Here is a 288358-nt window from a genome sequence, read left to right as displayed (position 1 = left end):
ATCATCATGCCATGGTACAAAAGGAGCATGTCTGACTGTAGCCCTCACAGTTATGAATGCATGACAACTATAACTGCTTAATTCATCTTTGGAAATACTGGAACCAATCATTATGGCACAGATCTGTAATTCCCACTATTCTAGAAGCAGAGACAGGGGAATTATAAGTTCAACATCTTAATTTGGGCTAGAATGGATTCAAGACCAACTTTACTAAGTGAGACCAACTAGCTTAGTGAGGACCCTCCTGTCTCAGCCTCCCAAGTAAGGGGATTACAGGTATTATCATGTACTCTAGGGCACAGATCTTTTTTAAAATGAAAATAAAAGATTTTAGGGTATAGCTTAGTGATGAAGCATTTTCTTAGCATTTGAGAAGTCCTAGTCACTTTTCAATTTAAATACATATATGTATAAATGTGTGTATGTATATATGATGAAATATAATTTGAGAGTGGAAAAATGTATTGAAGTGTATTATAAAACAAACATAATATAATGGCAAACACATATAAACTTTAGCTTTTGATATTAAATTTTCTACTGTATTAATGTTAAATATGAACAAAATGTCACCATAAAAATTTGAACAGGTATTTAAGCTGATTCTGATTTACTTTGAAACACACACACACACACACACACACACACACACACACACACACATATATATATATATATATATATATATATATATATATATATATATATGCTGTGTATATTAATTCAGACAAAATAGACAAATTCCCTGTATAATGCCTAACTTGCTGGACATAGGATACATTTCTTTTATTGTTTTTGGTTGATTGTAAACACTACCATGTTTTCTGTTAATGTCATTGTTTTAAAAAACTACAAAGATGAAAGGCAGAGATATCTCTGTAAAAAATCTATAGCTTGTCAGCATGTAATTAGTATGTTATATAACCAGTGACAAGCAATATTTAAGAAATTATTATTAATGTGGTGATACTGAATAAATGGTTTTTCTTCACTGGATAGAAGAAAGTACTTAGTAATACACCTAGTATTTATCTACTAGGTTCCCAGTAATATTTGAAGATTTAAAAATATTTTTTTTAAAAGTCTATGGTATCTTGCTGTACTGAGTTTAAATAAATGTTCCATATTCTTGGTGATGATTTAGGAAAAGAAATAGGAAAATGAATATAGAAATCTACTTAGCCCAATGTCTGGCCTGAAGTTGATATTCATTAAATGGTAATGATCAACAAATCTTCTAGAAATTAAACTTGTTTTATTATCAAGAATAAAATATATTTCTAGCATTAATATACTCTCAATATGAAATAAATTTTAGTCATAAATATAAGATAACACACTCTTAAACTATATTCAGATTATTAGTGTAATGCAAGAGATACATAAGTTCAGCAAAATATCACAATTTTGATGTTATACAATAAAGCACTTCACCCAGTGAGAACTTTGAGGATAGAAAACTTTCTCATTATAGAGCTGGCAGACGAGGACAGGACAAAATAGGATAAGGCTGCCAATCAGTAACTGTGTGGGTAGTGTAGCACTGCATCCAGTAAGAGCTCAATTCTGCAGAGCAAATTACTAAGAAGATGTGATTTTGGAAGAAATTGTATTTGTATTGTCCAGGAGATTGGAATAAACCTTTTGGCAGTTGTATACAGGGTGCTTAACACGACCTCTCTAAAACTAGAAGCTCTGACCCAGAGCATCTGTGAACTTCTATGATGCTTTTAGATTTTACTCTCTAATTGTTTTATGCCTTTGCAAAATAAGAAAAATTTATGTTTCATTATGTAATTACATTATTTCCCCATCCCATTTCCTTCCCACAACCACTCTCAGTCACCCCCACTCACCACTCTCTCAGATTTAAGGTCTCTTAACATTTACATGCTGTTACACATGTACAGTGTTGCTAAAGAATGATGCTGCTTATGAAATGTAAATACAGTAAAGAAAATATTTCACAATACAGCACAAAGGTCATATTATGTTATAGTAATATAATATAATATAATATATTGCATAGTAAACTCCAAATCTATGACACAGAAAGGACAATATCATTTTCATTATATTTGCTTAAGTAAAAGGAATGATATTTTAGTCTTTGATAAGCACCAAAATATCAATTCATAATTACAAAACTAAATCACTAGAGATCATTCATATGACATAACTATTTTTTAAAGATAGAACAAAATTCTAAAATATGAAAATATTCTTACTTACTGGAAGGAAATATAATGCAAACTACAAAATGTTTGCTGTGTATAAAATGTAGTGGGTTGGCCTGATGCTGCTTGAATTCTAATGCTAATATTGGTTTCTAAAGACTAGTTGCCAAGTAGCTACTCTGTGATCTTGCCCCCAAGTTATATCTGATTTGAACATAAAGATGCCAATTGCCAATACTTGGGGAAAAAAAGGCATAGCCATGTTTTAGGCTTCCTGGGCTTGGGGATTACAGGAGTACCATGATGGGAGAAGAAGGTGAAGGAGGAAGAGAGAAGCCACCGTGGGTTAGGTGAACCATGAAAACATGGTCCTGGGGCTGGCCATTTGGAGCTAAGAACAGGCCAAAGAAATGTGGTAAGTAATAACTCAGGGCCATTGATAGGAAAGTACATTCTAGTAGCTAAGAGAGTAGATATCTGCCCAGCTGCAGTGCTGTTTAAGGCTTATTGTAAATATAAAGGTTGTATGTGTCTTTATTCTGAGAACTGAATAAAAAAGGCAGGCTAGAAACTCCGGGTTGGGACTACACTAGAAAGTGTCAAAAAATCATTTTATATGGTGTAATTAGTATTAATTTTCTAACAAATAAGAAGTATAAATTCTGTTAACAAATTCCTATACTTAGGGGCACAGCATGGATTAAGGATACAGGCTTCCAAATGAGAATACTCATTTCATTCTCAGTTTAGGAGACCCTAATCCACATACCTTATCACTAGCTAAGGAATCTCTCTCTGTCTATCTCTGTTTCTCTCTGTTTCTCTCTGTCTCTGTCTCTGTCTCTCTCTCTCTCACACACACACACACACACACACACGTACAAACAGTTTGAACAATTTGTAGATTGAAACACAAATGTTCTATTTATGATTATTTTTTCATTGTAGCAAAAATATGAAAATCAGAACCAGGCAGAAGACACACAGAACCATACTGGAGCAAACTGGTGGTGGCGCAGCCTGTAAGGCCTCTGCCTGCAGAGGGCGCAGCCTGTAAGGCCTCTGCCTGCAGAGGACGCGGGTCCGTCGCTCGCTCTCTCTCCCTATGCGTGATCGAATACCGCTCGCTCCCGCTTCTCCTGAGGGGGGGAAAACATACTGGATTCTAGATGATCAAGGTTATTGTTCTTTCCATTTGGAAGCCATCGTCATCTCTGTTTTAGAATATCCATGTTACATAATGTCTTGCTCCTCAGAGACACTCACCTAGGCTTTGATGCTCTGGGTTTTATTGAATTTCAATACACAGATATGCTTGATTCAGAAATACACAGATATGATTGATTTAGAAAAGTGCATACTTTATAAGCACATTGACCCAAGCTTGATTTCTAACGTTCAGAAAAACAAGCAAGTATAGTGAAACGCACTCATAGTTCCACACTGTGCATGTCTAGACATATATTCCCTGAGCATGCTTGCCTGGCCATTATAGCCCTAATATGTGAATACCAGGTTAAAGAGGAAAGTTTCTCAGATAAAAGTGAAGGCAGGTTCATGAGAAATGAGAGTAAGGTAATCCCATGCATGTGTATATATGCAAACAACAATAACAAAAGAAAAAATATTACAAACATTCATTCCAACAAAGATAATTTCTAGTGAAGAAACTAGTTAGAACACACAGTGTCATACAACACAGAGTCAAAGGCCCTAGCTATACTCTACAATGCTGTTACGGTTTATGATGGCCATTCTCATAGTGTGGATCACCATCATAACCTCATAGTAGATATAGAATTACATGAACAACCACATATACATAGAAGTATAACTACACCAACTTTCATAGTATCATCTACAATTCATAAACTGTCTCTCCTGACATATAAGAAAGGGAGAGTGCCTACATCTTTCATTACAATAAAGTTCTAATGGATTCATGTCAATTTACTTAACAATTCTCTAATAAAATATATACAAGAACATATGATTATCTGCCTTCTTAAGTTATGGATTACAAGTTCAGAATGAGGAAGTACCTTAGACAGTTCTACTTAAGAAGTTACTGCCACAAGTTACTTATACTAGACTGTGCTTTTCCTTTTAATTTATGTAAATTGTTGAGTTGAACTACACAACCCTTAAAAATCTGTCTGCTCTGGAAGACCACAATATTTGTAATCCTTATGGCTTACATATTTATGATCAAAATGTATTAGTCATCATCTGGCTGCAGCATCATCGAACGGTGGGACAAGATGCTACATGGGAAGCATCTGTCATGGCATGACACAGGCAGGCCACAGGAATAGTTTACCTAGGCCAGGTTATGTAATGATAACAAAGTATGTTAGAATGACTTAAAAAAAAAAAAACAAACTTGGCATTCCAGGGCTCAAGAGATGGGTTAGAGGTTTAGAGCACTTAATGCTCTTCCAGGGAACCTGAAGATCTACTTCCAGTGCCCATATGGTGCTTAACACAATCTGCAACTCCAGTTCTAAAAGGTGGATATACAAGTATCTTGCAAATACTCATAGACAAAAATGTAAAAATAAGTTAATCTTTAAACCTTGTTTTTTATTCATTCTACTTCCAGAGAAGTCTGTGTTTGAAGGGTGTTTAAAGTCTTCAATTTATACAGAAGCTCAATCTTGACTCCAACATTTACTGTACCTGAGCATGTGAAATAGTCATATGAATATAACCAGAAAGTTTATATTTTGAAGAATATTCATTTAGCTTCAACTTAACATCAAAGGAAGATTCTATTGTATTCTCAGAAGGAAACCTGGATATACTTAGAAAACACTTGAAATAACCACCCAAACCAGTTGCCTTTTATTTATTGCCTTGCAGTGTACATATAATTACTTTATTAATAACTATTTTGTACATAATTGTATCAATGATAACAATTTGAAGCAACATTGACAATGACTTTCAAAATAGGCAAATACCTCAAATGTAATTTTAGTTTTATTCATTCCTTTAACTTTAAAAATAATTACTTTAAAAGCATGATAAAAGATTCTTGCACCTAAGGGGAAAACATCTTTTTTGGTAAAATCTTTTATATTATAGAGATAAAACACTGTGCTCAGATTTTTTAAAATTAAATCTAGAACCAGAAAAGATATGAAAATAGCACCAAATGCATTTCTCTATTCTCTAGTCTCTGATATAAGCAATTAGCTATCTTGTGTGAATGATAGAATAAACATTTAATTTACCATCCAAACCTCAGCACTTTGGGTAATAAGTGAGGTTATTCTTAAACACTTACCCCAGGAGAAGTATAACATAGGGATATCCCCATACCAAAATAGAAGCTACTGCTCCAAAGAGTTTAGAGGTGAACTTGGGAGATGGGACAATTGGTATTGTCAGCCATGCAAATTCAAGCACCTGAATTCCATCCCCAGAACCCATGCAAAATGAACAAAGAAGCAAACAAACAATACACACACACAGGCACACACACACACACACACACACACACACACACACACACACCACTAGATGTGGTGTGTGCTTTTAATCTTTGCAGTGGAGATACAAAGACATGAAGACCCATGGAGCACATGCATCAGCTAGGCTATCACATTAGGTGACTTCCAAGGCAACGAGAGTCACCATCTCAAATGAAACAAAAGAAAATCCTCCTGAGGAACAACAGCCAAGGTTTTCCTCTGACCTCCACACTGACACCCACATATTTTTATCCATACACATATGAAAATGCATACAAAATGTACACACATATACACAAAACAAAAAATCCAGAAGAAAGTTATATCTTTCAATTTGTTTTTTCTTTCTTCAATTATTACACGCACACAGAAAGAGAGAGAGAGAGAGAGAGAGAGAGAGAGAGAGAGAGAGAGAACTACACTATACCATTTCCAGTAGAGAAAGCTTTCATCCATATACTCATGTAACAAGCAGTTGTGGGCATACTTTTTGCCAAGTACTGTTCTATCCTGAGGAGAGAAGTATTCATTTACTTTATATGTGAATTGCAGGATTAAATTACAGATTACAAAGGAAACCCTTAGAAAGCATACAACTGATATGTTTTCCAATAGTGAAACAGCAGAGTTTTCGTACCTATTAATCAGTTTGGCAGAAAGTTCTCAAAATATTAACCAAAAAACAAATTATTTGTGTTTTTCTTAAATATAAATAATTTTCAGGACAAGTTACAGAACTATGTATATTCTTAATACTAAAAAAAATGAAAAACATAAAATTACATCTTAATAAGCAGGGGGAGGGGAGATGGGATAGGAAGTTTCCAGGGGTGGGGGTACTGGGAAAGAGGATAACATTTAAAATGTAAATAAAGAAAATATCCAATAAAAATAATAAAAAAACTACATCTTAATAATCTAGGTTTTACTTAATGTCTTTAAATTAACTAAACTTACTAAATTTAAATTCAAAAACTATGCAACAGAAGCAACTTCTTTAAATTTTCAATAAGCTGGGCATGTTGTTAGAATTTCAATAAAATTGACTCAACAGAAAGTAATCAAAAAAGATAAGGAAGGACACTTCATACTTATCAAATGAAAAATCTACCAAGATGAACTCTCAATTTTGAACATCTATGCTCCAAATGCAAGGGCACCCATATATATATATATACAAAGCACACATTGCAGCTCACACAATAATAGTGGGGGATTTCAACAACCCACTCTCAGCAATGGACAGATCATGGAAACAGAAACTAAATAGAGATGTAATGAAATTAATGGAAGTTATGAACCAAATGGATTTAACAGATGTCTATAGAACATTTCACCCTAAAACAAAAACATATATCTTTTTCTCAGCACTTCATAGTACCTTCTCCAAAACAGACCATATAATTGGTCACAAAACAGGCCTAAACAGATACAAAAAGATTAAAATGATCCCTCATATTTTATCAGATCACCACAGACTAAGGCTCGTCTTTAATAATGACAAAACAATGGAAAACCCACATACATGTGGAAACTGAACAATGCTCTACTCTATGACTTGGTTAAGGAAAAAATAAAAAAAAAATAAATTAAAGACTTTTTAGAATTTGATGAAAATTAAGGTACATCATACCAAAACTTGTGGAACTCCATGAAAGCAGTACTAAGAGAAAAACTCATAGCTCTAAGTGCCTACAAAAAGAAACTGGAGAGAGCATACACTAACAACTTGACAGCACACCTGAAAGCTTTAAAACAAAAAGAAGCAGATACACCCAAGAGGAGTAGAGGGCAGAAATAATCAAACTCAGGGCTGAAATCAACCAAGTAGAAACAGAAAGAACTATACAAAATACCAACAAAACCAGGAGCTGGTTCTTTGAGAAAATCAATAAGATAGATAAACCCAAAATTAAATCAGGAGCAGATAAACCATCTAAATGATCCCATAACCCCTAAAGAAATAGCAGAAGTCATTAAAAGTCTCCCTACCAAAAAAAGCCCAGGAACAGATAGTTTTAGTGCAGAATTCTATCAGACCTACAATTGTCAGTTATGTATGTATGTTTACTGTTTACCAGTTAGGTTTGGATAACTGATAAGCATGTCCTGTATCTGGAGAATGATTCTACTCTCACAAGCCATTAGTTGCCTTCATCTAGTTTTGGTGCCTTGCAAAATGTAGCTGATCAGTGTTAGAATGTCAACTGGTGGTTTTAATTTACAAGTCTTATTTAGGCATCTATATGGGTCATATTCCACATGGGCAGCATTTCTGTCATATACAGAATATATCACACCACATCAGATTCCTTAGCTGTCTTGCTCTTTAAGGCATTCCATCTCCTCTGCATTTCTGAGCTATAAGCCTTAAGTGATTGATATATGTATCAGCTTGACATGGACATACTAAATGGACTCAGCAAGTTGTGTGTGTGTGTGTTTGTATGTGTGTGTGTATGTGTGTAATAAGTATAAGTAAAGAAGGGAGTAACACAGGAAGATTTGGAGGAGGTAAGAAAGGAAGATAAAAGATATGAATAAGGTTCATGTGGAGAATATTCACAAAATTCTATTAGGGATGTCCGGAATTGCTACTTTGCTTTTCCTCAGGTATAGACTTGAGGCAAAGGTTTTGGCTATTAATTAAATCAGAAAAGGAGCCTTGAGAAGAAACAAGACCTGAGAACCTTAGATTTCCTGGCTCATAAGACTGACAAAATAATCTCAAATAAATCCCATTGTTCACATGGGAACTGGTCTGTGATATGTTCTAATAAAGTCTGGATGGAGTAAGATCGAGTGTGGGGGGCAATTAAATTACAAATATGCATATTATTTTGCTACAAAAATAATTTTTAAAAGATTTATTTATTATTTTTAAGTATATGAGTACACTGTTGCTAACCTCAGACACCCCAGAAGAGTGCATCACATCACATTACAGATGGTTGTCAGCCACCATGTGGTTGCTAGGAATTGAACTCAAGAACTCTGGAAGATCTGTCAGTGGTCTTAACCATTGAGCTATCTCTCCACCCCCCAACCCCCACAAGATAATTTTTTAATTGAGATGTGAGCTTCAAAAGTCCTTATGATTTTAAAATGGCATAAATATATGGAATCTAAAAGAGCACTTATCAAAAATATCTTAATGAATAAATGACTCTTATCACTAATCCAGGGATAGTTATAAACAAGATTATAAATTTAGTGTTAAAGTTTGGTAGATTCAAATATGACCAATTCCATGAGACTAAAATGTCAAAAAACTGTTTATGGCAACAAGGAGGCCCTTTCCATAATTGCTTACACCCCTTGTTTATAGTGTGTGGAATATGCCTGTCTTTTATCTCCTTAACTTTTTATAAGTTACAAGATAAGAACAGCAAGTCCCCAGTAACAAACAGATCATTGATCTGTGTCTTAGGTAGTTAGATGTCTTTAAAACACAAGACATTAACTTTTTTTTATTAATGTTGGATATTTCCTTTATTTATATTTCAAATGTCATCCAGTTTCCAGGTCTTCCCTCCAGACCCCCCAACCCACTCCTCTCCCCCTGCCTCTATGAGGGTACTTCCTCACCCATCTACACCATACTAGTGAATAAGAAAAATTCCAGACCCTTCCCAGAACACAGTGACATACATAGATGTTTTCCTGCCCATAGAATAGCTAAGAGTTCCTGAACTGGTACTTATCTCTTCCCTCAACCCTTATTTACTTACTTATTTATTTATTTATTTATTTTTACTTATAAATGTTAATTTTATTTATATGTATGCCAGTGTGTGTTGGACATGAGTGATAATATTTTTATTTTCAGACAATATCTCATTATGTTATCAAGACTGGTTTGAAACTGAAGATTCTCCTGCCTGAACCTTTTTTTTTCTTTGTTTTAATGGATATTTTACTTATTTACAATACAGATTTCATTCCCTTTTCCCATTTCCCCTCCCTAGAACACCCTACCATATACCCCCCTTTCCTTTATGCTTTTATACTGTTTTGATTATGTATTTAGGTCAGTTCTAGGTTGAGGGTCTAGCAATACAATAGATGCAAATAGTTGAGGAACAAGCAGTACAATACACAAAAATAGTCAAAAAAAGCAAGGCAATAAACCCAGTTACATGAACACCCAAAGGCCCTCCAACTCTTTCCCCCCCCCCCTTTTTTTTTATTTCATTAACAAGAAAGACTGAGCCTGTCTTAGGTCATTCTGACAAGAATGCCTTCTTTACCCATCATGGAATATGCATTATCAAAGGCAATGCACTTATGTCTTAGGTTAGTAAGTCTCTGTACATAATCTTACTTGTCCTTGGCTTACCAGTCTGTTAATTTAATAACTCTATCTGGGGGTTTGTTTCCAGGTTTAAGCCATGTACTTTGTCTGCCAACAGGTTGATGTTGTTAAAGATAAGCTTTAACATTATGGGCAGGAATAAAAGTATTCCCAGGACAAGAAGGGCTAGCCTGATCAAGCTACATATGCTATTCTGAGGTTTGTCCAAAATGGAAATACTGAGCTCAGGCCATGGATAATTATACTGGCATTTTCTACAGCATCAAAGGTCAACAGAGCAGCATTCTTTAAATTCATAATCTCACTATTCAAAGTTAGCACACCCAGAGAGTGTTAGGATTATGCTAAATATCCTACAGGTGTCTTTAAACTTTTTTCTAATTATAAAGACAATTACTGTGAATTTCAAAAGTAACACTACTCCAATGATATTTGTCATGACACTTGGGCTGGCTCCTAACTCTTGAACCCTGAAAATATTTCATATAATTTCACTGGGTTATAGGGCATGATTCATTGTTCCATATACCTATATAATTCCTTTTGTATACTCAATATATTAGTAACACAATTTTGCTAGATGGTTAACAAAAATAGTTGTCTTAACTCCACATGTCAATGCTATTGCAGAAGCAGTGGTGATAGAAATTAATGGAGTTAAAGCTATAATACCAGCAATAATCAACCCTGTTACCCTCTTGCTTCTACTTAAAGCCTAACTCACTTCTTCCAGCACTTTTAAGCTTTTTTTTTTTTTTTTTTTTTTTTTTTTTGAATCAAGGTTTTCTAATACTCAGGGCAGTGAGACAAAAGCTGGTTGATAGACTCCCATAACAGACATGGCAGGTTTCAATGCACTAACATAATTAGAAATTATACAGTCAATGCAACTTACAATAAATACTGTAGAAGAAACAAAACCAATTTTAGCTTGACAATTAAAAGAGCCTAAAAACATGCACTAACCCTTGTTTGAAATCCAGATCTTGTCCCAACATTATGTCTTGCTACCCTAACATCATAGCGAGCTACAGCTAGCTTCCAGATATGTCTCTGACAAAGTTCAGATCCAGTCTTCCAAAAGTAGACTATTATTTCCCAAACTGGATTGTTTTATAGACCAGTACATGTTTGAGTCCTAATAGTTGGTCACCTTTAAGAAGAATACAAGACACATAATTTCTATTTTTGACTCTCTATCCCACAAGGTCGTAAAATTTGAGGCAAGGCAGCTTGTCCCATCTGGGATATAGTCAAGCAAAGGTGAGTCAGAAACATATGTCCAATAAAGCTCCCCAGTCACCCTTGATAGGGCAGTCAGCAAGCTCACAGGTTGGCATCATTCTTTGTCTCATCAACAGTATGCCTCAACGATCTTTTTAAAGTTCTGTAGGCCCCTTCCACAATACCTTGTTCTTGAAGATTATATGAAATCCCTGTAATAAATAGTTGACAAAAAGTCTCAACTACAATTGCCAGACCCAACCCTTTTATCTTTTCAAATTAAACTCACCTGAGGATTCATCTCCAGTCTTTGCGTTTATTTCTGCCATCCCTGCTCAATTTTTTTTTTCGCATTTGTTACCAATTCCATGAAAGCATTGATAATGTGAAACATTGTTCTCACATGGAGAGGAAGAAAGAGTTTAGTCTTGGGCCATATATGAATGATGACAAGAGACAAAACTAGAATCATGGTGCCCAGAACAACACATTCCTAAGGAAAAAATTATTTCAAGTATTCCTAGTCAAAGTACTGTTATGGCCCGAGCTGCCCCACTCTTGGGGGCCAGAAATGTCACAGCCCACTCTGTCAATGTTCGGGCCCTCACTGCCAAAAGCCTTGGGGGCTAAACTGTTAGAGCACTGCCCCAAGGTGCTCCAGTCTTCAGGTCAGGGTTCAGCAAGAGAGAGAGTGAGGATGAACTGGAAGAATGGAGATCAGACAGAGTGTGATTCAATCCCATTTATTCTTCAGTCTCTCTTCCTAGTCCAAGTCCCAAGTCTTGAATTCCTAGTCCCCAGTTCCTAGTCCCTGGTGCCTCCAAGTTCCAAGTTACTTCTTCCAAGTGCTAAGTGCCTAATGTCTAATTCCAAGTTCTTCCTCCAAGCGCCAAGACTCAAGTGCCTAATACCTAATAATCCTTCTTCCGAGTTCTCTAGTCCAAGTGTCTTCTTCCTCAATGCCTAATTCCTACTCCAAGTTGTACTGTCTAATCTAATTCCTAGTTTCAAGTTGTACTCTACTAATGTCTAATAACTCTCTGTTCCAAGTTGTACTTCTGAGTGCCTAATAATCTATTGCTTTCTTCTGTCTGTCTCTTGCCTTTTATATGTCTCACTTTTAAGCCACGCCTCTAAGTCACACCTTTAAGTCATGCCCTTAGGTCTTGTCTCTAAATCTGATCTCTAAGTCACGCCCTTAAGTCACACACCTTTAAGTCTCACACACCCAAGAGAAAATCCTGGGTATCTAAAGCAAGATGTTATCAGAGTGTGCTCAGCTGTTGCAGGCTGATGTAATCAAGTCTCTTTTCAGGGTATATGGCTCAAGATGGCTGCAAGGATGATAGCCACCTGCTGTTGGCTCCCCACAAAGTACAACAACAACAATAGCATAAATCAGGACAATATTTTAAAAGAACTGTGAAAACATGTAGGTAAATTACAGCAAAGCTATGAAATCTCTCCTACATATGAAATCTCTGCTCATGTTTAAAATAAGTAATAGCTAAGTTAACTTTCTATATAGGAGAAACTTAAAACCAGGGTCTCTACCAACTGAACATCAACGTACTGGTCTGAGGGCTTCCCACATAATACAGCATGCACCTAGAAGCTTAGTCATGTCCAGGGAATTCATCTCGTAGGAATTAGCAACCATAATAAGGCACAAAAAAAGCACAAATCTGTGCTGTGCTCTGAAAAATGCCTTTAAACCTTGTTATAAAATACATTCTAAAAATATTGACAAATTGTAATAAATGTGATGGGAATAATAAGAATAGCAACCTGAAGGGAGTTTAGTGTCCTTCCCCTGAGACATCTTAGGATAACAAGGAGCCATATCAAGTAACCAGGGAACCAAAGTATTCATAGTTCATATTTGCATATGTCAGATGAAGGAGAGGTCAGGGAAAACAGCAAGAAAATGAAAAGAAAGAGGTGGAAGTTAAAGAGTGTTTTTCAGTAACATTGAAAAGAGGAACAAAGAAAAAGAAATTCCAGTATAAGAAGCTACAATATAAAGAAAGGAAGGAGAAACCCTACTTATCAAAAGATCAGATAAAATACAACAGCCTATCTGTCAATGACAACTAATGCTGTTTCTTAAAGTTATAATGGCACAGGAGAGACTGAACGGGAGTGATAAGGCTCAATTTGCCTTCACAAATGCAGACAAATACAAAAACAAAACAACAACAACAACAAAAAAAAACCACTTGAAGAATAGAAACATAAACCAGTCACATTTTTTTTTTTTTAATCATTCAACTGCCTTGATATTGCAGCAAACTATCGCATATTTGCTTTATCAACCACATTCACTTTCACATGTCTTTGAGGAAAGCTAGCATCCTTCTCACTCATTCATCTCACCATTTTCTTCTTCCTCTTTACCTGTCACCTCTTAAAGAGATTCAAAGCCAATCAGAATTATGTTTTTATAGGATAAAACATCAATTGTATACTTAACATTTCTGAACAAACCATTATAAATTGTGTTATTGACAGGCAGAGCCAACACCATTCCTTAAAGCTAATAAATTCTGATGATGGTTATGGGAACCATATAATTTACACTTCCAGAACTAAATTACTTGTTTTGCTAGCTTTCTGCTCTCCCCACAACCTATTGATCCTCTGTCAATGTCCCTGCCCTGCTGATCCCCAGTCAATGACAGCCACTGTCAAGGCTGATCTTTATTCAGCATTTCTTGATCATTTCTAGAAATGGACAATTTTAGGCCAAAAGAGGAAGTTTTAGATACTGTCATTACCTTTCCCTTTTTCTCCCTTATAATCACCCACTCTGTAAGTAACTAGTGAGCTTTCATCTTTCTAGATCTAGACATTTTCCTTTCTTCAGGGTTTTGGATTGATTTGTATGTCTTTTAAAATTTAACTTGCTCTGTTGTTTCCCTCATCCCCTTATCTTTTTCATTTCTTGCTACTTTTTAGTTATTTTCAATATGTTAACATAAGGGAAAAATAAACAAAAGCAAGCCATTCTAAAGGTATTTTGTTTAGTCAAGATATAATGTGGGGCAGAGACTGAAGGAACGGTCATCCAAAGACTGCCCCACCTGGGGATCCATCCCATATACAGTCACCAAACCCAGACACTTTTACAGAGGCCAAGTGCATGGTGACTCCTGAGAGGCTCTGCCAGAGCCTGACAAATACAGAGGGGATGCTTGCAGCCAACAATTGGACTGAGCACGGGGTCCTCAATGGGGTTTCCCAATGGAGGAGTTAGAGAAAGTAATGAAGAAGCTGAAGAAGTTTTCCACCCCATCCGAAGAACGAAAGTATCAACCAACCAGACACCCCCCTCACACCTCCCCCCATCCCCAAGCTCCCAGAGACTAAATCACTAACCAAGGAGTACACATGGATGGACCATGGCTCCAGCTGCATATGTAGCAGAGGAATACCTTGTCAGGCATCAATGGGAGGAAAGGCTTTTTTGATGCCCCAGTGTAGGGAAATTCGGAGGGCAGGGAGGCGGGAGTGGGTAGGTGGGTGGGAGAACACCCTCATGGAAGCAGGGGAGGGGGGATGGGATAGGAAGTTTCAGGGGCAGGAACCGGAAATGGGATAATACTTGAAATGTAAATAAAGAAAATATCCAATAAAACAAAAAAAAAAAAAATAAAATAAAGAAGTTATTTTTTCCTAGGTACCTATTGGAATCTAGTTATATGAATGGAAACACTCATCTCCATCTGGTGGTTGATTCTGCTCTATTTTCTCTTGATTAAAAAGCCATAGTTTTCCAGTTTCTTGTATTTTTTTTTTATCACCTATCAAATTGCCCAATATTTTTGTAGCAACTAAAATGAGAAACAGTGTTTTGATGCACAAGCTGGCAGGGATTTTAGTACATGGCTCTCAGTTGTGACCTTTCAACCCACACCTCTAAACTATGCAGTTCAAAGTGTTTAGCTCTTCTGGTAAGAGTAGCCTCTACTGCTACAGGAAATTCATAAATTAAATTATCAGGCTTCTTCAAACTGGTTTGGTTCCAACTGGTTTACAAATATTAAACCATTTTACACATCAATGCAATGTACCTAAATTTCACAAAATGTAAGGATAATAAATTTCTAATGCCTTACAGATACTAAGCAGACTTGTTTGTCTTAAAGAAAAATTGTGTAAAATTGTATTTGAGTTCTTAAAATTGGAGCTCACTTAGAGTTGATTTCAATAACATGCTTACTAAATATTTTGATTTGAAAATAACACATACCATTATCACTTTCCTTTCTATATTAACATGGCTATCTAATAGGCATATGTTTTAATTTCAAAAATATTTGGATTTTCACAAGCCATGTATAATATGAATTTTCTCAGTTCTACAAATTTGTTCTTCAAATAAGCAAACATGATACAAACATAAAGTCAAACACGTAAAACTGACAAATTCATTCAACTAACTGAATGAAATTATGTCACAATATTTTTGTTTGGCTTTGTTTTAAGAGTGTGGTGTTTAGTCTGTATGTTTATGTAATATGCTTTTGAATTAGGCTAATGATTGATTCTGTGCTTGGTCATAAACATTATGCTGTACAAAGTCAGCTGTTAGATTTCCCAACTCACTCAAGTGCTTATACCCAAAACAAATCAATTTCCTGATTTTTATTTTGCTGTGTGAAATTACAGCTCTTTACGTAAGTAATTAAAAGTTACAAACTATTCTATGTGGCTGAGACTAGACTGGGCCACTGTTCGCAGGAACAAGTAAGTGTGTAGAGAGAACAAGGAAATATGCTTTCATTTGTTGGTTTGAAAAATAAGTAGTTTTGTAATTCAATTGTTTATGACCTAGGATGTGAAGAAGGACAGCAAAGGAATTCTAATAGCTTAAGAAAGTGCATTTGCACCAAAGATTTTAACATTTATTTTGGTGAAAAACACATACATGTATTAGGGTCTGAAAGGTCGCAGAGCAGTATATTAAATTTTTTTCAGATAATTTTGTCTTGAGTCAGTTCTAAGAAAATAGACTATATTTACTGACAAATGCTACATTTTACATTGAGCCTATTATCCTATAATAAATTAGTCATAATTTTTTATAAATAAATCATTAAAAAACTAAGTGTAGTTTTCTATAAAATTTGTACAGATGGAAAAATGTTTCAAATATCTAGAATAATTATGTCAGTCAAAGCTAATTTATCACACCCTTATTTCATTCATTTATTTTTTATTCTTAGTGAATCAATTTAAAGTTTATACAGCTCTCACTGGCTAATTGGCTCATATGATCTCTAACACACTATTAAATCTAATATGATTTTGAACTTAAAGCACTACATAGCAGGCTTCTAAGAGCTATCCTCTCTCAGTTTCCAAGACGTTGAGATTACAGGTGTTGCATGTCACCAGCTCAGAACTTAATTACTTTAAATAACATCTACACAGCATACATACATGGAGTTCTTTCTGAAATTTCTATATTCTATGTGTATTTTAAATCATTTAAATCTTCAAATATATGTGAATAAAGTTTCATACTTGTTAATGATGTTTTCTTTATTAATCCTTTTGAATTAATCTTTCCAAGTTTAGAGCCTAAATTAAAATTAAATATCACGCCGGGCGGTGGTGGCGCACGCCTTTAATCCCAGCACTTGGGAGGCAGAGGCAGGCGGATTTCTAAGTTCGAGGCCAGCCTGGTCTACAGAGTGAGTTCCAGGACAGCCAAGGGCTACACAGAGAAACCTTGCCTCGAAAAACCAAAATAAATAAATAAATAATAAATAAATAAATAAATAAATAAATAAATATCACAATACCATGTTACTCTTCAAGGCTCAAGCTATTTTTTAGATTTCCCAGATGAGACTATAAAGATTTGATGTTTTATTTGAGAGTAGTGAAATAACTAGATTTGATTTATATATTCCATATTTTAATTATGTCAATTCCTTTGCAATAATTACATGAGAAGGTGAATCACCAAATCACAAAAAGATATTTATGTATTAAGTTTAAGTTTCTGAGGAAATGTTACTGGTATCTCTACTCTGAAACAATATTCTTTTGAGACTAGCAATATTTTTCCTCTCCTTAAAATATTCTTGTTTCTAAATAAAATATTGACCAAACACATGTGAAATAATTATGTACCATACCACTAGAGAGAAATTCTATTTTCCCAATTCTGACATAATTATCATAATAAATAAATAGTCTCATGTTTAATAAGCTTGCTAAAGGCTCTACTTCCAGACACTGAGCAAAAGCTGTGTCTTCAACAAAAACAGTATCAATATCTTCTTGAAAATGCTCTTCGAAGTAATCTGTACTATTGATTCAAAAAGACACTGGAAGTTAGGAAATTTCTAATTGGTAATGCTTAAATAACTGTTACACTTTATTAGTATTCTAAATAAGAATGTGCAGGACTCTTGAAGCTTGAACTTGACAGAAACCATGACAGCTCAATGTCATTCAAAAACTCAGTAGGATAATGCTTCACAGTATAATCTCAGTAACTGCATAAGGTATAATTACCTTGGCTATTTTGGGCAGTATCATATGTCTTTTATGTATATAAAAGACATATATCATGTTACATGTCTTTAATATACATATGTATGTTTGTGAGTTATTTTATATATATACATATATATGTATATGTTCATATATAATGTTTATATATATACATATATATGTGTCTAGTATACATACACATTGATATGAATATATAAAGGCTTTATTTATGTCTTCTTATCTCTAATACTTAGATGATTAGACTAAACTTCATATATTTAATTAGATTATTTTTCAATGGTATGTAGTTATTTTTACCTCCCTAGAATTCAGAAATACATGCTGCAACTGACTATTTTTCCTAGAAATATGGTATTTTTTTGAGACTCCAAAATAATTTATTTGTTTATTTCTTTATTTGTATATTTTGTCTATGAGACATATTTCAGCAAAGTTACTAATTCATTGTTTCACAACATAAATCACAGACATATTTCAAATAGTTTCATGATTTACAGTAAGGACAATTTTTTCTTGAAAGGATAATAATGTATCTTATGTGTAACAATATTGTCTGTGAGCTCTTGGAATGAAAACGGAATCAATGGCTGGCCAAGAGTTCTATACAGAAAGGAACATAATAAAGTGTGTGTCTACACTGAGAGACCAATGGCTAAAGAATCCGTGGATGTAGAATGTGAATGTCACTAATAGTTTATGTTTACTACATATGCGTGTTTACGAAGGCAAGCAAGAAATGGCGTTTTATGGACACCTATCCTTTAGACTCAGCTGTTATCTTCATCTTACATGAAAATCTTAGATTCTAGGGTACCTCTGCATGCTAGGGGAGAAACACAATTGCTGTCTTTGTTGCAGTAGGATACAATAAGTGGCTTGTTCAAAGATGCTCTGTTTGCTACGAAGCTCTCCCCATAGATGGCCCTTTCATGAGTGCTGATTCCTTGAGTTGCCTGCTTATGATTCCCTCCATTCCTCTGATTTCACAAGATGCACAACCCTTTGTGCTAATCTCTCTCCTGTAGGTAAAACCTGGTGACATTCGCCCCTACTCAGGATGCCAGCATTTTTTTTTTTTTTATGTTTTATGCCATTGCTTCCCCTGCCAAAACAGCCAGCACGGGGTGCTTGCCTTTAGATATTTCAGTTTCTCATACTGAATCTGCTTATAACTCCCTCAGAACCTTCAGTTCTTAGCTAGAAGTTAAAGGAAAGTATATTGAATAGAGAGTTAATCAAACAACACATATCACACATCCTTCAGAGAAATCACATGTGTGCATAGGCTTCTGAACATTGTCAATTGGGGTGATATTCTAGAATGTACAGATATTTCAGATGTGTTTAAAGATAATAATTTCTGGATCAATCTGATAGCTCAGCACGTAAAGTTTTGTTTTTTTGTTTTTTGTTTTTTGTTTTTTTGTTTTTTGTTTTTTGTTTTTTGTTTTTTGTTTTTTGTTTTTTTCCTACCAAGTCTGATAATCTGAATTCTATTTTTGGAGCCAGCATGGTGGAAGAAGAGAACCAACACCTTCAAGTTGCTTTCAACCTTTCATTTGTCCACTGTGGTATACACTTGTGGAAATACACAATTTCATGTGTATGCAACATACACACACACACACACACACACACACACACACACACACACACACAAAAGCACACACACAAGCACACACACAAATAAATGTAACAAAATTTAAAAGTAAATACCAATATGCCTACTGTTTTAAGTTATGAGAAGATTTGATGGTTAAGGTTCTTAGACAAAACAGAGACAGTTGTCTCCCTAATATTTTATTATGCCATTTTACACAGCTGTTATGTCAACTTATATACAGTTAACTACAGTTGTGCTTGCTATCTACCTTACTCACTGTCACCCTGTCACGTCATAGTTTACAACAGTATTTCTTGTCTATAGGACTTGAGAGAGCCTGATACACAGCTTTCAACTTGCCTCTGATGAGAGGGTCCTCAAAGTAGCTGGCAGTTGAATGGACCAAAGTTCAAGAAAAATCAACCTTTTGCAATCTCTCTCTGAATCTGTCCTCTTGAACTTTTCTTTCCATGTCCTATGGAAATGAATGTTCTTAGACAACCTTTACATTCTAAAGTTGAGTCCATTTTCAAGTCTCCAAGATTTCATCCAATTAAAGGTTTGTTTTTCTTTTCTCTCAATTCTAATGTTCTTGCAGTCAGAGTATTGTTGTTGGAGAACCTCACTATGATCTTCCTTTATATTTTCTTACTTTAAATTAATTTTACCATGGAGGCTGCTATGTCTGGCTAATTCAGGATTGAAGAGAAAAGAACAGTAAAGTATGTGTATCTATCTATGCTTAAGACATTATAAAGAAAATTTTCAATGGGTGTTTCAATACTCTTCATTTTATAACTTCAAGGTAAATAAAGATAAAAGTTAGCTGAGTTTGTAAGTTGGAGCCTTACTTGGGTAGAAATAACTTGTGATCTTAAGTATCTGTCTTATCTGAGCTTTAGAGATCATTGTATAAACCCAAGAAAAAAGTGACGATTAGGCACTCTTACTCTAGTATACATTAGCACTTGTCTGAGTACTGTTATGAATATTTGTGTACATTAACTCAATTATTACCAGCCATATTGAATTAAAAGTTTGCTGCTTGGCATGGTGGTACACATCTTTAGTCCCAGTACTTGGGATGCAGAAGTGAATGGACATTTGTGATTTGAGAGAAACCAGGTTTATTCAGATCACTCAGGACTATATACTGAGACCCTATCTCAAATAAACAAAAAAAGTGTTTTCCTATATTGAATCTAATCAAAAGAAAAAAATCATATTGTCCCAAGGAAATGATAGCTATTATGATATATGGTCAATGAAATGAATTAAGCATATGAACAGTATAGAAGGAATGTATAGTTGAAATGCATAGGAAAGGGTTTTTAATGAAAATTATTAAAAATTGTTAAAATATGTAAACAAATTAGAAGCATATATATTATTATTAACTATTCTATTAACAAATTAGGATTGAAAGTGGTACTAGTCATTTGAGATGGTGTGTTCATTTGTTCTTCTAAAGTGTGTTCCAGAAAAATCAGAACTAATTATTGTAAGAACAGCAAACATAAGATTCTGGCTCTAATTCTCAGTACCACAAAGCAGTAAAAACATCTTCCTGAAAAAATTACAGATTACTAGTATAAGCAATGGATAAAATAAAACAAAACAAGAATAACAATGAAATCTGAGATCCCTGTACATACTTACAGGATTAACAATATATATATATTTCAAACCTTTCCCAAGATAAGATGTAGACAGATATGGTTTACTGATTCTTTCAAACACTTAAGAGGAACATGGTATCATCATTAAATAAACTTTCAATAAATAAAGAAATGACCATGCCCCAATATATTTCACGAATCTATAATATTCAGATACCAAAATATTGCTAAAGATATTTTACCACAAGAGACAAGAGTCTACCATTCCAATGTACTTCTGCAGTGTAAGGATTATTTTATACTGAAAATTATCAAGAAGAACCAGATGCAGAAAAACTTTCTGCCCTCTCTTTGTTTTCTGAACAACCAGAATCAAGCTCCCAAACATGAGTATTATTTCTTTTCCTTTTCCTACCATGCAGAACAAGTGATCATCAGGAAGGATTTCATCTGCAGAACTAAAGATGGGACAGGTGGAGAAATATATTCAGCCACCTCTTTAGGAGCTGTGGTTTGGTGTTTGTCTTTCACATGCCACCACACTGAGATCAAAACCTTTATCCTTTTCTATTTCACTTCCATAGAGATTGATTTTGTTGTTGTTGTTTTTGTTGTTAAAGATGCTTTACATGAGAATTCAAAATCACCTCTTTGAAAATATTCATTCATATGGTGTCTCATTTATATGTTAAATACATTAGAAAAACATCTGATACCTGTTTTTCATTGACTAATTTGTAACTTCTTACAGGAGTCTGTTCAGACAGAGAATTCATGAGAGATTTAGGAAAGAATTATGTAGCCTATTCTATCAGAAAAGGATACAGATATACTCATCACAATAGATAAATTGTGGGATGAACCCAGTAATACATGAAAACGAATAATATGTCCTGAAAAATATATAGCTTAATAGTGAGATGTAAGGTTGCTTTTCACCTGAGAAAATAATGAATACAACGTTATAGCTCAGCAAAATAAAAGGTAAATCATCTAAATCAACAGAGAAAAGATATGTAGCAAAATTTAACATTTATTCATTACTTTTAAAAAATTAAAAATAAAGAGAAAATGTCAATCTAGTAGAAAATAGCTCTAACAAAATTATAGCTAATCTCCCATCTACTGATAAATTATATTATCAATGTTGAATGACTGGGAACAAATAAGCAAAATGGAAGGATACATGTTTTCTTTTTAATATAATGACACCCTTAGAAAAAGAGAACTCAACAAGAAAGAAAATTGGTAAAGAAGTCAAATTATTTTTATGCAGAGATGATGACATACACAAAGAAGATACTGATGTATATAAAATTAATTAGACAAACTTACTAAGATCTCAGGGTACAACGTCAGTCTTAAAATTAACTGTATATGGTTTATAAGTGTAACTCAAAACTTTGTACAAATTTTCTTTATCCATTACCTTCTTTTACTTTCCATTCTATTACATTTCTTTTCCTTTCCTCCTCTTTTTTCAACTCCAATGTGATTCCTGGTTCTATTAAATTTGACAACTAATACTAACTGCCACATATATAGATCTTAAAAAATGATGAAATGGGTTTGAAAATCCAGGGAAAGAATTGCAATAATAAAACAGTGAATCTCGCTACAAATGCATGAAAAAAGGCCAGGAATGATGGTTGCAGACCTTTAGTCCCAGCATTTTGATGCAAAGGCAGGTGGATCTCTGAGTTTGATAGCAAGTTCCAGGCCATCCCCAGATACACAGTGAGACCCTGTGTTAATTTTCAAAATATCATATAAAAGGAAGTCACTGAAAGAGATGTGTGAGGTACTCTTTTAAGGAGCAGTAAAAACATAAAACTCTAAACAGAAAGAAGGAAGAAAGTCTGGGCCAGGCCTGTTAGCATCATTGTTTAATGTGTAAAGTGGTATTAGTCAACAATTGTGGCACTTTTTTCCATACATATTGAATTTGAGCAGAGAAGTCATTGTGTTGTTCGAGTGAGGAACTTTACTATTGGAGTAGTAGTTTATAGAGAGAAAGGACAATGGGCCGAAATAATCTGCAACAAAAGGATAGGACTTGGAGCCTTTTCACACAACTAATGTTTAGTAATTAATATAAATTCAGATGCTCACAGATAAAATTACAGTCAGGAATATATGCATGTATGCCCTCATAACAAACACACACCGCAAAGTCACACACATATTCATTGTCTTGTTCTACCAGCTGCAAGCCTAATGTAACTAGAACTCAATGGCAACGAACAGTTGCAATGCTTAGTCTTGTCTTCTCAAGCAGCTCCATTCTCCAATTAAAGAAACAGAAACTGAAAAAACAAAACAAAACAAAAAAACAATCAAACAAACAAATACACACAGACACAGACACATTCATACACACACACACACACACACACACACACACACACACACACACACACACACACAAACCAAAAGCAATAGGAATAGACAAATCAAAAAAAGAAAAGGAAAGAAAACCAAACAAAGACCTAAGGATCTTTGGAGAAAGGGCTGATCTGGTGAGAAGCAGGATAATACAGACAAATCTTCTCATTTACTGGTCCAACAAAGTATCTTGCTCAGACAACAAAGTAATGCACACTGACAGGGTTTTATAAAAGGGACACATAGGCCAACTACATAGGAAGACCATGGCCAAGGCTAAGAGAAGAACAGAAAATTAAAAATTAAGGTTGCATCAGATTATAGGGATAAGTATTAAAGAATGTATGATTGAATTCCAAGGTAAAGCATATTTATAATGGGGGGGGGGAGAGATTTCTAACATAGACAAGTTCTAAATAGCTGATGTACGTTCCCTATAAGCAACAGGGTGATGCTATCACAAAGAGATTTGCCTCCAGGCCATACAGTATAGAAGTGGGGAGGGAGTCATAATAATCATGATAGCAAACAGCATTGACAAGTCATCTTGATAGGATACATTCTGACTGCCAGTATGAGGAAAATATCCATTTAACCTTGAGGCCTTGATCCTAAAATCTCATAACCAAATCTAACAATGCTTTAAGAAATCAGCAATTTCCAACAGAAGAGCATCTTACAAAACCGCAATTCATGCTCTTGAAAATTGATAGACTAATAAAAAATATGCAAAAGAAAATTAGAAGTTTTATCTTAACCAAGAGAAATTTAACAAACTTAGCTGATCCAATTATTGTGATGGCTTAATGGGGTCTATGGAAGAGAGAAAATAAGGATAAAAACTAAAGAATCCAAAAAAAGCAAAGTTTTAACGTAACAATATGCCAATGCATGCCCATTAACCCTTCAAATGTATGTATTAATATAAGATATTAATACTAGGAGATTATGACAGGCATGATGGGATACATAGGATATACATGGGCTCACAGAACATCCTCTAATTTCATTCTACATTTCTCTTTTTCTTTGTCTTTTTTGTATTTCCTCTATCTTTTTCACTCTTTAATTCCCTCTGTTTTTTGTTTCTACCAGCCTTCTCTCCCTCCCAGCCTCCCTCTCTTCCTTTCTCTCTCTCTCTCTCTCTCTCTCTCTCTCTCTCTCTCTCTCTCTCTCTTCTCATTTTTCCTTCTTCCCCTCTCTTTATTATGTTTACCTTGAATCAGGGGCTTGGTATATTACCCAAGATCCACTGTACCTGCCTTCTTCTCAACCACCCTACATTAGAAGAAAAAACATTTAAAAAGAATCTCAACAACGTTTTCAAAGACCTATAGTCAAATTTCAAAGACTTCAACAAGAATTCTACAGAATAAGAAAAAGAAATGTCTTAAAAAGTACATTCAACCTCATGCATATAAAAAAATCTTGTACTACAACCACAATAAGATAACACTGTCTTAATATTTGATGGGAAAATGTACTAGACCCACATTTTCCTAGAAGGCCTGTGGAGAAATAAATATCATCACCTATTATTGGTGGGACAACAAATTAAAATCAATGACAACACTTATAAAAGTTACAAAAACATTGAGATACTGAGTCAGGCATCTCGCATTCAGGAATTTATTTTATAAATATATCTGTATGTTTTTTGTGCTAAGTTAATTTACTGCACCATTGAGTACTATTATAAGGTTAAGAATAAAGATACAGATGGAGAAACAGCTCAGTAGAGGACACTTGATGCTCAACACCCACATAAAAAGGCCAAGCATGATAATACATTTCTGTTGTTGTTTTGTTTGTTGTTTGGTTTATTTCTTATCACAATGCTAGGGTGGGACTGATCACCAGAACTTGATAGCCAGCCTGTTTGGCTTTCCTGGCAATTTCCACACCTGTGGCGGAAGCTGTATCAAAGCAAAACAAAAGCAGAAATGAACAAACAACAACAAAAACCAAGCAACAACCATCTACACAGACAAAAGCATAAGGAACCACTCGCAGTGTTGACCTGTGACCTCCACATATATGTACCACACATAATCATACTCAGGTCACTCACCTGCACAAATTCCCACATGCAAATAAATCTTTTTCATGAGATATTGTGAGACTGGTTTACATGACAATGTTAAAAGCACAAAGTATGGTGAGAGTAAGATATCTTCACAGCTTTTAGTAATGGTCCCTCTAAACCTCCATTAAAGGACTCCTCTGTCATACACCCACAGTTGCATTCTTTAACCACAGAGGAAACTTTTCTTCTCCTTTTCTTTTATCTCTCTTGATAATGCCAGAACACATATGTGGAGCTGCCATGTTCTAGACCTGAAACCTGTCCCCTTCATTAACTTACATTTGCAGTTTTCTAATGTTGATGGTTTCCTTTACTGCATATGCTTTCCTTTAATACCTTTTAATAATTTAGAAGTTGGTAGCCATCTCTTGATATCACCATTCCCTTTTTCCCATTTAGCATCAAGCTTCCTTGAAACTATTTATCGTATTGAGCATAGGACTTACTCCATTACATTTCCTGGTGCTCTGCTTCTTCTCAAACTGTGCAGTTTTCATTTCGCTTTATTCAAACTTGCTCCTTTTCATGGTAAATGTGCATAAGACTGATTGCAAATAATCATGTGACACAGTTATTATTAAATTGTCTTGAAATCTCCTCTGCCAATGATATAACTCTAAACCTTTCAATTTATCATCCAGCAAATTTTTAGGACAAGGGCAAATAATAGCCACATTCTTTTCAAAATATCACAGTAGTCTCTAAGTCACATATTTATATTTTTCCCTTTTGCAACTTCTTAAGCCTGACTTGTACAGCCCAAATGCCCTCTGAACTAGCTTCTTTGAGTTTTCTACTGGATTCCTACTGGCCTGCTAAGACCCATTTAAAGCATTCACCTGCTTTTCTAATCCAAATTCCAAAATCCTCCAAGCAACAGAATGGTCAGGCCTGTCACAGAAATACTCTACTCTCTGGTATTAACTTTTGCCTTAGTTATTGAGTTATTGCTATAAAGAAGGTGATTCTTACAAAAGAAAGCATTTAATTGAGAAATTTCTTACAGTTTTAAAGAGTTTATGATCATCATGTCAGTAAGCAAATAGGCATGGTGCTGGAGCAGCATCAAAAAGCTTTACATCCAGATCTGCAAGCGATTGGATGAGAAAGACTCTGGATCTGGTATGGGCTTTTGAAATCTCAAAGCCTACACCCTGTAAAACACCTTCTTCTTCAAGACCTTACCTTTTGTAATAACACCACGTTTTCTAGTCCTTCTCACTCAGTTCCACTCTCTGAAGACCAATGATTCGAACATATAAGCCTATGGCAAAGGTGGTGGGGCAGTCATTTTTATTCAAACCACCACAACTTCTAAGACTAAAACTGGTCAGAAATACAGAAATTATATTCACTTACTCATACTCTTCCAAACACTCATAATGTCCCACTATAATGCATTATATTTTGAAGTTATACTATTCCATTGGTACTATAATAATGATTAAGATCTAGTGAGTATTTAACAGAGACTGGTTTCTCTCTTAGGCACTTGACATTTTTAATTTATGTCCACTGTAAATTTAGGTCCACACCAATATGTTTCATTTGAAAGTGAGTTTTAAAAATGTGGATTTTGAATTTTACATCCTAAATTTTTGTTTTTAGATTTTTGATGAGAATCAAAACATGATTTCTTTTATTTTTAAGATTATAATATAATTATATCATTTTCTCCTTCATTTCCTTTCTCCAAACCCTCTCATAAATCTCTCTTTGATCTCTTTAAAATTCATGATTATTTTTACTAATTCTTTCTGTATGCATATGTGTATACGCATATAGATATATTTCTAAATGTAACCTTCAGTCTGCATGAAAGGTTGATTTGAAAGGATACTAACCATAACCCATATTTTCTATAACTCTAAACCCTCTTCTTGTTGTCAGTCCATTTTATGTATATTTTGGATTGCTTGTACTTAAGTAAGTTATTAATAAATGTTGTCTTAGTTGGGGTTTTTATTGATGAGATAAAAAACCTTTACCCAAACAACTTACAGAGAAAGGGGTTTATTTGGCTTACACTTCTGCATCAACAGTCCATCATCAAAAGGAGTCAGGAATGGAACTCAAACAAGACAGGACCCAAGAAACCTGAACTGACACAGAGACCATGGACAGGTGGTACTTACTAGACTGTTCTATATGGCTTGCTCAGCCTGCTTTCTTATAGAATCCAAGAGCACTAGCTAGCCCAGAGTTGGCCCTACCCTCAGTGCTCCCACATCAACCATTAAGTAAGAATATACGCTATAGGCTCCCTTGGAGTTCCTTCTTACTCTGGCATCGTCTCAGTTAAGGCTTTCCTCAAAAATGAACCTAGCCTGTTAATATAAAATAACTCAGCATAAAGTTAGTACTGAGAAGTGGCTTTTAGAAAAGTCTTTATGAGTTACCTCAAAGGACAAAGTGGGAGTAAGAGGACTTCTATATGCTCATAATATAGCTGATATACTGCCTCTTCATTAAATTATAAGAGAGGAATGCTTAACACTGCACCACATGGTACTTTGGGTAATATTAAGATTTCTTATTAAAAGCAAAACAATGTTGAAGTAGACATGAGCATTTATTAAACCAGTATGGTGGATTCATTGCCCAATGATAATTTCCACTGTTTTCCTACGAAAAGAGAATAAAGGATGTACCTGAAAAATTTACATATTTTTATAAATGTTGATTTTTTTTTTATTTTCCCTTTTTAAATCAGAAAATATATTGAAAATACATAGGGGACTAAATAGAATTTCTAAAATCAATCCAATAAATAAGATATAAGTGAAAATAGAAAGTTGTTATTCACTGAATATATACATAAAACTAGGCTGTGAGAAATATCACATTAATTATATAATACACAATCCCTATGAAACAGCTGTCTCCATTCATAGTTTCATCTAACTTTTAGTGAAATCAGTCTTAAAATACATGATAATGACAATCAACTATTGAGTAATTTAAAAGAAAATTGTAAAACTGAACTCTATTTCAACTTTCAAGGCTTGCTTGTTTCTTTTCAGATCACAGCATTAATTACTTCTACTTATTATTGAGAGCTATTAGATTTCATCACAACTGTCCCATTAGGGCTCTACTCAGTGATCAAAAAAAGAACATAGGAGATCACCAAATATAACCTGCTTGCCACTATATTCTACCTTTATAATTGTGTTGCAAATCTCAGAAGACAATATATATCATTCACACACACACAAGCACATGCACACACACACACACACACACACACACACACAGAAAGAGAGAGATAATAGGGGCACTGACTCTTCTTTAACTTCTGAAATGTAAATAAAATATATAAAAAAATTTGTTTTTGAGTATCTCTGTATCTTTTTGAGTATCATCTGATTAGCTGAAGTCTCTTGACTAATTACTCATTTGAGAAAGCCTAATTGAAACTATGATATTTGTTTTCCAAAACACTAATAAATGCCTACTTGTGACTTTTGCATTTAAAGAGAGAGAGAGAGAGAGAGAGAGAGAGAGAGAGAGAGAGAGAGAGAGAGAGAGACTGTAAAACATATTTATTCAGTGTGTAAAACTGTTATGTTTGAGGTTTATTAATATCTAATCCCTTTTTCTTGCCAAAAATCTATAAACTGTGATAAAACACTAAAATGTGAAGAGCAGATTCACATACTTTAAAACATTGGAAAATTTAATGCTGAAAATTTAAAACTGAATTTTCTTAATTCCTCTTGAAAAGTAGTTATCATAATATAATGAGATAAGATGTTGCTGCTGCTTCTGCTGCTGCTTCTGCTGCTGCTCATGATGACAGGAACAAAAAAACTAACAATCCAGCAAAAAACAAAACAACATAGAGTCTTAGCTACCAAAATATGTTTGAAGATTATTTAAATCTTTGTACATTTTCTCAGGAGAGTTCCAATATTCATAAGTTCCTGGTTTTGGTTTAGTTTAGTTTAAACCAAACTAGTTTTTTTTTTTTTAAACCAACTTCAACTCCTCTTGTAAACAAGAGTGTCATTTGTTTTGGTTTTTTTCTTCCTTTCAAAATAACCCCCAAATAACATTTCCGAATTCACCTGGGTCAGATCCTTGGCCCCACTTCAGTCATCTACATAGGCTGTCTTTTCTCTCTCTCTTCTATTAAGTTGAACAAAACTTCTTTGTGACAGGCCTGGGAATTACGCCTTCCTTTCTTGACTTGGAATATCCCTCAGAAATTCTTGTGGCTAATGCAAATATTTCTCAGAAAGACTCTGTTATAGTTAAGATTCAAGAACTGTCAGCCACTGGAACCATGTGTGTAGCCTGAGGGGAAGATGGAATAGTCACTCAATCTGTTCTCTATGTGTCATTTCAAAAATACTCCTTCATTTCCTCAACTGACCTCACCCTGCAAATGGCCATGCTGACAGAAGATATTCTTTCCTATACATTCTGATTGTTTCAAATACTAAATAACATTCTGTATTTGTGTTACCAACCATACAACACTCTGATATGAGCAAAACTGCTTCTCAAGAGAGGTCATAAAACTAGTCATAAAAATAACTTGTGTTTCTTATATTTTAAAATAATTTAAAATATAGGGAACTATGGAATACAGTGCACATATTAAGAAGAGAGTTTTGTAGTTAGTTTTCTTTGTGTTGAGTATGAAGGAAGATAAGGGCTTGTGAACATATATGCATACACTCACAAAAAATATATTTTTCCTGTGAGTCATAATCAAAAAGCTTAAAAGGGTTTTCAGGGTCTCATGATTTGGCTTGAATAATTCATATTTTCTCCTCTCTGTGGTAACAGAATCTTCAGGCTGTAGCAAATTTTATCATCTATTGTACCTGGGTCTCTCCTGGGTTAATAATTTTCCTAGACTTCATTGGATTTGTCCTTGCTCTTCAATCTCAACTTTATTCTAATATTTTAGAGAAGTTTTAACTTTATAGCAAGATTGAAAAGTTCTCATATATCATATGTTCACAACCAATAATTGTTCCATTGTCAATATTCTGTCAGGTGGCACATTGATCATTATCAATAAAACTACATTGTTATTTCATCAACAAAGCCTATGGCTAAAATAAATTATTGATATTATTGGTATTGAGCATTCTTTATGTTTGACTTCTAATATATATATATATATATATATATATATATATATATATATATATATATATATGCTGTCTGCTGTCATCACATCTATAGTTTCACTGTATTGCAAATATTGTTGCTCTGCCATTTTGGTCTTTCCCAATTAGTAAGCCCTGGCAACTACTCTTAGTACTGTCTTTATAGTTTTGCCTTATCCAAAATAGTACAGATGTGAATCAAGCATTATATAGCATTGATCTAGACTGTTGGGCTTCTTTCATTTGATAAGAAGCATTTAAGTTTAAATTAAATTAAAAATTAAATTTACATTAAACATTTCTGTTTTAATTTTCCTTTTCAAAAACTTTAAAGCTAGATTTTTTTCTCATACACTACATTCCAATCACAGTCTCCTCTCCTTCCTAGTACCTAGTTTTATTGTGTTTGGCAGTTGTCTCTTGGAGCCATGCTCTTTTATGAAGAGGAAATGGAGGGGGAGTGGATCTGTGGCTGAGGGGAGGTAGGAAATTTGCTGAGAAATATGGCCCAGACCTTGTTCGAGTGGCTCAACCAATGTTTGTTTTAACTTGAGGACCACACTTCAAGGAAGAGTCTATATTCTCCACTGTCTGGATGGCCAAGTACTAGAGATTATATAGCACAGAGACCTAGGTTAAAACCAAACATGATAACAACAACAACAACAAAAGCAAAGAGATAATTGCTAATGATACTCTGCTATACTCATAGATTAGTACCTGGTTCAGTTACCATTAAAGAGCTTAATACTAATTTTTTTGCAAACATATTTTCATTAGTTTACATGTGGCTAAGAATGCACTCTTACAATAGCATATGACCTGAAGTCAGAGGAAAATTTGTGGGAGTTGGTTTTTTTCATCCATAGGATGTTCTCTAGACAAGGAACTCAGGTAATTATGCTTGGTGGCAAGTGCCTTCATTGGCCTAGCCTCCTTGATGAGACTTCATTCCTTTCTCGTTAAATTTTACGTGTCTATGGATGTTTACATTTATGAGGGAACATGTAGATTTGAGTGTACCTGCTCATATGGAAATGCATACAGAGGCCTAAGATTTATAACTATGAATCTTCCTAAATAGTTATTTTATTCATTTAGACTAGGTCGTTCATGTCTTACAGATGCAGGCTTGTTTACCTGGTCACCTTGCCAGATCTCTGAAGATGGATCTCTGTCTTCAGCACCTACCAGAAATGTATATGCGAGTTAGAAATCTAAACTGTGGTTCTTATGATGGAACAGCAAGTATTTTATTGCTTTATCCACAGAGGCATCTGTCTAGCTGAGGTTTTATTTATCACTCAATAATTCATTGTGCAGGTGTGATGCAGTCTACTTATCCATTTATTCACTAAATATCATACTGTTTCAGTGTTCTGGTAGTCATGAAGAAAGTTTCTAAAACAAACATTGGAGGCTTTCATTTGGATGCAACTTTTCCATTGCTGTTTAAATGGCTCAGAAGGGTGATGCGAGATGCTGTGACATGAGCAGGTGACTTTGTAAGACACTGACAAGTTGTCATCCACAGTGAATGGAACATTTTGCACCACCACTAGCAAGGAATGAGAATTTCTGCTCCTCACTCTCTGCAGCATGCTCTGTCACTTGCAATTGAGAATTTGGCATTCCAATACATATGTGTTGGGTCTCTTCTTTACTGACACTTCACTAATAACTTAGGAAGTTGTGCACCTTGTTGCAGACTATTTTGACTCTAAACACATCAAAATAAATCTTCCTATGCCTCCTGGGATTAAAGGCATGTGCTATCATACCTGGTGATTTAGCTTTACTTTCTAATTAGGGAATTTACAATTGCTGTACTTATAGATTTCATTATAACTGTCTTTTACTGCCTCTCTCCTTTGCAAATAATTAGACCAGTCTGTACCTTCTCTCCTCACTGTCTTCATAAACCTATTGTTTTCCCAGTCAAATCATCTGCAAAATGAAAGGTTCAGATTATCCTTAAGTTGCTAAAGGGGTCTATTAGGTGTGTGTGTGTGTGTATGTGTGTGTGTATGTGTGTGTGTGTGTATGTGTGTGTGTGTGTGTGTTTACTTCTTTTTGACTTGAAGCAATAAAAATAAATTATGTGAATTTGATGTACTTTCTCCAAATTTGTTGCTTCTTCAGCTATGATATGGCAACCTCTGACACTCCCTTTTAGGTTTCTTGTGGAGATAGACCGTTATAAATGGTTACTCTTTAATACAGAACATACATAAACATTCTCTTAGTTATTGTTCTATTGATGTGAAGAAACACCATGAACAAGATGATATTTATTTAAAAAAAAACATTTAATTGGGAGATTGCTTAAGTTTCAGAGAATTAGTCCATCATCATCACCATGGTGAGGACAATGGCAGGTGGCATGTAGGCATGGTGTTCAAGAACAGATAGAAGGGAGAGAGGGAGGGAGAGAGTGATAGAAAGAAAGAGAAAGTAAAAAGAAAGAAAAAGTCTGGGTCTGGTGTAGATTTTCTAATACTTTTATAGGTTCTTTGTGAATTTCACATCGTGCACTCCATCCCTCAGATCTCCCCTCCTCTCATATCTGTCTTCCACTCTGGCAATCTACCCATCAGAGAGAAAACATCTCATTATGGAAGCTGTAGTGTTTCACACTGTGTCCCACAATATACCCTTTTGACTATATTTCTTTGCTTGAAAATGTTCATTGCAATGACTCTCTTGTCTGTTAAAAGGCCTCTGGCTTCTGCTACTCAATAGATACAGAAACCTAATTGGGTTTCCTCTTATCCTCTTATCCTCTTATTGTTGGCATGAATCATAGAGCTCCTGTAGTTTTAGATCTGTAGGACTGGCCCCTTCATGCTCTTTAGCAGTTCATCAGTGAGTTAGAGTGGGGTAATTCACAGCCATGGATCTGTGAGAGGTATCTGAGCTGGTCAGCCCTCTGGTTCTCCCACTCTTTGGGGCCAGCTTACCAGAAATTCCACTTCAGGATGGCTCTACCCTGCTGTCCAGGTGAGGCGCAGGTCTTGCTTTCCCAAATGTTGTAGCTGGTGAGGGACATAGCCAGTTCTCCCACTCTCATGATCCCAGGTACTGTTCTCCTCCATGTCATAAATAGTTAGGGAGAAGGGAGGGGAGGGGACATCTGTTCCTCTTCTGCACCACTGCCCAGCAGAAAAGAGACTGGGACATTATCCCATACTTTCACCCTTGGGACCAACAGATCTGCAACACCCACACTCAGGCTCCTTCTCAGGTGGGATGCAAGGCCTGCTTTCATGAATTCTGCAGCAGATGAGAGGTAGGGCCATCTCTTGTGTTTTCATGACCCAGGTCTCCTACCTGCCACTAATGTTAAGGGGTAATGGGGTAGGAGAATATTTCTCCCTCATTCATATCTCCTCATGGGAAACCTGTAGTAGGGCCATCTCTTCTATGCTCTTATCTTCAGGGCCTGCTACTTACAAATGCCCCCCACAGTGCAGAGGGCTGTCCTTCTGGGTACTGAAGCTTGCTAGAGGTGGGGATGTCTCTCTTGCTTTCATGCCCACAAAGCCATCTCTCCTAAGATACAAAGATGAGGAGTGGTGCCTATTCTGCACATCCTTCAGACATGAACATGTCCCTAGGAAGCATTTCAGAGTAGGAACATCTGCTTGGGTTTGCTGGTAACAGACCCTTACTACATCAGAGCCACATATGCAGATATGACCCTCACCGTGGGCTGAAAAGTCATCACCAGCTACTCACAATTGGCTGTTTCTCATTGCTCTCTAGTCTCCAGTTCTGCCTCTGTTCATTGTGCCCACATACTTACATACTCTTCTTAGAGGTCCCTGGGGTCTCTGAGTTTCTGGGGTCATCTCAAGAGAGGTCTCAGATGCACTATGCCCTGCTCATGCTGTGTGGCAGCAGTCAGGGGTCATCTTGGGCATGAAAAGTCCCCTGAGGCCGGTGAAGTGCACAACTGGTGGTAGTTTCAGACTAGCTTCCTGTCCACACCCTATGGTGCCAGTCTGGTGGTCATCTCTGGCTCACTCCTTACATGGCCTACCAGAATAGCCCCATGAGAGTGTCATTTATCTCCAGCTTACTTCTTCTATGGTCCCACCATGCCAGGACAGGTTCTTCTAGTCTCTTGCTTGTTTCCTGATCTGGGAGTTATCTAGGCCCCACAGAGCTAGACTGGTGTTGTCTCAGGCTTGCTTTTTTTTTTCAAGGAATGTTAGGCTACTATTCATTCAGATGTTCATAGATCAGAACACTGAGAGTAGGCATAGCCACTGATGTGGATTTTTTAAACTTCATAGACAACACTCGGTTACCCACCTTCTCCAGAATGGCCATACCTCCCAATTCTTCCTAAACAGTTCCAGTAATGGGGATCAAGCACTCAAATATTTGAGCATATATGGGTGTAATTTTCATTAAAACCAATATAAAAATACACTTTGTGTGCATGTGTTTAATACATGCTTTCCTGTGAAATCACTGCATATTCAATTTTTATAACTCAGATATGCTTTAGCTTATTAAATCTAAATCTGCATTTTAAGTTTTTGAAATTAAACCATAATTACATTTTTATTATTCTTTGCCTTTATCCCACTAGACACTCCTATGTACACCCCACTCACAATTTTTCTCAAAAACAGGGCCTCTGAATTTTTTTAAATTTAAATTTGATTGTTGTTGTTGGTGGTGGTATGCATTCCAAAATATTTAATTACAATATAATTCAGTCCATATAATGATATTTGTATCTATGTTTATATCTATTTATCTATCTTTCCCTCATCTATCATCTATATCTAGCTACCTACCTACCTATCATCTCTCATCATATCTATCTATCTATCTATCTATCTATCTATCTATCTATCTACCTATCATCTTTCTAATTTAAATCTGACCATTTTTTGAATAACTAATTGGACAACACTTCTCTCTGAAAGACTGTTTTCTTCATGACTTAGCATTCTTTTGTTGTCTGAACATTTTGTCTGCAGATGGGAACTGTTACACTTTACCCTTTCCATGTTATTATGTCTGATAATGTTGCCTTTGTTCAGGTATTGTATTGGTAGCCATGTTGTTCAGTGAACACTTCCTTACATTTCTAGGAGATAATCTCACACAAGACATCCTGTTACTGTGGCTCTTACAATGTTTGTGCTCCTTGATGTTCCATTTACCTTAGGTACATGAACTGTGTTGAAGATGGATCATCTTTTTAAGTATAAAATGTATAACCTCAATTAGTTATATTCTTTGATAATAAAGGTGTGAGAATACCCATTAACAAGAAAAAAATAAAAACTGGTACTCTGAATTTATTTTAGAGAAGTGTATTTGTACAAAAAGAGAATGAAAATTATCTATGATGTGACTTACACAGTTTCATTATACTATTAACCTACAAAGATATTTGAAATACTACCTTTTTTTTCTCAAGTTACTTTGGTGTATTAAGGATCTAAACAATTAATCTAAGCATATTTTATTTCTATTGCTTTAAAAATTGACTTGTAAGACATTAATATGCCTCAATGCATGACCCTCAAAGTAGGAAAAAACTAACTCTGACTCCCACACATGTACCATGACACATACAAATACACACGTATATAAACAAACACAAATATTTAATAAACAAATGAACAAAACTTTTAAATATTGAATCTTAAAATCTCCATAAGAATTGTGTCCTTCAAATAAATTTACATAAAAGGCTTTTTAAAAGAAAAATAAAAATTACAAATAGATTATTTAACTGAAGAATATTTATTTACTTTATCTATTCATAATCCCAACTAATTTGGGCAAGAGTTTATTTTTGTGCATGAATGAAGTATTTATCATCTAAAGACATTGAAAACAATCAAGTAGCATCTATTTTTCCAAGCACACACAATACCTCAGACTTTCCTTAGTGATGCAACAAAATACGAGCTACATCCTCCCTTCTCTTCTTTTTATACCGCTGGTGAATCCTATGGATACTGTCCTTGCCAAGTATCATCTCCCTGCTCAAATGGAGACCCTCTCCTCAACCAGAGGCCATTACTGCTAGAAGACCAGGTAAGCTGCCTGTAAGCCTTCTCTGCCCTCTATGTTCCCCCACAGACCCAACCGCTTAAGGCTAGTCCCAGCTCCATCCTACCCTCAGCCATGTTTATGCCTCCTCTGGATCCCATAGACTGTCTACTCTAGACTGCCCAGAAATCAGCATCTAGTCCAGTAATCACCATAGACCCCAACACATGGATCTCTGGGACGGAGAAATAGAATAGATTTTTATGGTAGACTGGAGGCCTGTGGCTTATGGCTGGAAGGATATGGGATAGAGAAAGAGTGTGTCAGAAGAAAAAGCTGGAATTGGTGAGCATTTAGGTGATCCTCAAACAATCCAAGCTAATGATAGGAGAGAAAGTTGCTCTCTAAAAACCAACATCAAGACCCCATTGCTGAGGAAAACATCCACATAGCTAATTGAACTTAGAGACTTGGAGCTGGTACCTGTATGGAGCCATCATCCCTACATTTTAGTCTCTTGGGTGAAAGTGGGTACTGTGTAGATTATTGAAAAAGAGGCTAGGAAACCAACGCTGATGGTTTCCATATGCTTGGCCCAGGGAGTGGCACTATTAGAAGGTGTGGCCTTGTTTAAGTAGGTGTGTCACTGTGAACTTGAGCTTTAAGAACCTCATCCCAACTGCCTGAAAGCCAGTATTTTGCTATAAGCCTGCAGATAAAGATGTAGAACACTCAGCTCCTCCTCACCATTCCTGCCTAGATGCTATCATGATGATGATTGAGTGAACAAACCTCTGAACCTGTAAGCCAGCCCCAATTAAATGTTGTCCTTATAAGAGTTGCCTTGGTCATGGTGTCTGTTCACAGCAGTAAAACCCTAAGACACCAACCTAGCCTTAACACCTTTGACCTACCATCTGCCATGCCTGCAAAATGTGCTAAAAAAATAGTAGGATAGAACTTGTGAATGGGGCCAACCAATGTCTGATTTAATTTGAGTCCCACACCATGAAAGAAAGTCTATGCCTATCACTTCTTGGATGTTTAGAAGCAAGAGTATTCAAAACAAACAAACAAAACCAATGAAATGATAATTAATGATATTCTGCTATACTCATAGAGTAGTGCCTCATTCTGTAGTAGATGAGACCATATTCAGAGACTCACAGCCAGACACTATGCATTAAGAAAGTCTAAAGGGGGTGATGGAAAGTTTGTAAGAGATAGAGCAGATAGAAGACAAGAGGAGAATATAGCTCACTAAATCTTCAGCAAAGTAGATATGAGCTCAGAGATGCAGAATTGTCAAGCATGAGGCTTGCAGATGTCTGCACCAGGTCTTTTGTGTATATGTTGTGGCTGTGACCTTGGTAATTTTGTGGGACTCATCACTATGGAAGCAAGTATGACTTTGACTCCTTGGTATGTTCTTGGGACTCTGTTCCTCTTGCCCTTGCCCACTCTCAGTGTGAGGGTTTTTTTTTTTCCTTGACACACTGTATTACATTTTATCCTGCTTATTAGTTGTCTCTTGGAGGCTTGCTGTTTTCTGAAGGGAGACAGAAGGAGTGGATCTAGGAAAAAGAAAGGTGGGGTTCAAGGGGGAGGCTAGAGAAGTAAAAGAGGAAAAGTGTAGTCAGGATGTATGAGAGGATAATATATTTTCAATTATAAAATAAAACAATAAAAATTATGGAGCTAAGTAGTCAAAATAGTTTCTAATAAATAGTGCCATTTTTGCTTAAAAGTAATAGATAAATAAGAATTTTGGAATCCTTGAAGAAAAATTAGCTGCATGTTTCTACTCACTTTCAAATATATATATTTATTTGAAATATACATTAATGAACAACTAGACACTATTTGAAATGTACCATATACTAGGCTGGGCTGTCTGCATGTGAAACAGTTCTTTAGTTATAGAGGGTATATGATGATGATTGCCCTAAATACTCTGTCAAGTGGCTGCGCTTTCTATAAATGATGTTCAACTAGCTGTAGCATGGGTACACATACAAAGGAAATAGTAGGATGACAGTAAACATACTGTTGTATGTCAATCATACAAACAAAAAAAATCCCAAATCTATATTATTCAATCAGACAAAATTGTCAGTCATTGGTTTATAAGCAAATCTTAGGGTCTTTTTGAATGCCAGATTTGAAAAGTTCATTTTCTTATAAATGTTTACCTTGTCAAGACCATATGCAAACACTGAACCTTAATGTTTGAATCATATAGATTTAAAAGATTCTGTAAATTCTTCTTCCAGAATTTCAAAATATGTGACTTGTCTTTGTTAGGGTTACTACTGGGTAGGAAGGGGCTAATTTGGCTTATACTTCCATATCACTGTTTACCATCAAAAAAATTAGAACCAGAAGACAAATAGGGAAGGAATCTGAAAACAGGAGCTGATACAGAGGTCATGGAGGACTGCTGCTTACCAGCTTGTTACTCTTGCCTGGCCAACCTGGTTTCTTATACATCCCAGGACAACTAGTCTAGGGATGGCACGACCCGCATTGGTCTGGGGCCTCCTCCATCAATATATCAAAAGTGAAATATGTATAAATTAACACAACTTACTAAGGTTTTAGTCTATAATATAAATGATATAATAAAAGAAGTATGTTATAAACTCTAAATTTTTTCTGTTTTACATTTTTATTAATACTTGTTTTAATAAAATACTTTCATATTTTAAAAAATTGAAGTAAACTTTATTCTCAAGAAAATTATTACATCATTGTTAACTGGCCTGACTCCTGGATAAATGTTATCAGCTGACTGCAGTTCTTTTTCTCTGGCTAGATAGGAATTGTAGGTAGAAAACAAAGTCTCTTCCAGTGTTTAAGAGCCAATGTGAGGTCCACCCAAATCTGAAAGATATAGTCTAACTTCTGAAGCTATAAGGCTCAATGATTCACAGAATAATGATACCTAAGACTCAATAGTATGAAAAAGCAGACTGTTTTATTCTGCAGAAGTCCAGCATGCTAGGGTCTACCATTTACCGAGATGGAGACACTCAGGTAAACTCACAGGCTCAATTTAAAGCATATTAGGGGAATTCTAGGAATAGGATTTGTCTTGGTTGGTTAGGTTGGTCTCTAGGGCTATGGGTGTCTTTGGGATTGGCTATGGCTCTGGGGACATTTCATAACTATAACTGAGGGAAGGCCTGGAAACTGTTTCTAGGGAAACCTGGAAACTAGCTGACTTTACTGCTCTTGCCTCCCACTAGGTGACCTGGCAGCCTCTGATGGAGCAGCCTGTTGTAGTGACTTGTTTGGAGTTGTGTAGTTCTGCAAAACAGAAATTTAGACCTAGTATCCTGAAATAAGATTAAAACTTGTCTTGGAGCAAGCTGGTATCAGTCCGCTCAAAGGCAGCTCCAGTATTACTCCCTGTACTGATTAGTTTGTTTGAGTTTAAACCACCAGAGGTTCACTGCATGGCAGCTTCTGTGATGCTGAATTGGGCAACTTGCAATGGTATGTTCTCAGAGTGGTTTCAGGTATAAGAACCTATTCCTTTAGTGACAATAGTATATATACTTCTTGAGGTTAGCACATTGGGATCCTCAGTCCTTAACTAATGTTTAAGTTCTTGGACTGGACTTGGACTTTTGGTTTTCACTGCACAACATGTATTTGGACACTTTCCAGCAATTAGGACTCACCTCACATAGTTTCCAGCAACTGGGACTCATGTGGTTTCTTATCTTTAGGTCTTTACTGATCACATGTCTTTGTTACCGCTATTTTTCTTTGGTAGTGTTTCAGCTGTTTCCCTAGACTCCAGCTACTATTTTTGCAGTACAAAAACTGCTGCTGTTGAGCCTGGCCTGCTGTTCTCACCAGAGCTTTATTCTCTTCCTCTTGCTAAGCCAGCTCTCTGTACTGACCATGATGACCTAAATTTAAGAAGGAAAGACCACTTAAATGATGCTTTTATTACTCTTAATGAGGCAATACAAGTGGGCAAAGTGGGAGTATGTCTCCTATCCTATTCATAAACTGAGCCAAATGTTCTGCTTATATAGCCAATAAGATGTGTTCATCCCAGTCATAGCAGACCTTTAAGTAAAGAAGGATTGTGCTCCCCCCACCCAGAGGAAATATCATTTAAATGAGAAACTGACCTTGTATCAAATCATAGCAGTGCCTATGAAAAGGAAGGACTACATTTGCAGCAGGCACAAACCTTCTGCTGGGCTGAAACGGAAGGTGTGAATATCTTCCTCTGCTGAACTAGCTAATCTATTGTTGTTCAAGGACAGTAACAGCAAAAATAAAATAAATAAAATAAAAATATCTGTCAAAAGCTGATTGAAACAATTAAAGAAGGATCTATACCTCCAGAATTCAGAACTGTGCCTCAGCAGTAAGAAGTTGTGAAAAAAAAAAAAAAAAATGGTTCTTCCTCAATGCATTTCTGGACTGTTCAAAAAAGCAAGTGTTGTTTCAGGTTGGTCCAGAAAGCTGTCTGACTATACTCAAAGCAGCCAGTGCTCCAGATGGAGGTCTGACAGCTATCATTCAAGGAATCATCAAACCTATGCCCAATATTTTACTGTATTTACAAGAGAACAAAGAGAGAAAAAGAGAGGCTGACTATTCACAAAAGACTTACTATTAAAATTCCTAATGATTTTTTACCAGTGTTTAATAGCTGGTGACTAATGCTTAACACCTGTTCAGAGAGGTTAGTCTTATCTCACCTGCTTCATAATCTGAGATCAGTAAATTTTAATATATTAGCAATAAAATTATTATTTATTAAATGTAAATTAATAGTGTTGTCACTGTGTTCACAATAGAATGGTAAGTTATATTAATGAAGTCTTAAATATACTAGTAATTTTAAATATACGTTTAAAAATAGTTTTAAAATCACATTAATCACACATACATACATTTGACACCTAGTGATTATTTTTTTTAAAAAAATATATATATAACAAAGGCATTAAACAACCCTACAGTCATGGAATATATTTTATTATGACTTTAATCAGTAACCAAGAAGGAATAATAAATTTAGAAGACATTTTAATGCAGAAATGTGTTTTCTGCCATAACCATTTAAAATAACCATGAAAAAGAAACAATTGTGTACTAAAATTGTTTTAATTGGCCATAAAATTGCTATTGTTAACTGGGATCAGAAGAAGTCATTCCCAGAGTTGAAATATATTGTCTTGATTAAAACACTTCCACATTATAGCTTAGCTCAGGTTAACTACTTAGCTCTGGGAAAATAAAAGCCACGATTCATTGCATACATCTTTAAATAATAAAAGTTTACTACTTGATACAAAGGGGTGTTGGAGCGGATATTAATCTTCCAATCCTTAAGGGATAAGAAGTGCCATTCAAGTGCACTATCCATTATCACATGCAGAAATGATATTCTGGAAGACAAAGTCCTGAACTGTGTGTGAAATATTCTCATAAGTCTTCTGTAGTTTATTTCCCAGGTTTAAAGACTTTAGACAACAATTGAGTTTATAAGTCAAAGCATGAAATGTTCCAAATTATCTGTTAGGTAGAAAGAAAAAATTTAATTTCAAATTCTTATAATTATTTTACAAATGTGAATAATTACTATAAAAATCACCACTAAAGATTACTTATTTTTTTTGAAAAATTCTCAGCTAATATTGACTTAATCGTATTGTTAATTATGTGAGGCTTTACTGCCAATTTTTCACAAATTGACACCTCAATTCTTTAAAATTCTGCTACCTTACAGCATATTTAGTCTTTACTTATAGAGCTTGCAACTTATACTAAGCTATAAAACTGATTATAGAAGGTCTGAGTGACAGAGTTGGAATATATTTTATTCTCTGTAAGAAACAAACTTATGATAAGGTTGGTGATTTTTAATTACTGTTAAAACTGACTGAGAAATAATAATATTCAAGTATAGAAAGTCTACCTAAAATATTAATATGATTTTATATTATCTATTGCTATGATGAACAAAGAAAGTTATTCAGAAGAATTTTAAATGCATAATTAGACTGATAGGAAAGAACAGCTGTAAAGGTATAAACAGTGGCTGTGCATTTTCTGGGAAGTAGAGTGGAGAGAACTTGATTTTGGTTTCCACTGAGCATATTCAGGGGCTCACAGCTGCCAGCAACTCCAATTCCAAGGACCTAACACTTTCTACTATTCTCTGCTGGCACTTGCACTAGGGTATACACACACACACACACACACACACACACACACACACTCGTGCATGCACACACACATGCATACCCATGTGCATGCACACACAATAAAAAACAGTACAGCAAATCTTTTTAAAAGGAGAAAAATATCGTTCCATGCTTTTCATGTTCTTTATATGTTTCATTACCTGAAAATGTTTTTTTTTTTCAAATATCATTTCCTTAAAATACAATCCTTAAAGGAATATGGCAATGACATACTAAATAATTTTTGGAGGTAATGAGTATTAGGAAAGGTGATACCATTAAGGTTCCATGCCAAGTTGCTTTGGAAATATTAAAAATATTATTCGTAACCCAGCAGCAAAATCCTTATCAGAAAATGAGAAGATGCAGATAATATATCCCTGGGCTTTCCAGATTTCAATACTATAAACTAAGGAACAATAGGTCTACTGTTTAAAAATTATCTAGTCTAGGATTCACTTACTACAACACAAAATATACTAATACAATATTTGTGAAGCAAATTCTCAATTCTTTAAATATTTATCAAAAAATATATTATATTGTAAGTTATGTTTGTTTGTTTGTACTAAAAGAAAATATTACTGTGTTGCCCTAGTTGGACATGTCCAGTGTAGGTATATCTTTCACATTCTGTCAAAGACAAGAGGTGTCATCAGTATAAGTGGTTTTGCATGTAAACGTTTAAGTGAGATACTGTGCTATAACAAAGAATAAACGTTAACAGATAAATTAGTCTCCTTAAAATATTAATTTAAATATGAGTGTTTAAAGGTTATAAAGTCATTTTAAAGAACAGTATAGTGTTAATACAGTATTCCCATGGTAAAGATAAATCAACCAGGGGCATGAAATCTGATGGCTTTAAAAATAGCAAGACACTGTGATCAAAGATATGCAATGTTTAATGCAATGCAAACCTAGACCCTCAGCTCATGAGCAGGGAAAACATTTCAAATTGAAAACTTGGAAAGGAAATAAAATCTTCAAATTATTGTTATTGAAAATGTGTAGTTTTAAATGTTTAGGAGATCATAGCTCAATTGTTAGTCATGATTGTAGTCATTAGTATTATGAAGAGAAATATTTAATACTATCACTGTTATTAGGGCAAAGGACATGTCCTAATGTCAAACATAGAACATTAGTAGTTTAGTATTAAATGCACTATAGATTCAGTGGTTGTTTTCATGTTTAAAAATATCTACACATGGTTTATATTTTCATAGAATCAGCATCTCCTATTATTACTTCCTGACTCTTATTACTCAATCTATGAGACTTACATTTGAACAATTTTGTTTCCTATTTGAAATGTTGATACAGTTTATAAATGATCTCTTTTTACATTTTTTAAAATTTTGATTTGATACACTAATTTTTTGCAAGGAAGTAATTTTGAATAATACTTAATAAATACCCAAGAGTACCTAACAAGGCATTCTTCAAAGAAGACAGAATGTGCTTTACATATAAATATGATTTAAGCAATTGATTTTCATGAAAGCATAAACCTTATGTGAGAGATAATGCTTAGATAGCTAGGGGTGGGTGAATAGACAAATGACATAACCAGGTTAATACATGTCTATAAGGAATGAGCAATCATCAAAAGTACTTGATCTTTGATTATATTGTTTGTTTGTGCATGGTATCTTCAGCAATAGGGACTTGCATTTCACTTCTGGAGATAGTCAAGGGCAACAGCTTTAGGCTTCATGTTTTTGGGAGTCTCCTGGACATTTCTGACAAAAAAACTCAAAATAAAGCTTTCCTTTTCTGGTATTGAGAATTTTGTGAAGTAGTCATTGACTCTTAAACAGAGCCCCATTAACGCAGGTCAGAATAGTCCAGCAAAACTACTTATTCATATCTATAAAGGTAATTGACTTGATTGCCTACTCCATGAGATCTAGCAATCACGTTTCCGGAGGGTATCATTCGAGTTTCAAAAAAAGGGAGGCAACCAAAAGTTATAGCCTTCTATGATGTGTATAAACTACATTAATGAGCAACATGGCAAATAACCTTAAGGAAGCAGCAGTGGCACATATATCAACAGCTCTTTAAGACCCATTCAACAAGAGGGAGGACATGCCTGATACTAGATATGTAGCTAACTACTCAAAGATAGTGAAGTCGTTAAGTCATGGTTATTGGAAGAGAATGTATGACCACTCAGTTGTTAAACCAGTGTAATCGCTAGCAAAAATCGATAAAATTTGTCATAAAAGTGACTTCTCTGTGCAAGAGGCCGTAACCACTACAGAAAACCATAACCAATCAAAATGTAGAGCTGCAAATCCCAGTTCTGATGGATGAATCTACAAATCAATCCTGCAGCTGAGGATCAGAGAAGACTGAAAAGAGGGTGTGTATGAAAGATTATAATAGCTAACAAATCAGGGACTTTAGATGAGAGATTGTGACTCCTAGTAATAATGAGAAGCTACACCCTAAAATTCTAACCAATATAATGCCCAAACTAGTTATTGAAGAAGGCTGACACCAAGGAACAAGCCAAACTGGATGAAGAAATCCTTACAATGCCTCAACTCTAAATAAAGTTCTATAGGCAACTGAGAAAAGCTTGGGAATGGGAGAGATGCCTTTTCCAGGGAAGAGCACACCAATTGATTGTCCAGTATCAAATAGTGAGCCATAAAATCATACATATAGGAAGCTCTATATGTGCCAAACAAGTTATACTTTGGAATACATATTTATATACCTATACATATAAGCATGCAATAACTATTTGTGTACAAAAAAGTCTGTAAATTAGAAGAAGACTGTAGAATGCTAAATGGGAGAGTTGGAAGGGAGAAAAGGAAAAAAGAAATACTGTAATTAAATTAAAATTTCAAATATTAAAAAAACCATGTAATTACATAACTTTCCCTATCTTTCTCCTCCCTCATACATTTTTTATGACTACCTTCCTCCCAAATTCACAACCTCTTCCTTTTTAACCATTATTAATACTTATATATGTGCAAATTAATAAAGACATAATTATCACCTGATTGTTCTGTTGAATGTTGCCTGAATATGCATTTTCTAGGGATAACCGTTGGGTATTGGATAACCAAGACTAATTCATTGTCTTTTAGATGTTAAGTTTTTGTGCTCCTCATCTAGGGATGGGTTCTGTGAGCTTTCCCCAACCTGTACTGCAAAGTCAGCTGATACGTCATTTTCTATTTTAGTTTATTCAGCTACCCTAATTGAGATTTCATGGGTGTACATGCTTTGTCATAGTTAGAAAGTACACTGTCACAGCAGTTCCTCCAGTTTTCTGCTCACTTAAGGATTTAAATTTTAGGTTTTAGAAAGAACCTCTATTTAGAAAGAACCACTATTATAAATAGTAAGAGAGGGGGGAAAATTCACTTTCAGTAGATAATGTAAGGGATAATTTGAACTTTAAATGACTTTAAAAGCATATAGTAAAATTAAAAGTTTTTTAAGTCTTTAATTTTTTAACAACAGAATTTAGACTTTATTTATATTTTAGAGCCCATATATTATAGACTCTTAGTACATTCTTTAAGTATTTTTTTTTTATTTCTTGTTGAGGCACAGACTCACTTAATTCTGACTGGCCTAGCACTCACTGTGTTGACCAGGCTGGCATGGAACTCATTTGGCTAGCTTTGGCTTCATAGAAATACTCCTGACTCCACATCCTGAGTTCCTGGATTTAAATAACGGGCCACTGCACTCAGGTTTATCTTACAAAGTTTTAATAAATGAAATCATACTACAGTTATCTTGCCTTCAAAGAAATTAAACTATTAATTTCTCTTGACAAAAATCTTACAATTAAATAATTATTTGCTCGTACATAATATATGCAATACAATACTTAAGGAAATTTGTAATGAATGATGCTTATCAAGTTTTTCATATTCAACATGAAAGACATATTTATAGACAAATGAAGCTACCCTAGCTTCAAAATATCCAAAGTATAAATCATCTCTACTGTCAGTTAATAAGTTTAGTTTCCTCAGAAAATGCTGCCTATACATTGCCAAATGATACAAAAAATATATATGAATCTTAATGTAAAATACTATAGATTGTATCCTTACCTAATATATAAAATAATTTTATATTAGATAATGTATTACTTGAACAGCTGACAGCATATTTGCTTAAGTAATAACAAAACTGTGGTAGAAAATCATATATGTTCATAAACTAAAATTTAATGATACATAAGAAAAATCAAATGAGAAAGTAGAAGAAAAAGGTAAAAGATGTTTTCAAGTCATCTAACTAATACTTAATATCTGAACCAGGTACCTATTTTGATAGAACTGTGACCATAGCAGTTTTCTGTACCATTTAGTAAAACATTTACTCAGAGTTAGTTTTGGCTTTGGGCTTCCTTTTTGCAACCATTACAGAAAGTAAGGAAAAATATAACTAAAATAATTTTACAGGGCAACCTCTGTCAGGCATCACATTCATAAGCATGATTATAACTGTTGTTGACAATTTTTTCCCATTGTACTAGGTAGAGGAAAATAAGCCTGGTTGTGAATACAATGTAATTTTTAAAGTGTGTATTATGGGAGAGACGATAGTTGAACAAAATGGCTGAAATAAATATCAAAGGTTTATAGCACTCGGGAGCTATTTATTTGTTCTTGATGTCTTTTGGAGATTGGTTTACCTCGTGCTAGGAAGAAAGAGCTAGCATGTATCCTAAGGAGACCTTTACCATCACCAAACTTTAAAAATACTTCACATAGTTTTCTTACGGTATAGATAGAATTTGAAATTGGAATACGTAGTAGTTTTATGTAAAGAAAAAAAAAAGATTGTGTGCTTAGCAATTTTGTTGTAAAACAAGAGGTTTTACAGTGTGACATCCTTTCCCTGACCTTGGCAGTATGTATAATGAGATGGTTAGCTTGGGTGTAATAAAAGGTCTGGAACAGATAAAGAATCCATTACAGGAACAGAACTTAGTTGTGCCCAACTAATTTCTTCAAATGGCCCACATATAGAAAACAGAGGGATGATAAATAAAACAAGAACAGCTAAGTAGCTCACCCAAGGTCATGTAATGAAGGACTGCTGTGTCTGAAATTAGAATCCTAGTTCTCATCAGAGAAACATATTTATATAATGATAAATGACAATTTTGAAAGACTTAGATATGTACATACATATATTTAGTTAAACACTGAGTTTTTTTCTAAACCAGGAGCTACCAGAAAATTTTGATGGGTAAGCTTCAGGGCAGAACAGCTTCTGACTTCATGTGGACCAAAAAGTATAGAAGTAGGAGTTCACAGAAACAAGATAAAGCAGATAGAGCATGGACTAAAGTATCCTTTCTCTACATCTAGGTCCTAATTACTAACCCAGTCTTCAAATGATTATTTACATAGGAAGACAGGCTGTTATTTCAAAGACATAAACAAGCCTTATCTCTGAATATTGAGATAATATTCAGAATATTATCAATATTCAGAATATTCTGAATATTGGGTTCCAAGTCTTCAACACATAAATAAGCCTTAGGGAACATACATATCTAAATCATAGCTGAATATTAATATAATTTTCCTAATATCCTTATTAGATTAAAAGGTAGCAGATAAATTTGAACTCAGTATTTCTAACTCCAAAATCTATAGTTCACATTTTCTAATATCTGCTATCAGCCTATACAATTACAAATAATGCTATTGAAAGTCTTATCTAAAAGTAAGATCACTCATTGACACAGCTGTTCTAATAGACATAAGCAGAAGCTGAACTCAGGGTCTTTAGAAGAGGAGTTTTCTCATTTTACACCTATATATTTATAAACTCCTCATAATTTTTGGAGAATATAAGAAATTTGATAAGAAATAAAGCCAAAGGCCTTAAGAGGAGAGGTTTCTAATTATGCAGTGAACAGTCTAAAATATGACAATTTTTTCATGGAAAGCATTAAAAGCTATTGATAATTTTCTTTCTCCAGGTTATACACTATAAATTGTTATATTCTATAATGGAGAACTTTATAGAATAGTGAACTAGATCCATTAAAATTTAATGTGTTAGGTATCAAATCTCTCACACACACACACCACACACACTTAGACACACACACACACACACCACTGAATTTTATACCTAACTAAATTTTACTTCATGTAAATTATATTTGAATGGTTTTGATTATGACACTTCAAATAAAATGTAATTCTGTGCTGTTTTTGAGAGTTCACACTACTAAAGTTCAACCTAAATTAAAATAAGAATAAAGAGAATAAGCAAAAAACACAAAAAACAAATAAGAATCAAAATTAGTAAACTGAGAAACAAAATGGAAAAGTCAGCAATGATGAATGATAGCTTTTTGAAATGACTAGCACTGCACACATTACCTGCAATACTCATATAAGCAAATCCAGTGGAGGCAAAGACAACAAAAGAAAAGATAATACAGATCTCAAAGAGAATATATTATTACTACAGTTGAAACCAGTGAATAGGGCATACTAGAGAAAGATACAACTTACCAACTTACACTTAAGAATTTAAAATTTTAGATAATAATAGACATGGTAAAACTATCAGCTGAAAGTTTTTGTATAATGAAGACACAAGTCCAAAAGTACTATACACAAATTCTATCAGCAACCAGGTAGTAGGAGTCATTCCACTGTTGAATAAGAAACAGTTGAGTAACAGAAGCAGATGAACTAAGAGCTACAGAAAATGTGGGTTTCATTATAGAAATTAAATTCAGCAAACAAATTAACTTAGAGGATCTAATAAAAATTGAAGTGCCTCAAAGCAGGGACAAGGGTTTTACTATTGTCTGAATTTGCTATTTCTCATTTGTTTTTGCTGCCTTCCTGTTAAATTTGCTATTTAAGATGCTAGGGCTTAGGAAGATTGTGGGTGAGTGTAGGAGAGTCCTGTGAGCTGAGTGATGCACAAGGTGCATTTGCCTAAACCCAACTCATGAGCCACACTCATGAAGGTACATCCAGATTTCTCCAAGATCGGAGTTTGCCAGCTATTGAGCAGAGAAGTAGATGGAAGTAGCCAATATATCATCTGGAGAAGGCAAAGATGCAGGTTAGGCAAGGACCTGTGACTCATCCCATGTCTCTTGTTTCTTTAAGTTCTCTCATTCAATAAATATTGAATATTAAATTATAAAGAATTTTAAATGGAAGCCTGAGATGAAGGTGCTCTTATTATGATTTGGGATCCCATCTTGTCTCTGCCTATAAGACAAATTCATGAGGGATACTATGAAATTAGAATTTAGGCAATTTGTGAGGAGAATAGAAAGTACTGTGCATTTTCTGGTATATCTGAAGTCATTAAATCAGCATGAGTGATAACTGTGACTTTAGCATCTAATATCCAAGGAAAGTAAAATCCATTACACACACAAGGATAGGCTGAGACATGAAGGATATGCAGAAGTCCATTTCTGCAACTCATCCACTCGAGCATACTATATATCTAGATAGGGATGTTGTTCACATGCTTCTGGATTGATTCAAAGAATATCAAGGCAGATGACTAGCAGAAACTGGAAGATCTGGAGTCCAGTAATGTGATCAATATGAGTGAAGCACTGAGCCAGAATATGTGCAAATTGTAATGCTACCTGGCATCCTTCATTCATGATGGCTGTTGCTTAGTTCTTTTAAAAGTCGATGAATATTTCTCTTGAGGAATCTGTCATTTCATAAAAGATGAGGAAGAACGAAATCTTAGAAAATGGATTTCCAGTTTAGAAAAGCAGAGTTAGTCACCATACTCTGCTATAATATTAGAAGGCAAGCCAGAAGGAACCAGTGTTCAATCTGCATCCAAATTTAAACACAGCATAAAAAACTATTAATAATTCACCCATGTGTTTTGATACCAGTAACTTATGGAAAGATCAAAATATAGATAAGGAAAATACAATACTACATTCTTTATGAATGCATTCTTAATTTAGTGTTAGGAAAATAATCAGAGCAAAAAGCATAGTATTAAAATAGAATTTCTGAGAAAGAATAAAAGAAGGTGACATAAACTAAGAATAGCCAGGCTTATTTAACATTTGACTTACAGTGGATAAACATTTCATTGTAACACTAACAGCCTATAAAGTATATGTCCTGTTTTTGATCTTGTGTAATTAGTACAAGAATCTTCATTTAGTGATTATATTATAAACTATGTAGTCAGCTATATTCTAAAGTCTGTGCATTTTATGTTGGGGTCCACACTAGCCCCACGTTGGGTCGGCCAAAAAAAATGTTGGGAACCCCACTAGTCCCTGTTCGGGTGGACAAAAAAATGTTGCGGCCCAAGCAAAATGTTGAGGCCGGGGCCGACCCACGTTTGGGCGGCCACTGTATCCCGGCCCAAGCTGCGGCTCTGGTCCGTGGGTCAGGGTTCAGCAAGAGCAAGAGTGAGGACGGACTGGAAGAATGCAGACCAGACAGAGTGTAATTCAATCCTGTTTATTCTTCAGTCTAAGTCCGAAGTCTTGAGTTCCTAGTGCCTAGTCCCTAGCTCCTAGTCCCTCCAAGTTCCAAGTTACTTCTTCCAAGTTCTCTTCCAAGTGCCTGCTACCTGTCTTCTCTCTGCTGTGTCTGGTTCTCTCCTCTGTGTCTCCCTAATGTCTGATTCTCTACTGTCTGCCTCTGCCTTTTATATGTCTTACTTCTAAGCCACGCCTCTAAGTTACACTTTTAATCATGCCCTTAGGTCTTGTCTCTAAATCTGATCTCTACACTTCTAAGTCATACTCTTAAGTCACACACCTTTAATCTCACACACCTTTACTCTCACGCACCTTTAATCTCAAGGTATCTAAACCAAGATTATCGGAGTGTTCTCAGCTGTTGTAGGCTATTGTAATCCAAGTCACATGTCAGGGTATATGGCTCAAGATGGCTGCAAAGCTGATAGCCGCTTTCTGCTAAAAGTCGGCCCCCAACAATTTTACATATGTCATGTTAAAACATACATGCATGAAAAAATAGGTGGAAAATGGACAAATTAATTAGGAGTACTGCTATTTGTTAAATGAAGTTCTGGAAAGAATAGAAAAGGGAATGTGACAGTCATTACCAAAGGAGAATAAACTAAGAATATCATGTATACGAAGCTTGAAATTTCACTTGCCACATCAAGGCACATCATTACTATCCAGAACACTGGTATAATGGGGAAAGTAGGCCACAAAAATCAGACTGTCAAAGCTGTCTCAAACCTCATGACTGGAATCTACTGAAACCTCGAGGGAGAAAATTGTACATATTCAAATGAAAAAAATTGAAGGTTATATAAAAATTTATTAAAACATAACTTATATTTAACAAGAATGTTAAAACCCATGAAAACATGAAGAACTTATTTAGTTATTTAATCTTTAAATGCATGCTTCAAGAACATAAGGGCCTTAATTAATCAAAAAACATAATAAAGGCTTCGAATCTAAGATAATAAAGAATTAATTCTCAAATGTTTTTCTCTGGAGGAGGGGGGATAGGATAGGGGTTTCTAGGTAGGGAAAATGGGGAAAGTGGATGGCATCTGAAATGTAAATAAAGAAAATATCCAATAAAAAAATAAAATGTTTATCTCTTATCTTTATACATATGCACACCATGACACCCAGGCACACATGCATACAAACACACACAAAATAGTCATCATTATCATTATCAAGAAAAGTTAAAACTAGAAAAAGTGGTAAAAAGTTGAATGTGATTCTGATAAAAAGAATATACAAAACTAGAGATGGTCTCAGAGTAAAGTAATTAAAATTGAGCCTGGTTTACACTCATCTTGTGAAAATTGGTTGCTTATTGTACTTATATTGACAGAATATGATAGAAAGGACATCATATATCACCAAGGAAATAATTGTTAACTGTCACATAATTTTAATGTATAAGTCAAATCTAATAAGAAATGCTAATAAAAGTAAAATATTCAGATAATATATGTCAAATTAGAATAAAGAAATAAAACCACTGTTTCCCATGGAAATGGAATTACTGGAAAGAAGCAAGGCATATACATATATTTCCTTTCCCTAAGATTTTTAACATTACTAAAGTAATGTCTGGGCAGGTGAGCAAACCATAAACATAATAGTGTTAGACAAGAAAATTAAAGATCATGAATATTAGTGCTAACTCTTGTCTGTATTTAACACAATCTCAATTCACTTTTGAATGAGTAATTGTCTAGATTAGGATGCATGTGTATACATGTATAGCAGACTATCTTGATTACATTAATTGATGTAGGAAGATCCAACTCATGTGAGAGACATATGTCCCTGGGTTTTAGTCCTACTGTATAAGAAGGAAAAAGGTGATCTGTATATCAACATACATTCATTCCCCTTTCTCTGCTCTTGACTGATGTGATGTGACTAGCTTGTTCCTAATATCGTCATCTCCCAGAAATAAGGACTGTTAGCTAGAAATATGAGCTGAGACAAAGCTGTTCCCCATTAACGCTGCTTCTATTGGGTGGTATTTCATAAGACAATATTTTAATGTTCCTGAGTAAATTAAAGTTTTCACTCTCACTAATGGCACATATAGGAAATGTCTTTAAAATTGCTAAATATACAACTAAGTTCCAAATGGAAAACAGGAACATTTTCTTAAACAGGGAATAGATATTTCTAGTCCAAAAAAAAATGCATAAACAAAGAAGCAAACCATTCAGGGAAAAACACCGTTTTCCTACAAGTCAAGTGCTAACTAGCAACAAGACTAACAGAGAAATGAATATGTGCCAATCTCACAGGATTTGCAATAGTTTGGATCTCTGACTCAGATCTCTGTGGTCACATCTATGTTTTCCATAGGTTCCAGGGAGGTATAAAGACTCTTGTCTAATGCTTATATAGATAAATTTCTGTGAGTAAAAATGTCTCTTTTATGTCTTATTTGCACCAGAAACACCTTTCTTGGTGCAGAAATCTACTGTGACCTGACTTCCCTTCCTCTCTGGTCCCAGCTCTTTTTTTTGTTGTTGTTGTTTTTTAACCTTGGAATTTTTTTAAAAATTTTTTACTGGAAATTGTATTTATTTACAATACAGATGCCATCCTCTTTCTCCATTTTCCCTCCCTAGGGTTCCCTATCTCACCCCTCCTCCTTTATGCTCTTATTCCATTTTGATTACATGCATGTATTAAGGTAAGTTCTAGGTTGAGGGTCTAGCAATACAATAGATGCAAATAGTCAAGGAACAAGCAAGACAATAAGCACAAATAGTCAAAGAAAAAGCAAAGCATTAAACCTGATTACATGAACACTCCTGTGATAACTGATTCTAAGGGCTCATCAGGATGACCAAAGTATCTGAGCCTATGTCCCTGTCCTAGGGCAAAGTCACTTTCATATCTGAAGCCTACTTCCTTGTTCTAGCCTAAAATTTAGAATCCTGTTTAAAATTACTTCTTTGTTCTAGCCTAATATTTAGATTCTTGCCTGAAATTACTTCTTTGTTTTAGCATAATGTCAGATTCCTGCTTGAAGCCTACTTCCTTGTCCTTAGCCAATGTCATATTCCTGCCAAGAAGCCCATTTCCTTGTCCTTGGCTCATGTCAGCTTCTTGCCAAGCAGCCCTAAAGGCTTTCCACCTCTCTATATGCTGAGTCCTCACAAACCTTACTTGCTGGCAGTTCAAATGGCTTTCAATTCATTATCTTTACCCAGTATTTTGTTGCTTTACTTATGTTGATTTGATATTTCTGAGTAGATAGCTAGTACCTCATGACGTTCTTTAATCCATTGACCTGGGTCTCTGGAAAGTTCTCTCACAAATTATGACAAACACTCTTTACCCCATGATTTCATTCCTGTCTCAAAACAGAAAACCACATCTTTTTATTTTTCACGTATTATTAAGTTTTATCTTCACATCCATCAGTTGATGATATCAGTCTTTGATAAACATCACTTATTTGTTTATTTATTTTGTTTATTTATTCATTTGTTTGCTTTTGTAGCAAAAGTTATGAATAACTAACTACTGGTCTTGAAGCTCCTTTAGAGCAGGTATGTCACCTTGCTCTTATCTGCATAACTACTGTTTCAAACAATGCCTGGTGTATTATAGGCAGTTAAAAGATATTTAGCATTTTAATAAACAATGAATAAATTAATAAAAAGTAATTTTCTTCTAATATATCTCTAGCACCTTGAGACCTCAAGAACTTGTCAGTATGATAACAGAGCTAGATACTGTCATTGCTTCTGGTTTAAAATTAAGTATATTAGGCTAAGTCACAATACTTTATGTCTCAACAGAAAAAAATTCTGATCTTAAAAGGTCAATAAAAAACAGTAGAGTGTAGGGGTTCATGTGACTTTTCTATGTTCAGTGAATTGTGTTGCTGTTACAATTGCATTGCTGTTGTTGGCAATAGGGCTTTTCTAACTGAAACTGTTTGTAACACTTTCAGTTGCTTGGTAATTTTTTTGGGAACCCTTGGCAAACAACTCAACTAAATGTAATACAGTACTGGTACCAGAAAACTTGTTTGGTGACAAGAGATGTACAGGTGGAATCCTAATTATCCATTATTTGGAGATCTCATCAGGATCACATTCATTTATTTTAGGGAGTTTCCACTACACTCGGTTTTCATATCACTCCTCAAATGCCTCTGAATTTCCACTGTCTTTCTCCACCTTTCCTTCTTCTACCCTATCTCCCTTTCCCCTCTTCACCTAATACTCCCATACTCATATGCACCTGTCCCAAGTCCACTGGTAAGATCTATTCTATTTACACCTCTCAGGTAGATCCATGTGTCCTCTCACTAGTCCTTTCATTACCTAACCTTTCTAAGTCTACAGACAATAGGTTCATTGTTATTTATTGATTTAATTGATAATATCCACATATAAGTGAATACATAACTTATCATTCTGGATCTGGGTTAGCTCATTCAGGATGAATTTTCAGGGTAAATAGTTCTATCCATTTGCCTTCAAATTTCATGTTGACATTTTTTTAATACTTGACACCAACCTAGCAACAAAAATCCTTAATCTACAATCTGTCCTCCTTGCAAGATATGCTATGAAAACTACTGGGAGTACTGAAGCAATGTCTGAGTTGACTTGAGGCCCACTCCATGAAATAAAGCCCAAACCTTCCACTGCTCTGATGAGCAAGACCCAGAGATTAGATAGCCCAAAGACATAAGATAAAGCCAAACACTGCCTGGGAGTATAATATATATGGGAGAAAACTTCTCAATAAAATTACTGCTATACACACAGACCAGTGCCTAATTCAGCCATTATCAGACAGGAACAGATGGAACAGATGCAGAGAGAAACACATAGCCAAAGATTATGACATTATGCAGAGAGACAGAGAGAGAGAGAGAGAGAGAGAGAGAGAGAGAGAGAGAGAGAGAGAGAGAGAGAGATAGTTTGGAACACACAGCTCTAAAGGGTGTGTCTCCATAAAATTCCTTTCCTCAGAGCTCAGGCAACCCTGGGGAGGACAAGGCAGAAAACATTTGAGAGCCAGAGGGTTTGGAGAAATCTTCAAGGCAAGATGCATATGAGTTCATTGAGACTAAAGCAACATGCACTGGTCTTTACCCTGTAATTTATTATGGGACCACTTTAGTGTTTTTATGTGATTCCTAAGTGTGTGAACAAGTAGCTCTCTGATTCGTTTTTCTTTTTTTTCTTGGGGAGGTATTTTCTTTATTTACATTTCAAATATTATGCCCTTTCTAGGTGTCCCCTCCAGAACCCCCTATCCCATCCCTCCTACCCCTGCCTCTATAAGAGTACTCCCCACCCACCTACCCACTCCTGCCTTTCCACTCTGTCATTCCCCTACACTGGGGAATCAAAACCCCTCAGGCCCAAGGGCTGCTCCTCCCACTTGTCCAACAAGGTCATCCTCTGCCACATATATGGCCAGAGCCATGGGTCCCTCCAGGTATACTTTTTGATTGGTGGTCTAGTCTGCAGGAGCTCTGGAAGTTCTGGCTGGTTGACACTGTTGCTCCCCCCCATGGGATTGCAACCTCCCTCAGCTCCTTCAGTCCCTCCTCCTATTTCTTCATCTGGGACCCTGTGCTCAGTCAAATGGTTGGCTGCTGGGCAACCGACTCTGTATTTGTCAGGCTCTGGTAGAACCTCTCAGGAGACAACCATATCAGGCTCCTGTCAGCAAGGACTTGCAGGCATCCACAATAGTGTCCAGGTTTGGCAATGGTATATGGGATGGATCCCCAGGTGGGGAAGTCTCTGGATGGCCTTTCCTTCAGTCTCAGTTCCACCGTTTATCTCCATATTTCCTCCTTTGAGTATTTTGTTCCCCCTTCTAAGAAGCACTGAAGCATCCACACTTTGGTCTTCCTATAACATTGACGTAAGAAACATGGATTTCCAATAACAATAAAAAATCATGTTTCATTATGAACCATGCGATACATATAAATATAATTAACTTTACTATATTAAGTTTATTTGCTGTCCTGTGGCAGATAGTCAGTCTGAATTTTCAAAACAGGAAGCAAATGTCTGTAATGTTATTTTTTCAAATTGAACCACAGTGCCCAAGGGACTACATAAGGTGAGAACCTTCTCTAAATTGAAAGGATCAGAAATGACATTGTACCATAGACTACCTGAGAAGTAAGTCTTCAGCAACAGCAAAGTTTGGATCAATGGGACAACAGGTTCCATCCAGCTAGCAAATGAAAGTCAGTAGTACAAATTAATGCTTGTCCCATTGTTGACTATTTATGTCTTCTTCCTTGCCTCTAAAGAAGTAAAATTTGTTTTTTTGCACAGTCATCTATTCCTTTCTCTCTTTTAAATTATCACTATCACCACAAACCTTCCTCACCTTTAATAATCCTTAGTTCTCCCAAATTTTCATTTAAAAATCTCCAAATAATCAAATAACTGAGGAATAAATATTCAATGATGTACCAATTTATACTTTGGAATTAGTTATTTTCACCTATCTTGAAAAGATAAGTGTCTTAGTCTTAATTCAATGTTCTTCTCAAAAGATCTTTTACATTGCTAATTAATTCATTTATTCACAATAAAGAATGGTACTGGGAAGCCATTGGGTTAAGAATATACTCAGGAGATTCTGTTAGAGAACCTGTCTGATGCCAACTAGATTTAATGCACTAAAACACAATGTTCTCATCATTTTCAGTGACGATCATCAGCACATGGAAGTAATAATTAATTGTCTCTAGTATGTCACCAATACAAAAACCATGTCATATATTCATATACATATATATATATATATATATATATATATATATTACTTCTTCTATAGTTGCCAAGTCTTGTTTGATATGAAGACACATCCCTAGCTTGCATCCTCTTTTCACACAGAACATACATCATCAGCCCATCGTTTAAATATCAGCATTTTTAATACTATCATATTATGTGTCAATTTCCAACCCCTACAGATATATACTATTTTTCTAGTTTTCTAACTCAGTAAGAGCATCTTCCATAACATAATGAGTTCTGTTTTCTGTGAAACATACTAGTTGTGTGATCTTACACAAATCATTTCATGTACTGGCATTCAACTTTTGTCTGCACAATATAGTCTTATAGTACATATTGCATTTGTAAACATTTACTTATTTACTTATTAGCTTACAGTGAATTATTTTTCACTATGGTATTCTTCAGATGCATTTTAATTTTCCTGTTGCTCTTCTCCCTCCTTCTGTGCTTTTCATCTTCCCTCCAGTGTGCCTTCCCAACCATGATAGCCTCCTTTCCACTCCTCTGATTCTCAACACCTCCTGTTTCACTCTGGAGGTCTTCTAACTAGTTTCATCATCTTTACCCATTCTCACAAACTCCTACTCACATACACACAAACATTAAAGTTAGTAAATACATACACAATAGAGCATAAAACATATATTTGAACATGGTATTTGACATAAAAGTGTGTTTCAGAAACATCAGTAGCTTTTTCTCCCATGTCCCCTAAATATACATTCACCACTCAAAAACCTCTCAGATTTGGTCCCCTGATTACACTCCCAAACTATTGTCTCAGAACAAAACAGGAGTCTGAAACCTCAAATGCCCTTTACTGAAAGATCCCCTCCTTCTCCACAGCTTCCCCTTTCCTCTCCATTATAATCTTTCTCCTTCATTTACTCACCACCCTCAACACAGTACAAGACAAAGCCAGACACCTCAAAATAGCTTTATTTTGTCTGTTCTGGAAGATTGCTACTTACTCTTACCCTACAAATTATCTTTGTGAGAATCTTGATCAGAACTAGGAGGGTAAGAGCCTGTGGTGCCTGTGGGTGCCTAGAATTAGGAGTTTATGGAGACTGAAGCAGCACATGCTGGTTAATTATTGCACAGGTGGGGATGCTGTGTTGTTGCTGTGAAACAGAGAAAAGCAGCAGTGAGTAATTAGAATAAATATGAATTATAATGGTGCAGGGTACTGCCATAGAATAATAAAACAGGGTATTTAATTAACTTGCTGTATGACTTTCAGGAATTTAAATTATTTATTTGTAAGAAAACATTGCTCTCTTAGATGAAGAGATTTAAACTTATACATATTCCACAGGAGTTCGACCTCACTGAGGTGAATTGTGAACATGATGTAACTTTAAATTTTTAGTAGCAATACCTAAAAGGGGAAACATGAGAATTCTTATTACATATAATATAGTCCAAATATATTTATAAGTGTAATCAATCAAAAGACTACATTTTATACTTTTTCTTCTATCAAAACCTCCAATTACAATTCACTTTATATTTATAGCACTTCATAATTCTGACTAGCCATATTCCAACTGTTCAATTGACTGTTTTTTTCTAGGAGTTATTCTATTGGATAGCACTGTTTCTAATATTAATCTCTCCCACTCTGTGTGTGTGTGTGTGTGTGTGTGTGTGTGTGTGTGTGTGTGTGTGTGTTTGTATGAATGTGAATATGTATTACTATCTTAACCATCTACATTTGTCATGATTTAAAAAAGACAAGATAAAAATATATATAATATCCTTAATAGGAGTAATACCATTCAAGATAGATGATGATAAATCTCTATAGAGGTTCATATCTTAATCACTGGGATCTGAATAACATTTTATGTAACAATGACCATTCACATACAATTATTGCCATGGGGTAGAAATCAAATTCTGGATTATCAGCAAGAACTTTATGTATATCCTTTTTAAAAAAACCTTATTATATTAAAACCCTTACAACTAAAAACATCCACCACAATTAACCAGACCAAAATTCCATAACTTAGTGAAAATTTACAAAGGATAGTCATTTTGAATATGTGGAACTTCACATTGTAATCTATACTTTCACTATTTAATGTATTTTTATGCATGTTGCTACTACTAAAAATAAAAAATCCATGACAGAGTTAGAAATACACAATTAGCTTTATAGCTTCCTTTTCCTCATCTCCTCATGTTAACATATTCTCTTTTATATGTGCTATTCTGTAACCACATGTACATTTGTTTATATATACACACATATTATTGCCTAGATTTTGTATATGAGCAACAATATACAGGCTATTTATTTCCCTTTCTGAGATTTTCTGACTTCACCTAATGTTAACTACTTTTAAGAAGTAAAATAAAGGAGTATTTTAGAACAGAAAATGTAAGAGGCCACTTGGTGGCAGAAGACAAGTCTGGGGTATGGGAGCTGCTAACCAAACAATGGATGTAACCCCCAGAGGCTGAAAGAAGCAAGGAAGAAATTCACCACCAGAACTCCAGAGCATTGAGTTCTGAAAGACACCTCAGTTCATGCCTACTATTCAAATATTTCAGATATTTGAAATGCGTTAAATGATTTAAACACATTTCAAATACCTGAAAACCAAAACTAAAAGATAGACTGTCATTATTTTAATTCACCAAATGTAGGATATGTTATTATTACCCCTTCAGAAAATGAGGAACTGAGTCACAGTAAATAAAGTGATGTCAGTCTATTTATTCTTGTTATCAATGTCCATGAAAACATTGGTGGTGTTTCTGCTGAAAATTGTCTTTGTAGATTATTCATTTTCAGAGTTTTCAAATGCTACATGTATGTTGAACATTTTCAAATTTGCATATCGAAAATTTGCATTTTATCAATATCTTAAACCCTAACACGTGTTGTTTAATATCTGTGGTTATCCTCCAAGGTGTTCTACAGCTGAAAGATGTTGCCTAAGTTGAACTAAAAATAATTCCTACTTTTTCCTTTATGTATACTTAAAAGGTACTGGTTTATACTGGCTTATTCCTGTTCCTGTGAATTATTCAGTTAATATGTCCTCAAAAAATTAAAAAAAATATTTTCTTCATACGAAGATTGCTTTAAAATAAACTCAGTGTGTCTTTCATGTTTGGTATCTAGGTTTTGGCTGTAGCTAAAGATAATGTCTTTTAGGAAATGATATTTGTTTAACAACCAATCAGTCAGAAAAAAAAGTATAACCCTGTTTCCTTTATATGTCTTAGACATAAGGAATCTATTTATAATAATATTTTATTGAACAAATGGACAATGTGCTCTCAGACATGGCTCCGAATCCTATGCCATTCATTGTCTCATATATAAGAATTATGTATGGTGTCCAAGAATGCTTGATCTGAAGCCTTTAGATTTTTTCCTTAGCTTTCATTTGGTAGAGATGATACACATTTTGAGGGAGTGTGATCACAGAGATAGGTAGAGAAAAGAAAATCTATAGAGTTATGACATTTCAATATATGTTTTTGTTGCCTATATTATGCTATATAGACAACTAAGTTCGTCATTTATTGTTTATACAGTCAATTTTGCAATAATATTTTAATAATAAGGAAACAAGAAATTTAAAATTCCAGAACTAAAATCCCTATATAAAAAGCCAGTTCTAAACATTGATAACATATGTCATAAAAATATTTGTTGATATTCTTCATTCAATATATATGGGGCTGTAATGCTGTCACAGATAGCATAATAACCAAAGACAAACTCATGAAGGAACAAAAGCAAATTATATGTTATATTCACTTAGTGCTATTAAGAGAAAATTTTATCCAACGATCATGATATAATCAGTAGAATGTGAAAAAGAAAATTTCATGTAACTCTTTACAATGTAGCTTTTCATTGTAACTAAGTAAGGATCCCAAATTATTTTCTTTCTTTTTCTCTGTACACTTAATATGAATGGGTACACTCAATCATGACTTAGCTCCATTTTTTTAAAGCATTCACAACTAGTTATATGACGTGTGCTTTAAATTAGTTTCAGCAATTACTTCAAGCAGAAACTCAAGTAAATTAATCTCAACAATAGTTATATTTTTCTTAATTTTATAGACTGAGTAAAATTTTGAAAGTTAACTTTGTAGTTAAAAAAGTTATTTCCTATCAGATGGAGTCAGGTGAAGATTCTTTCCCAATGTTTTTAGGCTGTCTTTTTGTCCTATAGACAGTGTCCTTTGCCTTACAAAAGCTTTTCAGTTTTGAGAGATCACAGTTATTAATTGTTGATATTAGACCATGAGCCATTGTTTCTACAAGCTGTGCAGGGATAATGATTAGGCAGAGACTGAGGGAACAGCCAACCAATGATTGCCCCAGTTTGAGACCCATCCCATGTGATAAACTTATTCCTTGACATTATTAATGATACTTTGCTATGTTTACAGACAAGAACCTGGTATAACTATATCCTTAGAGGCTTCATCCAGTAGTGAATGGAGGCAAACACAAACATCCACAGCCAAACATCAGGTGGAATCCATCCTGGAGAGTCTTGTGGAAGAGTCAGGATAGAAATGAGCAAGCCATAGGTGTCAAGGACACCACAGGAAGACCCACAGTGTCAACTAACTTGGTGCCTTACAGTGCCTGGGTCACCAGCCACGGAACATGCAAGACCTGAACCTAGACCCCATACATATTTGTAGGAAATGTGCAGCTTGGTCTTCATGTGGGTCCCCTATCATGTGGAATGGGGACTGTCTCGATCTCTGTTCCCTGCCATTGGATCCCCTTTCTCCTGCCTGGACTGCCTGGCTGGGCCTCAGTGGGAGAGACTACGGGAAATAGATGTCCTGTTGGGAATAGTTTCCCCAGGATGAGGTGGTACCCAAGGGGGCTCTTCTTCTCTTCAGAGGAGGGAGGGATCAATGGGAAGGATTTGTAAGGGTCGGACTGGAAATAGAGGAGGGATGGGGGCTGTGATAGGGATATGAAATGAATTTTAAAAAGTCATTTTCTATGATAAAATAGCTTAAGTTTCATTATGAAACGTAAAATGATGTACTTTTTAGAAATGTGAAAATATGAAATGTAGATCATGAAGCCATTTCAGATAAACTGAGAAACATGGGATCTAAACATATTTAAAACTGAACATTTGTATAAAAATTAATACTATATCTAAATAATATATAATACATCTTCAACCTTCTTCACTAAGCTATATGCAAAAGCTTCTGCACACACATACATACATAAACACATTAAAGAGGCTTTATATAGTCTTTTTTTGCTTATTACCATATATTTTCAGAAATATATTTCAGTCATTATAACTATACACCAAGACCTATGTGTTTTGTGACAGCATAGAACTATGCATTATGTGATCTTTCTGTTTTCATTATTATTTTTTCAGACTTTATCTGAAAGGAAATAAAGAAACAAAAAGTGACCATTCATGAAATCAAAATTATTGGGGCCAAAAATTGGAAATAGAATCCTTTTTTGACTGTGATAAATTGATTTTTGATGTCCTCCTAAAATTAATAGATTGACATCCTAAACTCTAGTGTCCTAGTACTGGGGTGAAAGGCTTGAAGAGGTGACTAGGATTAGAATAAGTCATCTTTACTGGTAGAATAATCACAACAGGAATACAGAGAGCTCTCTAACATTCTCTCAATTGCATGAGAGTGTATCAGTTCAACAGGCTGTAGCCTCACCAGACCTCATCAGACTGGATCTCCTCAACCTTGAACTCCTAACATCCAGATAATTAGAGATAAATTTATGTTTTTACTAAGTCCATGTCACCTTCAGAACTTCATTACCGTTATCCAATAACACACTAAAATATTTATAAAATAAAATTTAAAGGAGACTTAGAAAATTTGATTATGAATGTAATCTGTGTTTGAGGAAAACAATCTGAACCTACAATAGAATTGAGAATAATTTATCTCCTAAGGAACACTTTCTAGGTCTTCTTCTTAAATTAAATAAATTTATATGTCATATAAAATAACCTGAGTTTGAGACCTTTGACTTTTTTCTTTGCAACATGCAAGTTTTGTAATATTCCTGAATGAACTATAGAAATAAATTAATTAGTTTATGTTGTATAAAATATTTGCTCAAAAATGTATCCATAATTCAAGCAAAGAGACAGCACTGGCTGCAGCACTAAACTAGAACTATTATTCAAAAAATAAAACAAGATAGGAAATGCCATTCATTAGGTAATTAATTAAATTTTTGTTTAAAGATACCTCAGAAAAACTATCTGTACTTAATTAAAAACACCATGAGGTGACATAAATTTACACACATATAATCCCAGATCTTGGGAGGCAGAGGCAATTGGATCTCAGGATCTAGCCAATCTGAGCTACATACAGAAACACCATGTCAAAACAAAACTTCATATAAGCTTTCTATCTATTTAACCATCAATCTTCATTTATCTATATACTTATTAATCATCTATTATATATCTTCATCTGTCTACCCATTGTATATAGGCACAGAGTAACATATAAACACATAAATAAGTTTACATTGAAGTGGATATTTTGTACATAAAAGTAAACAAAAAATAAAGAACTCTTTATTGATTTTTTTCTAACCTTTTGAGTTGTAAGTTCAAATTTTGTGTTTACTAGGTCAGAAGATCTGGAATCCTCCCTGTTTGTATAAAGCTGATGATCATCATCAGGTTACACACATGATGCAGAACAATATGAGAACAATTTTTAGCCTGCCTAATGAACACTACATATCTGTAGACAGGTGTATTAAACTGATATAACTCATCAAATAATTAAATCTAAGATAAATGATCAGATGAGACTTGACCATACACTGTTTACTGAATGAAACAAGACCAATATATCCAATGACTGTGCCATTCACATTTGAATCAGTATCATTAATATTATAGTTGATTATCACTGATACACACATAAAATAGAATTATCATTATATCTAAACTTATAATTTTATATTTTTGCTTCCAAGTGATGTGTAAAATACCTGTTTGGTTTTAGATTGGTGTTATTTGTGTACTATTTATATTATATCATATCATATTATATTATATTATATATTATTACATTTATATGACTGCATGTATATTTGATTGTGTTTTGTTTTATGAGACCTGGACTACTTAAGTACCTTGAACTAGCCTCAAATTCATGATTTTCCTGATTTAGTTTTTGTATGGCTGGCTGGACAGATAGTTATAATCAATAGACTTAATATATAACTTGTCAAAATTCCCTTTGCCTTCATTGTGTTTGCTTGAGAAAACTTGTTTATAATTGTTACATTCTAAAAAGCTACTGCTGAACTCAACATAGGGAATATTTTCCATCACAGTCTACATTTTCCTATGTAATAGTTAGCACACTTTTCAGCAGAAGAAACAGTGATGATCATGCAATCAAATAGTTGGTCCAGCTTGAGACCCATGCCATGAGAGAAAGCCCACCTTGATACATTAATGATATTCTGCTATACTTGCAGTCAGGAGCCTAACTTAATTGTCATCAGAGAGGCTTCAACCAGGTGATGGAAACAGGTGCAGAGAACCACAGCCAAACATTAGGCAGAAGATGTGCCTAGTCTTACTGCAAGTTGATATGCCAACGTTGGTTGATATCCATGGGAGGTTTTCTTTTTTCTGAAGAGAAAAAAAAGGAGGCGTGTATGTGTGTGTGTGTCACAGGGTGGGGTGAGAATTAGGGGAGAAAGACTGACAGGAGAAGAAGGAGGGGTAAAATACTATCATCAGGATGTAAAGTAAATAAAAGTTAAAATGAAACAAAAGTAAAACCAAAAGCATTGTAATCTATCTGCCATGGCTTCCTGTATACTTGGCATGCATTGATAATTTGGCCAGGCACTACATCTACCACTGCCACGACATTCCCAGAGGCATCCTTTGGCTTTCTAACTTGAGCTGTAATTTTCATTGCAGAAATGGGATTTAAAAATATAACAGTAATCCTATACAAAGTAGACAAGAACAGAGATTCAAGCACATACTTTGTTTTTCACTTGGACTTGGCTATAAATTATATATAGCACAGTATTAAGACACGTGTGTGCCTTTCATTTTAGGTGAAATTGAATTATAAATAGAAGCAAAAAGAGTACTACAGTCATATTGGAGTGTTCTAACATTTATGGAAATTAGACTTTGAAAATGCAGCACTTCAGACTATCCCACAGCAGATAAATATGAATTTCATGAACTTATTTTTAACTTATCCTCCTAATCTACCTTTGATTTAACATAGAACTCACCTTGCATCGCTGTATATTTTTTATATCATTGCCATATCAAAGGCTTTCATAAACTTTACCAATATTCTCACAAAAGCCATATTTTTGTTATTCTGGCATTCATACTAGATTTTTTTCCTCCTCTCATGTTTTCTCATTTTTTACTTCTAAAACTGAAACTAATGGAAAATATCCATGTTGTCTTTTAGTCATTATTCCATTATGCACCAAGTTTCTCTTTGACATATTTTTATTTGTTTTAATGCAGCCATTTCTATGTTTTTGCCCAGTTCTCAAACACTAAAGCATTAAATAATTAGAAAAAAGGCCTTGTCTGACATCAGTGGGAAAGGAGGCCCCTGGTCCTATGGAGGTTTGATGACCTGGAATAAGGAGATGTTGGAGCAGTGGGGCAGGAGAGGGTGGGCAGGTGGGGGAACACCCTCAGAGAGGCAAAGGGGAGAGGGCAGATGTGGGATGGGGAGTTGTGAAGGGGTAACCTGGAAGTGGGATATCATTTGAGATGTAAACAAATGGGTTGATTAGTAAATTAATAAAAATAAAAATAAATGATAACCTACATCTTATTTTATCTGTAAGAAATAAAGATGTTACCCTTAAGAAAAAAAGGTTACACACTATGTATTTTTCTCTTTTTGCCTTGATACTTTCTTAAATGTTAAACTATGGCTTGACCATCCAAAGCTGTAAATGCATGTTAGAAGAACAAAATATTCTGAACTATTAACTAATTTTAAGACTCATTTTGTTAAATAGCATCAAGAAGGGCACTGAGCAGCAGAAATTTATGAAATTGTAAATGAAGAATGAACATTACAATTTTCTATAAGAATTCTATAAACATTTGCCCAATACATTTATTGATCTTTTGGTATCTAATATCTGTAGAGTAGTATGCACCAAAGTGTATCTTGACCCATTTTGAGAATATGGATTAAATGTCAATGTTTTCAGTAATCTCTCTCTTGTCTTTGATCTCTTACATCTCTAGCTCTCTCTCTCTCACAACTATTATATTCCAATTTCAGTTATTCTGTTAGAGGAGAGGCAGAATGAGTAGGCAGATATGGCCACTGTTAAAATACAATTTATATTATAGAATAGAAAAATAATATAGTAATAGAGTAAATTCAAGTACTGATAGTTTCCATGGAACAGCATAGAATACAGATGACAATAAGGAAAACTCACGGTAAACTTTATCTTGATTGTCAGGGTGAGGATAGTTGTTTTTGAAGAAATATTAGTTTAAAAACCCAAATGAAAAGTAAACAGCCATCCATAAAAGCAGCAGAGGTAGTAGAGTTATAAATAAATGGAAAGTAGATACAATGATGCACAAGTTTGAATAAGGTTGTGGTTTTAAAAGAACTTAGGATGTCTTAGTGTGATTTGAGCAAATTCAAGATAGAGGGAAAAGCAATTATAGGCAAGAAAGCAAGAAAGGCATGGAGTGACCACACCATTATACAGAGTATGAACTCTAGTCTAAGTGCATTGAGAGGTCACTGGAGGGTTTTGATCACTAAGATGCCACAGATTTTGAAAGGTCAGACTGGCAGCTATATGAAAAATTGCTAATTAGAGAGCAAAAGTAGAAACAGACAAGTCATTAAAAAGACTTGCATTACTATGGAAAAGAAGAGAATTCTAGACTGAGGATCATAAAAATAAAAATGTCATGTACTTTAGAAAGAATAAAAGAGAATTTGCTAATGGGGAGGGTGTGGGACTTGCAGAAAGAAGTGGTAATTCCTAGATTGGACTAAACGACAGAGGCCAGGCATAATGATTTATTGATATGAAGAGTTGTGGGGAGAATGATGTAAGGATGCCAGGACGATTAGAGCATAATTGTGTTTTGAGACCTAAGTGGGAAAAAAAGTCATACAAACATTTGTATGTACAAACTTGAAGAGAGCAGAAGACTGAAGAGCTTACTGCAGATGCTATTAGAATTTGTAGGATGACTAGAAGCAAAGAATGACAAAAACAAAGCCTTGCGAAACAGTTATTTTGAAATGTTCATGTTACTAAACCACATGTTGTTAAATTATTCAGTTTCTTGAGCAGTGGGAATATTCAAGAACTTTCAAAATCCTTTAAAGTTTACAGATTACACTTCAGAGGAAAGCAAAGAACAAAGCAAACAAGTCAGACCTAAACCAGGTTTTAGAACCATTGTGGAAGTAAAAGATTTGGAACTGTTTATTCAGAAATAGGGAAGCTGGTTCAATTTTCTGTCCCTGATGACTTACCCTACAGAATTCTCATTTATTGTTCAATATATGAAGGCATAGTTTCAATGTTATTTTGAAAACACTGAAGCATCATTAATGCAAATCTAGAGATAGGATTCTATAACATGATCAAACTATGTTCTAAGCAACATAATCATATGAGCTCTAACAGAACATGCATGAACATGTAGAATTCAGGTATTTCATCAAAGCATCAAGTAATACTGTATTGCATGTGACATTTTATAAGTCCCAGTATGAAAATGTGTTTGAGCAGTCAAAACAATTGAATAAAAACACAGTTGATTCCCCTTAATATAATGTATTTGTACAGAAATATCTATCAGTCATTTCTCTCTAACCCAGTATAGCCATGCCCAATCAATCAGTAATTCATAGTGTCTTCCAAATGGAAAATTATTCTAAAATATTTTATTTTTCATTTTGTAGAAGAAAAACATCTTACTAGTGTTGTTCCCAAGGCAACTAGAAAAATATACATAATGAGCTGATTCTATTTAATCTTCTGCCTAAATTAGAATAGCTCTTGAGAGTAATGAAGATTGTGTCATCAGAAACAAAGACCATAAATATTTTGAGTCATTAAGAAACTAATTATACATACAAAACAGTATACATTATCACTATCTGTAATATACCAAGATATTTTGACTGTTAAATAAAGAGTGGGTTGGTTGTATATCAGTTTCTTTTTTGGAAAATATTTGTAACTGTGTTTTGACTTTTTGATCTATAATAGATTATGCCACACTATCTATCTATAGTTAAGAGATTTTCACAGAAAGCTTGGATCCTGGAGACCACAGCAGTCACACACTTTTAGTCTGAAACTAAGATTACATAATCTCAGTTTAGTCTTGTGAACACTGAACTTACATAGTGACAATTATTTTCTCTAGATGTGGGAGGATATGTAAAAAGCATTTTGATTAACTTCACTCAATTTTTCAAATATATCTCTGCAACATTTTCATTTCTCTACTTTCACTATTACGTCTCATTAAACAAAATGTATATTTAATACTAAATACTTTTAATAAATAAATTATAGATAAATAATATAAATAATAAGATAAATAATAAATAAGATAATAAATAATATAAAGATAAATAAGATAAATAATAGATAAATTATATAAAATTACTTAAAACTGTTTTATACTCATCCTACTCATAAACAAAATCTAATATAGATTTTTTTGTTTTTAGTTTTATTTTGTTTGTTATTGTTTGAGATAGGGTCTCACTACAGAGCCTGGACTGGCCTAGAATGGGCTATATAAAGCAGGTACTCTCAAGCTTAAATGATCTTACTCTCTGTCTTCCAAATGTTGAGATTAAGAGTATATGCTGATATATATGTATTATAATTTAACACATCTGAGTCAAGTCAGTTTACCATCTATCAAAGACTTATCCAGGTAGACCATTAGAGTAGAGTGCAAGCAGTAAGTAACAAGCAATGGCCTAACATGAGCAGAATGAAATGTAATGTGGAAAACAGACACAAATTACATGAGCATGCAATTTTAAAGAATAATTATTTCATTACTTTGGAAATAAATGCTTTTAAAAGCCTTAACAGTGAGAGTACCCATACTCAAAAGGTACATTTTGACATACTTTATCTGTGAACAAAGGTTTAGATACAAAAAAAGACTTCTATGAACAAAATCTTTATTTTTCCTCTTCAGCAATAAAATCTTCACAAAAAAATTTATCATCTCTAAAATCAGGAACAAGACAAGGATGTTGACTTTTTATACTTTAGTACTTGAAATCTTAGCTTGAATAGTAAGAAAATTGAAGGAGTTCAAGGGGATAGAAATAGGAAAGAAAGAGCTCAGAGCATCTTTATTGGCAACTGGTACAGTTTTACATGTAAATGAACCTACAGATTCCACCTGAGATCCCCTACAACTGATAAACACCTTCAGCAAAGAAGAAGGTTGCAAAATTAACAAACAACAAAGTCCACTTTTTGGAAGTATTTTCTTGAATCATGTGTTTTTGGCACTTTGGTTTGTTTTTTAACCTACTTGTCTTTTACTCATCTATTATTACTTCTGATTTTGTGTCTTTATGGTTTGTGTTTGTATGTGTGTGTATTGTGTTTTTTTTTATTCTCTTGTTTGCTTTGTTTAACTTTTTTTTTTCTTTTTTTTTTAGACCTGTGCCTCAAAAGGGGGAGAGAGAAGGCATAGAGTTGAATGGCTAGGGAGATGGGGACAATTTGGGAGGGAAAAAAGAGAAGGAAAACAATATTCAAAATATACTCTATGGAAAACATTTCCAATTAAAACAAGGAAACACACACCTGTACACTGGCTGCAAATGAAGAAGCTAATAACTCTTTCTAACAAGAAAAAAACTTTTCTTACTCATATCTCTGGATTTTCTTTCTCTTGCAACAATACACAGTTGTAGATGAGGAAAAGAAAAATCCTACCAAGAAAATGGTTTCAGGAATTTTATCTCCAGTTTAACTGACAGAAACTTCGAGTCAATAGCATTAAACAATAACAAGTTTAGTGTTTACTGTGTGCAGGCACCCTGTTACCATTTTTTCTAATAATGTTCTAATAATTTTTCTTTATAACTCAGAGGATCAATCATATATAAATTGTCAAAACTGTAAAAAATGGTAGCTGCCTTACTGACTTATTTGAGAAAGGTCATTTATTCGTTATTCCCTATGAAAGTACTATTATTCCCTACGAAATAACTCTGAATTAAAAAGACATATTAATTCCATAGCAACAGGGTCAAAATGTGAAGAGAATAGAGATTGAAATTTACTGCTTTTTTTTTTTTAATGAAACTACACACACCGAATCACTGTAGTTTGAAAATTGGATTTTTACTTACTCAAATGTGCAAGATATTTTTACTGAAAAATATAAATGAACAAATTATTTCAATTTATATAAAGGGAGATAGGATTGGAGAGACATTTCAGTAAGTAAGGGTGCTTTCTGTCATCACTGGTGATCTGAATTTGAAACACAAGTCTAACGAGGTAGAAGGAAAGAAGGAAATTCTGCAAGATGTCCTCTGACTTCCTTAAGTGTCTCGGTACATGACTATCCACTTACATGACCCCAAATCAATGTAACAAAAACTAAGATAAAACATAAAGAACCATAACTGTATTCTATGAATTTTTTTTTAATTTGCTGGATAACAAGAGATAAGTTACTACATCTAACAGTCATAAAAAATGCTATCCCTCTTTTCTTGAATACCTGTGTATGTCTTATCCAAGACAGTTATCTTGCTAAACACAGTTGTTAAATTGAGAAAATGACTATTGTAAACTAAAATGTAATTAATAAATATGTATGAAATGTTAAATATATGACAAAATCAAAACTGAATAACCTTATTAATAAGTTGCCACGTATTATACATATATAATAATTAATAATAATAATAGTTTTACAGTGTACAATAAAATGTGTTACAAAGTTAACTTTACCTCTTATTTTACTTTGAAAATGTCATCTCTAAAAATGTATACACTTTGTACTTACATTATACTGATAAAGTATACAAATTGCATTGTGGCTCACATTACATTGTGTATCTATGCTATTTGAATATATAGCTTTTACATTTTACTTTTAAAAATCAAAATATATTGCTTACTCATGGCAGCATTATTTATTGATGACTTTTAACTTTAGATACTCTTGGTTACTTCTAATAACATTTTCTAAGTACTTCCACAATAAATAGCTTAATGTTTAGAACTTTCTATTTCTATTGAATTATTTAACGAGAATGGATGGTGTAAATGCATCAAATAAGTATCTTATGAGTCCTGCTATTCATAAAGTTATTGCATCTAATGAAAAGTTTATATACATTTATAGTGCCAACATATAAGTTAGCATACTAGGCTTACCAAAACCAGTCCATAAATTAGTGGAAGGATTGAAATTATTGTCAATATCACAGCTGTAAACGGATATTTTTCAACATGACTTTGATTTATATATTTAATTTCCATGGATTTTATATTTGTTTTGTTTTTCTGAAGTAAGGTTTCACTGGTCATCTTTGCTGTAACTTGCTATGTAAGCCACGCTGGAATTAAAGGTTCCTATTTTTTGATATATTCTCTTTAAATACTCTCAGGTTATCCTTCTCCTATGTGATTGAGTAATTACATTTCCTATAAGTCTGAGGTTGATGGATTTATCTTTGTTAAAGGGGTGAGATTACGAATAAACCAAAAATACAGCAAGCCTGCTCACTAACTATCAGGCTGTGCCTGCTCACTATCAGGCCTTGCTAGGAACCACATATTTACTTTTCAACTTAATATAAATATGATATAGGTATTATTATTACATTTAAATAACTGAAAGAAAAACTATTAAAAAGTTAGCTTGGACTAAAAATAATCAGTTGATCCATATTTTTTCCAAGCATGTATATATAAATGCCTAAGTAATAAAATATTTTATCTAATATATTTAAGTATTTTTCACAGTTTCTGCTATTATTAAAATAGATACTTCTTTATTTAAAAAATACTTTTGGTGAGATGGTTCTGATGGATGACACCATTTCAAAATGATAAAAGAAAACCAACGAATACTTCGAAAAATAATTCTGTTGTAGTAATATGTTTTTGAAATTTGTTAATATGAAAAATATATGGTAGAAAATTATTTAAAATTAGAAAAATGACTTAAATTTAGAAAAATATTTTTAAAATTGAAGTGAAATTTTAAGATGAATGTAGAGGAAGATCTGCAACATAAGCATCGGTGTAAGTCTGCTGCATTTATTCAGCATGCAAGTAATTTGTAAGGGATCTACATGCTCAGTAGATGAGGCAAAATAACACATTGCATGAAGAAGAATTATAAAGCATACAAAGACTCATACAGAACAGTATGACATCTAATGCTGTAGAGAAGAAATTTATTTAATAATCAGTTAGAGAAAGAAAAGGGTTTTTCAAGTAGAGAAAAGATCATAAACATACAAATGTAAAATCATAGAAATATTTGGTGTTCTTTAAAAAGAATTTGTTTGTTTGTTTATTAATTTTTAAATTGTCAGACATTTCCAAAGATTTATGCAATGAGTTTTAGTCATTTTCAACTCCTTGCCCATGCTCTGGCAAGACACAAAGCTCAGGGCTTTTGGAGGAACTAGTCATTTGTTAGCTAAGAAGAGGTACATCCAAATCCACTCTATTTGTTGCTGTTGAATTCCTTCTGTGTTCCTAACTCTGAGTTGGTATTTTTCATATGATGTCTCTATTTCTCACATTTCTTATTCTTTTCTGTTCAGTGAAATAGTATCATTAGAAAGAAAAAAAACAATAAGTACTTTAATCTGAAGCTAGTTAAATGATTTTATCAGGTGCTAAACCAAAGTATACCAGAGAGTCTGGGTTTTTACTGTTCCTGTGGATTGTAGGAAAACTTTCAGAGAGTGTCATGCATTTCAAAGACAAAGAGAAGACACTTTGAGAAGGCACACTCTGTGATTGAAAGTGTAGACAAAAAAGTTGTGAAAGTTTTAAAATCTTTTCACATGCAGCTCTCTACTGTCTGTGGTGACTGCCTATTCCAACAGGGTCATACTGAAGAGTTAGCCTTTTTTTTTCTTTCCTGAGAATGTGGCTTTTAGAAAAAAAAAAAAAAAAACAAAAAAAAAAAAAACAAAAAAAAAAACAAAAAAAACAGCTTAAGTGTGAACCAATGCTTTAAGGGAACCATCCCAAAAGAAATAAAGCATATGTTTCAAATGCTGCCTCCATGAAACATAAACATGAAACTATTCACTTTCAAGGCACATATTTGATGAAACATATGGTAGTTTGCTAAGTTAGTATTTTAAACTAAGAATGACTAAAATTTAAGTTGCTGAGTTTAAATTACTTACATGTCATTAAAATTTTAATCACTTAAGGTTGTGTTTCATTTAGATAACATCAAAAATAAGGTAAGAATTAAAATAATTTGATCATCAGTAGGTTACTTAGTACATACTCTGGTTCATAATAAGTGACAAAATATGTTATTGCAGAAAACATTTTCATGATTGTCCTTACAGTTTTTCCATAACCAGATTTTTCAGTAAACATAACAAGATAGGCAGTCTTTAGAAATTATTCCAGTTCTAGCCTAAGAATTAGATTCTTGCCTGAAATTACTTCTTTGTTCTAGCCTAATATCAGATTCATGAAGCCCACTTCCTTGTCCTTGGCCAATGTCATATTCCTGTCAAGCAGCCCATTTCCTTGTCCTTGGCCCATGTCAGATTCTTGCCAAGCCATCTATTTGTCTTGCTTGTTCCTTGACTATTTGCATCTATTGTATTGCTAGTTTCTCAACCTTAAACTGACCTTAATACTTGCATGTAATTAAAATGTTATAAAAGCAAAAAGGAGGAAGGGGGATGGCATGGGGGTCTCTAGGGAGGGGAAATGGGGAAAGGAGATGACATCTGAAATGTAAATAAATAAAATGTCTAATAAATAAAAAAGTAACAACAACAACAAAATAGGATTCCAATTTAAAACAGCAGGAGCATCAGAAATATCAGTGTTATGTTCAACAGGTCTATAGTTGTAAGATGATTCCAATATTTCAGGGGACTCTTAGCATTTGAAAGGATTAAAGGTTTATCTATTGTATGTATATAATTAAAACATTTTTGTATATACACATGGGGCACTTGTGTACAAGTGATTGTGTGTGAGGTGGGCACTTCAAGGGATAACCATGAATGTTATGCATCAGGTTTCTCAAGAAGTGTTTATGATTTTTGTTTGGTTTGTTGTACCAATCACAGGATCACATGATCTACCACTGGCCTAGAACTGTAAAGGTGGGATGGATGGAATGGCCAGTGAGGCCCAAGGAATCTCCCCATTTCTACCTTGCTAGCACTGAGATTAGAGGCCATCTTTCTGTGTGTGGTTTCTGGAGATAAAATTCAGGTTCTCATGTTTGCATGTCAAACATTTTACAAACTGAGCCAACTCAATTCCTAAACTATTTTAGTATTTTCTAGACTGAAAAGAGAAAAAAAGTATCCATCTTGCCATTCACTATCACTCTGAAAAAAAAATACACTGCCTTTAGGAAAAATACATTAAATATTTACTGTGAACTATTATGAAATTTTGAATATCCAATGGAGATAGCATTATTCATCAGCAGTGTCTGTATTATTCTAAAGACTCATCTAACTCTTTAAAATTTTAAATGTAAAGGCTCTGTGCTATCCAATGAGGTTCTGTCCGGGTCTTTATTTTATCTTGGCAGCAGAGTCTCTCTTTACTGTTCTGAAAGAAAATCCATCATCTTGAAGTTTAAAGTCATTCTTCTATTTGTTCTAAGCAATACAGGTAAAAACTATTTTGGCTCAGGATGTGGCACCTATTCACAAAAGTTTTCACCTGGGGCCTCCTCAAAAATTTAGCTGTCCTCATTATTTCATTTAAAGGTTTCATGGTTGACACAGAAAGCTATGAGTAGAGGACATAATTTCTGAATGCCCAAGTAATATGTGAAAACAGGAAAGAATCCAAGGCGGAATGACACTTGCAGTGCACAATTATTGAATATTACTAATATTTATAACTCTCACAAACATTATGAACTTCGCAGAATGGACTACATGACTAAGGGATCACACTTCATCACAACAAAAGGTATTATAAATATATACATGTATTAATACTATTAATTTCTCCATTTTATCTCTAAAGCATATAACACACTTCAATATCTTCTGGAGGTTTTAGTAAGTAAATATCTTACTTCAAGAGATATTAGTAAGTAAAATTAAGTTTAAGTTTTCTTTTTGTAGCAGTATATCAATGCATAATTTCATCAACAGTATTTATATAAATAATCTTAAATAATCAAAATTTACTTGAAGTACTGTACAAATATTAATCCATATAATATACTCAATCCAATATACTCTGGGTAGTATTCTAAGCAGTTGAAGTACTTTTCAAGTAATCTTCACACAGTGATATAAATTTGACTATCAAAATAAGAAGTAAAAGGATTTGACCAGGGTTAAATAGTTGAAGTAATAAAAGTAGGCTTGTGATACAGTCATAGTAAAACTACAATGAGGACTCAATCAAAAGAAGTTGGGAGAAATAAACAATTACAAAATGGACTTATAAATTTTCTTTTTCATGTCCAAAGTTACATCTATTGTGGAATCTATGTACATGGTATCCAAACTCTGCAGGTAGAATATAATTTGGTTTTACTGTCCATAAGAATATAAAGAAGTTAACATGTAAAAATCATATAGGTTATGGCTTTAAAATTAGTTTCTTTTTATAAAAGGATAAAGTGCCATTAAAATTTATAAACCATTGATTTTATAGATACATTTCAATTTGTAAGAAAGAGAATATGAGAGCAAGATTTTATCTGTCAACAAAGAATGAAGATAGTCAAGTGCAAGTGTGAGTTTTATAGCTTGTATGTCAGGATCAGAATTTTTCACATTATAAACTTTCAAGTTTATAAATGACTACTTAGTTATGCTTGAGAAACAAGGTCTTCCTGGAATCCACTTATATTATGTATCAACAACTTTCTCATGAATCTAACTTTATTTTTCTTCCCAGAATTCAATGACTTGGCTATTACAATAAGCAAAACAATCTGAATAAGCATTCTGTATTCCTGTTAGTATTATAGAAAGTGTCAAGAGCCATAATGGGACAAGCTAATAATTAGCAAGTGATCATCCTAAAATGGCTTGCCTTAGATTATTATAACATCTGCGACAGGTGAGCCCTTATACAGCAAGGCTGTAAGGGACTTATTTTAGGAAAGATTCCTGCTATTAATATGCTTTTCCTATTATTATTAAATATATATATGAATCACTAAACAATAGCACACCCCTTTGGAGCAGATCTATGCAAATACACAAAGTTGTATTGTCTTGTGGTGATGCTATATAGACAAATAGATGACTTCTTAAGTCTTAATGATGATCCTATCAGAATTCCTAAAATTATATCAATGATTATTAAGCTCTTTTATAGTGGGGCTGCTATTAGGTCTCTTTCTGATAGTCAAAACTGTGATGAGAACTCTGCCAGTTTCCCAAGTGTTACTAGTTAATTGCTCTCAAATAGCAACCAGACTTTCTCCTACTCAGAGCACATATCAAGAGGTTGTAAAACAATTAACCAAAAGTCATTAAAAGGGAACTAATGATTTATTATAGGTGCTAGGACAGAAGATAAAATACTGCCTTGGTTTATCTATATAAAACTTTACTGTTGGGAGCCGACTTTAGGAGAAAGCTGCTAGATCAACTTTGCAGCCATCTGGAACCATATACCCTGACGAAAGATTTGGTTTTCAATAGCCTACAACAGCTGAAGCACACTCTGATATCCCACATATTTTGTGTTGCTGTTTACTGCCCCCAGCTGCAAGGTGCACTTGGTGGCCACGCCTGCAAGGCATGCAGTTCACGTGCTGTCCACGTGCTATCTACACCATACATGCTTATAAGGCACATGTGCTATCCACGCCTGCAAGGCATTGCGGTGCACATGCTGTCCACGCTATAGACGCCTGTAAGGCTTACGTCATATCAACACCTGCAAGGCACGTGGTATCCACGCGCCTACAAGGCACATGGCAAAAGCCTATAAATAGCTCAGAATTCCCTTCAATAAACGAGACTTGATCAGAATCTCTGTCTTGTCTCCATTCTTCGCGTCTCTTCCCCTTTATCCCCACTCTCTCTCTCTCGCTAGACCCTGACCCTCGGACCGGAACAGGCAGTACGGGCTGCAACACTTTACTAATAACTTAATTATAGTTTTAAACCTCCAGTAATCCTATGGAGTTAGACACATGATGGACGTTTCTCCTAATGTATATGCATGTAAACATTCTCTGTTGTAAACTATTTTAATTTATGATTTGATTTTTTTGGTGTGAACTTGTGGTGAACTTTGTAACATGTGATCATGTATTCTGAAAGATGTATAAGTACTGAGGACAAAGAGATGAGAGGAAGAGATACAATGGAGAGATCGAATAGAATATTTTAGCTTTCTTCACTTAGAGTAGTATATAGAATAGATTTTTTTCCTTTTCTCAGATAGAAGCTTTCCTTTCCCCCACTTAGGACCTTTCCACTTTTCCCCTTAGATAGCTTTCATAGGAAACTTTTTACACTTAGTAATAAACTCTATAATAACTTCTCTAAGTGTCTTTTTTTCCTGAGACCTCAGACTAGCAGGCATAAGATAGAGCCCAGGAGTTCTTGCTGAGATAGTACAAAGGCTATTTACTTAATCCTTTACTGTTTTTAGGATGAGGTGCTAAGTGCCAGAAACTGCAGTTTCTGGCCTCAGAGGATCACAGAAGGCAGGTCAGCTACAGTAGCATAGTATCATAGATAAGTAAACCTATAGCAACCCTAAATATACTGTAAGACCAAGTCTTACCTCCCCACCGATGCTCTTCCCACTTTGCTGCCTCAAGAAGAACTTGAAGAAGAAACTAGAACTTGAAGAAGAACTAACAGAAGAAAGAAGACTCCAAGACTCCCCCCACCCCCATGCCAGGGCTAGTCCCCAGCAAGAATGAATGGAAGAATGCCAGAATTGGTATCATGTTAGCTAATCTTGATTGACACTTGACACTTCCCAAGCTGTCCACAACTTGATTTTGAAGTCTTTCGATGTAATCATCAGATTGTATTCGCAGTAGATCAGTCAAGGTAACGATATTACTCAAGCATCCATAGAGGAAGGCCAGCTTCTCATAACATCACCTCTGAATCACATCTTGTTAACTGAAAATTAAAAACACTTTAAATGAATGTTTCAGGTAACTACTTGCACCTACAGCACACATATTTGTTTTTTTGGTCATTGTAATATTTTATTAAATTCAGTTTTGGTGAGCCCTCTTCAGCATAGGGAAATAGCAAGGGCTTTCTCTACTCTGAGTACAGATGGTGACATTCTGTGCAGAAAATGTCAACCAACCACAGCTTCTTCCTCCCAGCTGACATGATTTTGAGACAGCTCACCTACAGAGTCTCCCTACAGAGATTGGCTAACTTATCTCCTTGTTCAGTTGTATATAATAGGTCTGTTTCATCGTTCATCTATATACAATAAAATACCTAGTATTCAGGCTGTTAATGCTTCCCCATCATAGTGCACACTCTTCCCAATCCCAGCTTTTCTGTATGTGTGTCTGTTGTTTCTTCTTTCAGTTACTCTAGAAAGGTCAGTACTCAAAGCCATACAGGCCACTGCATGACATTCTGTTCTGTGTATCTACATATGTACAGTCTCAGGGTAGACCTAAAATAAATATCAGCAAGTCCAAGTGTGATAGGATTGGAAGCACATGGTTAATCTGTGATTCCTATGGGAAAGCTTTGATTGATGAAGCACATCACCAAAATTTCAGGGGAAAATATCATAGTTAACAACCTTAACCTTTATAGCATAAAAAGATTGAGAAACAAAACTACTTGAGATAGAAAAGCCCCAGGTGCCATTAAATATGCTTGTGAATGTCAAGGATATGGAATTTTGAAAGCTAAACATACTAATCACAAAGTCTGTGGTCCTAATTTTCCAAAAAGCTTATACCCAAGGAAACTGATTAATTTATAAAGGTATCAAGTGATAAACTTTTTGTGACTCAGGACCCAGTTCCTAGTCTCTTCATTCCATTCCAAATTAAGATTTGCAAGTCTCTCACAATCAGTAGTTAATAAATGTTTCATTGTATAATTAAACAAATGAGTATGGCTAGAAGCATTCTTAAACTGAGTACAAGAAATTGAAAGTGCAGCTCAGTACATTCATCATTGCGGGGATGATTACCTGCCCACAGTCCTGAGGCATGCTCTGTGGAGGACAGTGAAAGATGAGCACTGGCGTTCCAACAGTACAGCAGCCAGAGTGAGGCCAGACACTTGCACAGATGTCTGCAATGCAGAGAAATAAAGAGATTTGCATGATAGTGGTTAAGAAAGCAGCCTTTGGAGATGCATATGCTGGGTTGAATGCAGATTACTGCTGTAGCTGCATGATATTGGTCTAGCCAATTTTTCATGAAGATATAGAAGATTTATGTATATGGCCCTCCAGTGAAAAACTTGTTGCCCCAGCTCTTCAAAGTGTTAATGGCCAAAGCAATGAGGAATTCAATGAACTTTTCAGACTTATCTCCCATGCTCTTACTACCCTTCACATCCACTGACTTCCTGAGTAATGCCCAAATTTAAGCTGTAAGCCCCACCTGCCCATGAACCAGGTAACTTGCTAAAATGCTGGAAATTGTAGTTTTTGGAAAATAGCAAAGGCTCATCTGTAAATATGGTGGCCTATAGCTTTGTTCTTATAAACCCCTTCCAAAATGTGGTTCAAGGTTATTCTTAGCTGAGAAATTTCAAGGAATGATTTTGATCAAAGTCCATCTCTTGATCAGTATTTACTATTTAATTAAGCTTAATATAAATTCAGCCAAAAATGATGGACTTGGCTTTTCTCTGGCAAATTTCAGGGTTAACACCTGTTGTGTAGCTCTTTCCTTCCAGTTATGAGGCTCAGGAAGCCCCTTATTTACAAGATTTACAAGGGTCCTCCTCACACTCTACTCAATCCCAGCTTTTCCTCAAGGTTTACATCAATAACAATTCCTAAGAGGAATTTCTATCCTGCCAAGATGTCCTTGGTTTTTCCACAGCATCCTGGGCATGTGAGCTTCATAGGATATCACTGATGTTAGTCTTCTTGGTGATATATTTGTATTGAATCATTTCACGTTCCTATTGGTAATCTCAGTAAGCTAAGAATGGGCGGAACCATTTCCTAATTTATTGTTGGTACTTTTAGAAGTGACTAGATAGCTGTTCACATCTCCCAAGAAAAAGTCATTTGATGCTCCCTAAGGCTAGAGTAGCAATGTGGTATCAGTTGGATGTTGACCCAAGCTGTGCCAATTCTGAGTTTCACTGGAGCCCCAGGGCTCCCCCTGAAAATTCTTGAGACTTCCCATACGGAAATGAAGCTAGATCCCTCCTTCATTTTCATTTCAGGAATTGAGATATACACACTAATCTTCGACTTAATGGTGTACTCTTGTTAATAACTATGAATAAAATTTCTTGTTCTGAGCTTATTTTTACTCATTCTGATTTAGATGTGAAAAACTGTATCTAACAAAATTATGCTAATAAAAGGGAGTCTGATGTCATAAGGGCAAATTATTTAATGAACTAACATAGATGACTTCTTGGCATAATAGTAAAAGTCAATTTGTTTAATAATAATTATTTTTAAAATTGCTATTAGTTAAGTTTTTCTTTATCTTGATACATTTAAAAAGATTTTTGTCAGTGATATAGTATACTAATTTATAAACAACGATTTGTCTATTTGCATTTGTTATTCTGTCATTTTTAAAATGCTTTTGATAATTCTTAAGTATTAGTAAAATAATTTGTGATTAACTATAACTTATTCCATAGTCGATTTACAATTATAATTATATTAAGTTAAAATTGCTGAGTTAAAATTACTTCTTAATTAATATGAAGATACGTGTCTTTCTCAGCCCTAAGAATTAAAAGCGGGATGATAAAGTGTTCAAGGATATCCTCGGCAGCTTTATGAGATGAAGATCAATATGGGCTGCAGAAGATTCCATCCTAAAATACCCTCCAATTACTATTATTGTTATCATTATTATTAACATATAAAATATATACTTAAAGGTATTTTATGAGGTGAGATTTTAGACATTGAATCTTGTCCCTGAATGCTTATCAATACTACCATTGTCAGGAACTAAAAAAGGATGTCAACAGAATATCTTAATTTCAATGTTAAAAAACTTTGAACCAATGTAATTGATTCCATTCTTATTTCTGTTCATCACTACAAAATTTATCTTATGAGAACATTGGGTTCTTCTTTGCTTCCTTATCATTTACCTAACACTTACTGTGGGGGTGATTTATCTTTTAAATCCATTATTTATTAATCTTCTTTTTTTACTGTTCAATGCATGTATATGATACATGTATAATAGTCTAAGTTGTCCAGGTATTGATTTACATCTTCATGCTATTTCTCAAATTGGTTTTTTCTTCCACGCAAACAAGCCAAACAAACAATGTTATGATGAATATGCGTTGTGATTTTCTTTTTAAATTTTTTTCCTCCTCCAACATTTGAACACACATTACATGTCAAAAGGAATTTCCTGCCTTATGATTCTAGTACTAAAGCTTCCACAATTGCCTAGATATGCAGCAAATAAACCCATTTCTTTTTTTTCTTTTATTGGATATTTTATTTACATTTCAGATGTTACCCCGTCTCCCCATCCCCCCACCCAGAAATCCCCATCGCATCCCCCTCCTCCTGCTTCCATGAGGATGTGCTCCCACCCACCAACCCACTCCCACCTCCCTACCCTCGAATTCCCCCACCCTGGGGCATCCAGTATTCACAGGACCATGGACCTTCTCTCCCACCTATGCCGAACAAGGCCATCCTCTCCTACATATACAGCTGGAGTCATGGATCCCTCCCTATGTGCTCCCAGGTTGGTGGTTTAGACCCTGGGAGCTCTGGTTGTTTGGTATTGTTGCTCACCCTATGGGGCCACAAACCCTTTCAAATCCAGAACCCCATGATCAGTTCAATAGTAAGCTGTGAGCATCCACCTCTGTATATGTCAGGCTCTTGCAGACCTCTAAAAAGACTGCTATATCAAGCTCCTGTCAGCATGCACTTCCTGACATCCACATCAGTGTCTGCCTTTCGTGACTGCACATGGGATAGATACCCAGGTGGAGCAGTCTCTGTCCCACACTTTTTCTCCATATTTGCTCTTATGAGTATTTATTTACTTCTAAGAAGGACCAAAGCACCCACACTTTGGTTTTCCTTGTTCATGAGCTTCATGTAGTCTGTGAGTTGTATCTTGGGTATTGCAAGTTTTGGGGCTAATATCCAATTATCAGTGAGTGAATACCATGTGTGTTTTTTTTGTGATTGGGTTACCTCACTCAGGGTGACTACCCATTTGCCTAAGATTTCATGAATTCATTGTTTTTAATAGCTGAGTAATAAATACTCCATTGTGTAAATGTACCACATTTTCTGTATCCATTCCTCTGTGGAAGGACATGTGGGCTCTTTCCAGCTTCTGGATATTATAAATAAGGCTGCTATGAACATAGTGAAGCATGTATCCTTGTTATATGTTGGAACTTCTTCTTGGTATATGCCTAGGAGTGGTATAGCTGGGTCCTCAGGTAATGCTATGTCCAATTTTCTGAGGAACCATCAGACTGATTTCCAGAGTGGTTGTACCAGCTTGCAATCCCAATAAACTCATTTCTTATTCAGGCTCAGTGACTTAAAACAAAAGGAAAGGTAGAGGGAACTGTATTTGGTACAAGGAATCCAAGTGAATATGAGAAATACCATCAAAGGCAAAACATGCAATCTTTTTAAGCCTCAATTTTTGTATTCTGTGTCAGCTATTTTCTTATAAACCTTATTAAATTGCTCAAATAGCTTGTTTACCCACAAGAAGATGAACTTGTTCTCAAATTAATTTCTACTTGCAAATAAAATTCATTGTTTCAAATTTTAGTTCTTGCAAATACAGTACAGAATATTTTCAAAATATTTTCAGAATACACACAAAATATGTATTTAAATGTATTTAATGAGTTGATTTTAGACATTTTTCATTATCCCTGAACTCTTATCAATATTATTATTGTCAGGAACTAAAAATGGATGCCAATAGAATATCTTGATTTTATTGTTGAAAAACTCTGAATCAATGTAATTGATTCCATTCTTATTTTTGCTTATCACTGCAAAACATATCTTATGAAAATATTGGAATTTTTCTTTGTAAATTTCCTTACCACTGGCCAATGTCTCAACCATGAAATTTTATCATTTGTATCTCATGTGCCCAAGTAAAGTTTAACTGTCAACTTGACACAGTGCAGATTTACAACAAAGGGTAATCAACTAAAGATTGATCAGCTTAGAATAGTCTGCAAGCATGTCTATAGAGTATTGTATTGTCTTGTCTATTAATTTATAGAGGAAGTAACTACCTCACTGCTATGAGTGATACAATTCTTTGGCAGGTGTTGCTGAGGTACACAAAACAACTAATTGAGGCAGGCATGAGCACTTGTGTGGCAGAAATGGGTGTACATTTGTGAGTATGAGGTCAGCCAGCTAGCTTATATTCGCAAGTTTTAGGACAACATGAACTACATAATGAGGTCCTGTGACTAAAATAAAATCAAATCTACAACTAAAAAGATTAGCTGAGCATAAGTGAGCTTGAAGCACTCCCTCATGATGGTTTCTGAGTCAAGTTTCTGTTAGATTTTAGTTTGAATTCCATTCCTCAATGATGGGCTATGACTTGGTAATATAAGCCAAAGAAACATTTTCCTCCCTTGCATTTTTCAATCACAGCAACAAAAAGGATGCTATAATAACACCAAATATTTTTTCTTGCTCATTTTGTTTTTAGATTACGTGGGGGATCAACCTCTGGCCTTTATTTATCATACTTATCAACCTCTTCTGGTATTTCCTGAAGCTTTCAAACATAACAAAAACATGATTATTTTTGTATATTTGTCATTGTATTGACTCAATTCTAATTGACAGTTGTATACTCATGGTGCAAAACTATGTTTGCGTCTGACATATTTTAGCCTAATTTTTCTCATTTAATTAAAAAACTTTCCAGATATTAATATTGAGTTTCTTACTATATTTCTCAATTACCCACGTCAGCATTTAAATCCCCACCCCCCCAACTTTCTCATTTTTATAACTAGTCTTTCAGCAAGTTACATCAACTTAGAACATCTTCCTGATGGACATCCTGGATGAAGAGGTCATAACAGTTTTGGAATATGAGATAATCAAACCATTTTAAAAGAATTAAATTGTAGGGGAATTCTTTTGCCTTCTTTGAGGAACCTTTCCTCCTACTGGTTTGCCTTGTTCAGTCTCAATATGAGGGGAGGTACCTAGTCTTACTTCAACTTGATATGCCATGGATGACTGACATCCATGGGAAGCCTATCTTTCTTCTGAAAAGGAGGAGTGGATAGGGTGGGTGGAAAAAGGAGGTGGGGGAGGGACTAGGGAGAGAGGAGGGAGGGAAAACTGAAGATGTCAGAAAGCATAAAAAAGAAAAAGGGAAGGAAGGAAAGAAGGAAAGTCAACAAGAAAAAAAAGGAAGGAAGGAAATAAATGTATTTATATGAAAAAAGAATTGAATTGCAAAGTAGAGAGCTGTTAAGAATTGTCTGTTCAGTTAAAAAGACACATTTATCCTAATTTAAACCAAAGTATACTTTTATAAAAACATAAAATAGTATCTCTCTATTATATGAAAAATCAGCCATTCAAGCCAGTTTATGTTAAGAAAACATGAAAATGATATGGATATTCCAGTCAGATAAACATGGCTGGAGCTAGAAATCTATGAGTCAGTACAACATGGCTGGCACAAGATGTCTAATGACCCAGAATTAAAAATTAAATGTAATTTACTATGTAAGTATTTTTGGCAGAACTTTCTGTTACCTTTGGGTTTTATAGAAATATGACCTTAAGGTCAGAAGCCTGACCCATTATCTTACCTTTGCCAGCCTGCCAGTGTGCTTGTCTGTATGCTTGGTATGCTGCCTCTGTGCCATTCACCTGTGTGTGGTTATGTTCTAGTCCTGTGCCAACATATCTCATAGTAGCTGCTTGCCTAGCAGTCTTAGCCCACAATGAATGGCAAAATTTGACTCTGAATTCTAACATTTTTTTCAACCTTAGTTACCTCATCATCAGAGTGTTCAACTTTATTTTTACATGTCAGTTTAAATTAATTTAAATTTAAAGTAATCTTTGTTAATCAAAATTTCGAGATATCAAAAAGCTCAAGGTATAATGCTAGAATATTTTAACATGAGGCACGAGTACAATCTTACAGTCAAACTGAAAAAAAATATTACCATCTGAATTTGTAGAATCTGCATGTGCTTAAAATACCCTTCTACATTATGAAACATAATTAGAATAATGTGGTATCAAGAAACATGTCTCTATATAGTTATTAACAAATTTAGTGTATAAATTCCTTGCACATCAATTACTCAGACCCTTTCTATAAAGTTTATAATGTGTAACTTGTTTACAGTATAACAGTACAGTTTAATTAAAAGATAGGCTCTTTATTTTACCCTTGTAAGAACTTTAAGAAATATTGTAATTTGAAGTTTGTGCTATTATGTAGAATGAAGTGTGTTATATAAAAATATTGATTCTTTGCTTCTGTTATTAACATTCAAAATTCAATATATGGACAGGAAAAGTTTAAATTATGAATATGTAAGTATCTTCATAGACATTTAGTAGAGACCTGAAGCCAATAGTGAGGCATGTGGGGGTATTTGTGGGTTAATAAAAAATTTACACACAAAACAATAGTTATAGGAGAACTGAGGGCCTAGAGAAAAACTTGCTTAGAAAGAAGACAATGCGAGCATGTTTAGTAATACTGGAATAAATATAAATCGCCTCAACCATCAATAGAGAAAATAATTACAGCATCAAACCTCAAAAGATATGTCATAAAATACATTTTGGAATACATTTTCTTTGGAAAAGAGGAGAGATGACTCACAGTCCTTAAGAGATGTATAAATTACATTTATAATCAACTACTTACTAAGGCAAGTTAGATGGTTATTCATTTCATATGTCTATCAAAATGATGAGTGCAATTAGAGATACCTCACAAGTGGGTTACATTTCTTATTGCAATGACACACATACTAAGTATTTCCAGCATCTAAGATTTTATTGACTATGTATCCATAATTAGCAAATTTAAAATTGATCTCTCGGATGCCCTAGAATTATTAAGCCTGGAAGACCAAATCAAAACAAAACAAACAATGTATAAAAATCTATAAATACTATCATGTCTTTCCTTTTTAGATAGTGGGTTCATATAAATATGTACCTACTAATACAAGTAAAAGTAATATTCTTCTCAGGTAAAACATGATGCATGGCCTTGTGAGCAGTTGGAAACTGATTTCAAAACTGTTGATTTCAGAACTGTGGTTTTTTATTTATTTGTTTATTTATTTTTATTGGATATTTTATTTACATTTCAGATGTCATCCCCTTTCCCCATTTCCCCGCCCAAGAAAACGTTTATCCCATGTCCTCTTCTCCTTTTTGCTTTTATACGATTTTTTTTAATGTTAATCAAAGGTTTTATAAGTTTGGCAATGCTCAATATCAATCAAAAGTGTAACTAAATAACCAACCTAGATATATCAACTATCTTTGACTGGCAGAGACATGGGAACATCCGCCTCCATGCCCCCTCTTTCTCTCTCTCATTACTTAGCTCCTCTTCTCCTTCTTCTCCTCTTCTCCTTACTCCTCCTCTTCCTTTCCATATTCCTCCCACATTAGCTCCTCCTACATATCACCCTTCCTGTTAAAATAAATTTTTTCTTTTAAAATACAATTAGCACATAACTATACTAATTTGTGTCAGTAAGGTGCAAGATAGACCTAATACCCAGTCCATCATTTTGTTGACTAAACAGAACCTCTGTCATCTATCCTAACTAAAAGACTTAGTTCTGATACTAGTTTTTTTCTTGGCTTTAGAATGAATGTCAGCTGAAAACCATCCTCTCAAATCTTTTCTCTCAAAGTAAATAGCCAGGGTTGGCTATGAGACTATAAGTTTTCAACCCCATCAGAAATCCAGAATGACTGAGTTAACTGACATTATAAGAAGCACAAAGCATAGCTTCTAAAACATAGCCAACTAATAGAGACTGTTGAATACCTGGACAGTCCCTATACTACAAAAGTTTGGAGCATCCGATCTTCAGCCTTCTGGCCCAAGATCATCTAACAGACCTAGTGATGCAGAATTATTAAGGGCTGATTACTCTGTCTTGGCAGATATAATCAGAAGACTAGATTCCAGAATTCAAAGAAAAAATTATCTTGATACTAAAATTTGTTTTGAGAATTGTATATTGCAGAATACACAGCCTTGGTGTATCTACTCATCAAGCAAGCTGAGCAGACCTGCTTGAACCTCTGAAGCCCTGCTTATTTAAGCTGGATGCAGTGAAGACACAGCATCAGAGGCTTATCAATTTACTCTTCCCCCTGCCCCTCTTTTAATATCTCAATGCCCACAATCAGCTTGAAGAAGTTAATGAAGAGTCAGTGCCCCTATTCCCTGGGCTTGAGGACTGAGGTGGTTAATATTGGGCTGTATTTCTAGGGAAAACTTGTGGTTTTGTTGGAACAGGGAGGATTAGCTAGGATTTATTGCATAGCCATAACCTATTGGTAGAAATAAATATAATTATTATTAAGATGAAGTTATAATTTCTTAAATGGCACAAAATTTACTTTGATTTCAAATTTAATCTTTTCATTGGTACAAGCTTCTTATTGATATAAAAGTCAGATGAATACTGTTATTGTCATAGGCATTATGCCTATATAACATATTTAGGAATACAAGGCTTAGAACCAGTCCTTTTTTAACTTTTCTAACTGATTTGAGATGGTTAGCCTGTGAGTTAAGGACCTATAGCAAATTCATGGCTTTATTTGTTTATTGTTAGGTAGTTTCTATATTTTATTTATTTAGAAATAGCTGAGAAAAGTTAACAGAAAACAGGCCAGATTGCCTTACATGGATAGTTGGTTTTCAAAACGTCAGAAGTCCACAGAATTGACGTTACAAACATTTCTGTATTAATGTTCATTTTGATTATAGACCTATCTGCTCCTGACAGCTTCCTGTCTTGGATTCTAAGAAGAAATTTGAGCATCTTTGGAGTTACTTCAGTTGTGGTGAGACAGCCACTAGGCAAGAATTGCCTCTTGTCATCTACAAACAAATCACTGTCCAGAAAAGGACACACTTGCTGAATAGTCGACTGATTATATCTGCCAAGACAGAATAATCAGCCCTTAATAATTCTGCATCACTAGGTCTGTCAGATGATCCTGGGCCAGAAGGCTGAAGATCGGATGTTCCAACGTTTTTAGTATAGGGACTGTCCAGGTGTTCAGAGGTCTCTATAAATTGGCTAAGTTTTAGAAGGTATGCTTTGTACTTCCCATAAATTCTGTTAACTCAGTCATTCTGGATTTCTGATGGGGTTGAAGACTTACAGTCTCATAGCCAATCCTGGCTATTTACTTTGAGAGAAAAGATTTGAGAGGATGGTTTTCAACTGACATTCATTCTAAAGCAAAGAAAAAGCCAGGATCAGAACTAAGTCTTTTAGTTAGGAGAGATGGTAGAGGTTCTGGTTAGTCAACAAAATGATGGACTGGGTATTGGGTCTATCTTGTACGTTACTGACACAAATTGGTATAGTTATGGTCTAATTGTATTTTAAGAGAATAGTTTTATCTTAATGGGAAGGGTGATATGTAGGAGGAGCTAAGGTAGGAGGAGTAAAGAGAAAAAGAGGAGGAGTAAAAAGAGGAGGGGCTAGGCGACAAGAGCCTGGAAGGAGAACATGGAGGCGGATGTTCATGTGTCTCTGCCAGTCAAAGATAGTTGATATATCTAGGTTGGGAATTGGGTTACACTTCTGATTGTCTGAGCATCTTGTAATTGAGCATTACCAAACTTATAAAGCCTTTGATTAATATTAAAAAGAATTGTATAAAAGCAAAAAGCAGAAGGGGGGATGAGATAAGGGTTTCTAGGGAGGGGAAATGAGAAAAAGGGATGGCATCTGAAATGTAAATAAAATATCCAATAAAAAAAAGAAAATGAAAAAAAATAGAAATTTAAATTTTCCTACAACCTGTATCATATTTTTGTCTTAATGATAGACACTTGTATTGTTACAGAAAATTCTAAGAATACTATTGAAATAGCTGAAGTAGTAGTTTCCATGACTATACGGATTAACCAAGTACACACTAGCTGAAAATAGAAAGCTCACAAGAATTATCTAATCTGTAGTCTTCATCTTTATCACACAAAATCTTCTTTACTGCTGGTTCCATTATTCATTCACAGCTTCTTCTAGGCATGGGTGAGTTGTGAACCTCAGAACCCTTTTTATATTTATGACTCACAGGTACTACGATGTATCTTTTGATGTTTCCTGTGTCCGAATATCAGGTGAGCAGTTTCTCTTTAAAAGACAGAAGGCCTGATGCTGAAAATGTAACTGTGGGGTATGTCACCAAAGATGAAATTGTTTTAGTGTTCTGAATTTTCCAAATGTTTCTATGCAGTCTTTTATGATGTTTATTTTTTAAAAAGTTCTACTAAAACATTTCCATCTTTAATGTCAATAACGCAGTTTATTGTTGGTTTTAAGACTATTTCATGGTTAACTGGGGAACTAGGTTGGGGGTGGGAGGGCTCATGGACAGGGATTGGTGGTGAAAGACCCCTGTCATGTATTCCAGATAACTGAAAACATCCTTAAGCTGCAGGTGCCCTGCAGGGCCTCCTAGGAGAGTCACTAGTCAGCAGGACATAAGAAGAACCAAAGCCCAGTGGCCCTGGATCCTCCTAGTTTTCCCACTCCTCAGCAAAATCTGCTCGCCTGTGAGTCATCACTAACAGCCTTGGATAGTAAACTTGGATTAGATATAAGAGTCTATAAAAAAGGATCCAGTTTCTGGTATGCACCTAGACCTCAGCAGTCAAGAAACTGCACATTGCATGTGTGTGTTGCCACAGCTCTTTCTGCCTTCTAAGATGCTGGTTGTAACCCAACATAAGTGAGATGCCCCACCACTACTTCCTCATTTACCACTGCCCGGTGGAACCCCAGCAAGCCTAGCAACCAAGGACTGGCCTGTCAGAACTCCAGCTTCCTTCTCACCTATACCTGAAGCAGTCTCAAATCAGTCAACCTTGCCCTACCCCACAGCTCTGCCTGCCTCCCAAGAGACATGCTCAAACCTGAGACACACAACTCTGTCTGCCTCCCTGAAGGCCTGCTCCAACTCAGAACAATCAGGCCCACCCCAATGATAACTAGATGTTGAAAGGCTAGTTCAAGAATATAATCAATAGAAGCAAATACAATATGACACCATCAGAACCCAGCTCTCCTGCCACAGCATGTCGTGAATATCCTACCACACCTGAAGAGCAAGACAGTGACTTTAAATTACATCTGATGAAGATTATAGAAGCATTTAAAGAGGAGAAGATATAAACAATTTCATCAAAGAAATACAGGAAACCCCCATCAGAGAGATAGAAGCCCTTAAAGAGAAAACAAAGTCCTTAAAGAAATGCAAGAAAACACAAGAAATAAGGGAAGATTCTTCCCAAGATGAGTGGACAGAAGGAAATAGTCAAACACAGGGATGAAATCAATCAACTGGAAACAAAGAGATCAAGACAAAGAATCAACGAACCCAAGAGCTGATTCTTTGAGAAAAGCACAAGATAAACAAACCCTTATGCAAACTAACTAAAAGGTAAAGTAACAGTACCAAAATTAGCAAATCAAAAATGAAAAGGGAGACATAAAAACAGAATCCTGGAAAATTTACAAAAACAACAGGTCTTACTTCAAAAGCGGGTACTCCACAAAACTGGGACATCTAAATGAAATGGATGAATTTCTAGACAGAAATCACATACCAAAGTTCAATCAAGACCAGGTAAACTAAACAGTCCCATAAGCCCTAAGGAGATCAAGGGGATACAAACTGGAAAGGAAGAAGCCAAGCTATCACTATTCACAGATGATGATAGTATATATAAGCTAATCCCAAAATTCTACCAGAGATCTTTCATAGCTTATAAATAGCCCCAGCAATGTGTCTAGATACAAAATTAATACAAAAAATGAGTAGGCTTCCTTTATAGAAACAAAAAATGGGCAGAGGAATAAATTAGGAAAACAACACCTTTCACAGTAGCCACAAATAATAATAATAATAATAATAATAATAATAATAATAATAATAATAATAATAAATATCTTGGTGGTGGTCAGGATCTCTAGGAAGTCCCAGAGACCTGAAATAGGGGAAGTCCCACATTGGGGACATGGATCTTGAAAAGATCACCTCCTATAGCCAAGCAGGACCCCCAGTGGAAGGATAATGACACCAACCCACCCACAAATCTTTTGATCAAAATTTTGTCCTGTCTGAAAGAAATGTAGGGATGGAGCAGACAATGAACGAAATGCCAACTAATAACCTGGCTCAACTTGAAACCCATCCAATGGACAAGCACCAAACCCTGACATTATTAATGGTACTCTGCAGTGTTTATAGACATGTGCCTAGTATAACTGTCCTCTGAGAGGCTCTACCCAGCAGTGGAATGAAAATGATATAGATACCTACAGCCAAACAGTAGATGGAGGTTGGGAACACTTATGGAATAGTTGGGGGAAGGATTGAAAGACCTGAACATGAGGAGACCCCACAGGAAGATCAAAACAGTCAACTAACTTGGACCCTTAGCTTGCAGAGACTGAGCAAAGAACATACACAGGCTGAGACAAACACCCCAGCACATATGAAGAATACATACAGCTCAGTCTCCATGTCTGCCTTGTCTGGCCTCAGTGGGAGAGGATCTGCCTAATCTGGCAGTCTTGATGTGTGTGTGGGTTGAGTGCATACTCAGGAAGTCCCACCCTCTCAGAGGCAAAGGGGCAGGAGGATGGGGGAAAGACTCTGTGATTGAGGGACAGAAAGGGGTAGCAGGTATGGGAATGTAAATAAGTAAGTAAATAAAAAATAAATAATACTATTTTATTGGTGTAGTCAAATTACAAAGTCCAAATCCTATTTTATAGGCTCTGTTTGATAAACAACCCAATACTTGAACATATCGACTTCAGTGGCCTTCAAGTAAAATACTTTTTCATTAGTTTATGACCCAACAAAGCCATAGAATTTCATAGATTAACTCCAACAAATTAAATCATAAGAGTCAAGAAAAAGAATTATCACAGGAGTAGCTGTTATCCTCAATGACCAAGGTATCTGTTCCTTTATTTCTCAGATTCAAAGTCTGGTGGGTTAAGATGATTTCTTAACATAAGCACTGGCACGTTTCAAGGGAACTCTTTATCCAGTTGTGTAAGGGCAAAACTGGGCATAGTTGAGTCCTATGAGAACTTAAGACAATATGCTGACATCATAGTCTAGTGCCACAGACCGTATGGGCCAAGAGACTAGGAGAAAAGCAAATTTTCTTCTTTGGCTAAAGGAACATAGCAATAAAATAACTATGTTCTGTTATATCCATAGATAAGTGTCTCAACCATCATCAAAAAAGCTTCCTTCTGCAGTAGATGGAAAGAAACATAGAGACCTACAACTAGACAATGTTCAAAGTGTGAGAGAACGTGAAACACTCAGTCCAACATGTGATGTCTTTATCAAGACTTTCCTCTCAGGGCTCAGGGCACTATATGTTAGGTGGAGCAGAAAGATTGTGAGAGCCTTTATGAATGAAACATATCAAGAAAAGAAGGCCATCTAGACACAAAAGGATGAATGCAAATACAAATTCACACCGACTGTGGCCACCTCTGTTCTATAAATGTTCAAGCCAGACAGGATCCTAATACTCAGTGGAGAAAGTAGACATAATTTGTCATTTTGGACCAAGATACTATCTCCAACTGACAATTGCTCACAAAGCAAAAGTTTCGCTAATAAGAGTTTCACTGAGTTTGCGAACCAAGATTAAGAGCAGGCCTTATGCCCATCAGTAGATGGCCAACACAAAGTAAATCCTGTGGTGTTTTTGAAGAGTTTTTGCCTCATGTTGTTGGTGGTGGTTTGGGCATATTTTGTCATAGTATGGCTTTCTTTAACATTTGTATTATGATTTCTGATTCTGTATTTTTAATGGGTTGTGTGTGTGAGTGTGTGTTTGCAAATATTATTTCTTTCCTTTTCAATAAATTATGATTTGTCTGTTTCTTTTCTGAAGACAGAAAGAGAAAAGACATGGAGTAGAAGGGGTGTATAGAAAGGGAAGAAACAAAGAAATATGGAGAGGAGAAACCATGATTAGAATATATTATATGAAACACTTTTTTCAATAAAAATATATTGAAAAAGTAAATAAAATCATATAAAATGTTGCAATTTCGAATGAAACATGATGTAAGGCAAAGACTGGAATAGGATCTTTTTTACTAGTCATATTATTAAGAAAATTAGTTATTGAAAGAAAAAGAGGTATTTTATGACACGTAAATGACTTGTATCTCAAAATAATCAACCATACTTCTGAAATAAATACAATCTTGAAATTCATATAATTGATTATTACAATATTTGCTAATATAGATATATAAGAAAGTAATTTAGAATTGCAAACAAAAATAATTCTAAATGTATTCCATGTACCTTTCCATACAGAAATGAATTATATAATGCTAAGTGGGTTTTGCTTGGAATGAGAAAGGATAAGATACAGATAGAATTCAGGCTTCATTTGAGAAGAAATTATGTACAGAGGTAAACACATAATTTTATCTGATATTAATATCCAAGGGTTTCTCATCTCTCATCTATCTATCTATCTATCTATCTATCTATCTATCTATCTATCTATTTATCTCTATATCTCTCTGCCTCTCTCACATATGCACACACACAAAATTTCAACTGGACTTTTATTCAAAATTGTGTAACAGTTCATAGTTATATACATACAAGTAGTATTACTGAGTAGACTAATATTGAAAATTATGTACAATCTAAATTTATTCTTACTCAAATGCCAAATCTCAATATAAGCTTTTGGATGCTTATTATTTCCTTGATAAGACATCTTGAATATTAGAGTTTGTATTTGCAGAAGAAATAAATATGAGATAGAAATGTTACTTGGAACCCGAGATATGAAATTGAGATATCTTACATATAAATTACATATAAATAAAAGTTGAGATATCTTTAATATAAATTTCTCTGGCATCTTGGGTTAAGGTTATGTATTCTTGGATATATGTATTTCATATAAGTATACAGAACACATTTAAAGAAGCTATACTTTAATATTTTATCTGCATTTGTTAGCAAAAATCTGATATTGATTTAAATTTTTTTCCAAAATATGTGAGACATTGTTTACTCCAGTAATGAAATGGAAATTCAGATACTTTAAGAATAAATTATGTCATTATTTTTCTTAATAGAAAACATTCATTTTCTTGTCAGTGTTAAATTATTAATCTCACATAGGAAAAACTTTAATAATAAGTTTACAAAAATTTTAGAATAGTTATAAAACCCTTTTGTTAAGTTTGAAGATAAATTCATTCATTTTACTATGCCATTCAGGTTTATGCTTTGATACAAGCATTAACCATACAATATTAAAAAGAGGGTTGCATTGGAAAAAATAAAGCACAGGATGCAAATAGAATTCAATTTTTCAGAAGTTTAATGTATATATTTAACATTTTCACATTGAAATCCACCGAAAACCTTTAAAACATTACTAAAATTGACATTTTTAATAAATTACTATTTGTGGCAAAGTTTTTACTTCTTCAATATATTTGATTCTATACAACAGATTTATCCTTGCAACTCAATTGAGTGGCTAATGTAAGACAACAGGTGGGTGCTCTAAAACAGGACTGTATACAATCACAAGCGGTCTGAAAGTACATCTGAAACAATCAGACTAATCTTTGGTTAACTGTTGCTATGCTGGCTTAGAATTCACACTTTAGCTCAGATTGGTCTTGAACCCATGACCAGTAAAGTGGTATTCATACATACAGGCAGATAAACAATTATGCACATAAATAGAATAAATAAGTCTTAAACATTAAGTTCTTTGTTCATCAAGGTAAATATGATTCAGAAAATTGTATTTATATATTTATTGACATATATATGTAATAAGTAAAAAAAGAGGCTTTGAATTTGATAGTGCCTCGTGTTGGAGTTGCTGGGGGTATGAGAGAAGTCAAAGGGAGGATAGAGGTAGCAAGAAAATTTTGAGAATGTGAATGCAATTGTATGTAAATTTTAATGCGTAATTATTTTTAAATGTGGCACTGGTAATTATATCTTTATTCTATTCATTATTTTCTGGCTAACATACAAATTAATGAATGCCATTATGACATTTCAAGCACATATAATTACACCTTACTATAGTCAATACTCAAACACTTTCACTCTTCCCAACCTCCTCTGGATGCTGATCTCCGTTCTTCTCCAAAATACAAATCTTTGAGATATAATGGTTGTTTGTGTGTGTGTGTGTTTGTATTTTTGCACACATATACAAAATGTTGCTTTCATACATAATATTTTGTTTTCCTTGTTCCACATTATATTCTCTGTCCATTACAGGACCTCTGTGCTTTCAAAAGTATTTATTTAGTCTAGATTGTGCAAAATGTGGGATATTTATTTTTTTGAGCCTGGTTTACTGTACTTCAGCTGAAACACCCCAGGTCCAATCACTTCCTTGCAAGTGGCACAATTTTATTCTTCATCAGGACTGCATGACACTGTGTGTGTGTGTGTGTGTGTGTGTGTACATATAACCGCCTCCTTATCCACTCATCATGACTATCTGATAATGGCCGTTTATGCTAGTTTAGCTTCATATCCAATCATTTCATAAATAACAAATCAAAAACAAGGGAGTACAAGTATCCCCGGGAAGTGCTAACTCAGATTACTTCAGGTATCTACCTAAGAATGGGACATCAGGATCACATAGTAGTTCCATTTTAGTCATATTTGATGTAACACTACAATGTGTGACTGTGTATGTACATATATAGTACCTACCTAGAAGCAGTATGTAAAGTTTCCTCTTTCTCCACTATATGCAATTTTTTCCATTAGTTTTCTTGATAATAGCTGATAATGTCTGGGGTGTGGCAGAATGTCAATGATGCTTCAATTTGTAGTTGTAGCTAGGGTTTCCTGAACTTTGGGTGTGTACTTTATCACCAAATTCATCCCTAGCTAAAGTACATTTCTTTTAAATATACCACTATATTGAAAATAAATAACAAACATAATTTGTACTCTCACAGTGAGAATTTGACTACTCCCAATGTAGATCACTGTTACAGCTAACCTACAAAAATGGACAGAATGGTTAAAACATTGACACTTCCTTGGTTTAAAATGCACATTTGCAGACAATCTTACAACTACGATATACATTTTTTGAAGCTTCATATTGCTAACAATGAGAACAAATGTTCCATTTCATATTGTTGGCTGGCATTTTAAGACTTCTAAAATAAAATTGGTTGTTAAAGTAGGGTTTTAATGGGATATTTAGTTCAATTAATTTTACATATCTGAACTACCACAGAGAATTGAAATTCTCTGTGCTTCTTTATAAAAGAACTAGGAACATTCAAAACCCATTTTTAAAAGTATATTCCATGTCAGAGGTTAGATTTCTGTGTGCTGTACATTTGAAGATTTAGAAACTACATATTACAAAATATTTCTTCTAAATATATAATTACCTGTTTTTACATTTGTTTAAATGTAAGTGAACTGATTATCACTTTCAAAGCAAAACATATGATTAAAATAAGTGTGTGGTTTTGAAAATTCTTCTCCATAAACCTCAGACTTTTCTGAATTTCTAAATCAGTAATTATTTCCTACTGACAATTTATAACTATTTTTGTTGTGCCTGTTCAGAATTCTCAGAGCTGGTGTTTATTCACAAGCTGCAGCCTGGGCTGCACCAGCATCAGTGATATAGCAGGACATGAGGGTAAAGCCCAGAGCCCAGTTTCAAGCAAGTATTTATAGCAAACAAGCAAGGGGGTTTCTAGTCTGGCACATACCTATTTGGGAGGCTATTATGTAATTTTGTTGCCCTTTAAAATAATTGGCTGGTGCTGGGAGCCAAAACATAAACTTAACTTCTGCTTTCTTCCTGATTGGTGCCTATTATGAAGTGAAGTGCCAGAGGAAGGCCTGTAACCTGGAAGCACAGGTTTGTTGGGGAGTAACCTGGAAACTGGTGCTAGGTGCTGGCTGTCTTGGTGAACTCAAGTTCAAACTTAGTTCAGGTTCTCTAAGATGGAATATGAACTCAAGATCTAGTCTTTCGTTTTTATAAAAAAAAAAAAAAAAAAAAAAAAGAAAGAAAGAAAAAAACAAAAACAAAAGAAAAAAAACAAAACAAAAACAAAAACAAAACAAACCAAAAACACATACCACTTAGTGCTTTGTTACAGAGATATCTTGGTAAAAGGTAGTTTTTGATGAGAAGGATAATATATGTAAGAATCTAACAATCAAACAAACATATAATTGCATCATAATGCAACTTCTATTCAGTTATTTAATTCTCTTGATATAATGTAATCTTAAAGTAAACACTAACCTAAGAGCAGCCTCTGCTGGCAAACTCAGGCTGAGCTGCAAATATTTTTCTTAAATCCTTACAATGTCATTTGACTGTTCCGTATTTGCAAGTATATTTGGGCAAGGGTTTTAACATTTGATTATATGTGGTAACACTCTATAAAATCATATTCTCTAATTTGAAATTAAAGCTACTTATACATTTGTTTAGGACTACAAAACAGAATATCTATATCAGATGATTCAATTCTCAGCTTTGTGGTCAACGTGTCAAACAGAAAGGGCAATGAATTGAGGATAAGCGGATTTCTTAGACTTTTGACTGAGAGGATTGTGTACCAAAACTACTGTAAAATCAAAGATACTCTATTTACTAGCAGTTATTTATTTTCAAGATGGTTTTACCATAGCAGGCAGAATGGATATGATAAGGGATTTTCCATTTCAGATAAACATAATTGCAAATGAGACTTTAATCAAAAAATTCATAATAATATGATGCTTCTCTCCTTGATGCATAAAAAAAAAATGCTGCCTAGCGTTCCACTGCCTCCATCACTATTAAATGCACACTCACTCTTTTAATGTCACATGTTACTGAAGCATGAACAATATGTGACCACTGAACATATTATATATAATAATAGTAAATTTCAACATTAGTGGACAATTTGAATCCATAAGCACTGCATGCACTATTTAATTTTACAGCTGATAGCTATTTTATTAGATATTTTATTTATTTACATTTCAAATGTTATCCCCTTTCCACGTTTCCCCCTATGAGAACTCCTTATCCCATTTCCCTTCCTCCTGCTTCTATGAGGGTGCTCCCCCACCCACCCACGCTCCCCCACCTCATTGCCCTAGCATTCCCCTATGTTGGGGCATCGGGCCTTTACAGGACCAAGGGCCTCTTCTCCCATTGATGTCAGACAAGGCCATACTCTGCTACATATGCAGCTGGAGACATGTGTATTCTTTCGTTGGTGGTTCTGTCCCTGGGAGCTCTGGGGTTTTGGTTAGTTGATACTGTTTTTCTTCCTATGGGGTTGCAAACCCATTCAGCACCTTCATTCCTTCCCCTAACTCCTCCATTTGGTGCCCCGGTTCTCAGTCCAACGGTTGGCTGTGAGCATTCACATCTGTATTTTTCAGGCTCTCGTAGAGCCTGTCAGGAGACAACTATTTTCAGGCTCCTGTCAGCATACACTTCCTGTATCCACAATAGTGTCTGGGTTTGGTGTCTGCATGTGGGATGGATCCCAGGTGGGGCAGTGTCTAGACTGCTGGCCTTTCCCTCAGTCGCTGTTCCACCCTTTGTCTCTGTATTTCCTTTAGACAGGAGCAATTCTGGGTTAAAAATTTAGAGATGAGTTGGTGACCCCATTTTCCAACTGGGGTTCTTGCCTAACCTTAAGTGTTCTACATCAATGGGAGAAATAAAAATTTACGTCCTAGTTTGTTCCTCTGCATTTCAACTGAGAATGCCTTGAAGAACAGAATTCTCTATAGTGTAATTCTAACTTTTTATTGTGGATATTCTGCATACCTCTAACAGACATGTTTATCTAATATACTCATTCCTACTACAGACACTCATATTTCTCTGTGTATAGTAATCATAGCTGAACTGTACTTGGTTCACTTCTCCCAAGGATATATCAAATGACAAAAATGAAGAAGTACATTTAACATTCTGAGAGGGTAAATGTTGGTAAGTATATACCATTTATTGCATATATTGTTTCTCTTAATCCTCTAGAGTATGCATAATATGATTTTTAGATGAAATGGAGGCATAGTAATTTTTTAGAGCACACATAGCCAACATGGAATAAAGCCAGGATCTGAATGCTGGGTGCCATGCCCTTTCCCATTTGCTTTTCTGCAATTTTGGTAATGAAGTTTCCTGTAAAGAGCCAGTTCAATGCCTGCAACAGTTCCCACCTGCAACAGTCCACTTGAAAAATCTATTCTATCTCTACTTCCGAAGAATATCTGATCCCTGTGTTTCACATACATCTCTTTGTTACTTGTTTTTCTGGGACTGTGGGTTGTAGCTTGAGTATAATTTAAAAAACAACAAATATCTACTTATAAGTGAGTAAATACCATGTTTGTCTTTCTAGGTGGGGTCTATGTCACTCTTCATTCAGGATGATCTATTTCTAGTTACATCAATTTGGATGCAAATTTCATTATGTCTATTTTTTAACAGCTAAGTAATACTTTATCATGTAAATTACCATAGTTTCCTTATTCATTTTTTCAGTTGTGGGACTTCAAGGTGGTTTCCAGTTCCTGGCTATTATGAATAAATCTTCTATGAACAAAGTTGCTCAAGTGTGTTTGTGGTAAGATAGAGTGTCTTTTGTGTATATGCCCAAGAATGGTATAGCTGGCTCTTGGAGTAGATTGATTGCCAGTTTTCTAAGGAACTACCATATTGATTTCCACAGTGGTTGCACAGGTTTTCACTCCGACAAGCAATGGAAGAGTGTTCCACTTTATCTGGGTATATGTTTGTGGTACGGAGTTAGCAACTATCACATTCTTGGGTTAAATAAAAACACAAGCAAGCTTTTGTTAAAGCATCCATCTTTCCAGGTACAGTGAAAGAGACAAAAGTTCAGTTCAAAGAGAATGTATAAAATAATGTTTATAAAAATGTATCATAAAAGCCCATTTATATTCTCTTTTTTTCTCAAGGACATCTACAGATTCTGTATAAACTTGTGTATTGTCTTTGAGTTGGACTAGCCTTGATGAAGCATCTTCAAGCAATATTCCTAACGAAATTACAAAAGTGCTATAGACTTTCAGTGCAGAATGATATGGTTTTAATGCAGCAGCTCTAAACATGGGGATGAAAAAACACCCTTTCATACAGGAGTCATGGAAGACCACTGAAAAACACAGATATTTACATTTAATTCAAATCATTAGCAAAACTGCAGTTATGAAGTAACAACAAAATAATTTTATGGTTGAGAGTTAGTATAACATGAGGAACTGCATTAAAGGGTCACAGCATTAGGAAGGTTGAGAAACACTCACTGCTCTACTGAGGCACTCTTACATAATTCATTGCCCAGGTCTTCAGCTGTTTTTCTTTTTAGGTTTTGACTGTTATATTGTTGGATTTTTTTAAGGGCTTCATTCGGTAGCCCAGTCTTGCTGTCTGCCAAAAATGGGATTTGAGCTGTGAACCTTCACAGCCAGCTCCATAAAGTAACTTCTCCACATACATTATATTGCCAGGGCCAGTGCTTTTTTGGCTAAAGCTTATTCCACTCTGTAATCTACACTTCATCGTCCTTACTGATACAAAGCATTGGTAGTACCTGCCAATGGACCCATTTTTCTTTTTCCTGCTTGCAGTGTTTAGACAATTCACTTTTTAAAATTATTTTATTCTGTGGTATTATAATATAATTACATGATTTCTGCCCTACTGAATGCAGCAAAGTGGGGCAGAAATGATGTAACTATATTATAGTGGCCTCAAATTTGTTGTTGCACACAAACACACTTGGGTGTGTATGCATGTGTGTGTATATTTTAAAATATATAAATACAACATCCTCAGTATTGTGTTACTTGTATGTTTTTAAGGCTTGCCATTATTGAATAGCCAAATTGTATATCCTTCCCTAGAGAAGGCTATTTCTGTAACTCTTAGCATTCCTTAATTGCCTGCAATTCTTTGTGTAGGACTATGATCTTCTGAAATTTCCTTTGTTCAAGTTAGCATGTCTATAGATGTCTTGTTTTGTCTTAGACTGTATCTCAGTAGTGATATAATCACTTTCTTACAAAAAATTCAACACTTATGATATTATTATCTCTGCAGAGTCCCTATTAATATATACTTTCCCTGAAAGATTTAGTTTATACATTATGTTTGAGTCTACATTTAAGAACAATACACAATTATACAGTGAAATATTTTAATACAATGTTTTTTTATTTTGGTATAATTCTTTTTTATTTTTTAATTACAGTGAAATTATACAATTTCTCTATTTCTTCCTCGCCGCAATTTTTCCCATATATTTTTTGCTCTCTTGTAAATTTATTCCTCTTTTCCTATAATTATTGTTTCATATATGTATATTCTTGTTTCTGATTTGTTTGCTAATGTCTATGATTTTTGTTCCAACATGACCAAAACATATTTAATGTTTTCAAAGTAATCATCTTTTCTCTCCACATTCTTTTGGTGTTAACTATTCTTAAATACCATCAGACCCTTTCCCTGGAACGTTTAATTGTTTATCTTCAGATCACTGATGCATCAGTGTGTCGTCTATGATAAAATATCCACTCGCTCACTGTATCAAAATAAAATCGCTGTGCAGTAATTTACTGACATAGCTTTTCCCATTTATGAGCTCTGAAAATATCTCATTAACAGTTTCACAAATTACCACAATAACTTATGCTGACATACTCATTTATTCTCATTTATGAATAAATCTTGTTGACAAGCCTAATGAAATATTACAAGGAATCCCAGCCTTTGATATGGATCAGAAGCCATCAGAAAACCTAAAATTTGGTGTTATTCCTTTTTTTAACAAAATTTCTTCACGACACAATGAAGTACTACATTCCATTAAGTTTGCCCTATGCTTTGCAGTGTACTCCTATGCATGGTATAATGTGGATGTTCTCAACCCCATTCATCTAGGATCACAAACCATTTGCCAAATATTGTTTGAGAGAAACAGTTCTGTGATACTGGATCTGTCTTTACCATAACATTTTGTGACTTGTCAAGTATGATGGGTGGATACTCCCAATGATTACATTGCAGTAGGAAGAGGAAAAAATTAAGTGTAAAATGATTTTGGAATCAATTCAAATATTTTATGTAGAACTTATTTAAATTGACACAAAAGTAACTAATAAAAAATATAAACTTTAATTATTAATATTTAGACCATGGAAACTTATAAAAGAAAGTATTTCAAAGTGTGAGTCCTTAACTGTCATGGTGATCTGAAAGCAGTAGAATTGTCCTACACTTGGCAAAGCTTGAGCATAGGCAGACCTCCAAGCCGACCTCCACAGTGACACACTTTCTCCAACAAGTTCATACCTATTCCAAAAAGACCATACCTCCTAATGGTGCCACTCTCTATGGGCTAAGCATTTAAGCACATGAGTCTATGGGGGACCAAACCTATTTAAATTACTACAGGGATCATACCTCCTTCTTTCCTCCTTTGATGATGAGCTGCTATGCAATAGAAAGCTTTGCTCCACATTTCTCTCTTTACTACATAGGAAGAACTCAGAAGTGGAGTCAGTTGATCATTGACTGAAACCTCTGAAATTTTGAGCTCACCAAATCTTTTCTTTTATTATTTCTTTCTCAGGTAACTTGTAGCAGTGACACAAATCTGACTCAATAATTTGCACATATATGGAACCATTAAATATTACTTTATTAAATTAAAATTATTATGTATGTATTAAAATTGTTGTTGATATATTATCAATTAGAGACATCAACAATAAATAATAATTATAATTAAATACTATAATAAAATTCTTGCAAATATGATATTCCTTCTCTTTGCTCAAATTATTTAGTTTCTATTAGGATATTTTTAGATAATAATGGACAATAGATAAATACAATTATGAAAAAAAGAAAAATGTATGTAGAAGGGCACAAGGGATATTCTGCATTAAGAATTCTGTTATATGCTGTATTACATGTAAAGGTGCTTATTCTATTCACCTTAACATGGGAAGGTGATATCCAAAATGCCTTAGTTCATTTGAATTTTCTACTGGCCTTCATTAAACAATGAAAACATTAAAATAAAATCATATTAAGTTTAAATGTTATTGCTTGAAATTTTACAAAACCATTAATGACCGCAGTCACAGACCTGGAGCTCACTGAATAAAAACACTGGTAATTCTTTCAGGGAACCTGTGTTCTATTCCCAGCACCCACATGGCGGCTCACAACCATATGAAGCTCTAGTTCCAGAGGATCAAATGTCTTCCTCTGCCCTCTTCAGAAATTACACTCATGTTGGGCACAAACATGTATGCTGGCAAAACATCCAAATACACAAGATAAATTACATTTTAAACAATAATTTCATTTGTAATATTCTTGGGAACCTTTCCCCATCTCTTTTTCCTATGCTTCCAGATGTTCCCTGGTGATGAAGATCCTCAAGAAACCACTTACATTTCTGAAATCAACCTGTCAAGAAGGTGGAGCTCAGGAGCAGCATTTTCCTAATTTTTAAATCTTGCCCTCTCCTTACTCATTTCCAATCTACAATGTCTTACCCTCAGATTGGTGTTTCTTTTTTAGGTATTATTCCTAACATGAACTATGTCTGGAATAATGTTCTATGATATAATTTATCTTGCATTCTATTACAAACTGAACTAACATTTGTCCAATTACTGACTAATTCTATTTGCTAAAAGGGTGGGAAAAATAACTCAAAATCAAACAACAAGGAAATGTAATTCTTCTTTGCTTTTATCCTAGGACACACAAGAAAATAATTCCTGACATTTAGTAGGTCTTCATGAGAATGAATGAATTAATGAGTAAATTAGTAAAGTTTGGATAATCCTTGATATAAAAAAACCCATTTCCTAAAACAGAGGGCAGATCATAGTAACAACAATTATATTTTATGTCATTTTAACATTCTCTCGGACATGAAAAAGAAAACAACATTCTGTAAATGGAAACTTTGAGAACCTTTACGAATGCATTAATTCTATGGCTATCATCTTAAGAGACGTATGACTTCACAATCCTTCCTCCATTCCAAGAACAATTAAGGACAAAAAGGTATATAACCTGGAAAAGATTTACTTTTTTTTAATGGAGGGGAAATAAGGTTCAGCAATTGAAAATGAGGGTGCTTAATCAGGTGATTGAGTGTAACTATTATCAGCTGTGTATTTTATTGTACAGACATTATCATAAAGATTTTCATAAAGCAGATTCACAAACATTGTACCAATGGCAAGGTAATGTTTATGGTCTTATGACTAAACTTTAGTATTTCATATCTTTTTTAAACTTCTTTAAATTCTTTCTGTAAAAAGCTTGAGAGGAAAAAGAATTCAGTTGGCTCAGAATTTGGAGAAAGAATGGTGAATATGCTCTTATGCACACCAAAAACTGTCCAATGTGTGTAGTTTTCACCTTTTAAACATCTTCCCCCCCCTCCCTCCCAGATTCTCTATATGCAGAAACAACAACAACAACAACAGAAGGGTAAAAGGATGTCCTGGACCATAAAGGTGGTGGTGGAAGGAAGAGGAAAAACGAAAGAAAGAAATAATCAGAATCCAAATAGGAGAAATTATGTGAGGCAAACCAGGATGAGACATCAGTCTAACTACTGGTTGCCAGGGTTAATTCAGCTGATCTGGTTGGTTAAGTGCATTTTAGGCTCACTGCTCCAGTGCTCTGCTTGGACAAAGAGGATCAACTTCTAGGAACAGAGATGGACAAGTCTAGTCAAAGAAGCTATACTCTCCTGCTAGGACGTCCAAGCATATTCTCAAATAAGAATAATTACACTGAAGGCAGAAGAATTGCAAGTCTAATAAATTTTAAAAGCAGAATTAAAAAATCTAGATTATTCCAACATATTTTAGAGATTAATGACAGAAAACTGTGTTTATTGTAATCCAAGTACTCACTATGCCCTTTTGTGCAATTTTTTAAATAGAAAATGGGTATTATATGCACATATGTATGTAAGTCGACTATATACATTTTGCCCTTTAGACTTTCTTACTGTAGAAAACAGCAGCATAAAATTTTGGAACTGAAAAGTTTTAATTAACTCAATAAAATAAATCCAACTTGAAGACCTGTCAATTATGTGTTCTGATTTTAATACTTCTACTTAAAATTACAGAGAATACTGAATGTAAACTCAGTATTAGGTAGAATTTGTGAAAAAGTTTTAAGGATAATTAAGTCAAAAATAAAGAAAGGAAAATACTCCCCCCCACACACACACACATATAAACACATATACACACACATACAGGAACTTACATATCATCTTAGTGCAACAGAATCTATATTACTATCCTCCATATCTGTAAAATCCTGGTGCCTTGTAGGCTGGGCATAGATGTCCTTTTTGTTCTGCTAAGAGGCAGAGGTAATTTGTTCTGTTCAAGCAACTTGCTTTTTGCAATAATGGCTTTACCAGTAGGATTGAAGTATCACTCATCTAATTGAAATTTAGAATGCTGTAGATAGGCAGAAAATAATTACCTATGATATAAACTAGCCAGGTTCTGGGAATAGTATTCATATCATTATGAAAAGTATTATGAAACTACCTGAGACCATGAACATCAGAACACCCATTTTCCTCTTATCTGCACCTCTCAGTGCTCTATAGGACATATAAATAGGAACAGAGTAAATAAGAACAGTAAGGTAATCCTGCTATTTTATTCAGCACTAGTGATATCATACTGTGCCTCATCCCTTATCCCAGAACTTAAGATAGAGGAAATGAGCTTAAGACTAAGTAAAATAAATACTTGAAGTCTCCAAGGTTAGAATTCTATAAAGGGTTAAAATGGCTTTTATTTCTTAGACCAGAGAAAATCTGTTTAAAAAAATACATTATTATCATTCTTTCCAATAAAAATTATTCCACAGATTACAGAGATGACTGTTTTTCAAGTTTTGTTTAAGCTATAATAGAGAAAATTAATTTTAGTAGCAAAACCAAGAAAAGCAGAAAGAAGCCTTTGATAACAGAAATGGTTCTTCAATATTAAATGGGTTCCCAAAAGACTTTAGAACATTGCAATTGTGGGAATCTTAAAAATAGAATTTCAAATATATAAGCCGTAGAGGTCAAGCAAAGGACAGGATGACCTTTTAAGATGATTTCCATGGCTGCAATTCAAAGTCTGTATTACAAAGGATGACAGGGTGTTCATTATTCAGCTTAAAGTGGTTGGGTAACTAAGAGAAGCAAAAATCAGTGAAAAACATGTGCAAGTGCACTGGCCTTGCTTCAAAATAGAATGTAATTTGATTGTCCAAAGGATTTCCTTCTGTCAATGAGATGGAAGTAGAGTTCCACCATTTATTTACTTGTCAATCAAAGGCTCACTCTTGTGAGGGACGTTCTTGATCAGATTATTTGATTTGGGAAGGTCCATTGTATATATAGGGCATGACTTCTGTTGGTAACCTATAAAATTCCTATGAAAGGCCGTGTAAGAAACAAAGCTTTGTTTTGTCCCTGTTTACTATCATTCTTCCAAGAGACCTCCAGACTTGCTTCAGCATACCAGGAATGCTGACATTTCTATCCTTATGGGCAGAGAAACTACCTATTTGTGATCTTTGTGGTATGACCCGAGCCACTAGTGGACTACCAAGGGGATAGATACCACATAAGCCAAGCTAATAAATAAATCTTATATACTAGCACTCTTTCTCACTCTGTCTCTCTCTGTCTCTCTGTCTCTCTGTCACACACACACAAACACACACACACACACACACACACACACACAGCATACTACACCACCAACAAAATATCATGGTCTCAATTTTCCAATAAAAAGACAAAGACTAACATAATTATACAGACTAACATAATTAATGTGAAAACAGGATCCATTCTTCTGATATATTAGGAAACACAGTTTGACATCAATAATAAAAATCACCTTTGGGTAAAATGATAGAATAAATATTTTCAAACAAATGGACCTAAGAAGCAAGCTGGTATTGCAATTTGAATATCTGACAAAATAAACTTCAAACCAAAACTAATCCAAAGATATAGAGAATGCCATTAGATACTCATTTGAGGGGGAAAAAACACTAATAATATATTGCAATGCATCTATGCACTAAAGGAAAGGACATCCAAATTAATAAAAGAAACACTTTTAAGTTAAGTCACATATTTACCCTAGCATTCAGATACTAGAGGCCTCAATGCTGCACTTCTGCCAGAAGAAAAGTCATCCAGACAAAAACTAAAGAGATAAATACAAAACCTAACTGAATTCATAAACTAATTCACTTAACAGATATTTACATAACACTTTAAGGAAACACACACACATACACACACACACACACACACACACACACACACACATGAATCTTTTTCTCAGCACCTTATGGAACTTTCCCCAAAAATAACCAGGTACTTGAACACACAGAAATTCTGGATATAGAGAAGATTTGACTCAAAACCTTCTATCTTATTTATCTCACCAACACCAACTAAAGTTGGATAGCAACACACACACACACACACACACACACACACACAAAAGAAAACTTATAAGCATATTGAAAGTCAGCAACTTACTACTAAGTGAAAAATGAGCCAAACAGAAATCCAAGAAGTTAGACTTTGGAGAATCAAAAATGGATATATAGTATAACGTACTCATCTCCCTGCACAAAACTTAACTCCAAGTAGTTATAAGAACTCAACAAAAAGCCTACTGCACTGTATCTGATGGCAAAGCAAGTGAAGTATTGCCTTGAACTCATTGGCACAAGAAATTACTTTATGAGTAGAACACTGTTAGCACAGATAATATAATATTTAACATTTGCACACTCAAGAAACTGAAATGCTTCTGAATAACAAAGGTCATCATGGTTTGAACAATTTGGCAGGATACAGAATAGTAAATAATTTTTCCCAACTACACACCCTACAGAGGGATTATATCCAAAATATTTAAAGGACTTAAAAATCTATATATCAAGAAACCAACCCAACTTAAAATTGTGGTATAGATTTATACAGATAATTCTCAACTGATGAAAATCCAATGCCCGAGAAGAATGTAAAAAAAATTCAACATTCCTAGTTATTATGGAAATGTAAAGAAAAACTACCTTGAAATCCCATCAAAATGGTTAATATCAATAAAATAAATGATGACTTATGTAGGCAAAGACATCACTTTGGAGAAATATTCAGCCATCTTAGTGGGACTGATAATTTACATAGAAACTATGGCAATCTATGTGGTAGTTTCTAAAGAAGATGGAAATTGATCTACCTCAAGATCTAGCTTTATTACTCATTGGTATACATCCAAAGAATGCTTTATCCTCTTACAGAGACAGTTATTTATCCATGTTCATAACAGCCAAACACTTAAAAGAAACTTGTATATCCTTTAACAGATGAATGAATAAAGAGAATGTGGTACATTTATAGAATGGAGTATTATTTAGCCATTAAAAAATAAATCATGAAATTCAATCTTTAATGGATTCTGAAACTAGAAAAAATTACCCTGAATGAGGTAACACAGATGCAGAAAGACAAATGTGGTATGTATTCACTTACATGTGGATATTATTCGTAATATCAATGGTAAGTAAGATGCAAGCTCTAGAACCACAGAGGTAAGGTATAGAATAAGGAACTAAACAGGGACAGGTAGGTAGATCTTCCCATGAAAAGGCAATAGAATATTTATAAATGGACAAAGAACTTGTCATTGGAAAGGGAAGATCATGTGGTCAGTGGGAGGGAAGGAATGATGAATGAGGGAGTATGTGAAGAAACAACTAAAATTAAGGAACATTCGAGGAGTAGTATGGAAACCTAACATAGTAGAAGTTTTGCAATATATATATATATATATATATATATATATATATATATATATATATATATATATCTCCCAAATGAAGTTTGCAAATGATGGGAGAGAAAGAGCCCAAACTGGACTCTCTTGTCACTAAATGAAGCATCTAATACCAGAAATAGTCTAGATATAATTGAGTTACTGGTCAAAGGGGTTCTCTGGAAATCCCCAAACAACTCAGGCTGTTCTCAAAACTGTTTAGCCACAAACTGATGGTGAATTTCTATTGTTGATGGCAACCTCGCACAACTCATTAAACAAGGAGAAGTTGAGCTGATAACTATAGAGCCTTCACGTCTATTGGCAAGTGTTCAGGGTATAGGATGGTACTCTATTTGCTACCAAAGGAGAATGGTAAACACAAACCCAGCTACCAGCTATTCAGTCTACGATGATATTTATGTCTCATCTCTAATTTATGCTAGCATAATGATGACACAAAGCTCATAGGATTAACCAACCAATATCTCATTTAACTTAAAGCCCATTCCATGATATGGAACCCATACCTGCCATGACATGGGAAACTGAGACCCTAAGACCAGATAGTTCAGGGATCTAGGGTAAACCCAAGTACTATAGTTCTACTAAATGAATATAGCAATAAAATGACTCCTAAGGACATTCTGCTATCTTCATAGATCAGTGCCTTGCTCAGCCATCATCAGAGTTTTCTTTTACATCAGATGAAAAGAGACACAAAGACTCAAGACCAAAAAAATGCAGATAGTGAGAGACCTTGGAATACTGAGACTTAAAAAATATTTCTTCATCAAAGTCTTCCCCTTAGAGATTAGCAAATCCTGTGGAAATGGAGGCAGAAAGAGTGTAAGAGTCATGGGTCATGAAGGACACAAGGCCTTCTAAATTAACATGATCAAAGGATTATGAACTAGAAACTGAGGATGCATGCATATGTCTGTATCAGATGAGGTTCTCCAGATAAAAAGAAAAGTGGATACAAGTCTCACTTCTTAACCCAGAGGCTATCTCCATTTGATAACCACTGGCAAATGAAAACTCAGTTTTGTCCAAGGTGTCTCCCTTTACAAACTACTCTCTTTTTAAAAATTATTTATTTACATTTCAAATGTTGCCCCCCCTTCCCAGTACTCCCTCTTTGAGTTCTTCATCCCACTCCCCCTCACCTTTGCTTCTGAAAGAATACTCTCCAACCCTCTCACCCACCTCTACCTTACCCTCTGTAATGGTTACTATATACTCAGCCCTGGGAGTGGCACTATTAGAAGGCATGGCCTTGTTTGAATAGGTGTGTCACTGTGGGCATAGGCTTTAAGACCCTCATCCTAGCTGCCAGAAATCAGTATTTTGTTAACAGCCTTCAGATGAAGATGTAGAACTTTCATTTCCTCCTACATCATGCCTGCCTGGATGCTACCATACTCCTGCCTTGATAATGGACTGAACTCCTGAACATAAAGCCAGCCACAATTAAATGTTATCTTTATAAGACTTGCCTTGGTCAAGGTGTCTTCTTCCCAGCAGTAAAACCCTAACTAAGACACCTTAGGCCACCAACCAAGGAGTGTACAGGAATAGATTCATGTCTCCAAATATAGCAAAGGATAACCTTGTCTGACATCAATAGAAAAAGAAGCCCTTGGTTCTGTAGAGGTTTGATGCCCCAGCATAGGGTAATGCTGGAGCTATAGGGCAGGATTGTGTGGGTGAGTAGGGGAGCACTCCCATAGAGGCAAAGAGAAGTGGGAGAGGGCAGATGGGATGCAGGGGGTTGTGGAGGGCTAACCAGGAAGGGGGATATCATCTGAGATGTAAATAAATGGAATGATTAATAAAGAAATTAATAAAAAGGTAAAAAAACAATAATAAATAAATAAATAAATAATTTTTTAAAAGTGCATAAAGATTCAGTTATACAAAGAACACACTCTGGAGATGTAATGGATAGCATGCTGATTGCAGTAGAATATTCTTTATTGTATGCATAAAATTTGCAAACATTTCTTCAATGTTCTCACCACAAAGACAGGAAATGACATCTGTAAGTGGTGCCTGACATGTTGATTAGCTTGACTGTGGTATGTACTTCATACAACATACATATATCAAGTTCTCAGCTTTCAACATTTTTTATTTCTATTTGCTAATTTCACTGCAATAATCTTCTTTGAGAAAGGATTAATATTTCAAATATACTGACATTAAGTCATGTATTAACTTTCTAACTTTGGATGTGGAAATGAAGAATAATTTTAAAATGAACCTGCATGCCAATACGGCTTAATGTGAGTAATATGTATATAACTGGGCATATTATCAGTCCCTAATTAATTTGTGAGCACTAGGTAGCTGAATAAATGTGAAAATTTCCAAATCAGCTTGTGGTACATTGAATAAAGTAAGTTTCTCATTTTTCTGACTCTGAAATCAAAATTTGTCTATTTATAATGTCAAACATTCATTTCTTTTGAAAGTCATAGAGAAGTTGGTGACAAGTGTTTCAATTCTTCAGTATTCTTTTGATAATCTGCTCTGCCCAACATCTCTTGAATGGAGTGAAGGATATAGCTTATGACACGTGATGTCCACTAAACAGAAAGAGATCAAAGCAATGACTTATTCAATGTGATTTGTCTGTTCCTCCAGTTGGTCATTCTTCATTTTGATTCTCAGCTTTCTCAATATTGACAGTGTGGAATATATGTATTTCCTAGCTTTAAATGTCTATGGTTTTACATGGATTATTATTTTTTTTCCTTGTAGTTAGTTATATTTTATTTTAAGATTAGAAACACCAGTGTTCTCTCCAGGAATCTACTTCTTCTTTCTCAATCATATATAGCAAGGCACCATGGAGAGATTATGGTCATTGTCATTAACTTAATTCCTACCAGAATCTCAAATATTAGTGCCAATAGCTAATTTTAAGGCACCTAAAAGCCTTTTTTTCTCAATATAAGTGGATAATATAGCACATTTTATATCTGTTAATGAATCAAATACCAAAGTGGAGTAATTTTTCATGATGTCTGGAATACAAAAAGGACTTCTTGTCACCAAAACTCACTCAAGTGTCTGTTATAAGCAAACAAGTCAAGGGAAGAAAAAGAAAATTAAAATTTTTATTTTCATTGTCTTTCATAGTGTCTTTTTATAATGTCAAAGCCCACAATTCAGGATATTTACCTGTTATTTACTCATGCTAGCGATCCATCTATTATGGTTTCAAAACATAAGAGCTGGCGGATCTCCAGGAAATTCTATCTCAAGATTATTCTTTTTAGAACTTGCTTAATTTTCCAAAACTAATGCTATTGTTTACTGCTCAATAGTTTGTTCCCACATTCTGGTGTCTAGTGCACCATATTAAATTTTCTATCTTCATCCTTGATTTAATCTGTTCCATCTGAAGAGGCATACTATGTTATCCAATATGCCTATCACTATTATAGTGAAGCTAGGACTATGACTGTCTCCTTCTCAGACTTTTATCTGTTCTTCCTTTATTGTAGGAAGCCGCGGTTAGCGGTGATACATCCGCCATTCCAAGATGGCTCGGGCATCCCATGTCTCCACAAGTAAACAACTAACTGCGCAGGTGCAAGAGGCAAAAAACGTGCCAAATCACTGCCCATCCCGGGGCGTATTATGGGTAATGAGTAAACAGCCAATAGAAGTGAATAAGTCACTCTAGGGTGTATTTAAGCAGCGCCTCTTCCTGTCTGTCTGTCTTTTCCTCTTCTGCTTATACAAGAGTAAAGCCTCGCTGTAGTATTACCCGATCACTGCCTCCGTGTCCTTTATCACAGGCGAAGGGGACTCGGGAGGCGCGCGGAACACTTTATTATTATTTCTTACAACCACAAATCTTCCTAGATTGATCACACATAGTCTTCTTAGGAATGGCATAACTGGCTCAAGTTTTTTGCTTGTAATTTATTGTTTTTTAATTTTTCAGCATTTGGAGGCTTTAGGTTTCACCTTAACATACGGCAATAAATTCTTAAGCAAATAATTTCTTTTCAATATAAAGGTCAAATCATGCTTTCATTCTTCCTTTCATTCTTTTATAGACTACAAAAAATTCGAGTTACATGATTTTGAAGAAACAGTTGCATAATTTCCACGGATAATCCATAACAGACACATAAGCCATATGCCAAAAATGTCAATGATAAACACCAGGCCTCTTGTGTACTTGAATAAAATATGCCTATATCACCAGAAAAAACACCCAAAGTCATAAAAGCATACTTCATTTATGTTTCCTAAAAGTGTATTACATTGAAGTAGACGTGAAATTAAAGAATTTATAACTGTAGAATTAGAAACAATTATGTATAAAGCAACTTCGGCTTATTGTTTGAAATAAGATCTTACTGTGTAGCTTGACTGGCACAGAATTTGTGATCCTTTAGTTTTAGCCTTCCCAGTGGTGAGATGGTGAGATTACTGGTGTGCCTGATTATAAAGATAAATAAATAAATATATATATATATATATATATATATATATATATATATGTATATATGCATATACATATGTATATGTGTATATATACATGTATATACATATGTATATATACACATATGTATATACGTATATATACACATATGTATATATACATGTATATATATACATATATATTCATGTAAAGCATGTATATATATATGCATGTACTCAAAGCATATATATGTACATAATAATATGTACATAATCTTACTTACATGTATATATATATGTACATATATATGTATATATACACGTATATATACATATATATATATATATATATATATATATATATATATATATATACATGCATTTACATTTGTGCCTATGTTCATTATCTATAAATTTCCTGTTTAGAAAGTAGAAAGTAGGGAGCTGTGGAGATGCCTTAATCAGTAAAATGCCCACAAAGCTAAGAACTTTAGGTTATATTTTCATCAAAAACATAAAAAGCTTGATGTGATTTCATACATGAAATTCTAGCCTGCTGATAAGGAGAGACTTTGGGAGCTGGTTAGCCAGCCTAGCCAAACAGTAAGGTCCAAGTTAAGTAAGAGAACTTAAACTCAAATAAAAGTTAGAGGAAGGAGAGCAAGACGCTCTATATCAATTTCTGCAATGTAGCGATGTACATTCATACTTCCATGCTAGGGTATGTTCACATATACACATACTTTCACTAGTGCACATGTATGCATGCACAAGAAACAATAAAACAACAATGATATAGTAAATTAAAGATTTTATTTAGTCACTCTTAAGATCTTATATATTATTAGCATAAGTAGTTATTGTAAGTAATTATTGCAAATGCTGCTTCTGGAGGAATTTTAATTCAGTAACATGGCTGCTCTGATCACATACAAAGACCTAGGTTGAGGAGATCAGGCTGGTATGCAGACACACCCTTAGTACATACCTTTAATCCCAAATAATGAAGGTAAAGTTAGTTTGTAGAAGGAAGCAGACATTTTTGAAAATTATGTCTAATTGAGTGGCAGACAAAGTGATGAATCAGAGAAAGATCTGACAGAACATCCTATGACCAATTCTCATGAGAAAAGAGACAAAACACAACAGATCAGTGCACAGAAAGGAAGGAAGGAGGCATTTTTGCCAGGGGAGTTTTACAGAGACAGATTTAGAAGAGAACCTAGACACAGATAAATACAGAAAGAACCAGAGAATGAGAAGAAGCCAGATCAAAACAAATTGCTAGAGTAAATTTGAAGTCAAGCAGGGCAATTCAGTGGAAAGCAGAAAGAAGCAAGCTTGAATCAGCCATCTTGGAGAGGAGTTTTGAGCCAGAAACACTGAGTTGAACCAACCAGTCAGAGCTCAGAATGAACAAGAAATGGTGAACTCATCCAGCAGTAAGTCTCAGAGGCTGAAAACATTCTAGGACTAGGTAAGACTGTGTGGAGGCTAGAAGCTTCCTGACTAGACTTAGGTTAGCAGATGGAGGAAATCAGTCTGAGAGACAACAGTAAGTACAGGATAATAAAAGTTATGCTTACAGTTGTGCTTCACTAGCAATATTTATAAAATAAGGGAAGATTTAAAGACAGACTGTTATGAAGTTCCTCAGAGGAATTCAGTCATTTTCAATTGTGAGGCACAAAGAGAAATCAAATGTAAATCTTTCTACCATGGCCTGGCCCTGAAAGAATATATCTAAAGCAAAATGGAAATACATTTCTTGGCTTATTATTTTATACAATGTTTAGATTATATATAATATTTAAACATAATAATCTCCTTAAGAGAATATTCTTTTGCTTTCTAGTTTTGTAACAACTATTGAGAAATACATATAACAAACATCATTTTCAGATTTTCTTCATTTCTTTTTTTATAGTGTATTTCTAACTAATTCCTTTTTAAAAAATGTTTTATTGGATTTTTTATTTACATTTCAGATGTTATCCCCTTACCACATTTCTGCCCCACCCCCTATGCTGAGGAACCCTCATCCCATCCCCGCTCCTACTGCTTCTATGAGGATGTTCCCCATCCTACCACTCCCACCTCCTCACCCTCAAATTCCCCCATACTGGGCATCCAGCCTTCATGGGACCAAGGATCTCCTCTCCCACTTATGCTCTACACTGCCATCCTCCCCTACACATACATCTGGAGCCATGGTCCCTCCCTATGTGCTCCCATAGGCTATGGTTTAGACGCTAGAAGCTCTGGTTGGTTGGTATTGTTGCTCTTCTCATGGGGCAGCAAACAGTTTTAGTGCCTTTAGCTCTTTCTCTCTAACTCTTCCATTGGGAACCATATGATCAGTTCAATGGTTAGCTCTGAGCATCTATCTCTGATTTTGTCAGACTCTGGCAGACCTCTAAGGAGACAGCTATATCAGGCTCCAGTCAGCATTCACTTACTGACATCCACATCAGTGTCTACCTTTGGTCACTGCACATGGGATAGATACTCAGGTGGAATGGTCTCCAAAAGCACCTCCTTCAGTTTCTGTCCCACACTTTGTCTCCATATTTGCTCCCTTGAGTTTTTTGTTACCCCTTATAAGAAGGACCAAAGCACCCATACTTGGTCTTCCTTGTTAATGAGTTTAATGTGGTCTGTTAGTTGAATCTTGGGTATTTCAAGCTTCTGGGCTAATATCCCATTATCAGTGAGTGAATACCATGTGTGTTCTTTTGTGATTGGGTTACCTCACTCAAGATGATATTTTAAAGTTCCATCCATTTACCTAAGGATTTCTTGAATTTATTGTTTTTAATAGCTGAGTTATTTATCAAGTTTAGAAGTTCTCTGGTGTAAGTTTTGGGGTCACTTAAATATACTATCATATCATCTGCAAATAGTGAAATTTTGACTTCTTCCTTTCCTATTTGTATCCCTTTGACTTCCTTTTGTTGTCTAATTGCTCTGGTTAGGACTTCCAGTACTATATTGGATAGGTAGGGTGGGAGTGGGCAGCCTTGTCTAGTCCCTGATTTTAGTGAGATTGCTTCAAGTTTCTCTCCATTTAGTTTGATGTTGTCTTATGGTTTGCTGAACATTCATTTTCTTAAAATAGATTTTAACATCTTTCTTATATCATCTGGATAAATAATATAAATCTGAATTTACATTTCTGACTCTAACCATGTGATATTTTCTATGAGTATACTATTAGAACACTGGTACACAACCATGATCTTACTATGATTATTCATAAAAGTAACAATGTCAATCCCTTTCTAACATTAGCACTTTATTTGATATATGCCTATAATTTCAAAGACATCTATTTTTATATTAGTTCATATTGTTATATTGATATATGCATCATTATTTTCTTTGTTGTATAAATTTTGTTTATGACACTATTAAGGTGAGGTTTTGTTGTTTTTTTAATATAGAAACCAATTAACATAAAAAAACAAGTAATGCCCTAGAACATTTTCTGAAGCACTGCGTAGATAATTATATTTCTTCCTGATATTTAAAAAAATAGGAATAAAAGTAACATCTTTTATTGTTTTCTTTTATTAGTTTTTTTATTTATCTAGAGAAAAATCACATGTGAAAAAGTTTTTCTAATGTCTTTAGAAAGGAAGCTCCATGTCTAAGAAATTACAATTCAGGAATATATATAAGACATTCCTGTTCTAGAGCCTTGACTCTTCTCACTCAGTGCAAACTATCCAAAAATATTAAGATGATTTAAGGGAAATAATATTGATCTGTTATGGGGCTAAAATGATTCCTTAGATCACCTACTGTTAAGACCTTACACTTACACCCTTCAGTTGAACAGTTTGTGTCATCTCTCTTTTTAAGGTTGAAGCAGTTGGGAAAAGTTCATATTTTCTCTATGAAGTTTATCCCTTTCCCTTTGTTTTTACAAACTTTTTTTTTCATAAAAAGCATTTACAAACTTTTATTCATAAGCCTTTATTTATCTCTTTCCTCTTAGCAAAATAATTGGCATTTTCATTCTTTTGTTTAAAAGAACAATAAAAATAACAAACAAGCAACATGCAAAAACAACAAAAACAAACTAGGCACTCATGTAAGTAGTCATCCTTTGGAAATAAATGACTGGATCTACTACATGCCTCCTAATTAATTCATCAATTTAGCTTTCATTTCTGTTAGAAATTTCAGCATGCCAGCTGTGAAAAATTTCCTCCATTTATAAAGCAAATTGTTTACATTACAAACAGATTTAGGATCAGGAGCAATTCCACAACTTTAACTTCAATGAAATGAAAGAGCTCACCAAATCTTAATAGCCTGGAAGCAACTACAACCAATTTTGCAGATGCTTAATGTTCCAAGGATGCAATAGCTAAGTGCCAGATTATACCTTTGTGTGAAGCACAATGTAGCATTCACTAGTAATACTAAAAACAGAATATTCTTGAATAAATCGAATGGATTTTTCCTGGACACTCAATGTGTTTCTCCTCAATTGTCTCATTTATTTTTACAAAATATTTTTCTTTTCTATATCATATTATTTAATCATTCTCTCTACATCTAGATCACACCCCCTCTACCTACCAGTCTCCCCTCACACAGTCCTTACCCCATTCCTATCTTCCATCCTCTTTTTCCCTTGAAAAAAAGACTGTCACATATGGATACTGAGCCACTTTGGCACATCAAGTCACTGCAAGAGAGGGCAAATCTTCCACTTAGATCAAACAATGCATCACAGTTACAGGACCAGGACCCAGAACAGGCAACAGAGTCTGGAACAATCCCTGTTCTAGTTGTTGGGGAAGTCACATGAAGACCTAGCTGCATATGATGATGAAAATAAATATTGCATGTCTATCAAAGAATTTTGAGACTTTGAAAGTACACTGTGACATTCTGGAACTGACACATAGTATACAGACAACAAGTTGTATATCTGAAATCACCATTATCTGGACTTTCAGTTAGATGTTTTGTAGCAGGAACTGTTGGTCCTACAGTGGCATCTTGTTTAACACAGTAATTCTAGTGGAGGTATTCCTGGAACACCTTTTATACAATATATAATAACATTCTCTTATACATACATACATACATGCATACACACATACATATATACATACATATGTGTATATATGTACATATATATGTTTGATATTACACATATTACACATATGTATAATATATACACATATTATTGATGCTGTGATAAAATATCCCAACCAAGAGCAACTTAGTGTTAAAAGCATTATATGTCACTTACAATTCTGGTTACAGTTAGTTATTGCAAAGAAATGAAGGCTGGGGCATAAAACACTGTGCGACAATCAGAAGCAGAGAAAGAATCAACATGTGAATATTTACATGCTTGATTCTGACTCCCAGACAAATTTCTAACCTTTATGTGGTGTAAGCCCAACCGATGAAATGGTGCATGCCCAAAAGATCAACTATGTAGATAACAAGTGGAGCAGAGACTGAAGGAAAGGCCATCCAAAGACTGCCGTACCTGGGGATCCATCCCATATATAGTCACCAAACCCAGACACTATTGTGGATACCAAGAAGTTCATGCTGACAGGAGCCTGTTATAGCTGTCACCTGAGAGGTTTTTCCAGAGCCTGACAAATATAGAGAGAATGCTCGCAGCCAAACATTGGACTGAGTACAGTATCCCCAATTGAGGAATTAGAGAAAGGACTGAACAAGTAGAAGGTGTTTGCAATCCCATAGGAAGAACAATAATATCAACGAACCAGACCCCCAGAGCTCCAACAACCAATCAAGGAGTACACATAGGAGACAAATATTCAAATGCTTTAGGTGAGATGGCAACTCATTCACACTTTAAGAAAATTGATGAGGAGTTAATCAGATACCTATCATTTTCTTTCCTAAATACTAGTACAGAAACTAAGCCCATGACCAATGAAGACACAGATAAATGAAAGCAACAGAATGAGGAAAGAGTTAAGAATAGATCCTGGAGGACATATAATGAACAGTACTAAAAATTGTATGGGAAAAATGTTAAAATTACCTGCAAAGTCAAGCATGAAATTAATATCAGAGCTCTTAAAATCAACCCTGCAATCCAGGAAAGCAAAGATCAAAGATCGAAGAGAGAGCAAAGATTGTCTGTTTTGGATAAAGGGCAAAATATCATATAGTTTATAAAGATATGATGCTATGTGCTTTGAATTTAAAATAAGACAAGATCTAAGTATTATAACATTTAAGACCTGCTGCCTCAGACCAGTCAGGAAGAATATCTAAATCAGTATTTCTAACTACAGCATGGATATTGGCTCATTTCATTAGATTGTTGCAGGAAATACTCTAGAACTAAAATGTATTTCAGGGCCTTTCAATGTATATCACTAATGCTGTTGCCCTATAATGTGGTAATCAATTTGCAAGGCCTTTACAAAATTATAAACAGAAGAATTGAATCTCTGTCATAATGATTCTTGGGAATATGTTGTGATCTTCTGCAGGTGTCCTGTGGTGACTGTCCATTTCAGCATTTATTACTGGTTTCTTGACTTTGGTTCTTACCTTGACTATTAATGCAATAAATTCAAAAAAATTAACATGTTCTCTACAGAGAACTCAAACATAGTATCAAAGACAGAATATATGAAATTGCAGAAATGATAAAATATTCTAATATAATTGAAAATAAATGGATGATTATTAAAGACAATTCTTAGTTTCCTTGTTTAAGTCTGAAACTTTGTGAAGGATAAATTATAAAATCATTTGATTCTATAATTTAAATATATAACCTGATGTCAACAAATGTATTTTCTTCTTTACATTCATATGACCTAGGCTATGTCATAATATATTGCTATGTTTATGGTTGGTTACATCATAATACAAAATTTCATATTTTTACAGAGTTTTGAAATGTATTTATTGATTCTAATTCCATTAAAGGATCCTTAAAATAAAAACACTTAAAGATGATTTAGATCATTTGACAGCTAAGGAAGTAAGATTTACACTGAAGTAAACTCGGACTGCCTTGCTAGTTGGTAAAAGCTTGCTTTTTAATTTTTCTGTCTGTTCTATTTTTACTGTAAAGTGAAACTTTCCTGGAGGAAAGGGTGACCTTGACCTTTTACTCTTTATTGTTTTCTAATTTATCTCCTCTTCTGTCAATTTCTTGACACTTTTATCAAGCTAATGAACATGGTAAGTACTTGGGGCATGTTAATCCCATGCATAGATGAAAGACTAATTTCAGTAGTGGAGAGAAAATTTAAAATGTGAGATTTAAAAAAAAATTACACACACAATGCATATGTGTAACAGAAACATAATAACTTTGTTATGAAGTTATTTATAAACAAAAACTATTAGGGATAATAAAAATTAATTTCTATTTATAGGGCACATGACTTTAATCCCAGCAATTAGGAGGCAGAAGCAGGTGAATCTCTGAGTTTGAAGCCAACCAGATTTGCAGAGCAAATTTCAGGATGAACAGACTATTAAAAAAAAAGAAAAGAAAAAATTCTTGAAAACCTTCAACAACAACAACAACAATAATAATAATTGCAAATATCTTTTATTTCCTCAAATGAAGGGCTGACATGGGGGCTGTACCTAAGCTGTAAAAATATACAGCTTGGGCTGAGCCCAGGGCATTTCTATCCCTAGGTCTATGCCTGGAAACTTCTACCTTTTGTACAATCTAATCTTCCAGATATTGAAGGCTTCAGCTTCCACCCTCCATCTGATAAACTAGGCCTAGAACATATCAGCCTCCTTAACTTACTGCTGAATAAGCTCAACCTTTCTAGTTCTCTCTGAACCCTATATGGCTGGTTTAACTCAGCTGCTCTGGCTTAAAACTCCTCTCCAAGCTGACAGATTCAAACTGGCTTCTCTCTTGACTTCTAACTAAATTGTTCTGCTTGTACTTAAACTAACTCTGGCAATCTGTTTTAATCTTCTAGCTCCTTCCCATTCTCTGGTGTTTTCTGTCTTTACCTGCAAATTGTCCATATAAAACTGTCCTGGTAACCCCTCCTTTGTGTGTGTGTGTGTGTGTGTGTCTGTTTGTATGTATGTCTGTCTCCTGTCTGTTCTCCTGAGAGGTAGGCATTTCTTATTTCTGATTCATCTTGTCAAATTATTGTCTGATTTGTCACTTTGTCTGCCCTTCCAAATTAGATGTCACTTTCAGACATGGCTGATTCACTCTACATACTAACCTTACAAACTTTGTTTGGGATTAAAACTGTATACTAAAGTGCATCTCTGTATTACAGTCTGAAGGAATTATTAGGTATTATATAATTATTAGTTTTATAGTTTATGCTTATTGGGCAAATACTATACGGATGTATGTTATAACTCCTATTTATTCTGAAGGCTGTTTAGTTTCAATATTTTAATGCTTTCTTTTTGTGTGTGTTTATGCATAGTGTGCATGTATGTGTGTTTATGCATGTGTGTGATACATATAAGTGTTGAGGCCAGAAATTGACATCCGTGGTATCCCTCAATAAATTTTCATTTAGGTACTTAGGCATGGTCTCTGGTTGAAGCCACTGCTCACTTTTTCAGCTAATCTATCCAGAAAGCTTTCTTTGAGGTATTCTTGATTTCTTAGCTCAGATTATAATCAGGCTACCATGCCTTTTGGGCTCTTTTGTGGGTTCTGAGAATACAGATTCTGATTCTCTTTGCTTGCAATACACATGTTTTATCCAGTTTTCATCTCCCCAATGCTTTAAACATTCCTTTAAGAAAGTGAAGTGTAACACAGGTATAATGATGAATGCCTTTAACCCTAGTATTCTGGAGGTAGAGGCAGGTAGATCACTGTGAGTTCAAGACCACACAGCTCTACAAAGAGAGTTCCAGTACAGTCAGGGGTACACACAAAGAAACCCTATCTCAAAACTCAAATAAATTGATAGATAGATAGATAGATAGATAGATAGATAGATAGATAGATAAAGGTGCCATAGGCCTTTACCCTTAAATTAACATGACAATTTAATGTTATAAAGATAAATAAAACTATGACTCACTTAACTGGTGCATGACCAGTACTTGTTGTAACATGTATAAATGGCACATAAAGATGAATGCTGAGATTCTTGTTCAGTTTCATTTCCATACAGAACCTCTGGTCTCCCTGAACTTCCCTATTCAAAACAATAAACAACTCTTATTTTCATCTGTAACTTGACTTCAGGCTGAGAACTATTGATTCACATAAGTTTTAAAGGTATATGAACTAAATTGTTATTCTTTCACAACTTGGATTTTATTTAGTTAGGAAATTAGGATTAGTGTCTACTGTCAATTACTGCAAAATTAATGTTTTAAATTGTGTAGAAAAATAATTAATAAAATCATGAGGAATAATTTTCAATAAACTATATCTCATTTACTTTCATAGTTTCACATTTTGCCTCACATGATGTTCTGACAATATGCTTCCCACATATAAAAATTTTAAACTCTCTAATCAGAATGATAAGTAATATTTTAATTTGATGATGATTAGGGAATCTACAAGAAAGCTTGATGAGGCCGGACCTAAAGATTTCAGATCATCTTTGTCCCCTATAGCAAACATGTTTGGTATTGATGTTACTCAATGAATTTCATCAGTCATCCAAGGAACATCCTGGGTTGAGAAGCATTAATTCACACTTTCCTTTAAAAATAAATTGCACTGTCACTGATTTGTTTTAAGTGTTTCACTTAAAAAATGAAAGAAAGAAAGAAAGAAAGAAAGAAAGAAAGAGAGAGAGAAAGAAAAACATATGAGTTTATAAGCAATAGAGTAGCAGAATATAAGCAGACCTGATAGTTTCTAAAGATGTGCATTCAAGTGATTTTCTTTGCTAGTATATAAAATGAATTTTTGGATATCAAATTAAGACAAATTTAATAGACTGAAATATTGCATTTTGCTGTTAGAGTTATTAATATCTGAAAAGATATCCTGGTGCACGTATTCCCTTTTTATCAGAGTTAACTAAAGTTTCTGCTATATTCACCTCTGATTCTTATGATATGGAGTTTATGATTTGCAGATATGTATTATAGCAATATTGTATCCCAGAGGCATATAGTAAAAGTCATACCATTTCTTGCTGTATTCATATATTGTTTCAATTTTGAGATTAGAACATTGCCACTTCCATTTCAGCTGCAATAGGATTATCTCCTGATTTGTTAACACTCTTAGTTAGCAAAAAACCCTGAGATATACATTAAAAATTAACAGTTATTTACATTAATTATTTATTAAAGTTGCTATATCAAAATGAAGAAATGAGAAAATAAATATTGTTACCCAAATAATCCTTAATGCAAACATATGAACCCTTTATTCTGGTCTCTTAAAATATCACTCTAAAACAGAAAGTGATTAGAATAAATTAATTGAAGTAAGGTGCCTTTCAATTATACTCAAATATCTATGACTCCCGTGTCAGATTCTGTGAAGTAATAAGCCACACATTTAAAACTATAACAGTATGAGATTTGTAAACAGTACTCTCTTGATCAAACAACAAAACTTCTGATTATAATAAAGTCATATCGTATATGAAATTAAATAAGATTTACTAGTAAATACATATATAAATTTGTTAACATTGGTATTAATTTAAAGAGAAATATGTGCCAAAACAACTTAGTTTTTAAGTGTTTCAAAGGCAGAGACACCTGTAAGACAACAGCTCAACCCTTGTCTCCATCTCAACTCAACACTCAACACTCTGATATAAACTCAACTCAACTCAATCAATCTCAACTCAACACTCAACACTCTGATATAAACTAAACTCAACTCAACTCAATCAGTCTCAACTCAACACTCAATACTCAACACTCTGATATAAACTAAAAGGACTTATCAGATAGAGACATATGAAGAGGTCTTCCTATGTAGTATTTGTCATTGTATTATGGTATTTGGCTGCCACATGGATTACATCATGTAGGTTTCTAAAGAATAAGACTGCTACAGAAGTAAGTACAAATGGTATCACTTTATTTGAGCAGAAATATCCCCCAAGACTGTGCTTTCTTTGCATAATTTAAATATAATGAGTTGTAACTCAGTTTTCTTTGAATTACCACCTATTATTATATGGTTTATTATATAATATAATAATACCTATTTGTTATACAGACTGATAACAAAGTGTTAATTTTTCTTCCTTATGTATTTTTTAAAAAATTTAGAAGACTCTATATCTAATAAAAATCTATAACTGCTACTGATTTTCAATACTGTAAAGCTTATGGTATTCTAAAATATTCCTGTCTATGAAGATATATTGTATAAAATATGAGAATTATAGTGGAGTGTAATTGTGGATTCTTAAAAATGTAAATCAGCCTTTTCATAACTTAAGTACTACTGATTTAGGTTACACATACTAGAACCACAGTAATTAAAAATAATTGACTTATGTAGGACAACTTATTTAAAATCTTCTTATTTTTCTGTGAAGAGATGAATTTTGATTAATTAGCTACCATGTCTACTAACTACAATTAAAGTGATCTAAGAAAGCAAATCATGTGTAAATGTGTATGTTCTCCTATAAAATCACACCACATTCAGGCACTTCAGAATCTGAGTAGACACTATGAGCTGAGAATCTGCAGGTTTTGCAGAAGGCTTTATGAGGCACAGTCTGCAATAACCTGCGGGCCCAATGGACTGACAAAATTTTTTAGTGCTTTCAGGTTGTATGTTCTTTTGTTTAGTTTTACTTTGGACTCCACCATGGAATCACTTAAACTACTAGAATTTTTAAGAGGGGAATAATATGTAGAGTATGGATTCTGTATAAATTAAGGAGAGTCACATGATCATGAGGATAATAGATTCATCTAAATATGACACTGGAACATCACATAGAAGTAACTTCTGTATTGGAAGATATATTTTTTTCTTAAAATAGTAACTGGATGAGGTATCTACTTATCAATCCTTTCCAAAAGATATGCAATGCTTTTTGGAAAGAATGGCTGTCTACTCCCTAGTCGGGAAATGCACTTAGCATTCAGATGATTTTATGTCACTAATTTAATTCTTCTTTTTTTAAAAAAAAAAAATACATTGTTTTTTGGAAATTTTGTGTGATTTGTTTTGGTCATTTCTACCTTTTCCCCTTTTCTTCCCAGATATATTGATTTTCCCTCCGCACCTAAATTTATTTCTTGTTATATAAACATCCATAAAGTCCAATTTGTGCTTCTGATTTTATTAATTTATTATGTAATTTCATTTGGAAACTATATACCATTATATCTAGAAGATTATTCCACGTATCTAGACAATTCTATGTCCTTGTTTCATTGAGTCTTAACTTTCAGTAATTCTTTCATTTAAAAATATTTTGATTAGGATTAACACATTATCCAAATTTTCATATATAAGCTTGCCTCTTGTAACAATTTATCAATGAATCCTCAGACTATTTGAGGGATGACTGGTATAAAAATAAATGAGTTCTGTGTAAATGACAGAATGACAAATGTATAAATTCTGATTCTGACTGTTGTGACTACGTCACAACATATATCTCTCGAGAGATAACCTTTAAGGTATGCCACGAAAACTAAGTTTGCAAAATAATAAAAGAAGTGACAGTAAAAAATAGTGGGAGAACATAGAGGTAGAAGAAAGAAAGGAAGAAAAGAAAGGAAGAAGCAAGGAAGGAAGAAAGGGAGGAATGAAGTACCATAGCAAGATCCAGAACAAGAAAGAAGGAGGGAAGGGGAAATGGGAGGAAGGCAATGAAGATTAGGATAAACATTTAGCAAAAATCACAGAGGAAAGACATTGATGAGTTTGTAAAATGGCAAAAATATGTTTGAGGATAAGAAACATTGTCATAACTGGCATAGAAACCTAAGCTTAAATTTCAAATGCAAACACTTCAAATCTTTAGGACTGATGAAATTCTATCTTTACTTTCAGTAGTCTGTCAATAAAGTTAATGTACATCTGTAAGGCTTCCTGAAAATTAAATTTGCTAGTGGAAGTAGAAACCTTAGGACTACACCACAACAAACACTAGCCAATCTATATTTTTAATGTTTTTGGTATGAGTAACAGCATAAAAATACTTAAAGTATTTTATTCCTACAGCACACTTACCTATACTAAGACTACCAAAAGTGACTCTAGTTTATGGAAAGAATATGTCCTTTTAAACCACATAAACAGCCATGGGAGAATCCTGTGAAGAGAATAACAAAAGTTGTATATTCTTGATCACATGCATATAATTTCAATGAAAGTTTCCAAAAAAATTAAATGTTACATCTGCAACCTTAAAACTGAATACCTTTATTCCTTATCTCATAGGGAATCTCTTTTTAAAATATTAATAGTAGAGTTGTGCTAATCAGAATTTTGCTATATATTATATTTTTGTTGCTATATTATATATTTTATTGTATTTCAATCCAGAATGTAGGAAATAGAATGAAATCAAAAAGGAAAAGCAGAATCTTGCAATAAGAGTAGAGATAGATTTTAAAATGTTGTATAGTTTCTCTTGTTTGTTTAACATCTGTCCCCAAACTAGGCTAGACTAACCTAGAATTACATTTAAATGTGCTTCAATATATAGCCTCTAAATTTCTATGGTAGCTACAATAGTTTAATGTTGTAGGAAGCTGCTGTTATCTGCGCAGTTGCTAGGCAGATAGGCGTGCTTAGTCACTGCCAATCCCGAGGCATGTGGTGAGCGAACAGCCAACCAGAAGTGAATACGTCACTCTAGACTGTACTTAAGCCGGACCCCTTCCTCAGCCCTTCCCTTCCGCATCTCTCCGCATCTCTCCGCATCTCTCCGCGTTTCAGCCTCGTTTTGCAGTAACTACCTGATCTCTGCGTCTCGTGATTTCTCCGCAGATGCAAAGCTCAAAGTGGGGCGCGTTAGATAATGTGATGGTTAGCTTTAATTGTCACTTTGAGACATCCTGTAATCACCTGGGAAGAGATTCTCAGCCAAGGATTCTCTACATTTTGTAGTGCTTTCTGAGTTTATCTTTGGTGATTTTTTTTTTTTTTTTTTTTTTTTTTTTGAGACAGGGTTTCTCTGTACAGCTCTGACTGTCCTGGAATTCACTCTGTAGACCAGGCTGGCCTCAAACTCAGAAATCTGCCTGCCTCTGCCTCCCAAGTACTGGGATTAAAGTTGTGCACCACCACTGCCTGGACGGTTATTTCAATTAAGTAAATTGATCTTTAAAAGTCCAGTAGACTGTGTGCTGTGCCATTTCATGTGCAGATAGTCCTGAAGTAGAGAAAAATGAAGAAATTGAGTCAAGCCCAAGAACAGAAGCATGAGCATGCATGCATTCATTTCTTCTTCCTATTGACTGCAGACTGATGAGTCAACTACCTCAATCTCCAGCCACTGCTACTTTCCTGAAACAAGAGACTGTTGCCTAAAAATATAGTCTGAACGAACCCTTTCTGTCTTAAGTTGCATTTTGTTCAAATATCTATATAAAAACAATATTTTTAACTTGAATGATGGTATTAAGGTTACTGGATACAAACAATAGAAATAAAGTGAAGACACTTATCAAAACGGAAATGATCAAACTGCAGTAGAGTTGCCAATTTCCCCCAAATAAAACTTTGGCTATATTCCAAAATACCATACTGCTCTGTAAAAATGTCCTCTTTCTTGATAAATTCACCACATTTTGGGGAAGCTCCTAAAGGAACAGGATGTTCTAAAGAGAGGTTAAAGAAACTCGGAAAAAAAAATCAAAGTCTTTAGGAAGTCCCTAAAACTTTTTAGATTCTCTAAGCCCCTCCCTTCACAAGCATACATAACGAATAAGGACTGAAGATAAGTAATCTCACACCAATGAAACTAATTGGAAGAGGCATAAACACTTTAATCTGCCTGGAAGGAACACCCTTCCAACCTGTCAAAGCTGCCCATAGGGTGAGCTCCTGATTTCTTGGTTTGATAAACTTCATACATTGTGATGTGGTTTTTTTTTTATTATGCAGCTAACATTGTGTCATCTCTGCTCTCATAAAACACTTCTCATTAAAATCCATTAAAATAATCCCAATAAAGCTCACTGTTTGACCAAAATGGACATTTACATTATACTTAACTGGGGCTGGTTCCCTATGAAATGAGTAGATATATGATCATGTCTTTTCAGGAAGAGTGTCCCACAACAAACAGGAATACTCATCGTCTAGAAGGGTTGATTTAAAAAAACTGTCATTGGATATAATGTCTTTAAAAGCCTGTAGATCAGTTAAAATAGCTGCATTTAGGGGATAAAGAATGAGTAAGTATTCTTCACTGTCCAAACATGGTACAGGATGTAAGATGCTGTGATGAAATGTCAAAGCCAATGTGAGAAACCCTCCCAACTTGATAGACAGACAGAATAATGAACAGAAATTGCGACTTTATGAATGTAAGCTCACCACAGAAATGTACTGTTGTCTTTCTTACGTTCCCATTGTTGTAATAAAACACTGCAACAAAAAGCAACTTAGGGGAGAAAGGGCTTATTTTCTCTCACAGACACTGATTACACTCATAATGGCAGTCAGTTCACAGCGGCAGGGAATTGAGGCAGCTGATCATATCACATTCTCAGGCAAGAAGCAGAGAGTGACAAATGTTTGTCCTCAGCTAATGGCTTTGTTTTTATACAGTCTAGGATTTCAGTCCATGGAAAGTTGCCACACATAGTTTTCGGGTCTCAGAACCTCAATTCACGTAATCAAATTAATGCTTTGGAGAGATATCCAACAGCCTGTATACCATGATTCAAGTTGAAAACCTTGATTAACCATAATCTTTACAATAAAAGTTCAAATGTGTGATTGCAAAATGCATCAATAGGTAAAGGCTATTACTGCTAATCCTGATAAGATGAGTTGGATTATGGGAATCCTCATGAGGGAAAGAGAGAGCCAAATTCCAAATGTATGCTCTGACCTTCATACATGCTGTGACATATTTGTGTCCATGAATAAATAATAAATATGCAAGATATGTGGTATAGGTAAGTGTTTTATGTCTCAGTGTGAAGTTTGTGGGTATCTTTCATAAAGAAATAGTCATTTTTTTATGGCAAAGCCAAAAGAGAAGAAAATGATGTTTGCTGAATCTCTGAGAGGAAAATAAAGATATTAAGTATGCAGCTATATTAATCCTTAAGAAAATAAAATTTTATGATTTTTAAAATGTGAAAAAATTATGATCTTAAAAATAAAAACTACCCACATAAGAAATAACACGGTTCCCTAAGGAAAGCACAGTAGTGAACTGCTGGCTATAGACCTTAGCATACAGGCTGGGACCATAAATCTCAGACCCTGCTTTTTATCGCATATACACGAAATGCTTAGTGTAAGACTATGACAAGGCATGCCTTCCATTCCAATGTACCAGAAGGAAAGACACAAAAACATGGCATCGAGAGCAATACTATGTTCCTAGAGTGTGGAATCCCAGCCTGTGCTACATTAGACCATCCTAACGAACAGAAATATAATATGAGCTATGATTGACATAATGGTCAATAGAATAATTCTGACAAAGGCCTGGTCAGCAATGCAAAGGATAGGGGACAAATGTGTCAAATGGGCCTACATTTCAGCATGTAAATGCTGAATAATTGAATCTTATTTGCAAACTTGTCATATATTTTCAGACTTCTACATACAATCATTAAATTTTCATGAATAATTTTTAAAGAACATAATAGTAAATCTTATTTTTTAATACAATGTTCATCTTTGATAGAAAGTAAAAAAGAGATAGGATCAGAGCCTACCATTCTGAGATGACCTTCCCATCTACAACATTCTGTGTCTTACACTAACTCAAGCTTTTACATTCTTCATCATACTGTAACCATGTAGTGAAATGTCATATTATCATAACTACTCATGTGTTCACCCTTCTACTTTGCCTATAATTGTATAGCTATTTTACTTTGGTGATTCAATGGCTGAGAAATTATTGAAACAGAATGATTATGTCATAGTTTCACCTTTAGGAAATAAAAGGGAAAAAGGAAATCTTGAAGTGATACATTAATAGCCAATTGGGAACTATTATATTGTGTAAAGTTTAAGTCTTGGAAGTATAAGTGAAAAACGGTAAAAAGCTTCTTCATGCATATAAAGAGGAAGAACATTAGTGGAGTCTAGTAGCTAGGCCCATAATTCTAGCTACTCCAGAGGGAGTAAAAAGAGAACCACAAATTCAAGACCACCTTGAGCAACAGAGTCAGTTCAAGGTCAGACTGGGTATAAGTATGTCTTTATCTCAAAACAAAAATTGTGAATAAAGTATGTCTAGAGATGAAGTTCAGTGTAGAATGATTAGCTAACATGTGTATAAGCCCAATTTAATTTCCAATAGCACTTACAAATAAATCCATAATGTTAGTGAAACTAATATCATGTTTCCAAATTACTGAAACTAGTATCTTGAATAATATAATTGGTATAAACAGCTTAAATAATAATTTATAAAATAATACAATATACTGATGTTTTTGCAAGGCCATGAAATGGTAATTATAATTGTTGTTATAGTTTATATATTATATTAGTCCTTATGTTATCAATTAAAATATGACTTTAAATTATGGCATAAAAATATGTCTTATTTTCTTAAAACCCAGTAACTCTTATTTCAAGACATTATTAATGAATTATAATAATATCAGCAAATATTATATAATGATAACTCAGAGTAGGGTCATTTTTTTCAGAGATACTACATGGGATGTATTCCCGTCTGTTGATAGGCCAAGCTGCTTAAAATGAAAATTTCACAGATAATTTTTCTATACAGTCTACTAGATACTCAAAAGTACAGTTTCAAAGAACCCTTACACTTCTGCCCAGTCCTGTTATAAATATTCAGCACACTCATGTCTACTATGCCACAAATCACTCCTAAACATTGGTATTTGTGTATTACCTTGGGAATTTTATAGACATTTTTTCTATTTCTTTCTTTGATGTGACTCATTACTTACTGCATTGTTCAATAGCTCAGGCTTTTTATAACTGTTGTATCTTAGGTCTTACTGAGCTGCTTCTTGGTTTTGTGTGTACCCTCAGAAGTGCATGGATCAATGACACAACTACATATAATTCTATACAAAAGTTTTCTTGTACTTTCCCAGAACCCAGTTCTACTGTGCACACCTCTCTACTCAAAAAGAAAACAAAATGTAACATGACCACTTAAATAATCAACAGACTCTTATTTAAGATTCAAAAAATGATTAATCTTGCTGAATATTAATTTCTCTGTTGCCAACTGTGGTCCTATAGTTGTCTCTAAAATTGCAAAACTATGTTTTTTTGATCTATTATGAGATCAGAAACATAATCCTTGTTGAAAATTTCTATATTACAAAAAGTAACATGAAGAGCTATTTTCTGAATTGTTTCATTCCATAATTAAAATAAGTAAAGAATAATTTCATGAAAACAAGAGTTTTGCCAACTATAAATGATGCTAGAAAATAATAAATGATTTTTTAAATGCTTAAGCTGAATACGTAATTTGTTACAATAAAACTAGTTGGTTTTATAACTATTTGTTTACTGCTGAAGGTTGAAATACAGAGATTATTGCAACTTAAGTAGATAACTGACCAGTAGAAATATATCTGAAACAGGCTGGTGTAGTCCATGTATAAAGAAGACAAGGACTGACATCTGCAATTATACAGAGGCTTCATGGAGATAAGTTCACACAAAGACTTTGATCATCAAGAAAAGCCTAATTGAGCTAGGGCTAACCTCAGACTCATGCCAAGAACCACAAAAGAGAGGGATGCACAAATAGGATCAACACTTGTGCCCACATGAGAGATATACTGTATGCCATACATGGACTCTGAGAACACAGTTCTCTTTCCATTTTTAGACTTTCTTTCTCTAATATCTAACTTCAATTTAGTGGTTCAGTTTGTGCAAGTCCTAGTCTTTCTCTATCTTCTCCATTTACTTGTTTACTCATTTTAATTAACATATTATAAATAATTTGCAAATAAATAAAAATTGTTTACCAAATTAACTAGACCCCATATATATGCATCTCAATGAGTGTCTATATAGTTAGATTTTTATTGTTTTGAAATACTTTTTAATACAGATAGGCCTGGATTTCAAGGTTTCTTTTCCTAAGTATATAGGTAGTGGATTGTTTTATATTGGCTCTTCTCTGTCTCTCTGTCTCTCTGTCTCTCTGTCTCTCTGTCTCTCTGTCTCTCTCTTTCTCTCTCTCCCTCTCCCTCTCCCTCTCCCTCTCCCTCTCCCTCTCCCTCCCCTACCCTCCCCTCCTTACCCTCCCCTTCCCTCCCCTTCTCTCTCTGTCTTGTCTCTCTGTCTCTCTGTCTCTGTCTCTGTCTCTGTCTCTGTCTCTCTCTCTCTCTCTCTGTGTGTGTGTGTGTGTATGTGTATGGTTGTCTGTGGGTCTCTATATTGTTAATGTTATATTGTCTCTATATTGTTATATTGTTATTATCTGATGTGCAGGAGAAAGCTTCTCTGCTGATGCCTGAATAAGGAACTGGTCTATGAGTATAGCAGAGTATCATTAAGAATCATTTTATCTCAGGGTGGTTTTAATTTTCATTTCTCTAATGCTTAAGGATGTTGAAAATTTCTTTAGGTGCTTCTCAGTCATTTGAGAGTCCTTTGTTGAGAATTATCTGTTTAGCTCTGTTAAACTCATTTTTAAATTGGGTTATTTGGTTTTTTGAATTACAACTTCTTGAGTTTTTTATATATAGAAGAATACTCCTCCATTGCTGGTGGGATAGTAAACTGGTACAACCACACTGGAAATCAATCTCGTGGTTTTTCAGATAACTGCAAATAATTCTACCTGAAGCCCTAGCTATTCTGCTCCTGGGGCATATACCCAAAAATGATCCACTATACCACAAGGACACATGCACTACTATGTTCATAGCAGCCTTATTTGTAATAGCCAGAAGCTGGAAACAATCCAGATACTATTCATCTATTAAAAACAAGGACACCAAAACAAAAACAAAAACAAGGACACCATGAATTTTACAGGCAAATGGATGGAACTAGTAAATATCTCCCTGTGTGAGGTAATTAAGACCCAAAAGGACATGCATGGTATGTTAGCCATAAAAGTACAGAATATCCACGATACAACCTACATATAGTAAGAAATTTAACAAGAATGAAGTTCCAAGTGAGGATGCTTAAATTTTACTTAGTAGGGGGAACAAAATAATCATGGGAGGCAGAGGGAAGAAGGGACCTAGGTGGGAGAGAGGAGGAGGATTGACAAGATGGGGAAAGGATCAAGTATAAGTGTAAACAGGTGAAAAACCCAGAGAGACAGGAGAATGAATGGAAATATTGGGTTGTTAAGGTTGGGGGTTGGGAAAACCTCTATAAAGTCCCAAAAAAGTGGAATGTGAGAGGCTCCCATGATTCAACGGGGATGATCTTAGCTGAAATGCCCAATAGTAAGGAGATGGAACCTGAATAGACCATCTCTAGTACATAAACAGAGCTTCCAGTGAAGGGATGGTTTCACCAAACTACCTTCAAAATTTATGACTCGGAATTGTTCCTGACTAAAGGAAATACAGGGACAAAATGGAGCACATATTGAAGGAAAGGTCATCCAGTAATCAACCCAACTTAAAATGTATCCTATGGTTGGGCACCAAACCCTGACACTATTACTGATCTCATGTTGTACTTGCAGACAGGAGCCTAGTATGGCTGTCCTCTGAGAAACTCTACCAGCAGCTGACTGAGATGGAGGCAGACACAGCCAACCATTGGGCTGAGGTCAGAGACCCCATGGAAAAGACATAAAAATGATTGAAGAAGATAGAGGGATAACCCCATAGGACAACCAACAGTATCAACTAGTCTGGACCCCTGAGAAACCCCAGATTTCTTAGTTTGTAGCTTAGTAGCCACAAACCAAATAGGATAAACGGGCTGGTCTGTGACTGCTGGCATATTTGTAGCAAAGAACTTCCTTGTCTAGCCTCAGTGGGAAAGAATGAGCCTAATCCTGTAGAGAATTCATGCTCCATGGAAAGGGGATGCTGGGGAGGGGAGGGGTTGAGGTTGAGGTAGGGGAAAACACCTGCTCAGAGGCAAAGGAGATGGGAGTATGTAGTAAAAAATAAAACTATTGGAAGAGGCACTGGGAATTCCAGCAACATTTGAAATGTAAAATGAAACACTAATAAAGAAAAGAAGGCAGCAAATGCTATCCAGGAATTTTAGCATATTTAAATTGCTCTGTTTCAGTAAAAATTTTATACGAATAAATCTGAATAACCAAACAAATCATTTAATACCTACATCTAGCTTTCTGGGATTTCTAGTCTCTGGCTCTTAGTCACTCAAGCATTGTGATATATGAATCTACCTCTTGGAGTGGACCTTAAGTCAAATAATACATCTGTTGGTTACTCCCACAAGGTGTATGATACTGTTGCCCAGCATATTTTGCAGCTATTAATAAGGCAGCATTAATAAAGTTTTTGTGGTTAGGTTGGTGGTTGTGTTTCTCCTTTTGTAACCTAAACAGTACCTTCCAATGCCAAAGACTTAAGACTTAAAGTTCTATGTAGGAACAAGCTCAACCTTTTCATGATCAAAGTTTTCTATGGATATTGGCTTCAACAATGGGGCCCTGCTGTTAGTTTGTAGAGAGCAATCTATTGTCTTGGCAACAGCCTAGGTTGATTGAAAATTATCATAAAACCCTTTTGACCAACAACTCAACTAGAGATAACTCAGTACTGGTATAGGAAGTTTCATTTAATACAAGTGATGTCTAGCTGAGATTCCATCTCCCTTAGTCTTTGAAGACTTCTTCATTAGGACTTCTTCATTTATATATTTTAGGAAGTCTCCACTATACTATGTTTCCATGCAACTCCTCAAACACCTCTCAATTCTCGCTGTCTTTCCCACATTCCCTCCATCAAACTCATTTCTCTTCCCCCTCCCAACCTGATCCTTCCATTCTTATCCTTCCACTTCCAATCCACTCATAAAATCTATTCTATTATCCCCTTTTAGGAAGATCCATGTGTCCTTCTTAGCTGCTTCATCTGTATCTAACTTCTCAGGGTCTACTAATTTGCAACTTGGTTATTATTTATTTAATAGTGAATATCAACAAAAGTTATCATCTTTATGTTTCTGGGCCTGGATTACCTCACTCAAGATGATATTTTTTTCTAGCTCCATCAATTTTTCTGCACAATTCATGATATCATTTCTTTGGCAGCTAAGTTGCAATTCCATCCTGTACATTGTACTTCATTATCTTTATCCACTTGTCTATTGAGGGACATCTAAGTTGTTTCCAGTTTCTAGCAATTAAGAATAGAGCAACAGTGGACATGGTTAAGCAAGTGTCCTTGTGGTAGGAAGAAGTGTCCTTTTGGCATATCCCTAAGAATACTGTAGCTGGGTCTTGAGGAATATCGATTCCCAACTTTCTGAGGAACTGCTATATTGATTTTCTTAGTGGTTGTACACATTTGCACTCCCAGTAGCAATGGATGAGTGTTCCCTTGCTCCACATCCTCACTAGCATAAGCTGTCTTATGTGTTATTGATCTTAGCCATTCTGACAGGTGTAAGATAGAATCTCAAAGCAGTTTTGATTTACATTTCCCTGGCGACTAAGGATGATGAATATTTAAGGTTGTTTTTTTTTTTTGTTTTTTTTTTTTGCCATTTGATTTTCCCCTATTGAGAACCTCTGCTTAGACCTGTTCCCTTTTTTAAAATTGGGCTGTTTGATTTTTATATATATTGGATATTTGCTCTCTTTCAGATGTGGAGTTAGAAAAAATATTTTCCCATTCTGTTGGCTGTGTCTTTGTCCAAATGATAGTGTCCTTTGCATCAAAGAACTTTATCTGAGCTGTCTTACCTCTTTGTTCTTTTTTATTGCTCATCACTTCTATGCACCATTTTCTTTTTCATTTTTCTTTTTTGCTTTAGTACTAATCACTCACTTTATATTAGTGTATACTACTATCCTTACTACATTTTTCACCTCAAATTATTTGAGATGAAGTGTGATTTGCATAATTGGCTAGTAGCACAGTTTTGAACTGATCATGTTTAACAGTTTTCATCACTTTTGAAGTTGCATTTCTATTCTTATGATAAGAGCTGGAGATCAAGACAAGACCCCTGAGTTCATAGGCTGTAGGTTTAGCTATATAGCTACAAGGCTGGTATATACTGTGAATAAGTTGCATCTCAACCCTATTAAAACCACTTTGACTTGTACACTGTAAATACTCTCAAAGGTTGTTTGTTTTTTTTGTTTGCTCTTGTGTTTAATGAACACCAGGTCCCAACAAACACACACACACACACACACACACACACAAAATAAAAACTCAGAGCAATATGACTCATTTAACACTAACTAAATCCACAGTCAAGGACTCAGTGGAATGTGATCTACATGAAATTCCAACAAGGAATTTAAAGGAATATGCTAGACTGCAATAAATCAAAGCAGAAAGAAATAACTTATCAGAGAATTCAAAGAAAATACAATTAGCTAAATGGAAGAAAGACAATATAGATTATAAAATTATAACCATATAAACATACAGAAATATTTTAAAAATCAAACAAAAACATTGAAAATCTAAGTTTCCATAAATCAAATAAAAATGCATGGAAAACCTCACCAATCAAATGAATCAAATTGAAGGCAGAATATTGAGGTTTGGATATAAGACACATGAATTAAAACAGTTAATGATGCATAAAATAATTACAAAGTTCTAGCAGAATATCTGGGATCTCTTAGGTACTAGTAAATGCCAAATGTATGAACAACAGAAATAGATAATATTTCAAGATAAAGGAAAATTTCCACAGTTTAGGAATAGACATATCGATACAGTGACAGGACACATAATAATGATACATGATAGTTAAGGCACTAAGTATACATGATGAAGAAAGTGTGTTGGACGCTATAAGAAACAAGCACTGATGCAATAAAAGGCAAACCCAGTTGAATAATAATAAATTTCTCAATGGAAACTCTGAAAGGCACAAGGGCATCAGACACTGAAAAGACTAATAACTTCCAACTACTCTATCCCATAGAATTATTCCTTATAATTGAGAAAAAATTCTCCATAGTAAATATGATTAATCATGGACAATAAGCCAAAACTACATAATACTGTTAAAGGAATCCTATAATCTGAAGGAAAAGATAAACATATCTATAAGACAAGGAAAAATTAATTTCAAGAGGAATAGTAGACAAAGGTTGAACAATATACATGTACAGAACACACATTCCTCTCAGAAGTCCATAGAACTTGCTGTACAATATTCAACAGTTTTGGATACAAACCTAGTCTTCTTAAAAAGAAGAACATGAAAGTAATTTTTATATCTTATCACAATAGTAAGAAATTATAAATCAACAGTAAGAAAGATGACACAGCATAAACACCCTCATGGAGACTGAGCTATTCACAATTAGATGACAGCATCAGCAAAGAAACCTGGGGGAAATTTTTAAAATCAGAGGGTTGAATGAAAACATACTATACCAGGTTGTTGAATCCAATCAAATCAGGTTATTCTTTAAAGGTTTTATTTTTATGTATTTTTTTGTTTATGCTTCTCTGTGGGCACTTACAAGTCTTAGCATGTGCATGGAAGTCAGGGTACTGCTTGTGAGACTTGGATCTTTCTTATTTCAAGTCGGTTTAAGGATCAAAGTAAGATCATCAAGTATCATGGCAGTGGCACTACCATATTACCATCCCATTGAAAACAGTTCAAAGAGTGTCATTGTAGATATACATGCATAGCATCTTATTTTTTTAATCAGATAAATATATATAAAAAATAAAAACAAACAAACCTGGATATAGGGGTGATATTTAGAATATGGTGCCCCAGTCTGGCTTGTTCCTGGGCAGCCACCATATTCCCGCTGTTACTCAGATCTGACCAGGGATCTGGCTAGTTACATGCTCAGGCCCTGGCACCCACCAGCGTGGGGTATGGCTCTGCCAATCCCCCATACTCCATACACAAAGCCCGGCTGAACCCCTGGCAGTATCTTCCATCCTCTCAGTAAAGTAGAAATGAGACTCTTAAAGCTTACTGATTATCTAAAAGTTTTATATATTTAAAAATGCTCAATCAACAAGATGCTCACACAACTAGAGCTGTTACCCAATATCTAACATTTTGATAGAAGTTTCTACCCAGGAGAGCTTTAGACCCATCCGTGGTTCTCCATGACTGATAGCCTTCTCCTTCTCTTCCCCTTCCTCTTTTTCCCACTCCCCTTCCTCTCTTCTTCCCCAAGCTCCACCTCTTTTATTACCTAATCACTGAGCTCCACTGCCAATACATTGTAGCAGAATAAATATCCTACTGCACCTGGATATACTTAAATGTCTTAGAAATGCAAAAGCTAATCAAATCCAAAAATAATAGAAGAAAATAAATATCCAACTTGCCCCTAGAAGCCTTGCAGTTGTAGCTTGTCTCATGTGTAGGTAGCAAAGAAGAGAGAGGTTGTTTCTAACTGGGTGGGAGGCCATGCTGACAATAATGTACTAGTAGAACTTACCATGCCTAAAACCAATATTAGAATAACCCCAAACACTTGGAGACCCCCAAGAACCACTTAAGTGGTGCAAGAAAGTGATAAAAAAAAGAGAAAGAAACAGAAGGATGTGGGCACAGTGAAGAGAGGCAGAACTGGAAACTCAGGGTAGTGAGAAACAGCCTGATGTGAGTAGTGATTGATGCAACGTGGAACCTTGGTGGGGCCCTGACCTGTGCTGCCAGCAGGGGACATGTCTGGGTCCTTTGCTCTGCATCAACAAAGGTGTGCTACCACCAAAGGCCAGGTGGACAGTCCTGGTCTTGTCTGCTGCACTGGAGATGACATGTTAATGTCTGAGAGCTGTACAGAACTGGCTCAACCCATCAACTGGGCACCTGGGAGAGCTGGCCCTCAGTTATGAGGGCAGAAGAGCTGACCCAGCTCCTAGCCACCTGCAGTACTTCGGAAAGCAGCCCACATATTTTGGAAGATGCAGGTGAGCTGGCACTCAACGATACGAGTGTGAAAGAGCTGGCAATACCACTGATCTCCCATGCAGTGTCATGAACAAAGAAAAGATATCTTCATTCTCTCTCAACCCTTACCAACTTTAAGAGGCAGAAGATGTGGTTCTGAGGTCATGAGAACAGGACAGCTGAGCCTGCCTCTCACCAGCTGCATGACTTGGTAGAGTAGGCCTTGTACCTCAAGTGGCAGTACAGTAGAGCTGACCATGGTGGGCTTTTTCACCAGAGACAGGTTACATTGCAGGCAAAAGCATGGGAGAGCTGGACCCACAACTTGCCCACCTTTGCACCTTGCCACCTACAGCAGGTAGGAGAGCTTGTCCTGAGGTCATTAGAGCAGGATAACATTTACAATAACTTCACATTAAAATAAAATGCTTAAGAACAAAGCTCACCTGCCTGATTTCTAGTTGCCATTGCTTTGGATTCTTAAGGCTGTATTTATATTGGCTGATGTGATTGGTACATTATAAGCAATGAATTGATGGTTCCTGTTCTTTTTGTCACTGTGCTAATTTTTGTCTTCTTAGTAGAAAATTGAAATTATCAACACTTAGTTTTTTATATAAAGCTATTTTTTAATTATTATCACATGCTTGGTAATTTTCTAATACTCATTTACTTATTGACTAGTCTATTCAATTTTCTTGTGGCCTAATGGATGTGCTTACCATTGTCTTCACTGTGTAGAATTCCTTGAAGAGTAAGACTAACTTAAGAAAGTAACGCTTTTCATCTCTATAGTAAAACTTTAAAAACTGAAGAAATTGATGGAGATAGTAGAAGATGAAAGACTTTCCATACTCATATATCTCCGTAGTTAATATTGCGAAAATGGGTATGTTACAAAAAGATATCTACAAATTCAATGGATGCCCTACAATTCCTATAACATTTTTCACAGAAATAGTAAAAGTACAATCTTCATAATCATATAGAATATTATATGGCAACACAAAAGACAGCAGCAAACCAAAGCAATCATAAGAAAAAAAAAAGAAAAAAGTTATGTGTGAGGAATCATAGTACTTGTTAGAAGCTATACTGTAAAACCCTAGTAACAGAAGCAGTATGCCTGTTCAGTGAAATAGCAACATGAATCAGAATAAAATAGAGGACTGCCAATAGTTACAGGTCCCTAAAACTTTACAAAGATTCCAAAAACATGCACTAGAGAAAAAAAAAGTTCAACCCACACTATTGAGAAAACTAGATACCCATATGTGCAAGAATAAAGATATTACTATTTATCTCTCACACTGAACATAAAAATTAAAAAGTGACCTGTGAAAATGTAGGAGAAAATACTTAAATATATAGAGATAAGCACAAACTTCCTAGAAAGAGTGCCACATAAACTTTTTCCTAATTTCCCTGCAGTAAAGCTATCAACAAACTGATTGAAGGGACAGCAAATAGAATTAGAGTAAATAACCAAAAACTGACAGAATATGAGTTTATAAAGAAACCAAAAAACTAAATGATAAAAAATAAAACAATAAAATATTGAACAAAGTTTTTAAAACAATTCAAAGTAAAATGACTAATAAACATATGAAAGATACTCAATCTCTCTAACAATCAAAGAAATAAATTAAAAACAAATTAAAAACATATTGAAATCACTTGTTATTTCAGTCAATGAAACTTCATAGAGTAAGTAAAGCAACAAACACTTCTAGGAGTTGAAAAAGGTAACACTTGTAAAACTGCTAGCTCAATGTTAATGGTACAGCCTGTACAAAAATCACTGTGGAGAGTCATGAAAATTCAAAATTGTTCTACCCAACTAACCCAGCTATTTCATCCCTATATTAAGAGCTGAAAGACTCATCCTTGAAAGATGCCTGTACATCTGTATTTATTGCAACACTATTCATAATAGCAAAGCTATAGGTCAGCACAGCCATTCATTGAAGGTGATTGGATAAAGTAAATATGAACAATATACACCATGTAGTTTTATTCCACCATAAAGAAGAATATTTTCCATTTGTGTATCTCTTATTTTAGACAGATAATAACATCATTTCTATATATAACAAGAAAGCAAAAAGTAGAAAGAGGAAAGAAAAGAGCCAGCAGGAGGGGAAAAAGGAGTGAAGGAAGAGGAGAGTGTATGTCTATGACTATAACTGAAGAAAATTATCTACTTGAATGTAATTGTGTACATGGTTATGCTATATACAGTGAACATATGTAAAGAAAAATACAAAAAAACCCAAATTATTTAAAAACAAATAAATATGTTGCATGCATATATCCTAACAATATCACTATCCTATATTACCTGGCTCAGCAAGAAACTGGATAGGTCCAATGAAAGACAAAAAATAAATACATTTCAGAAGTACTGTATGTTGAATTTGTAATTTGTTAAAATGAAGTCAGGTAGCTTCATAGTATATTACTGGTTATTAAAATACAGATTTCTGGAGATTACATATTACAATGTGAGGCATAAAATTATGAAAACACCACCAGAAGAAAACAAAGAAGAAAAGCTTCATAACATTTGTTGAGAAAACAGTTTATTTTATGAATCTCAAAAGTGTTAGAAATGAAAAAGTATACTACAGGGACTCTATTAACTTAACAGGCTTCTGCCAGGAACATAATAAAGTGAAAACATGACCTATAGAATATTAAGGCAGATTCACAATCAGTAAAAACATAAGCATAATTCTATTGAAAATTAAGAAGCCAAAATAGGCATTTTTAAGTAGACATAATAGGTTTATGAACATAAGGAATTAAAATTACAAACATTAAGAAAATGCAAATCCACAATGAGATAGTATGACTCAAATTAGATTTGCTACTACCAAGAGTTAACACGAATTGGGAAAGATCTGGTGATAGGAAATCTTTGTATCCTCCTGGTAGAAGGATCAACTGTTATAGCCAAACAGTTATGTAGACCCCTCAAAAAAATTTAAGCTGATAAACTATCCAACACCATCACCTGCCAGTGTATATATAAGTAAAAATAAAATCATTAAGATCTGCATTCCTACATTTGGTGAAGATCCATTGTAGCAGACTGAAAATAAAAGCAATATTAACTGTCCAAAATTATAAAGTTGATAAAGAAAATAAGGCATTTATTCACAATTGAATACATTAAGCCACAAAAGAATAAAATTGTGACTTTAACAAAATGTAAATCGATCTAAAGATTAATGTGTTAAATGAAACAAGCCAAACAAAGAAAATAGATAATGTATTATCTCACCTAACAATGTAGAATCTAAAGAAGCTGACATCCTGAAAGGTGGCAGCAAATTAGTTATGAGAAGCTGTCAAGGGGTTAAGTCAAGGGTATGGGAGGAGAGAGTACACATGCATAGAAAGTATTACTTGTATTCTCCTGCATAGTAAGGTCACAATTCTTAATAGTGATGTGTGTATTTCAGAAGAACAAGAAGAGTGTGACTGTTCACACCACAAAATAATGATGTTTTTTAAAGGTAGGGAATATGCCAGTTATGTGATTAAATATTATATAGTGTACACATGGGTCAAAACATCATGTTGTACACCATTAGCCCATAAGTATATTTATTTGTCAGTCAAAACACAATAAAACTGGAAATTACATATATCTATTAAAGACTAAAGCCTTTTGTTTCTAATATCTTTGATGGAATCATTTATAAATTATTATAATTTTGACTGGTTTCTTAAATAAATAACATCTCTAAGGGTCGCAATATTAATATTGAGTTTATACAAATAGTTTTACAGTAAGTATTTAATGATCTTGTAACTGAGGACATCTAGTCACTAAATGATTTGCTACTTTGTATCATTTTACATTTACTTTTACCCATTACTATCACCCTGGTCCTCATTTTTATATTTCTATCATTATTTTGTTAAACAAAGAGTACACATGGCTCACCTTTTTTCTTCTTCTACATACCTAGTAAGTTACAATATTGGCTTTATTGCAGCTTTAGTCTTTTCTTCAGTAAATACATAATTAATATTTGTGTATATACATATCTTTTGTCCCACACTGTGGTGATGATTTGCAGCAGTGGCCAATTTCCACATATTTTAGCAGCTTGGGGAAAGACTTTTATGCCATCAAATCAAGGAGATATTAAGCCTTTTGTTAAGTTAAGTGCCATTGCTTTTCACTAAAGCTATCAGGTCCACCTAGTTGATTCTATTTAATGCTATGGATAAATGAAAAGCTGAAATATTTAACTTTTTGGGTTGTTTATCTATAAAGTCTAATTCCCTAAACACAAGAAATTTTGTATTTTCTGAAATATCCAATTTCATTCAATGTCAAGCCTGAAATACTAAAAGCTTTAGATGTTTTTAGTGTTCTGTTAGCAATGCTATTTCAACTCAGAATCAGTTCCACTTAGCTTTTGTTATTCTGGTAACTAAGCTCAAAGCCATTGAGAGAGTCCTTTACTCTGCTGATTAATAGAGGCTTCTCATATTTTGTACCAGGAAATCCCTTTGGCCTGATTCAGTGTAACATTATCCTTCATTAGACTCGGATTTCATGCTATTGCAGAACAGAACAGTGGGGGAGGAAGGGTCCTTGGAAATCATTGGTCCAGTATTTTTAGAGATTAAAGAGGGATTTTAGAATGATGCTGCCTTTAGAAAAAAAAAATCTCTTACATTCTGATTAAAGTTTATCGTTTTTAGTCCATTTAAGTTTTCACATATTCTTTGCACAAATAAAACTCGACCGTAAGTCTGATTAAATTGATATTGTATGTAAATAAGAAATTAACATAGAAAGTAACAGACTTTTGGAATAAAAAGTAAATGTAAATTTTAGACCTTATTTCTGTAATTACAGTTTTATCATAAAACAATTCTTGATAATAACCAGATAATCAAAACAAAAATAATCTCTCTCTTTTTTTGTTTAAATTTCCATCTCTCTCTTTTTTTTTTTAAATTTTCATCTAGTTATTAAGGCAAAGATGGGAATTCTAGGAAAAGTACTTTAGCAGCATATTAAAGAATTAATTTGTTTTTTAAAGATTTATTTATATCCCTGAAGAGAAAAAGAAAGGGAGAGAGAGAGAGAGAGAGAGAGAGAGAGAGAGAGAGAGAGAGAGAGAGAAAGTGTGTGTGTGCGTGTGCGTGTGCACTGTTACACTAGTGCATGGGCCTGGGTCTGCAGGGGCCTGCAGATACATTGGATCCCTGTAGAGCTGAGGGTCTGTGAGAAGAATTCGTTTTTTACAAGAGCAATGCATACTCTGAATCACTCTAACATTTCTCAAGCCCTAACAAAGTAATTTTAAGATGTATTTTATTTATAAGTATTGTAAAATGTGACAAAAAGTATTTCCTCATCAACTTATTATCTCATCATCCAGTAATTGAAATTTTTGAGATTGTTGAGATGTTTTATTTTTTCTTCCTACTCAGGTTTATGTTTTGTATGAGTGTACAACTTACATATTAAATTTGCAAGCAGGGCTGAGGTCTTAAAAATGTAATTTATAAGAATTCTTTTTTAATTCTGATATAACAGACCAAAAACAGGCATATGCAAACAGTCTGAATGGTTATCTCTTTCTCCTTCTACTTCTAAATTTGGAATAAAAAGAAAACAATTGATAAGAAGAGAAAGGAAATCTCCCTAGAATATTGTATAGAAATGATCTTTGCTATAGAATAATACTAAAATTATGAACTCTTATTTTTACTACTAGTTTCAACCAAGACAAGTATTTTCAGAGGTCTCAAAAACAATCTAGAGTAAAAATATCATTGAAGAATTTTCCTTTCCAGGAAAACTCTAACTCTGATATGAATTATAGGGAAAATGAAATCCTAGTGCTACTACACTGTAAGGGAAATTTAATCCAGCAACATGGCTGCTTTGGCAAGAAAGCACATTCAAAGACTTTATATGTCTGTGTGATGCATCTGGAACACAGACAGGCCAGACACCTTTAATCACTCTGCCCGGAATCCTTTACTACATACATTTAATCTCAAACTATGAAGTCTAATGAAGGGGCAGGCAAAGTGTCAAATCAGAGAAAGATTTGACAAAATAAGTCAGAGATTGGTTACACAACCAACTCTCAGTAGAACAGCTACTTTAGAGTAGCACAGCTAGAGTTGGTTCTGAATTGAGTTCAGTTCAGTCCATTGAGGCATTTGAATGGAGTTCAGTGACTCAGTGCACTGGAGTTGAACTCTTTCAGTTCAGGGCAGGTCAGTAGAGGCTGTTGAAGCCAGGGAATAAGAAAAAGCCAGAAGATTAAAACAAAATTGCAAGGGTTAGTTTGAGGCCAAGCAGAGCAATTAAGTAAGAAGCCAAGAGGTAAGACTGAATCAATCAGTGTGGGGAGGAGGCTGAGCTGAATTAAATCAGATGGCCAAAGTTCAGAAAGAACAAGAAAGGGTAAGCTTATTCAGAAGTAAACCTCTGAGATGTTAATTATATCAGGTGAATTTACACTACATTGACGACTATTCATTTCCCCTCAAAGGGTAGGACTTTGTATCCAGTTCCCCTCATTCTTGCAGGGATTGCATTTGGCTGAACTTGTACATGTCTTGTGCATGTTGTCAGAGTCTCCAAGTGTCCTTTCATATGTACATTAACCATGTAATGCCTGAAAAATGCTGTTTCCTTGGAGCCTCCCATCATGTCTGCCACATAAAGTTATTGTGCTTCCTCTTCGTCCTAGATCTCTTAGGGCTGAGTGTTCAAAAGCCTCTTACTCTATACATATTGTCCTGTTGTAGATATCTGTGTTAATTACTTTTACTACAAGAAGAATCTTCTCAAATGAGGGCATAACAACAACTATACTCCAGAAAAATTCCATGTTCAGAAGTACTTGACCAACAAAATTCAGGCATCGTAGTTTTGTGTATGTGTACTTTTTGTTATATTTATTTCTAAATAAGAGAGAGAAACAACATAAAATTGAGTTGGTAGATGGAAATTTTGAAGGAGTTACAAGGGGGAAAAGAACAGGATAAAGTATTTTGTACTACTTTACCAAAACTAACTAAAAACATTAAAATAAATAAATTGAAAGAGAAATACCTCTTGGTCTATGTCATAAAAGATGGGAGAACTTTAACATTCTCACAGTGTGTGTTGTAATAAATGATGCAGATTTTTTCAGAAATTATTCTATTCAAAAGTAGTAGGCAATTAAGGAACAGTGGATGGAATAGATCTTCATGATTGAAAGCATAATACAACTTCCTAAGTTTCATTTTTTTATTTATTAAGAGTATTTTTCTGATGTATATGTTCAGAATTGTTGATTTCTTTTGGAGTTTTTCTAATTGCTTTGTAGACAGAAGTGATTTGTTGCAGATTAATATCCCAGCTTTATTCCCAATTTTAAAAGAGACTCCATGATCAGATCCTGGGTGGCAGCTTGGCACCCAATCTCACAAAACCCAGAGGAAGCGGGACTCCCAAGAGCTCTAATCCAGACAGTATCTTAGGTAAACAGACAGCAACAGCCACCCATTCAGGGGGTAGCTGGAACCCAATTGGACCCAGGAATCTACTCCTGGCACAGAGCACTGGTTTCTTCTGGTCTGCGCCCAAGCACTGAGCAGCTCTTGGGCCTCAGCTCTAACGCAGGCAGCAACACCCACCCTAAACATTTCTGACACAACCAAGATAATAGAAAAGACAGGCTCCAGTCAGAGACAGCACAGGTAGCACTAAGGAGACCCAGATGGCGAAAAGCAAGCACAAGAACATAAGCAGCAGCAACCCAGGGTACTTTGCATCATCAGAAACTAGTTCTCCCACATTAGAAAGTCCTTAATCCCCCATACCACCAGGAAAGCAAGATACAGATTTAAAATCACTTCTAATGATGTTGATAGAGGACTTTAAGAAGAATATAAGTAACACTTTAAAAAAATTGAGATCACAGTTAAACAGGTAGAAGCACTTAAAGAAGAAACACAAAACTCCCTTAAAGAGTTACAAGAGAATACAAAGAAACAGGCAAAGGAATTGAACAAAATCATCCAGGACATAAAAATGGAAATAGAAACAATCAAGAAATCACAAAGGGAGTCTACCTTGGAGATAGAAAACCTAGGAAAGGAATCAGGAGTCATAGACACAGGCATTACCAAAAGAATACAAGAAATAAAAGAGAGAATTTCAGGTGCAGAAGATACCGTAGAAAATATTGACATAACTGTCAAAGAAAATTCAAAATACAAAGAATACTTAACACAAAACATCCAAGAAATCCAGGACACAATGAGAAGACCAAACCTAAGGCTAATAGGGATAGAAGACAGTGAAGATTCTCAACTTAAAGGGCCAATAAATATCCTCAACAAAACTATGGAAGAAAACTTCCCTAACTGAAAGAATGAGATGCCCATAAATATACAAGAAGCCTACAGAATGCCAAATAGACTAGACCAGAAAAGAAATACATCCTATCACATAATAATCAAAACACCAAATGCACAAAACAAATAAAGAATATTAAATGCAGTAAGGGAAAAGGCAGACCTATCAGAGTTACACGAGACTTCTTAACAAATACTATAAAAGTGAGAAGATCCTGGACAGATGTCATACAGAACCTAAGAGAACACAAATGCCAGCCCAGGCTACTGTACCCAGCAAAACTCTCAATTACCATTGATGGAGAAACCAAGATATTCCACGACAAAACCAAATTTATACAATATCTTTCCACAAAACCAGCACTACAAAGGATAATATCAGAAAATCTCCAATACAAGGAGGGACATTATACCCTAGAAAGAACAAGAAAGTAATCATCTTTTAACAAATCCAAAAGAAGATAACCACACAAACAATGCCACCACTAATAACAAAAATAACAGGAAGCAACAATCTCCTCTCCTTAATATCTCTTAATATCAATGGACTCAATTCCCCAATAAAAAGACATAGGCTAACAGACTAGATATGCAAACAGGACCCAGCATTTTTCTGCATACCGGAAACCCACCTCAGTGACAAAGACAGACACTACCTTAGAGTAAAAAGATGGAAAACAATTTTTCAAGCAAATGGTCCTAAGAATCAAGCTGGAGTAGCCATTCTAATATGAAATAAAATCGACCTCCAACTAAGAGCTATCGAAAAAATAAGGAAGGACATTTCATACTCATCAAAGGAAAGGTCAACCAACATGAACTCTCAATTCTGAACATCTATGTGCCAAATGCAAGAGCACCCACTTTCATAAAAGCAACCTCAAAGTACACATTGCACCTCACACAATAATAGTGGAAGTCTTCAACACTCCACTCTCAGCAATGGACAGATCATGGAAACAGAAACTAAACAGAGACACAGTGAAACCAACAGAAGTTATGAACCAAATGGATTTAACAGATATCTATAGAATATTTTACCATAAAACAAAAGAATATACCTTTTCTCAGTACCTCAGGGTACGTTCTCCAAAATAGACAATATAATTGGTCACAAAACAGGCCTCAACAGATACAAAAAGATTGAAATAAGCCCGTGCATCCTATCAGATCACCATGGACTAAGGGGGGTCTTCAATAATGAAAAAAAAATGGAAAGCCCACATTCACATGGAACCTGAAGAATACTCTACTCAATGATAATGTGGTCAGGGGCGAAATAAAGAAAGAAATTAAAGACGTTTTAGAACTTAATGAAAATGAAGACATATCATACCTAAACTTATGGGACACAATGAAAGCAGTGCTAAGAGGAAAACTCATAGCTCTAAGTGCTTACAAAAAGAAACTGGAGAGAGCATACACTAGCAGCTTGATAACATACCTGAAAGCTCTAGAACAAAAAGAAGCAAATACACCCTAGAGGAGTAGACGGTGAGAAATAATCAAACTCAGGGCTGAAATCAACCAAGTAGAAACAAAAAGAACTATACAAAGAATCAATAAAACCCGGAGATGGTTCTTTGAGAAAATCAAAAAGATAGATAAACCCTTAGCCAGACTAATCAAAGGACAGAGAGACAGTATCCAAATTGATAAAATCAGAACTGAAAGGGTGACATAACAAGAGAAATTGAGGAAATTAAAAAATCCTCAGATCCTACTATAAAAGCCTATACTCAACAAAATTGAAAAATCTGGGTGAAATGAACAATTTTCTAGACAAATACCAGTTAACAATGTTAAATCAGGAGTGGATAAACAATCTAAACAGTCACATAACCCCAAAAGAAATAGAAGCAGTCATTAAAAGTCTCCCCACCAAAAGAAGTCTGGGACCAGATAGTTTTAGTGCACAGCTCTATCAGACATTCAAAGAAGAGTGAATACCAATTCCCTATAAACTGTTTCACAAAATAGAAACAGTAGGAGCACTACCCAATTCATTCTATAAAGCCAAAATTATGCACATACCTAAACCACACAAAGACCCAACAAAGAAAAAGAACTTCAGATCAATCTCCCTTATTAATATTGATGCAAAAATACTCAATAAAATTCTTGCAAACATAATCCAAGAACACATCAAAACAATTATCCATCATGATCAAGTAGGTTTTATCCCAGGAATGCAGGGTTGGTTCAATATATAGAAATCTATCATGTAATCCACTATATAAACAAACTCAAAGAAAAAAAACCACATGATTATATCACTAGATGCTGGGAAAGCATTTGACAAAATTCAACATTCCTTCATGATGAAAGTCCTGGAAAGATAAGGAATCCAAGGCCCATACCTAAACATAGTAAAAAGTAATATACAGCAAACCAGTAGCTAACATCAAACTAAATAGAGAGAAACTTGAAGCAATCCCACTAAAATTAGGAACTAGAAAGGGCTGCCCACTCTCTCCCTACCTATTTAATATCATATTGGAAGTCCTGGCCAGAGCAATTAGGCAACAAAAGGAGGTCAAAGGGATACAAATCGGAAAGGAAGAAGTCAAATTTATTTCACTATTTGCAGATGATATGTTAGTATACTTAAGTGACCCCAAAACTTCCACCAGAGAACTCCTAAACCTGATAAACAACTCTAGTAAAGTGTCTGGATATAAAATTAACTCAAATAAATTAGTAGGCTTCCTCTACTCAAAAGATAAACAGTCTGAGAAAGAACTTATGGAAATGACACCCTTCACAATAGTCACAAATAATTTAAAATACCTTGTTGTGAACCTAACCAAGCAAGTAAAAGACCTGTATGACAAGAACTTCAAGCCCCTAAAGAGAAAAATTGAAGAAGATCTGAGAAGACAGAAAGATCTCCCATGCTCATGTATTGGAATAATTAATATACTAAAAATGGCTATCTTGCTGAGAGCAATCTACAGATTTAATGCAATCCCCATCAAAATTCCCACTAAATTCTTCACAGAGATAGAAAGAGTGATCCTAAAATTTATTTGGAATAACAAAAAACCCAGAATAGTGAAAACTTCTCACAACAATAAAAGAACTTCTGTGGGAATCACCATCCCTGACTTTAAGCAGGACTACAAAGCAATACTGGTAAAAACTACATGGTATTGGGACAGAGACAGGCAGGAGGATCCATGGAATAGAATAGAAGGCCCAGAAGTGAACACCCATATCTATGGTCAATTTATCTTTGACCAAGGAGCTAAAACCATCCAGTGGAAAAAAGACATCACTTTCAACAAATGGTGCTGGTTCAACTAGAGGTCAGCATGTAGAAGAATGCAAATTCATCCATACTTATCTCCTTGTACAAAGCTCAAGTCCAAATAGATCACAGACCTCCATAAGACCAGCTACACTGAAACCAACATATGGGCAAAAAGGAAAAGTTCCTGAACAGAACACCAATGGCTTATGCTCTAAGATAAAGAATTGACAAATGGGACCTCATAAAACTGCAAAGCTTCTGTAAAGCAAAGGACACCATCAACATCAACATGACAAAATAGCAACCAACAGATTAGGAAAAGTTTTTTTTTTTTTTTTTTCCAATCCTACAACTGATAGAGGGCTAATATCAAAGGTATACAAAGAACTAAAAAAACTATACTCTAGAAAGCCAAATAACCATATTAAAAATTGGGGTACAGAGCTAAACAAAGAATTCTCAACTGAGGAATCTTGACTGGTTGAGAAACAACTAAAGAAGTGTTCACCTTCCTTAGTCATCAGGGAAATGCAAACCAACACAACCCTGAGATACCACCTCACACCAGTCAGAATGACTAAAATAAAAAACACAGGTGATAGCAGATGTTGGCAAGGATGTGGAGAAAGAGGAATAGTCCTACATTGTTGGTGGGATTGTAAGCTGGTACAACCACTATGGAAAGCATTCTGGTAGTACCTCAGAAAACTGAACATAGTGTTACCTGAGGACCCAGATATACCACTCCTGGTCATACACCCAAAAGATGTTTCCATATACAACAGGGAAACATGCTTCATTATGTTCATAGCAGCCTTTTTTATAATAGCCAAAAGCTGGAAAGAACCCAGATGACCTTTAACAGAGGAATGGATACAGCAATTGTGGTACATTTACACAAGGGAGTACTACTCAGCTATTAAAAACAATGAGTTCATGAAATTCTTAAGCAAATGAATAGAACTGAAAAATATCATCCTGAGTGAATTAACCCAAGCACAAAAGAACACAAATGGTATGTAAGTGGATATTAGCCCAAAAGCTCACAATACAAAAGATACAACGCATAGACCATTTGAAATTCAAAAAGAAGGAAGACCAACATGTGGGTGCTTTGGTCCTTCTTAGAATAAGCATCAAAATACTCAACCAGAGATTCCAGGGTCTAAACCTCCAACCTGAGAACACAAAGGGAGGAAATCATTGCTCCACTTGTATAGGTACTTGAGGGTGGCCTTGTCAGGCATCAGTGGAAGTGGAGGGCCTTGGTCCATGAAAGTTTGGTTTCCCTAGAGTTGGAGAATTAGAGAGCAGGAAGGCAGGAATGGGATGATGGTGGGAGCACATCCTCATATAAATAGGAGGAGGGGATGGGATAAGGGGTTTTGGGTGGGAATAGGAGAGGAGATAACATTGAAAGATAAATAAATAAAATATCCAATAAAAAACAGATAATGGGTCTGGCAATTATAGTTGAGCAGTTGAGACTTTTTGTCAACAATTTATTATAGGGATTTTGTATAATCCTCAAGGACAAGGTATTGTGGAAGAGGCCCATGGAACTTTAAAAAGATTGGTGAGACATACTGTTGCTGAGACAAAGAATGATGCCAATCTCAGAGCTTGCTGAGTACCCTGACAAGGGTGACTGGGGAGCAGTATTGGATATATGTTCTTGACCCAACATTGCTTGACTATATCCCAGATGAAACAAGCTGCCTTGCCTCAACATTTTAGACCTTGTGGGATAGAGAATTGAAAAAAGAAATCATGTCTCTCCTATTCTTCTTAAAGGTGCACAGCTATTAGAACTCAATCATGTACTGGTCTAGAAATCAATCCAATATGGGAAATAAGAGTCTCTATCTGGACTTTGGAAGACTGGATCTGAACTTTGTCAGAGACATATTTGAAAGCTAGCTGTAGCTTGCTATGATGTTAGGATAGCAAGAGATAATGTTGGGACAGGGTCTGGTTTTTAAACAAGGGTTAGTGCATGTTTTAAGGCTCTTTTAATTGTCAAGCTAAAATTGGTTTTGTCTCTTCTACAGTATTTATTATAAGTTGCATTGACTGTATAATTTCCAATTGTGTTAGTGTGTTGAAACCTGGCATGTCTGTTACAGGGTTCTATCAACCAGCTTTTGTCTCATTGCCATGAGTACCAGAAAACCTTGATTCTCTGAAAAAAGCTTGAAAGTGCTGGAAGAAGTGAGTTGGGCTTTAAGCAAAAGCAAGAGGGTAGCAAGCTTGATCATTGCTGGTATAACAGCTTTAATTTCATTAATTGCTAGCACCACTGCTTTTGCAATAGCACTGACACAAGGAGTTAAGACAACTATTTTTGTTAACCATCTAGCAAAAATACGTTACTAATATATTGAGTATACAAAAGGATTTATATAGGTATCTGAAACAACGAATGGTGCTCTATAACCCATTGAAATTGTCTGTAGGAGGTTCAGGGTTCAAAAGTTAGGAGCCATCCCAAGTGTCAAGATAAATATCATTGGAATAGTGTTACTTTTGAAATTCACAATGATTGTCATTATAATTAGAAAAAAATTAAAGACACATGTAGGATATTTGGCATGTTCCTAACATCTCTCCTGGTGTGTTAACTTTGAATAGTGAGATTATGAATTTAAAGAATGCTGCTCTGTTGACCTTTGATGCTGCAGATAATGCCAATAAAATTATTCATGGCCTGAGCTCAGTATTTCCATTTTGGTCAAACCTCAGAAATGGCATATATAGTTTGATCGGGCTAGTTTTTCTTGTCCTGAGAATACTTTTATTCTTGCCCATCATGTTAAAGCTTATCTTTAACAATATCAACATGTTAGCAGACAAAGTACATGGCTTAAACCTGAAAATGGACCCCCAGACAGAGTTATTAAATTAAAAGTCTGGCAAGCCAAGGACGGGTAAGATTCTGCACAGAGATTTACCAATCTAAGAGAGAAGTTCATTGCCTTTGATAATGATATTTCATGTTGGGGAAGGAAGGCATTCTTGTAAGAACAATCTAAGACAGAATCAGTCTTGTTAATGAAATAAAAAAGGGAGAGAAGTAGAGAGCCTTTGGGGCTGCTTGGCAAGAAGTTGACATTGGCCAAGGACAAGGAAAGGGGCTGCTTGGCAGGAATATGACATTGCCCAAGAACAAGGAAGTAGGCTTCAAGCTGGAATTTGATATTAGACTAGAACAAAAAAGTAATTCCAGGTAGCAATTTAGATCGTAGCCTACAACAAAGAAGTAATCTCAGGCAGGAACCTAAATATTAGGCTAGAACAAAGAAGTAATTTTAAACAGGAATCTAAATTTTAGGCTAGAACAAGGAAGTAGATTTCAGACACGAAAATGACCTTGGGCTAGGATAGGGAAGTAGGCTCAGATACTTTGGTCATCCTGATAAGCCTTTAAAAATGGTGATTACAGGAGTGTTCACATAACTGGGTTTAATGTCTTGCTTTTTCTTTGACTATTTGGGTTATTGTATTGCTTATTCCAGAACTATTTGCATCTATTTTATTGTTGACCCTCAACTTACAACTGACCTTAATACATGCATGTAATCAAAATGGTATAAAAGCATAAAGGAAGAGGGGGTATAGGATAGTAGGTTCTAGGGAGGGGAAATGGAAAAAGGGGATGACATCTGTATTGTAAATGATTAAAATATCCAATAAAAAAGATACTTCATTAATTTTGTCTACTGAAACAAACATATTGAGGCTTTATATATGAAGACTTGAAAATGTGTAGGGGAATTCTTTAAGGTAAGTGTAGAAAAGTGTCTTAAGTATTTTATGTATCAAGTCAGGTTTCTATTCCTTTGCATACCTGTGAGTTATGTAACTATGTAGATCTTCTTACGAGAAATATTGCTTTTGTTAGTACACTGATAAACGTGTAGCTTTCTACAACACTGAATAGAAATTGAAGCCACAAAATAAATCAGTAACTACTATTAGTCACATAGAGCTGGGGGTCACAATTCTGGACAGGGTTAAATTTCATGTGGGGCATATATATGTGTGTGTATATGTATGTAAATATATATATATGTATGTAAATATATATATATATATATATTGATCACTATACAATATAATTAAATAATTTATATAAGCCTTGATTTTGGGGGGCCTGCAGTGATGGGTAAGCACTTATGTAAGTATATAGCTCTCAAAGCAGACCCAAATCCAACACCCATCACAGATGTTAGACAATTGGTTAAACACTGGTACTCCCAGTTCTAGTGATCCTAGTCTCTCTTTTTGAATTCACACATTCATATCTCTTGACATAGACACACATGCACACAATTACAGTAAAATTAAATTTTAAAAATTTAACCATTAATCGTATTTTTTAGTTTTAAAGTCAAGACAAATGCTGCATTAACAGAATAATAAGTAACGTTTATTTATTATCTAGTTGATTTTTTTGGTATGTTCTAAATAGAAGGGAGAATGGCTGATATTGTCAGTTTAGGTTGTATACAAAACCTGAGAATATTAGTGAGAACTCAAATTCATGGCTGAAGGTGAATGATGACTTTTGTAATAAAAGTTAAAGCTATAAAAGATTTGATTTGTAATTATCAACTTTTGTAAAAATTACAAAACTCTTTTTATGTAATGTAAAGTATAGAACATAAAGAACAGAATGTAAAGAACAGAGAAGAACCAAAAAAACCCAAAAAGAATGGGGTAATACTCAAATTCACAGTCTCAGCACTAATGAGGCTAGGTAGGAGGATCATAAATGTTCAAGGCTGTCCTAAACTAAATAGTGAAAATTTCTCAGAAGCTGAAAACAAATAACCACAACAAACCAAAAGTGTAATTTTTTCCATAAAAAAAATATTGAGGAGCATGACACTATTTTATATTTTTACCTCTCTCTCTCTCTCTCTCTCTCTCTCTCTCTCTCTCTCTCTCTCTCTCTCTCTCTCTCTCTCTCTCTGTTGTCCTTGTTGAAGCAGCTGAATTTTAACATTTCCAGCATTCTCTCATATGTCTTCCTTCCAGTATCACAATATAGAAGAATGTTTTGAAAAGCAACATCTTAGTATGATTAAGAAGCAGTTTGGGTTTGTAGTTCCCTCAGAAATAGATGTAAGGGTGCCCAGATTCTGAAATCTCCTGAATGAATTAACTCTATTTCTTTTTGTCTTAGTCCTGTAATCCTGAATTTAATTTTTGGTTTACATCTCTGTTTCTAGTCTTTTCTTTGTAGATGTAGTCAGGTTTCAGAAGGCATTTTTACATCAGCATTGAAGTAGTGTGCCTCAGAGGAGAAGGAGAATGTGGAAGTCTACAGTATAAGAAATGTATAATGGTGATAACAGGATTGCAGAGAAGAACAGATTCAAAGCCAATCTAAATAGAGTCAGGCCCATGCTTGAAGCTGACCTGCATACAGATGGCATAAAGCATGATTTGGTATTGATTTGCTAAATTCACCAACAGGAACCTGACAGATGATTAAATATTTGCCAAATTAAGTCAAGTCCTGTAACACCCAGCTAAATGGTAACTGTGAGCATTTGCCATTGCATTGTTATAAGAAAATTATACCCAACCTGAGAATATATTCCAAAATTATAGAAAAACAAGAGAAAATGAACCATCTAAACCAACAGCCTGCTACACATCGTAATATCATAACATCAGAATGGAATGTCATGATTTATGTAGAAAATATTTGAATAAAAGATTTATTTTTCTGTTTATTGCGATATCTGAATTCTTAGTGAATGTCTTAATCAATTTTAGTGCCAGTCACTCTAAAAAAAGACAATAGAATGATAGCTATTACTTTTTAAGGTCTATGATACAGTATCATTAATGGTAATGAACAACATGAAACATCTGATTAACATTAGTAACAGAAAATAGTGAAGGACTTTTGATACATACACTCTGTAGATAGAGATTCTAGTTGTTTTACTATTATTGAGGAAGAATTTAAATATTTTCAAAATACATATTCAGGAATGATTTTGTGACTGTAAGAAATAATTTGATTACAGACTATGGGGGAAATGACAAGTTTAGAAACCTCCCACTGAGAATAGGACAATATGAAGTAGGATATATGTCTTAGGTAAAAGTAAGGATGTACAAACATATTATGAAATCAAAACTAATCTGAAGAGTCAGACAGCAGCTTGCTTAAACAGAGAGGGAAAAAATTAATTTCATGAAAGATGGGGATAGCAAATACAAAGATTACATTAAAAAAATACCTGGCATATCCTGAAGCAAAGGAACAAGTCATCCCCTCCATCCATCACTTACATATACCAAAGACAGGAATCTCCTCAAACAAAGCTTTTAAGCTATGCTTGTCAATTTTTAAAATAAAATTCTATTCATGGGTGTTTTGTTCTATTTATTTTGCAGTTCTGAAGCTCTAACCCAAGGATTTATACACATGAAGCAAGCATTTTCTATCACTAGGCTGCATCTACAACCCTCTATTTTAAGAAGCACACTCAATGTTTTAAAGGCCTTTCTGGAGAAAGGAACACAGGCTGTAAAAATGGCTGCTGTACAGATGTCATGGGTCGTAATTTTTACAGTCTCTGATTATGAGCTATTCCTGTCTCTTTTCACATAATATAGTATTCCAAAGAGTTCCATGCTTTCAGCATGGTCTCTTTCCCAACTCCATATCCTATTGCTTCAGGATGTAGAGCCTCATCTAAAGATTATCCTGAAGCATAAGATTGCCCTTTTTCTGATCTTGGACCCCAAAATGTAGGAGACTCACTGAAAGTTTCTGATTCTTACTATTCATAGTCACTCTTGCACTAGCCACCATCCAAGTGACAAAGACACTCAGTGCCTGCTACTTATTGTGACTTGATAAACTCCCAAAACACCTCATACTCACAATAAACCACAGCAGCTTATTCCTTACATCTATTTCTTATATTGATCTCAGGATCAATGTTACTATTGTTAATTATTTCTCTGTTTTGTGATTTAAAATAAAATAAATTCAAATTATAATTAATTGTAAAAGAATGACTATGGAAAAGGAATACAAATAGAATCCAGGATTGTTTAAAATAGATAAAATCTGCTAGTCTTACAATTCTGTTCTTGGATGCCTTCTTCCCTTTGCCTGCAATGTCAAATGTTTTTCCTTGTAATTTATACTCTCATTTCTTCTTCAAAGCATTCTTCAAGTAGACTCTTAATCTCTCATTGAAAGTAAATGAGTTTTGTAACATAAAACTCCACAGTTTGGCTTCCTTATTAGGCACAAGAATTAAGGATAATTTTTTGATTAATACCAAATAAATGCTGACAGTGCTATGAATATTAGTGGATTGTTATGAGAATAAACACAAAATACCTAGAAAAATGAGCATCATGGTACATGTATTTTTTTTCTCATTAATCCTCTACTAACAACAGTACTCAATGAATACTACTAATCAAGAAATAGAGAGGTTTATAAAAATACAAATAACAATCATAGTTTTAAGAAAGAAATGAATTGCAAAATTACTGTTCTGAAGAATGAATACTTTAGTGTAGAAAGGCAGATGTGATGTAAATAAATCAATAAAGCATAATATATGTTCAGTGGTAACATCTATCAAGAAAATAAACAGAATAAGAATAAAAATATAAAGGCAATAAATGGATTGTTAACTCATGCACAGTTCTGGTATCATCTGCCTAGTAATATCTTGAATAGCTATGATTTTAACATTATAAAAGAAACACAGAACCACCAGAAGGCTGGCAGTAGTCTGTGGGACTGTGAAAAGATAGCTTGGTCGAGCACAGGCCTCAAACCCCGGCCCCAAATGGGATGGTAGGTGTTCCACTTTGCTCCCAGACTACAAGCTCCTGACACAAGGCCAAAGACCTCCATAGATTCGTGCCCTTCAGTCATGTAGGGCAATGCCCCTACAGCCCCTTCCAAATATAGGTTTGTGTCACCTAGCACAGGTAGAGGGTGTGACTACAGGCCTCAGAGCCTCAAGAAATCTCCATATTAATTAGATACCTAAAGGCCAGAGGATGTAGCCAATTAAGCATTCCCCACCCCACCCCCCCTTCTCTCCTTATTTAACTCAGGCCCACCCTGAGGAGGTGGGCAATACAGCCACATCTACTTTTTGCCATGAAAATAAACCTTTTAAATCATGGACTTCTTCGTGTCTTTGGAGTCCTTTGTGGAGAAACGTGGAGAGGGCCTTTTACTACCAAGCTGCTGTTTAATCTCTCACTAGAAGACTTCTTTACATTCTCACCACAGAGGCCACCAACTCAAGCAAGCTAGCCAACCCAGCCATGTGAGTGCTGTAAACAAGAGTGTCCTACCCTCAGGGCACTGCCAGAGCTTCTCTCCCTTGCCCCTTTTGGCTGTGGGCCAGTCCAGCCTGTATACCCTCACATCTCAGTTCTTTCGCGGCTCTCAGTGGCATCTGGGAGCCCAAGGACAGAGACTACCAGTCTCCTGGTCAGCTGCTTCAGCTTGGAGACCCGCACTCCAGAGCTTTGCCCCCATGGGACTTCAGACTGAGATGTCCCCACGCCCAGGCGAGGTCTGGCGGTTTCTCATAGCCAGATGTCTACCCAGCATCACGTAGAGGAAACTCAGTCAAATTCCCATAGTTTTGCCTCCCTGAGCAGTGACAGACACGGGGAACCACTACACAGCCCAACAGAACCCACAGCCATGCTTAAGCTACAGCCCCACAGTAGTCATGAAAGACCAAAGATTCTTCTATCAGCATAGTGACCACAATGCCACTGTAATTATTTCTGAATATTTCTGTGAGCTACCATAGACAATTGAGTTACTAGTAACAGGGATCACATCATATTCATCATTGAACCTCGCCAGGAGAAAGTGGAGTGAGAATGCTTGATGTTCAATGGACAATGTGATAGAAAACAATCAGTTCAATGTGGATTTTCTAGGCAAATTAAAATCGTTTTAGTTAACTTTGCCATTGGGTTACCAACTCTGTGCATTAACTTGCTTGGGCTTTTGAAGTATGTTAACAAAAAAATGCTAAATGTGTGTTCTAGAACATTTATCCTAGAGCATTCATTAGCTGCAATATTGTGACCCTCCATTGCTTTTAGAATGATCTAACTATAAACTGTACATCATTTCTCATAGTTAGGATAAGAGATAAAATAATCATTGATCGTCATATGGTTCAAAAATGTAGCAGGTTTAGAAAGCACTGGATTTGGGCAAAGGAAGGGACTAGCATCTTGTTTTTCAGAGAGAGACTTTGGCTATGAACCCTGTTTGCCACTCAGAGAAGGCAATTTCCAAGATGAGTTAATAGGTATAACAAAATGAACAACAAAACAATATAGTTTTCTTTATAAAACTGTACCAATATATATGCAAAATTGGAGTATATATGACTCCAATTGAAGAAAGGGCCATTGGAAAAAAACATGCCATAAACATTAGAAGAATGAGTTAAGCAACTATTTAAATATAAATAGATTTTTATTTTTCATATTTTAGAAACATATTTGTTGTATATAGTGAGCACTTTCACTATGACTTTTCAATTCAAATACATCTTATACATTTGATCATATTCATGGCCAGTTGCCATCCAGTTGCCATCTCTCCTCCTCTCCCCATTTCAGTTCATCTTTTTCTCTTTCCAAAGAGAGAATCCTTTCATTTCTTCTCTCTCTCTCTCTCTCTCTCTCTCTCTCTCTCTCTCTCTCTCTCTCTCTCTCTCTCTCTCTCTCTCTGTGTGTGTAGCACATAGGTTCTACTAATGAGGCAAAACATGTGATAGTTGCTTTTGTGACACTGGCATACTTTAGTTAATATGATGATCTCTAATTCCTTCCAGCTTTTTCAAATGGTGAACTTTTGTTCTTTTTTCATGCCTTAACAAAAGCACATGAGCATGTGTTCTGAATTTTAAACCACTCAATTACAGACACCAAGGTTTATTACAGACCTTAGCTTTGTAATGTGAATAAGGTCATGATAACATGTATGGGCAGGTGTCCTCATAATATATTACTTATTTTTTTTATGTATTTCCCAAGAAGTGATACAGCTGAGATATTTGGTACATGTATTTTTAGCTTATATGAAGCTTATTATTATAGCTTATTCGGATTTTCATAGTGGATGAACTAGGTTTTTATTCTCACCAGCAATATTAGGGTTCATATTCTCAATATGAAATGTCCTTCTTAGCTTCATGTGTTTGAACACTTGTTTTTTTCAGTTCGTGATTCTGTAGAGAAAGATTATGCTACCTCCTTTAAGAAAAGGAGCCTTGCTTGTGGAAGCACTTTATTAGGGGTGGGCTTTGACGTGGTTGGTGCCAAGTCTTGTTGACACTACTTTGGGAGTGGCAATGTGATGTGATAGACAGTCACTATGATCTTACTACAATGCCTTTCTTTCATAATGATGATGGACTTTATCTCCTCTGGCAGTATAAACCAAAGTGAATTCTACACCTTTAAGTTGTGTTTGTTAAGGTACTTTTATCACAATGATAAAAATGTTAATAGACACTTAATGTTTTCCCTTCTGGCTGGAGTACCATAAAATTTCAGTGTAGTTTTAATATCCATTTCCCTGAGGGCTGTGTATATTTAGCATTTTCATGATTTATTGGCCATTTGTGTTTTGTCTTTTGAGACACATCAAATATATAGTTGGCAAAAGTGTCCACCCATTCTGTAAGCTATCTCGTCACTGTTATTTAGTTGTATAGCCAGTACAATGGCTCAGTGGATAAAAGCACATGACATCAAACACAACCAAAATTCCCAGATTTCACAATGGAAAGAGAAAGAATTGACTTCTAAATGGTATTATAAGCAGCAAACAGAAACCCTGAGCTTCCTCTAAGTAGAATTTGGAAGAGAAGCAAATTGAAAGAATGACTATAAAAGGTAAATTTACTATAAATTAACTGAAAAGAACAGAATTATAAGCAATTCAAATGTCTCCTAGGGAAAGAGAGAGTAAGAGAGAGGCACTCAGAGAAGCAAAGTCAAGGTTTCTGAGTTACATGAATCGTGACTACAAACCCAACTTATTCCTATCCTGAAAGAAAAATCAAAAAAATGGAAAGGGCCTAGTAACATATATAACCTCCCAAGTTTTGGTTTATGAAGATATGCTAAAGTTTGGAAGACAAAAAATAGATGCAGGATAAATACCAGGTAGGCTTCAGACGTCTGCCCTTTAGGAGACCAAAGACCACTGTAATGAAGCCTTAGACTATATCAAACATCATCGCTGCTGTGCTAGAAAGACAGCGCAACACAAAATGTCCTTGCTGTTCTCCCTGAGAATCCAGGACCAATTGCAGGCATCTACAAAGCTGTTTATTACCACCTGCAATTTTATCTCCAGGTGAGCCAATATCCTCTTCCAGTCTCTGTGGACACATATACAAAACACACAAAGTAATAAAATGTAGTTTAAAACACACTTGATTTGTTTGTCCTTTATAAGCAGGAGTGAAGACATCTTTGGCGATATATTGGATCATGAATAGTGACCCTAATAAATTATCTTAACTGAAGTAAAATGTTGATTCATTTCTTAGCACCCAGAGCATGAGATAATAACATAAAGTTCTGGGTTTTATTTTATATAATTCTTCCAAAGTTTTGTTTTATTTCTAAACAACAAGAATTGTTTTAGTTTTATAGCAAATAAGCATACTTTATGTCTTTCTTAATAATTACAATTCATGTTGTATTACCTGACCCATTGTGCTGACTTAATTTTAATTGAGAAACAATAAATCACCCAAATGTGAAATTATTTGTCTTTTCATATCTTCTTGAATCTCAATACATATTGTGCTTCATTAAAATAAAGCTGGCACATAATTGTGTAAGGACACAGAAGAAAACATACTTTAAATCTATAACATTATTTATATGTTACTTACAATTTAAAAATTATATATTTTAATAGTTTAGTACATGTATTTTCAAAGTGAAAATGATTTAAGCTCAAAATAAGATGAAAAGATCAATATTTTAAAAACCCTGTGTGTATTATCTCAAAGTGAATACAGTTCCTGAAATACTAAATATATAAATTGTCACTCTTTACTTAATGTTAAGTATATGCATGTTTTAGTTTTTAAATATAGTATATGAGATTGTACTAGACTTACTAGCCCAAAGAACCAATTATTACTTTATTTATTTATTTATTTATTTATTTATTTATTTATTCATTTTGCTTTAAATTCAAATGTTTTTGCCTGTTAGATTTTCTCTTACTCAAAACAGTATGTCAGCCCTGGATATTGGTATAGTGCACCTTAGATACCTTCAAAGTATTTGACTCTTAATTAATTTCAATTATGCCTGCAAAATAATACAGAACTTTCTGGATTTCTAGATGGTAATAGTGAATAGTGATGTGTGAAATATGTATTGTGTTAAGAAATTATCCTCATTTTAAAAGGTATTTTACTCATGTCTGAAGCTTATGATGAAGGTGATTTTACAGTAATCAGCAGGTAGTTGAAAAAGAGCTATGCCATATTTATATTATATATTGTTACAAACCATGGAGTGCTTAACATCTACCATATGTGTAAAGGGACATGAGATTCATAAATACAAAAAATCAAGAAATTTGTAAAAGTAGCACACAGATGAGGTCCTTGTTCATGTAGTATATTGCATTTTTGGGACCACTAAATGAACAAATTAACTGAGATAATGAGTATAATTTTGGACCTATGAGCAAGTAACTCAGCAAAAATATATTTGGCCAAAAGGGAACACCTCAAATATCCCTTCCTTAGTTGGTGTATATATTGTTCACCAGAAAGTTGCTAGACTAAAAATAACAAAATTAAACCATTAAAATAGTTTCACAAAAATTAAATACTGCAAGGAGGTCTGCCCTTATGAAAGAGATCCAGTTTACATGGTAGTCATATAACATGCACATTTTTATGAATGTAAAGCATATATTTTACTTACATATGAAATGAACTTTAATTTTATAAACTTGGAGAATATTGTTCTCTAGGCATGACTCAGCTCTATATTGGGACCATTAACTTTCTCTCATGCAGTTGTGTGTATTTGATATTGTAATACACTGTTAAAAGTTGTTGAATAAGAGCTGTTGAATAACTATATTTTTCCTCAAGTCTTGTAGCTGCCCATACACTGTCCACAATTCTACAAGGAACCCAATTAATCTCACAGGCTCACTTGGCTTCAGTGGTTTCTTTGCACCTATCCTTGGTATCTTATTTGGGTTGAGTTCAGGTCTTCTTAAGGTTCATATTCCAAAACTTGAAGAACAGTTGACATGATTATGACTCTAAGAAAAATTCTGAAATTGACTTGAACTAATGTGTTTCTTTCTGGCTTTGTTGCCATTTGCTTGGTTTTGAGAGGTAATTTCAGATTACTGTTTAGTAGGGAACCCTCCATCCCACTATCTCAGCTTGCTGGGAGCTGGGTATAAAGAAATGTACCACCAGACCTAGCCTGATGTTTTTTAAGAAGAATATATCTATCATCTATCTATCTATCTATCTATCTATCTATCTATCTATCTATCTATCTATCTATCTAATTTTGTTGAAGAAATTATCAGGTCACTCAGTTACTATTGTCAAAACACAAAATATACATATTCATTCACTTCAGTAAAAGACAGTCTGTAAGATGAGTTTAAACTTCAAGATGATTTTACTGTAAGTTGAGTAAGATAAGATAAATATAATCTTTAGTGGTTCATCTGAATATACTCCTTTACCTATCAGGCTTTATCTTTTACGTTCCCCTTAAAAGTCTACTTGGCAGAAATAAGGAAGGATTTCCCTCAGTTTTGAGAGATGTTAATAGTTATGACTCTAGTTTCAGTCTGAGATAGCAATTATTTTGATGGAAACGATACTGGTCATTGACTTCCCTAATGCTACAACCAAGAGAAATCATCTGGGAGTGGAGGCAGGGAGAAAGGAAGGCAGGGAAGAGAAGGAAAGAGATGGGAAATGTATAAAAGGTTAAAATTTAGAGGCTCATTTTGAATCTTGAAAATTATAGTCATTAAATCTACTTCTTAAATTTTCACCAGTACATATTAATTATATACAAAATGGGTTTTGACATTTTCGTACATATGTATGCATTTTGATAATATTCATCTCTGTTATCCTCTCCTTTTCCCCTCCCACACTTGTCAGTTCTCTTCTTCTTCCCAACTAGTTATTGTAGGTAACCCTAATTAAAGTCATTGGATCATAAAATAAGTCTGTACTTTGATGATAATATGTTTAAAATACATATTATGTTATCCAATTTCAGATTGTTTCTCTTTTATACATTTTCATAAGATTCCTATGGGATTTATTTATTTTATTGTATGTGTATGGGTGCTTTATTTCCACATATATCTGTGCAACACATGATTGTAGTACTCAAGGAAACCAGAGTATATATTGGATATTCTAGGTAGGACTGGATTTATAGACAAAAGTGAGCAGCCATGTAAGTGTTGTAAATCAAACCCTGGTCTCCTATAAGAGCAGCTAGTAGTTTCTGTATAGAAATTGCCATCCATTAAATGGTTGCTCTGATAAGGGATCACATCCAAAAACGTTGTAGGTTTCTGTGATCCTGCTGGAATACAGACACACTTTTAATCCAAGGAGACAGATGCAAGCTGCTCTCTGAGTTTAAGGGGGGCCTGGTATAGAGCAAATTTCAGGTAAAGAAAAAGTTTGGTCCTCGTTTTGTGGTGCACACCTTTAATCCCAGCACTCAGGAGACAGGGGCATGTGCATTACCCACTCAGTTGAAAGTCAGTACAGTGAGTGCAGTAAAGCAATGTTGAGATTATTCCTGAGTTCATGCAGTATAGTAGAGAATAAGAATGACTCAGAAGATTGGAATAAATATCCAGAGTTAGTTTGAGGCCAGGCAGAGTAATATAGTGAGAAGCCAAGTGAAGCCTTATTGAATCAGTCAGCTTGTAGAGAAATTTGAGCCAACAGAGATGAGTTGAACTAGCCAGCTAGAGTTCATAAAAAACTAAAGAGTGTAAGCTTTTACATCAGTAAGCCTCTGAAATGACAATTACATCTGGTGAATAAAAGCTACTTTTACAATTTTTAACCTGTTTCTCCAGCCCTTAAATTTTCTTTCTAGATAGGTTTTGCTTGACACGCTAAAGTTTTAATGCTTTATACCTTTACCTCTAATTCTACTTTAGAGATTTAAGAAATGCAATAGAGTATAATATTTCTTAATCACTAAAGCACACTGTTAAGCCAATACATTTCAAATTAATAAAAGTTTAAAATAATAGATCTAAAAATATCACCTAGCTGATTCACATTGGATCATTAACATGAAGCACTGTTCCTAGGCTACAAGGTAGATTTTCTATCAAGAGGGAAGGTTTATATCACTAATGAATTCTTGGATTTTATCAAAAAATAAACAGGCTTTGTATCACTATTATATTGTGGGTAGTGTTGCTGGGAATGCAGGGAGTCTTCCAGGCTGGAAGTTAGGCACAGTGGTTGTAGCTCACTAAAGGCCTCTTCAAAACTCCTCACAGCACAGCCCCAATGACACAAGAAAGTCCATGGGTTTTTACAGGCTTTAATGTCATGGCAGATGGTGGATGGATCTGGATGCACCCAGCCCCCCAAACCCAGGGTAGACCTGAGTTAAATAGGGAGGGAGGGAGGGGGAAGGGCTGGGGAAGAATGCTTAATTGGCTCCACCCTCTGGCCTTCAGGTATGTCATTAGTATGTAAATCTCTCTAGGGCTTGAGGCCTGTTCCTCCTGATTTTTGGCCATAAACCTCTCTGTGGGAGGGGTTGTTGGAGGGCTGAAGCTAAATGAAAAGAACCAGGGCCTGTGAGCAGAGCTGAACTCCTGCCATCCAATAAGGTTCCGGGGTTCCAAGCTCATGCTCAACCAAGTACCCAGCTACTTCTCACAGAACACTACCCCACGACTCCTTTTTTCTTTTTTAAAAAAGAAGGAGGATCACTGTCATTTGTAGTGAAAATTTTGGATGAGGAATCAAAAGAATACACTATAAAGGCCATAGGGTATAGCAGAATTAAGCCAAAGGGTAAAGGGAGCTAGAGGTGGGGGTTAGAAGGCAAGTGATCAATGAAACAATTAAACACAGGTAGTATAATTTGAAAGAAATAACATCTGATTAATCTAGATAGACATTATGTTTTCCTTACTAACATGTAACTTTTAGCTATTTGACTTTGGCAAAAGAGTTCATCTGTAGCTGGAAAGTCTGGATCTGTCTTCTGTAGAGAGCATCTCTGGGTCTGGCATGTGTCTCTGGAGTCTTCAGCTTGTGTCTCTGGATCTCAGTGTGTGTGTCTGGGTCTCAGCATGCATCTCTGGGGTCTTCAGTCAGACAAGGTGGCTGGAAAAAAGTAGCTTGGCATCACAGGCAGGTTCCAGGAGAGCAGATATTTCCCCAAGTGTTACAGCTCTTGTGACAGAAACTCTCAGACAGGAGGATGATTCTTGAGCACTTTACTTCCCCTAAATAGAGCCCTTATATACAGTTTCAGGGTGGGTTAGAGTTCTGGCAGCAGATAATGCCTATTGGCTTGGTCTGAGAGCTTGGAGATACCTCATCAGCATGTGGGAGAGCCTGAGGGACTGTTCCTCATGATTGATGGTCATAAATGTCTCTGTGGGAGGGGTTGTTGGAGGACTGAAGCTAAATGAAAAGAACCAGGGCCTGGGAGCAGAGCTGAATTTTTGGCATCAGTAAGGTTCGGGGGTTCCAAGCTCATGCTCAACCAAGCACCCAGCTGCTTCTCACAGCCCACTGCCCCACAACTTCTCCTTTTTCTTTTATAAAGGAGAGGTGTCATCAGCATAAGTATCTTCTATGTTGGGAACAGTTTGATATTGAACCAAGATCTGATTGGTAGTTATCTTTGCAATGTTACTTATCTGTTGCTTTCAAAACTGAATGAGGCAGGATTCCAAGAGAATCAAGGCTCCAATGACTAGTATGGGGCCAAGGAGGGGAAGGGAGGGGAAGAATCCAAGCCATCAAAGGGTTAGAGTACCAAGGGGTAGGGGTGTTGAGAGTATAGCATGCATGGAGGTTCCCCTAGAGCTCTGTAATCGTTTGTGTAGCTTGTTCTACCAGCCCAGATTTATTGACATAGAAGCAAGATTCCTCTTCCAGCAAAACACAAGTCCCCACAACCCCCCAAGTTCAGCAGTCAACAAGTCCAGGGCCCTCCAGTTTTGGAAAGCAACTCCTTAAAGAGGTTATCTGGCATTGAAGAGATTCAAGGCTGTCCATAGTAGAGGCCATTGCCTGGTCAAGCTTGTCCTAGAAGTCACCAGCCAGATGCTGTGTTTGGACAAGGGCTGCCCCAGCATTTCCAGTAGCACCAAGTGAAACAGCAAGGCCTAGTTCAATGAGCAGAGGGATGAAGATATCTTTCTTCTATAGGCTTCCTCCTATCTGCAAGGTGAGTTCTTCAGGTTTGTAGAGATAAACCTGGGGAACAACAATCACGGGGGCACAGGAACCCTGAAAATGAGGGTTAATACAGGCACCTGTAGTGCCCTTGCACCAGAGGAGAGCAGGAGGGTTAACACATACTGATTTGGTAATGGTGATGTCATGAGCACATGTGAGATGGGGTTTTGAGGAGGGCCCTACAAGGCAAAGAGGTTGGGGTAGGTCAAAGAGAGGAATGTGCTGTGCAGTGTTTTCCTCGTGGGCAGGGGTCCATGTAGGTCATAAAGGGAAAAGTTAATGGGAATGGCTGTTAATAATGGTTGGGAGAGAGAGAGAGACAAAGAAAAAGCATAAATGCATTTATTAGATTCACACCATACTTCTCAACAGAAACATTAAAAGTCAGAATGGCCTGAGCAAATGTCTTAGAGTATCTAAGAGACCACAGAAGCCAACATAGATGACTATACCCAGCAAAACTGTCAGTTACCAAAGATGGAGAAAACAAGGTTTCCCATTACAAAGCCAAATTTAAACAATGTCTATCCTCAAATCCAGCCCTACAAAAAATATTAGAATGAAAACTCAAACTCAAGATGGTTAACTACAAGAAAACACTGAAATTAAATATCATTACAGCAAAACCAAGATAAGGGAAGGACGGACACACACACACTATCACCACTAACATTAAGGTCACAGGAATTAACAATTATTGACATTAATATTATCAATATAAATGGACTCAATTCACCAATAAAAAGACACAGGCTAACAGAATGAATATAAAAACAGAATCCATCATTCTGCTTCATAAAAGAAACATACCTCATCATCAAAACAGATATTAAGCCATAGTAAAGGGATGGCAAAAGAGTTTAAAAATAAACATGCTTAAGAAGCAATGTGGATTAGTCATTATAGTAACAAACACAATAGTATCTTAACCTAAATTAATCAAAAGAAAGGGAAAAATAAACTCCATATTCATCCAGAAAAAAAAATCTACCAAGATGACATCTCAGTTCTGAACATCTATGTCCCAAATGGACAGGCACTCAATATTATAAAAGAAAGAAAAATTATCAGAGCTGAAATCACACATTGAATTCCTCACATTAATTAACACTTAGTGATTTCAGCACCTGACTCTCACTAATGGACACGTCATCCAAATAGACACTAAGCAAAGAAATATTGAAACTAAAAGAAAGTATGACTCAAAATGACCTTACATATATTTACAGAACATTTCACCCAAACACAAAAGAATGTACCTTTTTCTTAGCACCTCATAGAATCTTCTCCAAAGCTGACCGTATACGTCATAACATAGCAAATCTCAACAGAGACAAAAAATTTGAAATAAGCTCTTATATCTCATCAGATCACCATGGCTTCAAGCTGGACTTCAATAGAATAAAAACAAAAGAAAGTCTATAAACCAAAAACCTGTACCACACAAAATTTAAAAATCAAAATGAAATGGATAATTTTTTTTGATAGATACCACTTACCAAAGTTAAATCAAGGTTGGGTAAACAATATAAATAGATCTATAAACTCTAAGGAAATTGAATGAGTCATTTAACTTCCCTCTCTAATGAAAGCCCAAGTCCAGATAGTTTTAGTGCATAATTCTACCAGATTTTCAAGAAAAGCTAATATCAATACTCCTCAGATTATTCAACAAAATAGAAACAGAAGGAACACTGCCAAATATATTTACGAGGCCACAGACATTTTGATATCTAAAGCACACAGTGATTTAACAAAGAAGGAGAAACTCAGACCAATTATTTTATGAATATTGATGAAAAAACACTCAATATAGTATTTGCAAACTAAATCCAAGAACAAATCAAAAACATCATTCACCACAATCAAATAGGCTTCATTTTAGAGATGCAAGTTTGGTTCAACAAATCAATCAATGTAATATACCATATAAACAAACTGAAAGGAAAAAAACCCACAGATGATCATCTCATTAGATGTGGAAAAATCCTTTGATAAAATCTAACACCCCTTCATGTGAAAAGTCTTGGAAAGATCAGAGATACAAAGCATATACCTAAGCAAAATAAAGGCAACATACAGCAGCCTGTTAGCCAACATCAAATTAAATACAGAGTAATTTAAAGCAATTGCTTAAAATCAGGGACAAGACAAAGCTGTCTACTTGCTTGCTGTGTGTCTATTAAGTATAGTACTTGAAATTTTACCTAAAGCAATAAGATAACTAAATGAGATTAAGGGGATAAAAAATGCGAAGGAAGAAGTCAAAGTATCACTATTTGGAGAAGATATTATAAGTGTAGCCAAAAATTCTACCAGGGAACTCCTATAGCTGATAACTATATACAGCAATGGGGAGGGAAAGAAAAGAAGAGAAGAAAAGAGAAGAGAAGAGAAGAGAAGAGAAGAGAAGAGAAGAGAAGAGAAGAGAAGAGAAGAGAAGAGAAGAGAAGAGAAGAGAGCTCTCCTATATACAAGGACTAAATGAGCTGAGAAGTCAGAAAAACAAAACCCTTAAAAGAGGCCACAAATACAATACATTGGCATAACTCTAACAAGCAAGTGAAAAACTAGTATGACAAAAATGTAATTCTAACACAATTCTTTATAGACTTTGAAACAGTAGTCAACAGGGTAGGTAAAAGAATCAGTAATATAAAAGAACTTCTGAAGGTATCACCATTCTTAATTTCAAGACAAAATTAGTAATAATAACCATATTGTATTGGTGTACAAATGAATAGCTTGATCAGTGGAATTGAACTTAAAACCTAGAAGTAAACCTGCATGCCTATGGACAATTGATTTTTGACAAAGAAGTCAAAACCATACAATGAACAAAGGAAAGCATCTTCATTAAATGTTGCTGGTTTAACTGGATGTCTGCATGTAGAAGAATATGAATAGAGTCATATCTATCACCCTGAACAAAAGTCAGGTCTAAGTGTATTAAGGACCTCAAAATAAAACTGGATAGAATAAATTTGAAAGAAGAGAAAATAAGATATAGCCTTGAATGAATTGTTATAGGAGAAAACTTCCTGATCAGAATGATAACAGCTTAGACACTAAGATCAACAACTAATAGATGGAACCTCATGCAAATGAAAAACTTCTTTAAGAAAAGGACACCATCAAAAGGATAAAACCACAGATTCAGAGTAGGAAAATATCATCACCAACCCTACATCAAACAAAGAGCTAACATCCAAAATATATAGAGAAGTCAAGAATCTAAGCATCTACACACCAAATAACTGAATTAAAAAATGGGATACAGTGCTAAACAAAGATTCCTTCCATGAAGGAATCACTAATAACAGAGAAGCACTTGAAATGTTCAACATCCTTAGTCATCATAAAATGCAAATCAAAATGCCTGTGAGATTCCATCTTACACCTATAACAATAGCTAAGATCAAAAACTCAAGCAACAGTTCATGCTGGTGAGGATGTGGAGCACAGGGAACATTCCTCCATTGCTGGTAGGAGTGCAAACTTGTACAACTACTTTGTAACTCTATTTGGTGGTTTCTCAGGAAATTGGGAATAAATCTACCTCAAGACTCAGCTATACTCCACCAAACCTCAAAGACAGCAATTCAACTATCTTTATAGCAGCTCTATTTGTAACATTCAGAAACTGAAAACCACCTAGATGTTCTTCATCCAAAGAATGGATTTTTTTTTTTTTAAAAAACGTGGTACCTTTACATAATTACTCAGCTATTAAAAACAAGAACATCATTAAGTGTGCAGCCAGGTTCATGGAACCAGAAAAGATCATCCTAACTGAGGTAACCCAAACACAGAAAGAAAAATATTAGGTATGTATTCACTTACAAATTGATATTAGCCATAAAGTACAGAGTAAGCATGCTACAATCAACAGACACAAAGGAGTCAAGTAAAAAGAATAGCTCAAGGTAGGAAGCTTGATCTCACTGAAAATGGGGAATAAATAAGACATTGTGTATGGGGGTGGGTGAATGGAAGCATCTGGGTGGGAGAAGACATCAGGATGGGAACAAGAGGAATCAGTGGTTGGGAGGACATATTATAGAGTACTGGGAAAAACAAATGGAATAAAATGGGGAACTCTGAGATGAGCTAGAAACCTAGAACAATATAAACTCCCAAAATTTATCAGGGTGACCCTAGCTAAAATTCCAATGGGAGATATGGAGCCTGAAAAGTGCAGTCTCCTGTATCCAGGCATGGCTTCCAATGGAGGAACTGGGACACCAACCCAGCCACAAAAACTTAGACTCACAATTTATCCTGCCTAAAAGATATGCAGGTATAAAAGGTTGAGCAGTATCTGATAGAATGGTCCAACCAATGATTCTCCCAGCTTGAGACTCATGCCGTGAGAAGAATCCCACCTCTCTGACACTATTAATGATATTCTGCTATACAGGAGCCTAGCATCTGTCATTAGCAAGACTTCACCCAGCACTAATGGAAACAGACACAGAGACACACAGCCAAACACTAGATGGAGCTCAGGAAATCTTATGGAATAGGGTAAGGAAGGATTGAAGGAGCCAAAGAGATCAACACCACATAAAAATCTACAGAATCAACTAAACTGTTTATAAGGGGCACAGAACTACCAAACAGAGCATACAAGAAATGGATCTAGGCCCCCTACATATATGTAACCAATCTGCAGCTTGGTTTTCATGTAGGAACCATGGTAGCAGGAGCAGGGGCCGTCTCTGACTTTGTTGCCTGTCTTCGGATCTCTTTCTCCTAACAGGGATGTCTTGTCTAGCCTCAATAGGAGTTGTGCCTAGTCTTATGCAACTTGAAATGCCAAATATAATTAATGTCCATGGGAGTTCTTCTCTGTTCTGAGAAGAAAGGATGGATAGGTGGATAGATGCAGGAGATCTGAAAGGGAGAGACTGACAGGAAAGGAGTGAGAGGAAGAAACAATAGAGATGTATAAAAGCATAAAATCATTTGATAAAAGGAAAAAAATAAAATGAGGTAAATGGAAAGTAAAAATTACAAAAAACATGTGAGCAGAAAAAAAGCTACAATTTCTACTCTAAGTTAGAGTACAAATTCTACTCAATTGAAGAATTCAATCAAGAGTATTACCAAAAGAAACATATTCACACAAGCATGTGATATAACCAAACACTAAGAAATAAAAACTTTAAATTTTACATATGATATATATACATACACTGATATCATATTAGTATTCCACCTTTTAAGTCTTCAATATTGGCCTTGATAGTCAATTCTATATGTTGTATTTCCAATGTTACCCTGAAGCACTGTATTCCTTGTTGCCCTTCACAGCAGCAACTCCATGGGATCCTTTTTCCATACTTTTAGCACACCAAACTTGTTTGCCCATTGGTACTTCTTTTTTTGTTTTGTTTTGTTTTTTCTGTTTTTTTGTTTTGTTTTGTTTTTCGAGACAGGGTTTCTCTGTGTAGCCCTGGCTGTCCTGGAACTCACTCTGTAGACCAGGCTGGCCTCAAACTCAGAAATCCTCCTGCCTCTGCCTCCCAAGTGCTGGGATTAAAGACGTGCACCACCACCACCCGGCCCATTGGTACTTCTAAATGTGCAGCCTATGCTTGAAAGACTGCTACCTCTTTAATGTTTCTCACACACCCATATGCTGGAGGTTTCATCCCCAGTGCAGAGTTCTTCAAAGATGAATAGGTCATGGAAGCCTTACTATAACTAATGAATTAAGTCATTTGGATTCAGTGTTGAATAAAGCATTGGAAATTTCATAGGAAATGGAGGCTTAGGGAGATGTAGGTTGCTATGGGGTTTCTTTGTAGGGCATAACTTCTTCCAAGTCTCTGCTTCTTCCTCATCTTCCTCTTCACCCAGGCTCTGTCCTCTGACAACCTGCCAAGCATAGGCTGAGCCTCTGAAACGTTGAAGCAGTATAAAACAGTCTTCCTTCATTGGTTGTACTGAGGTAACTGTCGCAGTGACAGGTGCAGACAGAAGTGTGTGTGGCCCAAGATTTTTGTTTGCAGTCTTGGGTCATGTCTGGGCAATTGAGTGGAAGTGAGTGATTGTGCTATAAGGCCAGTCAGTTGTAGAAAGGGAAGAATTGTTGAAAACAGAGTTTGATGTGTGAGCACTTAGAGAAAGAATTGTCAGCACTGGAAAACATCTTAGGGAGTGATCGACAATGTGAATTATAGAATTCACTTTTGGGGATTTCTGATAGGCCACTTTACTCTGTAATCCTTTAGTTTTGAGATTATTCTAATACCCAGTCTCGGAGTGCAGTACATCACCTGTCTGGGGGACAGCTGTAGAAGCTTAAAGCTGACAGTCACATGCACACACAATCAGGCAACAAAAAGAGAAGAATTGCTAGTTCTCATCTCCATTTCTCTTTTGGATTCAGCTCAGGACAGTAAGTAACAGACTGGTGCCTCTTCTAGCTAAGGTGGCTCTCCTTGCCTCAATCAACCTAGTTAAAGTGGATAATTCTCTTTAATTAACCACTCTAGATAATCTCTCATAGGTATGCCTGGAGACTTTTTTCCAAGGCGATTTAAGTGTCAATAGTATATTTGCTTTTTATGTTATTCTATAAAAATCTTGTTTTTAATTTGTGTAATGACATATGGTGAATGATGTTTCTAACCCTTTACATTCTTTGATGCCTTTTATATGAGTAGTGTTGTCATCCTGTTTTAGAGCCTATAAGTTGCTTTAGTGGCAATTACTTTGTGTTGCCTTCCTAGAAATACAAACGAAATAAAGTTCATTAATGGTTAGTAAAATTATGCAAAGAAGTTTAGAAGAACTTATGAGCAATATTACTAAGTGGGTGAAAATGTGTGGACAGTCAGTAAGTGCTACACAAAAAAGAACAAGCAAACGAGACTTCATTACACAGTTGACTAATCTCTGCCTCTGAGGGACAAATGCTTGATGCCTAGTGACGTTCAGACCCCCAGTAATTTCTGACCACAGAGGAGTCCATAAAACAGAATTCAGGTTGCCAAGGTAAAGTTTTGAACATTATGAATTTGCATTTTATGAGAATCATGCAAGATTAATAAATTGCAAGCAAGCTTGAAATAGTTTTACAAAAACAGGCTTGCCTTCCTCTTATTTCCTCTTTTCTCCTCTCACTCAACACTCACTAACTCTCCTTCAGCACTCACTAACTCCCAGAATTGGAGTGAATTTTATTCCCTTGGCAACAGGTAAAACATGGAAAGGAAGCAGGGAATGTGGGTTGGGTTAAGGCTCTGGACAGCATGACTTAAAAACTCAGTTCTGTTTTTTTTTTTTTTTTTTTTTTTTTAACTTCCATAATCTTATTGGTATCCTCTGAAACTACATTATACAGACTAGGGGTGGAGGGGGTCAATATCAGAACTTTAAAATGCAGAGACTGAGGAGAGGCTTTGTACTTCTTTCTTCTGGCAATAGCTAGCCATTCTTCTTCAGCTAGCACAATGCTCAGGGTATTTTCTCCATTCTACTCAGAAGCACCTAGTCACTGCCACAATGGACTTACAGTAGTAGCTTGTGTTTCTTCTTTGGCTTTCTCTAAAACATCTGGATAGCCCAAACTCAGTTTTTAAACAAGGCTTCCTTTCCTAACCAGCTATGTTGATCAGCTAGAAGCTGTTATCACAAGCTTGGAGCTTTTTTCTTGCAGAAAACAACATGAGATTCAAGGGTACTTTCCTTATTGACAAAGAGGCTGTGCTAGATTGTTTCTTGCCAACCTGATACAGCCTAGCCTCCTTTGGGAGGAAAAACAGTAATTGAGAAAATGCCATCACCAGAATTGCCTGTGAGCAAGCCGGTAGGGCATCATCCTGACTGAGGATTGATGTGGGAGGGCCCAGATCGTTGTGAGCAGTGCCACTAGTAGACTGATCATTTTGGGAGCTGTACGAAAGCTGACTGAATGAGAATGAGGAATGAAGTAGTAAGCTGCACCCCTCCAGTGTCTATGTATCACTTACTTCGTGGTTCTTGCCTTTAGTTTTTACCCTGACCTCACTTTGATAATGTACTATAATATGGAACTATAAATTCAACAACAACAACAGCAGCAACAACAACAAAACAAATAAAATAAAACAAAACAACAACAAAAACTCTCTCCTTCCCAAATCCCTTTTGGCCATGTTTTTATCACAGCAATAGAAACCTTAAGACAGGATGTCTAACATATAGAGAAGTTGAATGGTATAGCCCATATTAAAAAATGTTAGAGTTTGGTTTCTGTTGCTGTAGAAAATAAAATAAATAAAAATAACACCCTGAGCAAAAATAACTTAGGAAAAAACTGGGTGACTAGTATTACACGTCTATATCCCAATTCAACACTGATGGAAGTAAGGGCAGGAACACAAACAGAAATCACGGAGAAACGCTGATGTCTGGCTGACTATCTAGCTCATGCTTAACTAACTTTTATACGGATGGTACCACAGAATGTGGTCTGGGCTTTCAACATCTATCATCAATTAAGACAACCTCTCACAGACCATCATAAGACACTTATTTTGTATCTAGCAGGCAAGAGTATATCAGTAAAAATAAAACAAAAATAAACAAACAAACATCCTGAAAGTCAACAAATCATCATGTAGGGAAGAATACAGTGTTAGAAGCATGTAGGAACTACTTGATGCAAGGGTTGAGGCATAGTAATATACTGAATTTGATAAAACCAGAAAATATTTTGAAGGGTCAAAAACGGAGGACCCAAGACATACTTAGGGCAACAGAAGTATCTAGGCTAAGACTCAGGACTTGAAGCCCAAACACTGCTGTCTTAGCTAATGGAAAGACATAGTTATATTGGGAAACTAGCTCATGATCTCAGCAAAGACCAGAAACTGAACCACCAGCCAAAATCAAGCATGGTTGTTAAAGAACTGATTTAATGGATCCCCAAATTACATGGGAATTCCCACATCTGCTTTGTAAGACACTGAAGGTCCCTTCTCCCAATTGGTTTTAATTGGGGAATAAAGTTGCCAGTGGCCAATGGTTGGGTAGGGAGACGGAGGCAGGACTTAGCATTCCTGGACAAAAAAAAAAAAAAAAGGAGAAAAAGGGATTCTGCCATGAGAAGGATGTAGAACAAACCACACAGGGAAGGAACAGGAGAGAGAAAGACAGTCAAAATGTAGGTACAAGAAGGAAAGCAGCCCCCAGAAGGACTGCCCAGAAGGGTCTAGGGCAACAAAGATAGGGAGCTTCCCAGAGGGAGCTAGGTCAGCAAAGATAAAATATAGATTTAGTAAGTGTTAATTCAGGAATGTTGTAGGGCAGGGGGTATCTGCTAGGAGGTTTGGAAGTGTGCAGTTGCAGTCATTGAGTTAGTCAAAGCATATCAAAAATAAGCTGGTGTGTGGTGTGTGCGTGTTTCTGTCTTTCATTTATGAATTCAGAACTCAGTCGGTACATAGCTTCACTCGCGCCAAAGACAGGAGCATAGAGCAGGTTTTGAATAATTTACTGCGACACATGGGCTGGACCTAGGCCACCTACACATATGCAACAGATGTTCAGCTTGCTCTTCATGTGGGTCCCCCCAAAAATGCAGGGACTTTGTGGCCTACCTGTGGATCCCAGTCCCCTAACTGGGCCACCTTGTCTGGCCTCGGTTGGAGTGTATGTGCCTTCCTAGTCCTGCAGTGACTTGATGTACCAGGATAGGTTGATACCCTCAGAGGGTTTCAGAAGAAGGAAGGGGAAGGGAGAGGGTAGGAGGGACTGTGTGAGGCCAGGCGCCAGGAGAAGAGAAGGGATGCAATTGGGAATTAAAGTGAATAAGGAAAAAAGACTAATAAAAAAAGAAAATGAAATAAAAAAGAAAAGAAACTAGGGAGCTGTAATCCTAAATACATATCTAATATATTTAAATTATGGATATTTTATTTTTGTTTACACATTGGTGTTTTATCTCTGTGTGTATGTGTTTTGTCTTTTGTGGGTGTGTTACCTTGTATGTATGTATGAGTGTGTATTCTTGTGTATGTGTTGTTACGTGAATATGTGTATATGTGTTTGTGTGTTTGTGGGTAGGTTTGCATGTATGGGAGTGTGGTACTTATGTGTATGTATGTGCATGTTGTCATTGTTTTGTGTGTGTGTGTGTGTGTGTGTCTGTGTGGCCTTTGTGTGTGTGCTGTCTTGTGAATATGTGTGTGTTCACAAAGGACAGTGGAGGTCATTTAATCTCCTGAACTTAGAGCTATAGGTAGCAGCGAACTTCCTGCCCCCAACCTCAGTGATGAAAACAGAGCTCCAGTCCTCTACAAGAGCAGCAAGCTCTCTTGACCACTGACCATCCCTCTATCACCTTAATGTAATTTTAAAATATTGACCAATCTAGGCATGGGGGCACAGACCTTTGGTCCAAGCGCTGGGAAAATTGAAGGCATAGGAGTTTACAGATCAGAAGGTATTATAGAGCATTGAAACATCTCACCTCTAAGGGAAAGCAAAACCAAGCTAAGGACAACAGAAAAGGTTGTTCTTATCAAGTTCTTTATGAGGACAGAAGATAATGGAGATTGAATAGGCTTAAGAATATAATTACTTTGTTATAGATTTGAAGTTAAGAAAATCATATTAATTTGTGCTTCCCTGGGATGAGATGTTAATAAGCTAGAGCTACATGTTTACCTGACATAAAATCTTTAGTGATATCTCTGACTTCCTGAGATACTTTCAAAGCCTAAAGTTGTATATTACAGCAAAAAAAAGCTTATGCAAATCAGATGTCATACTCTTAATATTTTAGTAGGTAGAGGGAGCCTGAGCCTGGGAAAAGCAAACACTGCTTTACAAGGTTTTCACACTTTCCTTTTTAAAAAATCAAAGGAAAAAAGTCAACTATAAATAGAAAAATCCCAACAAAATATTCACAGGGCTTATCTTAATTTCTGTTTGTTTACATAAAAGTACTATAATGGCATTGTATAATTCTTGCTTTTATTTTACAGTTATTTTGGGGGCATCCCCCACTATTCTTAACCACATTGTAGTATAGAAAGGAATAAATATAGATGACAGAACTGTAAATTTTCATTCTGAAACTTTAAATGTATCCTGCATATTCTTGATTTTTTTTCCCTGCCTTCATGAATATGCTTTCTCCTCACACACAGCCTCCTGGGTTACTGGTATTATTCATTAGTCATATAATTCAGCACTATATTTAATCACTTTAAAACTACTTAATCTATTAGAATAAATAATCATTAACTGTGGAACTCCAAAGAAAATGACTAGAATTATAAACATGCAAGGAGACAGAAGTATTCGTTTAAATTTTACTTCTCTTAAAAAGAGAGAATATATCTCCTCTAGGTGTTAACATCCTAAGGAACTGTCCACATCATTCAGTTTTCTCTCGTCTTACTCTTTAATTTATTTCTGTTTTTTACTGGCCACCCGGTAAGGAACAGAAGCCACTGGGGCAATGGTCTTATAAAGTAAACTTCTATTCGCAGCAAAATATGCAGCTTAGCTCAGTGAGAACCAACAAGGCAAAAAAGTTTTAAACTAGTTCTTTACCTGCTGTCGGAAGTGCTCCATAGTACCGAACACCTGTGTTCATAATTCGCAGGTCAACAGCGCCCTCCACTGGCTCAACCATCAGTGCATGTTCTGAAGTATAAATTGGTGTGAGTGGCCGAATTTGAGATAGATCAAGGAAGGCTAGAGATGATAGAAAATGTGAAACCTTGGCTAGCAAACAACTATGTGGTAGCCAAGACCTCTGGGGACATTATTAAGACTTCAGTTAAATTGTAATATGAAAAAAAAGCATTACATTTCATTTATGTATCGGAAATCATTTCTGGGACAAGACCTGAGGCAGGAGAACACTGAAACGGACCTGGAAGTCTTAATCAGATTCCAAAGGAAGAACAAACTGATGCCAACCGAAAGTGAGTGAGACTGTCTACAGGGCTTTTCTTTTGCTAATAGGTACTGACATTTAGAAACTGAGTGTATTTTCAGTTTGAGTGACTCATGTTTTGCTTAAGTTGCTTGTACCTCTTTGCCATAGGTATCATCCAATCTCTTATAACCTGAATACCTTCACAACAAAGTTCATGTTTTTGAGAAGTAATATTTAAAATCCCATGTTCATAATATTTGGAGAAGGACCTTTGGGAGGTGATGTGGATAGAAGTATTCATGCAGGTAGGGTCTGCATAGTGGAGTTAATGGCTTTATAAGAGGAAAGGACACCTGGGTTTATCTTATAGTGATGTGCCTCCCATCATGTAATGACACCACAGGAATGTTTATCATGAGAGCTGATGAGTATATACTGGACTTCACGGACTTTTTAACTTTGAGAAACCAAACTCTCTTGGTTGTAAATTAGTCATCCTGTGGAATTCTCTTATGTGAACAGAAAATTAACTAAAATGTAGCTGGAACTCTCTCATTTACAGATGAGGTGATTCATGAATATGAAATACCATAAAGCAATCATCTAAACCCTCACCTGTCACTTATTCTCATTTATTTTTTAAGAGCAGTAGTTCTTCTAGTGTGGTGCCAGCAGTGGGACCACCAGTATTATCTGGGACTTCTTAGAAACTGAAACTCTTCACTGAGCTAGGTAGGCAATACTGCTAATCACATTACTTCAACATCACTTGAGAGGCTGAAGTTGGAAGATGATGAACAAGTACCTGGCCTGGGATACATAAAGGGAGAAATTCTACTTAAAGAAAACAGTAAATAAAGAAAGAAAATGTAATTTAGGCTCCCATTTCCCCATTACATATCTTTCAAATAAAAAAGAATCTAGGAAAGGAAAAAATGAAAGTGAATGAGTCCATGTTGTATCAAGGCCTCGAGGTTATTATAATGTCCATTAAAGTTTAAGAACTTTATTCTATATGTTTTTAGTGGTTGTCCATTCAGACAATCAAAGGCTACACATTGTTCTCACCTGTGGCATCTGTGTCTGTCCATCTGTCATCTCACCTTGGGTTGGCCTCCAACATCTGATCATTGTATAGATTCTGTCAAGGAAAATTTTCTATATTATTATTATTATTATTATTATTATTGTGATTATTATTATTATTATTGTTATTGTTATTATCATTAATACAAGTAACTTTACCTCCTACTCGAGACTATATTCCATGCCAACTAGGATACTAGGATTTCCTTCCTTATTTTAGGAGACACTTTTTTACAAAGCGATTTTAGAACATCATTTATTAACTTGTAACACTTGGTATCATCTTCCCACACATTTCAAGAGCTAAACATATTTTATTCAGGGATAGAGCTATTGCTCAGTGGTGAAGAACACTGGTTGCTTTTCAAGAGAACCTGGGTTTGGTTTCCAACGCTCTCATCAGGTGAGTACAACTACATGTAATGCCAATCCCAGGGGCTCTGAAAACCTCTTCTGGCATCCTTGGGCACCAGGAATAAATGTGGTGCACAGACATATATATGAGCAAAACACCCACACTCAAGAAGGAGCTGAAGAGGTTTGCAATCCCATAGGGAGAACAACAGTATCAACCAACCCAGCCCCCTAGAGCTCTCAAAAACTAAACTACCAACCAAAGAGTACACATGGAGGGACCCATGACTATAGCTGCATATGTTGCAGAGGATGGCCTTATCTGGTATCAATGGGAGGAGAGCCCCTTGTCCTGTGAAGGTTCCATGCCCCAGTTTAGGGGAACGCTAGGGCAGTGAGGCAAGGCAAGAATGGATGGGTGGGTGGGGAAGCACCCTCAAAGAAGTATGGAAAAGGTGGAATGGGATAGGGTGTTTGTGGAGGGGAAACTAGGAAGGGGTATAATATTTGAAATGTAAATAAATAAAGTAACCAATAAAAATTTAAAAAATTTTAATATATTGTTATATATTTTATATGTTATGTAAGTATATATTTCATAAATTTATATATATTTTATCTTTGCATCTGAATTTAACAAATATCCAATATAAAATTACACTTAATATTTGTTTTTTCATGAAACAATTGTAAAAAATGAAATTTATCCAGCTCTTCTGTTTTCTGTTTGTTTGGTGGGGACTGAAACCTTGCATGCAGTAAGCATACAGCAATACCATTGACAATATACCCAGACTATATTTCATGATTTTTTGGATTCTTATAAATTTAAGCTTTAAGAGAGAATTCTAAGCAAAAGTAGTCATTTGAAATGATACTTTACTGCCTTAAGAGAAGCAACTAGATTTTAAGAAATATTGACTAACGGACTCTTTTTATACCCATGCAAGGCTCCTGTATCCTCATAATGAGATGCAGGCAGTTCATTAAAAGGTTTTTTAATTCTCCAGATAATTCTAATATGAAGTCAAAGAGGAAAGAGATTGATTATGAATGACTTCCAAAATCAGCAGCAAACATTGTATGAAACAAAGAGCCAATCCCTGCCACTGTCTCTGTAACTGTAGAAACATAGAAACATAAACATTTTTGTCTCAGAGCTACCAGATTAGTTTATTGAGATTGTTGTCTTTACATGAAAGGGAGAAAGAGATGAGAAGTCAGTGAAGAAAGGCAAATATTTATGTTACTGAGAATACATGTTAATTGCCTTCAATATTTTACCTTAGTACACATTTAAGTCTAAAGTTCACATATTAAAATTCATTTTTTCTAAACAAATAGCTGTGGGATAGTGAGGTGGTTCCCATCACAAAGGAGCTTGCAGCCAAGCCTGGGAATTTGAGTTCTATTCCCATAGCCCACATGGTGGCAGGAGAGAACCAACTCCTGCAATTGTCCTCTGACCTTCACACTAGTGTGGACATGCAATTTCTCTCTCAAATATATAAAGAGATACCTAGCAAATTTATGCTTTGTCAATAGTTTCTGCAATTCTATGTCAGGTCTATTCACTTATCAAGATAGTTTTTAGGTTGACATTTTGTATTCTTTTATTTTAATTAATTATTTTATTTATTTACTTTCCAAATGTTGCCCCTCCCAGTCCCTTCTCTCAGAGTTCTTCACTCCATCTCCCCTTCCTTTCAATTTTGAGAGAGTGACCCCACTTGCATCCCCTTTTCCTGAGATGTCAAGCCTCTACAGCATTAGGCTCATCCTTTCCCACTGAGGCCAGACAAGACAATCCTCTGCTACATATGTGACAGGTGCCACAAACCAGCCCATGTATGCTCTATGGATGGTAGCTTAGTGTCTGGGAGATCCCATAGGTCTAGGTGAGTTGGGACTGTTGGTCTTCCTATAAAGTTTACACCCCCTTCAGTTCCTTCAGGCTTTGCTGTAACTCTTCCATAGGGGTCCAAGACCTCAGTCCAATGGTTGCTAGTAAGTATCTACATATGTCCCAGTTAGCTGCTGATAAAGCCTCTCAGAGAACAGCTATTTTAGGCTCCTGAAAGTTTATATTTTTTAATTAAAAATTCTGTCCCTGAAATATAAAACAGCAATGCCAATGATTCAGGTAGATTAATAATGAAATGTTGATCTATTCTTATTGATGCACGGTAGTAAAAAATATTCATTTTGGTTAATTGAGCAAGAAATTTCACTTTATTATTTAAGAGACCTATGATAAAAATATATTTGAAAATAAAAAAAGAAGGAAAAGAAAAAATAAAAATGTTTTTGAATCTGATGGATGTCATGTAAAGAGTGAGAACAAGCCAGAAAGTTGCAGACAATACTTCTTGAATGCCTCACAATTTTAAATTTGCTGTTGGCGGCTTGGTGATGAAATCACTGCCTCTTGTCACTGTCGGACTCTGGGTACAATACAGCAAAAAACAGAACCGTGGGAAGTGGAATATTTTAGGGAATTTGAGAAAAGAGAAAGACACAAAAGCTGCAGGCTTTTGCTTAGCCCTCCTCTCCTGAAGGGGGTCATAAAGCAAAGTGTTTTCTGCCCTTCTGTTCATGACCTGGTCAAACTGCTGTCACCGCTGACAAAAGGTGCATCTTTCTCTCTGAACTGGGGACCACAGAGAAGAGACTGGAAAAAGAGCATAGTTAAATTCTTCAGCTCATGTTCACTATTGAATAGTATCTTCATTGCTCTGTCATATTTTCCCAAACTACCCACACTTCAAATCAAATATATAAATATATATACATATATATTCTGTATATTCATATTTATATGAATATATAATATTTATATGAATATATAATTTATATATATGATACACATATATGAATTGGTTTCCTATTTAACTGGGTCCTGGTTTTTTAAGAAGATACTTGGTTAATAAGGTTCATATTAAGTAAATCAATTTGCTTTTCTCTTATTAATAATTAGGATGCAGAAAAGAGAAGTTTCCTATTCTTCTGAATTGTTATTTTTTCAGTTTCCTGGGGAGGCTATCAACATTATGTGAGTCAGTGAAGAAAAAATAAAGTAAATTCTGATGGGTTATGATGCACATATGGCTTCCTATAAAATTTCTATACCCATTGTTAAATACCAGTTCTCTGTAGTGCAAAGTCTAATCTTATTTAGTCCAGTCCAAAAAATTTTTCTTTAAACAAAAAAAGAAGGAAAGAAATTGAGGTATTGTGCCTAGGAGGTTTTAACTTAAAAAATCCATCATGAATCTAAAGATAGTTTATGAAATTCAAATGTCAATATGTCATACAAATTATAATTTAGATAAGGCTAAGGAAATGGGGTGATGGGTATACATGCGCACACATACTAGCAATTATTCCCTTCTGTTGTCAACTTCCTCTTTGTTCTGTAAATTTCAGCTGAGTGACAATTTCAAGAGGTGTTTCTTTTGTGAAAAAAAAATGTAGTTCGTCTTTATAAATGCTCTGATGTGGGTGACAACAATTTTTGAAATATTTTTTCTTGTTACAATCTAAAATATGTCAGCTATAAGAATAAAGAAATTCTCTTTTTGTTTTGTTTTGGAATGCCTACAGCTTCACTGAAGACATTTTCTTTGACTGATCTTTGATCATCTCCTCTAGTAGATGGTTCTACACATACAGTCTAAATTAGAATACATACTTCTTCACGTAGGTATATATGTGTCTCTAAATCTTTAACTTTTGAGAAAGAACAACCCCTTTCTCCTCCCCTCTCCCTCACTCTCCTCTCTCACTATGATAAAATAAAATGTTTTCAAGAAACATTTTGAAGCTTGAAGTTTCCCTCAATATTTACAATAGTTTGATAATGCAAATTAATAATATTTTAGACACTGAGAGTTTAAATCTGTACTGGATTAGAATTATGCCACCATTATACATAGATACACAGGCACGCATACACACACACACACAGATTTATACACATATATGTATATACCCTATATACATAATAGGAGATTTATGACAAAAAGTTAATATATTTTAAAATATTGAAGTTTAAATGGTATAAAAAATTTCAGTGCATAAAAATCATATTTTGTGATATAAAATTTACTTTACAACTTTCTGAATTTATGTCATATATAATTATGCACTGTATAAATCAGACCCTGTTTTTCAAGATCTAAAGACTAAAAAATCTTTATGAATTTTATGAATTTTCATGAATTTCAAGATGAAACATTTTTATGTAGTCTCAAAAGTATCTGAATTTTATTTTCATTTAAATTTATTCTTTTACAAAGGTGGACAATACATAATGACCACTCCTCACCTCCTACAGTTCTTCTGTCTACCAGTCCTGCCTACTCCCCTTTCACCTCTTTCTCACATTCATGTCTATTTGTTTTCTGACACACTGAATTTAACCAAGCACATCTGTGTAATCATAGGCTTGGGATTATCAGTTGAAGCCTGGTGGACTTAGCAATGAGTACATAACTAAATATAATGTTTTCAGTAGTAAGCAGTAGGGTCATTTCTGTTCCTCCTTTTTCTGTGACTGATTGTTGATGGGGATAGTTGTTATGATTCAAGACTGCAATTGCTGTATCGGGTCTAGAGGATAGCAATTCTGACCCTTTCACCCCATCTCACACACATTCTCCTCTCCTTGGTGTTTTATGAGCTTTAAAGGGGTAGGTTAGTATACATGTCTTGTTAAGGGCTTAGCCCTCAGCTTCACTTATTTATTTTTATGATTCATTGATGCCCATAAGTTTCTGAGCTACCTACTGCAAAGAGAGCATCTGGTTAAGGCTGATGGACTTTGTCAATAAATATAAAAATAAATATCGGAAGCTGGAGAGATGGCTCAAGGGTAAAGAGCACTGAGGGTTCTTCAAGAGATCCTGTGTTCAATCCTCAGCAACCACATGGTGGCTCAAAACCATCTGTAATCAGATGTTATGCTCTCTTTTGTTGTGTCTGAAGACAGCTACAGTGTACTCACATACATTAATCTTTTTAAAAAAAATAGATATCTGAAGGTTCTTTAATACAATATAAATGTAGTTAAACAAGAGTGTTCAGTACTCCTTCCCCCCAAAATATCCACCCTCAGCATGGCCTTTTTTACTTTCCTTTAACCTATGATTTATTATTCCCTCTCCATTCCTCCCTCCCTTCATGCACAATTCTGCTACATCGGCTTCCCTGTTTAGTACACATTAATGGTAAAGGAAGAGGCTTTAAGAGAGATAGATTACAGGGAGGATAGTTAACACTGATGGGTTTTTGAAGGTTTATTTTAAAAATGTCTTAATTTTCTTAAAATAAATAAAGAAATATGGACAAAATCCAAACAGTCAACAAATAATGGAGAAGACAAATTCCCAATTAGATATCTGTGACTATTTCACTGGGGCTATAGATCTATATGAATTGCTTATGATTTGACTTTTCAGGAGTAATATATGTATGAGAAAAATTATCTATTTTTTTTAGATATTATGATTAGTAAAGTGCAAGTTTTTAACATATGTCCTTTTCTGGATTTCCTCGGTATCTGTTGTTATGTTCAATTGAAACCCTCAGTATAAGAAATAAGTTATATTTGATTGAACTGTTCATAAAAGGGGTCCAGAGAATCATACAAAGTAATTCGGGCTACCTCCAAGGCTATTGGCTGCTCTATACAAACTGGTGGTAAGAACTTAATCCTGAAGACAGAACTCAAACATCTCATTGAACACTGAGATGGGGAGATGAACAAAGGACCTAACACTTACCAAGAAGCTATCTTCATAAGAAATTGGTGAGCTGTTATCCTAACAACTTAAAAAAAAAGAAAAAGAAAAAGAAGTAGTCACATAAAAAATGGGTATATGACAAGAAATATTCAAATTCAGGTTTGAAATCAATAAAATAGAAACAAAGAAAAATATCAAGTCTCAATGAAACAGATTTGGATCACTGAGAAAATCAATAAGATTATCAACACTTATCCAAATTGCTAAAAAATCCAAGTTAATAAAATTAGAGATGAACAGGAGAACATAACAATAGACACCAAGGAAATCCAGAGCAGGACAAAAGTCATTAAAGTCACCACCAACAACAACAAAAAAGTCACCAACAGCAGCAGAAAAAAAAAGCCCAGGGCCAGTTGGCTTTAGTGATAAATTCTACAAGACTTTTAAAGAAGAGTTAATGTTAACTAACTCTTAATTATGTTATATAAAATATTAATATTTGCAACATTATTCCGCAAAAGAGGAATAATTACCCAACACCTAAACCATACAAAAACCAAATAAAAATGAGAACTATAGATCAGTTTCCTTATGAACATGCATGTACAAAATCTTAATAAAAATACTTGCAAACTGATTATAACCTATTTTAAAAGATTAACTACTGTGATCATGTAGGATTCATCCCAGAAATGCAAGGATGGTTCAATATACACAAATAAAATAATTTATAATATAAACAGACTGAATGAAAAAAAAAAAAAGAAAGAAACCACAGGATCATCTCATTAGATTTAGAAAAGGCCTTTGACCAAATATAATTCCCTTCATGCTACAAGTCCTGGAGAGACTAGAAATTCAAAGAACATTTCTCTGATTAATAGGGATGATTACAGAAAGTGGACAGCCAATATCATCTCAAATACCCATAAATACCAAGCAATTCTATTAAAACCAGAAGGAGGAACTAAACCACCAACCAAGTATTCTTGGGGTTGAGGGTATCCATGGCTCCAGCTGGACATGTAGCAGAAGACTGTCTTATCTGACATCATTAGGAGGGGAGGCCCTTGGTCTTGTGGAGACTTGCTGACCCAGGATAGGGCTAGGTGACTGAGGCAGGAGTGGGTGGGTTGGTGGTGGCATACCCTCATAGAGGAAAGGGGGAGATAGAGGGGATAGGGGGCTTGTGGAGGGGAAACTTGGAAGGGGGATAACATTTGAATTGTAAGTAAATAAAACAACCAATAAAAACAAAACAAAAAGAAACTTCAAAAAATAAAAATAAATTAAAAAAAAACAGAAACAAGACAAGATTGTCCACTTTCTCCATACCTATTCAATAGAGTACTTGAAGTTTTAGCTAGAGCAATAAAACAACTGAAGGAGATCAAAATGATCAAGCAAAAAGAGAACAAATCAAAGCATTCTTATTTATGATGATATGATAATATGCACAGATGACACTAAAATTTCCACCAGGTAACCCTTACAGTTAAAAATACCTTCAGTAAATTAGCAGGACACAAAGTTAATTCATGAAAAACAATAGTGTTCATATATAAAATTAACAAATAGACTAAGGTAGAAATCAGGGAATAAAACATTTTTCACATTAGCCTCATGAAAAGTACCTTGTAGTAATTTTACCTAAGCAAGTGGAACTTTGTAGGATAAAGCCTTTAGGACATTGAAGAAATAAATTTCAAGAATATATAAGACTAAAAGATTCCCTGTGCTCATAGATCAATAGCATTGATAATACAGTAAAATTACAGTCCTACAAAAATCATCTATAGATTCAACACAATCCCCATCAAAATTCCAATACTATTCTTTTTAGATCATGAACATTTTCAATTTCCTGTGGAAAAAGCACACATGCACACACATGCACAAACAATGTGAAGTGGGAGATATTTGGATCTCCAACCCGAATAGTACTGGTCAATAAAAACACAACTCAGTAAGTATGAATATATTCTGTAAGCCTAGATTGGGCAGATACCATTACAGTACTGTTTCCCAGCTATGAGTACCCTTATAACTTGAGGGTTTTACAGACCCTGTATTTGTCTATTCTACCTCCTGCTTCCCAGTCATTCTCTCCTTCATCATCTTCCTCCTCTGTTGTCTTCCTCCAGTCCTCCTCCAGTCCTTCACCCTGTATTCTTCCCACCAACATTTACATCTCCTCCTCCCCTTCCTCTGCCCAATCACTGGCTCCAGCCTTTATTTTACAAATTAAGATGGGCACCTGTGTCATTAATGACTCACACCTGCTCTGCAGCCCTTCACAGGAAAGGGGAATTAGTATCAAAATACAAGGCTGGGGTTATCCACAACACACATGCACAAACAAAAATCAGGATATCTAAAGCAATACACTATACCGAATAATGAAGGAACAGCTAGAGGTATCACCATCTTCAATCTCAAATTATAGTACAAAGCTGTAGAAAAAAAAAAAAAAAAAAAAAAAAAAAAAAACCATGGTATTGGCACCAAAACTGACAGGACATGTTGATAAAAGAAACAGAATTGAAGATGAAGATATAAGTCCACATGCCTATGAACACCTGATTTTTTTTAAAAAAAAAATAAGCCAGTAATCAACACTAAAACAAAAAACAACACCTTTAACAAATAGTGGTTCTTCAATAGTAGTTCTTCAGAAAAGATGGAAATCTTCAAGATCCAGGTATATAATTCTTGTGCATATACCCAGAAAATGGTTCATTTCACTACTCAGACACTTGCTCAGCCATCTTTATTGCTGCTGTATTTGCAATAACTGGAAATTGGAAGCAGCCTGCATGTCTATCAATGGATGACTGGATAAAGGAAATGCAGTAATTGTCAGGAATGTATTTACATTTAATCAAGTTGTTGTACAAAATGGATCCCATGTAAGAACCCACACATGCGAACCCTGTCTGTTTCCATTTACGGTTTAGGGGAGCTATTGATTGCTCTCCTCAATATAAAGGTAAGACCTCAGTGCTGAAGACAACACCTACACAACTCATTGAACATGGAGAAGTTGAGCAGATGCCCACATGGAGCCTTCACCTTTACCAAATACTCTGCTAGACCTTCAATCTAGAACTGACCTTAATGCATGCATGTAATTAAAATGGTATAAGAACAAAAAGGAGGAAGAGGGATGGCATAGGGGGTTCTAGGGAGGGGAAATGGTGAAAGGGGATGACATCTGAAATGAAAATAAATAAAATATCCAATAAAAAAGTAAAGAAACAAAAGTTTTATTTGAGGAGTGAAAGACATCTTCTTAACAGAGGTAACTTCTTCATCGTCTGGTGGTAGAAGCTAGGACCACGTATGGTCTGTGCAAGAACTCTGTCATTTACCCATAACCCTAGAGCTAAACAAACATGCCCTTCAAAAATTAATATTTTATGATTTTGAACATTGGGGTTTTACTTTTATTTATTCCCATTCAGAAAGTATAGATCAATCACATAATATTTGGAACTCCTAGAACATTAAACAGTTATGCTTGCACAATAAACAGCAGCATCTTATTCAACAAATCCCCAGCATGGTGATTCATATATACATTTGAATTGATCTGCACCATTACTTATGGATTCTTTCTGGTAATGTATGGCTTGTGGCATTTTCCATTTGTCTTTTCTCATTTCAACTTATAGGCAGTGGATTCTTTCCATGACTAGGATAATGTCAAAATACATAACCACAAGGAGTCATCATTGCACTAATAAATCAAATCCTTTCATAAAAGCTTTTGATTTAATTTCTCAGTCTAAAATGACCTCTTCCATTAAAATCCCACTCATTTACAATAACCTATCATTATGCCTGTCTATCTCTTCTAGTCATGAACATCCCGAAAGCTGAGACTGCTTTATGTTTTCTTGTTTCTTTTTAAGACCTTGTCACCAGCATTTAGGAAAATGACTGTATATAGTATGTGTCCAACATGCTATTTGCCAATTACCTGACATGATGAAATTTATTTTTTCAATTTAACATAAAGAGTTTTTCCAGGGTCCAAACAGTATTCTGTGAGACAGATACAAGAATACACGCAAAGTTTCTTTGCCCATTAGTAGTGATTATAGATCCCAATACATACTTTTACCTAATGTTAAATATAAAGTTGCTAAAGTAACTATTTAAAATGTTTTGCATTTACATAGAAGAAAGACTTCCTTTTATGGTGACATTTCAGTGGATATTAGAGGAATTATAACTGGATATATAGACAAGGACAAGGAATTGACAGACAGAATATATAATTACACACACACACACACACACACACACACAAAGGCCAATTACTCAGGTGTAAAACTTGTTGATATGTTCAGGAGACAGAGAGGAAACCAGTGTAGCTGGATCGTGTAAACAATGGGAAATATGATATGAGTGATATATGTGGAGGAGAATTTAAGAAATTAATCAGACACAGGGTCTCTTGGATGAGCCTGGCTAGCTTTGAACTACTAATCCTTCTGCCACATCTTTTTGTGTACTAGGATTATAGGTGAGTGTCACCAGGCTTGACTCAGATTACAACTGAAAACATCGCTGTCTCTTGAGAAGAATAAAAAGGTATCAAGAACAGAATCAATTGCACAAAACAGATGAAACATCGGCGAATAGAACATAATTTGTGTTGAAACTTCTGCCTGAACCAGTAGTACTCAGAGAATGAAATGACATTCAGAAGAATGACAGAAAGGAAAAAGGAGGGAGAGAAAAAGGGAGGGAAGAAAGAGAAGGAGGAGTAGAAGGGAGCTAGAAAAACTCAACAACAGTGCAAACAAAAAATATGCAAGATAATAACAGACTTCTGGTGTCAGATAATTTCTTTCCCTGAAACTAAGGGAATCCTCTTAGTTCATTCGGGGCCTAGGTGTTACACTGTAATACATGTTAGAATCATCTTTGTATTTCCTTACAGTACAAGTTCTAACTTTAGGTTCGAAGGGGAACCTCAAATACTACATTTGATTTTCTAGATTTAGTTGGCATACAACTTTACCTATTTATTGAATAGAATGTAGCATGGTAATACAGACATATACCAGGTCATCATCAGATTTGGGCTTACTAGCACATCCAACTCAAATCAGTTTATTTTGGAATTTGAGACAGATCTTACAATGAGTCTCATGCTGTCTTCAAATCTTTGTTCTCCCACCTTAGACTTCATGTTAAGCCTGTTACTTTAAAGAGTTACCATTTCTTTATATTGTAGTCTATGAATTCTTCTCTAGTAATTTATAAAATGCAAAAAAAAAAAAAAACCTACAGTAAGTTATAGTCAACTCACTAGAAGATAAGAGAATTTAAACTCATCTAACTTTATTTGAAAACCTGTATCCAAACTTTATTTTCTCTCACACCCCTTATGAATCTACAGTGACCATTATTCTATTCTCTCATTTTATAGAAGCAACCTTTTCCATTCTACATGAGTATAATTTAGTATAAGGCAGTTCCATTCATGTCATTGAAAATAGGATGAATCCTTTTATGTGGCTGAATAATATTCCATTGTGTATTTAAACCACATTTTCATTGCCCATTCATTCACCTATGGATACCATGGTTAATTATGTATACTTACTTTTGTGAATGGTTCTGAGATAAATGTTGGATAGCAGGTATCTATCTGACATGCTAATTTCAGAGCTTTGGATGTATATCCAGAAGTGAATTAGTTGGATAATACAAAAATTCCATTTTTATTACTTTGTGGAGATCCATATTTTCCCATATATTTTATAGCCATTTCAAGAGTACACAAGTGTTCTTCTCTAAGTATCCTGAACACTAACTTCTAATATTTTCCTTTCATACAATAAAATAAATCATGCCCCTGTCTATTATAAAAAAATTATATAATGTCATAAGGAAGAGATAGCTATGTTAGAAGAATATGTCAAAGTTGGAGACAATTTTAAAATGTAATTGAAATCTGTATGGCTGGTTATGAGAATTCTGCACTATACTTAAAGGGTCAGGTACAATTACTGACTAACAATTCTAGTGCATAAAAATAGTGTCATGTGTTGTAATCATTTCCACTGAACAATTGCAATGTCTCAAACCATAGAGAATTAAAGGAGAAAGGAGTATCAAATCAATTGTGCTCTGTATCCCATTTTTAAAATAGGGTTATTTGATTCTCTGGAGTCTAACTTCTTGAGTTCTTTGTATATATTGGATATTAGCCCTCTGTTGGATGTAGGGTTGGTAAAGATCTTTTCTCAATTTATTGGTTAATGTTTTGTCCTATTGACAGTGTCATTTGACTTACAGAAGCTTTGCAATTTTATGAGGTTCCATTTGTTGATTCTTGGTTTCAGAGAATAAGCCATTGGTGTTCTGTTCGGGAAATTTTCACCTGTGCCCATGTGTTTGTGAGGCTCTTCCCCACTTTCTCCTCTATTGCTTTCAGTGTATTTGGTTTTATATGGAGGTCCTTGATCCACTTGGACTTGAGATTTGTACAAGGACTGAGGAAAACCAAATGGCTGAGGAGTACCTAAAGAAATGTTTAACATCCTTAGTCATCGGGGAAATGCAAATCAAAACAACTCTGAGATTCTACCTCACACCAATCAGAATGGCTAAGATCAAAAACACAGGTAATAGCAGATGGATGTGGAGAAAGAGGAATACTCTTCCATTGTTGGTGGCATTGCAAGCTGGTACAACCACTCTGGAAATCAGTCTAACAGTTCCTCAGAAAATTGGACATAGTATTACCTGAGGACCTAGCTATACCACTCAAGTGCATAGACCCAAAAGATGCTCCAACATCTAACAAGGACAAGAACATGCTTCACTATATTCATAGCAGCCAAATTTATAATAGCCAGAAGCTGGAAAGAACCCAGATGTTCTTCACCAGAGGGATGGATACAGAAAATGTGGTACATTTGCACAATAAAGTACTACTCAGCTATTAAAAACAATGAGTTCATGAAATTCTTAGGCAAATGGATGGAGCTAGAAAATATTATCCTGAATGTGGTAACCAATCACAAAAGAACACACTCACTGATAAGTGAGTGGTATGCACTCACTGATAAGTGGACATTAGCCCAAATTCTTAGAATACCCAAGATAGAATTCACAGACCACATGAAGTACAAGAAGAAGGAAGACCAAAGTATAGGTGCTTCTGTCCTTCTTAGAAAGGAAAACAAAATCCTCATGGGATCAAATACATAGACAAAGGGTAGAGCAGAGGCTGAAAGAAAGGCCATTTAAAGACTGCCTCACCTGGGGATCTATCCCATATACAGTCACCAAACCCAGACACTATTGTAGATGCCAAGAAGTGCATGCTGATATAGCTGTCACCTGAGAGGCTCTGCCAGAACCTGACAAATACAGAGACAAATGCTCGCACACAATAATTAGACTAAAGATGTGGTCCCCAATGGAGGAATTAGAGAAAGAACTGAAGGAGCTGAAGGGGTTTGCCACCCCATAGGAAGGACAGTAATAGCAACCAAACAACTGCCCACCCCCAGAGCTTCAAGGGACTAAACCACTAATCAAGTACACAGGGAAGGATCCATGGCTCCAGCTGCATATGTAGCAGAGGATGGCCTTGTCCGGCATCAATGGAAGAAGAGTTCCTTGGTCCTGTGAAGGCTTAATGCCCCAGTGTAGGGAAATTTGAGGGAGGGGAGGTGGGAATGGGTGGGTCATGGAACACTCTCATAGAAGCAGGGGAGGGGGGATGAGATATGGGTTCTGGGAGGGACTAGGAAAGGGGATAACATTTGACATGTAAATAAAGAAAGTATCTAATAAAGTAAAAAAAAAAAAAAGAAAGAAAGAAAGAAAAACAAAACAAAAAGTCAACTGCAAAGTCCTGAAGTCCTGATGGCATTCAGGCTATGTATTTCCAGGCATTACATGTGCCTGATGAACATTATAAACAACCTGTTCACTAACTTTCCCATAGTGCTATGGAGTTTGACATTCCTTAAGATTATTTATTTTGTTGTTAATTAGTAACTAATATATTAGAATAGTGATAGACGTGGCAAAATATTCTAAGGTACAATTGAGATAAACTTATGTTTACTAACTTTTGCTTATATTTTTTAAATGAAAAAAAAGTGATTAAATATACCTCAGAAAGAAACAAATATTTATGCTCTGGCATTATACTCTAACTAATAATTACATCAGGAAATCAATATAAATTAATTTATACCTACCAACAGCTATCTCAGTATTAAAGTTTGGACAGTGTCTCTATTGGTTGTTTTTTTATGGTCTTCTTTAAAGGCCCATATGTTAAACCCTTGACCCTTGTATTTTTAATAGGTGATGAAACTTTTAAAACGTTGGTCATGTTGGGTGGTCCTGGGAGGATTCTAGAATACAGTCTGTTTTGATTCCTGGACATGGTATCATCAGTAATTTGACAAGGAACTCCACAGTTTCAAAAGAATATTACCACCTCTCCTTGGACTACAGCCATTAGAGCTATGAGACAAATTCAACCTATTCTTTTTTATATACAAATCATCTCAGGTATTTTGTTGTAGTGGTGGAAAGGTGAATATCTGGTCAACAAATGAATGTTAGTACAAATTTATAATTACCTTTTCTTTCTTTTTATTTTTTACACACACACACACACACACACACATAATGAATTTTCATTGGTTTTATCAATTATCATTTTCATCTCCCATTTCCCTTCACCCCCCCAATATCTTTTTCTTCTCAATAAATCCCTATTATACGTGTTTGTGTGTGTGTGTATGTGTTTGTGCATGTGTGTGTGTATCACTGAGATTAATGAGAGTTGCTTGTATGAGCATAATAGGGAGTGGCTAAAAACAAACAATGTACCAGTTTTTATAGCTCAGAAGATACTGGCAACCAGAGTGTCCATAGCTCTTCTCCTCTTATACAATATTGTGGGGCCTAATTTCATGCAGGTTTTATGTAGTAACTACAGCTGTAGTGAATTCATGGCTGCGAGGGGCTAGTCAGGTCCAGAGGACATCTGTTTGCACACACATACCCAGTCTGTTCTTCTAGCTCTCATATTATTTCACATTTACATTTTCTTAATTAAAGATGGTGGACTAACTATTTCCAATTCTATACTCTGTTGTTTTGGGTTTTGGAATATAGATTTCAGAGATCATGTTGAAACTGAAGATATTTTTATGACTAACATACTTTGGTGCTATGGTTATTTGGGATTTTTTTTTTAAATATTACACATGCCAGAGTTTCTCTGGGTAAGAATTTCAAAATAGTACATTGAAGACATAGAGATTAACAGATTTTTCTATGTTTATCTAGCACATTTGTGAAAGAACATAGTTAAAAATAACAAGCCCTTACTTCTAGTATTATAAAAGCAACTGCACATTGCAACACATCATAATTGGGGAGAAAACTTCAACCAGTACAGTGGTACTTTGGGGACATGCATATAACAGGAGCAAAGTATGACTTTTTTGGGTTTACAAGGTTATTACAATATTAATACCTTATACTTCATTCATTTACTTGATTTAAATTTATAAAAATCATAAAATACTTAAATTTCTAACAGAATTCACTTGACTAGAAAGTGGATGTTTCAACTGTTTGAGTTTGATTATGGGTGTTTTTTTTTTTTTTGTTTTTTTTTTTTTTTTTGTTTTTATGATTTCTGTCCCAAATTTGAAAATTCTTCCTTTCATGACTACAATGTAGAGTTAGGATGTACTATTGTGCTCTCTTTTTAGGAAAACGTACTTAATTCTTCACTTATTCTAAGAATAACATTTGGGATTAGTTCTCTCCTTTGTTGACTGATCTACACAGGATGTAACAGACTGGTATCAGATTCCAAACAAACCACTTCTCAAGCGTCATTCAGCTTCCTGTACTAGTTTTCCCCTCCATTCTCTCTTTGAGAGCTGTTGATTCCAAGAGTACCAAAACAACTTTGCCTCCACTATCGCCAACACCCCACCTTTGGCCAGCAGCATTATAACACATTTGACTTGTGAGAAACGGATGTAAATTCCTCCAAGGGAAAAGTCCTAATGTTTAGATATAATATCTAATATTATATCTCTCTTAGTTTTGCTTCAAGTATGAGTCTACCACATCTTACAATTATCAAAGACCCACATCATGTTCTCAAATAAACCCTGAAAATACGTTTCTCCTAGCTTAACCGAACCAAAAAATAAATAGGATCAAAGCATAATTCTCTATACACAAATCCTCTTCAGAAAGGAGAGGGTAGCAGTAGAGTTGGGAAGTAGAGATAAAGAGAGTAGGCTTATAATAATTAGAGTGTACTATATATGTATATGAAACTGACAAAGAAAAAACTCAAAAAAGGTAAAAAATTCTCTAATCTATCTCTATAGTCTTTCTTATCCTTCTTATGAGCAGAGAAAGGTTCATGACAATTTCAGCCCACTTTGTAACAGATCATTTTTATTCTTTATATTTCAAGATAAACTGAACAAGAACCAAGAGTCTGATTAAAGATCCAGTCACTTAGATAAGGTCTGAGACTCCCATTGTCTTATAATGTCAGAATAATACAAGCTCAATAAAAATATCATAAGACCTGTGGGAGCTAATCACATTTAAAAAAAAATCTGTGCTAACTTAAATGAAAATTTTGAGCTATTTCAAAATGATTAATACAACTAATTCTTAAAAGCTATGCTAAGAAATAATAGCAAAGTTGAAACTCAACTTGAATTTATATGTAACATAATCAGTGTGATCAATTATGAAAATATTACTGACTTTTTCCTGAACAGATGGTATTTCTGATACACAGCAGGAAAGCAAACACATTAAGTCTCTTCTAAGACTAATGATGATGAATTTGCAACTGATCTTTATAGACTTAAAGAATAGTTTTTTAAGTACAGAAATGACAACGTGACCCATGTCAATGTCTCCATGAAATAACAGAATTGCTTATCCATCATTGGCCTCACTAGAATATTTCTCACTAGAGCAAAGAAATGAATGATCAGTCTCAGAAATTATAGTAGAATTTCAATATTAGTAGTGGTAGTATTATTTTTGCTATGCAGTATATATTAATATATAACAATTTTTGAGTCCTAGGCTATTCATTCATTTAATAAGTCTTACTATTCTAATGCTAACATTATTAAGAAAAATAGTACATCTGGGCCCCATTCCTTAGATTTTTAAGTTTCACCATGAGCCACATCTACCAATACTTTATATCTGCAGTCATTCTTCTAAATTAGACTTGCTAATTTTCCTGGGTCAGTATAAAATGCCATGAACTTGAGGAAGATAAGCACAACTCTTGAATGTTGGTTATTTTCCTCTACCATATGGCTCCAAAGACTAAAATCCATATCTTCAGGCTTTAGAGGGTGATGGTCTTTGCTAGCTGAACTAGCATGAAAGCCCTCAAATCATGACTTTCAAAATCTATACTGATAAAACACAAGTTAATTCGTCTATTTTCATTGTCTACTCACCAGCCAACCATCATAACGTACTCTTCCTCAGGTTTATGTGTTCCATGGTGGAAATATGATTTCTTCCTAGTAGAAGAACCTCTAATCTTCTAAACATTATCTACAGGGAAATTGTGGGATTATCCTAAATCCACTGAAGGGCTTAATTAAAAATGGGTTTTGCTTTAATTACACTAAGGAAATAGCATGGAGAAATAAGAAAATAGAAGGCCTTGGTGTAGGACTGGTCTCCCTGATTATATCTCTCTCACTCACCTGCTGTGAGATCATAGAAAAGTCAGTGTGTGCATGGAACTCAGCCTTCTCTAAAGTGGCACTATTCCTGTCTACTCACAGGATTTATTATATTAAGGTAGTGACTACTACTCTATGAAATAAATGTATAAAATGTCTATGATACAGTAGATGGTCAATAATAATTTTTATATTTTAAGAAGAATAGATAGGCCTGTATTTCCTGTGGTTATGTGTGATAGAGTTAAAGCCAAGCATTGTATCATCTAATTCATGTCCTTCACTCTGCATGGTAAAATTAATGAACCATAAAAGAAGCACAAAGGTTGAAATATTCCTATGATTTAATATTCTACAATGGTTTTAATAAGATATAATATGAAAATTGTATGTCTATAGGCAGATGGTAGAAAAATAAGGTAATTTATAATAGTGGCACTTAATTTGGAGGAAATCATAAAATAGAGAAATGTTTTCTTACTGTGCCAATGATCTCTCTCATTCTTAGTACTTTGATGATTACATATGTTAATTTTGTTTTCCTCTTACTGTAGTCTCAAGCATAAAATTATACTAAATGTTTATTTTTGAGAAACATTATATATAACAGAAATATGAATTAGGTGCTGTTACAAAGTCGAGGTATTTTTTTTAATATTTGGCAGTGTTTTTTTTTTTTTTTTTTTTTTATAAATCAACAGTGTTGGTGTATGTGCATTTCTGGGTTTTCTACTCTTTTATGTCTTGCAGATGTTCTGAGTTTTATTTCCTATAGTTTTGCAGCCCTGTTTGAAATCAAGTTGTCTGATGCTTTTTCTTGCTAATCCTTGCTCTGTGTGTGTGTCTGTGTGTGTCTCTGTGTGTGTGTTTCCTTATAAGTTTTACTATTACTTTTCTTTAAAGAGTGAAAACCAATATTTTTGTAATGACTGGGTTGGCTCCTTTGAAAGCCTCTGTGTATAAAGCCATTTGATCAACATTAATTGGTTCATTTGCAACCAATGATCATGGGATATCTGGCCATTTGTGCTTGGTTTTTGTAGTTGTTGTTGTTTGCTTGTTTATTTTTTGATTTGTTTTGTTTGGCTTGTCATTTTTTTTAAATTTAAGCTTTGTAATTTTGTGGCAGCTCTTTCATGTCACTGCTTAGCTATATCCTAAAGTAATCACTGTAATCCCAAAGTAATCCCTCTCGTGAATAGCAAGTTTATTCTGATTTATTTTTGGATCACTTATTAATGTATTAAAAACACTACACATTCCTATGTGCTGATTTTTCTACCTTATAAACTTATAGCATTTATTTATGGAAAAAATTCCAATACCTGGTGACAGAAGAACTGACTATATGAAAAACAGAATTGGAACCTCTTCTAATAATAATATGCTAATGAAAATTAAAAATAAATTTAAAGATTCAAATCTAGGACCAGGAACTATAAAATTACTGAAAGAAAAGGAATAGTATACAACATGGGTCTAAAGAAATTAATATTTGGATTTATCTCCATAGTATAGATGGCAAAAGTAATGAGAATCTCTTATGACTTCTTCATAGCAACCAGGAAAATGATAGTGCATAAACAACTTACAAACTATCCTTAAAAGCCATACACTCAATGAGACATTAGTGTCCAAAATGTACACACTGTTCAAACATCTCAGTGGTAAGAATACAAAGCAAAAACACTGATTAATGAATGGAGAGGGGATGCGAACAGTTTTCAAAAGTAAATATGCAAATGTACAGCTGATATAAGGCAAATGCTCAATGTCTCTAGAGACTGCAAAGCCTGCACTTGCTATGAACTTCATGGCCAGCACTAAAATCTGCATGTAGCATCAAGCTGAGAGACGCCATGATGACACTGTCAGTCAGAGGGCGTAAAATAAATGAGACAACAGAAAAGGCCTGAGGCCAATGGCCAACACCAAGGTCAAAACTCCTATTGAGGTTCAACCAATTAAGTGCTGTGTTTCCCTCCTTCCATCACACCTCAGATTAGACACTGAATTGGCCTGTGAACAAATCTCAGCCTTTTTCTTAAGAGGGTTTTCTCTTGTCACAACTTGGTGTTGATTCTTGGTTGTGAGTCTATGCTTTTGATGTTAGGTGATTTATCCTTTGCTTAATTTCCCCATGTATAAAGGGGATATATAACATCCCTGACCACAAAGAATTTCTGCTAGGACTCTATGAACTCATCCATACCAGGTACTTGGTATTCAATAAGCATTTAAAATATAGCAAATTTTCTAATTGTAGCTATCATCTCAGTAAAGATTCATTCATATACTGGGGAAATCCATTCCATTTCTACCTCAAAAAAGTTAGACTTTATGCATATCTGTGCTGAGGTAAAATCAGTGCACAGGAATCTCACGTTGCCTTTGCCTATGCCACCAGCTTATTAAAGTACATTGAAAAGGTCACATTGTATTTTCAGATTTATTGTGTCTCACCTGGAAAATAAGCCCTCCAACTCAATGTCCTCAATGTCTCTTTTTGACACTAATAGTTTATAATCCAGTGGATTATTAGAAAAAATAAAGCGACAGATCTCCTATCTGGAGTGCTAATCTTTCATGAAAGCAGTGGTCAGGGGAGAAGAAAGAAGATAGAAATGAAAACACATTAAATCAAAAAAGGAAAACGAAACTGGATGCAGAAAGCATATACTAAAATGACTGTAAAATAATGATATCTAAAGACCTAACCAGATGACACAGACAGCAAGTTATAAACTATGAGGTGAACACATGCATATTAAAAAGCAATACAAATATATTAAAATTTAAAAGCAATATTTATAAGCAATACAAATTAAAAGCAATACAAATATATTAAAATATGTAATTTTCATAATATGTTGATTTTCAAATTTACTCTAATACTTGTCATTTTCATCAATGAGTTTTATTCATTATCTCCAGTAATCACTGTTTGGGGAATTTATTTTTTTGCCTTATCATACAACAAAATCTAATTGACAACCTTTTAATATTGTTGCCAAACCTTAGATTGTTAACTGAAAGCTATTGGTGGCATTTAATCCTATCTCTGGTGCCTTTTTTTTTCTCCAGATACCCATAGTACAACTAGAAGAATTTTTCTCTAGGCAAAATAACCCAGGGTCTCCCATCTTTCTATACTACTCTGTACTTCCAGCATAATGATACATGTCCCCATTTTAGCTGAACTAAAAATGCTGTAATTACTGAGGTGCAGGACAAGAAAGGAAACTAGAGAATGAGTCAAGAGAGAAAAATGGAGGCAACAGTTTAAAAAAAGGAGGACATGTACACACACAGGGCTCCAGCTGAGAGACAGAGTGCTAAAAAGAAAGGGAAAATGTAAAAAAGAAGAGTGAATCCTGAAATCTAATTCTTTGCCATTTTATGTACGTGCTGAATCCCTACCAAGTGCTTTTTGTGTAATAATGCATTTACATCAAGTCAGAATCATCAGATGATTTACATGAAAGGCTCAAATACCATTATTACAGATAGCATTTTATTATAATAACATTGAAATTACCAGTGTTACCTAAAGTTAAAAAATAAAATGACTTTCAATTTCATTACCATGTTTCATGAAGATGACAGAGAAAAAGACTGGCATACACATTGCTATGTGCTAGGATTTCATTAAGTAATTTATACAAGTTACTCACTTAATTAATCACTTGATCTCACAAGGTAATATTAATAAAAATCTAACTAAGCCAACAAAACAATGAAGCCAAATTCTGAAGCTACATGAATAAGACTATAGTTGAGGTTCAAGTCTGAGCTATTTAATTTTGAAGAAATATGTAAGTCCCAGAAGATAACTATAAATATTACTTTACAGAACTGTTTTGAATATATTTTGTATGCTAACTTTAAAAATAAACAATGAAAAATATTTTACAACAGCAAAAAAATTCAATTCCACATACAAAAAGAAATCATGGGCAGAGATTTAAAAACTAACTAAAAAAGAATCCAATAAAACAAATATAAAAGAAAAAAAACTTCTCGTTAATGTATGTCCATTGCCTACATCTGAAACTGTCTGAGAGTTGTTCTCATACTTCATCAGATTCATGAGGTGAGCTAGTGAAAAGTGACTATTTGGCTTTCCATTTCTCCAAAATGTGTTTTGGTCTCGCTGCAGTCCCATGGGGTGTTTTGTTTTGTTTTGAGAACACTGTCCACTGCATTTAATCTCGTTGACCAGTGAGAAAATGTCAACATATAGTTTAACATAGAATAAAAACAGTAGTTGTGTGAAACAAATCTTTGAAAGGCAAGTTCAAAAAGAGTGAAAACACATAGAATTAAAAACTGTCAGAAAATACTATTAAAACTATTTTAATCTCCACCCAATATTTCTCAAGGAAACCATGACTGTAATTCTGAGATTTAATTTTAATTTTATTTTACCCATAAGTACTGTATTTACAACATTTCATCACAGTCTCTCCCCCTTCCTATTCCTCCAGTGTCCCTAGTCCTTCTTCATATCAAATTCACAGCCCCTCCTTCTCTATTATACACATCTATTACCTATGTATTTACAGCCCACTGAGTCCTTCTGATGCTGCTTATATGTACAACTATTTATGGCTGACTTCTTGGGATTGGATAAACGGAGGATTGTCACTGGAGGAAACTGATTCTCCCTCACCCAGTAGTCATTGATTGCTTGTAGCACTTCATCTAAGGTGAGACCTATGAAATGGTCCTCATCCACATTAGCACATCAACCTGATGCTCCCGTTATGCCATCTTTGCTTAAGTAACCATTTTATTGTTGAGAATTCATGTGTGCAACTTCCTTGTCATGTCTAGAATACAGGATTTCATAGAAGCCTCCTGTTTTTTTTTTTTGGGGGGGGGGTTGTTACAACCTTTATTCTATTCCCTGAAACTTTTAGAATGTTCCCTTCACCTTAGGTGTAGGTGTTTCATTGTGGATGTATCAGTTAGAATTGAGCGCACCATGGTAACTTGTAGTCTTTATTTGACTAGTTGTGAACCTCTGTAATAGTGTCAATTGCTTGCTAAAAAAAGATTCTTTGATGAAGCATGAGAGATACACTGATGTGATGTGTGAGTATTAGGAAATTTAGAAAAAGTTAGAAACTATATTGGTTTAGGAAAATGCCCATGCCATGTTTTATCTGTAGGACCTATGACTGTTCTAGCCATGGGTAGTTGACTAGATGTTCAGGACTATGCATGTGATTCCCATTCCCAAGAGATCCTTAAGTCAAACTAGACAGCTTCTGATTACTCACTCTTATGATAAAAGTGCCACTATTACCCTACTGTGAATATTTAGCCAGGCTGGTCATTACTTTGTTTTGCAGACTTTGAAGATAGGTGAAATTATTCTTTGCTTTCCTCCTATGGCAGCTTGCAAGCCCTTTCCTATGAGAACTAGGTCTCAACATGGATACCAACCATCAGTTCCAACTCTTTTCCTTCAAATTCTCTGTCTGAAATATGTAGCATTATCAGCAAAAGGGTCTTATCTTCAATTTCTTGTGGACAACCAACTGCAAATGATAACATTATGTTTGAGGTCTCTTAGACTTCCTTTACCTACAACTTCAATAGACATTTCCCATACCCAGTATCAGAGATTTTGTTACATAGTGTATGCTTCTTCAGAGAACATTATCAGTCTATGCATCATAACAACCTTTCTGTCTCTGTGTGTTTCTCTTCCTTTCTCCCCCTCTTCTATGCAGGCACACATGCATGTGTGCATTCATATGTGCACACACGTGGACATTTTATTTTTATAAGTAAAACTTGTAGAAAACTTCCCTATAAGATGGAAGGAAGAGAATTTTGTAATTCATTTTTAAATTTGAAATATCAAGCAGAATAAAAAAGTAGGGGGTTTTGGCAGAATTTTATTTTAATGTAACTTATTTAACTACAGTAGGTTCAAGCATTAAAAAGGAATGTTACTCTCTGATTACAGGGCTTTGGGAGAAGTACTTAACATGAAAAAAATAGAAATCATTCATCAGTTGGAACACCACTGTCACTCACTGAAGTAGAGTGGGAGTCTGCCTTTATATACAAAATTAGATTATTCTCCTTGAAATACCTTCATATAATCATATACATCACCAAATTCCAGGTTTAGTTCATACCTATTCAGGACTAATATTAATAAGAATAAAGAGGAAGAGAAGGATGAAAAAGAGAGGGAAAGAGCTAACAAAGAAGTAAAGACGGCAAAAGAGGCAACAGGTTTAATATCATTTTCTTCAGTGTACTCTTTGGCTGTGGGTTTTTTTGGTTGTTTGTTTGTTTTTTGGTTTTTTGGTTTTTTTGTCTTTTTTTGGAGTCTGTGTGATGTTTCCTTTTTATTCTGTTATCCTTGCTTTGAAGTCCATCCTCTATCTTAAACTTGCCAATTTAAAAGATAAATAATCGCTACCACTATATCAGCCAGAGTCTCTATTGTCATTTTTCTCTTCTCAGTTTAGAGATACTAAAGCAAAACAGAATTAATGAATACTATAATATGTTACCATTCTTCCTTAAGATTCTTTTGATTCTTGAAGTTTTCTCTGGCACAATTACTGCAGCTCAACAGCAATACCTAGTCACACAATGTATCCCTATCAGGCCTGGCACTACGTTGACCAGACTGCCACTAAGCTCAAACTATCCTACTTTCTGGGTGTTTGGATTTCAGACCTACACCACCATCCACAACAGCAGGGTGCATCCTCTTACCTTTAATCTCTTACAGAGCACAGGGAATTCTTTGGATGACAGCTTCATCAGAGCACTGCAGGCACTCCCTTCTTATGCATTCTGTACAGCCCGGCAGGGAGACTGACAACTCATTTTCTAAGTAAGAGTGGAATATTAGTTGGAATAGCTTTAAACCTGCACAGTGCTCTTAAATGAGCAAATTACACCTTGAAGGTCTTGTAGCTGAACCACTTTCAGTTCATGTCTTGTCAGAGAATAATTCTCAAGGAGCACAGGAGTGAGATGAGGGATCAAATGAGTAGGGAAATGAAACATCAATCATTTAAAAAGTCTTCTTCTACTGGCATGGGCTTTAATCCTCTAAGCAACCTGGAGAGGTGAGGCCAATGCACAGGAATGCTAGATTAGAGTAAAGTTTAAGATGTCAGAGTCTCCAAAAACTGATATTTATAATGAATGAAATGTGATCCTATGTCAAGTTATTGTTTTAAAGGAGAATGGTGAGTTTATATTTAATATACAATTTAGTTAGTTGAAAAACTAATTAGAACTAAACCAACAAATGATTTAACAATTTTAGAACTTTGGGATTTTAAAGATAATCATTTGCCTTCCAACATTAATGTCTAAATTTATTTGAAAGTATTCCTGCTGGATTATAAAAGCAAACAAAAACGCTGGGAGAAGAGGCATCAGATCTCCCAGATCCTGTTTTATAAAGCAAGTTCCAGGACAGCAAGTGCTACACAAAGAAACCCTGTCTCAGAAAACTCAAAACTGAAACAACAAAAACTATTTTTTCGTTTTGTTTTGTTTTTGATTTTTGGCGGCATTTTCTTCGGATGTAGTTAACAATGTAAAAAGGCTTTTCATGCCCTCAAACACCTTTCTTCCCTTCAAATGTGACAGGATAACAGAAATGCATAAGAGAAATGGAGATGGTGTGGATCAGTTACAAAGACATTATTCTGTTGTTTTGCTGTCTCATAACCATCTATGAAATTTGATATTACATCCTTGTTCCAATCGAGAGCAGTGAACATACTCTTCTCTAATCATCTTGCCTGGGACTCAGCACTTCTGCATGGAGAGACATTCAGCACCCTGCTCTTTCTTGTTAGAAGGTTCTTGCTGTATTTTTCTGAGATAAATATTTTCTTTGTCCACTCAGGTTGCCGCAATTCTGGATACATTCCTATCTCAGTCCACCTGATGTCACTTATCTTTTAAACTTCCTTTTAAGTAATTGAAGACCAAGAAAAAAAATAGAATACATAAGACAGAGGGAAGGCATTCATAAGTGGCTTCTGTTAGTACTAACCTGAAGAAAAACACAAGGAGCTGAGACAAATGTTTCACATATCTGAAAATCCAATGACACACCCAAACATAGATCCAGCTCAAGGGGAGGCCCCAAGGCCTGACACTATTACTGATGCTATGGTGTGCTTACAAACAGGGGCCTAGCATGACAGCCCTACAAAAGGCAGAACAAACAGCTGAAGCAAGGTATTTACACCCAACTAATGGGAAGAAGCTGGTGTCTTCTGTGGTTGAATTAGAGAAAAGCTGGAAGACACTGAGGAGGAGGATGGCCCTATAGAAAGACCAGCAGTCTCAACTAACCTGGACCCCCTCACCCCGAGGTTGCTCAGACACTGAGCCACCAACCAGGCAACATTCACCAGCTGATTTGAGGCCTCTAATACATATACAAAAGGGTACTGCTGGGTTTTGACTCAGTGAGAGAAGATGCACCTAACCCTCAAGAAACTTGAGGCTCCAGGGAGTGGGGAGTGTGTGGTGGGAATTGTGGGTCGGGGTTAGGGGATCCTCTTGATGACAGGTGGGGGTGGTGGAAGAGGTATTGATGTGGAACAGTCAGAGAGCAGACAGGAAGATGGATAAAGACTGGACTGTAAAAAAAAAGATTAAACAATGAAAAAAGAATATAAAATATTATTTTATATTTTCTGGGTGTTAAGTATTTATTAGCTTTCATTTTACAAAGGTGGATTTGGCTTTATGTTGTAGGATGAGGACACTAGTTATGCCCAAGAGTTTGTAATATATGTTATCACATTCTCCAAAGAATAGCTGCTCTCTTCGTTAAATGTATTTATATTTGGGGATTATAATACAGATGAAAATGACAAAGTTCTGTTTTTAGAGTCCCGGAGTATGATACCTTACTACACAGGATAATGTTGGGAATATTTTAGAGAACTGTCAACATATCTCTCAATTCTATTTCCTGCACATAATAATCAAGGAATTAAAAATAAATGTTAAATTAGTAGGTAAATGCACTACCATTAAAAGTCTTTAAAGTGAGAAAAATAAAACAAGTTATTTTGATCTGACGTCTAAAAAGAGTTGATGCTCAAATGAATAATTGTGGTGGAGTTAACAGTGGCATCAGAGTTTAATACAAAGAAGACAGATTCTAGAGATGGCATTATAAATATGAATTAAAAAAATTCTTTGCCACAATGAACACAATGAATGGAAGAGATGAATCCCATATAAAAAGGATTCTAGCAAGGTTAGTAGAAAAACACAGTGTCATTAATGAAATGACAACTAAAAGGATGCAGTGTGTTAAAAGTACATTTTGGGAGGGGACAAAAACCTTGACCGTAGATTATGGAATCAGCTTTACATCATTTAAAGTTCAGCAGAAATATAGATATTCAGAATACATCTGCATAAATTGACTCAGATATAAATCTGTTATGGAGAATGTTAGGATGATGTTAAATCTTCAACATAAAGAAGGGGATTGAGATCACACAGCTGATTTGATCAAAACCATAAAAGCACAAAGAGAAAGTAGAGTCAAGCACAGAAATCTCAGTGTTTAAGTATAGAAAAAAAGAAAGAGGAGGAAATCAGAGGCAAATACTCTTCAGTAATCATGTGAATGGACCATCTGTTATAACAAGACAGCAGGACAGCAACATTAGTACTTGCTAATTTATAGCAACCACTTATTAGAACATTTATCTCATCTTAATAAAACGATTATTTTGAAGATATTAATAGCTGTGTGCATAAGACAACTACTCAAAAATTTCCTATTATGTGCTAAGTTTTCAAAGGCACACAGATTAATAAGACATGACTTTGGCCTTCATGTGATGTCTTTGATGAAATGCTCAAACTTTATACTGTGGCATGTAGTTATGGAGCACAGTAATCTTTCAAAAGAACTACAGTGTAATTCCCAGAGGGAATGGGTTATAGCTCAGTTAGTAAACTGCCTCTATATAAGAATAAAAGCATCAGTTTGAATTGCTAAAAAACTTTCAGGTTTTGTTGTTTGTTTGTTTTTGTTTGTTTGTTTGTTCATTTTGCCAGACCCTGTAGCTAAGCACTTGTAGCCCTAGCTGTGGAAAAATACAGACAAAAGCATTCCAGGAGTATGAAACTACATCTTCTTGCCCAGACCATGAGCTCTAAAGAGAAAATAAGGGTTTTAAGCGTAGAGGAAGACATTAAACAACCTCTTGTCTTCTTCACACATGAAAACATGTACATATATATACATATACATACATATGTATATATACATATTACAGATATATATGATGAAACTAAGAATAATTTACTACTTAATAAGGATTCTTAACCTTTCTATATACAGACTTTTGGATTTATTATCTTCCTTTATATTCACAAAAGTATCATTAAGAAAGACAGGTTGTTTTCTCCCCATCTGTTGGGCACCTCTGACCTACCATGATAGTAAGTGTATCTGACCATCCCTTATTATGCTTCTTAGCAGTGTCCCAGTGATGGGAGCATCTGATGAAGTTGCATCTATTCTATTTGGAAACATTGAAAATTATGTCTTTGTTATGAATTTTCAAATCTGGACGGATAAGGGCTTTTCCTCAAATCATGAATCACTTTTGTTTTTTACCAGATTAATTTTTTTAAACCAGTTTTAAATTTTGTGCTTCCAAAATTATACAGTAGAATACAAGAGGAATTAGGAGTCGAGCTCAGTAGTTCAGTGCTTGCCTACCATACAAAGTTCTTGGTCCTTGATTCCACAACCATTACCTGAATGTGTGTGGTGGTGGTGGTGTGTGTGTGTGTGTGTGTGTGTGTGTGTGTGTGATATACAAGTTATATTGTATAATAAATACAATCATAATTACCTCCAAGTAGCAACTATCATTAAGAATCTTGTCTTTTTCTTTATCTATAGTAAGGCAAATTACATATACTACCTACAAATACAATACTATACTATACCTACATATACTACAGATGCTATATATTTATTTATCATATAAAAACTATTCAACAAAATATTAAAAAGCCATAAAAATCATAGCACAACGAGGTACCATTATCTCTGAAGCAGAATTGCTCTCAGCATTAGCAGTAATGAATTGGATGGTTTCCTGTGATTGTCATGCTGATCATCTCAGCATTCCTTAGTTCCCCGTAATTCTTTGTGTAGGGTGATCTTGGGATGGTTCCCTAGCTCATGGTCAATGTTAGTATGCCTATTGTTGCTCTTCTACAGCTCATTACTATACAGTCACGTCAGTGAGTGAGACTTCAGAAATTACTGAGAGACATAATCTCACAGTAAATGATTATCTATGTATTTAGGAATATATTCATATATACTTATAAATAGATGTATGTATGTAACAATGACTAGTAGAAAGATGTCATGAATTTGAAAATGGGCAAGGAGGATTATATAGCAGTACTCAGAGAGAGGAAAATGAATAGGGAACTTTCTTATATACATCTTCTTAATCATTTTCAAATTCATGGCCTCTTTTTCATGAATTATTGCTATTGTATACATATATATTTATAATATGTCATAATTTTAAAATACATATTTTTTAAATGATGAAGAATCCCCCTCCCCCAGAGCTGCCAAAACAAAGAAACAAACTAAGTCATGTGACCACATGGCAATGTACATTTTTTTTTCCCTTCCACAATCTCATATCTTGAATATTCTCATGATTTCTGTTCCTGAACTTTGATTTAAAGAATGATCTGTCTCCTAATTAATAGACAGGTATTGACACATTCTTTTTGTGGTCTGTATCAGTGGTTCTCAACCAGGGACAATTGGAGTAGTCTAGAGATATTGGCCTTTGGTACAAGAGGGAGAAGTGCTGCTGACCTTTAGTGGGTAGAGCCCAGGAGTGGTACAAAATAAAATACACATAAGAACAGGCAGCCTTCCATCGAACCTCAGACTAGTGTTAGACTAATGTCAATGCAGAGGAATACAAAACTGGAAAAAAATGTCTTATTTATCTGTTGAACAGTTAGTAATCAACTCAAAACTCAATCAACTCAAAACTCAGAGCTGCCTCTTCTCTACCCCATTTCCCTTAAAATCTCAAGCATTTGGGTTGAAGGCATAGCTAAGGAGAAAAAACTCACAGATAGAATGCCTGCCTAGAACACACAAAGCTCTGGATTTTGTCTCCAGCACTACATAAATTAGTGTGATACTGTATGCCTGTAATTCTAACACTCTGGAGGTGGAGGTAGCACAATAAGAAATTCCACATCATCCTCACTTATATAATAAATCCCAAGCTAGTCTCAGTCTCAAATTTTAAATAAATAAATTAGATTAAAAATTTAAAACTCCCCCAAATCCTGCCATTAAATCTAGGTACTATTTATTTTTAGAACCACCACATCATTAACTGCTCAGTCATATGAGCTACGTATATCTTTACTTTTCTTCTAATTTCAAATTGTGGTAAATAATTCTCTTTTTGTATGTTTGTTTTCGCTTTGACCTACTTATAAGTGGTTTTTCTGAATGCCTTTCCCTATTCCTGTCAGTATCTCCACTGACAGTACTTAAAAGACATTCTCACAGCAAGATTTTTTTTCCAATTTTTCCATCTTATTGTTGCAAGTAATATTCTTCTTAACCACAAAGCACCTGCATCTTCAGCCTGATAGGAACCACAGACAAGGCCCATTGTCTATCCATTAAGTTCTGGGCCTTCTGGTATGTGCCTGGGATCTCAGAATTCTAATATTGGTGATGGTGGCAGAATGGTCACAAGTTCGAGGTCAACTAGAAGAACATAGGTTGACCTTGTCTGAACAAACAAAAACCTAAAAGCTAAAATATAAACCAAAATGTTTGAAACCTCCCATTGACTTGCAGCCATCTCAGTATTTTCACATTAAGTTCTCAAGGTAATTTCATGCTGTGGTACTGTTTATATCTCATGGATGCTCAACTGCAATGCTATGATTAGCACAACCATGTTTAAGAATGAAATTTGAATTTAAGAAGACCTCAGCAAATGGGTTTCCTCATGTACAACACTGAAGCATATTGAAAGTACACAGACCTCAGAATGGCTTTTAATAAGATAGAAGAAGAAGCATGTGCACAAGCTTATGTAGCCTTTTCTATTTGCCTTTGGAATCTAAAGTGCTCCATCCTGTCATGAACACACATGCATTCAGTCTCTTCCATGTCTAAATTGGTATTCTTCCTACCAAGAATACACTGGCTAAGAGCAGAGCCAGGCGTTCCAGAAACACAAATATGGAACTCCAGCTAAACATCAACAAAGGGAAGAGTTGTGTACATAGTGATGTTTCTTACATGTGCAGGACCATATATTTTGGTGTACAAATCAAGTCACCAGCTCCATACACACTGAGTTCTCAACTTCCTGAAGTTCACTACTCTGGGTTGTCTGTACTTTAACCTGGTGCATGTGTCAGATGGAATAACCAGAGACTAGATGAAGGCATTCATTAAAGGGGAAATAAAATAATAACTTTAAAATTGAGAGAAGGAAAGAGTTAGACATTCTTCTCCTGCTTAAAAAGAGCTTCATTCTTGCTATCAGCACTATGATTATTTTTCTTTTATTTGAAATTTAATAACGGAAAATGAGATGTCATGCACAGATTACTGGTATTTGCTGGGGTAAACAAACTTACAAAATGAAGCCCAGATATCATTTCCTCCATCTCTGTCATTATTGCAGTTCTAAAAAATGTCCTGAAGTTTTACTGCCTAGAATTCTTTCATTTCCTTCAACTTCAAGCATTTTGTATTTATCTTTCTAATTAATCAGATCTGATATAAATTAATACCTTATTAGACATTAAGAAATCTTTGCACAAAATACAGTTCTGGAATGTTTCATTCCCTCCCTAACATACAGGAAATTTCTTCCTTTACAATCTCTTTATAATAAAAAACCAGATCAGTAATTGATCTGTTTAAGTAGAGTTTTAGGCCAAATTAAACAGAACAATTTGTCAGCTCTAAAGCATGCTTATCAGCCCACAATGAATTTCCAAAGCTAACAGACTCATTTTATAGCATCGGTTCTCACACCTAATATATATATATATATTATACTAGGGATATATATATATATATATATATATTTTTTTTTTTCTGAAGAGAAAGTATCCCACTAAAAATCAGTTGACACAATTACTCTGAACATCAGGGTGTATTTGTGTGTGCACCTGTATATGCATGTGTGAACACCTATGGTGGTGTCAGGCATTGTTCATGATTGTTTTAGACCGTGTGTGTGTGTGTGTGTGTGTGTGTGTGTATCTCTAGACATCTCATCTTTGATAGTATTGTTCATTACCCTGTGTGAGTTGCCGCATCCTCTTCATGTCTCATAAAAGGTCAAAGGACCATCTCTTTCCATTTGTGATTTTCCCAATTTTGAACTGTATACACACACACACACAAACACACACAAACAAGGTCTAAGATTTATTTTAAATTCTTAGGCACATTTAAGGCAAAAGTGAACCATCTAAAATATATGTACAAAGCTGAAAACATAGATCTTGACATGATATATATGATGTGTAAGGGGATGAAGAAATGTCTCAATGGTTTAAGGGCTTTAGCTGTGTTTTCAAACTCCACTTTGCATCACAGCCCCTACATGTTGGCCTAACACAACCAGAAACTTCAATTCCAGGGAGTCAGCCAATCTCTTCTGACTACCATGTCTTGCTGAAGACATTTGTGGTACATATGTACACTCATACACATACACAAAAATGAATAAATACTTCTAAATAAAATAATAAATATAAAACATAGTTCTGTGATTAAGAAGTAAAAAAATCATGAATATATTTCAGACCATTATATCACAATGAATTATTGTCAATTTTAATAAATTGGTGCACACGCAAAAACTTTTTAAAGATCTATACTGAGTCCAATTTAATCTAATTTACTATATAAATTCACTATAACTATTTTATAGTCAATCTAGCATTCGTTATTTGAAAGCAACATGTAATTAGCTCCCTTTGACATTGTTCAAAAGATTCTCTGTAGAAAGTGGCAATCAATTACATTCTATAAAACTTAAAACTTTAAAAAAAATTAATCCATAACTGTGCCAGAAGAGAAGGTAATTTAGAAACTGGAGGATCAGGAAGAAAACATGGACTTCAGGCTAGTGGGAGCCACAAAAATTAACAGAGTAAAATCAGCATAGGAGATGTCAATTCCAAGAGAAGAAACAGAGTAAAAGTTCTGAAGTACAGCACTGAAGAGGTTGTTTTTCTGAAGAGAAAGTCACCCATTAGGAATCAGTTGACACCATCACCCTCAACACCAGGGTGTATTTGTGTGTGCACCTGTACATGCATGTGTGAACACCTATGTTGGTGCCAGGCATTGTCCGTGATTGTTTTAGACCTTGTCCATTCATTTATTTAACTCTATGTGTGCTTGTGTGATATAGATGCAAGTGTTAATATGTGTTAGCTGTGTGAATACACTGTTTGCATGTGGATGGGAAGTCAAAAGGTTGATGACAGGTGCCTTCCCCATTCTTGCTCTCCAATTTATTTATTAAGTTAGGGTCTCTCCATAAATGAGATCTCATGGCTTCATACTGTATCTAACATGCTTGCTGTATGTCTGTATGTCTTCTTCTCCTGCACCTGAAGAAGACAGGAAATATAGCATCCTTTCTTTAGCACTTGGGAATCCAAACACTGCTCCTCCCACTTCAGTGACGAGCATTTTATCCACTGAGCCATCTTTCCAGCTCTGCTGCTCACTGCCTTATATTTAACTAGCATTCATAGCATTAGATGACATTATGTCATTTCTAAGCAATGTGTCTTTAGTAGATTCTACTTTTCTCACATCTTGCCTGTTATCTATAATTTTTCCTTGTACTCTCTTTTCCACCTGCATAACTCATGTGGCCTTTTGCACATTCTATTACTTCTTAAAACAGTCTCTACACAAACCTAAAAATAGCAGCAAAGCTAGTGACTGCCCAGCAGGCCCAAGGAATCTCCTGTCTCCACCTCTCTAGCTCTGAGATTACAAACACAGAGTACCCTAATCAACTTTTAATGTGGCTGCTGGACATCAGAAGTCAGGCCCTTTTGGATGCCTGACAAGCATTTTACTAACTGAACCATCTTCCTGTTTTCAGAAAATATTATTTTTGAAATTACTTGTATTCATAATATTAAACTAATTAATATTAATATTAATATTAAATTCATAATATTAAACCATCATTAAATAAACAGCAAGTATATGCTGTTGTTGCTGTTATTTGGGGTTAGGCAACCTCCATGGACAAAAGAGACTCTTCTTGTCTTGTCCATCCTCTCTGCTTAGTTCTAAACTCTGTAAAAGTATCTTTGAAACATCCATGAATCCACACAAAAACATACTATGAACTTGTGCCTTAAGGATTTAATTGTTATTTATTTGGTTGTTTCTGAAGTTTGAAGTTCTGAAGTCTGGTTAAAAATGAAAGATGTACAGACATGGGGTTAAAATTAAGAAAAAAAAATTAAATTAAAAAATAGTCAAACTGAGTAAATCAGAAAACCAAGGAAATTTTATATTTAAAAATTATAAGTATGTTTTCATGGCAATTTAAGAAGCCCTTCTTAAAGGTGTCTAGGAGTAAAACATGAAAGGACCTACTCAGAAGTGGAATACATGATAGCATTGGCATATACATAGGTTGTCTGTAATATTTTTGGAGGTAGGTTTCAGTTAAACTTTCTAATACCTAAATGGCCAACTCCTCTTAAACTCCACATAGGTGGAAGTATTTTACTAAAGTGTTTAAACAAGAGTTTCAAAGCAAAGGTTTGGGTGAAGGTAGATTAACAGAAAAATTGGACCCAGACCTTTTGAAAACGTAAGAGTTGGGGGAAAGTCTCAACATGTAGAATCATTTACCATCAAGTTTTGAGTTCAGTCCCACTGTAGAAGAAGAGAACCAACTTCCAAACAGTATTCTGACCTCCTCACACATCTGGTTAGGTATATGTCTACATTCATATACAACACACGTATATACACACACACACACACACACACACACACGCCTAGCAACAGATAAAATACAGTATAACAAAACAAATTAATGTTTTGAAATTCTAGAGATTGTTCAGATCTAATTTTTAAATAACATATTCAAGCTATTTTTCAACTCACTATATTTTAAAATTTTATATTAAGATTAATTTAAATGCTAGTACTATAAGAATATAAAGGCTATATTAAATCACAGTATGCTTTTTGCAAAAAACTAGAAATAACACTTTCTTATTAGGAAATACATTAAACTTTCGCCTAACTTTATTATTCAATAACAGAGCTACAAATATTGGTAGGCCTTACTTGAAATATTTTCATAAAAGTTATGCCACCTAATTTAATATCTTCTCTAATAATACTAAATATATTAATGTCAAACAGTTTGTAAAATAACAATTTGCAGGATATTGATCTTCAGTAATAAAAGTTTTTTATCAGTACATTTTCCTTATAGAAAGAAGTTAAAAAGGATCTTGCTATACAGCTTTGCCTGGCCCATAACTTGCTCTAGAGACCAAGGTGTCCTTACACTTACAATGATCTTCCACCACTGTTTTATAAGTATAGCTATTTAGGGATGCATCAGTAGGAAGGTATCTTCTGCATATTATTTACATCAAGAACAGACATGTACATTACACAAACCAAAATAGTGAACCTCAAAGTTTTGGCATCATTTTATTTTAAAAGACCAGTAAGCTTTTGTCTTCTAAAGAAAACTTTCTTGAAGGTATGAGATGTTTATAAAAATGGACTAAAAATAATGATTATATAGATTGCAAAGCATCACAAAAATTGTTTACAAGGCATCATTCTTAAATGACATGCTCTGTCCCATCCTTTTTATCCTGAGAGATTTATTAATGTAACAAACAAGCACAGGTTCATCAATTGTTCTTCAGTGTAAAATCCCAGAGGATTATCTGGAAATGCAGAGGAGGAAGGAGCTAATCCTGTACTATCCTGTTTTTAAGAATGTTAAGGATTACCTCAGTGGTAGGGTGTTTTTCCAACACATAAAATGTCTTGGTTTCTAATCTCAAATTGATGCTAAATGTGTTAGTTTAGATAATAAGAAAATGCACATTGGCTGTGGTACATAAATGCAGACTTCATGCATTTATTTCATAAACTTACAAATTCTTAGCACTTCCTATATTCACAGCCCTTTACTGTCTGCAACTTCTACCCACTCATCTTACTATAATTTTTATTTATTGCAATTCTATACGTTTAATAACCTGAGAAAATGAAGCCTTCATGTTTTGAGTGTTTTGTTTTATTTTGACATCAACCAGACATAATCTTCCAGGATAGCTCTGCTATCTACTGTTTTGAGATAAGGTCTCATTTTGTTACCCATGCACTCATTATATAGCCTAGCATAGTGTCAAACTCAAATTGACCCTCCTGCCTCAGCCTTCTATATTTTGGAAATACAGAAGTGTACTACCACATCTATCTTAATCTCTATACTTTCAATAAATATGTGGTAACTGGCAGATTGTCATGTCTCTTAAAATTTCATTCTTCTTTTGGCCTCATTTCCTAGTCATCTGTCTTTGTCATTACTAGTGCAGCATTTTGTCAGAATCATGAAAGGTTCTTGTTAGAAACAAAGACAGTGATCCACTTCAGATTCTGAATCTAAATTATTTGGATTTGTCTATCGAAAAGTAGATAATAACAAACATTTTTAGGTTCTTGGATGTCTAGAAACTGACAGGCTCTGCTTAGTAATTTATGGGATGGTTTCAACCTCCATGCTGGCACTGAATAATAGTAAAGATTCTTTGGATCTCCCTGTATGTATTATTGAAACTAATCATCACAAAAGGCATATGCATGAGGATCAGAGAGAAACTTGAAAAGGTCTGGGAAATCAGTGAAGCAAGGCAGTGCGATGTCTCTGGGAAGAGATAGATGGCAGATAGGAGGCTCCAGAAAGTATGTAGGGATGAACCTACCAACAATGGGGATATGAAGATGAGTACTTTGTGGCCACCTCCACCTCTCGTAGTCAGGTGGAACTTGCAGTGGGGTGGGGGTGGGGGATCATCCCACTACAGAACCTTCAACCCACAGTTTTTTCCTACCTACAACATGCATAGAGATAAAGATGGAGCAGAGATTGAGGGAACTGCTAACCAATGACTGTCACAAATTTAGACCCATCCTATGTGAGAGTGCCAATCTTCGACACTATCAAAGATATTATTCTATGCTTACAGACAGGAACCTAGCATAACCGTCCCCTGAGAGGCTTCATCCACCAATGGATACAAACAGATGCAGAGACCCACAGCCAAGCATCAGATGGAGCTTAGAGAGTCTTGTGGAAATCTTAGGGATAGAAGTAACCAAGTCAGAGGGGTCAACTAACCTGGGCCCATGGGGGCTCACAGGGGCCGAAACACCTATCTAAGAGCATGCAGGAGCTAGACCTAGGTGGGTCTCCTATACATTTGCAGCAGACATGTAGTTTGTTCTTCATGTGTGTCCCCTAACAATTGAAGCAAGGACTGTCTCTGACTGTGTTGTCTGTCACTAACTGGACTGCATGACTGGGCCTCAGTGGAAGAGAATGTGCTTAGTCCTGCTGTGACTAGATGCCCCAAGTCCCAGATGGGGTGATACCCAAGGAGGGCTTTTTCTCTGAGAAGGCTACAGGGTAATAGCAGGGGAAAGACATTTGTAAGGGTGCAACTTGAAGGATGGAGGGGATACAGGATGTAATGTGAATAAATAAACGAATAAATTAGTGGGGGGGGGGGCTAGACAGTAGTTACCACTCTTGACTTTACACACAAGGAAACTGAGGATAATGTAATGCCATGCAGAGTTATGAGCATTGCCACCATACTGTGAAGGCTGTTTGGGAGAACACAAGAGATAAAAGTTCTCAGGAGTGTGACTTATGTTTGAATCCAAGTAGTGTCACTACAGTGCCTTGATTTTGTCACTGAAATACTTTGAATAGTTAATCACAGAGAAATGATTATAGTGATGATCTTTGTAAGTCATAGCAAACCATGATTACTCAAGATACATTAGCCCATTCCTGTCTCCAATTTTACTTTAATGTATTATTTCCTTAAATACAAACTCATTTTAAAATTCTTTCTGTGGTCCTGTTTATTTTCTTTTACTAGAAATCTATCTTCACCTTAATCTTATTAATGGATGCAAATTAGTGATTTAAGATGATTATTTAAGAGGCACATCTATTACATAAATCACCACAGCAAGCTTGTTCAAATATGCTAAAATCAGAGACAATAGAATTTCAAATTAGAAGCATGTTAGACAAAAACAAAGTTCTTAAACAAAATGATATAGTTATTGAATATCTTCTTTTTTTTGGTAATGTAAATAATACTTTATGAAGATTATGATAACAGAAACAGAGCATGTTATAAAATTTACATGTACTCTGTGTGTAACTATGTACATATTCATATGCATATGCATATAATTGTGTCAGAAGCCATGGAGAGAAAATGTCACAATACTACCAGAAGTGAGAGGTTTATGAGTGATGCTATTCCTTCTTTGCAGATCACAGGTATTTGACATATTTTCCTTAAAATTCAGTTTTGAGAAAGAATCGAATATAAAACTGCTGTAAACTTCTAAAATGAACCACAATGTCTTTTTCTTTTTTCTCAGCTTGAGATCCAATGAGAACATAGTTCTCACAAATGCCTTCTTTTGTTTCTAACATGCCTAAGTCTTAGGCTTTTCAATGACAGATAAAGATCCTTTCGAGCTGTGAACATCAGACATTTAGCCTGACCATATATGGCTTGCATGGAAAGTCTTCAAATAAAATATCTGCAACAGAAGGCTCTGAATCAGGGAACAAACTGTTTCTAATTGTGTGGGGGTTAACTTTCCATTTACATGAGAACCAGCTTTCCCTAAATAAAACAAGAGTAGTTCACCCACGTTTAGCAATTGTTTACTCTGTCCCATGCATGGATCTAAGTCACTGTCATTTTTAATCTCTCTGTAACCTTGGGAGTCAACTGAACTTAATTTAAGGTAAGATGGTGATATTACTTTATTTTATTATTTTAGAGATCAGCTGAGTAATGGTTTAAAATCCCATGTATTATCAAAACAATATGTATATGATATGAAGTCAAATGATGTCTTTCCTGAGATCAAAACATGCAAACAGACATAAAAGCACTGTTCAAAAGACAATTCATTAATACTTCAAACCTACTTTAGTGAAGACACAGACATTCAGCAGTGTTGGACTCTGCTTCTATCTAAGAAGGAAAGCAGGCAGAACTTCAGGTGGTAAGTGTGAGCATAAGGAAGAGAATTAGAGTCAAGGAGAAAATAAAGAAAGGTGCTAAGAGCATTCTAGCAAGGTAGGACAGGGGAACCTCAGGGAAGCAACACTTCAGCAGAGATCTGAGGAATGTGTTGGAGCCAGCCAGCAAGCTGGGCAGGAACAACAATCAGCTGGCATTTGCTCCCTGGTGCTCTGTGCTGGAGCTCAGGAGCTGCCAACACTAACTTCATGCCAGGTGACAAACGATCTGAGTGCCCACTGCTTCAGCTGTGGGTTTATATGTTCTCCCTCCTACTTCTCTTGTTAATGAGCCCGAGACCTGGGAAAATACATCTTAGAAACCAAAAGCTCTTCTGTTAGTCTCTGGTCCACAGGTACCAGAGAAGTATCTACATCTAGTTAGGAATACAGTGGAAGACCTTTTATCTACCTCTCTTTCTAAAAAGAGAAATGGCTGCTCCTAACTGTCTCTCTACATCCTGTGGCATGCTTATAAACATGCTTATTATAAGAATTTACTGAACATTTTTTCAGGATCATCTCAAAAGCACATAAATGCTTCAAAGTCTCCTTGTAGTTAATTCTTTCTTTTTAAACTGGCTGTGCTCTTTGACATACATGTATAAAGTGCACTCTGATTACTGTAACCCTCCACCCTTCCTAATCTCCCTCGCATTACTCCTTCTTTCCTCTATGATTTTCTTTTAAACATTCAACTCATTTTTTCCCTTGAGATCTAATGAGCTTAGCCAAGTGTGACTTGGGTTTGGAACTATGTATCACAGTCTGCTGCTTTTTCCAGTATGCACACAACTAGAGACAATTATTACCCATACATATTCTTCTTACTTTCCTAATATTAGAAGTTCTGACCTGGGACAATCCTAACATGAGCTTGTACAAAATTCCAGAGAATGTTTGAAGAAATATATGTGCCAGACCTAAATAGCTTATGGAGTTGAGTTCTATTTCATAATATGTTAAAGAGCTGTTAATTTCACTTGATTATCCAAAGACCATGAAATGCCTCCTTCTGCTGAGATTTATCAAATGTGATAAAAATCACCAAAAACAGTCACTGGAGTGACTTCCACTTTATCCATTAGAATCCACTGCCATTTGATTACAGCCACATATTTTAATATAAACAACAAGGACTGTATCTTTAATCAGTTTTCAAAAACTAAGCAAACTTCTGTGCCTGTATACATCAGGCAGGGCCAAAAGAAGCACAGACTTTGCCTTCTGCCTTTATGGAGTTTACAGTACCGTCAGAGAGGCTAAGAGAAAATCATGTTACAGTGATCCAGTGACACTGAATGCAGAAAATAGTGACCTCCGTGTGCATACGGAGAGAAACAGCATTTTCTGTCCACGATGAAAGAGGACTACAGTATCGTCCCCAGGAGCAGGAAAACTTTCACTATTCATGGGTTTGCATTGTTTATTTTTGTTTTGTGCATTTTTCAATATCAAACAATATCTCAGTTGTGTTACAAAACACTATACTTCTTCCAAACGCTAGTTGATCGAAAATAATATGATCTTCTGAAACAAACTTTTAAAAACTGAAAGAATCTTTTCAATGTGATTATATTATACAAATAAAAATGTATTGTTTCATAACAAGCACTGTGCAGAAAATGTACAGTATACACTGCATTGCCTTTCTCCCCAAATGAAGATCCAGCCCTATTAGCACAACACAGCTTTCCTTATGTATTAGTCTCAAAGCTATGCCCAGGCAATGGCTGAGAATCGGGTGAGTGAGTCAATAAGCTCTCCTGTCTTCCTACCTCACCTCGAGCACCTGAGGCATGATAAGGCATGAATGGCAGGTCCAGCAAGATGGGAACCTGAGTCATTGTGGAAATTTGTCATATTGACATTGATGGGGGGAAAAGCCCGACTCTGTGCAGATTATCTCAGAGTGAGACCAAAATTCTTTACTTGATTTGATTGGCATTTGTAAAGGTCCACTGACTCTCGGGTCTTAACCTTAGAAATTCCACCTCTTAGATGAGTCAGGAAAAGTAAATTAAGACACATAAATCATCTTTGTAGAGGGAAGTTCTCTCTTGTGCAATGGGGCCATCTCCAGGTATATATATATATATATATATATATATATATATATATATATATATATAATTTGTCTCACCATTAATGGTTATCAGGCATTTCCATATAACATTATATACTTTCATTTCTCATTGTTGAGGGATTCCCACTAATAAAGTAATGTATTTGCTCCTTCTCATTTAGTGTCATCATCTCAAGTAACATAACTTATATTTATATTAACAAAACTATTCCCTAGTTTTCTCATACTTATGTCTGTGTCCATACAAAACACAGAGATCATTAATATGCAGTAGAAGAAAAGAAAACACCTCTTGAGATCAGGGGCTGTAACCACAATCATTCAGGCCAACCTCACAGAATACCATAGACGCAGCTAGCTATGGGTCTCTCCACTGATAACTTCATTTCACAGGAATTATAAGCACGTTTATAGGATTCATTCTACTCTAAGTCACTGACAACCCACTATATCGAAGTGTTCTTATAAGTATGGAGATACATTTTGGAATATAAAATCTTCCTGCAGTTTTCCACTTGCTTCTCTGCCTTTATCTCATATCAAACTATGGCTTTAGTAGATATATTAAGATGAGTTGGTAAATTATCCCTGAATCATTGAACAGTTTATTATTATCTTCACAACATTTTTCAAAACAGAGGGTTAAACTAGTAAAAAACAAGTAAAGTTAAAATGTAACAAAATTCCAGATCAGTTGTGACGATTCCAGAAATGTGCTTGGGACCACCTGAGTCTTGAGTTGATTTTAATAAAACAGTAACTCCAAAGACATGGAAGTTGGGGGACATATTTCATGTGTGAGCATCAAGAATACAAAGTAATGATAGAGTTCCTTTCAACACTCATTCTTTCCTTCTTTCTCTCATTGGTAGCGATACACTTTTTCAGACAATTTCCAAACTATGAGTAAATCCATTGAAAACCAATAAAACAACTTGGAAATTGGGTCTTGATATGATAAAGAAAAGCCTGTAATTTCCCGAGCCTTCCCTCCAATTCCTGCTGCTCTGCAGCACGCTAAGCAATTGTAAGACTACTGAATATTTATGTTGTTTATTGTAATAGGAGTAAATGAAAGACCAAACCATGCAAAAGCCCATGCCATTTACTCTGCCTCCTAGTTCCAGTTCACCACTGACCTGAAAGAGAAGTATTCAACATCATGTGAATGCCTGGCTGGAGATTTTCTGGCACGTCACCACTACCCAAGCGTGTTTCCCACAGATTTTTTCACAGGAGGACTATTTATAAGTCTACAAGTTTCCCCAACCCAGGTATCTTACTGTACTCCAATTCTATACACCTCAGGTGTGTCCACTTTCTATAATCTTTCTATTTGAATGTTATTGTGTATTCCCATTCTTGACCATGCCCAACTTAGTGACTTCATTGGCAACCCTTTGAGGGCAGGGTTTCAAAAGTCTCTAACTTGTCAGAGCACCTTAAGCTACACCTTACACACATTCTTGAATGTGTAGCTCTTTATTTATATCTCTAAGATCAAATGGTGATGATGTTTGTTGTTTGCTTGTTTTTAATGGTAAAGTATGAAATTCAGTTGCTACTTCATAGGTAAGCATCTCAAGGAATCAGTAGGAGGGTGAGTGTATTCTGACTCAAAGTTAGAATAATGATAATAAGTTATTCTGAGCCTCACTTCTTTCCATGTATTTCTGAATCTTCGAGTGTTTCAGTTTTTTTGGTTTTTTTTTTTTTTGTCACAAACTCACAGTCAGAACTCTCCCATTCTTAAAACTATAAGGAATATCACATATAAGCCTGGATGGAAAGAATCCCTGTTTATAAGACTATGCACCTTCTGCCTATATAATCACCTCAGACAATAATTTACATTTTGGACCATAAAAGCAGTCTTTTCTCAGAATATAACAGCACAGAAAACTAAAGGCATAGCTGAATGGAAAACAGGCAATTTAAAATACAACAGCAAAACAAGTATATCCTTGTCATCCCCAGTTAATTTACAATCAATGTTTGACTGGCTTTCTAAGTTATCTAGCCACAAATAGGGAGTGAAGTTACAAATGTCCAGCCATGTGCAGGGTCTATGCAATGGCAACTTGGCATTTACAATACATATATGTTAGTTTGCATATAAATACAACAGGTCTTAGAAAACATTAGACCCTACAAAATGTACATGCATGTATACATTTTTTTCATGGTGTTTTCACAGGTGCACAATGCTCTTTTTAGAACGCAGCTATGAAAACATTGATGTTTCACAGGTGTGGCTATGTCCACACCTGTACATAGAAGTATTTCAACATCCAATCCATAATAGTGAAACATTTCTTTCCATTGTCTTTTAAAAAGTCATATCTAGAAAAAAATACAGCAATACAATTCAGGTTTATTTTTTTTTTCTAAAAAGAAATATTTAGTAAAGTGTTTAGTATCATTATTAAGTGTACTTTAAGCTATAATTTATATCTTATTTTCCTTAATAAACACTTTTTTTGTAAAGCTTTCATTGAATCACTCTTGGGAAAAAGGGAAAGAAAGAAACATTGTGACCCGCCCCTCCACAAGCTCCCATTATCTTAGTGAAAATGAAATGGATATCTACATATAGGCACAATTCAGGACACAGAACATTTGATACACAAAGGATGATCAGACCAGTTCATACCCAGCAGAGTTCCATTGAGTAGTTTCTGTTGCACATATCGGCTCCTCTGCCCACGATCAGCGCTGCTCTGAAATACTACAAAGCAATCTACACTCCGAGCGCCGTATGCTTAAGTTCTTTACATTCTCAGAAATGGTACGGTGAGTGATGACTTGCTGCGGTGGTCCGCCACAGACTTCCAAAACCCACCTCTGAGCCAAACCGGCTTAACCCCAGAAGCTCTGAGCTTCATTCTCAGCAGCGGGCAACTGGCCTCTCTCTGGGATGAAAATGCACTCTAGCTCGCCATCTCGAGGCAGCTCTACGCAGCTGCAGCGAATTTTTAACAACTGTGGGTGGAACAAGAAATGTCAGCAAATTCTTTGTTAAATAAGCAGCATACTGTTTTATTTACACACTTCGTTGATAAGAAAAAAGAAAAAAAACAGAAAAAATGTAAAGAGAGGAAAGAAGAGAGGGAGGAAGAGAAGAAAGGAAGGAGGGAGAGAGGGAGGGAGGGAAAGAGGGAGGGAGGGAAAGAGGGAGGGAGGGGAGCAACAAACTGGGAAAGGAGGGAGGAAAAAAGGAAGAGAGAGAGGGAGCTAGAAAAAGAAAGAAGGGAGGGGGAGAGAGGATGAAAAGAAAGCAAAAGGATGAAGAGAAAGAGAGGAGAAAGAAAGAGGGGGAGAGGAAGAGATCGTTGGAAACGTTCATAGGGAGCATTATTCTGTTCCCTGTGAATTCCTATAAATTGTATTACTTTCATATTTTATAATAAAATAAAAATACCGTTATTTCATATATGCACAAATTCCACAAGAGTGCAATTTAATTTTCCACTTCTTGGTGATTCATCTCAAAGTAAAATAATCATCACAGTCTGCTACCAGAAATTTCCACATCTTTGATGCTTAACTCAAAAGACAGTTTTGCAAAACAGAAATCTGGTGCCTTCACAGAGAACAGAACATGTTAAAAATGTGCTGCTACTTAAAAACAGTTACAGAGTTTACCAGTAAAAATGTAACATAGTAACCAGATGGGTACGGCAACAAGGAAAAAGCAGTTTCTTCTACTTCCTGTGACCAGGGGTTATAAGATTTCCGGATTACAACAGTGGTGTCTTCAATTATCTCCAGTGTCCCTTGAAAGGATCTTCCAGTAAAGAAGACCAAATTTTAGGCACTGTATTATGTTAACCAAATATGTAAAAAAAATTTTGCACTGTAATGTCTAGTTAGAAATCTGATTACTTGGTATTGCTGTATTGCCTGCAGATTGAACCAAGCATCTTTTGGGGGGTTCTATCAGGTACATTCTACCATAGATCAAAATTTAGGACTACATTTTTTCCTTTAAATTTTTACATTGCAGCTACTTAACAAGAAATTTGTTTAAGAGATCGTGTATTTTTCTTGAAAATTATGAATCATTATTAGCTTATGTACTCTGCAAGACCCTTTTGGGAAATAGAAATTTTTAATTAGCACAGTTTAAGTCAGGATTTAAAAATGTACATTAGAATAAATGAAGAATTTGTTTAGTTAGTACTTCAACTGAGTTGTTTATTTTCCATATTATGATTGAATGTTTTTTCTAACATATTTAGTTAAACTATTTTTAAATTTTATGTGAGTATGTTTAAAACCATAATTTTTGGTGTGCTTGTAATGGCTTTTTAAAAAAATGTGTGTTGTGGGAGGATCTAAACATTTATTGTCTGTTCTTCATGTACCCATACTCTCAGCTCATATTGTTAAGAATGAGAATTTCTTAGCTAATACAAGAATTCTATGCTATACTATGTCTAGTGATGCATGGAAACTCTTAGACAACCAAGATATTCATAGTTTCACCATAAGACTATAGGCAGAAACTTTTGGAAATGTGTAACTAACAAAGAAACAGTAGACAAACACAAATACATTTAATATTTATCAAAACATCTCACATAAACATTTAATGGAAGCATGTAGATAAATTCAAGAAAATATTTTCAATCTTTAATGTTTAAGCCTTCTATGGTCAATGTTTATGCAAACATTTCTACAAATTTGAAGAATAATTTTGTTAAAATAATAAATTATGCATTCTTTGTGTAAAGGGAAACTTAAAAATATAAGTTAACTTCTGAAATGCATAGCCAAAGCCATTTTGTCTGTCTTTTTCTTGGATAGAATCTGGAATGGCAGAATGTGAGAGGTTGTTACTTGCAGAAGAGATGGCTGTGGGCTAAGAAAGTACTTATGGATACCTCTTGTCCTTTAAGAAGAAACGTTTTATTGTATGTGGACCAGGAAAAATAAAGTGAGAAAATATGAATCTCTAAATAGATATTTAGAAAAGACAACGTTATTTCTTTTATTCTTTTAAACTATTTTGATATCCATACATACATATTAAATATTTGGGTCAATTGTACTCCCTTTCTCTCTCCTTCAATTCTTCTCCTACACCTCCACCTCCTTTTCCCTCCCAAACTTATGCCTGCCCTTTCTGAGTTTATGTAAGTGTATGGGTATCCTTTCAAAGACTGAATCCTGAAAAATAAAATACAACATCAACAGCTATTAACTATAAATAGCCCATCATATATAAATGGGGCTTCATGAGAAAATTATTTCTATTTCCTTAACTCACTGTGTCAAATTTAAAGAAATTATAAGGGCCAAAGAAACATACAATGAGGCCAAAAGAACTGAATACTATATGTCTGTCTTTATTAATGAACTAGGATAAGGGTCTGCATTAAATTTATGGTGTTATATAGCAAACAACCCCCGCCCCCCAAAAAAACTTACTGCGTTAGGCAAAAATATATTTTTCATATCTCAATGCCCCTAAACCAGCTAGTGTTCCAGATTTATCTCAGATATTCCGTGTTCTCAGAGTCCTGCAGGATCGTAATTTAAGGTTTCAGATTCATTGTCCTCTTACCTAGAGGGTTGACTAAGGAAGAATTGATTTGGAGTTTCCAATAGATTGTCACAAAATTCATATCCATGGGGGTTTAGAACTCGTCATGGCTTGTTTCTTCAAGTCCACCAAGAAAATATATTCTGTTGTAGAAAAAGAAAATACCATCTGAGAATATTTGCCCTATTAAACTAGATCTTAAAGAAAAAAACAACTCAAAATAAAACATTCAGGGTCTTTAATTATATCTACAAAAACTTTTACATTTGTTATGTTTTATTGGGTAGAAAAGAGTAGATTCTGCAGAAGAGATGAAGATAACCTTATGGGGGTCAGCCTAGAATGTGTCAAAACCAGTATCTATATAAAGACTCACCTGGTTTCTTGGTATTATTTAAAAGCTAAGTAGAACAGTCTGGGAAAAGTTGGAGTTTAGTCTTAACCATACTCTACATGTTAACAATATTTTCTTTCTGTAAAGCTATTGAAAGTGTTTATAAAATTTTTGTCTTTTTTAAAACAACTCTGTATCAATTTTAGTATCTGGATCTGAATTTTAGTAAAATAGCCAAAAGTTACTAGAATTTACATGTTTCATTAATCATGTAATAGAAAAGGCTTACACAAAGGAAGTTCATTTCAACCTATTATATTGCTGAACATTGGCTCAAATATAGGGATGTTATAGATGCACACTATATCTGTGAGGGAACTGAGTGTAACAAGAGCCCAGAGAAGTTATTTGATCAGGAAAGGGAAAAGATGCAGAAGGTACAGGCGTTAAATTGATACTGTGAAGAACACTGGTACAGAAGTAGCCCCAATGATGGTATACACTAGATATTGCACAAATCCTCTCACAGCTAATGAAACATGATCCCAGGTGGCTCTTCTTAGTTCAACTAGAAATATATATATATATATACACCTGGTCACACAAATTATACTCCCTCTCACTAGCCAGGAATCTATGATTTGCTTGACCTTAATGGAAAAAAAATGGCCAATTAGAGTTTTATACAGAAGAAAAGTCAGATGGTTTCCAGTTTTGTAGCTGAAAGGTCATGCAGTAACTCTGAACTCTGTGCTTGCCCATGCAAAGGAAATTGATTTGAGGGAAGAAAAATAATGCAAACTCAGAAGGATGTAGCGATTAAAGACAGCATCCATTCCTTTGATCCTTCAGTACATTCTCAAGAATTTCTTGTTATGGATTGTGCACAATTCTAAGTGTCAGGAGCACCACGATGTGCTACAGTCCCTGTTCTCTGGAAACTTGCTCTTGTAGTGAGAGACTAACAGAGACTACTCTATACCAGCAGGTGTTTAACATAACCCTAGCATGGAAACTGCAGCAATTAAAACAAATGCAATTATGCAGTCCAAATTAGCTATAAGAAATCACTCTTCTCATGTGGTTTTCATAAGACTGCAGGAATCTAGTCTAACTCAGTGACTAACTGGTACTGAGTAGGTGTGTTGAGTTCATCCTACAATGAACTACAGTGCTCCAAAGGGAACTAACACTTTCTACAAACCAACAGTGATACTAGAAATAGACAATCCTTAATCTATATTATTGTGTATTTTCACGAAAGAGACAAAAGATACTAGAATTTTAACATATAGTTTTAATGAATGTTAGGAAACCCTTATGAAGCAGAAGTTAATTTTGAGTATTTATTTTGTTGAAAGCAGCTATTTTTCAACATCATTAACTTAAGAACATAGAACCAGAAAACAAAACTCACCAATATGCAAGACAATATTCCTTGGTGTTTTGCAAATTTAGAATTCAAGATACTATTTGATACCAATAAAAGTGCATTAGAGATAGATTTAAAAAATATAAGTCACTCCTATATATTATGGATAAAGCGGTTTTTTGTCTCACACTAACTATACTTTGCTGCTGTTACTGGGTCTCACTATGGAGCCTTGTTGGTCATGAACTTCAGTTCTTTCTGCCTCTTCTTCCTGAATGCTTTCATGCAGCATCAAAAGAAAAAACAATGCAAGCATATATTTTATAGAAGTCAATTTAATTTACACTTTGTATTCTCCCAACACACACACACACACACACACACACACACACACACACACACTCACACACACACACAAGAGGGGTGGGCGTGCACAGGAGAGATACATAGGAACCTAACTACATACGATTTCAAAGCCATTTTTTTTTCCAGAATGGTAGGGTAGGTCTTACTTAATAGACATTTCCCTAGTGCTCTTTGAATGGAAATGTTGTAATAAATTAAGAATCAAGTAGTTTAGGTCAGATTATCTTTTGAATATTTAAGGGTGCAAAATAAAAACCACATGCACAGGTATTGAAGTAGCCTTTTACATTCTAATAAATTATTTTAATGAATTTTTAGAAGACATTTTATGACAGTAAAATTTATAACAGTAGGAATTACATATCACCTCCTTAAAAACTTGTGGAGTATCTTAATCATGTCCCGTATGTTAATATTTTTATCATAGTATTATTTAAAGTATTCATTAACTCTGGTACTTGTAATAACCACATTCCCCAGTTCACCAATATTTTCAAAGCACTTGTATATGAGGAAATACAAGTCTTAGCAGTCACCAGCAAAATAGCTGTGTTTCATCAGATATGATGGGAAATTGCCCCCATTTGGCATTCTGTAATTTCTGTTGGAGATTCATATGTGAAAAAGAATCAATATCAATGCTCAGGAGGCAGAGGTATAGATATTAGAATTAGTAAACATTAGTTGTTTAATGACATAGAAATGAGGACTGAGCTTTATATACCTTGCAGAAACTAGAAGAAATTGTATAAGCAAGTCCCAACTGTGGTGTGAAGGTAGCCAAAATCATGGAATCTTTCACAGGTTTTTGGTGTTTGCACTTTAAAAATTGATGACATTGAGAAAAGCAAAACAAAGCAATGTTCCACAGCATTCTTGTTGTACACTTACTTTACAAGGCCACATTCAAGAGTCCTGTCATCTGTAAATTCTACCACATGCCAGATGAAAACCTTGAACTTTGCCCCTCGTTGATGGGGAAATAAATGTTTAATCATTCATATTTAAAATAAATCTCATTTCAACATATTCATACCATATTCACATTCTCAAATAACTTTCAAAAATTTAAAGCCTTGCAGGCAAATCAAGTTTTATATATAAACATCAATCTGTGTCAGGCAAATTAATTTTTAGTTAATATCATTACTATTGTCTACCATGTTGTGGCCAGCTTTAGAACTAGATAAGAAAGAATATATCCGGTACTTTAACTGTGTTCCCAAAGGACGCTCCATGGAAAGGAAACATGTATATTTCAGAAATAAGTTTCAATACTATGAACACTGAGGTTTATCATGCTTAATTCTACTAGATCCATAGTTTGATGGCTTCTGTTGCTTTTCTGTTCCTAACTTATTTCCTTTATTATTTTATTTTACCTCATTCTCAGAGTTAAAATGTATCCCTGACGGTTTAGAAACACTGTGTGGCTCATGCTGGCCTAGAAAATTCAGCAGATCACAGTATGGCCTCAAACTGAGGATGTACCAACAGTACCCACCCTAGGGCTGTAACCATTGGCTTGTGTTACCACATCTGGTTTTATTTTTGCATGCAACTTTACAAGTGACTGTCTTATATGTGTGTATCTATGAATGAACAGGCAACTTATCACCTGACATTTAAACAAGCAAGCAAGCAAACAAAAACATCCAAGTGATTAAGAAAAGCCAAATTAGTACAAATTGAGGTAAAAAAAAATGTTTCTCCCCCCAAAGCTCAGGGAACTTCTCTGGAAGGAGAGGAGGAAAGAATGTAAGAACCAGAGTGGATGGTAGACCTCAAAAAAACAAACCCCTCTAAATCAACTAAGCAAACCTAAAGAAACTCACAGAGACTCAAGCAAGAAGCAGAGGACCTACCTAAATGGGTCCTTGGCATAAAATTTATAGGTTTAATATGACTCCTAGTGGTCTTATTATATTTTATTTATATTTTTATTTTATTACCTTTTATTTTGTTATGTATTGTTGTTATCTCTTGTTACCTGCGCTTCTCTGATGAAAGACAAAAAGGAGTGGATTTAGATGGGAGGTGAGGTGGAGTGGTACTTGTGGGGAGTCGAGGGAGAAGAAACTATAATCAGGGTATATTACATCAGAAAAGAATATTTTCAGTAAAAGAGAAAATATTTTCAGTCAGTTAATTTTGTCCTAAAGTGAGCTCTCCTGAGATACACCAAGCTCTGCTCTATTGGCAATAATTATAGCATTGCCTTAATAATAACTTGACTTCAGATATTAAAGGATAGATTCCAATATCACATAATTAATCATGTGAGGTCAGTAGTTCTCAGCCTTCCTAATGCTGTGACCCTTTTAATCCATGGTGTAATGTTATTCCATGTTCCTTATGTTGTAGTGACACCTAAACACAAAGTGATTCTCTTGCAATAATTTTGGAAATACTATTATGAATCATAATGTAAATATAGGATATGCAAGATATTTGATATTCTGTACCCAGAGGGGTTGCAACCTACAAGCTGAGAATCACTGTCATAGGTCTTTTCTTTCCAGTCCCTTTAAAATGACTCTGTGATTCTATAAAAACCATTCTCAGGAGCTGATAAAATGGCTCAGGAGCAAACAAGGCCACTTGCTACCAAGCTTGAAGATCTAGATTTGATCCTCAAAATACACACATGTTTAAGAGAGCTCTAACTCCTTCAAGTTGACATTTAACATGCACAAGTGTACGGTGGCCTGTGCTACACTGAACAGATAAGCTTTGATTGTGTTAGGAGAGCTCAACCAACCTTTCAGATTCAAATACCTAGTTACATAAAAAAAAAAAAATCAGTCTTATTTAGTAGAAGACTAGAAAATCTTGAGATTCTTTAGGGAAAGTATATAAAGAGTGAACTTGAATGCATAACCCTTTCCCCATATTTATGCTTGTCTATTAGTTTGGTAATATAGTTTCAAACATAAATATGCTAAATGTTCACTAAGTTTTCATAAGATACTTATGAAGAAGAGGGTGGTGTGTGGATTCTTTTTGAACTGTGAGATATTTCCAAAGGCTTATCTCTGAAAATAAGGTAGAGCTGAACTAATCAACACTTCTGCAGCTATCTAGAACTCAGCCTGAACTGTTTGATTTCTCAAATTCTTTCATTAAATACTAATACTCCCCCCCAATTCTATTCTACACATTTATATTTGGTTAATTTTTGCAGGTTTTATTCTCATTTAAAACATAATTTATAATTGTGTTTTCAGTTGTTTTAATGGTGGTAGCTTAAATAAAGTTACAGCTTTTGGTTCAGTTAGTGTGCAAAATTATTTAGGATGTACAAGTAATGAAAATTAGAGAGCTTGAAGATTGTTTGCATAATAACTTAAAACAGGTTAACACATATTGATCACAGCATACAACATACAGTCAGGGCATGGTGCGATTTTTACAATATGACTGCATGTATGAAATGAGGCCTTAGGAATATGTATTCCATTGCACAATAAACTATCTTGATATTGCCTCAGTGTTACACATACCAAAATATTTGTTTACTCTAAACCACCTGATAGACTAAAATATAAGGTAGCCAAGAAAAAGTTGTCAACACTATTCATCTTAATTCCACGCTTTCCCTCTGGAAGATGTATTGCCTTTCTATCTTAAAAGTTGATAATAGCTAGCATCATATGTCCTTTTTGTTTGGTCTGGAAATTACATTCTATATACATATATAAAAATACATATATTGTTTTTATATTCACTTTTACTTGTTATTACATCACCAATACAAAGTATCTTTTTTATATAAAGTGGATGTTTCTTCTTTTCACAATATGTGGAAAGTAAGTTTCAATAAGTAAAACTATAGCTAAGGCAACAAATATCTTTGAAGTAAACACTAAAAGTCGTAACACATAACAAAGGCACATGAAAGGTGTTTTATCCCACGCATTATTTTTTTTAAAAAATCTGGCCTGAAATTTTTGTGTTGCTGGTGGTCACTTTTAATATTATCAGCTTATTTGATCAATTCACCTTTGCAGTGCTCCTTAGATCCAATAAATATGAGTATATTTGGAATTTTTGCATCAAAGGTATGCAGAAAAATTAAATGAAGTAAAAATAGATCCAAAAGTCAAAGAGAGTCAGCTAATTTAGAGAGGATGATGTGAGGTTCCTTCAGGGTTTTATTCCCCAGCCCAGAGGCAAAGAGCCATGTGTGTGATTTTACACTTGCCTATGTGTGGAATATGGCAACCCCTCCAGTTGTTCAGCCACTACACAAGGCCTGAAGCATCTCCTAACTCCTCAGCCTACTACTGCAGTTTGGTTCCTCTTACAACTGACTCTTGAAACAAAAAAATGGATACAGTTTGTTGGCAGTATTTCCTGGATAAAGCTCTTTGAAAACAAATTCAGAAACCTCATTAGGGAAACTGCTATGACAAATGTTCCATCCACACCCAAGTCTTCACACACGGAAGAGTCACAGAGAAAGCATTATTGACCTAGAAAACACTGATAAAAGTTTGAATTTTGCCCCATAAAACTGAAACACTATATTTAAAAAGAACAAACTTGATGTCATGGTGCTTTGGTCATGTTCTGGGTCACTGAAGATACTTTATTAATAATCTTAAAGGACATTGAGTATTTTGAAGAACAAACTGAAACATTTAAAGTATGACATTCTAAATCCCCACTTTACAGAATACCAAAGTGGTTACCATTCTGAATCAACTATGTTTGTGTGCCTATATGTTACATAAAGCTGAACAGGGCCTTCTTTCTGGGCTTGATCAATTCTATTCTCTTCTTTATAATGATAATAATATGGGCTCTTATGTGATTAAATACGTCTATAGAGCAGACAAATGGACAAAACTTCATAAAATAAGGGGCAAAGTATCTCTATGCCTGTCTCATAAAGGTTGTCATGAACAACTTAAAAGAAAGCTATGCTTCTTTTCAAGAGATAGTTGTAGTTCTTTTGAAAACTTCTGAAAATAAGGTCAAGTTGATTTTTTGCTCACAGTGATGATACACACATAGTTTCACTTGTCTTGGGCAATTCAACGTTTTCACATCTAAAAGGAATGGTGAGAGGCACGGAGATATTTCCTGGGGAACTACCCCTATTTTGTTTGGGAGTTAGTGGGAATGCTACCCTTTCTCCAAGACAGTTGGCTGATGAACAGGATCTATTAAAAAGAACTGCGTTGGTTTGCACTGCAGATTGGATGGAGGAGCAATGAGCAACTGCATTAACAAGACTGCAGTGGGGGCAGTGGTCCCCCGGATCATGGAGCACTCTTACATGTGTGCAAGCATCTTCCTAATGTCCTCATCTCATTTGTCACCAATTGGTATCTGGCTCCTCTCCCTAAAATCCCCACCCCCTTCCAACCATGCTACAATTTCATCACCGTCACCCCCCCCAAACCCTCACGTTAGTAAGTATAAAGAGATGAGGAAATGTGTGTACTTTCAGTTTGTCACCTATGTTGCAAGACCGTTGGTGGTTTCTACAAAGCACTTGGAATGGCTCCTGGTAAGCATTCAGCGATGTTGCCCCCCCCCGCCCCCCATACAGTTCAGATGCTCTTAATTTGATCATCTCCCCCACCCCACCCCCTTCAGTTTGAGCTGTAATTTTCCAAACAGCCATCTCTCATTTGCAAAAGTTAAAAATCAATCCACAGATACAGAATGCTGACTTCCTGACAGGATCTCTCTTAGTGGAGCTTGCAAATTGTGACCAATAAATAGTAAGGGGGGTGGGGGGGGAGAGGGAGAGAGAAGAGAGAAAAAAGGAGGGAGGGAGAGAGAAGAGAAGAGAGGAGAGAGAGAGAGAGAGAGAGAGAGAGAGAGAGAGAGAGAGAGAGAGAGAGAGAGAGAGAGAGAGAGAATCACTTGCTTCCTAAGCAGGGATTTGCCTGCGATGCGCTGCGAGAGGACTGCGGCGGCTGATTTACACAGTTGGCGCGGAGGAGGGGCCGGGGGTGCGGGGGGACAAGCTGGCGGAGGCTCCAGCGATGGGCTGATCTGGGGGCTCCGGAGCGCCGCTCCCTCGGTGCGCGATTTGGGGGCGGCTGATGGCTTTGCATTCGGGTTCCAGCCCTGCGTTTTCTGTATTGCCTTCTAGTCCCTGACCTGGCGCTCCCAGTTTAAAGGCAGACGTTCGGTAAGTAACGTGTAATCTGATTTTAGTTATTCCCTAGGCCATCAAAGCGGTACTTTTAAAGCAGGTCAGTCTTAAAAAGATGCGGTCGCCGCCACTGTCGCCGCCGCCGGGAGCGTCTCCTTGGCCTGGAACGCTCGCCCCCCTCCTCTACCCACCTCTCCCTGTCCTCTGGCTGAAGAAGTGAAGGCGCTCGAATGGTGGGCTGTCAGGGGATTCACACCCCGCCAACCAACGGGATCACATCGCATTCGTGTTCTGCCTGAGATTTCCCAACGCCAAGTGCAATGTGGTGTGTACAGCCATACTGTTGTATCTGTGTCCTCACCCCCACCCCCCACCCCGCCACCTGACCAATGCTGGGATCTGAGATCTAGTCGCCCCCTTCCTGCCTCCTTTCTGTCTCTCCCCACCCTGTCTTCTCTCATCTCCACGCCACCCACCCCCACTCCCACCCATCCAAAGGGCAAAGAGCAAAGACACTCGGGAAAGGCAAAGGGCTAGCTCTATTTCCTAGAGTAGACCGAGGCCGCAGCCAGGGATTGCGCTGTGAGAGAGACAATCTTTCAGCGAGACACAGAGAAAGAGAAATGCAGAAAGGGACCCGGGCTCTCAGGAACTGGGGAGCGTGCCACTGAAGGGAGAGCATCAAGATCTTTGATCAGGCGATCCAGGTCCTGGGACACTCGCACAGCCTGCCTGTCATCCGGGGCAAGCACAGAGAACAGTGGTCCTGAGCCCACGGTCGCCAGCTTCACCGCGCTAGGTGCGCGCCCGGCTCTCCCATCGCTATGCAGCGACCATTTCCCTCTAAGTCTAAAGGTGGACCACTCTGAAAGGATTACAAGCGTGATTTGGTAGCCTTTCCGAAAGTTGGTGGCTAGAAGAGGGGAAGATCCTGGGCGACAGAATGACGGATACAATGCAGCCTCGCGGAGAGTTTGCCCCTCCCGCTGAGAAGCCCCTTGGAGCGAACCTCGGAGATCCTGAGCGCTCTGCACCATAGGTACTCGTCGACATCCGTTCCTACTTTGCCTGATTGAAATCAGTGTGTGTCTCATGTAGGATGTGTAGAACGCATAGACTTTGGCTGCTGGATCTTCTATACATTCACAGGTGCTAGAATTTTTTTTTTAATTTTTATTTATATGTATTTATTTATTTTTAAGAATTGGATTCAATAGATGTAAAGACGTTGATGAAAAAACGGTTTCTGGAGACTAATATAACCTCAAACCTGTTCTTCAGGGGAAAGAAATCTTAACTCTATCATATAGGCCAGGTGGCCAAGAGGAAAACCCCTCCCCCCCGTGGAGCGCTGGGTTGTATTTTAAGAGACAGAAGGAAAACGGGGATGGATATATATATATATATATATATATATATATATATATATATATAATTTTTTTCTAAAGAGACTCCTTGTGTGCCTTGCCTGTAGGCAGTGGAATAAAAAGGGTTCTATAGAAGGCTGATAGCTCTTCAGAAAATGAATGATGCAGCATTTTAATTATTTGTTCCAGGGAGATCGTTTCGCTTCCATATTGGAATATTTAATCTTAGATCTGGAATGAAGGGGAGTACTGAAGGGGGGGTGGGAAAGGGGCTCGCTGTGTAGAAAGAGCTTCTTGTCCTTCTCTGGACAAATAAATGGTGCTGGCGCTTCCAGCAGGACACAGAAGAAACCAGCCCAAGGGCCCAGCATCCCCTAACTTTCAGAGCCCTTCCCACCTTTTAAACACGTTACACTAAAATAAAGGAAAGGCAGCTTGTGAAAAGGCCTTTAGGACATGGCCAAAGTCCAGCATCGAGAACTGTGGTTCCACAGACCACTGAGACATGGTTGCATAGGCCATTTACTGTGACTGAGAAGCCCAGGACAGTCTCCTGATAACCTATTCATTCCATTAGAGCCTGGGTGTCCACAGGATCCCCTGAAGCAGCTGCTGCCTTTGCAGACTGGGTGACCAAGGAGATGGACTAGGGGTACTGGGGAGGGAGGTAGAACTGCTCTGTCCCAAGCAGTTTTCAGTGTACACTGAGGTTTTTCAGTGTAGGCTAGTTTCCTGGTGGAGACCTCTCTGAGAAAAGGGTGGGTCTGGGATGTGAAGGGTACAGAGTGTTAGAGAATCTTCCAGCCTGCTTACTGAGTTCAATTGCTGTTTCCAATCTTAGTTACTGTGGGGCAATGGACAGATGCATGGATATTTTTAATGCAAGCTATCATCCAGATCTCAGACTGACTTTTAAGCATTGCTTTGCTCAATTACATGAAATAGATTTTAAAGTGGTAAGAAATTCATACCTATGTTCTTCCTCCTCCTCCTCCTCCTCCTCTTCCTCCTCCTCCTCCTCCTCCCCCAACCCTCTTCCCCTCCCCCTCCTTTTCCTCCTCCTCCTCCTCCTCCTTCTTTTTCTTTAATTTGGTTTTGTAAAATACCTTAAGAAAATCATCCTCAATACCTTCTAACTTTGAGGCTCTGACAATGGAGTTCAGTTATTTAGTAATGAGGAAACAGTGAGCCTATGGCCCCCCCTATGAATTGGTGATAGGATGGGGGAAGGGGTTTTGCATTATGGACACACTGCACAGTTCCCACTTAGCAGAACCCCTTGATGCTTGTTGGGCACTCCCCAATTCTACCACGAACTTGTGCTTTCTCCTAACATTTGAGGCCTTTGAAAGGTCCTTTTAGAGGGAGTCTGTGAGAGAGCTGGTTGCTTCCACCCTGTCAAATCTTTGTTTAATCACCTCTTATTAGGACACCCATTGTCATTATCTTTTGGGAATATTAGAGACAAAAGAGAAAGAGAGAAGAAGAGGAGGAAGAGGGTGGAAGAGAAGAGGAGCAGAGAAGAGAGCAGCAGGAGGAACTAAAGGAAAAGAACGTCAATGTCAGACATCTCCCTCTCTTGAGGTCTCCAGAGGAGGAGTGTGAATTGCTCTATTGCTTTTCCAGCTTCTCCATCCTCCTAGCAGTGGAGAGACAGGGGAAAGAAGGGGTGAGAAAGGGAAGAAGGGAGGGCAATATAGAGAAGGAGAAAGGGAGAGAGGGTGGAGGGGAAGCTGGGAAGGAGGAGAGAAAAGAAGAAAGGAAGAGCAGAAAGTTAAAAGGAAACACATAGTTGTTGAGTTAGAAGTAAATCTAAATTGAACGAAAGGTTTTGGTGCAAAGGGATTGAAGCAAAATTCAAGAGAAAGTCAGTTCAAGGCGCTGAGGATGCTTGAGCTCTTATTTGGGACAGCCAGCCAGCGCCAGAGAGACTCAGCTCTTCCACCTGCAGGATGTGGGTAACTAGCTCATCCTAGCCTTGAAGGGAAGTCTGTGAAGAGAAAGGCCCATTCCAAATATGGTTTCACTTTCCAAAGCCTCCACAGAAGAGGAGGAAGAGAAAGCAAAGGTCCAAGGGGCTGATTCTCGCCCCCACCTCTTTCCATGTCCTTCTAGCAAAGGAATGTTTTCCCCGGATTCTTTTCTCTTTCTCAGTCTTGCTTTATTCTTTTGAATACCTATACTCTTGACTGCTTTACTTCTTTTAGCTCCCCTTCATGCTCCCACGAGCAGACGCTATGCGCGCGCACGTGTGTGCACACACACAATTGTATAGTCAGGGCTTCTTAGTGCTCGCTCCCGACCAAGGGCTAAGCGTGTTCCCCTACTTGCAGCCCATTTTCATGAGGAGAAACGCTGGAGGGTTTTCAGCACACATTAAAAAACAATCAAAATACACAGCGCGAAAGAAATCCAAATCCTGCAGTGTGGTGTGAGCCTGCCTTCCCCCCCTGGTGCCCAACGGTGTAGGGTAACCAGGGAGAGCCGCTACAGAGGCGGCGCGCCCAGTAGCAGCGGAGCTGGAAGCCTGCTGCAGCCTCATCTCCTCCCTCCTTTTTATTGAGGGTGCCAAGCGGCAGTCCTGCATCCTAAAGAAGCCCATTGAAGAGCCCATTGCATTCTCTGCACGTCTCAAGCTAGCTTTTTAATTTATTTTTTAGGGCTTTCCCCCCTCTTCTCCAGCCCCCCTAGCTTCAGCTTCAGCGAGAGGAGACTGGACAAGAGAGGATCCTTAAACTCAAGCGTTGTTTTCCTTGCTGCTTGTCTTTTCATTCTTTTCCATAGTCAGTGCCGAGAAACAAAAATAAAAACCAAAATCCAAATCTCCTGCAAAATAGGTAAGTCAACGATATCTGGTTTAGCCGGGTTGCCTGAAGCCCAGAAGTGTGAAAAACAAGAAAAACATTTTTTTTTTTTTTTTTTTGAAATAGTGAGAAGGAATGTAATGTAAGTCGAATCTTAATATTTTGCAAGGAAGCCAAGGGAAGACTAAGTGGCACTGTAATGTATCCTCATCTGCTTTCTCTGTTTCTTTTTCATTTAATTGTTTCTAAAAATTGACTATTACATGCCGGAGGCAGATTCCACTTTGCTTTCTCAAGAGTTTCTCCTTGCAGCTGTGTTCATGATATGCCAGTGGAATGTAAAGATAAATTCTTCCCACTTCCCCTATAAATTATCTCTTTGTGCTCCTTGTGTTACAAGTTAAGAAATACTTCTTTGATATATGTATCTGATGTGGGGAGAAAATATAGGTTGGAGACCCTGATTTATTTTTATTGATTAAAATCAGCCATTGAAATTCAGTTGATATTTCACTGACTTGGGAAGGATAATGTAATAAACCTGGCATATTATAATGTATTTATGTACATGTCTTCATATGCTGATGAGACTAAGAAAAGTGAGAAAACCTTTAATGAAAGCACTGTATGTTTCCAGATTAGGGCACTGAATTAATTTCTTCTCATTGGAAAAATAAATCTTTTCTAAAATGTTTTTACATGCTTGATAATTAATGAGCAAGAATTGGAGTTTCCACCCACTATAGCCTTTAACCACCTACTTCTTTTCTAACCAGCTACATTCCCTTTATATTTTATGGTTCCTCAGTTGATCCCCAAGGCACAGATTCTTACTCCAAACTAAGCTCTTGCAAGTGTTTTGCTTCAGACACTCCCAGGCTTAGCGACCTTTAGCTGTCACTATCTTTAGCTCTGACAATTGCATGGGCCTGTTCTTCAGAAGATCTCATCACTCTAATGCTTTAACTTCCCAAATGAGAACATGTGTAGACATTATTTATTTAACTAAAGGATACTTACATTTTCTATGCTTGGACAGAAAAGGCTAGGGTTTGGGTATGGAAGTGGGCTCACATAGTAATTAAGTAGCTTTTCATGGTTTCTTAAAAGAAAGCTTAAGTTTATTTTATAACAACTTTCACATCTCAACATCTGATATTGGATAATATGTTCACTTTTCTTCACACTCTTTAATATCTTCTGGTTATAACATGTTTTAAAATAATAAATGTTTACAGTTTGCAGAACATTCCTTTTTTCCCATGACTTCCCATAAGATCGGCAATGGCAAACCTTAGTTTAAAGAGGCAAGCAAACATAATTACTAAGTCATTGTCTTTACAGCTGAATCTGTCTATGACCACAAAGCTGAGTCAGGGTTATAATTCTGTTTTTTTTTTTTTTTTTTTTTTTTTTTAAGAGGAAATCAGTGCAAGCTGGTTTTGTTTTTGTCATATAACATTTACCGAAACAGGGTTTGGTTCAGGAAAATGTCATTGCATGTTGCAATATGCCAGAGTCTCTTGAATTAAAATATAGGGCACACTTTAAGCATTAAACCTTTTGCTGCCTCATTTGGAGTTTCAGTTCCATACCTGCTAAGCTTTTCATGCTACTCTTTAAAAAAAGAAAATACCCCAGATGTAGGAATCAATTAAAGTAGTACAAAAGCTAAAAATTCTGCATCTTTATTTCTGTTGCAGTTTTTTAATCAACCAGGAACGATGAAGCCAACCATAGCTGAGATGCTACACAGAGGGAGAATGCTGTGGATAATTCTTCTAAGCACAATTGCTCTAGGATGGACTACCCCAATTCCCCTGATCGAGGACTCAGAGGAAATAGATGAGCCCTGTTTTGATCCATGCTACTGCGAAGTTAAAGAAAGCCTCTTTCACATACATTGTGACAGCAAAGGATTTACAAACATTAGTCAGATTACTGAATTCTGGTCAAGACCTTTTAAACTGTATCTTCAGAGGAATTCGATGAGAAAATTGTACACAAATAGTTTTCTTCACTTGAACAATGCTGTGTCCATTAACCTTGGGAACAATGCACTGCAGGACATTCAAACTGGAGCTTTTAATGGCCTTAAGATTTTAAAGAGACTATATCTCCATGAGAACAAACTAGATGTCTTCAGAAATGACACCTTCCTTGGCTTAGAAAGTCTGGAATATCTGCAGGCAGATTACAATGTCATTAAACGTATAGAAAGTGGGGCATTTCGCAACCTAAGTAAATTGAGGGTTCTAATCTTAAATGATAATCTCATCCCCGTGCTTCCAACCAATTTATTTAAAGCTGTTTCCTTAACCCATCTGGACCTTCGTGGAAACAGGTTAAAGGTTCTCTTCTACCGTGGGATGCTGGATCACATTGGCCGAAGCCTGATGGAGCTCCAGCTAGAAGAGAATCCTTGGAACTGTACCTGTGAGATTGTACAGCTGAAGAGTTGGCTGGAGCGAATTCCTTACACAGCCCTGGTGGGAGACATCACCTGTGAGACGCCTTTCCATTTCCATGGGAAGGATCTCCGTGAAATCAAGAAGACTGAACTCTGTCCACTGTTGTCTGACTCTGAGGTGGAGGCCAGTCTGGGGATTCCCCACTTATCATCAAGCAAGGAGAATGCCTGGCCAACTAAACCTTCTTCTATGTTGTCTTCTGTTCATTTTACTGCTTCATCTGTTGAATATAAGTCCTCTAATAAACAACCAAAACCCACCAAACAGCCCCGAACACCCAGACCACCTTCGACATCCCAGGCTTTATATCCTGGTCCAAATCAACCTCCTATTGCTCCCTATCAGACTAGACCACCCATTCCCATTATATGTCCTACTGGGTGTACATGCAATTTGCATATCAATGACCTTGGCTTGACTGTCAACTGCAAAGAACGAGGATTTAACAACATCTCTGAACTCCTTCCAAGGCCCTTGAATGCCAAGAAGCTGTACCTGAGCAGCAATCTTATTCAGAAGATATACCGCTCTGATTTTTGGAATTTTTCTTCTTTGGATCTCTTGCACCTGGGGAACAATCGCATTTCCTATGTCCAGGATGGGGCTTTCATCAACCTGCCCAACCTGAAGAGTCTCTTTCTTAACGGCAACGATATAGAAAAGTTGACACCAGGTATGTTCCGGGGTCTACAGAGCTTGCATTACTTGTACTTCGAATTCAACGTCATCCGGGAAATCCAACCTGCAGCCTTCAGCCTCATGCCCAACTTGAAGCTACTATTTCTCAACAATAACTTGCTGAGGACTCTGCCAACTGATGCCTTTGCAGGCACATCCCTGGCTCGGCTTAACTTGAGGAAGAACTACTTTCTCTATCTGCCAGTGGCTGGCGTCCTTGAACACCTGAATGCCATTGTGCAGATAGATCTCAATGAGAATCCTTGGGACTGCACTTGTGACCTAGTCCCCTTTAAGCAGTGGATCGAAACCATCAGCTCAGTCAGCGTGGTAGGTGATGTACTCTGTAGGACCCCCGAGAACCTCACCCACCGTGATGTGCGCACTATTGAGCTGGAAGTTTTATGCCCAGAGATGCTGCATATTGCCCAACCTGGACCATCCCCACCCCAGCCTGGAGATAACCACTCTAACGGGAGACCAACAAGTGCATCACCTTATGAGTTCTCTCCTCCCGGGGGCCCTGTGCCACTTTCTGTGTTGATTCTCAGCCTGCTGGTTCTGTTCTTCTCAGCTGTCTTTGTTGCTGCAGGCCTCTTTGCCTATGTGCTCCGTCGGCGTAGGAAGAAGCTGCCCTTTAGAAGCAAGAGGCAGGAAGGTGTGGACCTTACAGGAATCCAGATGCAATGCCACCGTCTGTTTGAGGACAGTGGAGGCAATGGTGGTGGGAACGGAGGTGGAGGGCGACCAACTCTGTCCTCGCCAGATAAAGCCCCTCCCGTGGGTCACGTGTATGAGTATATACCCCACCCAGTTACTCAGATGTGTAACAACCCCATCTATAAGCCTCGAGAGGAGGAAGAAGTGGCTGCCTCTGCAGCCCAGGATGCAGGAGCTTCAGACCGTGGAGGTCCTGGAACACAGCCACCAGGAATGGGTGAGGTGCTCTTAGGAAGTGAGCAGTTTGCAGAAACACCCAAGGAGAACCACAGTAACTACCGGACCTTGCTGGAAAAAGAGAAGGAGTGGGCCCTGGCTGTTTCCAACTCCCAACTGAACACCATAGTGACGGTGAACCATCACCACCCTCACCCCCACCACTCGGCAGTTGGTGGGGTTTCAGGGGTAGGTGGAGGGACTGGGGGAGACTTGGCTGGGTTCCGTCACCACGAGAAGAATGGTGGGGTGGTGCTGTTTCCCCCTGGGGGAGGTTGTGGTGGTGGCAATCTGCTACTAGACCGTGAGAGGCCACAGCCTGCTCCATGCACAGTGGGATTTGTGGACTGTCTCTATGGCACAGTGCCCAAATTAAAGGAACTACATGTCCACCCCCCTGGCATGCAATATCCAGACTTACAGCAGGATGCCAGGCTCAAAGAAACCCTTCTCTTCTCAGCTGGAAAGGGCTTCACAGACCACCAAACCCCCAAAAGTGATTACCTCGACTTAAGGGCCAAACTTCAAACTAAGCCGGATTACCTCGAAGTTCTGGAGAAAACAGCATACAGGTTCTAACTGAAAGAAGAAAATAAATTAGTGGCTTTGTTTTGATTTCCAAAAGAAAAGGAGAAATAAAAAGAAATATATCCCCGGCTCCCAGTATACTTGTCCCAATAACTACATCCTTACAATTTCCCCTGCCCAGGACAGAACTGAAACGCATGATAACTAGAGAATACAAAAGTGTGCTCCCCCCTCTCAGATGCGATTTTGAGGAAGGGCCATACTCAGATCATTAATCAATGAAGTGCCTTCGCAGACTTTTGCCAGCAAATGTTATCATTATTTTTTATACTGAAACTCGAGACTTTGACTGTGCCATGTGTGAGGTATATTGGGGATCGTTGTATTGACCCTAAATGAGTAAAATTCAATGTGTCTTTTTATTTTCAGCAACTTTTCTTCCCTTTAGTTGCAGTTTTGTTTGAAAGGGAGGGGGGAGGTTGACATTTATGGCTTTCTCTCCTTTTCCCATCATGGCACAGATTCTGTACATGTATTAACAATGCAGTTTGCTGCATGCTTGAAAACTGCAGGATGGGGAGGGAGGGGCGGGTCTTGCTTGAATGTTCTCACACTGTTGTCTCACACACATATTCATATGCACACAACAAATACCTACATACACTTAGGTCCCTCAACCTGCACTGGGTGCAGTACACACACACTCTCTCTCTCACACACACACACACACACACACACACACACACACACACACACACACACGACACACACACACACACGCACTTCTCCCCTGCAACTTAATATGCTTAGTTCGGGTTTGATCTGTTTCTTCCTCTACATAGCTCCACGTGCCCTTCACTCCTAGTGTACAGCTGAAAGCGTCTCTCCTACCACCCTGGGAAAAGTCACATTCGAGGCTGGATCCTACTGAAGTCAAGGCTTGTTGGTTTAACAGCTGGAGACACACCTAGGGTTGAGCACCCTCTTTGTGACATTTCATCTTGATGTCAAGATTTTTGAGAACATCTGCACTTTCTTATATATATATATATATAAATATAAATATATGATATTAAAAATAAAAAAGCAACTGGGTATATATCACTAACAGCTTTGTAGGAAGCACTTTTAATGTTTTCTCTCTCACACACAAAGATTCAAAAGAAATGTGCATATATTTATTCTGTAATTTCAGTGATTATAAATTGTAAAGGTAATGTTTAATCATTGTATAGTGATTATGCGTCTGGTATAGCTTTCCTAATAAAAAGTTTTTGAAAAAAAACATAATACATTATATATAGAAGATACAAAGCTTGAATTTAAACTTCAGCTATGCCATGCTTTACCTGCTCCCATTTAAAAATATTTATTTTACTTGATATACAGAAAGCTAAATGATTACCAAGTCTGATGCACTGTGATATTGATAAATATTATTATACCTTATCCATATCCCCCATAGGATTAAATTGGGGCTTGGATATGCTGATCTATTTTTCATGGGTTGTAAATTTTAAATTCAGTTTCCCAGTGAGGCACTGTTCCATAGGTAGGGTGTGACTGGGAGAAAACAAAGTGACTGAATGAGGAAACATAGGAGCAATCTGGGTGAATTAATCTCACGTCTGTGGGTTTCAGACATGACATGAAGGGACAGAGAAACAAGCTAAGAGTAGCTCTCCTTAAATTAAAACAAGCACTAAAATTAGATCTAAGAGCAGCTTAAGTACAGCCACAATCTCCATGCTCAAACACAGCTCCAGAAAAGCCTAAGACTTCAAGTCAATGAAACTGTAGAATATCTGTTATCTGCTAAAGTTGTGATTTTTATGTTTGGATATTTTTTTTTCGCAACCATTCACCGTAAATGGACCCAGAAATGCTTAAGTTAAGAAGTTTGATTATGATTAAGTTTCATTTTATGTATGACATTAAAAAGATGTTTCAAAGTTTCTTGAGGATACTTTAAGTTATGATCCATTTTCGTGTGAGCAAAACCAAAGAAAATTGAAGTTTAGTACGCAAGTGAGAGATAGAGGCATTTACCCAGTTAGGCCAGTAGATGGCAGAAGAGCTCCAGCGATCTCCAGACACAGCCACCAATGACGTGTGGAGTGAGGTTTGGGTTCCTTAAAGCTGCTCTTAGAAATGATCATTACAGGTTGAATGTAATTCACCGTGAGTCTCTGAGGCCTTACATTTCATCATTTTCCCATAGAAAAGAAGAATAGCATCAGTTTCTAAATCTGTGTGGTATATACATTCAGGTATTGAATTTAAAAAAGATGGAGGGGGGCGAGTGAATGTCTAGAACCTGTTAAAATAACCATTAACTTCATGCAGCTATCAGTGTGGACATACACAGATAAAACACACAAGTACATCAGTATGAAAATGCACGTTTCAGGGATTCTTTGCATTTAATATAAGGCGTATGTAATTTCTGTCATCAATTATTCATTCTATTTTGGAGTGAATTTAGAAAGCCCATACAACTAATTACTGTCCCTTTCTGTAACATGTCGAAATGAAGCTCTCCTTATTTAGTAGAGTTGAACACGTTATAAAACAGATACCTTTATGTGAGCTTTCTATAGATCACCTTTGCCAGATATCACATCTTGCATTTTTTAAATCATCTTTCCCTATTACTGATTTTTAAAAAATACATTACTGTTTTTAGAGGTTTCACAATTTGATTTGTGGAGTCACTGTAACTACAGTGACTATTAACCTTCCAATTCTTTCTATTAAATCATTCTGGTGAACAGAAGAAATAAGAGTAAAACCCTCGATCTTTCAAATACTAATAATGCCTTCCTAGAAAACCATGGGGCCACGCAACACAGTATATTAAACGTATCAGGTTAAATGTTACCCCTAAGGACCCTGGTGCTTTTGACATTGAAAAATAAGTCTTCATAAACATTACTGAATTAAAATATAACTTGATAATTGTAATATTTATATTTTATTTATCAAATATTGAAGTTTATCTTAAAATTCACCCTTGAATGATTAATAAATTAATTTATATAGTGAGAACAAATTTTTATGAGAATGAAATTTTGTATTTAAGAGGGAAATATTTTGCTTTCATGGATTTTTATATTCCCTGACTCATTATTTATTTTAATTTTGCACTAACTAAAATTGATTTAAGAAACTTTAGTTTATAATAACATATTATTTCCATTAAATTCCATTAATATTACCATAAGTATGAATTAGCATCTGCTTCATGTTTTTTATTGAAGGAAATTGCTTACTTTTTTGTTTTTACAAAACAGATAACTAATTCCCTTCATAACAATGTTCTGCTACTGAGATTGACCAAAATCTCATATATATTTTCTTTTCTTTATTACTTTTTAATTATTAGTCACAATAATAGTATTTGGAAATTGCAAATGCATTGTGGTGTCCCTTCAACTCTGACATGATTAGTGTAAAACTGTTGCAGATGATCAGTATAATTCAGAATAGGTTTCAAATATTATATATCATTATATGGTATTATTTATGTAGATGATTTTATATTTTGACTAGAAAGACATTATTTCATCAAATGGCAAAATTATTTAAAATAGGATGGTGACTACAATATTTTTAATAAAAGTTCAGAGATAAAATTAACAAAGAAAGCTTAATGACTGATTTGGAACTTTTTTTTTTCTTAACTTGGAAATTTTAGTTTGAAAGCCTTATCATCTTAAGAGAACATGTGTGTGTTTAGGGTTCTGTTTGCCCCAATGCTGCAGCAGGAAGCTCCTCCAGCCATCTTAGCATAGCAGTAGACTCATTCAGGATAAACCCTGCATTAGCACACACTTACACTTTTTTAAATTACATTGTCCACACCAATAAGTTGGCATTTCTTTTAAATGACTTTAACGAAGGGAATACCCATGAAATCCCCTGCAAGATGTGGCATACAGGACTATGACAATCAAGGACATTGTCTAGGGACATGATGTTGCCAGAGCTATCTAAATCAAGTGATTGAACATATACATTTGTTACTTATACTCAGCCCAAATTCCTCAGTTATGAAATTTCAGGTGAAGACAACAAATCCTTAACTAAATTGATTGCATACATGTTCTGTCTAATGTATTAGAGGCCTTTGAAAGAAATCAGAGCAATAACACATATATTTGTGTGTACTGACATATACATAGAAATGTGTCGATATATTGTATACACCTTTATATAGTTTATATATGCAGAATTATATAAAAATTACTCATGTTCCTACATGTATAATGATCACTTTTATGCGCTTATTTTTCTTGCTTTCCTCTAGCCACCCTCCAAGTAAAGCTGGAAGAAATGAGAAGCTTTCACTCTCGGTAACTTCACATGTAAAAGTTGAAGCTGAAATCAAGATTTCTGAATTTAAAAGTTTTTCTTTTTTTCTTTTTTGTTACCACTCACTTTGTTTCATTTTATTATATGAATCAGAAGAGAAAATCTCACTTAAATGGTGATTCATTTTAACTAAATATTCAAAATGAAGAGACTTATTTCTTATTATGTATCCAATGTAAGTCGAGTGAAAAACAGATGCTACATGCTACTTCTTCTATATGTTTGCCCAGATACATTTTAGAGGTATAAATAATTTTAATAGCCCTTTAAATTTGAGGAGCTGTTAGAAATTTTTCTAGATACAAAGCAAGACTGAAATTGTGAAGTTATAAGAGACTTAAAAAGCAGTTTATGACACATATACAGTTTCATGTTTAGAAACCAATTACAACTACCATATTCAAATGCTTAATAACAAACACAGTCACAGACAGGGGCAAGCATTTTTATTATGTTCTTCCATCCTCATCAAAGATGAAGTTTTCATATCAAAAATTGGTGTAAATAGAACTCACTCCTAGTGCCAAGGTGATGCTTTAGCCCATTTGTTGTTTCTGGTAATTTTGCGTTCTGAAAATTATGTGCATATTTCTTTTCCATTGCATGTTGTTATTCAAATGGCTTTAAAACTTTAATAGAGAACAATATTCATACTAAACTTCACAGAAGTATTGTCACAAAGCCATGATAAAAATTCATGATTTGATCCAACTCTTACCTTTAAACATAATTAAAGAATAAGCATTATTAAAAAGACTTCCTTAAATACTACTCAGCTTCATTAAGTCCCATACTGCCTAAATTGATATTTTAATATACTATGCTTATTTATTACCACAAGATTAACTGATTTGGTTTGTAATATTTATTTTATTAAAACAAAGTAAGTTCCACAAGAAAGGATGTGCTGATGACCGTATTCATTCAAATTTGAACAACTGGTTTCAATCAATTTATAATGATCTCTATTTTCTTTTGTTTCTTTAGACAATGTCTTACTTAGAAGCCCAAGCTATTTTTAAATTTACCAGATAATCCAGACTGATCTTACTCTCAAGACAATTCTCCTGCCTCAGACTCCGAAGTGCTGATATTGGAGGTGTGAGCTCTTCAGCAAGGCACAACCTCAAGGACAATATGTCAGGATATGATTTTTGCACTTTATTTCATTTGAGTGAAGGAATAGCACAATGACTGTAGCTAGTTTTAATAGCAAAACTAAATGTCCCTTACCAAAGGAAGGCAAACCTGGCTTCTAAAAATAGATTTGAAACGAAAGTATTGTGAAACTGTGGGAGGATGGAAGAAAACTCCTTCTCCTGCAGCTTCCTTCTGATGGTCCAGTCTGCCCTACACCATTGCCAGGCTCTGAGTAAGTCCTCAAGTGTCTTGGCACTAAAGACCTGTTCACTGAGCTTAGAGGGTGCTGAGGTGAAACCAATATTTGAAGAGAGCCCAGGGCTTAATAGCGTAGCACCTGGGTCCCTACCCTTTTCTCTAAACTAACGACATAATTCGGCCTCTTGTGTCTATGAAGTCACTTGCATTTGGTGAGAAAGCTCAACACCGAAAAATATAGTGAAGTCACTGGTGACCAAAGAGTATCAGCATGCATCTGAAAATACAGAGGCAAGTGCTACCGTCTCGGACCATGCTCAGCATCCTCTACAACACCCATTGCTTTTGTCATAGCATCTTAAATACTGACTGAATTGACCTTTAGTTGGTAATGTTAGATTTATGACACAAGCTGTCCATACTTCTCACTATTCTCACTACTGAGAAGGTAATCCATTGCCATGTAGAATTCTCTCTCTCTCTCTCTCTCTCTATATATATATATATATATATGTATATATATATATATATATATATATATATATATATATATATATCTCCTTTCCTTCTCTCTCAACAGAATTCTGATAAAAAGATTCCACATGTTCTTGAGATTAAATATTAACAAATTACAAAAAATAGCCTGCCAAATGCATAAATTAATAACCATAGTCTGCAATGAAGTGACATTTGGATAAACTACTATATGATCTACACAAAGTAATTTATATCATTTTTAAAATCATATTTGGGTTCTTTGTTGGTTTTAAATTCAAAATGGAAGTTTTGAGGCCATATTTCTAAAACACTAGACAGCTCTTTTGAGGCAAGCATAGACTATGTTGATTTTGATGAACTATCACTTGTACATGGAAAAAAAGCAACCTCATGTATTTCTCCTCTTGTCTTCACAATACCCATTTCAACAAAAAGACTAATGGAACCAGAGGGGAAATGAAAATGTCTTTCTCTGACAAGTGTTTAATCTAGGTTTAGTAGACTAAGTTTGAAGTGGATTTTTGTATTAACCTCTTGAGAACCTAATTTTGGAGAGTTTAAATCCACAGGAGGTTACTGTGTATTTTCACTTGGTTCTAAGCCATTTCAATTACCATCTGTTAATATATTCATTGACTGACATGCAATTCGACTTGAATCCAAACTAACTGTAATTAAAATAATTTCTAATATAAAAATATCATTGGAGAAACATACTAATGCAGAATAAATAATTTATCTTAGTTTATTTTCTAAATATATAAAATGAACTACTGTGCTTTTATATTTCTTTATAGATTTATCATTTCTATATTTTGGCAATTTTATATATGTCTATAATCTACTTAATCACATCTATTCACCATTACTGTCCTCTTCTACATTGGCAATATCAATTCGCTGATATAACTTCATGTCTTCTTATTTTTTATTTCAATACACAAACACACACATGCACACACAGACACCCCCCCACCCCCCACACATACCCACACACACAGCATAAACCACGTGCCTTGAGGTAGATGTCAACTCAATTACTTTACCTATTGAGTACATGACAAAAAATATGAAGTCTCACACTTGAAATGACAAGATGGACTGTGTCTCTTACTTTATTTCAGTTTCTCATCTGTTGTAGGTATAGATAAAGTGCAATTAGATTATGAGAAAAATATCATACCAATAATCATATATGTGAATACCTAAAATATATTTTTGAAAGATACAAATTTAATACCTATATGATCACAGTTTAATTCTAAGGTAATATGAGGCCTTAAAAAAAGACATGTCATCCCTACTCTTATTGAAATCTGGATGTTGAAAGACTGCAGTTATGTTTCCCCCTGTTTTACTGAAGGATATTATTATACACTATTTAGCAGACAGTGATATTTTGCAAACAAGAAATGTTTAAGGAAGATGTAGAAAAGATATCTGTTTGTTAAAATATAAACTTCTGGCATTCTTTTGCCTCAAGGTTTTAGATATGTCTAAATATGCATATCTTTAAATATGAATGCTCTCTTTCACGGTTTCTTACACTTCAGTTGTATATTTCAAAGATAACAAGACTTTTTGCAGAAATATAAAAATATTTGAAAATTCCATATCATTAGTAATCATAACTGTTCAATACCTTTAATTGCATTGAACATGTACTTTTATTATTTTAGAATTTGTACCAAATGCATTGAAGGATTTCAAAATTGTGTTAAAGCAAACAATCACAAATCTGTTACAAAAAAAGCACTATAGATAGACTTATGAATATGTAGATAATAAATTCATCACTTATGGAGTAGAATTAAATAAAATTAAAGTAAAATAATATTAAAATCTCAATAATATAATCTTTAATGATGTGAAAATATATTAACATTTGAATAAAAAGTATGTGCATATGTAATGTACATATTTTTTACATAGTGTTTTTAATATTTCTGCTAATAAAAGTGCTATGACAGTATATAAAATGTTGATTTGCAACTCACAAAAGTTATCTATAAATTTTATATTTTAATCTACTACAAAACTAGTAATTTAATTTGAAAATTCATAAATGATTTTACATAGGTGTTAGAGTACTGATAGTTTGAAAAGAAGTTCCAGGGAAAGGTTTAATTCCCATATATTCAAGATACTAATAAAATTTTAATCACAGGTTATAAAGTATCAATTTTTATGAAAGTTAGAGATCAATTAAAGTATATGTTACATCAAAGTGTATGTTCTTGATTGTTTATACTTAAGAGATTGTTTATAGTTTAGGATATCAGAATTGCTTACAGTAGTTGAATATTTTCCATCATAGTATGATTCTTATTTTGATGAGTTGCCATTATGTCAAGTAGAAGACTGTGCTATCTACAAAACGAAACAATAACAAAAAGAAAATTAGCAAAGTAAATTCTTTCAAACTAGCCAGAAAAAGAAAACAATCTAGATGTCTATCAACAGATGAATTCTAATGTGGTACATTTAAACAATTGATACTCAGCTGTTAAAAAAATAAAACTCATGAAATTTGCAAGAAGGAGGCAGGAAAATATTTATCCTGAGGTAGTCCAGACCCCAAAAGAAAAATATACTGTGCATTCTCTTATATGTGATTTTAGCTTTTGAGCTTTTAATAGGAATACTATTATCTTTATAACCATGCAAATTAGTTAATCTGAAGGACTAGGTGATGGAGGGCATCTTCCAAGAAAGAAAAAATATAATATATAGTTATGGTGAAACAGAAGCCAGACTTAAATGAGAGGATTAAATGGAGATGAGAATGATAGCAGGGGCTGAGGGAGAGAATAGGGAGGATTAGGACAACTAACACTGTGCTGTTCTGAATAAGAATGGCCCTCATAGGCTTGTGTTTTTGAATTCAAGCTCCCCAATCAGTGGAAGTCTTTGGGAAATATTAAGAGGTGTGGACTTGATTGATGATAATAAGAGTGGGTTTTGAGGTATCAAAAGCACGTTTTATGTATGTATATATGTATGTATGTATGTATGTACATATGTACATACTTTTGTATGAATCTATTTATCTATCCATCTATCCACCACCCACCCATCACCCACCCATCTCTTCTATCTATCTATCTATCTATCTATCTATCTATCTATCTATCTATCTATCTATCTATCTTCCTGATGCCAGCTATAGCATTATGCCTGTCTTCTTTCTACAAATTATGTACATGGAGTAATTCTCTAGAACTGTAAGCAAGCCTCTAATTAAATGTTGTTTTTGATGAATTGCCTTAGTCATGATGCCTCTTCAGAGCAATACAAGAGTAACTAAAACAACACTAAAGGCCATTTGAGGGGTCATATAGAAATCTTTAAAACATATACAGGTATATAAAGAAATCTAAATAGAGTCATCAACTATCAAGGAAGACAACATGCCAACTAGACATTTTTTAACAGAAAGTGAAACCTCCAGTATCAGAAATTGGTTGCATCTAATTGAGTTGTTGGCCAAGGATATCTAATAGAAACCCCCAAACAACACCAACTATTGTCAAAGCTCTTGGTCGCTGTTTTCAAATTGATGGTAAGGTCCAATTACTGAAGACAACACTTTCATATCTCATTAAACAAAATGTCCAGCTGATTGCTCACTAGATTCTTCAGGCCTACTGACCAGTGTTCATGGTTCTGGAAGATGTACTGCATCCTATTAGAAGAAAATGTTAAATCCCAACCCAGCTACAAATCCAGTGTTTTATAATGATGTCTTTCTGCAAAATCCATTGCTGCAATAGTAGCATACGTATGAAGAGGTAACTAATCACTCTGATTGGATCTAAGGCCAACTTCTTAAGGCCAATGCCTGACATTGGTTGATTTCCCATTCTTAGCCAAAAGGCTATAAACAATTCAAAGGAAAGATTGGTTCTCTCCAATAGAGTTTTACTTGGAACATAAACTGCTCTTGAAGTCGGGCTTCATGCTTAGCAGTAGATAGCCAACACGAAGTGAACCCAAGGATGATTTTGTAGAATTTTTTTTCTCATATTGCTTTATTTTGGCATCTTTCTAACCCTACTACTATTTTGTTTATATGTTATAATTTTCAATTGTGTGTTTATAGGGATTTTTTTTGTGTATGTATGTGGGTATACACATATGATGTGTGTGTGTTTCCTTGTTTTTTCATGTTTTAAAGATATTTATTTTATTTTTGCATTTTACCTTTGTCTGTTTTTTTTTTTTTCTAAAGAGAGAAAGAGGGCATAGATTTGAGTGGGTGTGGAGGTAGGAAGGATCTGGAAAAAGGTGGGAAACGGAAAGTGTAATCAGAATATGATGTATCCATATTCAACAATAAGAAAAGGTGAAAGAAGACTAATGAAAGGAGAAAAATAAATTTTGAATATCTATTGCTTGAGTGATTATTTTTAAAGATTGGATCCCTTTTCTTTCTTGCTATTATCAGGTACCAACACTACAGTAGTTTATGTAGTGTCATCCCTTTGTCTGTCCCTCTGGGCTGAAGCTAGAATACAGAAACAAGTCTTCATCAAAAGAAGATCCCACACCTAAGCACTGATAGTGACTGTCAGCATAATAAACAGTGCCATGAAAACAGAATTTAAGAGACTAACTTTCCTCAGTACTTCAGGACTGGTGCACTTGACTTTTATTTTTGTTTTCAGTGTTGAGGGTGGGACTCTGTGTCTCAAGTGTATGTATCAAGAGTGCTGTCACTAAACTGCATATACAGCCTTATCCTAAAATTAAAATGAGTAGTCAACAAATCCAGCTTGAAAATTCTTTAAAAGTTTTCAACAGTTCCAGTTCTCAACTATCTTCATAATGTGAAAAAAGACTAAATTTCATGACTCAATGCTTCTTTCCATAAAAAGAAGATAATGAAATTGTAAGTTCAGATTAACTGTCATTTGTTAGTGAACATTCTGATGGTGCTCCCATGTCAACCCTAGCTCTGGAAGACATTACAGTAAATATGTCAATATACTTGTGTCAATGGCCTCATAGAAAAGTCTCTTTATTTTTCCTAACGTAGCAAAATCTCAGACCTTTTCACACTTAGAAGTATTTAGAATAGATTGTCACAACCGGCACAAATACCTTTGTTACATTTATGATCTGCTAGTTTGAAGAACTTTTGTTTGAGGGGGTAAGCATTTAAGCATGTATAAAAAGTGAATACTTGTTTAAGTGATCATATATTTCTTGATGGCCATCTCTTAGCCAGAAAGAGATCTCACGTATTAAGAGAATAGGAAGGAGGAAGGATTTAAGGGAAAGTTTTTTCACTCATCTGGATGTGTATGATCGTTTTTCCTTTACTCTCAAAACTTTAGTTTCTCTCAAATATATCTTAAGTACACCAAAACAGAAACACAGGATTTATTGAATGTTTTAAAATTAGTCTTTGATATTCAAATAATAATTGAAAATTATTTTAACGTGTTTTAGAATAATGATATGTCCCATAGGGGATCTCCCAGGAAAGCACCTGGGTGATGGAGTATTTCCATGGGAAAAAAAAACCCATAAAACTAATGGAAGTTGTTGGAAATTGGAGGAATAAGAAAGTAGAAGTGTATTTGAGTATTAAATTAGCAGTATTTTACATTTTCACCTAGAATTTTATGTCATAGACATAGGTGTGTTAGAAACTAATTAGGTTATTGTCCTTGTGCTTTCATGAAAATACTAAAAAACTCTTTGAGAGTTTCTTTTAGACAATTCTAAAATTTGAAGATCATTCTAAGTATTAATATCAAAATGATCTGAGTTCTTTGTTATTTGATAATCTGTGTGGCACAGATATTAAAACTGATTAAAACTGTCTTTTGAAATAATTTTGCTAAATTTGAAATCAACCTAATCTGTCATCTGTGAATACACATAAATTCAACTCTCTTGCACGTTTTCCAAACTACTCATTAAAAGTAATTGCTGTATGTCCTATGAAAGCTATAATGTTTTTGGTATGTATCTGATTTATGAATTATTTGAGGCATCAAATTTGGCCAAAAACCATGAGTGGGATATATGTGAAGCTGGTGGACATTGGCTTATTTCTGATTAACTGCTGAATTCAACACAGTAGTAGGACTAGTAAATGCATGAACTGTATCTCTTCAGACCTAGGGGAACTCTTACAAAAATATTTGTTAGTTTCTTTTTAACTATTTAATATGTTTTAATTTTTAAATTAATTTTCCAAATTTACTGGTTGTTTTTAAACATTTTTATCTATTTGTCATCTATCATCTATGAATTCATGTATCTATCTATCTATTATTTATCTGTTTATCCATTTATCTTCTATCTTTGTATGTGTGTGTGTGCACATGTGTGCAAGTATGATTCTGGATATGGATATATACATATTTGAGTGTGAATACCCATGAAATCCAGAAGCTATATCTCCTGAAGCTGTAGTAACAGGCAGTTGTGAACCACTAAATATAGGTGATGACAATGGAGCTCAGGTCTTCCAAAAGTGCCATATATACACTTTATTACTGAAAAATCTCTCAGTTGTCATTTCCCTATTTATATAATTAAATAACCAGTTTGTAGACTAAAGAAAGGCCAAGAAGGTAACTCAATAATAAGGTAGGTTAAAGATTATTTTCTTTATAATAAGTCTAGATTTACATTAAATGGTTATAATGGTTAAGAAATGATTTTTTATTTATCCATATTCTCTATTATATAAGTTACCAACTTATGTTACTATGGTAAGGTTTTTGTTTTTTTGCTCTTTTTTTCTTTTATTTTATTGGATATTTTATTTACATTTCAGATGTTATCACCTTTCCCCATTTCCCCTTACCCTGAAATCCAGTATCTTATACCCCCTTCTCCTGCTTCTATGAAGATGGCTGGTGGTTTAGACCCTGGGAGCTCTGGTTGTTTGGTATTGTTGCTCTCCCCATGGGACCACAAACCCCTTCATCTCTTTCAGACTTCTCTCTAACTTCTCCATTGGGAATCCCATAATCAGTTCTATGGTTAGCTGCAAGCATCCACCTCTGTATATGACAGGCTCTGGCAGACCTCTAAGGAGACAGCTGTATCAGGTTCCTGTTAGCATGTACTTCTTGGCATATACATCAGTGTTTGCCTTTGGTGGCTGCACATGATATGGATACCTAGGTGGAGCAGTCTTCGGATGGCCCCTCCTTCATTTTCTGTTCCACACTTTGTCTCTATATTTGCTCCCATGGATATTTTGTTACTTCTTCTAAGAAGGACTGACACACCAACACTTTTGTCTTCCTTCTTCATGAGCTTCATGTGTTCTGTGAGTTGTATCTTGGGTATTGAAAGCCTTTGGGCTAATATCCACTTATTCATGAAAAGGTGGGGAAGAGCTATGACTACTTTGGCACAGGAGAAAAGTTTCTGAACAGAATATCAATGACTTATGCTCTAAGATTAGGAATTGACAAATGGGATCTTATAAAATTTTAAATCTTCTGTAAAGCAAAGGGCACTGTCAATAGGACAAAACGACAACCAACAGATTGGGAAAAGATCTTTACTAATCCTACATTTGAGAGGACTAATATCCAATATATACAAAGAACTCAAGAAATTAGAGTCCAGACAACCAAATAATCCTATTAAAAATGGAATCCAGAGCTAAATAAAGAATTCTCAACTGAGGAAACTCAAATGGCCAAGAAGCACCTAAAGAAATGTTTAACATCCTTAGTCATCTGGGAAATGCAAATCAAAACAACCCTGAGATACCACCTCACACAGGTCAGAATGGCTCAGATCAAAAACTCAGATGATAGCAGATGCTGGTGAGAATGTGGAGAAAGAGGAACACTCCTCCATTGTTGGTGGGATTGCAAACTGATACAACCACTCTGGAAATCAGTCTGGCGGTTCCTCAGAAAATTGGACATATCATTTACCTGAGGACCCAGCTATACCATTCCTGGGCATATATCCAGAAGATGCTTCAACATCTAACAAGCACATATGCTCCATTATGTTCATAGCAATCTTATTTATATGATAAGTTTTTAAAACCTGAGAAATAACCACTAGACAATACTGCTAGCTATACACTGAAAATTATTTAGACTGTAGCATTTTCTAATACTGTTCATTTTATATTCAAGGAGCCAAGCCAGAATGGTATATCTTTTTAGTATATTTTTTCTTTGCCTTGCCTAACATACAAAGAGGAGAAACTAGCTCTAGGACACATATTGAAGCTAGAAAAAAAAACAAGATTTACATTTATTTAATGCATATTACAACAAAGCAAAGAAACTTCAAATGGTTTTAAACCTTGAAGAACTCAATAAATAATGGTCAGTTCTATTAAAATATGATAACTCTAGGACTGGGTGGGAAAATACTAAGTTTCACCTTGGCTTTGTTTAAAAATAACAATAGAAGAAACAATAATGAATGTAAAACATTTAAGTTAATGTCTGCTAGAGGTTAAGTGCTCACTAAATGCTAGCTATTAAAGTATGACTATCCTTGTCATTATTATCATGAAAGAGTTTCAATGTTACTTCAGATGGCAAAGAATCTCTCTGTGATATATCAGGCCACTTTTTGGCTGTATGGTAAGCTTATGGTTTCCTCACCCTCCTCTAATCTGTATTTAATCTTATTTCAGAATGCAGAAATCATCAGTGTAAAAAGCCAAGATTCTGCAGTCATCTATACAAATTAGACAAAGACAGAAGTATTTAAGACAAAGCATGTTAGGGAAGTGAAAAACCTATTTAATTAGTTCCAAGGAATTGTTGAAATAAACTTGATAAGGCATATTGGTGCTATCCTGAGAACGGCTTACATGCAATCAAAGAAATTTAAAATGTATTTATGTAGATCACTGACTCTCAGTCCTTTGGAGGATCTAATGATCCTTTTCATAGTGGTTACCTAAGACTATGGGGAAATGGAAATTTATATTATGGTTCATCGCAGTGGCAAAATTGTAGTTATGAAGTTGTAATAAGCTTAATTTTGTGGTTGAGGTCAGAACAACAATATTTTATTAAAGTCCTGCAGTGTAAGGAATGTTAAGAACCAGGTTTGTACAGGAAAAGAAGATACAGTTTTACAATCTCAAGGTTCAATCAGTAGATAAGTTATTCTAGGGACATAATAGAAATTGAATGTCAAGAATCTTGAATAACATGCCTCTCAATGTTCAGTTTGTTTTCAGCTCTGTCCTCTTTCGAGAAGTAAAATTAGATGTCTTGAGTGTAATGTCTCTTTATCAAAATTAGTTAATCTTTATTAATATAGAATATGTTTAGTAGAATTCTATTCTGAAAAAGTCCAATGTACTTTAATATTTAATTTTTATGTGCCTTACCATGTTTGCTAATGCAAAACAATTTTTTCTAACTCAGAAAGGATGGAAAGACTACTGAATAAAAGTGATAGGTTGTTATCTTTTTATTTCTTATGAAAGAATGGTAGAAATTTTAAATTTTATGTGATTTACTGAAAGAAAGCTTACAAGGGTGAACTCAGGTTGACCTAATAAAAAAGGAGGAGTTGCAATGCAGGTGGTAAGAATCTTGTCACAATGCTATGGAATTCTTCTCAGTATTGGGCATAATCAAATGACCCAGCTCCTCCCAATTATGTGGTTTTACAAGTGTCAGCATGTACCTGGCTTTTATGTCAATGATAAGATTTTTCTGAGGAAAGTTGAATAATGGGATACATTCAATTTATATGTTCTCTGTCTATTATGAAGGGTCAATAAGGCAGTGAGAATATCATATTGAGATTGAAAATGAAAAGCCCACTGCAGGGATATTAATTCATTATAAAATATGTTACCCTTCTATTCCTAAGATGGAAAGTGGATGCGTGTCAATAAGTGGAAGAAATTTAAACAAATGGATAAAGTCTCTTTCGAATGGTAGAATAATCCTCCTGACATCATTTACATTTTCCTGAGCACTGGCACCATGAGGCATGGTATAGCTTGCATTCAAACAATTTCCTGGTAAAGACACAGGTTCTCAGGCTCAATCATTTTCAATAGGCTTTAACTGAAGAGTGCAGAGAATAGTGGAACTGATTTCACTTACTCCTGTTTGTGGTAATACAGTAAATGTGGTATACTCTGTGGGCTTCCACATACGTCTGTGATTTATTCGATCTGTTTGTCTGTTATGTTTCTGAAAAATTTTACATGCTAAGCAGTAGGCATAACAAACGATGCTTAAAGCATTCACAAACAAGAGAATGCTATTAAGAAAATGAATGTTTTCGTTTAGAACTAGCATGGCAGAACCAGACATGAAACCCATTAGAAGATTTTATTCTTTAACTACAGCCCCAGGGGATACACAAAATGGCAATGAAGAGTGACCTCATGTGGGTAAATGAATGTCAGATAAGCATGTTGGTAATATAAACCTTCTCATTTCTTCCTTTTAAAGAGGGCATTTAATTTTGACGGTGTTCTTTTAAATAGTGGTTAATGCCTCTTTGCTTTCTCTATACTAATTTAACCATTGCTGTTTGGTATTTATAAGTTTATTTTTTCATAACTTCAATGTGGTCCAAATAGGGAAGAACCACTCAAAAATATGTGTATGTTCAGACACTCTGTGAATAAGCATGTTAGAAACTTCTTTTTTAATTTAAGAAAATTAACCTAACAGTCGCAGCTCTGAATCTCTTCACCATAGCTGTTCATGACACCAAAGCCTAAGTCTTCGTGCTTAGATAAATCTTTCTCTTCATGAGTATTGCCTCTGTACTTAATTTTTTCTATATTCTAGTCGGACATCTCAAATCATGCCTGAGCAAGATGCTTCTAACACCAAATACTGTACACATAAACATGCCAGGGCTGCTCTTCACATGACATTTTGACTCCTCAATTGAAAATCAACTATTATTTTTATACAGCAACAGAAGAGCCTGAATATTATTTAGAGGCAAACTTAAATTCTACACTTAAAAGTCCTTAACTGGAGAATCACTTAGTGACTTGGTTGTAATTATCCAGACTACTGTAGATTTTAAAAAGGGCTCCCAATTTAGAAAGTTGCTGACTTATTCAAATAACATCTAAAATTATTAAGCACTCCTTCTACTAAGAACAAAAGCATCACATACAATTATATTTTTTAAATGACACTGCCTATTTTATAGTGAGAAGTTCTGATAACATGAACTTTATAGTACTGCCGTAACCTTGATTTTATTGCTATCTTTATATATTTCTCTGAATATGATTAAAATTATATATTCTATCATAGAAGTAAATGTGATGCTAAGATGGAGATTACAATTCTACATTATGGGTTAGGACTTTCTTAAGTTTTTCAGCTTTCTGTCTCTGCTTTCATTCTACATATATTCCACTAATTTCAACAAAACTGATATTTTAAAAGATTTTGTTAATTTTTGAAAGTTATACAATGTATTTTGATAATAACTGTAACTTATTCCCTTCACTCCTCCCACATCCACCTAAGTCTCTATACACTCAACCTCTTTTGAAATAGTCTACCAATTCCAAATTCTGTTTTCCACATGCTTCTGGATGTATGGCCAAATACTTGAGTATGGACAAACTACAAGGAGCCAAAATCTTACACAAAACTGATTTTCTCTTTCCAGAAAATATCACTTTCCCAAAGCATCTACATCTTCTTAGTTAGGTATGAGGTTTATCTTCACAATTCTAGAATTTTGACTGTCTCAGCTCTTCTGTTAGGTGACTGTAGCTTCTAATTTCATGTGTACATCAGTTCAGTTATATCAGGAAGATTCTGGGTAGTTTTTTCTCATCCTTTCCAATCTCTAGCTCTTATAATCTTCCTACCTTCCTGGCATGGTGCCTGACCCTTGGAGAGGGACTGTGATATAGATGTCCCGATCTTGTGGGGGTAATTCATAGTCAATTATTTTTTGCACATTCACTTTTTGTGAGTTTCTGCATTCACCGTCATCCACTGTGAAAATAAAGTTCTTGGCTGGGGTCTGAAGAACGAAATTAATCCATGAGCATAGAGATATAATGTTAGAGACCAGTGGGGTACTATGTCCATTTAGCAAAATGATAGTAATAAGTTTAATTATGGGCCTGGGAATTCCCTGACTATGGTTTCTTCATCATGTTTATAGTACCATAAATATATTTTCTTCTGTGGAGTAAGCTGTAAATCCAATAAGAATGCAGTAGGGCAATGGAAGAACATTCAAGTCAGTATTGCAATCTTGTTTCCATACCAGTCATATGTAGTTCATATGGTTCACAGGTGATAACGCTGTTGATACAACAAAATTATTAACTTTCAGAGTAAATTTATGGAAGTTAGCAACATTCAGACTCCTACAAATTTAGAAGATAGAACAGCATCATTGTAAAGGAAAAAAGAAATCAGGTACATAAAGTAGACACTTCATAATGGAAATGTGTAGCCAGCTTTAGAGTATCCAGTGCAGCAATTGCTGTGTCTAAAGTCTATTACTGGGACAGTTTTCTACAATGTCTTTATCCTAGATCTATTTACACAATTATTTCTCTCCATCTACTACAAGCCACTGTATTTTCTTCCTGAACTGTTGTAATAACTACTTCTAATCAGTCTTGACCCCATAATATTGTTTTGTTTTACCACAGCAGACAAACTGATCATTTCAAAGTGCTGTCTGTTTCCTATTTCCATCAAAACCTTTCTCCATAGCCATTTATTTATCATCTAACAATTCTAAAATCTGTAAATCAACAACAAGTACCTCCCTCTTCTCATTGATTATTTTCCCAGCCACTCATTATGTTTCAGGCTATTTACTTGCTTACATAATATTTTTCTACTTCACTTGGCTGTTCTCTCAAAGTTCTGGCTTCAAGTGACACTTCCCGACTTATGGTGACTGACATAACTTACTTTCACTCCATTATTTAAAAGGCATTGAAGTGATACCTTAGAAAGCCTGGTCCATATTGCCAAAGCCCCCTTCATCAGCTCTTATTAGTATTCAGCAATTCATTTTTCAAGTTTCAGCCTGAAAGCCACTTCTAAAGGAATGTCTTCTCTAGCTTCTCATGGAAATTTGGTTCTTTTGTATAGCAATCACATAACACCACTTAATATCTCTTTAGACTAATGAAGACAATTGTAATGCATTGTTTGTATGACCCCCTCTCTAAAGGATAACTTTCTCACTGGGTTCTGAGTCGTTCTATACCTGTAATCTCTTATGGCAGTACCTATTAAATGTTAATGTGATGTCTTAATTGATTTGTTCAGCGCTTAGCACATTATCTCTGCCTAATAAATATTTTTGAATAGATTAATTAATGAATATATGAGCTTTAAGGCTGAAGCAAATGCACTGTGATGAGTTTAAGGATCCTTGAGAAACTCCAAGACTGACTCAGTAGCCCTAGAGGAAGAACATTTTCAAGACAACTTTAGGAGGCTTAAGTTTCTTGATGAGACAATGAGGTCAAATAATCATATACTACTGGTTAAAGGTTCCTGTTTTTACGTATGTTTCCCTTCTATTTTCAGCAAGCTACAGATTCTAACTTTTGTACTGGTTATTAAAAGGACTCAGTCAAGTTAGTATAATTTCTCATCTCTAACTCTAAATAAATCTCTCATTTTTTATTGGATATTTTATTTATTTACATTTTAGATACTTTCTCCTTTCCCCATTTCCCCTCCCTAGAAACCCCCTATCCCATTCCCCCTCCTCCTTTTTGCTTTTATATCATTTTGATTACATGCAAGTATTAAGGTCAGTTCTAGTTTGAGGAATTAGCAATACAATAGATGCAAATAGACAAGGAACAAGCAAGACAATAAACACAAATAGTCAAAGAACAAGCAAGGCAATACACAAAGTTCCCTTATCACTCCCTTGATCACTGTTTCTAGGGGCTTATCAGGATGACCAAAGTATCTGAGCAAACTTCCCTGTCTAAAAGTCATTTTCAAATCTGAAGCTGACTTTCTTCTTTTAGCCTAAAATTTAGATTCCTGCCTGAAATTACTTCTTTGTTCTAGCCTAATATTTAGATTCTTGACTGAAATTACTTCTTTGTTCTAGCCTAATGTCAGATTCCTGCCTGAAGCCCACTTCCTTGTCCTTGACCAATGCCATATTCCTAGCAAGCAGCCCATTTCCTTGTCCTTGGCCCATGTCAGATTCTTGCCAAGCAGTACCAAAAGCTCTTCGCCTCTCCCTCTTTTTTTATTTCATAAACAAGACTGAGCCTGTTTTAGGTCTATACCGCTGATGGGACAAGCTGCCTTGCCTCAAGTTTTTAGACCTTGTGGAACAGAGAATCAAAAAGAGAAGTTATAATGACTCTTGTATTTTTCTTAAATGTGACCAGTTATTTAGACTCAATCATGTACTGGTCTAGAAATCAAACCAATATTGGAAATAACAGTTTTCATTTGGAAGTCTGGTTCTCAGTTCTTACTGTAAATAAAAAGAATAATATTTTGGTTTAGAGATCATTCCTTTCTTATTCTAACTGACTGTCATCAGTGCCCCAAGTTTCCAACAGTTTTCTGTGCTTAGAATACAAAAGGATTTCCAGGAGCGGTTGTTGAAGAAACAAACCACTCAAGACTGTCACCAAGCTAAAATGCATAACCATACCCATGTAAGTGGCAATCTAGATTGTAGTACAGGTTTTTAAAAGATGTATTAAAAAACTACACCCAGATACTCTTACCAGCATTACTTCATAACCATGAGCTGAATAAGAAAAACAACAATCAACGTACCAAAGTGCATGGAGAAAAGATAATGACTGCGCAACAGCCCCCCACCCCACACAGAAATAACAACAACAGCAAAATAACACAAAACTATCGCCAATTAAGGAATGCTGAGTGCAAGATAAATAGCCTTCCCTGAGGAGGAGCAAACCAATCTGATATTCAGTTCTAAGTGTTTATCATTGGAAATATATACAGACTTAGCATTACACAGACTGTGCAGAAGAGAGTAAGTAGGCATGTATGGGGGGAGGGTTTGAAGGGGGAGAAGGAAATACGGGGGAAATGATGTAATTATTACATCAAAAACAAATCAAAAGAAATAATTAAAAATATGTACAGGAGAGACTTTATACAGAGACCACAGAAGTTTGTATTAAAGGCATCATACAGATCAAATAATTCAATATCCCAGTCACTGAAAATGAGAAGTGTTTGAGTATAACAAGAGAGTAGCTTTGAGAAAATTGTCACATAGCTGTCAATTATGATGATGAAATCAGCAATAGTAGATAATGAGACTAGAGAATTATTACTTCAAGACAGTGTACAAAGAAGATACCAGGATCTGCACATAAATGTACCAACAGGGGAAACTTACAACTAGCATCTGCATTAGTTTCCACATATCCTAAAGAGTCCATAACCATCCATTCTAGACCAATTCTTTTTTTGAGACAGGGTTTCTCTGTATAGCCTTGGCTGTCCTGGAACTCACTCAGTAGACCAGGCTGGCCTCGAACTCAGAAATCCGCCTGCCTCTGCCTCCCAAGTGCTGGGATTAAAGGCGTGCGCCACCACCGCCCGGCTCTAGACCAATTCTTTAACTCATCAGTCTTTTCTTGGGACATTAAGTATTTGTACTACGAACTACTTGTAAATCTAGACAAAGCAGTGAGCAGAATAACTATTGTACTTCCCAGTGAAGCCACTGAATGTGAAGCATAAAACATAGTTTGGCAAAGAATGAGCTGTGAATTTTGAATGAATGGCCCTCAGTCCCAGCATTCTACTTTGAAAAATGAAAATGTCTGAGATGAATGAGAAAAAAAGAAAAAGAGTCCTTTCATATAAGCCTCTGTGATTTATTAATGGACTTTTACAGATTAAAAATGTATGAGCCAATAAGGTTGCTGTTCATCTAAACAGATATTAGCAGTTAAGAACAGTGATACAAGAAAAAAGAAAGGTAAAATACATATGCTTACATGTTAGACTTTAGATACTACTATCTGAAACTTTAATTTTTTTTGTGAAATTCACTTAATAAAACTTACTAGAAGATAATTAGTCCAATGATTTACAAATATGAAAAGTAAGATTATTGTTTTAACATGGATAGTATTCTCTGTCAAAATAAAATATCCATGTAAATTGTCCAATTTAAAAGAATTGGCATACACTTTTTAGATCCCCAATGGATATAACTGGACAGTAATAATGAAACCATCTTCACCTCCTTTAAAATTTTGTGAGCAGTAATCATGACATGCTTTTGCAATGGAGAAAGATAAGATTTCAAAAACAGATAATTTTTCAAAGTAAACAGGAGAAACAAAATGATCAAAATAAGGGTAGTTGAAATTACATTTTGTCCTTACATTAATATTCTAGAAAGTGGCATTTGCAATAAATTGTAGCACTAGTTATTGAAAACGTAAATTAGAAGATCATGTTTATATTCTATTGATAATACACAAAATGTTTATTTGGCAATGGATCTTGAGCAGTTTAAAGCCACTGATACCAGTAATGTATAAAAATAAACTGTAATTTAGCTGCTGCAACAATACTAGTAAGAGGATACTGTTTACATTAAAAAGCCAAACATTAGATATGAGTTCTTGGTTGACACTATACCATTTTGAAAGGCAAAACAGCAGTGGAGGAATGGTCCAACCAGATAGCCATGTGGGCAAGTCTGTGGTACATTTTGTTGATTGATAATTGAAGTAGGTAGGCCTATCCCGCATGGGACAGGGCCACCCTTGGGCAGTTGGCTCCATGTGACATAATGATGATGACATAGGCTGAGCAAACAGGCCGAGAAACCTAATGAGTAGTACTCTTCCATGCTGTTTCTTACTGTTGCTGCCTTCAGATTCCTGCCCTGCTTGAGTTCTTATCCTTACCTTCCTCAGTAATGGACTGTGACAAAATTTCAGAAAATAATAAAGTAAAAAAACAAACAAACAAACAAAGCAAAGCAAAAAAAAAAATCCCAACAAAATGAAACATATAACACTGTAAGACAGTAAGATTGTAGAATATTTTTCTTAGGGGTGGGGGTAATGGTCACATGAAGTGTGGGACTGGTGAAATTATTCACAAATTACTTCCTTTGATGTTATATATTTAAGATGGAGACTTAAGGAAATCTAAACCTTTTTTTTTTTAAAGGAAAATTCTATTCTGTGATGAGTACACCCTAGAAGCTTGAAGAGGATACAGCTATCACAAACTATATCTTTATCTTATAATATTTTGTGTTATTGGGTTTTCTGGGTATGACATTATCTGTAGATGTTTCTTGCACGCAAAGCCTTCTGTTTTTAATGAATTTAATAGTTTTTCTCCTGAAGAAGAAATTTGAAAGTTTTCTTCTTTCTGTCATTACTGATTTTGAAATAAATGAACTTGCACATACATACTTATCACTTATATTTAGCTTCTATACTCCTGCCAAGGGAGAATGTTGCGAAGAGCATTAACAACTAGAAAACATAAAAACTGTTTCTGGTCAAGAAGAAAGAACAAATTTAAGAAGACAAAAAAAGAGAAATATTTCCCTGAATTTGTTGAGAAAAGCACACCTGTTATTCCAAGAAGATGACTAAATGAATTTGGGCAAACTAATGGAAGTTTCAAATAAATAGGACTATGAGATTTGTTCAGTCATGGAGAATATGCATGTTATTAATAAATTACAGTAGCATAATAAGATAAAAGAGGTTGTTTTAAACTTTGGTGTGAATAAAATGATATAAATAAGAGTTTCAAAGATGACACATGAAATATGTCAGGGCTCTAGAATTAGAAAGTAGAGCAGAGACTGAAGAAAAGGATATCCAGAGACTGCCCCACCTAGGGATCCATCCCATCTCCAGACACCCAAACAGACTGGTGATGCTAAGAAGAATGCGCTGACAGGAGCCTGGTATACCTGTTTCCTGAGAGGCTCTGGTAGAGCCTGACCAATACAGATGTGGATGTTCTCAGCCAACCACTGGACTGAGGGTGGGGACCCCAGTGGAGAAGTGAGGGGAAGGACTAAAGGAGCTGAATGGGTTTGCAACCCTGTAGGAAGAACAACAGTATGAACCAACTATACCCCTCAATGCTCCCAGCGACTAAACCACCAACCGAAGAATACATGGTGAGGGGGACCCATGGCTCCAGCTGGATGTGTAGCAGAGGATTGTCTTATCTGACCTCAATGGGAGGGGAGCTTCTTGGTTCTGTGGAGACTCGATGACACACAAGGTAGGGGAATGCTAGGGTAGTGAGGAAAAAATGTGTGGGCAGGTGGCCATAGCATCCTCATACAGGAAGAGATCGGGGTGAGGGGATAGGGGATTTGTGGAGGGGAAACTGGGATGTAAATAAGTAAAATAACCAATAAAATATTTTTTCATTTATTTCCAAATATTTCTGCATACATATGCTAAACTTAATAAAACAAACTTGCAAAACCAGAGAAAATGAACAAAGAAAAACTTCCAGGTGAACAAGGGAAGACTAGGCCTGAAGCGAATGTGGCATAGATCTGTGTTTAGCTGTAGTTTTATTTTTATCCATGAAAATTAATACCTTGAAATGTTTCTTATGCTTCTACCACACACCTATAGTGGTAGGAGTAATGTAAGCAAGTATTGCTTGAAATTAAGTTACTTGAATCCAGGGCACTTGTTTTTTACCTGGAAGTAGAAATGGACAATTCATTTAAAACTTGCAAAAAGACATTTAAACTTACTACCATGATTGTATTGTCTGACTCACTTTTTATTTACATCTGTTTAGACAAAAAAATAATTAAAAATAATAGAGAAATCTCATTTTGAAATTGTGATGTGTTTGAGCTATTTTGTATCTAATAATAGAATTAAGAGTATACCAAGTAAAAGAAGAACTTGTGTTTTATAAAGATAACTAGGCTCAGAAGTATAAATTTTGTAGCATTTACAATCAGTAAGAGTCCAATACACACCTCTGTAAACTGTGTCCTGAGTATAATTTTGGAGATAATTCTACAAAAAACAGAAGAGGGACACATTCCACTGTTATTCTTTGAAAATTGCACTGAGTTTATAATAGAGTTGATGACAAGACAACACTGATCTCAGCTCCAGGCTGTATGCTTCATCTATATATAAGCATGTGTTCTTCATACATAAGCATACGTGCATAGATATATAGCTGACATTATTAATATTTATTGATGTGTTATAAAGGATAACTGGCACAAGAAGCAAGTCAGTAGAGCTTCTATGCACACAGTCCCTGAGGCTGGATGGCTGGGTTCAAACCATTTTTAACAATTTCTGTGCAATATTAGTCAACAGTTCAAAACAGAACTTATAAGGAAACCTTTCCTCACAGGATCCATGTGAGAATATTTATGCCAACTATTGCAATCAGTATAGAGTTATGAGGTTTATAACAGGGCACAGAGAGCAGCCATTTCCTCCTGTTCATGTTATGAACATTGTTATTGCTATTTTAGCTAGTTGGAGACACAAAAGAATTTGCTTATGCATGCAATATAAGATGTAATGCTAAAAGATCAGTAAGTGTGATGTTCACATCACATGTCACAGGAATGCCTCATACACATTTTTTTCTCTCCATTAGTATTAGCTATTGTACCATCTAGATTAGGGATGGGTATATGTATTCACTTCTTCTTTTAGCTCTAGGACACCATCTGCTGCTGAACTCTGCAGGCTGGCACAGTCTGTGAGTTCATGTATATAGGTTGTGTTGTGCTTAGAAGGCCTTGTTTCCTTGGTGTCCTCCATCACTCCTGATTCTTACATTCTTTTCTGTAGAGTTTCCTGAGACTTGAGTGGAGAGGTTTGTTGGAGACATCCTTTTTTAAGACTGAGTGTTCCAAGCTCTCTTACTCTCTCTTTATTGTCTTGCTGTTGGTCTCTGTATCTGTTTCCATTAGATGCAAGTAGATTCTCTGATGGTGACTGAGCAAGGGACAGATTTTTAGGTATAGAAGAAAGTCACTAGCAGTTACTATACTGCTATGTTTCTTTAACAAAGCAGTACTATTTCATTTTACTTAAGTCTCAGGACTGTCTATTCTCAGGTTCTTGGACTCTTGGATGGTATTAAATATTTGTTCCATCTTTTGGAGTTGGTCTTTACTCAAATCTGATATTTGTTGGTTACTCCCACAAGCTTTGTGTCACTAATGCAATGCAACTCTTAAACGAAAACATTTAATTTGGAACTTGCTTAAAGTTTCAAATGGTTAGCTAGTCCAATATCATCATTGGGAGCATGGTGCCAGACAGGTGAGCATGGAACTAGAACAGTAGATTATAGTTTTTGTTGTATCTGAAAGATGGAATAAGAGAGTGAAAGAGTAAACGTGATAGTGTCTGACTTGGGCTTTTGAACATCAAAGCCCACTCCTAGGAACACACCTCTAACAAAGCTGACATCTTACTTATTCCTATAAGGTCTGCCAACTGGTAAGTAAGCTTTTAAGTATATCACCCTAAGGTGGCCATTTTCATTTAAACCACTACATCTTTCTACACACACACTTTATAAAAAGTCACTATATGCATAGCCCACACTAATTTTTTAAATCCAAAGTTTTGTCTATGGAAGTATGCACTCTAAGTAACTCTAGATAATCATGAACAAGAAAGTAAGAGGAGAAGAGGAAGAGGATGAGAAGGAGGAGAAGGAGGAAGGGGAAGAGGAAGAGGAAGAGGAAGAGGAAGAGGAAGGGAGAAACAAGAAAATGAGAAAAAGTGATGTATAATTTAAATGTTTTAGTTTTTTTACTTTTTGCACATATGGGGGTTCAAATCATTGTTGTTTATAACACTAGAAAAATTACAGTTATGAAGTTGCAATGAAAATAATTACATGGGTGGGGATCACCACAAGATAAAGAATTGTATTAAGGTGCAAAGCATTATGACAACTGAGAAGCACTAAGGTATGTATTACATACATATATGCATACATACATACATATTTTAAAAATTTAGTAGACCAAAGAATCTTTCTCATTTATTTTTTGAGGATCAAAGTGAAATAATAGATTGGATTTGCCACAGTAACTTTCAACACTAAAATACATGTGAAATATTAACATATAACTTATAGAACTAGTGACTATTGAACTTAATAAAATATATTGCTCACTATAACCAAAGACAAAATGAATTAATTAGAAACTTTATAGAAAAGGAGAAAATCTGTTGTTACATTGACAACTTTGATTTTTAAATTGTATTTTAATCTTAAAGAAAAGATAAAAATAAGTGTTATATTGGGGTACCAGGTAATGATGTTTGAAACATTTGCATTGTTCATAATATTTAATCAGATTGTTGCTTGGAAGTTTTAGAAGGATAAGTTGTTCTATTTTCTAGACTCAGCTGTCCCTAAAACATGGCATATTTAAACATCACCTAACACCAGACTGAGACTGTGATTCTGAGTTTGTTGTGTCATTTCAATAAAAATTAAAGAGGTAGAGTTAGATGAGAGTATATGAAGTGGAATCAGCTTTTATTACGAAAATATAAAGCATAGTGGAAAATTGTTGGGGGGCAATTAAAAGAGAGAGAAAGATAGAGGGGATAGAGGGATGGGGAGGGGGGATAGGGAAATAGAAAGGGAGAGAGACTCCAGAGAGTGTAGGCAGTTACCGTGACAAAAAATATCTATGCCCCTTGTCTAGATTTTTTTTTTTATAATACGCCAATGATAGAAACTATACAGAGACTGGTATAACGTGAGCTTATCTAATTTTCTAGGTTACTATGGGCTGAACCAATAGAGAGCCCATATTTACTGTTCGTATCTTCTTATCCTAGCCAGGAAGATGATCATGTGCTATTTTTTGTGCTACTCTATGTTCCAGGTGGTAGAAGCTCCTCCTGATCATCACTGATACTGCATTGTTAGACATTGATCCTGGCAGCATTGCTACTATTCCTCTGTGTAGATGTCTCAAAAGCAGTTAATTATACTAAGCTCTTTTGGTTCTCACATAATCAACCTATAGGTGTACCATGTCAAAATAACTCTATCACAATCACCAAAATATTCCTGAATTCCTTCCTGATTACTTCATGTCCTGGCTAGCTTTTAGTCAGTTTCACACATTAGACTTATATGGGGGTGGGGTGAGTGGAAGGAGAAGAGACTATGCCTAATCCTGTAAAGACTTAATGCCTCAAAGAAGGGGGAATGCCTAGGAAGAGGCATTTCCTAGTTGTGGGTCTCTGTTTAAATTCCTATCTCCTGCAGGAAGAAGCTTTTCTGATGATGGCTAAGATTAAACATTATCTATGGTTATAGCACAATGTCATTAAAGATTTTTTTCTTTTCCCATACTTGTTTGGAAAAAAACATAGTATTTAGGTTCCCATAGACCTATGGCCTATCCAGTCACAAGTGCTTAGCTACCTAAGCAGTGTCATGCCAGTCATGCCAGACATATGTTTTATCCCAAGAAATAAGCCTTAAATCCATTGAGAGAATGGTTGAAAACTCTGACATCATGGGTGCTACTCTTTTACCAGCATAACATGTAGGCAGGTCACTGTTATATATCATAGAGTTTGTAGCTGAATTAGTTTTTTGTTTTCTGGTAACATACAGAATACTTTATAAGACCATAAACAATAATCAGTAGGGATATAGGCTACAGATACACAGCAGCTAGACTCCATGTTCAATGAGACACGCAAGTATGGCCTACAGTAATAGGTCCATATCATTAGTTTGTGAGAATACCCAATAGTCTTGGCAATAAGAGGCTGATTCTTGACTGAGTCCTATCGGAATCTTGTGGGTACAAGGCCATGTATTTTCTCAGTAGTGCACCATGATACTCAACATAGCAAGCAGCAATATAAGCTGAAACATGATCCTGACCCATTCTAGTGTGGGCTCTGTTCAGTTCTTGGGCTATTCTAGATTCCTTCAAGAACTCTCCTTTAGATAAGTTTACTGGAGTTGGGAGATTAGAGTATATACATGATCTTGACCAATGAAATTCATTCTAAAGTTTTACTTGAGTCTGCCATCTGTACTGAACTATACAGGGTAAAGTATCAGGCAGATGTTCACCAATTTCTATTCAATAACCTTAAGTAGTTTCAACCAAACTCAGTCCTGTTCTATAGGCAAAGGTCTCTGAGTGATGCTAGAATAGGTTTACAGGCCCCATCAGTGAGGTTTGTCTCATTTATATGTTCATCAGTTTCTATTAGATATTTAATCTTGTCACTGCAGAACCTGACCTTGGGTTCTGAAACAAAACTGTGGGTCATTTCTTCTGCCCTGCTCACAAGAGAGCACTGTCCCAACTTGTACAATGGTGACTCAGTTTGGTGAGAATTAAAAGGTCTTTCACTCTGCTGATTGATCTACCCATGTTCAATAGGGCCAGTCTGTAGATACTAATCCAGAAATGAAAATTGTGGGACTGTTGTTGATTATTGGGTTGTACAGTGAAATGTCCCATACTAGATTTCAACTTGAAAATTTGTTAGACGTCTTTTACCCAAAGTGGAAGTTGTTTTTTTTTTTTTTATGGATGATTGGTTTAATGTAGAATCCTCTTTCCCTCATATATCCCTAATAGTCTTTTTCTAATATCAAGCATGATGTTTCTCATCTATTTTCCTCCACTCTTTTGGTGGTAATATAGTGAGTGATTTTTATCTTTGTGTGTCTATAAAGAGTAATTTCTGGAGGATTTTATGCAACTATCATCTTTCTTAGCCATATCCTTATATTTAAGTTTATCTCCTAATTATGCATTAATTAAATATATAATGTGAAAAGCCTAAAAGATATGATAATAATATAAAACCAGGGCTTTGCTCAGCAGAATAATATTAACATCATCCCTTAAAGCCCGCATATAAATAAAGAACTTAGACAATATTTTTAGTGGATATGGCTTATTATTATTAACTAAATTTTCATTACTTTACTCTTCTTTTTATGAAATAATTCATTAAAACACAGGGAAAAATAAGTTTCAATAGATGACTTTCTACAGAAAAATTCTTCCACTTAATCTCACTGTTAAATAGCATACAAAAAGTGTATTGAAAATGTATTCATTGGGGATAACTGTTCAAAACCCATGATCTGCATTATGACCTGTTGTGATTTTCTTATAATGGTTGTTATTTGATGTATCAAATGTTTCTTTGAAGAGGGGCAAGAGCTCCACTTATCTGTGTGTATGAGTATGTTTTGGTTTGTTGTCTGCATATGGGATGGTTCCTCAGGTGGGGCAGACACTATTGCTGATGCTAAGAAATGCTTGCTGACAGGAGCCTGATATAGTTGTCTCCTGAAAGGCTCTACCAGAACCATACCAATGCAGATGCTAGTAGCCAACCATCAGATTGAGCACAGGGACCCCATTGGAGGAGTTAGGGGAAGGACTGAGGGAGTTGAAGGGGTTTGCAACACAATAGGAATAACAACCAACAACCATATCAAACAACTAGCCCCCCCCCCCCCCCAGAGCTCCCAGGAACTAAACTACCAACCAAAGAGTACCCATGGCTCCAGCTGCATATGAAACAGAGGCTTGCTTTCTCTGGCTTACATGGGAGGGAAGCCCCTTGGTGATGTCCCAGCTTAGGAGAATGGTAAAGTGGTGAGGCAAGAGTGGGTGGGTGGGTATGGGGGCACCCTTATAGAAGCAGGGGGAAGGGTAAGGGAATGGGAGTTGTGGAGGGGAAACCAGAAATGGGGATAATGTTTGACATGTAAATAAATAAAATACCCCCCCCAAAAAAAAGAGTATGTCTTAAAATGCAGTGAGGAATGATGCTGGTCTAGTACAGTGATGGCAGTAGATTCTCTTCTAAGATCCATGACTCCAAGGTAGTTATTTGGTTACTAGTACCATCTATCTAGAAATTCCTCCCTCCAATAAGTTCAATTAAACAGCTGATTTTTACTGCCAAGGCATGAGTGCCACTACTGCAAACTTAGAGATATCATGTCATGCTATACATTGTGCCTAAACAAGACCTGAAAATGATAATATCCTGATAGCAGAAGGGGAAATCTCACTGAATATCTTCTCTAGACAATGAACTACAGGTAACTATTAACTGTTGAGAGCAGGAGAATTATCTTCTTCAATGGATGAAGATAGCCTCCTTCAATTAGCCCCCTAATTGGTTACTCAAAACACAGTTGTCAGCCCTAGTGCCAATGCACCAATGTTAGATGTCCCTGTTAGATGTCCTTGCACAGCTCAGAATAGACCACTCCAAACCAAAGGGTTCCAAGGCGGGTGTGTGGGGGGGGTTAGTCAGAAGATTGGGTAAAGGTTGGGGGTGGCTGGAGAGATGGCTCAGCAGTTAAGACCATTGACTGAGCTTTCAGAAGTCCTGAGTTCAATTCCCAGGCAATGCACCAATGCCAATGCACCAATGTTAGATGTCCACATTAGATGTCCACGCACAGCTCAGAATAGACCAATCCAGACCAAACGGTTCCAAGTGGGGGTAAGTTTATTCTGGAGATAGGACAAAGGTTGGGGGGAAGAAGACAGAAGAAGAGAGAGGAAGAAGAGAAGTAGAGGCCAGCCATGACCACTTGGAGAGAGAGGAAGAGAAGAGGGTGGGGGAGGGGACAGAAAAGCTAGAGGCAAGAGAGCCAAAGATTTAGAGGGTAAGGGAGAGTATGAGATTAAGAGGAAGAGGCTGGTGGGGGGCAAGCAGCCCCTTTTATAGTGGGCCAGAGCTACCTGACTGTTGCCAGGTAACTGTGGGGAGAAGCATACTTGGCTATTGCCAGGTAACTGTGGAGGTGGATTTTAGACAGAATACTAACACCTAGTATCATATACACATAGCAACAACAAACATACTGTCCATGTTGTATTTATATATTCATATGTATGTCATAATAATAATCAAAAGAGGCTATCAATTTTAGAGGGAGCAAGAGGAAATTATAGGGGAGATTTTAATCAGAAATTATAATAAAAAGAGAAGAAAATAGTTTATAAGAGAAAAGAGTGAATTATATGCCTTTGGTTTAACATAACTCAACAGGTTTTCACATACCATTGTTAATCTTGTTAGGGAATGAGTGGATACTCTTGCTTGTGCATGGATAATATTTGTGTATTATAGTCTAGAATTTAATGAAGCTCATACAATTAGTTTTGTGAATATGGCCATAGAAGAGGTGAAGAAATCTAATTATTATCTTTTGTTAGATAGTGAATTTTGAAGCCCACAAAAATTATTTAATTTGGCTTTTATTTTCATATAACATATATTTGGAAAACAGTTGCCATTTAGAAAACATATATGTTTAAAACTGTTTCATCTTGAAGATTATTTCAAAAGTTGAAAGAAAACCATACAAAGAAATATTTAATTAACTTTTGAATTTATTAATAAAAATTAAATACACAGACCCATGAGCCTACAATATGCAAAGAGTGAGAAACTTTGTAATCTTCAGCTCTAAATGGGATGTCTCCATCAAATTCTTCCTCCTCTCAGTGGCAAGGTCCCTTTCCACAGCACACACCTTCACTCACAAAAGAGGTGGCAGACTGCATTTAGGGACCTAATTATTGTTATGCAGAGTCTAATATTCCTGGGAAGTCTGCTCTTGAGTAAAAAGAAAGGTAGGAATAGTGGAGGTGTAAAGCGTGAGGGGGGATACTAGGTAGGGTATCTGGATGGACTGGGAGGAGAGGAGGAAGGGAAAACAGCCAGGACTGTAATATATGAGAAGACAAAAAAAGCTAGAAGGGATGAAATACATCAAGAAAAAAATAGTCTCTAAATCAACTTCTCAACATTCAGATGAGCTCATAGATATTGAGCCACCATGCAGGGCCTCTGCATATATATTATGACTTCCAGGGTTTTTTTTTGTTTTTGTTTTTTGTGTTTTTTTGTTTGTTTTTGTTGTTTGATTTTCATTTGTTTTGTTTTAATAAGTTTATTTATTTACATTTCAAATTATATCCCCTTTCCTGGTTTCCCCTCCACAAAACCCCTTATCCCATTTCCCCTCCTCTCCTCCCTTTTCCTCTATGAGGCTGCTCCTCCACCCACTCACCCATTCCCATATCACCACTCTAGCATCTCCCTACTTTGGGGCATCAAGCCCCCAAAGGAAGAGCTAGGGAAGAACTGAAGGAGCAGAAGAGAATTGCAACTCCATAGGAACAATAGCAACTAACCAGATCATTCAGAGCTCCCAGGGATGAAACCACCAATCAAAGAGAATACCTGGAAAGATTTTTATTTTTTAAATGGGATTCCTGAATGTGTAAACTACTAGGTCTCTGATTCTTTGCCTTCTCTTGGGTCTTTTAGTTTGTTTTTCTATCTTGTCCAACTTTTCTGTGATAGTTTTTGTTCTTATATTTCATTTTGTTATGTTGGTTGTTAGCTCTTTGAAGTCTATTATTTTCTAATGAGAGACTGATAGAAAGTTAAATCCAATAGGAGGAGAGGTAGGTATGAATAAATACTTATTCAACTTTATGTGGCTTTGTATTTACATAGCTTGAATTAAATTATGTTTAGAGCAAACTTATTTTGCTTACTACAACAATATGATTATTTTAAGGATAACTAAAATCATTTATTAAAAGCTGTATAAGCTGTAGAGATGGTTTCATGAATAAGACTACCTTCTTCTTTTTCAGAGGATATAAATGACATTACCAGCACCTATGACAGTTAGCTGACAAACATCTAGAACGCCAGCTCCAGTTGAGGAAATATCATTCTTTGACCTCTGATGGCACTTAAAACGTGTGGCATGTACTTATGAACAGATTATATGTATATGCATTGATAGATAGAGATAGATATAGATGATAGATAGATAAAGAATATCTACCTATCATCTATATCTATCTATCTATCTATCTATCTATCTATCTATCTATCTATCTATCTATCTATGATAGATACATATACTTCATCTATCTATCATATCTATCTATCTATCTATCTATCTATCTATCTATCTATCTATCTGAAAATAAGATGCAGACACGTTTCACATAACCTAGAAGCTTTAGAAATCTACTGTGGGAGCAAGGTGCTGAGCACACCAGAGCCAAGGCACAGTCTATTGAACCTTACAGAGTTCTACATTTTGCAGCTACTCAGACAAGATGTGAATTCAGGGTCAGGACCAGATTTAATATTAGATTATATCCATGGGAGTACTAGAAGTTACATACTTTCTAGCAGCCCTATAGTAGTTTAGGAAGCAATGTTGATACCAACTCTGATCCTTGGTAAAACATGTGGTAATTGCCACAACTCACAGAAATGGTTGCAGACTCGGGTAGAAGGCCATAGCTTATCCAAATCAATACCTAACTCCCAGATATGAGGCCACAAGCTTACATCATGTGATTTTAACAGAGAATTGGAAACATCTTTAATAAACAGTGATGGGAAAACTGGCTATCTGTACAAAAGAGTGAATCTTGATCTTTTTTCAAGCTTCATGGACAAAGCAAGTCTAAACAGATCAGAGATCTCAGTATTAGATGGGAAGCTTGGAAGTTTCTTTAAGGACTATGAAATATATTTAGGATTGGTTGGGTAAATATTTTCTGAATAGATATCTACTTGTTTATGCAATAAGACCAACAACCAACAAGTGTGACTTTGTGAAATTAAAATCATCTCACTGTAAAGGAAACTGTTGACCAATGGAAGAAGCACCTTTCAGAATGGGAAAAAAATTGTCATCTACACATCCGACAGGAAACGTAGGTCTAGAATATTTAAGAAATTAAAATGTTAGCCAACAATAAAACAACAACAACAAAAATTGAGTTTAAAGAGCAATATGAAACAGATTTTTCAAAAATGAACTAAAAATAACAAATAGAAGTTTTAAAAAGTTTTTAACCATCCTAAGCCATTGGTGGGTAAAAGGGATAGACTATTTTGAAATTTCATCTTACATCAGTTAGAATGGCTAAAATTAGGAAAATAAAAGGTGAGTCTGGAGTGATAGTTCTGTGGTTAAGATCAGTGGGTGTTCTTGTAGACGATCCAGGTTTGAAGATGCCCCAAATACTGGATGCTGATTTTACTCTTATTTGCCCATCAGAATTTCATGTTGGAACCTATTGCTGAAGACACCATACACACAGATAACAAAACATTAGGAAATCAAGTTGGTACTGACTACAGAGCTTGCCTTTTGCTGGCTGGATATCATACTACTATGTGCTGTGAAGGAGGTCAGGGTACATCATCAACTGTCTTGGTTGTCAATCTTGTGGATGCTAATAATGACTGGCATAGCAGTAATGACATAGATGTTATGGAAATAACTGAATACTTTCTGATTAGATTTAAAGCATACACCACATGAGAAGTGATATGCATAGTACTGCAAATCTGCCAAAGAACTCATGGTTAAGGAGCTCACAGGCCTTGGGAGAAAACCTGTTACTATGATTTTGGTAATAGACTCAGATTTTCCCATAACTGTATATTTATCTTTACATTAATGCACGTTTCAGAGTTCAACAGAAAGAATTCTTTGTGCAGTGGATGGTAGTTATTGCAGAAACTCCCAGTTGGTCAGTGTTTAGAACTAAAGTGATTGCAAAGTGCTCAGTCACAAATGAGACATTTGTTAAGTTGAGAAACTCACCAAAATTGTGGCTACCTGCCGAAAACATGGCCAAGATCATCCAAGTCTGTTTTCCAATGTAGAATAGAAGTGAATACATCAACCAGACCCTTAACTAAGAAGCTATAGAGTGTTGATGCTTTCTGGATTTTATTTAATGATTTTATTGCTGTTAGTTCAACCAAACTCCAGTGATTTGTACACACTCAGAATTTCATGGAAAGTACAAAGTGGAGTTAATTAAAAATAAGGGAAATGACATTTGGTTGGTTGCTCAGGAGGTTGGGGTAGATCTGAAAGGAGTTAAGAGAAATTGGGAGTAAATGTGTTCAAAATATATTGTGTCAAACTGCTAAAGCATTAATACATTATGCATTCAAAGTAAAATAAAACATTCCAAGAGATATTCAGCATATTCACATATTGGTTTATTATTATTGAGTTTTTATTGTACTTTGTTTACTAAAAGTATATTGCTTTAATATGTCTAATATTGAGACTTTAGACAAAGTTCATCAGTATTATGCCAATTAGCCTTTGTAAAATTTCAAAATCAGAATAATAAATTTTGCACATAGTAGGTACAAGAGTAAATGAATCATGCCTAGTATGTAGGTAGAATTTAAAACAATTCTGCTTAGTAAATTTTGATACTGAATTTGTGAGTCTAACAGTATGGTATTATTTAAATTTTGTAGTAGGTTTCTTGTTTCTGTTGTCATCATTTTGTTCCTGAAAAAAAAAGTCAATATTTTTACAGTATCCTTAAAATATTCAGAGCAACACATTATTTATGGTATCCTTTTTAAGCCAGGTCTCTGAATTAATGTTTAGGAATCATTCCTAGTAAAACTTAATTTCATGTAAATATTGCCTCTAATTATCAATATTTAGTGTCAGTGTTTTAAGGCCTTTTGTATCCTTTTTAATATAGATAGGTGATGTATTTTTCTTTTGAACCTGATTATAAAATCTGTGCTCTGAAGCTCTATGTTTTCTCCTTTTTTTTGATTAGTTATATCAACATGAGACATATGTCCCAAGCAGAATAAGTCAACAGTGATGATCTTTATTTCTGAATCTGTCACTGTGTGCCCCAAAGTCTCTATCTCAAAACAAGTATAAAATACACTTAGTTTAGTTCCTTTCATCTTATTTCTCAGGGTGGGTTTCTCTTACACCTTTATGACCTTATTCGAAATCTACTTCCTCTTGAGTTTTTGATTGATGTTTGCCTTTCTTTTATAATTGTTTTGTTCTTTCTTTAATAGTAGTATAAATACAGGAAGATATGATATTATATTGGATCATTTGAGGAAATATTTTGTGTTAAACAACATAAAAAATGAATCATTAGTTTCATGAGAATTATAGTAGCAATGGATTATGGGAGAATGAACTAACTTACAAAAAGAATTTAAATTTGGGAACATTATATTTCAAGGGTCATTAGTCTATTTGAATAATAAGTAAGTAAACAGTTGAAGTATATAATTAGAGAAATATGGTCCAAGACTTTCACAGTAAAGAAGAGGAAGTATTTTTAATGTCTCCTTTTAAATGAGAAATCTCTGAAAGATTCAGACCAATAACAAATAGATGAAATAGTTCTCTGAGGACCTACATTTATGTGGCTCAGTGGAAGTTATATGCCTAAAAGAGTCTTGTGACTGGCAGTGGCTTTAAAGGTAGACATATAATTTCCATTTGGCATATTTTTTTTTACAATTTTTGATTGAAAAGAGATTCTTTTCTCATATAATATATCCTGATTAGACTTTGCCATCCATCTCTGCTTCCAAGTTCCTCCCCACCATCCCTTCCATTTAGGTTGACTACCTTTCTGTCTCTGATAAAACAAAACAAAACAAAACAAAACAAAACAAAACAAAACAAAACAAAACAAAAATCAAAACAGAAACCGGGTTTCTAAAATTCTAAGAGATAACAACTAAACATCACCAAACCAAATTAAATTAAATGAAATGAAACCCCACATTTCAAAGTTAGAAGAGTCAAACAGAAGGAAAAGAGCACAAGAGAAAACATATGTGTAGTAGATATCTTTAATATGTTCAAGTTATTGGAACTAATTTTAGTTATAATTTACAGAGAATAACAATGTATCCTAATCCTTCTTCACAAGTTAGTATTAAATTATTGATAAAACATCAATAATTGGTTTTTGCCCAACTAGATATGTACGTATTTGTTTTAATTTTGCTAGTTTTATTTATTTATTTATTTGTTTTTTTTTTATTTGTTTTGTTTTTTTGTTTTTTGAGACAGGGTTTCTCTGTATAGCCCTGGCTGTCCTGGAACTCACTCTGTAGACCAGGCTGGCCTCGAACTCAGAAATCTGCCTGCCTCTGCCTCCCAAGTGCTGGGATTAAAAGCATGCACCACCACTGCCCGGCTCACTAGTTTATTAAACGTTGAGTTTCTGACCTTTGAAATTTTGTCTTTGGGTAGGGATATCAGGAGAAATACAGCATAATGACTTAAGAGACATTAATAAGAATGTAACAGGTTGAGCAATTCATTGACATCCTAATATGATCAACAAGTTTGATGGTAAGAAACTACACACACACACACACACACACACACGGACATGGACTCAAACATGGACAGACACATATTGTAGTTAAAGGATTATTGATTTGGACTTTTAGTGTGCGAATCAGTAAAATACTGCAAGAAGAGATTATGTAGTCTGTAGTTGTGGGCAAAAGAATGCTAAAAAGATGAGAGTGGCAAGAAGAATTATGAGTTTGGTTTTAAGGAAGTAAAGCACCTTTGAGTCAGGTCAAAGAGGCACCTGTGCATGTGAATTGTGAGTGCTTGGTGCTTCTAAAGCTGTAAAGCAAAGGTGCTGAAAGTGACATTAAGGTGAAGTAGTAGCATGGTAAATAGAACTACGTATGACTGTGATAAAGCGGTGTAACATGTTCTATGAATGGTAGATTTTTGACCCTTGGAATTTAACACAAAGAGGTAAATTATAATAAGTAGACCTGGATCATAAAATCATAAAGTTTTAAAAGCGAAGTGGATACTTGAGATAGAGTTGTTAATAGTACATTATTTTACAACTCAGGAGGTAGAGAAAACTTAGGTTATTGAAGGTCAAATTGTGTATGAGTAACAAAGCTAACTTTGAAAAAGTAATTTGGTGTTTGGCTTCAAATGACACAAACAGATCATATCTTACTGACATCTAAGGAATGCTTTCTGACATGTAAAAGTTATCTTTGGACTTTGTCCTTTCAACTGAGTTGAGTTTATAAATCCTTTGTTCTTCAGTACTCAATGTATTGGTAATGGTTTACTTGTTGATAATAAAAATTCCAGCAGGTAAAAATACAGTGATTATATATTATATATATTTTTAATAGTTCAAAAAATTGTATCACTATTTTGAATAGGTATTTTAATGACAATGTACAAGGAAAAAAATGTATCCCCAATTTTTCTTTAGTTAACATTGAATTCTTGGTAAATTTTACTGCAATTTGTTGAAATAGTTTTATTAATTCCATGGGATATGATTTTAATTTGGTCTTTTCTATAGAATCACAAAATCACATTGGAGAATTATATTGTTGTGTCTATTGTATCATAAGAGGTTGAAAACAATGGCCATGAATTTGAGGTCAATCTAGGCTACAATGAAGAACTAATGGATAAGTTGAACACCTACCTCACATTGTTAGAAAGAGAGGAGTTTCTATTCTTCTCTGAGGAATCAGTAATATCAGTAAAAAACAATTATAATAAAAAATTTCCATATAACATAGTGATATGTTGATATTATATAGAATGTGATATGATATCAAATGTTTAGGGGACAAATGTAAACCATTCAAAATCAAAAGACCAGAAAGATTTTGAAACTGAATATAGGAATGTAATAAATAGTGCTCGGCACTGAAACAAGAAATATATAGAATGATTTAATTTCATGACAAAGTTGACATGAAAACAATACTCATAGAAACACTCATAAACCTTAAAAGAAAAAAAAAATGAGACAGGAAAAATCCTTACCAACAAAAATTCTACTCATAAAACAAAACCAGAAAATGGAAAATGTATAATATTAAAGAGAAAACAAAGAAATAAGGTTTTAGTGGCTAGAGATCAAGAAGCAAAGACAAAAAAAGAGGAAAATGGATTAAACACATATTTTCAAATATGAACAACAGTGAAGATTAAATCTCTAGAAAGAACAATAAAACAGAGAATTTACACATATGAAAGAAAAGCATTTATAACACACAGGAGACCAGTATAAAGCTTAAGGCAGACCAAATGTCAGCAGAGAGGAGGTAGGCAGCACATACCACCTCTAGGCAAGGACATTTGGAATATTGATAGCTGTTAGGGGAGGAAAAGTCGATGTCCTTCAAAAGTGTCCAATAGAGAGCTAATATCTAATATATACAAAGAACTCAAGAAATTAGACTCCAGACAGCCAAATAACCCTATTAAAAATGGGGTACAGAGCTAAACATAGAATTCTCAATTGAAAAAACTTGAAAGGCCTAGAAGTACCTTAAGAAATGCTCAACATCTTTATTCGTCAGAAAAATGCAAATCAAAACAACCCTGAGATACCACCTCACACCAGTCAGAATGGCTAAGATCAAAAATTCAGGTGATAGTAGATGCTCGCAAGGTTGTGCAGAAAGAGGAATAGTCCTACATTGTTGGTTGGATTGCCTGCATTTGATGGTGTGAGCTCTAACACTTGATGAGAAACAAGCAATCAACATAAAAACAAAGACAGCAACTCAGAAAAGGGAATCAGACTTAGTTAAAAAGAGAAGGATAAAGAATATCATTGAAAAAGCAATTATTCTTTATTTTTTATTAATCATTGCATTTGTTTACATCTCAAATGATATCTCACTTCCTGGTTACCCTCTCCTCCAAACCCCCAACCCATGATATCTCACTTCCTGGTTACCCTCTCCCCCAAACCTCTAACCCATGATATCCCACTTCCTGGTTACCCCTCCATCATATCCCCATCCTACATCTACCCTCCCCCCTCCTTTTTGCCTGTATGAGAATGCTCTCCCACCCACCCA

General features: G+C 35.3%; 1 protein-coding gene, 1 long non-coding RNA gene and 1 pseudogene across 5 annotated transcripts; 1 reads left to right on the top strand and 2 right to left on the bottom strand.

The window, feature by feature from the left end:
• Window positions 1-34758: 34758 nt before the first annotated feature.
• On the bottom strand, window positions 34759-34818 carry LOC117708048 (small nucleolar RNA SNORA17; annotated as a pseudogene).
• Window positions 34819-79156: 44338 nt separating this feature from the next.
• Window positions 79157-227869, bottom strand: LOC143441887 (uncharacterized). Its single transcript, XR_013109631.1, has 4 exons — window positions 227554-227869; window positions 183506-183578; window positions 80532-80635; window positions 79157-79480 (listed from the first exon to the last, which is right to left on the bottom strand). It is a non-coding gene; the product is annotated as an uncharacterized LOC143441887 (long non-coding RNA).
• Window positions 227870-238478: 10609 nt separating this feature from the next.
• On the top strand, window positions 238479-247847 carry Slitrk3 (SLIT and NTRK like family member 3). Of its 4 annotated transcripts, none has more exons than XM_034501481.2 (2): window positions 238479-238671; window positions 244510-247847. In XM_034501481.2, exon 2 carries the CDS (start codon window positions 244531-244533, stop codon window positions 247468-247470), a length of 2940 nt encoding a protein of 979 aa, XP_034357372.1. In that variant the 5' UTR covers window positions 238479-238671; window positions 244510-244530; the 3' UTR covers window positions 247471-247847. The 4 variants fall into 4 exon arrangements, with proteins under 4 accessions (XP_034357372.1, XP_034357375.1, XP_034357371.1 ...); XM_034501484.2 differs by lacking the exon at window positions 238479-238671 and adding an exon at window positions 238694-238960; XM_034501480.2 differs by lacking the exon at window positions 238479-238671 and adding an exon at window positions 239004-239674.
• The last annotated feature ends 40511 nt before the right edge of the window (window positions 247848-288358 follow it).

This window comes from Arvicanthis niloticus, chromosome 4 (assembly GCF_011762505.2).
Source record: "Arvicanthis niloticus isolate mArvNil1 chromosome 4, mArvNil1.pat.X, whole genome shotgun sequence".
NCBI classification, from domain to species: domain Eukaryota; kingdom Metazoa; phylum Chordata; class Mammalia; order Rodentia; family Muridae; genus Arvicanthis; species Arvicanthis niloticus.
This window is presented reverse-complemented; position numbering and strand designations above follow the sequence as displayed.

Coding starts and splice junctions, on each gene's coding strand:
- Slitrk3 (XM_034501481.2), top strand. CDS start 244,531: ATGAAGCCAACCATAGCTGAGATGCTACACAGAGGGAGAATGCTGTGG.